At 48.0% G+C, this 243,793-nt stretch overlaps 1 protein-coding gene across 3 annotated transcripts; it reads right to left on the reverse strand.

Annotated features, from left to right (window-relative positions):
• Positions 1-50,064: 50,064 nt before the first annotated feature.
• On the reverse strand, positions 50,065-242,497 carry KANK1 (KN motif and ankyrin repeat domains 1). 3 transcript variants are annotated; one of them, XM_045065052.1, is made up of 14 exons: positions 242,374-242,497; positions 178,357-178,484; positions 150,329-150,415; positions 111,000-111,119; positions 77,244-79,901; positions 63,889-64,086; positions 63,137-63,245; positions 61,728-61,970; positions 60,240-60,327; positions 56,842-57,061; positions 54,438-54,580; positions 53,685-53,885; positions 51,599-51,697; positions 50,065-51,050 (listed from the first exon to the last, which is right to left on the reverse strand). In XM_045065052.1, exons 4-14 carry the CDS (start codon positions 111,034-111,036, stop codon positions 50,988-50,990), a joined length of 4,059 nt encoding a protein of 1,352 aa, XP_044920987.1. In that variant the 5' UTR covers positions 111,037-111,119; positions 150,329-150,415; positions 178,357-178,484; positions 242,374-242,497; the 3' UTR covers positions 50,065-50,987. The 3 variants fall into 3 exon arrangements, with proteins under 3 accessions (XP_044920987.1, XP_044920986.1, XP_044920988.1); XM_045065051.1 differs by lacking the exon at positions 150,329-150,415; XM_045065053.1 differs by lacking the exons at positions 61,728-61,970; positions 150,329-150,415.
• Positions 242,498-243,793: the final 1,296 nt, after the last annotated feature.

Genomic DNA, 243,793 nt, shown 5'->3' on the forward strand with positions numbered 1-243,793 from the left:
CCCCGCATCGGACTCTCTGCTCCGCAGGGAGCCTGCTTCCTCCTTTCTCTCTGCCTGCCTCTCTGCCTGCTTGTGATCTCTGCTTGTCAAACAAATAAATAAAAATTAAAAAAAAAATACTTATTGTAGGGGCACCAGTGGGCTCAGTTGGCTAGGTTCGGATCCCTGGTTTCTGCTCAAAGTCATGATCTCAGGGTCCTGGAGTCAAGACTCTCCTCTCTGGACTCAGTGGGGAGTCTGCTGGAGATGCTCTCCCTCTGCCCCTCCCCCATGCTCTCTCAAGCGCTCTCTTTGGAATAAATAAATAAATGTTTATATATTTTTAAAGATTTTATTTATTTGTCAGAGAGAGAGTGTGTGAGAACCTAAGCAGATGAGTCCCTCCTTGGGGCTCATTGCTCAGTGGGGAGCCACAGGCAGAGGGAGAAGCAGGCTCCCCACTGAGCAAGGAGCTGGAAGCGGAACTCAGTCCCAGCATCTTGAGATCATGACCTGAGCCAAAGGCAGACACATAACTGACCGAGCCACCCAGGTGTCCCAATAAATAAATCTTTAAAATATATACTTATTTGGGGCGCCTGGGTGGCTCAGTGGTTTGGGCTGCTGCCTTCGGCTCGGATCATGATCTCGGGGTCCTGGGATCGAGCCCCGCATCGGGCTCTCTGCTCCGCAGGAGGCCTGCTTCCCTCTCTCTCTCTCGCTCTCTCTCTCTGCCTGCCTCTCTGCCTACTTTTGATCTCTGTCTGTCAAATAAATAAATAAAATCTTTAAAAAAATATATATATATACTTATTTGAGATGGGGATTAAATAGTATGCTTATCATAATAAGCATGGAGTGAGGTACAGGATTGTTGAATCATTAAATTCTATACCCAAAAGTAATATTATACTGTGTGTTTACTAACCGGGATTTAAATAAAAACTTTAAAAAAAAACCTTAATAAGAAAAGTAAAATGTTAGGCTCAGAAAAATTAATTTTAGAAAGTTTAGTTAGGTGGAGAAAGAATAAATAACATACAGGTTTAATGTTTGAGATTTGTAAAGAGCAAACACATTCAAATCGCTCTTCTAGGATTTAACTTTCAAATGTCTTATTTTAACTAACCATTTAACGACAAAGGTGTCTGCTTTTTAATTTTAGCAATCCCCCTGAAATTACTGTCTGTTTATGTAATTACTTCCTCGTACAGCTAATGCTCTGGTAAACCGAGGCTCTCACAGGCTTTCCTGCGTCTTCTGCTGTGATAGTGTTAAAAGACCAGAGGAAACAGTGAACACAAATCCTGAAATAACATTTAAGAGTTTCAAATGAATTGGAAGTTAAAATGTATACCAACAGAGGGGTTCCGATACATCTCCCATTGGGTTCAATAGCCACTATCTTGCCGATTTCTGAGTTTGCTAACAAAATAAAAAGAAGGCAAACAGAGAGTTTCACAGTGCTAATACTACCAAGATAAATAACAATGTAAGTATGCCTGGGTTTTTACCGTGGGCCATTCACACGAGGCAGAAGCGCTGAGAATAGTAAAATGAATATTTTGTGGCTGATTCCAAGTTTAAAAATTGAAACCTTTAGTAGACACATATATCAGTTATTATGTGGCTCAGTGAGCTTTTTTTTCGCCCCAAAGAAGGCCTTGTCAGGTTTCCACTTTCCCAACAAATGCAAGAAAACTACACCAGATACATTATAAAAACAAAAATTCATCTAATCCCAGAAGAAAAAATGATGGGCCAAGAAGCCAGAGAGTGAGGATGGCTAACCCTAATCATTACAATTACTGGCATAAATTATTTAAAAATACTACTATCAATGAATATTGCTTCAAATTGATACCTGTAATTTGTCATTGTCCGAGTTGGCACCCCTAACCAAACATGACTTCGGGAACACTCTAGAACATGTTCCTGCTGCTCAGAAAACAAGACAAACGTGTGTAATATCTCGGCAAAGAAAATATCAGTAACAGTTCAGTTCAAAAAGTATCTTGAGTTAGTGCAGGATTCATCCCCAACGAACAGTGACGTTAAGCATGAAGGAGTTTCGAAGAGAAAACCCTGAAGACTGAAGGGGGCCTTGGAGGCTTCTTGGAAGAAGCAAGCTTTCAGGGGAGCAGTTTTTGGACTCATGAACCAAGTCATGAAGGGAAGGTAAATTGATACAAACTCAAATTACATCTTCCAAAGGGGGAAATGGGACCGCCTCAAGATGGGGACATTCAGGCAGACTCCCAACTTGACCTTGAAATGTTCATCCGTGGGGTGCCCATGTCCCTAGCCCACATCATTCCTCAGTGCCTTCCTTGGATGGCCATTCCTTTTTTTTTTTTTTAATATTTTATTTATTTATTTGACAGACAGAGATCACAAGTAGGCAGAGAGGCAGGCAGAGAGAGAGAGAGGAGGAAGCAGGCTCCCCACGGAGCAGAGAGCCCGATGCGGGACTCGATCCCAGGACCCTGAGATCATGACCTGAGCGGAAGGCAGAAGCTTAACCCACTGAGCCATCCAGGCGCCCCTTGGATGGCCAATCCTAACGGATGCATTCCGCTTGCTTTAATAGACTTGCGAGGAACACAAAGCCTTTCTTTGCTTTGGGGAAACTTTTTGAGACAAGGGTGGAATTTTTTTTTTTAAGTTATTACTCCTTAAAAATATTCATAAAAGCAGAGAAAAGCAACAAGGAAATAATCCCAGAGCGCCATGCATGGACATTCTGCAGCCTGCAAAGTGAAATCCCCTATTCCTCTTCCGGGAGATGCAAAGGGAAGGGTCATCGGTTGATCCGCCCGCCCATAGCCAGATTCGCAACCACCGGGCAGGCGCCATTTGCAAGCCGGCATGTCTGTCCCACGTGGCCGCCATCTTGTAGACACGCACTGGTGTGGAGGGGGTCCTGGGCAGGGCAAGGAAACTTCTCCCTGCTCCCTGTCAGGCCTTATTTCCTGCCCGGAAGACAGGCAGTGTGTGTTTCCCCCTGCCCATCCCCTCACCCTGTGAACTTGAAGGGGGTCTCCATATAGGAATAGGCATAATCAGCTGTTGTGGTAGACACCAGCCCCGTGGCGTTGGAGGTGGTAGGTTGTAGGAGTAGAGCGTGGGATTGGGTAGCCTTGTACTTAGTGAATACTACTGATACTCTCTGAAGTAGGGGTGCCGGATAAAATACATAAATATTGCATGGGACATAATACACTAAAAACTATTTTTCCTTGTTGATCTGAAACTCAAATTCAACTGGGTGTTCTGTACTTTTTATTTGCCAAATACGGCAACCCAATTTTTATAGGTTCTGGGAAACACCATTTCCCTAAGTCCTCTTAGGAATAGGAAAAAAAATAAAACTTTTTTTTTTTTTTTAAGATTTTATTTACTTACTTGAGAGAGAGAAAGAGAGTGCCAGTGCTCCCTGAGGTTCAATCCCAGGACCCTGAGATCATGACCTGAGCTGAAGGCAGACGCTTAATCAAATGAGCCACCCAAGGACTCCACCCACCCTCCCCCAAAAACCACTTTTGTATCATCAGCTCTGTCTCTGTAGTCTAAATTCTGATGACTGTATGTTTGCTAGAGCCTGTGGGAGAAGCATGGCTTCTACATTTCCAAATGGCTGAAAGAAAATGAAAAGTTGAATTTTTATGACATGGGAAATTATAGGAGATTCAAATTTTAGTGCCTTTAAATAACGTTTTATAGGAACACAATTGTACCTGCTCCTCTATGTGCAGTCTATAGCTGCGTTAAGATAGGAGGAAGGCCCAGGAGTTCCAACAGAGCCTGTAGGGCTCCCAAACCTTAAAATATTTTCTATCTGGTCCTGTTACCTAAAAAGAGTGTGAATCCCTGCTATGGGCTTCTATTTGTTTTTGAGGCTCCCAGAATGATGTTTGTTTGTTTGTTTGTTTGTTTGTTTTTAAGACAAAAATTCAAAATGGGATATGGGATAACACATTTGGAAGTACATTCCAAGTCTTTTGTGGACAGCAGGCTTGGTCTAAAATGATGGACCTGGGACGCCTGGGTGGCTCAGTTGGTTAAGCGGCTGCCTTCGGCTCAGGTCATGATCCCAGCATCCTGGGATCGAGTCCCACATCGGGCTCCTTGCTCGGCAGGGAGCCTGCTTCTCCCTCTGCCTCTGCCTGCCTCTCTGTCTGCCTGTGCTTGCTCGCTCTCTCTCCCTCTATCACTGGCAAAAAAAAAATCTTAAAATGATGGACCTGTCCTTGCCCTTCAGGTTCCCCTCCTCTGAGCAGGCCCCGCCTGGCTGGTGGGTTAAAGGAGGAACATGACCTAGACCCTCTCTTGCCAGAGCTCAGGATTACCAGGAGAGACAGCCACGTAAATACAGTGTTCGGCTGGACGTGTATGGAGGAAGTGTATCAAGTCTGGGGAGGAGAGGAGTCACACCAGGCAGGCAGGGAGGACTATGTCAGCCCAACAGGAGGATGAAAGAACAAATGCAGGCAAGCCTAGGGTCTACTCCAGAAAAGAAGGGAAGGGAAATTAAGCAACAATGAACAAAAATTGCATAGAGCTTTCCTCATGTCCAACACTGATCAATGCTTTCTCTGTTAATTCACTGAATTATCACCAGGGCTTTTGACCCAGGTCCTGTCATTATCTCCTCATTGTAAGTGAGAAACCCGAAGTCCATGGAAGTGAAGTGGCTTGACCAATCAAAAAAAAAGTCAGCAGGTGGACCCAGGCTCACATTCTCCAAGTTAAGAAAGATCCAGTGGCTCCTCTGTTGTCCCTCATAAGGGGCACAAGGAACAAGTAGGTCATGGGAATGGGAGGGGCGGGATGTTTCTGGGACCCAGGCCTATGGTGGACAAGTGTGCTGGGAAAATTAATAAAGGGAAACCTCATGCAAAATGGACGTGGGGGCGCACCAGGATGGTGCAGTCAGTTAAGAGACCAGCTCTTGACTTTGGCTCATGTTGTAATCTCAGGGTCTGGAGATAGGGCCCTGCAACGGGCTCTGCTTGGGATTCTCTCTCCCTCTCCCTCTCCTTCTGCCCCTCCCCCACTCCTTCTGCCCCTCTCCCCATATGCCTGTGTTCTCTCTCTCTCTTTCTCAAATGAATAAATAAAACTTAAAAACATTAAAAATAAAATAAAATAAAATGGAGTAGGGGCGCCAGAAAGGAGAGCTCTGGTGCCCTACCACTTCCAGACCCCAGTGGCAGGAGACAGTACCTTGCATGCAGAGTAGGAAGAGGCCTATCCTTGAGACTCTGACAAGAGGAAGGAAGATTTTCTCCTTGCCCAGGAACAGCCCAGCCAATGTGAGACAGTCACAGTCCGGCCAATGAGAAGCCACTATACTTGGAACTGCCAGTTTACGCCAATGGATATTTTGCTTACAACAGCCCCTCCCAACTTCCCCCTACCCTTTATAAAAAGGTATTGCTCTCTTTTATTCTCAGACTTGCCTATTGTTTTCGCCTAGCTTGTGCGTGCTGAATGCCATTCTCTGCTATTCCTAAATAAACTTGGTTTTGCTGGTAAAATAACTGACGGTTTATTTTTTAAGGTGAACAGAGTGAACCGTGATAGCAGCTTAATTGGGGAGATCTGCACTGAGCACTCTTTTTTGCCAAAGCAAACAAGACAAAGGGGTAGGTCATTAACAGTAATTTGCGATGCAGATGAGGAAAATGCTGTCGAAAATCAGGGAGGGAAGGAGGGGAGATTCCTGTTCATCAAGGAGTTATGATGGGTGTCAGGGCAGCTGGCTTTGAGCTGGTCCTCAGAAACCAGGGCTGCGAAGTATATGATGAGAGTCTTTGCCACGTTTTTGTTTGGTCTTATTCCCCAGCTGTATCTCTACCTGCTAGCCCAGAACCTGAGATGCCCTAGTAGCTCATTCATGTTTGTTGAATGAATGAGTGGATTTTTAAAAAAGATTTATGTATTTCAAAGAGAAAGTGAGAGAGTACGAGCAGGGAGAGGGAGAAGCAGGCTCCCCTGCTGAGCAGGAACGCTGGGTTCATGACCTGAGCTAAAGGCAAGTGCAGGTCCCACGGAACAATAGGCACCAAGCTAAACCTCAGTACTGGCTCAGCCTCCAACTGCTGGGTGACCTTGCAAAAGCCCCTTTACCTCTCTGTGCTTTGTTTGCCTCATGGAAAAAATAGAAATGAAATAAAAAGAAAGAGGTAGAATTTAATGACCTAGGGTCTCTTTGCTGCCTAAAAGTCTGCAATGGGCCTCCTGTCTCGGGCTGGTGGGAGGGAAGAGGGGAAGCCAGAGATAGGAGAAGAGCAGAGATACTGGCTGGGCTCTCCCCTCCTCTCTCTGCCCTGCTCCGCACCCTGCCCTCCCCTTGAACCCTAGGTCTTTGTTCGGCTTCCCTCAACCCTGGAAGTCCATGCAAGCAGGGGAGAGTGTGAGGGCTGGGTCAGGTCAGGGTCACGAGGAGGCCTGGACAGGAGTCTCACCCACAGATACGAGTCCACTTTCTGGGAGAGATGATCGACCTTGGAAGGAAGGAACTTGGGCAAACAAATGTAGAGCCAAGGCAAATTTCCCAGGCAAAGAGGTGGTTTTCCATCTACTCATAAGGACAGCTTGGCCATCAATAAGTTTAATTAATATTTTTTAATATGAGAGGGACCTGTACCAGATGACGTAAGTGCATTATTTTTATTGCGGTAGCATTTACATAAAATGCACCATTTTAACCATCTTTGAGTGTGCAACATCCGCACCATCCATCTCCACTTTAACATTTTCAGATGGAAGCGAGAGATACAGAAACTGCAGGAACCCTAAGTGTTCTCCTCCATGCAGTTTACATTGTATATACTCAGATGACGGCCATCCAGGTCAAGCGACATGCTGCTTCTAGAACTCCAGAAGGCTACCTCTTGACCCCTCCTGTCATCGATAGTTTGTTTTTGCTAAGTTTAACTCTTTGTGGGGAAGGAAAGGTCTACTGCAAACAACCTAGGTGGTTTTGCAAATTGCATAGTCAGTATCTCCATGTTTCATTCCTGAAGGTTCAAGTCCCCTTGTGCTGGGGCAGGAAGGCGCTGTGCTAGGTCAGTGAACGTGCTGCTCTCCAAGAAGGTTTGCTCGCCTTCAGCCCGCTGGAATCCCCAGGCCGCGCATCCAGGGGCCAGTTCAGGGATGGAAGAAAGGCAACAAACTTTCTGGGAACCAGAATGCAGAGAGGGTTTCTTCTTGCTGCAGGTAACCTGTCGGGGGAGGTGTCCCAACCCGTGACCCATCAAAATGTCTGTTTGTTCTGCAACTGCTTTAAAAGGGACATCGCCTCGCCCACTTCATCATTCTGTAGCAGAAGCTGAAAGCTAAGGTTAACATTAGGCTAAGATTTCTTTTTTCAGACCTTAAAATTTAATTTTCTCATCGTGCTATAATTGACAAAAGCATTTGTTTTAGCCATGTGCCGAAAAGTTTCCAAGTTCGTCCACATTGCACAATGGTCGCCACCATATGTCCGGTTAACGTCCATCGCCACACACTGCTACAATTTTTTTATTGTGATGGGAACTTTTATTAAGATCTACTCCCATAACAACTCTCAAATATAAAATACAGTATTATTAACTGTAGTCACCATGCTACACAGGACATCCCCAGGCTTACTTGGGTTATGAGCGGAAGTTTGTACCTGTGACCACCTTTACCCATCTTTGTTTTCAGAGAAATCGAGGCCGGCTGAGGGAAGTAGAGGAGTTAGGGCATAATTTATCAGACTAAGAAAGCAGCCCATAGGACACTAGGGAAAACAGATGACGAATGACGCTTGAAGGACAAATTGGGGGAGGATCCTATCCAGCCCAGAGAGAGAAAGAGATCACAGAGCTCTGGTCAAGGAACCCAGAAGAAGGCAGCAAGAACCTCCCCGCTGAAGGGCAGCGCCAACCTTCCTACCTGCAAACTGGTTTTGCATTTTGTTACCTTGGCCAGAAGCGCCACGTGGGTTTTACCCACCACCGAGCCTCACACGGGGCCCTGGTATGTGATGAACAGTGAAGAACCTGGAAGCGAAGGAAGAGAAACCAGCTGGGATGGCGCCTTTCTAACTAGAGAAAATGGCTAAGGCAGGGAGCGGGGGAGGCCAGGAGGAAGGGTCACCAGGATCGCTGTCACACACTTAGACTGAACTGGACTGGTACTGGGCTTCCCGGAGTAGGCACAGGGTACATGGGACAAGAAGGAGATAAGCCTTAGGATCGTTTTTTCTTTTCTTTTTTTTTTTTTTAAAGCTGGGGGGGAAAGTGTAGTTATGTGTGGGGACGGATGATAACACACACACACACACACACACACACACACACACCATGGAATACTATGCAGCCATCAAAAAAGAAACCTTGCCGTTTGTGACGACGTGGGTGGAACTAGAGGCTATTATGCTAAGCAAAATAAGTCAATCAGAGAAAGACAATTATCATATGATCTCATGGGTATGAAGAATTTGAGAAGCAAGACAGAGGATCATAGGGGAAGGGAGGGGAAAATGAAACAAGACAAAGCTAGAGAGGGAGACAAACTTCAAGGGACTCTTGGTCTCAGGAAACAAACAGGGTTGCTGGAGTGAAGGGGGTGGGAGGGATGGGGAGGCTGTGGGATGGGCACTGGGGAGGGCATGTGCTACGGTGAGTGCTGTGAATTGTGTAAGACTGATGACTCACAGACTGTACCCCTGAAACAAATAATACATTATATGTTAATTAAAAAAAGAAAAAGCCAAACTGTGGAAAGAGCCCAGATGTCCATTGACAGATGAATGGATAAAGAAGATGTGGTATATATATATATATATACAATGGAATACTATGCAGCCACCAAAAGAAACGAAATCTTGCCATTTGCAGCAACATGGATGGAACTAGAGGGTATTATATGATTATATGATTTATATGATTATATATTATATGATTATATGATTATATGATTTCACTCATATGTGGAATTTAAGAAACAAAACAGAGGAGCATAAGGGAAGGGAGGGAAAGAAGCAAACAAGATGAAATCAGGGAGGCAAGCAAACCCTAAGAGACTTTCAACTGTAGGACAGAAACTAAGGGTTGCTGGGGCTGGGGCGTACAGGCACAGGGTAACAGGGTGATGGGCATGATGGAGGGTACATGATACAATGAGCAATGAGTGTTGAATCATTGAACTCTACCTCGGAAATTAATAATACACTATATGTTCATTTAATTTAAATAAATTAAATTTAAAAAATAAAAAAAAAGACTGTGCTATTTCTGGGAGGTGCAAAGTTTGAACATACACTCAAGCGTAAATGTACATACAAATTCATTTTGTTTTCATTTATTCCCCATCCTTACTTTATGCCCTGTGATCTGTTGATGCCTCAGTGTGCTCGGGTATCCCTATAACCACATACACGTATCTGTTCATTTCACCTGTTGTATTTGCTGGGTTTTGCTGTATATAATTTGAGGCCCTGGCTCTGGAGATGTAAAGACACGTGAACTCATGATTATTACATCTTCTCAGTGCACTGTACCTTTAATGGAGAGTGAAGTATCTCTCCTGGTCTTGCAATTATTTTTTTTTTCTTGAATTTTATTTTCTCTGGATCAATATTTTCTACACCTGATTTTGCTGTCCTGGCGTATCTTTTCACGCACACAGTTCTTTCATTGCTACTTTATAAAGTAAAGTGAACCAACATCAAAAAACACACCCACAACTTGAAAATTTCCATTAATTGTTTTTTTTTTTAAGACTTTATTTATTTATTTGTGAAAGGGAGAGAGAGGGAGAGAGAACATGAGCAGGGGGAGGGGCAGAGGGAGAGGGAGAAGCAGACTCTCGCTGAGCAGAGAGCCCGACACGGGGCTCGATCCCAGGACACTGGGATCATGACCTGAGCCCAAGGCAGACGCTTAACCCACTGAGCCACCCAGGCACCCCCCCCCATTGTTTTTCAGTACAACTTTATTGAGGTATTATGAGGTATAATGTATAAGCCATGCAATCTGCCTGCTTCAGGGTACAACTGAGTGATTTTTAGTGAACGTGCAAGGGGTGGGCTCATCGCCACAATCCGGCTTGAGAACATTCCCTTGTGTCCATTTTCATTTCCCGAGCCCAAGGAGCTACTAATCCACTGTCTTCACAGCTTTGCCTTTCCTGGATGCCTCACAGATGGCACTGTATAATATGTGGCCTTTTGAATCTGTCTTCTTTTATTTAATGCAATGGTTTTGTGGTTCAGCCACGCTGAATAGGATTCTGCCGTATGGAACCGTGTAGGACACCGCTGTACTCAGACATAGGCAACATTACCAGTCAGTGGACGTTAGGATTTTTGGACTATTGTGAGCGATCCTGCTATAAACCTTTACATACAAGTCTTTGTTAGTGCCTATGTTTTCATTTCTTTCAACAGATCCTAGGAGCGGAATAGCTAGGTTACATGACTATTTTATATTTAACCTTTTTAAGAAATGGGCAAATTGCTTCCCAGAGTGGCTATCCCTGTTTTCCCTTCCCATCAGCAGTGGAGGAGGGGTCTGGTTTTCTACATCCTCTCCAATGCTTAATGATTTCTGCATTTATTATTATAGCCATCCTAGTGGGCGTGAAATGTATCTCATTGTGGCTTTAAATTTCCATTTTCCTGCTGACTAATGATGTTACGCATCCTTGTATGTGCGTATCGATTATTCTTCTACCATCTTGGGTGAAATAACTATTCAAATAATTTGCTCATTTTTTAATGGAGTTATTTGTCTTCTTATTATTGAGTTTTAATAATTCTAAATCTGAGTTCGTGTCTGATGAGATATCATTTTTTAGGCTCTTTTGCACCCCTGGAGATTTCCCAGGTGCTTGGCCGGCTCATTTGGTAGAGCATGTGACTCTTGATCTCAGGGTTATGGGTTTGAGTCCCAAGTTAGGCATAGAGCCTATTAAAAAACAACAATAATAATTCTTATTCTGGATGCAAGTCCTTTAGGAAATACATGATTTGCAAATATTTTCTCCCAGTTTGCAATTTGTCTTTTCATTTTTCTTTTTTTTTTTTTTTAAAGAGTTATTTATTTGACAGAGAGAGATCACAAGTAGGCAGAGAGGCAGGCAGAGAGAGAGAGAGAGGAAGCAGGCTCCCTGCTGAGCAGAGAGCCCGATGCGGGGCTCAATCCCAGGACCCCGGGATCATGACCCGAGCTGAAGGCAGAGGCTTAACCCACTGAGCCACCCAGGCGCCCCTGTCTTTTCATTTTCTTAATGGTGCCTTTGAGAATGTAAAATTTTGAATTTTGGTCAAATCTAATCTATCACTTTTTTTCTTTAATGTCTTGTGCTTTTGAGTGCCATAGCTAAGAAATTTTAATCTAGATCAGAGGAAGACCTGGTTCATCCAGTTGGAGGGTAAGTTACCTGCAAATAGGTGACATTTCTAGGTATTTTTTTAAAAAAAGATTTTATTTATTCATTTTAGAGAGAGAGAGAGCACAAACAGGGGGCGCGGCAGAGGCAGAGGGGAAGCAGGCTCCCCGCTGAGCAAGGAGCCCGATGTGGGGCTCAATCCTACGATCCTGGGAACACGACCTGAGCCGAAGGCAGACACTTAACTGACTGAACCACCCAGGCGTCCTCATTTCTAGGCATTGATGTGAATTTAGACCTAGGGTTTCCTGAATGCCTTTCGAAGTCAAAATCTGAGTTCATGCCTGATGAGATATCATTTTTTAGGCTCTTTTGCACCCCTGGAGATTTCCCTTATTTTTCTGGTCGGCTATGAATTTATAGGATATCTATAATATTTTACCCAGAATTTATAAATCTTTCATTGTGGGAAGTTGTTTCAATATGTATTCTGCCTTTTCTTTTCTTTCTTCGTTTTTGGGGAGATGGGTATCAGCCAAGCACTGTGTTTATCAGCCTTTGCATTTTCCTGAATACTAAAGCCTAAATACTACACAGAGGCTGGATGTTCAATCGTAAGTAATGGCCAAGTGAATGTCCATGCTCTTGCCAAGAGAAAACATATGAGCACAGGAAAATGCGTTCCTGTGTCCTCTTTTAATTCTGAACTGGTGCCAAATTTATTCTCCCAAGGGAGGCGACACAAGGTGGGGGTTTAGTGAAGAGTAGGGAAGACCAGGGGGCAGGGGGGAGGTGGGATTCCAGAGCTGGGAGAGCCGCTCGGGAAGGCCCCGCCCCGCCCAGGCAGGCTCCTCAGAGGCCCCGGGAAAGGGGTGGGCAGGTCCCAGGAGACAGGTCACTGCAGGTCAAGGTCACTGTTGTTCACGAGAGGGACTTAGGTCAACCCGGCCCCAATTTTTGCGAATTTTTGTTCCAAGGGCAGATTCTTGAGCGTCATTTTTCCACCAAGCCCGTCTCTGAAGTTTTATTAAGAAGATTAAGCCTGGTGTGAACAGAAGTTCAGTGTTCTTTCCTCCTTTTGTGTTTTTAAGAATCAAGGATCCTTCTGAGGAAATTAGGAAGGGAAAATCAACCCCAGATTTTTCCTTCAAGTTTTGGGGAAGAGAATCTTAGGAGGGACAGGCATGTTAATTTACTTTTATTTATTTATTTATTTATTATTATTTTTTTAAAGATTTTATTTATTTATTTGGCAGACAGAGATCACAAGTAGTCAGAGAGGCAGGCAGAGAGAGAGGAAGGGAAGCAGGCTCCCTGCTGAGCAGAGAGCCCGATGTGGGGCTCGATCCCAGGGTCCTGGGATCATAACCTGAGCCGAAGGCAGAGGCTTACTGAGCCACCCAGGCGCCCCATGTTAATTCACTTTTAATAAATATTTGTTGAACACCTCCTAAGTGCCAGGCCCCGTGCTGTGAACACACAGACGAGGAACAGGCCTCCTGGAGCATTCATTCCAGGAGCGGAGACGGACATTTTACCAAGAATCATAGAAATAAACATTTGTGTACAGACTTTGAGGAATAAATCCACTAAAGGGAGCAGGGACAGATTGTAACCGGGGATTTAGACAGATAGGGAACCTAGGAGGGCTTCTCTAAGGAGGTGACTATGCAGAAACCGGAAGGATGAGCCCAAGTGGTCAGGCCGACCTTGGGCGGAGGGAGGGAACAGTGAGAGGAACAGCGTGTGTGCAGTTTCTCCTTAGTGATGACCTCTTAGCGGAAAATACTGGGGCTTTTGCCCCATTATAATAAAACCTGACATTTGGTGGCACTTCCTGTCTTCCTGGGTGTTTTCCTGGAGTGGGACAGGCTGGCCCGTGGTAATCTCCACTTTTACGATGAAGGAGCCCAGGCTCTGCGTTGTCCCGTTCCCTGCCCCTGGCCGTTTTAAAGTAGCTCATGTTGAAAAGGAAACTCCGAAAGGTCCCCAGACACGAGTGCTTTTATTTCAGGCAGCAGTCTGGCAGCTCATTTGACGTGCAAAGAAAATAACTAGCTGTTTCTCGAAATAAATGGCATTTTGAAGACGACAGGGGCCTAGCAGGAAGAGGCCCCGGCTGCGGATTTAGCTGTAAGTCATCATCATCAACAGAACTTGTTTCATCAGGGCTGTGATACGGTTCTTCTGGGCAGAATGAGCGAGGATGCGGCCGCTGCGGGGGGAGCTCTGAGTCATGGGCCAGAGCCCCGGGCGCCTGACAACACCACAAATTTCTACAGAAATTAATTTTAGGATTGAGTTGCTACAACTGAATGGCCACATTTTTTCTAAAGATTGGCTAAATCACAGAACACAAACGCCTCACGTCATTCATGAAATTAAAGATGGAACCTCAGAAAGGGTCAAAACCAACCCAGTCGGGGGTGCCTGGGTGGCTCAGTGGGTTCAAGCCTCTGCCTTCAGCTCAGGTCATGATCCCAGGGTCCTGGGATCAAGCCCCGTGTTGGGCTCTCTGCTCAGCAGGGAACCTGCTTCCTCCTCTCTCTCTGCCTGCCTCTCTGTCTACTTGTGATCTCTGTCTGTCAAATAAATAAATCAAATCTTGAAAAAAAAAAAAAAACAAAAACACGAACCCAGTTAATGAGGAACTCTGGGTCGCGCCCATCCTTTGCTGGCTAGAGCTGTTAAAATATGCCTACAGAAGGGTCCCAGGTGGTGTCTCTCACCTTTGCCATTCACGATCACCGCCCCCCAAAGAGAATATTTTAATTTAATAAGTGCAAGTCAATTAACTAAGCTTAAATAAATTAAATTGTATAATGTGAAATGCCTAGTATATAATTTAACTTCTTCCCAATGAGAGAAATTAAACAAATGCTGAGAAGTAAGTCTCTGTCAGATTGGGTGTGACTTTGGAGGAGCACCAGTCTGTAATATCCAGGAATTTCTCTGTCTCCCAAGAAATCAATCTTTAACTCTCTTTCTCTTGAGAACTCAAGACCTAAAGGAGAAGCAAAGAAAGAAAACACACACACACACTCACCCACACCCCACCCCCCATACACAAATGGTAGAGCTACATGATCCTATGGTCTTTAAAAGATAACACTATGTGGAATGTGAATGGCCATCGCGCTGGTTACCATACTCTGTCACCTTGGCTAGGCTGTGGTGCCCAACTGTGTGGTTAAACACTGGGGTTTTATAGCACTAGTGTTGTAGATGTTGCCGTGGAAGTCTTTTGCAGATGTAATTAATATTTACAGTCAGTTGACTTGAGTCTCTGTGGGTCTAAAGGTGGGCCTCACCCAATCAGTGGAGGGCGATAAGAGTTTAAAGAGAGTTTAAAGAAATTCTGCACAATGGCTACAACATAAACACCCGGGCAGGCATCCAGCCTGCTGGCCGGCCACCCAGAGTTCTGACTCATGACCTCCACAGTTGCATTAGCTACTTTCTTAAAATGAATGTTTCTCTCTCTCCATCTCTTTCTCCTTCAAAATGATATCTATCTATCTATCATCTATCCATGTATCTACCTATCTAAAATCTTGCATTCAAAAGAGGAAAATAAAATCAAGTGCCTCCTATGGGATCACCATTCTGCTTTCACCGGACCCTCTGAACAGGCCTGCGAGGTAGGCAAAATCACCTCCCTTTCATGGATGAGAATGCTGAGACACACAGAGTTGACGTAAAACCTGCCCATGGTCATGTAACCATGAATTGACAGAACAAGATCTGAATCCAGGACGTCCTGACTTCCGAGCGTCCTGCTTTCCAGACACTACTTGCTTTCCCCCCACGACCCTCCCATAGCTCCCCGATCGCTGAGCCAAAGGTTTCTGCTCAGCCTCCCAAAGCACTGGGAACAGAAACGCTGAGCAGCTAACAGCGTCCCTAGCTGCTACTGTGCCGGGGACACTTGGCTGTGGCGGGAAGTGTCTGCTTGTGTCATGCATCTCCTCTTCGTAACAACCTTAGAAAACATATCCTGTTGATGTTCACCTTTTTTTGTTTTTTTCTTTTAGGGTGTATTTATTTCAGAGACAGCGAGCTGGGGGGAGGGGAGCAGAAAGAGAAAGAGAAACTCAAGCAGACGCCACGCTGAGCGCAGAGCCCGGTGCAGGGCTCGATCTCCTGACCCTGAGATCACGATCTAGCCAAAACCAAGAGCCAGAAGCTCAACCAACCGAGCCACCCAGGCACCCCACTGTTTGCCTTTTCTAAATGAAGATGCTCTGTGCGGTGCGGGGCCCCCAGATCTTAGGTACCAGAGCTGTGACTCCTACCCAGCTCCGATCCATCCAGGGCCCGGCTGTAACCACAGCACTAGACAGCCCTCTAGAAAGTCGTCTTTAGGACCCTGGCAGAGTCTGTTCCCGGGACCACATGACCCCTTCCCCCTTCTCTACCCTCCTGGCTTGTTCTTCCGGACTCTCTTGTCTATTTCTCTCCACAGAAGCTACTTGTCTTGGGACAGGGATGATGACAAACAGTTGTTACTATTGGCTGGAAGGTTCCTAGCTGTTGGCCTTCACACAAAGGACACCTGGAAACAGAAAACCTTAACCCACAAACTGAATGATGGGCTCAGCAGGGGGAGCAAATTGGAGCAGGCGGGGGACGGGTTGGAGGCAGGACCGGTCAGGGCACCCCCAGGAGAACTGAATACAAACACACTTTACAGGGGTGCGAGGACAGTCAGGAGAAATCAATACGGGATGACACAGCACCCAGCGGCCGGCATTGCCCCCTCGTCCTGAAGGGGTGGGGAGGAATGGCCGAGGGAACCCATGAGTTGCTGACGCCTTGGAGAGGGTCTTCTGGCAGGGGCTGTGGCTCAGCAGGGACCAAGCCAGCCTCTGGCCACCAGCAGGGAGAAAACCAAGGAGAGAGGTACTGCTTCTCACCCTTCTCCTGCCTTCCCGGGCTGCGGGGCGCACCTCCCGCTGACCACAGCCAAACCGAAGCCCCAGAGTAAGGGGGCCCTGTAGATGCGGTCCCCAGAGGCCAGCATCCCAGGACACGGGGCAGAGCAGGGAATAGAAGACTGAGTGCCTGGAGGGCAGTGCCCAAACCCAGAGTGGTGGCCTGCTGTGACAGGTGAGCGCAGGGCCAAGTTCATAGGCGGAGCCTGTAGACAACGGTGAAGGGCACAGGCCTGGAGCCAGACTGCCTGCCTGGGGGCCCCTGGACGCTTACTCCACCTCTCTGTTTTAGTTTCCTCATCTGGGAAGTAGGGAGGGTTCTAGGTACTTGCCGGGCCGTGGAGAGGATGAAATGAGTTATGGCACTTGAATGAAGCCTGCCAGCGTCCGTACCAGCATTATTATACTCCGGGCTCAGGCAGCAGGTACCCGCAGGGTCCTCACATGCTGCAGAGCTGGCGGTGGGGGCAGATGCACCAGCACCCAGGGCCAGGTGGGCTGTGGGCCGGGAAGGACTCAGCAGGAGGGGGGGCTAACTCTGCCTGGGGGGGTCAGGGCCGGCTTTGCAGAGGACTAGCCGGAGCAAGTCCTTGGACAGAGTCAATTTTCAGAAGGTCCTTTTTGCTCATAGAACAGGGACTGGCGTCCGGTGAACGTCAGTTAGCAGCCCGGGGCCTTTAAAGCAGGAAAGAAGGAAGAAAGTCGGATTGGGGCTTTAAAGAGATTAGAGGAATTGAAGGAGGTCAGAGGACGACCATCAACCCGCCTTGAAATCCCGGCGTGACTCAGCAGTGCCGCCGGGATCCAGCAGGGGGCATCAACGGGCCGCTCATGCGGAGGGCCGGCCCTTCCTCATGGGGGGTTTTTTGCGATTTGGGAAAAAATTTTTTCCCTTTCCTTTTCAGAGCCCTGCACCCCTTATTTACAGAGCCGGGAAAATCCTTTACAAAAGACCCACTGAACAATCCTAATACTTTTTTTTTTCTTATCTCCTCTTAGAGTTTTCTGGTCAAGATTCATGGTTTCCAGACATTTCCAAGTGCATCTATCCCCTATTTTACCAAGTACGTGCTGCCCATGTCATTAATATAGCGATTAGAAGTTTTGTATGGTCTTTATTTAATGGGGTTAGATTATTTTTAAAAAGTCAAGGCACGTTACTTACAGTTGCTATCATAATTCACCACCTTCTAGGGGTGCCTGGGGGGGCGCTCCGTCAGTTAAGCCTCTGTCTTTGGCTCAGGTCATGATCTCAGTGTCCTGGGTCTCCTGCTCAGTGGGAAGCCTGCTTCTCCCTCTCCCTCTGCAGCTCCCCCTGCTTGTGCTCTCTCATACTCTCTGTCAAATAAATAAATAAATAAAATCCTTTAAAAAAAAAGTCAGCACTTTCCAGAAATCTCTATAGAAGTATGAGCCCACGGTATCTACAGAAAGGCTGGTTTATGTTGAGGTGGAACTTAATTAAATTAATTAATTAAGAGAGGACATGGGGTGGGGTGGGGGAGGGGCAGAGAGAGACTCTCAAGCAAACCCCCTGCGGAGCGCAGAGCCGGACTCCAGACTCCATCCCACAACCCTGAAATCCTGAGCGGAACCGAAATCAAGAGTCAGAAGCTTAACTGAATGAGCCACACGGACGCCCCAAGGTGGAACTTCTGAACCCAGTTCTGATTATACAGTGTTCCAGAAGCAGGATACAAAATAGAATACTTTTGAGTGATTGAGTGGGATCCGTTTCTAAGTTAGTCCTAACATTTCCAAAAGCAGATGCAAATCGTCTTACTTTCTTTAGATTCTTTGAAGTTGGTTTTCCCTTAGGGAAAAAATTATGAATTTATCACAGTTTGGAATATACAATAGGACTGTGCTTTTCATGTTTATGTGGGCATTTTGAAAGGCAAATAATTTCTTATTTTATTATAATATAGAATAGTATTATGAAAAACATAAAAAATACAGAAAAGAAGGGGAAAATAGCCCTTAATTCCAGTAACTGTGTAGAAAATGCTCACAATTAATGTATTATCTTCCTTTTTTTAATGCATATTTTCATTAGTTCATAGAACAAATATTACCTGACTGACTTTTATTCTGGGATCTGGGGATCTACTAGTAAATGATAAGCAGAGCTCCTGATGTCATCGAATAAACAAGAAAAACAATAATGAATACACAAAACAAGAATAACTTCGGCCCTTCACCGGCACCAAGGAGAAAATCAAACAAGGTGATAAGGAAGCATGAGGTCTCTTCTTTGGATCTGGTACTCAGGACAGCTTCCCAAGGAGGTGATGTTGAACCATGACTTGCACCGAAGAAAGAGTTGGCATGTAAGGAGAGGGGAAAGGACATTCCAGGCAGCTAAAAGAGCACGTGCAAAGGCCCCGCAATGCGAACACGCTGGGTGCATATAACCGTAAGAGGTGCTGGGGGCTCTAGCACAGTGCAGAACCAAGACAGGGAGAGTAGATACGGTCAGAGAGCTAGGTAGGGGGTCAGATCACGCAGGCCTGGGCAAGAGTATGGGACTTTATTTTGTTAATCATTGTATATACATTTATAAAAATACATTGGTCACCCTGATTTTCCCGTGACATTTAAAATATTTATTTATTTATTTATTCATTCATTCATTCATTCATTCATTCATTTTAGAGAGAAAGCATGTGTGTATTGGTGGGGGGCCAGGAACCGAGGGAGAGAGAAAGAGGGAATCCCAAGTAGGCTCCATGCCTAGCACAGAACTCAACATGGAGCTCAATCCTAGCACCCCGAGATCATGACCCAAGCAAAAATCAAGAGTTGGATGCTTAATGGGTTGTACCTCTCAGGTTTCCCATTCCTGTAACATTATTAATATACTTCTCCTTATGTCATTACATAGACTTCAAAACCATCATTTAAAAAGAATACCGGGGTACCTGGGTGGCTCAGTGGGTTAAGGCCTCTGTCTTCAGCTCAGGTCATGGTCCCAGGGTGCTGGGATCAAGCCCCACGTTGGGCTCTCTACTCGGTGGGGAGCCTGCTTCCTTCTCTCTCTCTCTCTCTCTCTGCCTGCCTCTCTGCCTACTTGTGATCTCTGTCAAATAAATTAAAATCTTGAAAAAAAAAGAATACCTAAAATTCCACCGAGTAGATCTTTAACAATTAACTTGAACATTTTCCCTTTGTAAGGCATATTCTCTTAACAAATAACCCTGTGCGGTGATATATGCTTCATCATAAAATTATCTCCTTTTAAATGAAGAGATCATTGGCGTGATCATTACTATTTCCAGCGGTTACCGATTTGAATCCGTTGCGATAGGCTCTCTTGCTTCTCTTAAGCAAGTTCATTTGTCGTTGGAGAATGCGGCTTGTTCACACTGCCACGAACTAAAGAAGAAGCGGAATTAAACAATTCTGTCCTTTTAAGACCATGCACAGAACGAGAAGCAAGAATTTCACAGTGGTCCGGTCCTTCCTTTTCTCCCTGTCTGAGATAATATTTCCTTAGGAGAGGCCAAGAGCAGGACCGCTATTGCACAGAGGCAGGAAGGATAATGCTCTGGAGCTAGTGAGCTTTCGTCTGCACGTCTGCGCAGGGCTCTGAAAGCCAAGGAAATCTCGCAGAGCTTTGCCCAAGAATAGAAGGGAAGAGTACAGAGCGGTTTCTCCAGATCCCCTCTGTGCTGGGAGGTGATTAGAACAAGCCTGCCCCAGATGCTTCTATTTTCACGGTTCCATGAACATGATTGTTTTAGAGAATGATTTTTTCAAGGTGCTCACTCTGTGACCTGTAAGAAAGAATGTGGTTTTTAGCAATGGACGACCCAAGTCTTGGCACCCCATGAGAGAGCGGGGTGATCTATGCATTTAATGATTAGCTGTGATTAGTTGCTATTTCTGGCTGTGCTCAGATCCCAGGCTGTGTAGCTGACTTGATAGCTGTGCCAGTGACCCTAGAGAAGGGCGTGTGTCCATGCTGAAGGCAGGATCCTTTGGACACTTAGGGTCACTCACCGAATTACTGTGTGCATAACACTGGTGGGAACGGGTCTGCTTGTCTTACTTAGTAGCTGCATAAACCTACTTTAAAATGGTTGGATCTGGGGCCCACAGGTGGCTCAGTTGGTTGAGTATCTGCCTTTGGCTTACTTAGGTCATGATCGCAGGGTCCTGGAATCGAGTCCCACACTGACCTCCTTGCTCAGCGGGGAGCCTGCTTTTCCCTCTGCCCGCTGCTCCCCTTTCTGACAAATAAGTAAATAAAACCTTTAAAAACGAAACATTCGGATCTTCTTTTATTATCTGACCATAAGCCCACTGTAAAACTGTCCGCATTCTCTTGTCAATACAAGTCATAAATTCTCCTCTGTGCTGTGGGCTTAGATTTCTAATACTAGAAAAACCTTATGTTTATCTCAAACTCATTTTTATAGATAAGGGAATAGAATCCAGAGAGATTATAGGACTCACCCAAGGTCAGTTAGCTAGTTAATATTCAGAGATTGTGTGTGTGTGTGTGTGTGTGTGTGTTTTAAAGAAATCCAACATTATTTTCTTTATTTATAAATCAGTTTTGTGTTCAACAAAGACCAGGTTCCTACGGGTAGATTTCATTGAGCTGCTCCATCATTTTTCCTGGAAATAAAAGCACAGACATCTGTTGGGAGTTGAATTGTATCCCAGGGACTTGTGCATTGAAATCCCAGCTCCCAGTGCCTCTGAACAAGGCCTACTTTGGAAGTGGGGTCCCAGTGGGCATAATTAGTCAAGCTGAGAGTCAGGGGAGCTAGAGTAGGCTGGGCCCCTCATCCAGAAGGACTGATGTCCTCATCAAAGGGGGACATTTGGACACAGCGATGCACTCAGGGACAAGGCTGTATGAAGATGAAAGCAGAGGTCACGACTATAAGCCAAGGCCAAGGAAAGATTGCCCGAGGACCGACGGAAGCTAAACGGGAGGCCCGGGACAGATCCCTCCCTCACGGCCTCAGGAGGAGCCCTGCCTCTGGGTGTCTCCTCCTGATGTTGGACTTCCAGCCTCCGGTCCAGAACCGTGAGGCAGGAAGTTTCTGTTGCTTAAACGCCCTGGTTTCCTGTACTTTGCAGCTCATGCACTCATGGATTATCTCATGGATTAGGGAGTCCAAAAATAATGTGATTGTGCCTTCGAGGAACGTGTAAGAACCTCCTTGAGCCCACAAATACCTCATATGAATATGGAAGCGATTTGTGGCTGCGGATCTGAGTGTCACCAAACTACGGATTGCAAAGGTTTCCTAAAATCCAATGTCATATCAGTCCACGGGGCTTCTAGAAACTTCCGAGTGCCTCGCCTGCCCGATCACGGGGTGTTAGAGGAAACGGTGCTTCACCATATAACACTGCTGGGGGAAGCTAGGGACAGAATTTAAGCATTCTAGCTAATTCTTTGGTATCTTTAGGGTTTCTCACGTGCTAACTTGATTTCTACGTAGTACAGCGCGTGATTACGACTTTAAATTTTCTTCCCTTTCTTTCTTGAGAGCCATTTCCTTGTATTACGGGAAGAGCCATAGTCCTGTTGGATTTAAAAATCCTTCTCTCCTCAGTTGTCATTTCTTTTTGCATGTCCCCAGCATGTGCAGTGACATAACAGAGGGCCGTGAGAGGTGGACAGCAAGGGAGCCGTTCATCGGCTTTTTGGTCCTCTCACACCTGGCTACAGGATAGCCTGGACCCCTTCCTTCCCCAAAAATACAGCCAGGAGGCGACCCCAGGGGAACAAAACCTCTCTTATGAGGACTCAGCAGGGAAGTACAAAGTCTCTGCACACAAGCGAGTACGGGCTAACCTTTCGAAGCCTTTGTCCTATTACAGACTGTTTACCTGGGTTGGCAGGTAAAATTATGGCCGGGAGGTAGAAATACGGAGGGCAGCAAATGAAAGAATTAGGGCACTGTTAAAATTAGATTTGTCGATCAAGCAGGGAAACCCTTGCCCGCTGGGGCTGATCAGGGCATTCTCCCAGGTCCCTGGCCAAGGACGCCGCCGAGGCCACCAAGGAGAGGACTTAGAGCACATTTCAGCGAGGGTCCTTCCAGCATCCACCTTCGCGTTCTGCCCTGGCAATAGCTGGGGAAGAGTTGCATTCCGGGTGAGGGCGGCCTCGAAAATCCCCCTCCCCCGACCCACTCCCCCCTTCCCACTGCCCCGTCCCCAACTTCCTCCAAGGCTGATTTCCTCACCTATGTTTTGTTTTGTTTCTTGTTTTTTATATTATTATTATTATTATTATTATTTTTTTTTTCCTGTTTGGTTTTGAAAAGGAATCAGACCTTTATCAGACCCCCTCAAGTTGGGGCCCCCAGAATGCTTTTGCTTTCCTGAAAGCAAGGAAATTACCAAGAATTATAAAGAGACGAGGCAGAACCACGGCATTTAGAAACAGCCCTAGGACTCGGCGTCACCTGGCCTTTGCCGAGGGGAAGACAACTGAAGCAGGAGCTCGGAATTCCAAGCGGCTTTGCACGACTCATTAAACTGCCATTTTGAACACTTTTGCCTTGCGCTGCAAGAATGATAGAATCCTAGAACAATCTATGCGTTTAAGTTCTTTTATCACAGAAAAGCCACACGCTACAAGGGCTTTCAGACCTGAGCACAAACATCAATTGAAATACAAGACAGTCATAATAGACCTAAATTTGATAAGCCACTCGAGCGTGACCCAGGCGGCCCCGGCCTCTTAAATCAGGACGCACAACTAATTGCTACTCTTTTATTTATTATCTTTAATCCCTCATTGGATACAGTTGACTTGCTACTTCCTGGGATGAGGCCACGGTATGGGCGGCAGGGGTTGGGGGGAGGATGAATAATTTAAAAATTACGAAGCGATTTCTTTGTTACAAACCTAGGCTGACGATGTCAATTCCAGGCTTGTCCTTTCCCTAGCGCAGCGGCCTCTGAACTTGGGAAGGGCATTCGTTTCTCCTTCTTTCTACCTCCGGTGGGCAGAAAGTCAGGCGAGTCCAGTTCTTGGAAGCCACTCGTGTCTTTCTTCTCCTTGCCAAGGAATTGGCATTATTTCCCAGCACCTCCTTCTGGACACCCCAAAGACTCATTAACAACCTCTATCATATTGAAAATAGCGAACCTCTCTCTGGGGTGAGCCTGCCTTTCTACCACAGCCTCTTCTACCCCCTCCTCCAACTCGGTTGATTCATTCCCGGTAATTTGATCAAGTTCTGCTCTTCTCAGGAGATGAAGATTTTGCACTTCGAACTGTCCGTTTATTTTGAGCTGGGCCAGCCGGATGTCATCGCCAGGATTCGATTTCAGAGGTTTGCAGGAAATCCTTACCCTCCTGCTTATTTTACAGCATCCTTCTTTGTCCTGATGCTGTCCAAAATTCTACTATTAGAGATGTCATCCTTTGTCTCTGTTCCCTGGTAAAACACAGGGCAGCACAACCCTTGTTGTGGGAAGCACAACCCTTGAAGCATTACTGTCTTTTACAGTTGAGCCTGTAGAAGTTCGTAGACTCCTATCTCGAGAGGAAGCCAAGTAAGGGAGAAAGGAGGGAAATAAAAAGACGGGACAGCAGTTGGGGGGAAGGGCCACACACAGCGGGGAGACCAAGAGACTAGACAAACAACACTTAGTTCCCCACTTTGGAGCAGCGTTGGTTCTAGTGTTGGGAGGAAAGGATTAGCATTGCTTGACACATGCATGTGTTCTGAGAGCCTTTTTAGTTAAAAACAACAACAACAAGAACCCTATTTATCCCTGATTGTGAATGTCACTGATGCCTATTTACAGAAAACTTCATAAGATATGAAAAAAATCTAAAAATTCTCATAGTCAGGTAGTCTAAACATGCCTACTACTTGGCTGCAATCTTATGGAATCAATATCATACTTTGTGTAAAGCGATTTTTTAATTGTTTTTCTCAACTGACATTACATTGTGAGCATTTGCCCGGGGTGATTTTTCATGGCTACATAATAGTCCAGTGTTTATTTAACTAGCTCCTGTCAATCGCTGGGTTGGCTATGACAATAGCCAACATTTACAAAGCTTCCCCGGTCTCTTTCTAAATGGATGATGTTGCTTAACTGATCTCAACGTCACAAGAGTCCAATGACGAGGTACAAGTATTACTTGGATTTGAGAGATGAGGAGGTGGTGCGGGGAGGAATCTTGTCCAAAGCCACTTGCCAGTAAAGGGCTGAGCCAGGATTCAACCCCCAGGGTTTGGCCCCCGGGGCCTGGCTCTGAAAATTCCTGCCCAAGTGTGATTCTCTCTTTAGGTTGCCCAGACATAGGATCTCTAGGTTAGCGTTTCAAGGGCATTTTCAAGGCTCTTGAAATACTCCTAAATTGCTTTCTGCAAAAGTCACTCTTGGCAATGAGTTTCTATTTCCTCTCCTTCCTTGATGTTTAACAAACAAGAGTGCAAGACAAGACCACCTGTGTTGCTGCTGAATGGCTCTTTTTCCATCTTGCCTCCCCTCCCCCGCCGGCAGCAGGAGGAGGGCCCCGGAAAACAAAGGTTAGTCTGGGCAGGAGACCTCAAGTCCTTGAATTCTGGCAGCTTTTGGGGACTTCTGAAAGCACACTCAGATCAGAGGCATCCTGGGCCAGCCTCCCTGTTCTTTGAGCTGGCCTGGAAAGGAGGGGGATTATCAGTGTCACTTCTTGTGGGCTGCTTTTCCAGCCGCGGGTCGGGCTGGGGAGTCAGTGACGGGAGTCCTCCTCGCCCTCTATCTGCAGAGTACAGAGTGTGCGCTGGCGCGCGGGCAGCGGGGACCCACTGCCGGGGGAGGGGGGGTGCGGGCGCCGCAGCTGGGAGGCCCTGGAGCTCACGTGGTTTGCTGTTTGTTGGCATGCTGGATGTTTCTGATAGAAAAGGCTTTTTTTCCGTTGTTTCAGTAGGAGACCGGTTAAATGAATTATGGACTATCCACTTAGGGGCATGGCGTGTATGAGGTAAACAGTATGTACGGACAGGGAAAGGGGCCCAGAGCATGTCGTTAAGTAGAAAAAGAGAAAAAAAGAACAAATTACAGAATTGTACCTATCCTTTGTTCTCATCTCAGAGTATGTGTAGGAAAAAAAAAAAGATTTCTTCTAGAAACTGGGATGTGAAGGCTTTAGGACCTTCTATTTTCTATCTTATGTATGTACAGTCCTTGAAATTTTCAGTAATATCCGTGATTATTGTTATTATTATTCAGAGAGAAAGAGAGAGAGTGCGGTGAAGGAGGAGCAGAGCAAGAAGCAGGATTTTTCTGTTTCGTTTTGTTTCGTTTTGTTTTGTTTTTTGCTTTTTTTGGAGAGAGAGAGACTCGTAAGCGGTTTCCACAATGAGGGCAGAGCAGGGTGCAGGGCTCCCTCTCACGACCCTTACATCGATCGGGACCTGAGCCGAAATCAAGAGTCAGGGGCTTAACTGACTGAGCCATCCAGGTGTCCCAAACATCTATTATTTTTAAAACTAATTTAAAACCAATAGAGAATTTGCAGTAAGGTAGAATACCTGCCGTATAAAATTTTAAAATACACAAACATACAAACTCACATTTACAAACAGGGAAAATATATAAAGATGAAAACGGGATCTAAGGTACGATGTATGTACCTGAATACGGAAGTGCTTACTGTACTGGTATCTGGGGAATGGAGGTGTGTTCTCTCTCGTTGCATTTCCCGAATGTTTGCTGATGTGACTCTACGCTAGTTTTATACTCTAAATGTAATGAAAGAAGCGTGAAATTATGCCAAAAGTAAACGGAGGAGGCAACTCTGCCAGGCAAAGAGAGATGTCCGGGAGCAGCACGAGTGAAGTCTAGGATCCAGACACCTGGGTCGCCCCCAGGCTTGCTGTGTGATCTTGGGTAAGTCACTTGGCCTCTCTGGGCTTTGGATTCTTTATCTAGCATGGGGTTTCTCAACCCTGCCTGCACATCGGAATTACCTGAGGGGCTTTTAGAACCAAGCCTTGGCCTCTCTGGGATGGGGTCTGGGTAGGCCCCTGGTGATTCTGGTGGGCACACAACAGTGAGAATACCCACAAGCCCGAGCTCAGGGCAGGTCGGAGGGCTCCAGACCCAGACCCAGAGGCAACTGGTGGTCATTTAAGTAAATAAATAAGGAGATTTTTAATGCCACTCTCGGAGAAGAAAAGTTTGAAAGACTGTTTGGCTGGATCACCTCTTGGTTTTGAAAAGTGGTTGTTCTTTGCTCATAATGACGGCCTTCTGTTGGGATTTTCCCTCGGCATTGGGCGTAAAGACTATGCATTTTTAAAGCTGTCCAAATGCCTATTTATGCAGCAGACCATAACTCCTCTCTGGATAGGCCGCTATGCTTTATCAAATAAATGATACACATTTAAAAAACTGTCTGAAGGGGCATTTACCTGAGGGACTGTTATTGTGTTAGGATTTTTTTTTTTTTTTTGAGCCCTTATGGTTCATTGGGTAAATAATACCTTTTAACCAATTTTTAAATAGACGCGTCTAGCAAGATGCCTTTTAATCAATCTTATCCACTCTCATAGCCTTCAAAGCGGGCTCTTTTAGGTTGCTTTGATTTTAAATTTTACAGTAAGATACTTGAAGAGAAGGAGGAGGAGGAAGCGGAGGAAGAGGAGGAAAAGACGAAGGAGAAAAAGGATCAGATCTTAAGAAACAGCACAAAGCAGGCACCTGCCGTCTGACTTCTGTTCCCCTTTGGTAGATGAAAAGATGTTCTTACAACTTTATTTTTTTCTTTGGTGCGGCTACTTCAGTTTTGATGCTAAATTCAAGACATGTTTGCCTTTGAGCAAAATAGACCCTAACTCTGGCCTTCAGGGAACATTCCCTAGTGGTTTATTTTGGGAGAAAGTGGAGGAGTCTAGGAGAGTTCCAGAACAAGAGGGAGTTACTTAGCCCGGTTGGTGAAATGAAGAACATCTGGTCGAATGGGGTTTAGGTCAGTGTGAGTCCCGGGACTTCCGCAAGCAATAGAGCTACGGGTAGAGACCTGACCAGAGGACCCCAACGGAGGTGACGGGAGGATTCGGTTGAGAATTACAAGACTGTTGAGAGCATCTGTACAGAAGACGGGCGACTTTCTGTGAATCAGGCTGCTGAGCTGCAGGCGACAGAGCTCACTCCAGCTAGTTCCAGCTGCAAGGGGTTTACCAAAGTGTGTGAACTGAGGCACAGAACCTCCGGGAAGGTTAAAGAATTAATGCAGCCATCGATAGTGCACCCAGGAGAAAGGAGGAATCAGGCGCCAGAAGAAGAGTTTTCCAAGTGTGTTCCCAGACCAGCAGCCTCACTGACATCTGGGAACGTGGCAGAAAGACCAATTCTTGGACCTCACCTCAGACCCATGGAATGGGGTCTCAGTTCCTTTGTCGTCTCCTGAAAGAGGCTCTTCTCGGGGCCCCGGACTCATGTTGCCCACCCGAACGTCATCGCCCCTCGCCCTACACAGCTCACTTCCCGACAGACGCTCATTTGTTTGTTTAAATGCCTGTCTCCCCACCAAAACACAAGCTCCGTGAGGCGAGTGACTGGTCCGTCTTGTCACCGCCCAGTGAGACAGGAGTTCCTTGGGGCCAGGAGGATTGTTCCTTCCTCCAGGCTGTCTCGAAGGTGGAGCTCGAGGGTGGAGACGGGCTGCTGTCACAGTCAGGGAGCCTGTAGATCCGGCCCCTTTATGACGTGGGGTCACCACTCCTGGGGGGGACCCGACTCACGGCACTTAGGTATCCAAACCTGGGGTTTTGTAGTTAGCCACACGCGGCTAACTTCAAGAGATTTGTTCTCTCTCTCTCTTTTTTTTAAAGATTTTATTTATTTGACCGAGACAGGCAGTGAGAGAGGGAACACAAGCAGGGGGAGTGGGAGAGGGAGAAGCAGGCTTCCCGCTGAGCAAGGACACTGATGCGGGGCTTGATGCCAGACCCTGGGGTCATGACCTAAGCAGAAGGCAGACGCTTAACGACTGAGCCACCCAGGCACCCCTGTACTGTTTCTTATATGTAGGTTTTCATTTTCTTAAGGCCAGACGCTTGTGTGAATTATCTTGGTTAATTCCCTTTTCAAACATAATTTTGAAAACGTGGACCTTGATAGACTCTTTCTCTATGTTTCATAATTTGATGTTTCTTAGAAATACAAAAAGCAAAATAAATGGATAAAAGCAAACCTGACCCAGACCTAAGAGCTCTGCACAGGGTTGGTCTGGTGCCTCTGTGGGGGTCCATCCACAACGCACTCAACTTCCCAGCATGGTGAGTGTCCTTTGTCGAATGGGGACGGCGAGACTCTGCCTTCTGGGGTTTTTGTAGCAAAGTAAGGAGCTACTGCACGTCAAACCATGCAAGGCCTGGCCCAGGATTAGTCCTCAACTGTGGGGGCCGCCGGCGGCAGACCAGAGGCCAAGGTGAATGTATGAAGCAGCCATTCCGGGCCATGCCCCCGACTCCCAGACAGAAAGGCTTTCATTGCTGGGGTTAGTCACTGGGTTGTCCCAGGTTGACTGCTATCCCCTCAAACTCATGTTCACCCAGAACCTCAACCTGTGACCTTATTCAGAAATAGGGTCTTTGCCGATGTAATTAGGCAAGTTCAAGTGAGGTCACTGTGGCTGGTGTCTTTGTCAAAGAGGGAAGTGCAGGGGCATATGCTGCGGGGTACAGTCGCTTAAGCATTCTACTCTTGGTTTCGGCTCAGATCTGATCTCAGTTTCATGAGATTGCGCCCCTCGTAGGGCTCCGTGCTCAGTGGGGAGGCTGCTTCTCTCCTTCTCCTTCTGCCCCTCCCCACCATGCGCTCTCTTTCTCTCTCAAATACATAAATCTTAAAAAAAAAGAGGGAATTGTGGACCCAGACCCACCGAGAGGAGAACATCTTGGGGAGACACAGACACAGAGGTGGAGACCGGAGTGGTGTGTCCACCAGCCAAGGACTGCCAAGTGCAGCCAGAGACCAAGAGATGTGGACAGATCCTCCCCTAGAGCCTTGAGAGAGAGCATGACCCTGTCATCACCTTGATTTTGGATCTCTAGCCTCCAGAACAAGGAGAGAATAAATTTCTGTTGTTTCAAAGCCCCCCAGTTTGTGGTGACTTGGCCTGGCCGAACTTGCTCCTTGCCCTCAGCCAGATCCTCTTGCTTTCTTGGAAATTCCAGCATGAACGAGGTTAAGAGAAGACTTGCGAGTGTGGGCTAATGGTCTGTAGCTGTTACTTCATCACAATATTAGACATCAGGTTATTAGACATCAGATCGAGGAGGACAATAGGAGGTGCATCGGTCAATCCAGAACTCAGAAATTTCTTTCAGGGAGGCAGAGGATGTGAGTAAAGTAAGCCGGAGTGGCCACAGGACAGGCAGGTGACCCTGAGAAATCCAGAGAAATCCAGAGATGGGGGATGAGACAGACTTGACCAAGGTCCACCTGATTGGAGAGCAGCAGGGATGAAGAGCCAAGCACTTCTCCTTTTTCCATCATCGAGTCAAGTTTCCGGTCAGGGCTGCCAGGTGTTACGGGATGAAGTCCACCTGTCCAGAAAGTCAACAACCTCTTTCTGGGCTCTGCTAAAGTCTTCAGTTTCTTGATTCCACAGATCTTCTCGCTTTGAATCCCGTGGTGGAAACCAAGGTGCCTGCCCAGAGGAGGAGTCAGGGTGACCTTGAATGGACATTACTGCTTTTCTGGGTCAAGGTGGTGGCCCTGCTGACTCACCTACCTGGCCTCATTTCTTTGGGATCCTTGGGAACTGTGGGGCCATCAGCACTGTCTTAGGTCATCATAACCCCTCTCCCCCAACACACACACCTCGCCCACCCCAGCAGAAATGCTTTAAAACTGCAAGTCCCTGGGCACCTGGGTGGCTTGGTCGGTTGAGCATCCAACTCTTGATTTCGGCTCAGGTCACGATCTCAGGGTTGGGAGGCTGAGCCCCAAGTCGGGCTCCGCTCCGCGCTCAGCAGGGAGTCTGCCTCTCTCTCTCTCTTTTAAAAAATTGTAAATCCCAGTGTTGGGCAATTAAAAAAATACATAAATAAAGTAAAATAAAATAGCTAATCCCCATCAAACCCTCTAAAACGATTTCTGTCACAGGCCTGAATTAACAGTGGCTCCTTCCCATGGGCCTTTTCCTCCAGGAAAAGCTGCCAAGTGTGGGATTCTGCGCTGGACCAGAGTGAGCAGGCTGGTGGCCCCCACCACACGTTATGGTAGATAATGAAGTCTAGCCTTAATGTGAAGCCCAGGAACACTTTGCTGGTGATGTGATGGCTATATAATCTCCATGCAGGTATTGAGGAGTCCACGATGGGTTGGAGACCCTGATACTGAGCAGATAAATGAACCAAAGCATGTCCGTCCTGCAGCTCTCGGCAGGTTGCCGTCATGGAGCCCGGAGGGGTGGCCCGCCTCCTGTTTCGTGCCAACACCTGCCCCTGTTCTCTTCAGATTCTCTCCCATGTGCTCCAGCCTTTATTATATCAATAATCTGTTTTTATTGACTTTTTCTTTTCTTTTCTTTTTTGAGTGGTTTAATTCAAACCTCTATTCATAGCTTTTTTTTTTTTTTTTTTTTAAGATTTTATTTATTTATTTGACAGAGAGAGATCACAAGTAGGCAGAGAGGCAGGCAGAGAGAGTGGGGGAAGCGGGCTCCCTGCTGAGCAGAGAGCTCTGTGTGGGGCTCGATCCCACGACCCTGAGATCATGACCTAAGGCAGAGGCTTAACCCACTGAGCCACCCAGGTGCCCTTTTTTTGTAGTTTCTAACGTGCTTATTCACAGACCCCCTTCTTGGTACACGTGTATAACCAGTAGAAACAGAAGGCAAAGAAGTGCACTCATCGCTCAGTGCCTTCCAGCTGCAAGGGGGGCCGGAAGTGCGGCCTGACCGGGGACCCAGAATCGGAGACTCTGGGGATGCCTAGTGTACCCCGCAGCGCGCCCCCGGGCCCCCCAGCGCGCGGCTTCGCCCTCCCGCTGGGCACAGCATAGACGCAGCCCGCTCCCGCTGCCCTTGGAGCCCCGCTGCCCCGTCCAGGGTCAGTACCCAGTTCAAAATTCGGGATCTCCTGAGGGCCTGTACAGCAGCGAACGAGGTTCAGTCCCATCCACCGGGAACCCGGGGAGCTGGAGCGCCCAGCTCTCGGCGACCCTACCCCCACCCGCCGTGCGGTGGCGACATCACGATGGGACCCGTGCACTACCCGCTCCTTTGGGAAAGGAGAACGAGGGGCTGCCCGGCGTCCCGGGTCCATCCTCTGATCTGTGAGCCGCGGGTACCCGGACATTCCGAGCAGCCCGCACCCCTCACCCTCTGCGGGGACAGCGCCGCTCCCCGCACCGGCCCTGATTCAGCTCCCTGGAGGCAGTCCCCATGGATGCCATCCTTGGCCTGTGGCTCTGCTTTGCTCTTTGATCGCTCTCCTGTCATTTGAATAGGGCACTCCTAGAGGACATCTGCGGGGAGGGACAGCTTTCTCAGCCTGCTTGCTGCCCAGAGGTCGCCGAGGGGACCAAAGATGATTTAAAATCTCAACCAGTCACTGGACACTTTGAGGCCAGGCTGTGGTTTAAGAAAATCATAACAAAACAAAACAAAACAAGTCAACTTCTTATCTATTCGAGTCTAGTCAGCCTCTTGCCGTAATAGCCGTCCCTATGGTTTTTTCTAGACATACTTCTTAGATCTGCATTAGCTATTGAGTTTCGTGCCCCCACGCCCCTGTGGGTACTCAGGCTTTCTGGTTCAGGTGGGAATGACTCCCCCTTAGTCCCTCTGCTCAGCCACGGAAACCAGCAGCATTCCAGAAGCCACGGCCCACCGGCTGGGTCCAGAGGGAGGCCAGTAATAACATGGAGCAGAGCCCCTGGCTGACCTTTAGGGAGATGTAGTGGGCATAAGACTAGAACCGTTGCGCGTTAAGCCACGTTATTGATTTGTTGATTAAGAAATCTTTAGAAGTGGTGGTAAAATCCATATAACCTAAAATTTACCATCTTAATCACTTTTAAGTATACAGTTTGAGTCTGGTTCAAGGGAGACAAGTACATTCACCTTGTTGTGTAACCCGTCTCCAAAACTCTTTTCGTCTTGTAGAAACTGAAAATCCGCACCCACTAAACAGGATACCCCAGGTCCTCCTGTCCCCCAGGCCCTGGAAACCACCCTTTTACCCCATGCAGCTAGGAACTGGACTATTCTAGTTCCTCGCATCAGCAGAATCATGCAGTGTCTGTCTTTCTGTGACCAGCTTATTTTATAAAGTTAGTGCAATGTCCTCCAGGTTCAATCTGTGTTGTAGCAGCTGACAGAACTTTTTCTTTTCCTTTTTTAAAAAAGATGATTTATTTATTTATTTATCTGAGAGAGAGAGAGCATTCTTCCCGCTGAGCAGGGAGCCTGATGTGGGACTCGATCCCAGGACCCTGGGATGATGACCTGAGCCAAAGACAGACACTTAAGTGACTGAGCCGCAGAAGGGCCCCAGAATTTTCTCTCTTTTTAAGGCTGAAAAATATTCCATTGCCGGTATATACTACCTTTGTTTATCTGTTCATCCATCGATAGTGACGTGGGCGCTTCTTCCTCCGGCTACTGGGAATAAGGCTTCCATGCATGTGATTGTACAAATAGCTCTTTGAGACTCCGCTGTCAGTTCCCTGGCATATGTACCCAGAAGGGGCCACTCCAGTTTCTGTGTTTTTGTTTGTGTAGCAGAACGGATCCCACCTGGAGCACGACCCCGCCCAACTCACTTGAGCTTCAGACCCGCGGATAGTTGAAGACGGATTGTACTTGCGCTGCTATTTTTTTAAAAGAAGGATGGACTGAATATTCTGAGTTCCCCAAGCCGACCCTCACCTTGGGGGCATCTGACTCAGTCCCCAGAGAGGAGATCTGGAGTCCCGCAAACACGAGCCTCCCCTTAACCAGGCGCTCCTGCCTCAGCCAAGTCTTCCTCTTCCTCCTCTCCACTTCACCCTTCATGCTCTCCTCCGGCCGAATGATCATTAACATTTATGTTTTTCTCTCTGGGGCCTGGCAATATGGTTGAAATAGAACTATAATTTCTCCCCTACCATCAAGGATTTTCAATCAATCTTAAATGAGGGTTGTTCAGGGCCTGAGGGACATCAATATTCAACAGGACACCCTCCCAGGTGCTGGGTAGCTCCCTTCGCCAGGCCAGATCCACTTCCCACCTCCCCACCCTGCTCCCTGCCCAGAAGGGGGGTTCTGTGGCCCACCTCCCTGGGTTCCTTGTCCCCTGGCCTCGGTTCAGCCAACAGGGAGCCTTGGTGGAGAGTGGAGGGCAGGACAGGAGCGAGGCTGGGGCCTTGATGCCCCTGGATTGTCCTTGCCTGACCGTCCTGTGAAGCAGGCTCTTTTCCACCTGCCTCTCCCCTTTGGGCTTTACTGGCTCTGGGTACCATAGCATCCTCTGCGCTTTCCATGCTGCCAGACTTTATCTTGGTGAGTTGTACCTTAGGAAATGGAGGTTCCCAATTTGGCAGTGGCATCTCTTTCTCACTGAGACCCTGACGGAGCCACGGCCCTGCCCTGTCAGACCGCGAAGACAGAGAGGAAACAATACTGTCTATGCTAGGTTGTGACGATAACTCTACGGGTGGGTAAGAGAAGGCGTTTAAACAAAGCCACCCTGTAACCTTCTCGTCTTCTGCTCCCAGAGCAAGATGCCTGATCTGGGTACTCTAGGATTCAGAAGCTTATGACTCCCTTGTTCACAGCAGTGTGCAAATGCAGAAGAGATGCAGATTTTAAGACACTTTCGATCTGATAAAGGAAACAACAGAAATGACAGTATTATACATGTGCCATGGCTTCTCATGAAGGACAACTTCCTGGATACAGGAGTGCTATTTAAATCAGCCTGGAAGGGCTCCGTGTGGTCTTGTCCCCAGGCAGAACCAAGCTTGGCAGTGCACCCTGGGAGGGCTCTGACCACCCATGCTCCAAGACCCGAGAAGCTCTGCCCGGGACTGTGGCCACCTGCTTGCCCTCTCGCTGATGGCCAGTATTCCTGGGCTGGTCTTTTTCAATGTTCTCAGTAATGTCCAAGTCACTCCTGCCATGGCCTGTGGCTCTCTTTCTCTCAACTCTTCCCGCGTGGATACCTATCATCACTGTCCAAGTTGCATTTTAACATCCAGCCCGATTCCCTTTTTGTTTCTCTGTGGGTCCAGTACTATACTCGCACACACTTGCTCAGGCACGATGGACCAAAACCAGTTGCTGGAACACCAAGTAATTGGCAGAAAGAGAGGTTTGCGGACAGGTAATTACATATGTTGCAAAGCGCTCACCTCCGTGCGAACTCCCATTGGCTGAAAGCATTTACCATACGAAGGGTGCAGGGCCCTATGAACGTGGTGGAATGCACTGAAATGGATTCTTCTTTTCTGTAAGTACCTTAATTGAGGGAACTGCTTCCGAGGGCATGTCCAGTCGGTACTGCACGAGGGCTGACGGTGAGGGGTAAGTGTGTTGCAAGGAACTGAACTTCAGGTAAAGTGGTCAGAGAGGGAGGAGAAAGCCCTCCAGGACAGAGGGGTCCCTGCATTCCTGGGGGTCATGATTGACACGGAATTCAAGCTGGATGTTGACAGACTGGTGAGTATTTAGGTTAAGATATGACTGGTTTGGGGGGACTTAAGTTTGGGGGATTTAGGCAGGCAAAATGGGGACAGCAGGGCTTCCCATGAAGAGGCCAGGAGGGGAGGAGCGGGCAGGCGAGGTGAGTGAGCAGGAAAGGAGAACAAGGCAGGAAAGGCGGGTGGAGTGGGTCTAGTGGGGGCCGTTGGACGACATCAAGAGGTCGGAGCTCATGTTTTGGGCTGGGGAAAGCCTCCTGTGGCTTGTGTTCCAGAAAACTGTGACTTACAGTCTTTCCAAGGACATGTCACCACAAACTCAGTGGCTCAAAGCAACACACACTCATTATGTCACGGTTTCTGTAGGTCGGGAGTCCGGGTCCAGCTGAGCTGTGCCTGGTGCAGGGCTGGAATCAAGATCAGCAGGGCTGCCAGGGCTGCGGTCTCATCTGTGGCCAGAGTGGGGAAGAATATACTTCCTTGCTCACATGGCTGTTAGGAGCTTTCCGTTTCTTCTGGGTTGTCCGACGGAAGGGCCTCACTTTCTTGGAAGTTGTCGGCCAGAGGGCATCCTCAGCTCCTGGCCATGTGGGTCTGGCTGACATGACCACTGGCTTCCTCACAGCCTGTAAGGAAGCGTCTCCTTGGAAGACAGGGGTTACAACCTTACATAACATGATCACAGATGTGACATTCTATTGCCTTTACTGTCCTGAGTGGGTAGAAGCAAGTCATGGGTCCCACCCATGCTCAAGGGGAAGGACATCACAAAGGCGTGACCATCAGGAGACCATGGGGACAAGCACAGTCTGTCTGCCACACTTGTTTCCAGATAGTAACTTATAGTACACCGGTAGCTGCTGTAATAATGGACAATTTTTAAAATACTGTATTCATTTTTGGGGTCCCTGGGTGGCTCAGTGGGTTAAAGCCTCTGCCTTCCGCTCAGGTCATGATCCCAGGACCTGGGATTGAGCCCCGCATCGGGCTCTCTGCTTACTGAGGACAGTGCAATAGCCCCATGTGGACACAAGGTGGCAGAGAGCCCCAGGACACAACACCTGCCACCCTCCGCCTCCCCCACCCCACCCCCAGCCCCGCCGCACCTCGCCCCTGCCCAAGGCTGGGTATGGTTCTGGCTTCTAGATTCCTGCGTTCCTTTACCTTGAGAGAAGGATGTGTACCACCGCTCACTACACACTCAAACTATAAAGGTGTCACAATCTACTACACTGAGCCACTCAGGTGCCCTGGAGAGAGAGAATCTTAAGTAGGCTTCATGTGGTGCTCGATCTCATGACCCTGAGATCAGGACCGGGGCCAAAATCAAGAGTCTGAGGCTTACCTGACTGAGCCACCCCAGGTGCCCCTTAATTCCCACCTAATTTTTGGGAATAAATAAATAAATATATAAAAGACCTCTTTAAACTCTTTTTTCCTTATTTTTACTAGAGGGAAGAGTACCTTTCTTCTAATTATGGAAAGAGTATGTGATCGTGTTTTATAGGAAAGAAATCCATGGAGATGGTGTTTTATTTTAGTCTTACGAAGGCATTTTAGAATGTGAGTCCAGACACCCGAAATCCTGTGTTTCTACCACCGCAGGCCGAAACAGGCTGGTGCTCCCTACTGCCCACAGAGCAAGTGGGGTGAAGGCAAGGGCCGGATCTAGTTCAGTTGGTCCAGGGAGCCCTCTCTGGGGCCTCACTTTCTTGATAAGAATTACAGTACATCCAGTACAAGAGGAGAGAATTGTCTTTTTCCAAGGTAGTGGACAACGTGCTTCCAAAATGAAGACTCCCCCACGTTAGCCGGAACGGGGTCCGAGGCATTCTCCTCTGTGTGTCATCACTGCTGGTCGTGGAAGCTTCCCCAGTGAAGAGAAACTCTCGGAAGAGCAGGTGCCGAGTGTCTGGTCTATGAGAAGGGAGGCACTGCAGCGGTCAGCCACAGAACGGGAGCAAGGATGCTGTGACAGGGAACTCCCCCCGTGCCCTGGAGCAGAACCAGTAAGGGAGGCCGGTGCTTCTGTCATTAAACTGGATTAATGTCTGTATCAGTCGCCTTGCCTCCAGATGAATGGACAGAATAGGAGTGCATTGTTCTGGTCTCTTCTGAAGGTCCACTGACAGACCCCCTATCATGGGTATGGGTAAGGCCACCCCTTATGACCCTCGTTGGGGCCATGCTTCTCGGAATTTGCTTGGCAAACAGATCAGTGTTTGAGGCCCAGGAATGAGAAGACCCAAGGAGCAAGAAGCGGACAGACACAGACGCCGCTGAGGTGGTGGAACCGGGAGCTTGGTGACAACCTAGCTCATGGGATTCGACAAAGTGATGCCCAGAAGAGCTTCATAAAGCCCCATAAAACCCCCAGGAGTGACCGGGCTGGTGTGGGGTGGCATATGGGGGGATGGGGAGCAAGCCGTTATGGGCCTGGAACACGGCGGTGTGGGCGGAATGTTTGCCCCACACTGAGAGGAACCCAGGAGCGCGTGGGGACCCCTTCCTCTGCACGCCCCACACGCAGGCTTCACGTTCATCTGAGATGCCTTCTTGTGGCTCAGCGGGCTTTTCCTTCTGTCAGAAGCAAGGGGACCAGCGCCGTGGGGGACGATCCTGTGCCAACAGGGACATCTACGGTTTCAATGATTAGCCACCAGTTCGGCTGCTGTCCAAACTCACAGGGTAATCGGGGAGACACTGACCCTGTGTAAGTAATGCCGGCGGCTGGAACTTGAAACGAAAAGCAGCCCGACCTCAAGGAAAGAGCCAGGCCTGCCAGAGCGCTGCGGCGTGTCTACAAAATGCCTCGATGAGCCTGACCTCGTGGGGCTCCTCGTCGCTCGCTTGGAGTAAGCAGCTATGGAGGCTCTCTGGCTTTCCTTCCAGAAGTTTCTCTCTTCCTGGTCAAGTCACAGGACCTGTATGTACCAGGTGGGTGCTTGCCTGCCTCTCCGGGGCTTCGTGCAACCCCGGCAGGGTGCCGCGTACCCTGCTCGGGTTTCCCTCTTCCACGGGCCCTTTCCTGCCCCAGCTCTGGATGGGGTCATGAGGACTCAAGGGGCGCCTCTGTGAAGACTTGTGGGCAAGAAGGGGGTGTCGCCAGCGTTATTTACATGGGACCAGAGAACAGTTCTGGAACTGTCGCGCTCCACCTGCGGCAGGAAGACCGGTTTCCTCTCCTTGCCTGCATCACCGGGATTTCTGTGGTGTCTCATTACTCATGCCATGGGCCACCGGCGGTGGGTGGGGGAGGCTGAAGAGAGGAAATTTGGCATGACTAGACACATAAAACAGCAGTGCGCCTGTGCCCTCACTTGCTTGTCTCGCCCTCTGCGCCTTAGAGGAAAGGGTAGAAGCCGGCAAACTGGTTGGTTTCCAAGGGCGCCTTGAAGGATTCTTATCAAAGTGACCGCTGATGCTCTGTGGCGGGTAAATAAGTTCTGTTCTTGTGGACCGACCAGCCGAAGTCCTTAGACTTACTGGCTGAAACCACCCACAACCTGGAGAACTCAGCCAGCCACACGGCAAGGACCCAGAGTCCCCCGGGGCCCAGACCTTCTAATGAGACGTTTTCTCGGCAGGGCCCATCACTAAGCGTCCTTGCTTGTTTGGCTGGGGATTGCTGGCCTGACTCTTGTATTTGCCCTCCTTAGGGTGGGAGTGGTTTCCTCAGCAATTGCTTTTCCAAGTAGAACAGACGTGGAGAAAGCAGCTATTTTTTGGGTTTTTGTTCTAGAAAGTTCTGTCTTCCCGAGTCGACAGGTCATGTGACCTAAACCAAACTGGGGCAGGGTGGTTGAGTGCATGTGAAACTCTTCTGGGGTCTTCAGATTACTGGCCCAGCTCTAATAACGGTGGCCGTGGTAGGCTGGGGTGTGAGACCCAGAGGCACATGGAAAACCCAGTAATGGTACTTGTCGTAGCAAGGGCATCCCTGGAATGAGACTTCTGTGTCTTCAACTGAGCAGATTCTAGAATATTCCAGGGGACCAATTTTGGGCATGAAGGATGTACATTTGCCCTGTAGCTCCTAGACCATGTGGCCAGGGGAGGAGACTGTCCCATAAGACCCATGCAGAATTCGAGGCCACAGACATCTGATGAAAAAAGGCAGGTGTAACTCAACTCGCAATCTTCTCCCTGGAATAAATTTGTCTTCCCGAGTTAATCTCAGAAAAGGGGCAGCTGGGTTGATTTCCTCTCCAGAATTCCAGTCTCTAACACTAGAAATACAATCCACAGGGTGTCCTGCTTCGGTGAAGAATGCTTTTCTCTCTGCAAGAGGGGCAGTGGGTTGGAGTAACAGCAGGGATTCTGGAACTGGTTCTTGGCCCAGCTCTGTCACTCAATAGCTGTGTGATGTTGGGCAAGTTTCTTAACCTCTCAGCTTCTGTTTCCTTCTCTGTAAAAAGGGGAAAGTGATGGCGAGCATCTGCCTTGTAGGTTCATGGTGAGGAGAAAATGTGTTAACATGGATAAAACACTCAAAGGAGTGCCTGGTACTTCTCACTATTTGAAACGAGAGCAGGATGTGAAATAAAGGGCTGCTGAGCTACTAGCCTGGAGTGGTGGCAGCCTTGGCCTAGAAGGCAGGAGACATGGACTCACTAATCAGGCTTCCCATTAACTGGGAACTGGGTAACTGGGTAACTCTGAGCTTCGGTTCTTCGTTTTATGATTTTTTTTAAAAAAAAAAGATTTATTTATTTAGAGAGAGAGTGTGTGAGCAGGATGGACAGAAAGAGAGAGGGAATCTCAAGCAGACCCTGAGCTGAGTGCAAAGCCCAATGGGGAGCTTGATCTCACGACCCTGAGATCATGACCTGATACTTGCTACAACACGGATGAATCTGGAGGACGTCATACTAAGTGAAATACACCGGACAGGCAAATCCGCAGAAACAAAGGGGAATGGAGGCTACCAGAGGCCAGCGGGAGTGGAAGTGGGTCCTTACCGCTCGATGGTTAGCTCCTGCTTTGGGTGATGAGTTTGGAGATGGTTGCCGATGGTTATTCAACAGTGCGAATGTACTTGATGCCACTGAGTTACAGACTTCAAAATTAAAATGGCAAACTGCACATTATCCGTATTTTACCACAATGGAAAAAAAATCAAACATAGGAAGTCAAAATAAGAGAGGGAGAAACGAGCTTTGAAAAAGAAAGGGACTTGCTATCAACTTTGGACTTTTATAGTCCATGAGGCCATAAGTGGGTTGCCAGGGGGGAAAACGGGGTGGTGACACTGGCCCAAAGCCCTTTCCAGCGCCAGCCTGCTAGGAGGTAGACTCCCTTTCTTTTGGGTACTGCCCTGCCCTATGCCTCCTTCAGGACACAAGTCTGGACGAATCTTCCCAGGAGCTCTCCTGCCTACCCCGGGCTCCACCTGCCACCCTTTCTCAGGTGCCCGCTGCACCACAATGTGCCTTTCTTTCCTTGGGTGTGGCTGCTTGTCAACTATACTGTTAGCCCCCGGACAGGGAGGGGCTGATCTTCTCCACCTTGTGCTGCCCACCCCACCCCACCCCGGGGACCCTGACTCAGAATGAGTCACAACAGGTGCTCCAGAGGATTCCTCCCTGCATCCCTCATGAGGAACCGCAGAGACCGATGGGCCCGGCTGCACCGTGTCCTGGATTGTGCAAACTTCCTAGACTTCTGCTCTGCCCACTGTCACCATTACCTTGTGACCCAGAACGTACAGGTGTGCATGCATGCGTGTGAGTGTGAATGAGGTTTCATTAACCATTAATAACCATTACTACATGTGGCATTACTACATGTGGAAGTAATGGTTATTCTGGATTTACTGGATTTTTTTTTTTTTTTAAGATTTTATTGACAGAGAGAGATCATAAGCAGGCAGAGAGGCAGGCAGAGAGAGAGAGGACGAAGCAGGGAGCCTGATGCGGGGCTCGATCCCAGGACCCTGAGATCATGACCTGAGCCGAAGGCAGAGGCTTAACCCACTGAGCCACCCAGGCGCCCCGATTTACTGGAGTTTTAAAGAGTGCTTGTGGAAACACTGATTTTGCAACCATGACTTTCTGTAGACCGGCTCATGCAGGGGTGTGTCCATCATTGGCCGCTAGGGGGAGCTCATAGGTCAGGCTGCGCAGGGAATAGAGTGACTCAGTTGGCGGCTTAAGAGGAAAGCCCCAGTTTCAGGGCTGGTGGGACCTCAGGAGGCCCCTGCAAGCTCTCACATCCCTTAGTGCCAGCAGAGCCCATTCTGACTTCAGTTGATTTTGCTGAATGAGCTTTTCCTGGTTCACCCTTTGCTTGGTGAACACAATGGCGTGTGTGCCGGGAGTTGGATTTCTGGCTCAGGGTTCAGACCCTCTCCCTCCTGGAGCAGGACGGAATGCCTCTCCCCCTGTTCGCACAATTGCCCTTCAGATGTGTGACCGCCACCCGGAGGCTTGCGGTCAACAGCCTGGAGATGCCTCCTCATGGGGCCGGTTCTAAACCGTACTTGGGGCCAGGCACCCTCCTTCAGACCGCAGCAAATGAGGCTCCTCCAGCTTGCCTTCTGGGTTGTGGGGAATGTGGGGTCCTCAGAAGGGAATGGAGGTGGCAGAGCCTGGCCCTGGGGACGCTGGGACCCAGAGTGTGTGAAGACAGCTGTTAAGAAGGTGTCTGTCCCGCTGAGGCCACGGGGTGTGGCCGCCCTCCTCTGTTAAGGGCCAGGAGGCCACCCGCATCTAAGAGGTATACAGGCCTCCTTGTCTCCTATGAGCTCCGCTCGTTCTATAAAGATGTTTCTCGTGCTTGACCCAAGTGATGATGCAGTCGGCTCGTCCTTTATGGTGGAACAGGAGCACACGCCTCTGTGTTTTGAGGAGATTCGGCAGACGGCTTACATCCAGAGCAGCCCAGCCGGAAGGGTTATGCCGTCCTGAAGCAGTGCGGAGTTCCTTCCTTTCTTTTTTTTAAAGACTTATTTGAGAGAGAGAGAAAGCATACAAGGGGGGAGGGCCGGAGGGAGAGGGAGAGAGACACTCCCAAGCAGGCTCCCTGCTGGGCGCAGAGCCTGCCGTGGTACCCTATCTCCTGACCCTGAGATCATAACCTGAACCAGAATCAGGAGTTGTCAGACGCTTCACTGACTCAGCCACCTGGGCGCCCCCGAGGAGGTCCCCTCACTGCACTAGCAAGTAGGAAAGCACTGGTCTCGCCCCGGCCGCCTGCACACATAGCCCCTCCGCCGGCACAGCCAACATCACAGCTCCATGGGGTCCATTAGGCTGGGACCAGCTCCCCAAGGGCAGGTAACTGCCCCGACACCGTGCCCGACTCACTCGCTAAGTCCTCCTCAGAACAAGTCCACAGACAAGAACTCAGACATGATCACGGAGCCCTGCCTGTTGGCCGCGGGAGGCAGCCAGAGCCTGTGGTGAAAATCCTGCTTCTAGCTGGGTCCCTAAGGGGCTCTACCATGACTCACGCCAGTCCCCTCTTGGATCCTGTCAGCAGGGAGCCAAAGGCTGTGGACAGGCTTCCAGGTGTAGGCGCCTGGGCCAGGCCAGGCTGGGACAATGGAGGTTCTTCCTCCATCGTGTCTGGCCCTGATGGACACTCCTCAAACAGCATTTGAAACCAGCTCCCAAGACTCTTAGGGCACCTCCTCTTCTCCAGCTGCTTCTGGACGGCCACCCCACAAGGTCCGGACTGCCACTTCCTGTCTGCTGCTCAAGTTCTCACAGTCCTAGGCCGCTCCATGGCCGGTGAGTCCAGTCAGGGGCTCCCCCACGGCGACACACACGGGAGTGACAAGGGTATGGCTGAAACTTCCAGGAGCGGCCGACCGTGCAAGAGCTCTGCAAACATGAGCTGGCCTCAAGGAGGGACCAGATTTACTGTCTCCACACTTTCCCGCAGGTATTTAAGGAGGCTAATAGGTCTATTGAGCAACACACCAAATCCTGGCCAGAACCATCAAGGGGAAGGAGCTCACTGTGAAATATTTACTGCGTTTTTTGGCTCCACATCCTTTAGTCCGTCTGAAGACACACATTCTGACTTGTGGCACTGCTGTTCTGCTGACTGCAGAGGCCTGGCCTGTTTCCCGATCTCCTGGAACCTGGGCTGCTCTTGGACTTGCTTGGGCCCGGAGCCTGTCGTGGAATGACGGGGTGCAGGCCTTGAACGGAAGCCTGGAGAAGCTTTGTCCATTCGCTTTCCCTGCATCTTTGTCACGGCCTTGAGGACATTCTTGAGCTACTCAGCTGGAAGGTACGAGTCACAGAGCTAAAACAGCTCAGCTACCGGAGCGCAGGCAGCTTCCCTCGGCTGACGGCCCCACGGGAGACTGGCCATGATCAGCAGCAGAGCCAGTGGTCAGCACCACACCCCCGACCTGTGAGTAATAAATGCTCACGGCTGTATACTGCGGAGGCTTTGTGGGCTCTGTTACACAGCATCACTGTGGCCAAGGTCACGGATATGCACACTTATAAATCGGATGACGACACACCCTTGGAAGAACCGTCAGTGGCAACTTTCACCTTCAGATAAAATGGGTCCCCACACACTGGTCTTTGCTTGCACTACCTCGAGCTGAAGATCTTTCCCTGGCCTTCAGTTCTACGGATGTCTTCAGTATCCTGGTAGAAACCACAGAAGGAGCAGAGCAAGAAGTGAAAAGTCATCCTTTTGTTAGGCATCAGATGGATGGACTGGGGGAGAAGCAAAGCCCAGCAGGGTCATGCCTCCCCGTATTTCCACGGACTCGAGAGAGCAGGGGTCCTCTGCCTGGACGGGGTGGCTGTTTGCAGTGGTCACTGTTCTTCATGCTGGCATCTGGACGGAACTCCTCTTCCTGTAGAGCTCGGCGTATGTACAGACCACTGAGGGGTGTCACAGATGAGCGGTGGCAGCATTTGGCTCCCCTGATTTCCCCAACGTGGGGCTCAAACTCATGACCCTGACATCAAAGGTCTCACGCTCTACCGACGGAGCCAGCCAGACACCCCTGTTCCTGTTCACCTTCAGATCGACACGCATCTGGCAGGACAATTCATGAGACCAAGTCTGTTGCTCTAGCCATCATAGGCTGGTCGGCCTCCTGAGCCGGAGTCCCCAAACCCTTAACACACAGAGACACAGAAAAGTACTCTGTTCTACTTTTTAAAATATTACGCGGGCCAGAAAATACCACAGGCTTATAAGATCGACAGCATGTTTCCGGCTATACCCTGACAATGATTGAACGGGGCCATGGGAGGAACTTCATGAATGTTCTCTGGTCATTCAAGGCCTGCCATCAATCCACGTCAGCAAGCGCACTTCCTGAAAGCGAGTCTTGTCTCTCCGAGATTAATTTATAGGTGGGGGAGGATATAAAACAAGTTGCCTCCAGTTTCCCTGTGAAACACAAATTTCCCCTCCCTCTTCTTAACTCGTCTTAACGGAGTCTCTGACCCGAAAGCGATGGACATGCATGACGTGTGTCAGTGGGCGGGGAGACACCTCGCGTTGGTTCCTGGTCCCGGGGCCCCCGGGGCCTGCCCTCACAGATGCCCCTGTCTCTCAGAACTTGGCACTGAGCCTCCAGAGTGACTGCTGGCCTGGCTCTGCCAAGCAAAACCACTGTGAGCCTCTGTGCAATGCAGGACAGGAACAGAGAGAGGAATCCAGGGACGGCAGCTGGGGGGCAGCCACACAGGACACAGTCTCCTTGGTGCCTCGCTGTGGGTTCAGGAGGACATGGTGACTTTTCAATGAGCATTCACGATGGGGGGAAGGGAGCCAACACAGAGAGAGACTCAGTGAGATCAGTACAAATCAGGCTTTCTTCCTTTCCAAGTGCAGTGAGTGTGTCATTTTTCTTGCAAGGCTGCTGTGATTCAAGCCCAGGACTCTGGCTGGGTTCTAAAACCCAATTCTCGAGGTACACAGGATTTATTAACACTTGATATATTACACAAGGTCGAGAAAGAAAGTTGCCACGAGGCAACTGCACCTTTGCAAAATTTGAATTTAAATCAGGGAGCAAGAGGCTCGTAGCACACAAGTGACACGTGAAGTCTCAGTCATTGGAAATTATAAACAAAGCCTGGCAATATTAAAGACTACAGACACTGGGGACGCCTATACATCAGATGCCAGCAGTTGAGATCTAAGTCTACTTGTAACATTCCTTCCCGGTGAGCACTGGTTCTCGGTACATGGTCTCCAGGCCAGCCACAGCCACATCACCGGGAAGCTTGGTTTAAAATGCTGATTCTCAGGCCTTGTCCCAGACCGACTGAGTCAGAAACTCGTCTGTGTTGTCACAAGCCCTCCTCGGGATTCTGATTCAGGTTTGAGAACTACACGTTTGTGAGATACAATCGGCCTCCCCAGGTACACAGGAAGCGGCCATCCTTCCCAGAGGGCTAGTCCTTGCTCCCCAAGGCGTCTATGTGACAGGCTACCCACTCCCCTGTGCATCGAGCACGGTAACTACTGGCATGTGCCAGCCTCGGGAAAGTAAGGAAAAGCGTGCATTACTTTCCTGTGTCCTTGACCGAGTCCACGGAGCCTGTGCCCCTGCTGTCCACAGTTCACCTACGAAGCCATTCGGGTCCAGCAGCACCCACTTCCCGAAACCGATTTCTGCTATCGATAAAGAAAACCTGAACGCCGTGCTGAGGAATCACCTGCAAACTCCCTTCCCGTGACAGGATAATGGTAAATTCGCGCTCCTGACAGCCCTGGAATTGTAGGCTGGCGAGGACACTGTTCCACGCAGTCACTAGCGGACCTGGGCAGCCGCTAAGTCCGTCTCAACACTTGCTTCCATGAACAAGATGGGAGACGGGGACACAGCGACAGACTGGCTTTTCACGTTCCCGCAATCTGCCAACGCAGGTCACGTGGTCAAGCCCGACTTCAGACGTAGGCAGGGAGTACCCCGAGAAAGAACTGGAACGTCTGAGAACAGCTCAAACCACTACTATCCAAGGTTATGGGTGGACCACAGCACCCATCATGTGCAAAGCTGTGTATTAATGTTAAATGGTGGGACCCAATGCTTCCAGTTTTAGGCTATCATTTTATTCCTGCTCACCATTTTTTTAAAAAAATATTTTTAAGTAAGCTCTATCCCCAACGTGGGGCTCAAACTCATGACCCTGACATCAAAGGTCTCACGCTCTACCGACGGAGCCAGCCAGACACCCCTGTTCTCGTTCACCTTCAGATCTACAAAACCGACACCCTCCCCACCTACGATCTTTTTTGCTGAGAATTTTTCAAAAAAAAAAAAAATCTTTTTTTAAGACAGTGTGCACATGCCTGAGTTGGGTTGGGAGGCGGGTAGGACCAAAGGGAGAGGGAAAGAGAATCTTAAGCAAGGCTCCACACTCAGCGCGGAGCCTGACCCGGGGCTCAATCTCAGGACCCTGAGAGCACGGCTGGAGCAGAAATCAAGTCAGATGCTTAATTGACTGAGTCAAACAGGAGCCCCTCAAATTCTTCTAAATTTAAAAATAAATGAAGTTAACATCCACACACACAAAAAGGGGCACAAATTGTGAGCAGACAGCCTGCTGAATTATCACACAGGGAACCTAAGAGCAGAGCTACCTCCAGGCTAAGAAGCAAACCCTTTGCAGGCTTCCTCCTGGGAACTGCCCCCTCCCTAGTAGTAACCCTCTCCTGACTTTCAATGCTGCCCTCCAAGGATGTGTCTACCCTCATTCATGCAACCAGTGCTGGTCAGCCAGGCCCCTGAACTTCTCAGTCCCGGCAGCTGGTGTCACACCCAAGCACTGAAGCTGAACTTAGGGAACTCCCTGTTGGAAGACTGGCTTTTCAGGGTGGTGGTGGGGGGGTTGGCAAATTTCATATAGGACTGAGAGACCCAATCTCATTAGTGACTATAATCTTTATGCTCTGTTTGCTTAATGCAGGGTTTCATCACAGAGGGAGCAGAGCCAGAATCTCTCTGTGGCCCGCCCTGTGAGAAATCAGCAGCCGCCCAGCTGGCCCTCCGTGCGGAGCTGCCTGACAAGTCTGGTGGCAGAGAAGACCCTGTCCACCCGCGCTCGGGGCCCTCCCTCTCCGCCTCACCCCTGCAGGTGGTTCCAGCACTGGGCAAACTGGATCTTGCTGGGCTGGGGGTGGGGAACAAGTATAAAACCTGTTTTGGCTCAAATATAAGACTGGCATCTGGTCTTCAGATTATTTCTTACACAGCTTCCATGACCCAAAAGAAAGATACGGTTCCCATCCTCATGCCTATTAAATCATCAAAAGATGCTCATGGAGAGGCACTGGGCAGCTTGTTTCCTAAAATGCCAACTCCTCCCCCAAAATGTCCTCAAAATCAGGTATGTACCCATAAAACATGGGATTCTGTTTTCTAGCTTCTCTACAAAATCCTCGCAGGAACTCAGGCCGGGTACCTCAGGGACGCCACTGCAAGTGCGAACACCTTTCACGCTCGAAGAGCTGACTGTGACTCCCCAGTGCTTTGCCCCAGGAAACAGCCCGTGCCTCAGGCGGGAAGGGAGGGTGAACGTGAGCCGTCTTGGAACAGGGTGGCCATTGGCTCAGCCACATCCTTTTGTGGTGATCATCCTCAGCAAAATGGACTGAGAATATATTTTTATGATCGGCGGGATTCTAAATTACAGCCATGCTTTGTAACAACAAAGCAAACATATGATTAGTAATTTCCTTATGGCAGAAAGTAGAAGAGTCTCTGGCGAAAAAGAATTTTCTCACAGTAGAAAAGAAACAGAATGCTCTCTTGGTTCCAAAGCAAGGCCATGGGTCACGGCCTTTGTCCTGCGCAGGAGAGGACCTGCTTCTCCAGGAAGAGGGGAAGGAAGAGATGGACCCAGGAAAACACCCCCAGTGACTGTGCCCAAACACCTCACTCATGGGTCAGAACCGTCTGCCTTCTCAGTGGCTGTCCCTTATGTCTTGGGCAACCCCCCCACCCGCCACCATGGCAGCCGTGGCTCCTGGCTTTCTAGAAGCGACTGCTCTAGAGCTGCAGAAATGCCACCAAATGTAGACAAAGACCACACAGGGGTTCTGTTGGCTCGTCACACATTAAAGATAAAAGAGGAGGCGTCCTGTTTCTTGTTTTGTTTTCAGCTCTCTCTGCCCCGCCTAATTTGTTTGGAAAAGAACTACGGTAGTGCCGTGTCATTCCAGGGTAAAACCGTTCTCAGCGTGGACCAGAGGCCACACTGAGAAACCCCGGGGATGCTACTCGTCAGGGTGGGGCCCACCATCGGCACCTCCCCCCAGCGCCCACCGTCAGTTCTCACGCACGCAGCAAAGGAGTTCCCACAAAAGCACCGTGAAAATCAAACTCTCCCGGCTTGTAGCTGGCTCCCCGCAGCCAAGAACCCACTGGGACGGGATCCCATCTGTGAGAGTTAGCCCGTTATCTGCTGTGTTTTGGGGCCACCCCAGTCGGGGGTAAGACTGTTCCCCTTAGAGGACATGGGCAACTTCCATGCAAGAGCCCACCACTTGGTTTATCGGGGGACTCCTGGTAACCCTCTCCAGCAGCAAGGCACCCCAACCCCAACCTCCCTCGCACAGGGTTTAGTCCATGACGTCACAACGGCAGCAGGACCAGTCCGGTTTCATTTTCTTAACATTAAAATCTCTAAGTTCCCACCGCTCTATTCCTTCTGTCTGGGGGACGATGCTTGAGCAAGGCTGACAGAAGAAAGAGGCTGCCTGAAAGGTTCTGAAAGGTTCAGGCTTCTCTTCGTGCCAGCCAGAAAACAACACCCAGAGTCTCCAGCCCACGCCGGCCTCACTCGGGGGGCCGAGTGTCCTGCCACTAATCCCCTGATGGACCCGCGCCTCAATAAGCCGGGGAGGAGAGAACCAGGCCGGTCTATGTAATGCGGCAAGATGCCAAGACGAAATGCCTTTTAGGTGCCCGGTGTTAGCAGTGTAAACGAGGCCTACACCAGCAAACCTAGAAGCGATACGGATCCAGTGAGACCCCACTCCATGAGAAAATCACTCACTGTTTTGTAAAAGTTAGCATAAGTAACATGAAATGGAGCACAAAGTAACACGAAATGGAGCACAAAGGTGGAGGAACTCATTTTCTCACGCACGGACAACATGAACGCCCTCCTTTCTCAAACAGAACACAACCCCCAGGACCTCCACACCACCTGAGATTCGGCGCTCCCTGCTCCAAAGGCATTCCATGCCATCAAGAGACAGAAAACTCACAGACCTACTTTGCTTCAAACACCAATGCTCTTCTGCCTTAATTTACACCATGCTAGTTCAGGTCTGAAGGAGCCTGAAGGACTACATGAATGAAATGTAGCCCCGACCCCAGGGCCACGGGATCTCTCCTGGGACTGACAAAGACGCTTATGAGCCCAGGTGGCTGTGACCTCACTCATGGGTCAAGAAGAGGACGGCCCTTCTGCCCCAGATGTCCTGCCATGGGCCTGGGTGGGGGGGTGGGGTGGGGACATCTCTTACCGCCCCAAGTTGGCTTCAATTTCGAGTGTCGCTTTTCACAGCTCCTCTGTGTTCTTTTCTAAACGATGCATTCCTCCCAGCCCGTGAAACAGGACAGGCACTGTGATACACACTTGCTGGAAAAAAAGTCTGTCCTTTGGTCTCTTTCTTGAGCTCAGCAGTGCATGAACAGACAAGAGGAAGGAAAGAGGAATACAGAAAGGTGTGAGAAACGCCTCCGTGATATTTCTCCCATGCACCTGGCTCTTGCCAACAGGCTGGGTTAAAATTCACCACCAGTGACTGTGCCCAAACACCTCATTTGCATTTTGGCTGCCATGCTTTTTTTTTTTTTTAAACAAGACGGACTCAGTTAAAAGGAACTGCAAGGCGGGTGCCATCACCCAGCAGCTGCACCCAAAACGAGGGCCAGAGGCCAGTGCTCCGCACCACACCTGAGAATAGGTTACTTGTTGCCTCCGCTTGGAGATTACCTGTCTGATGAGCTGCCTAATGAGGTCTTAAACTTCCGACGCCTGATGGGCAACCTGAGTACCGGGCAGAGCTGCGTGAACCGAGTCGTGCTCTCCTCTCAGGCAAGTGCAAGACCCGCAGGCTGGCGCTCCCCGCCCCAACAGTCCATCAGCCCGGGCTCCAGGGCCATAAGTCAACAGGGTTGGGCAGACAGCTGTCAGAGACAGGAGCGGGGACACGCAGAAGAGCTTAATGAAATTTTATTTGGAAAATATGGCAAGAATCTAAGGCACTTCAAACATTTAAATACATGTAAGACCAAAGTGAATGTGACGTGGTAGAAAGGAGTCCATAAATATGTGGAGAACTACACTACGCTTCCCTAGGGGCAAACATATCGCCAATTCCTCTAATGAGATCCAACCTCTGCCACAGACGCAGACCTGCACAATGATTAATAAGAAGACGGTAATGTTACATGTAGTTCTGCATGTCTCGATGACTATGGAATATAAAAGTTGAAAATACTGTGTCAATTTCATATAGATACCTTTTATATAAAAAGTCATATAATACATCCACCTAAATTAACCCAACTGAAAACACCTCCTTTCATAAATGTTTTACTTTTCAAGAGTTCCGTTTTTGATTTTTAAACAAGAAACCCACCAGACCAGGCCCAAGGTTCTGGTGACAATCAGTCATCTCAACCGCCTCACTTTACAAGAGTAAACACACACACACAAATCAGCACGACCTTCCTGGAATGGAATTTTCAGAGAGCTTTCCCATGGCTCTGCATTAAGTCAATATAAATACTCGTGGAACATTTTAAAAACGCCAAGCCGGTGAGAAGCTGATGCTCCCTGGCAGGGGCAAGGCAGGGAGAGAAGGAACGGACGCTGCCCGCTCAGGTCAGGTTACCATATCGCACGGCTGTACATAACGGAGCAGAGACCCGACAGCAACAGAGCCAGGATAAGCAGCCCGACGCTGCGGGAAGAGGGCCGGAGGGAGACGGCGTGTGCCCAGTGGCCAGCTCCTGCTGGCTCAGCTTCCACTGCTGGGGGCTCAGGCACAATGCGCATACATTCAGTAGCTGTCAGCCCAACAGGAACAGGTAGCAGCTCGACGGAGGCATGGAAATGGACGGCTTTTTGCAGAGAATCAATCAAATGAACTTCGGTGTGTAGGACCAGGAGATGTCTTCCTTCCCAGCCTAGGGGTGCCCTAGAGACCAGAAGAAGAGAAAAAAGGGGGGGGGGTTAATAAGTGACCTCAGGCAGATGCGTCCTCTATGACAATGGACCCCGTCCAGCACAGTTGACAGGGCACCAGGGCGCGGATCTAGATCCAGCTGGGCTGAGCAGCACCGTGTCCGGCCGTCCCTGGGAGGCCATGTACTCGGAGGGGCAGACTCTCGGACCATAGGTTGCTGCTCACGGTCTGCTTGAGGAAAAATGCCGGGAACACGGGAACGAAACAGTGTGCATTCATGGGCGAACCAGGTGCCATTTGGATAATTCTTCCCAGAGTTAACCCCTTCATGGGAGGGCGTCAGAACATCTGTCTCCTGAGGACAAGCAGAGGCCTAGCTTCTGGCCACCTGGCCATCTGGGGAGCGGGGGCAGAAGTCACGAACCCTTAAGTTCCAGGCTAAAATTCCCAGTTCCAGAATCTTCAGAAAACCTGCGTCTCCTGTCAACTCCCTGAAGAAGGGGGCCCGTGGGCCTGGTGGACTTGAGCCCATTCACAAACACCAAATGCACAACACTGACCGGAGACTGGGCCTTGGCAAAGTTGACGTGGGCGTACAGAAGAACTGCGATGTCCTTGTGTCCGGCCTCCAGGGCTATGGAGAGTGCGGTGCTGCCATCCTAAAGAGAACACGGGAAAAAACAAGCCAGGGTGGGTTTCTCAAACTTCCAGACCACTGAAAGGTAGCAAAACAAAACTCTCTGAGAACTGTTAAGGTTCCCCAAGTCTGTTCAGGACCGTAGGAGACTCTTCTGGAGCTCTGCACACCAAGCCCAAACGCTACAATGAAGCACTATGTCCACCAGAATGGAGTCCCCGTCGGAGGACCGACACCTCATCCCCACTGTGCTTCATGGTGGTTAGACTGCTGGTGTGCGCCCCGTGCACCCACGACAAAGGCAACAAAAGGGACTCACCCAACTACCCTTCCCACCAGCTGGGGGCTGTAGAAGAAGGTGGGGTGGAAACTTAGGTGTCTGTGCTGCTTCTCTTTACAGCGAGCAGGAAACACCATAGTGTGTGTTTAGACACCCTGCTGCTTGCCAAGGATCTTTTAATGCTGCCCTTCGGGAGGGAGCGGATCCTCCGGCCTTAAGTGCCCCCATCGACCGCTGCAGACACCATCCACACACAGTCCCCACGTCCCCACGTCCTGCGGCCTTGCAGAAACACATCTTATGAAAATCCAAGGGGAAACACTAAATATGGGGAAGTCAGTTTCCATTACATGTGTGGCTTCCATGAACTTGCCCAGCTTTGGATGCATGTCAAGGAGGGACAAAGCAAAACCCAGTGCCATTTACTTTCTGTCTGGTCTTGGAGTAAGGATGTGCTTCTGGGCACTAGCAGCAGGAAACGATGCTCGGTGGTCAGCATCTTAGGGTCCTTCCCCCCCACCAGGAATTCTCTAAGCTACTTGCCCTCCCACTTCCTTCCCCACTCCTTCCGGAGGCGACCAGCATTTCTGGAAGCCACTGTGGCTCTGGGGCCTCTTATTACTACAAGTACAGGCCGTTCTTTGCTAAGAAAAAGCAGAAGTAAAAGCAAACAAACAAAAATCAAGACACATGCAACACACGCCGCTCTCGGGACAGCTAAGTGGGAGCTGTCGCTGCAGCCCCGCACAAATTAAGGGGATGTGGGACAGCCGCATCCTCTCCACCCCAGGAGCCATGTGCCACCCGGATGCCCACTGTCAGCCCCCCAGTCCTTGGTACCAGTAAATGCCTGCCCTGGTTAGCTCTGCCTGCTGGCTTTGGCCCACCAGGATCGGACAGTGCAAGAAAGGGTATTTTCCTTCGAACTTTCTAGTGTTTCGTGCTGAAGGAAGCTCTGGGCCAAACCCGTGCTCCATGGAGATAAACCTTCCAAAGCAGCATTTCGACCCAGGGCCCCACCCAGATATCAGTGCCTGTGCCTTCACTTATGGGCACTCCTCCCCTGTGGCCTGGAGACTGCAGAGGCAGCGGCGCTCCTTGTGATGATTCCCAGGCAAGGCGTTATGTGGAACAGGGACAGCGTGGGAACGGGGAGAGTAGATCGGGATTATGGTGACAGAAAAGCCAGAGCAGGAGCGGGAAACATGCGTGAAGGAGCTGTACGGTCTGGAGGGCCAAGCTGAATGAGATGCACAAGGGAGTCCCTCTGAGGGGCCCCAGTGAAGGGCACGCTTGAGTCCGTTCTGGGGGCGGGCAAGTGCTTCACTGTGGTGACAGCTGGCTCTCGTCACCTAGTAGCCCCAGCCTGGAACAACTAGCCCAGTGCTCTGGGGGGCCGGTCCTCTCCTCTTCACGGACCTGCAAGGCACCTGCACTCCATCTGCTCTCTGGCCTTTGTGTCTTCCCCTGCCACGGGCTGGCTCTCGGATGCGCTCCTCACCCTCCTGTCTCGAGTGCGGGCGCTGAGGCCTCACCTTCCTGCCTTCGGCTCTAGTTACTGGGAGTGGGAGTTGGCACACAGGAGATGCCGCGGTGCTGGGCCGGAAAGGGCGGCCACAGCACAAAATCCCCAATGAGCAGCGTGGAGAATGTGCCCTTGCCCCTCTGCCAACGGGCCCTGCAGACCCCTAGCGGGCAGGCCCCGAGAAGGCCGTGTCCCTTCACTTACGTTGTCCTCCAGGTGGCCATTACAGCCTGGCTGGGCCAGCAGCAGCTTGACGATCTCCACGTGCCCGTGCTCGCTGGCGCACATGAGCGCCGTGGAGCCCTCGTCGTCCTGGATGTTGACGTCAGCCCCGCAGGCCAGCAGGCCCTTCACCATGTCGATCCGCCCGTGGCTGACCGCCAGCATGAGCGCTGTCTGCCCCGCCTGCGGGGAGGAAGGGCAGCGGGGGCATCAGCAGAGCAGCGCAGACCCAGTACGGGGAGGTGGAGGGGCGGCGTGACAGAGGGCACAGAGCAGACGTGGGAGTAATCTGGCGCTGGGTGGCGGCAGGCACAGAGAAACAGTTTCTCGTTCTGAGCACCGAGCTAAGTACAATCATCCAGTAGTGTGTCAGCGCTGCCCTGTCTCCAGGAGGGTCTGTGTCCCTGCAGCCAGGAGCCGGCAAGTTCAAAGGTGCCGAGAAGTCCAACTATACCAGGGCCACTGTGTGCCCAGCATGAAGACACTACGGATCAGAGACTGAGCGAACAGTCACCCCAGGTGTATGGTGGGGACTCCTGGGCCCTGAGGTGGGCTGACCTACACCGTGCATGCACCCTGCTCCAAACAGAGGCAGCATGCACGGCCAAGAAGGGAGATGTGCACCATGTGACAGTGAAGCCACTAGGTCACCAGTGTGTCTGGCCACACGGGGTGGCACAGGCTGGTGTCGGTGGGAGCTGTGTGAGCACGGACCCCAGTGGCAAGGGCGCTTACCTGGCTGGCTTTGGCATTCACGTCCCCGCAGCCAAAGAGTTCTTCTACGACACGCATGTCCTTCTCGGCTTCCACGGCGGCCAGGGCTGCCAACATGATGGGCGTGTAGCCCGCCTTGTTCTGGTGATCCACGTTACACACGTCTGCAGAGAAACAAGCCTGGTCACGGAGAAGCCTTCCTACAGCGACCCTTCTCCCCAGGGGCCAAAGGAACAGGGCTGGGAAGAGGCCTGTGAAACGGCCTCCAGGGCGCCATGTCCCAGAGTGACTTGGAAGGAACTATGAGAGCATCTTCATACTCAACAGAAAAAAGGTTTTCTTGTGTCATAGGAGTCCAGAAGCAGCAGAAGTGAGAGTAGGCCTTAACGGCACCTCCTGTTTACAACTGGTGCCTGGACTGCAACAGCCCAGAGGGCTGGGGGTTGTCCTTAAGTAATGATGGCTTTGAAGAAGCCACATAATGTGGGATGAGGACATTCATCTGTGTTTGGGGGATCGCGGTTGTGGAATGAAGGAGACAGGGAGAGCTACGAATATGAAGGGTTGTGTAGAGAACACTATGGTGTCACCCACTCGGAAATCACGGCTCATTCTGAGACCCCGAGTTTGGTCGTCTGACTTGCGTGGGGCCCTTGGAAGCTGAGTTCCAATCGAGTGACTCCTAGCTAGCTGTTCTTGGAACTGTAGTCAGAGGAAATGCAGTAAGAAACTGCCAGGGACTGAGGCACAACAGACCAGACCTTGCCTATTCCTGTAATTGTTAAGGAGGCGTTGGGAGCTCAATTATCCTTTTTAAATTCCTTTAGCACTATCTAATAAAATGAAAGGAGTGGCAAGGGCAGGAAAGAAGCTTTCATGTGTGACCACATACAGTTAAGATGTTCAGGAAGTTTCTATTGTGAGGAGTGAGAAGAAAAGGGACCATGAAAACTTGCCTTATGCTAAAAAATAACTACATGGTAGAGATATGGTGGCATTTAAACACAGGGCGTGTTTTTTAACATAGAAAAGGAGAAAGAAAAAGCTGTGATGGAGAAGCGTGTGAGCTGACGAGCTCTCTGATATTATCATCTGTGAAGTTCAGTTGTTCGCAGAGGTCGTTCCTGACATGCCGTATGGGAGCCCCGGTCTCAGCCTGTGACGGTGAGCCGTAGAGGGTCAAGTACGTCTAGTAGTGTGATTAACCAAAGCCATGCAACCATGGCATTGAAATAATTTAATTTACCAAAATATCTTGTCCACACAAATTTGCCAAAGGTAGATTAAATTGTTACTTTCAAAAGTAATCTGAAATCATGTTTTTGACTCTTTTGGATATTATCCACTTCTCTGTTTAAATAACAGCGTGGGCTGAGATTATCACCGGCTCTGTTTATACTCTGAAAAGTCAAAAGGGAAAGAGGCTTGGCATTCCTTCCTCTAAGATGGAAGTCGTTTGAGCCTAACACAGCCCCATATGCTGAGAATAAGCAGACTCAGAAAGGGGGATAAGCCTGCATGGTTACTTCTCTGCATTACTCGAATTCCCCTAAAACGGGGAGAGAAATTAGAGAGTTGGATCAAAGGCAGAATGGGGAAACTGGACACTTTCACTGCCTATGCTAAATCAAATGTTCACACTGTGTTCTCACTAATTTAAGACCGAGGGTCTATAAATTCTGCATCAGTCACACACTGGAAATAAAAATATGTAGTTTGAAAATAACTCAGAGTGACTCGGGGACTGTATGTACCGCTGGGCTATTAGTGTTGAACAGAAAGTTGGAAGTTCACCATTTTCCAAGGGCCCTTCTACGCAGCACAGCCTTGCTTCGTGTGTAAGACGGGCGGTGGCCACATTCTGGGATGGGCTATTCTAGTCACAAACAAGGAGGTTCACTGTCCTCATTACTAGGGCTCACATACAAGAACAGCCCTTTTTCCCTCGGTAACAGGGTCTGCTTGGGTGGGAAAGGTCCGGATTCCAGTACAACCGGCCACAGTGGCTTTGCGTGGTGCCTGTCTCGGCTAGGGGCACACCTCGGCCCTGCGGCTGGAGGGCGTCGGGCCGCAGGGGCAAGAGCAGCCGCAGACACCCCGGCTGCCGCATCTGGCTCCTGAGAGCACCCGGGCCGGCCCGCGTGATTCCGTGATTCGCGGCGGGGCCCTGACTCAGGCGCAGCGCCCGGGGACACCTCGCCTGACCGCAGCCAGAATGGCCGCAGAACCTCCCTTCCAGACGGACGTGGGGCTGGGGCCACCCGGGTGTGCTCCAAGGTCAAGCCTCCCCCGGTGACCGGAGAAGGACGTCCTCGCCGCACGGCGTGGGCCGGCAACGGGAGGGGGACGCGGGGCGGCCCCGGGGCGAGGAGGGGGTGAGCACCCGCGCAGGCCGACAGGCCGGGGGCCGCGGCGGCGCACGCACCGGCGTCCAGGAGCAGCTTGACGATCTCGAAGTTGGAGTGCGACACGCTGTAGTGCAGCGCCGTGTTGCCGTTGCCGTCCGCCATGTTGATGACGTGGCGCAGCACGTCCGGGGACACGGCCCGGAAGGCCGCCAGGTAGTCGCCCACCATGGCCGGGCTGGCGGACTTCTGACTGGACGCGCGGAACCACTCGTGCTGCAGGGTGTTCAGACAGAACCGCTACCAAAAACACGCGAGCGGCCGTTAGCTCTTCTATTTCTGGCCCTGCCCGACACGCCGCTGAAAGCCCGAGAAACGCGGCCTTTTATGGCCGTTGAGATGCAGCCGGAGCTGCCCTCCGAGAACCAGCCAGGAAAGCCAGAGCCCGAACACGAGCCTCGACGTCCAGGCCGGAGCGTCCCTCCCGGGCCTCTCCCGGCTACAGAAGAGGCCACGCGGCCCTGCTCGGGGGCTCCGCCTGGAAGGGGCCAATTGTGGCTCTGCTACCGGTGAGTTCTACTCCCCTGCGGACGGGAACTCCCCGTGCCTCAGTTCACTCATCTGCAAAATGGGGGCAAGAAAAACCCCTCCTCCCACCGGGCTTGGGATGGGGACAAGCGAGGCACTACGCGTAACCCCACGCAGGCCTGGCGCCATCGATTCTCGAACGGTTAGGATCATGTCCTTTCGCTGGCCCTGCACGTGATTTTCGGAGGGTCAGGGCAGGAGACATGATCACCCTCACTGACCGCTGGGGCGTTCCTCCCAGTCAGACCGCCCTAACTCCCTCAACACGCCCACGGCCCTGCGCCGACAGGACCAGCCCAACTCCCATGCCAGGCCCCAAGACAAACGCGTTCAACCACGGAAAGGGATTAAAACGCGGGTTCAAAACAAGTTACATCTCCCATTTAGAAGCGTCTGCATCCCGCCGTGACCCCACGCAGGCCTTCCCTCCGGCTGTGGCCGCATAAAGGCAGGGCTTCCTTCACGAGCCTTCGTCAATCCCGGGCCCATGAAGTTCGCATGCGCACTGCCGGGATGGAATCCCGGACCAATGAAGTTCGCATGCGCACTGCTGGGGATGGAATCCCGGACCCGTGAAGTTTGCATGCGCACTGCTGGGGATGGAATCCCGGACCCGTGAAGTTCGCATGCGCACTGCTGGGATGGAATCCCGGACCCGTGAAGTTCGCATGCGCACTGCTGGGATGGAATCCCGGACCGTGAAGTTCGCATGCGCACTGCTGGGATGGAATCCCGGACCCGTGAAGTTTGCGTGCGCACTGCTGGGATGGAATCCCGGACCCGTGAAGTTCGCATGCGCACTGCTGGGATGGGCAGAGCTAGACCGTGTCTTCCGGGAGCCCTTCCTACACGCGATCACCGTTCACCCGCGCTTTGCTTACTCTTTCAAGGGTTAGAAATACACTAAAGAAAAAATGGAAAGCCTACGTCAGCAGCACCAGATGATTCGGTTTCAGCCCATTCTATCATATTTTGTGGCACTTGATGAAAAGGGTCCTGGGTGGGGAAAAAAAATTCATCTACTGTTTTGTTTTCTTCTGCTCACTCTTCTGCATATTCGGATTTTCGTTTCTCCAGAGTCCATCCTCGTGTGCAAAGAGGGAGCTTGTGTCATCTGGGGGCTGAGTTCTGTTACCGCATGTTGGTGGTGTCCTGTTCCGGTTCTGGGCCCTGGCACTGTGACTGTTCATGTCTCTACCAGTTTTCAGGGCACAATCCCTTACAGACGATTTTACCAAATGAGTTCCATTTAACCAAAAAGGAACTGACCACGGAGTGTGTCCGTGACAATATGCTTGGTACTCTGGCACCAGAGAAATGGACGTTCTCCTGGAAAACCACAGGACCCGGCATTTTGAGCGGGGTCCAAGAAAAAGTACATTATAGCTATGGAATCTAGGGCCCAGAGGCACCAGTTTTAAGTTCAGGTTCAGCCTCATGGGAAATACAAACACCGCAGTGACATTTCATGGCTTTGCTCTCTGTGACTGAAGCTTAGACACACGTTTAATTTATACTGATGGAGTTCTGTCTGCCCCCGCCCAGGGATTTTATTTAGTATTTTCTTCTGTAAACATCACCCCCTGTGCCTTTCTCAGCACACTCATTCAATGTCAAGACACAGCTGGCTCTGAGAAATTCAGTTTCCAGAGCAATAAAAACAAATCTGAGATGCAACCAGAACCGTAAAAAAACAAAACAAAACAAAAAAGGTGTCGTACAATCAGGTGACAGGATTCAGAGAGGATAAATAAAACTGGGACCAGTATTAAAGAGGTATCATCTGGCCCCAGTACTAACTAGAAGCTAGTTAACTGACTCTGGACAAGACACCTAATCGTTAGGGCCTCAGTTAAAACAGAGTAGATGAGGACAGAGTGGCCTCACAGGCATGCATGCCCATGACAGCTGTCCTTGTCCTTCCTCAGACTGTGCGTGTTGTTCACGAGGAAAACGGTGGCTTTCTGGCATGAGACTCCCTGAAGTCCCTTCTAGTTCTAACATTTTGGTTTCATCACTCTATAATCCTGTGAGACTTTCAAATCAACTTTCTCACTCACTGCTGACTTCAGTTGTGCAGCAAAAAACTTCACGCTGATGAGATGCCAAGATTCAAATGCCAATTCTGTCTAGCGTAATGGGAGAGCCTCCATTTTCTCAACAGGCTGAAGAGAACTGTCAACCACAGGGTGGGTGTGACCTAGGAGCGAAGCTACACCTCAAAACTTCAGCAACCCCGGAGGGAGAGCGACATACTTTGCCATGGTGTCAGATTCACCATTGCCCCAGAAGTGCTCCTCTGTCCTGGGCTGTGTCCTTCCTGCTCCCAAGGCAGCCACCAGCTTCTCGGCTGTGTGCTTCCAAGTCTCTCAGAGTGGGCAGAGATAACAAGTGCAGTGACTCCGGAATTTAAAAATAGTAGCTGCCCGCATTCCACACGAGAACATAATATGGACTTCCATAACTGAAAGGAATGCTGACCTCAGCCCAGTCAGGCTGCTTCTTAAAAAACCATAGGCCAATTAAAAATAAAAAAAAATTCTGGTAACTCTTCTCCCTGGATCACAAGGTTCTGTGAGCGGAAGCAGAATGTGTCGAAACCTGACGACCAGCTGCCGCTAGCCCTCCCTCCGGTGTGCAAGTGTATGCCTCATGGAGCCTGTGTCGCCGAGAAAAGTACAGGGTGGGGCTGTCTGCTGCAGGGCCTGAGGGAAACGTTCAGTATGAGCAGGGTGGCAGGGTGCTCACTTTGCTTACACCAGCTAGAAATAGTTCAGGGGCAAAGCATGTGGGTAGCAACAGCTCAGGGGCAGGTTAGAGACACCTTGACTTTGGTGTCCACTTGAGCACTTTGTATGGACTAGGGACAACATCTGAAGGGCAGACTCACCATATCCTTGCTGGTCAAAGCTTTGGGGTCATTTATATTATTTTTCAGCAAGTTGCAGGCAGACAACATCTTTTCGCTTAATTCATACCTAGGACAAGATAAAAAGAAAGAGAGCTCACAATTGGCAACCCCAGGAAAGGCATTTTTATTGCAGACTTTATACCCCCTTTAAAAGACAAGAGGCCTCGAGCGGACCTCCACAAGTTTGTGGTAGTACAAGGTGCCTGCATGGAGGTCGAGCAGGCCTCCCTAGGTGTCTGAGGACATACAGAGCCACTGTCTCCAGCCAGAGCTCGGGCCTTTCCATATGGTGACTTTCAGGCCTACCTGTTCTGCTTTTGACATTCTGGAATAACACCTGGAACTTTTTTAGTCCTTTTATTCTAAGTTCTTAAAAATATTTTTACTCTAAAAAAAAAAAAATGTTTTTACTCTTAAGGGGTTGAAGAGGTCAGAATTACCACATATCCATTATGCAGACTAGTAAACCACATGTCTGAACTCAGGAAGTGTTTAGCCCCCATGAAAATCTACACTGAAAAATCAGATGGCATAGGTAAATAAATGATAGCTCAACAAAACTGTTAAAAAACAAAACACACAGATGACAAGATCTCAGCCATGTGAAAATACTTGGAAATATAAACTAGAAACACTTACCTTATGTTAATGCAGTTAAACTCTGATTTGCAAAATTAAATAGAAGTTTTTTGAGATGTTCTGTTTATATTCCACACAGTGAAAAACCGTCTTGAATTTTTCATATGTCCTATTCTCTGTTTTATAAGCACTGATTCCACATTTGCTAGCCATCTTTAAAAATGTTCTACACCGTTACGTATGTGTTTCAGCCAACCAGAGTGTTTACTAGGTACTTCAGCTGTTGCTAAGGAGACTCCAAACCCATTCTTGTGGGGTTCCCTATCACTCAATGAGCAACAAAACACAGATGTGGGACTGATTACATCATCTTTGCAGTGAATGAGAGCTTTGGCCGGGGTTAAAGAGCTGCTCCTTTCGCACACGGCAATCCCTTAACAGTACTGACCTGTATCAAGATAAATGGCTAATGATAAAATCCGAAATCTTAAAAGACATGTGCTGGTCACACTAAATCCTAATGTGCCTTCAACTATAAGGTGGGTTATGTGAACACTGGACGCCTTGGGGGCGTGGAATATTCTGTGGCTGGTGGGTCCACAGAGAGAACTAGCTAGCAAATCATTTAAAGGAAACAAAGGTGGCAGCCTGATGAGGCCCATCTTTTTGCTCCTCTGAGAGATCTAGGAGCTATCTCCCTCCGCACCTGTACTGATTAGCATCAGGACAGGGCGGTTATACCCCTGACGACAAAGTTCAGCTATCCTTTGAGGATGGGCAAGACCCAACCAATAGCGACAATGGCGAAATCTCCTCATCAGCCAGTTCTCTTGCCAAAGGCACATTAAACGTGGGAAGGGTTAGGGAGGGGAGGGGAGTGTACCACACCTCTCTCTGATTTCCACCTTCTCAGGTTCACATTCTGGAACCTGCATCTCATCTTCCACCCTGGCGGACTTGAAACCTTCAACATTAACGGCATGGTGCCCTTCCGCCATTCCCCGAGTGTCTTCATCCTCCTCTTCCTCCTCCTCGTCTTCAGGAGGGTACTCACTGACATCACACTCGTCATCTGACTCGGAGGAAGAGCTTTCATCCGAGCTGGAATCATCACTTGAAGTTGTTTCATACCTAGGTGGCAATTGGGAGTTCAGGAGAGGCAAGGCGTACCCCGAAAGACCCCGTGACAGAAACTCTCAGGCAGGGAAAGCAGCTGACTCCAGACATCTGACCAGTGGTTTTAGACTCTGCATTTAGAAGTTCAAAGGAAGGTCTTTTTAAAAATCTGGTGGTTTTGAATGGGTTCTGACTGAAAAGGGGTAACTTGAGTTGCCAGTTGGTATCATTCTACCACTTGGAGGAAAAAAATATGTCTACGTAGCACCTCTGGCCTAGGATACACCAACGGAAACTCACTCATGAGGCCAGGTGTGCAGTGGTTCATTTTTTCTGCCCCCCCCGCCCCCCCCTTTTCCCTAATGTTCTTCCTATTTTGATTCATCAACTGTCTCTGTGTCATGGTGAACGGATTAGGTAAGTAATCGATTGTTCCTCTGGAATAAGCCTTCCAGAACCTCCTGGGCCACACTACCCAACTAGACTTCAAAGACTCAGAAACTAGGCCCTATTCAGTTAAATCTTGTCATAAATATTAACTCAACTAACCACATTATTGCTTTCTTGTTGTGGCTGAGGCCACATGCAGCTGAACAGATTAGCTGCTCTGTACCAACTGTAGGATGACTAACAGGCTTCACTATTTATCTGGCCCCAGTAAGAAGGAATAAACAGCTAACAGACATTCTGTTTAGAAAGTAAAGAACTGAAGGCACAGCTGGACTACTGGTCTACTGGAAGGCCCTATAGTTCCGTACGTAAGCATGGGAAGATAAAAAACAAGCCGTTCTGAAGGAGTAGATGACCATCACTGGTCCGTGGAGTGATGCTCTCGCCTTTCTGTTTGTTCCTGAGTCGGATACAGGCAAGAACAAGCTGTCCAACACCGCGGGACCCCTGCCGCCTGCTGCTTTTGTTGAAGACTATTGTTTTCAGATCAGAGGTGGCAAGACGTGAATCGCTCAGTGTCATCAGGTGTCTTTTCAAGAGCGACACATCCTTAAAGATAGCGAGAAGAGGAGAGGAGAGAAGCCCAGATGCACCTTTCTGAGGGGATCTTCCGTCACCAGTATGTGGCTGCAGCCCAGACCGGGCACCTTTAAATGGGACTTGAGGAGACAGGAGGCAAAAGAGACAGACAGACCATGTACAGACTGGCTGGTGTCACCATCTTCCCTTACCCTCCGTTAATGCCAACAAACTGAAGATTCTTCTTGGCTCCATTTGAATCTTTGTTGCTGTCCTTCTTCTTCATGATAGACTTCAGTGTGCTCTCACTGTTTGTACACACTGTGAAAAAGGGAATCAGGGCGAACAAAATTAACCCAACTCACACCCATACAAGTTAAAGGACCAAGAAATCTTTCTTCATGTTCATTTTTTTTTTTTTTTCTCATTCATGTCAGTTTAGATCTGGGCCCCGGGCACAGGACAAGCTTGCATAAAATCCATTGGAAAGATGTATGCATGGAAGGGAATAATATGAAGTTCTTTAAATGGGGATTAAAAAAAACCCATTAGTACTACCAGACATAACAGAAGGACTGACAGCTAGCATCTGTATCGGGCTTCACTGTTTATAAAGTGATCTCCCATCTTATTTGGGCCTCAAAAACCACTTAGGCACTAAAATGGGGATTATTATTGTTGTTTTCCCTCAGCTGGGAAAAAGGTCCACCTATCAGACTGCAAAGGAGTGAAATGCTATTTAAAATATTTCATAATTCACAAAATCAGATGAGTTTTCTTCGGGGGACGGCACACTCCTTTATGTTGAAATCTTTTAAAGATGTTCTAGGCCTACCTTCCTACCATTTCTTAGGTCAATGGTGTTTCCAGGTCAGCCTATGAGGCACCGTGACATCAGACTGCAGCGCGAGCAGCGCTGGTCCTAGAATCCTGAGGCCAAGGAGGGTTGATTGAGGAAGGTTACCATAGAGGCTGGCAGCTATCTGGTCGTCCGTCAGGTTCACCGGGCACAGCGTGCTTTCCTGAGGGGGGAAGGCGTCCTGGCCGCCGAGGGGTCTCCCTTCCATGGTGCCCACTGCTTGCTCGTGCTGGGAGGTCTGGGTGTGGAACGGAGCTCCTGCCTGAAGGCCCCCGCACTTACAGGCGTACTCCAGACTACTGCCTGTCAGGAAGGAGACAGGTGCAGAACGTGTGATGTTGAGACCAAATGAAATGAGCTAAACTTCTTTTTGTTTTAATTTTTGCAACTCTTCCTTTTCTTAACTGCTTTTCTCCCTGTGTGTTTTTTGCATACGTGGCGGTATTACGGAAGCCACCCAAACTCAAACCCCAAGCCACCCAAACTCAAACCTTCTTCTTCTTTTCTTTTTTTAATAAAAGATTTTATTTCTTTGACAGACAGAGATCACAAGCAGGCAGAGGGCAGGCAGAGAGAGAGGAGGAAGCAGGCTCCCCACTGAGCACAGAGCCTGATGTGGGGCTCGATCCCAGGACCTGGGATCATGACCCAAACTGAAGGCAAAGGCTTTAACCCACTGAGCCACCCAGGAGCCCCGAACCTTCTTGACCGTTAACTTTCCTTTTATCCCCGTATCTGGGCCCGCCCACGCCTGACCTTCTACCTCCGTCTCTTCCCTCTGGCACAGCTGTTACTGCCCCGGTTGGGCGGGCATCCTGACCGTGCTCTTCCTTTATGATGGCCCGTCCCACACACGGCTGATGAGCAAAACTCCAGCCCCTCAACCCCCATCGGCACTCTGGCTAAAACAAATCTGAGCAAAGCTATAAAACTCTCCCCTCTGCTCAGGAAATGCAGCCCACGACGCTTAGCCGCGTACTCTCTAGACCACCCACACCGGACCCATCTCCTTCCCTCTCCACCTGGATTTCCCGCCATGCCTGGGGCTCCGTTTGAGGGGAGGACTGCCTCCCAGTCACTGGGATGCTGCGAGTGGGTGTCTCGCATCTTCCAGGCAACACATCGTGGCAAACACTCCTCTACGTGGATCTCTCCTCCCTCCCCACCTTCACAGGGTCAAGCCCCCCGTCACCATCTCTTCTGAGCCTTCCCTGACCTAACTAAACATGACTTTCCTTTCTCCGACTTTCACAGTCCAGCTCTCAGACCCTCTTACGGGATCTGTAAGACAAAGGACCTGGGAGCGCCCAAGACTCTCTTCTCGTCTGTAAGAATTTTGAGGGCACCAAACAATTCAAATCAACTTTCTTTCCTCACATCTACTAGATTGCTTTTGTGTACTTCAGGTACTTAATAACGGTAGGTATCAGGTACTGGCTAAAGCAGAAGAATCAGATCAATTCATTGCACATAATTACTGTATCTATGTATATCACATAATTCCTGTATCTATGTATGTCACAGGATCTTTAATGTGGCCGGCACGGGAAGATGTTTACAATGTATGGTTAAATGAGAAAAGCAATAATAAGATTCTATGTATGTGATCTTATTAAAAATATATATGAAAGTTATCAGGAAGCTATGGAGATGTTAACTTTTCTCTGTATTTGCCGTTTTTTAGAGTGAATATTAACTGTGTTTCAAAATCACTTTAAAAAAATAAGGAAATTCTTTGACTAGCAATTTGTTCCTAGGAATTTTAACCTAAGGATGTACAAAAAGATACAGAAGGATGTTCATTGTTTCCATGTGTAAAATAGCGGAAAGAGGCAGATATCACAGAACGCCAGTAAGAAACCAGTGAAATTAGGTCTGGTACGTTTATACAAAGGAATTCTATGTAGCCATTAAAAATGTTGATGTAGGTAGACATTTTTGGCACAGAAAGATACGCATAATGTATTACTGGGTTTTCAAAAATAGATTATTGAATCATTTGGGGAAAATAAACCTATTTTGGCAAAAATATTTATATGTATACATATTAGAAAAAGTCTGGAAGGATACACAACAAACCTATTTAACACTGCTTTTCTAAGGCTAATGATGTTGACTTCCTAAATTATGTATTATAAACAGGAGTTACTAATTCAAATAAATTTCAATCTAACCACAGTAATGTCATATGGAAAGGATTTGATCACAACTTCCTCTTCTCTAAACCTCTGAAATCGCTTACATCCCCAGAAGAAAAGAAATTTAAATACTGCTTGTATTTTGAGGCAATTAGGGAAAAAAAACCCAACCATGATAAATTCTGTAACTGTTCTCTTCAGACTCTACTGTTTATATGCACCGTCTGGGGTGCATTTGCTAAAATGCAGATTCCCAAGCACCTGCCGCCATAAAATCATTCTGTAGCTCTGCAATGGGGGCCCAGTGGTAGGCATCTCGGACATCCTCACTGATCTGGGGTTCACAAGACATTCTGATGCACGGTGCCCACTTTAGAAAGTACTGGTTTAAAACAATGAACCTCTAATTACAAAAAAAAAAAAAAAAAAGTGGACGGAGGCAAAATGTTCACAGTGGGGCATTAGGGATCACCTAAATTTTAATTCTCATAGATGCAACTTAAGAAGTCTGAATGCCAGGGAGGCTCGGTGACGTCATACTGTGTGAGCAGTATTTTGTCCGTGAAAACAGTAGCACGAGTGCTCTCCTCTAGCTCTGCAGGCAAGGGGCCTCCCAGGTGACTCTAAGGGTCTCCCTCCCTCCTTCAGCACACACACGCAACACTGTACGCAGGCTTCCTGATAGTATTCAGAGTCCTTGTGACCTGACACGCTCCCCCAACAGCAAAAACAAGGCCTCTGAGAGTCCCTCTGACTTATCGTTGGCAAAGTGAACAAACCAGGGCACTGGCCTCCGTCCCGCCTTCTCCAACCCAACTCATCAGTACAGCCGAGGCAGTGGGGTGACCTCCCCAACATCTCAGCAGCCGTGAGTCCCAATGCCAGCACGCACTTCCTGGAGAAACACTTTCACTGGACATGTTCCTATTTAAGAACCAGCGGGGACTTAAAACCATTTTTTATTATTTTTGAAACCAGAGACCTATACAGAAGCAGACACCATGTACTGAATCCCTGCGTGCCCGTCAAGGGCTTCAAGAGCCATCAGAGCTCCCTGGCTTCAGCTAGACGCGTCCACCCACTCACAGAGGAGTTCTGGGAAGCAAGAACTAGATGGTCTAGCACTTCCGTCCTTAACGGATTTTAGCATATATTCCTCAAAGAGCTCTTAAAAAATAATTAAAGCGCTAAAAAAAAAACCTAAAAAATTTTTTTTAATGATTATTGCATATTTGGTCAGTAGTGACATTTCTCTGATGATCTCAGAAAAACTTTCGGAAGATATCTGAAAGGGAATCCTTGCACAGATTTCCACGGGTTGCTCAGGGCTTTAAATTTTGGGATCCATAATTTTTTTTTTCTTTTTTACTTTTTAAAAAAGACTTTATTTATCGGGGCACCTGGGTGGCTCAGTGGGTTGGGCCTCTGCCTTCGGTTCAGGTTCAGGTGATGATCTCAGGGTCCTGGGATCGAGCCCCACGTCGGGCTCTCTGCTCAGCGGGGAGCCTGCTTCCTCCTCTCTCTCTGCCTGCCTCTCTGCCTACTTGTGATCTCTCTCTGTCTCTGTCAAATAAACAAATAAAATCTTAAAAAAGAAAAAAAAGTAAAAGATTTTATTTGTTTATTTGAGAGACAGCAATCGAGCTTGAGAGAGCACAAGCAGGGGGAGGGGCAGGCAGAGGGAGAAGCAGACTCCCCGCAGAGCAGGCAGCCCCATGTGAGACTCCATCCCAGGACTCTGGGATCATGACCTGAGCCGAAGGCAGATAGTTAAGCAACTGAGCCACCCAGGTGCCCCTCTTTTTCTTTTTGAACACAGGTTTCAAAATACATTTATAAGTTGAGGTATAATTTATATGTAAGAAAATGCACAATTGTGGAGTTCAGGGACTTTTGGTAAATGCATACATGCCTGTGTGACCACCTCCCTCATTAAGATACAGAACATTTCTAACAACTCAGTCAGTGCACACTGCCCCTGCCCGCCTTTGCAGACAACCTGACCCTCACCCCCACGCCAGGCCACGGTTGCCCCTCACCAGAGCTCCACTGCGTCAACTAGGGCTTCCTAGAACTTCTCCCAGGCAGAGCCAGCCCCTCTGGCGGGCACGTGAGGGTTCTTCAGGATGAACGGACAGCTTCCTGTCGCCTGTGGGAGTTCTACTGCTCAACCCTTCCCACCCTCTCCGTGTTCGCAGGGCTCACGTGGCATCATCACTTCCACCTGTGTCCTTATTTCAGCAAACCTCACCACGTGCACTTGAACCAGACTCTTCAAGGCTGCTGGCTATGGTTGTACTTCCTCCATTGTCTTTCTCCTATGGGGCTGTCCACAAAGGTCTCTTTCCTCCCTCCATGTCCTGCAGCACTTGTGTCCAGACCAAAGGATGCCCGCCCTCTGTTTTCTTGGCTTCACGGGCGACTCCTCCAGAAGAATGTGAGCGCCCAGAGTCCCTCCATGCTCTGTTCTTGCTGGGTCCTCCACAGTGCCCACAGCAGTGCTGGGGAACAGTCAGCCCTCCCTAAGTGCCTACGTGATTCGACCGAAAGTCGCTAGAGTTCCGTTGCGACTGACTGGCAAGGCACAGAACAACATCAAATGTTAAACTGGTCCTCATTCGCTGGGACCAGAGGGAATGTGTCCCCTCTATTGCCAGAAAATGTTTTTCGGATGGTGCGGAAACTCTGGCTGCTCTGGAATGGCCCATAAACAATGGTCTGCACTCGATCACGGCCCGTGGTGGTTAGAGAGCATGCGCAGAATGAGACGTGCACCAGCCCAGGGCCGCTGTGTTCAAGTCAAACACAGGAAAGGTGCAGCAGAGAAAACCAAAATAAAGAGGACAACCAGATCCAAAGGTCTTGACCTTGGTTGCACTCTAGAACCAACAAACCCGGGGGTGGGGCTTTTAAAAATACAGATACAATGAACTCTCCATAGGGGGGCCCAAGTGTTAGTACTTTTTAAAAAAAGCTCTTGAAGGTTTTCTAATGTGCAGCCAGGATTGAGAACCACTGAATTATTTCACAGATACAAAACGGGACAGCTGAGGGGCGCCTGGCCCGCTCAGTGGTAGAGAATGTAACCTTTATCTCAGGGTGGTAAGTTCGAGCCCCATGTTGGGCCTAGAGCTTCCTTAATAGAAACCTGACTGTTGAAAACAGGAGTTTAGGGCGCCTGGGTGGCTCAGTTGGTTAAGCGACTGCCTTCGGCTCAGGTCACGATCCTGGAATCCCAGGATCGAGTCCCGCATCAGGCTCCCTGCTCAGCGGGGGGGTCTGCTGCTCCCTCTGACCTTCTCTCCTCTCATGCTCTCTCTCACTCTCTCTCAAATAAATAAATAAAATCTTAAAGAAAAGAAAACAGAGGAGTTTAGACATCCCTCTGGTTTCAATCCATCAACTTGGACCATGTGAATTTTTAGGAATTACTGGAGTTTAGTTAATAGGCCTGGACCGTTAAGGGGAGAAGTCCATGACTACCACCAGTAAATGCTACCCCAACGACGTGCGTAAAGCTACAGGAGTGACCACAAAACACCTGCAGAATTCCAGCACTCTGGCCTAGCAGCTCAAAGCTCCCTCCAGGTGGCCGTGGTTCCCACAGGCACTGCTGGCGAGCACAAGAGCAGGGGACAGGGCAGCTGCCCTTCACTGGTCTTTACTTAAAATGACCTCATTTCACAAGTTAACCAGATCAGTGATAACTGAAAGACAATGAGTCACAGAAATCTCAGGGCCTGGAAGATAAGAGCACCTCGAAGCATTAATTCCAAAGTACATGTAGCATTTAATATACAGGTAATTATGCTACCCAAGGCAAACTATACCAAAAAATACATCAGTTTGTTAAAGTGAAAACTCTGTGTATGTTCCTGACTTTAAAATATTTAGAATGTAACATTTAGAAATGTTAAAAGCAAACTATTTTATAAGAAAAAGCCTTCGATGAAAAACAGAGCTGGAGGAGCTTGTTTGTTTGTTTGTTTGTTTAAACAAGATTATCCTCTTCAATTTCCTCTGACATTTCTCCACCTAGAGTTTGTATTAGTTCTTGGTATATTGCACTGTGTGTCTCTATTTATTAGGAGATTGATTTTAAAAAGTAAACAGGTTTTAGAACTGGCTCTGTTCACAAATCCCAACTCTTCTGCTCTGCCAACCCATGCTTTTATTTATCATGTCAAGTGCTTTCTTAAAACACACCCATGAACACTGTGGCCAGCTCTTAAACACGTATCTTGTCAAAATTTCAGCTGAACATTCTGATTTTTAAAGAGCATGTAGCTTGCTTGTCACGATGCAGGCCTGAAATTTCTGAGTCATTATGGAGGCCATGAAGTCATTTAGGTATTTTCCCCAAGTAATACTACAAATTCAAAGGGATCTGAATACATGAAGTTCTTCCATAAAGAAAAGGGCTTGGGCACAAATTCATCCTTTTCAGCGTACATATTGGTTTAGGGAACAGACATTAGAGATTATTCCTGAAGGATCACCTGCTTTTTGGTACACATTACTTCTACGAGAAGGTGTGCATCTTTGATGGAGGAAAAAGTGCAATCGCATTCTGGTTAAAGGTTCAACATTCAGAACTCTGCCTCAAGGCCAATGCATGTGGCCACCAGGACAGTCAAACTGATCCGGAGAGCTTCAAGGGTCAGGGTTGCAGTTTAATAATTTCTAGAGCCATTTTAATATTTTCCCAGGAACGTTCCAGATAGCTGTCATGGGTGTATCTAAAAGGGGGTACTTAGAAATTAAAATGCTAGAGTGGATGAAGAATCAGCTTCTCCTTTGCTACAACCCCACCCATGCTTAATTACAAACCATCCCAGGGCCTGACCCAGAAAAGCCACATTGACAGGCTGCATTAAGTTAGGGTAAGCATGGGTGTGCTTCCAGAGACAGCTAAAGACCTCATCTCTTCCCCCAATCTCAGAGCACCTGACTGCAGGGGAACTCTGGGAACACATTCTCTTTGCACACTATCTGGTGGCCCGCACACACTGCCATAGGCGATCACTCCTATTGTTGGTATATAGGTCTTGGATTGGTCCAACTGGATTGCAAGTTCTTCAAGGCACAGACCCCCTTACCTATCTGATGCAGTACCACACTTCGCAGAGTTCACGGTCAATGCATAGCTATCAACTGACCTGAACAGAGAAGGGGACAGAGCAGACTAAATATCTTTACTGAGGGGTGCCTGGGTGGCTTAAAAGATTAAATGTCTGACTCTTGGTTTCAGCTCAGGTCATGATCTCAGGGTCCCGAGACAGAGCCCCGTATCGGGCTTGGTGCTTAGCGCAGAGTCTGCTTGCCTCTCTCTCTCTGCTCCTCCCCTCGTTCCTGCTCTCTCACTCTCTCCATAAACAAATCTTTAAGAAAAATATCTTTACTAAGATATAAACGACTAGCTGCTTGGAGGAAGAATAAACAGTTTTGGTCACTGCCCAATATCAACAAATTCACTTCGTCCTTAACGATTAAACATGCAAGAACTCACTTCAGTTCTCAAAAACTACCAATCTGTATGCTTTAGCTGGAAATGAACCGCACAGTTTAGGATTCAGAATATATGTCGAAGTAAACTTGCATCTTTTCCCGGAGCGGCATGGCCATGTTACCAACACCCACTAAAAACAATAAAGCATCAGTTTAAAAGAGAAGATTTTCACGCATGTGTCCGTGGACGGGTTCATGAAGGTGATGGACAGATTTCAAGCCCTTGTAAAAGATTTTCCTTTGGGTGGGGGTACTCTTCCCCAAGGTTTGTAACGGATGCCCCCGATCTGCAATTTCAATTTTTCTGAGTGTCAGCTATCTCTTTGGAGAATCTGATGAAAAGTGTTCAATTTCTTCAAAAACTGTTCACAAAGCAATGGTTCCCAGATCAAGAGGCCTTGCTCTAAGGTAGTTTACTGCGATAATACTTCTGTGAAACAGGACCTGCGTGTGCCTACTGGGTGGCAGTGGTGATGGTGGGTGGCAGCAGAAAACCCATGAATTTGAGAAAAACATGCTCTCAGGTAAATCTTGGAAGAGAGCTACTTTTAGAGAATAATTCTGCTTTAAGGGCTCCAAGCAAGAAATAGGGAATCCAACTTTCTCATGACACAAGAGGACATGGCAGCCCTGCCATTTCCTCTCTCAACCGATGCTGCAAGTTCCTGAACCACTTCCGGGTCAGCAGGTCCTCCTCTCCATCAGCCCATTATATACTGCTGGGTTTCAGAAGCATTTTGTCCAGATTATAAGATGCTCTTATAGTATTTAAGAAATTGTGATTAAAAAAACCTCCAAGTCCTTGGGCAAGTAGATGGTATATTATTTGAGCTAAGAGAAAACTCACTAGGAATGGTATTTCTGTAACGACTTCATTTCCCTGCTTGTGCTTTGGCTCGGATCTCTGTCGACAAAATTGCTTTCACAGTTATGGGAATGACTTCAAGTTCATACTTTTTTTTTTTTTTTAAATAAACCCAAGATAATCAAGAGTACAAATATGGAAGCTGATTTAAAAAGCAGTTCTTCTGAGTATAAGAGATTAGTTTTCTACAAACTGGCAGACAGTGAAATTACACTGTTACAGATAGTTTTGTTTGTGCTTGCTCAAAGATAGTTAAGTAGTTTGGGAGTATTTGTAAGTGCAAGTCATTCATTTATGATTTTCTCTCTCCTGAGGGAAAAAGGAAAAAAAATAAATATTAACTTACTCCTCAAACCAAAACAATCCAATGGATTTACAGGAAGAATAAACATTTTTTTCCTAAGGTTTGTGTGAGAACAGAAACTTACTTCCTCTTAATTTTGTAATTCCATAGAAGAAAATATTAAGTACAGGAAACTTATCACCACAAGGAATCAAAAAGTGCTTTATGGATATCTGCACCCTGATGTTTGTTGCAGCATTACCAACGAAAGCCAAGTTACGGAAGCAGCCCAAGTGTCCCTTGACCAATGAATGAGTAAAGAAGACGTGGTACGTATATCCTCTGGGATTATTACTCAGCCACAAAAAGAATGAAATTTTGCCATTTGTAACAACATGGCTGGAGCTAGAGTGTATCATGCTAAGTGAAATAAGTCAGTCACAGAAACACAAATACTGTATGACCTTACTCACATGTGGAAATTTAAGAAACAAAACAAATGAACAAAGAAAACAAGAGACAGACAAAAACCAGACTCTTAAATATAGAAAACCAATGGTTACCAGAGAGGAGGTGGGGTGTGTGTGTGGGTGAAATATGTGACGGAAACTAAAAATACACTGAGCCTGAGTAATGTTCAGAACCTAAAACTAATATAACACTTGTATGTAAATCATACTGGAATTAAAATTTTAAAAAAGGAACACTGAGGGAAAAAACTACAGACTATCTTTGGTCATCAACAAATTCAGCTGTGGCAAAATGATGACTAGGTCTCTTGAATCCTAGAACAAAGTCTGTGATCTTTTATGTGAAAAATACACAGATAGAACATGCAAGATTCAACTTTTGTTAAAAAAAAAATTACATCTCTAAAATATAGAGACACACACACACTTGTACCCACCAAACACACAAAGGGTTGTCCCAAGAGAGCATGAGGGAGTCTTTGACTGTTTAAAAGCTCTCAGAACCATTAATCTGTTATAAGCACATATCCTAGTTATTATTTTAAGAAATTGAAGGAGGTGTGTTAGGCATTATGGTGCTACAAAAAAAGAATGCTCTTTTGCCCATGAAAAAGGGACATTTTGGGGAGCCCAGGGGCTCAGTCAGTTAAGCTTCTGATTTTTTTTTAAAGTACAGTTCACACCTAGCGTGGGGCCCGGTGTGTACAGAGCCTGAGCTCACGATCCTGAGCTGAGATCAAGAGTAAGATACTTAACTGACTGAGCCACCCAGGCATCCCAAGTGTGGAGCCCACTTGAAAAAAAAAAAATTTAAAAAGGGATGCCCTAGGGGCACCTGGGTGGCTCATTGGCTTAAAGCCTCTGCCTTCAGCTCGGGTTATGATCCCAGGGTTCTGGGATCAAGCCCTGCATTGGGCTCTCTGCTCAGCGCGGAGACTGCTTCCTCTTATCTCTCTCTCTGCCTGCTTATCTGCCTACTTGTGATCTCTGTCTGTCAAAGAAATAAATAAAATTAAAAAAAAAAAAAAAAGGATGCCCTTAAACGTCCAATCTAGAAAAACCGAGAAGTCTCTGGATTGGGCACAAATGCATAATTCAATTTAGGCTTTGTTTTTAGCTTTTATACAGACTCTGGATGACTCAGAATTGAAAATTTATTCTACTTCTTTTGTGTTTTCCCATTTGTACTGATATCTTTCTTTATCTTGATAAAAGTCTTAGTTGGGGAGGCATAATAAATGAAGGGAAAAGGGGTCAGCCAGAACAATGAAGATAAACATTTGGATGAAAAACATGAGACCATTTGCGCAATTTTGCTTGGAAATTTGTTCTGTACCTACATTTCCATTTCTGGAAGTAGTAAAAACAGTGACAGCAATGACAGCCAGCATTTACTGAGCATCTACGCTCGGGGCTGTAGACTACTACAAATGCTTTACTCACAGCGACCCACTAAATGTTCACTTCGACCCTGGGAAGGAAACAAAGACATCTTGTCCTAGGGCACAGAAAGAACCTGAACCCAGAAGGTCTGGCTTCAGAGCCCAAACCTAGCTTTAGAAAAAAAAAAAAAAATCAGTACCAGATTCCTGTAAGTGATCACTTATATGCTCTTTTGGTGAGGTCAAACTCCAATTTCACATCATTTCATTTGGGGGAGAAAATGTCTACGCTGTACATGCCTTTTGGTACAGAAACGTATTCTAGACTGGGTGTGAACAATATTCCACATCGTTTGCACCCCGCAGTAAGTCCCAGGGCAACCTGACACACTTTCACACACTTCCAACACTTTCCCAGTGTTGAAAATCTGCACCATATCAAGCTACTTCAGTTTTCGGTCCATAGAGCAAACACTAACGAAAGCAAACACTAAGTAATGAAAGTTTAATGCTTCGCCCTCATCTAACTCCTTCTGCGTTAGGACATTAGAATACAAATGTGATGTGATGACAGAAAAACTTTAAAATGGTGCTCTGAGAGGGAGCGGCCACCGTAACCACAGAAGTGCTATTAAAAACATTTATACTTTTGGGGTGTCTGGTTGGTTCGGTCAATTAAGCGTCTGCCTTCTCAGGTCATGGTCTCAGAGTCCTGGGACTGAGCCCCGCACTGGGCTCCCTGCTCAGCGGGAAGCCTGCTTTTCCCTCTGCCCCTCACCCTACTCATGCTCTCAACTCTCTCCCTCTCTCAAATAAATAAATAAAATCTTAAAAAAAAATTATGTCTACTTCTGTTTGAATGCTGCAGGTCTCCTCCACCTGAGCTGATTAATTAGGCGTTCATTTGCAGGGTCAGATTTACACAGGGATGTCTGCGATGTCATTGCGACTGGAAAGGGACCAACACGCACCATCGTACAGCCAGGCAAAACCTTCCCCTGTTCCTGACGCTCAGGGTGTCAGGCAGACGACCGCAAGGGTACAGCTAAATATTTTTGGCAGGAATGTGAAACGGAAACCCCCGTTTGGGGAGGAGGGAGGAAGCTGGCAGGAGAATGTTCTTAGAACGGATGCCCCACTGCACCAACTGTGTCTGGGGATATTTAAGAGTTTTATTTTGACTTCACATCTGACCTCAGAATTTTTAAAAAGAAGTGGAAACAGACCTATGATTACTTAAGCCTTTGCTTCAGTCCACATGTCATTTTTATCCTATTTACTCTAAAATGACCCCTCTGTACACTTAACTAGACTGGACTCTAAAAGGCAGAAGCCCCTCACCCATTCACTGTCATTGTCATGGTCGGGTTTTTCTTCGACAATAAACTATCTGTCCCACAGAACACTGACGAAAAACAAATATGATTTCAGGTTTGGAAGTGGACACGTGGGAAGACAGAAAAAGAATCAATTTCAGTCTGTTTTAACCACTCCCCTTTTGACTGTAAAGGGAAACAAGAAATGTAAAAATTTGTCAATGGTTTACTCACAATTTAGTCCATACTGCATATTTTCACAACCAATTAAATTCAGTGTGCACTCATCAAATCACCTGAAGCGTTTACCTGAATTCATTTTACCTGCAGCACCTGGTCAGAGCGGAGGGCGTGTTTTGGTAGCTTCCCAAACCTCAACTACACTTTAGCTTGCCAACCTAAGAAGCCCCACGGGACATACTACTAGCGACACCACCTAGGACAACAAAGGGCTCTCCTGACCACCTCACAGGATGGGTGCCCTTCGAATCCCCACTTTACAAGTGAACCGTAAAGGGGGGTGGTATTTCCTCTCCAGGTCATACAGGTTCGCGAGCTGGGGAGCCGGGAACAGAGCCCTGTCCGAGGAGGACACGAGGACCGCTAGAGACACGTGAAAGGGAAGGCATGTTAACGAGGCTCGCAGGGAAATATTATAGGTCATAAAATCTTCCAGGGTGATTTCTCAGTAAGTTTCAGTTTAAGAAAAAGTGGTGGTGAGCAGGAATCGCAATATGGAAAGGATGAGAAAGACAACACCTTAAGCACCTGTCACAATCGACCCTTCTCTGGAGAAGGTCCCTTCTCTGGCTCCGGAGGCCCTTATCAGAGAGGCCTTTCCGGACACCCCCCGCCCCCCATCTCCAGTCGCCGCCACCCCCGACCATCAACACTCACTCTCCCTGTAACTGGAGTTCTTTTCTACAGGGCACGAGTCACCCCCTGACACACAGTGTCCTCAACCGGAATGTAAGCATCGTGAGGACAGAAGCCTAGACCTGGGCTTAGAAAAGAGCAGCAACAGAATCGTTATTTGCTCAATTAATAAAGGAATTAATGCAATCTCTCTGCCTCCGTCAAGGTTTTAATTAAGAACACTTCATGCCTGTTATTTTTACTGAGCACGGACTGGTCACTATGGTCACAAACACTGTGGGACCTTTGGCCGCTGTCCTGCGTAAAATGAGTAAATGCGTAACTAGAAGACATCGTAGCAAACCAGCAGCCCCGGGAGGCAGCCCCTAGGCCAGCCAGCCTGAGCCTGCTTTTCTGCTCCCAGCCACCGTCCTCAGCCTGAGCCCCGTGAAACCCTCAGACAGAGGGTATCAGCAGAGCTCCTGGCGAGTTGTGACTCCTGGTGTTCATTCTACTCACGACCATTCTGAGCCTTCCTCCGGGTTCCAAAAAATGATTCAAGCGGGTGACAAAAATCCACACCCCCTTGAAGTACGTTATCCCCGCCCTTCCTCATCCCCAGGTCCCCCGGAACGCCACCTACCTGTGACTTGACCCAGACTCATTTTTGGCAGCTCGGAGCTCCTCAGCTCCTCTGCGCTTGCCGACTTCATGACGGAGTTGATGGAGGACAGCGCGCTGATGAGCTGTGAGTTCAGAGAGCCCATCTGGGAGTGCGGCTCCCCGAAAGCTTCCGCCAGTTCACTGTAGTTCTCAGCCAGCAGCTTCTGCTGCTCCGCCAGCAACTTCTGGACGCGCTCGATGTAGTGATCCAAGCCGTTCATCGTTCCAGAAGGAGCCTGGGGCTGGGGGTCCTCTGCAGACTCTCCAACAGGCTCATCCCCAACACCTACACTCCTCCTGCTGGCTGCCAGTCCCAGTGTCAACTGGGGAGGACCACAAGCTATGGTCCTCATCTTGAGACCAACCAGGTAGTTGTCCTGAATATTTATCTGCCCCACGCCTGACTCTTTGGTCTTCACAGCCGATGGCCTGTCAAACTCGGAGCTGCCGGAGAGCACCGTTCCCACTCCAATGGACCGCATCTTGGTGGAGGAGTTGACATCCTTAACACGACCTTCTCCGATGGCCACGGTCCGTGTCTCCACGGTCTGGGTGCTGGTCTGCTTGTCCAAAGTGCTGAGGGAGGTGTTGGTGCAGGAGTCCACAAGGGTGGCCATCTCGGTGTTGGTGGACTGGTCCACCTGCTCCCAGACCGTACTGGTGTGCCGGCTTGTGGTCGCAGGCACCGCCATGACAGCGGCCTCCACCTGGGGCACAGTTTCTGTGCTCAAGCCCCGGGACGTGCACTCCTTCGGGGGGCAGACGGTCACGTCAATGGAGCAATCTCCGCAGCCGATCGATCGCACCTCCTTGAGATGCAGGTTGGTCTTGAGGAGCGAGAGGTCGTTCACAGACTCCTCCGTGTTGCTGCCTGTTTCGCAGACGCTGATCTCTACCCCCACGCTCTGGTCGTTCATCTCCACCAACCTCCCGGCACCCTGGTCCCGCGTCTCCACCCGTTCCTTGATGACCCACCGATGCATGGGCAGCTCCGGCCCCGTGGCTCTGGTCTCACAAGCGGGCTGGCAGGAGACCGCCACGCTCCACGTCTGCACGGAGGTCCCGACGCCCGCGTCGGCCACATCCACGTGCCGGCCAGCCATCTGGTCCCTCGTGGGCACCACGGCCTCCACCATCTTGCTGCACACAAGCGGCTGGGCCATCACCGCCTTGTCCACCTTCTTCCTCGAGCCGGCGGCCTGCAGCTCCTGCTTGAGTTTCGTCATCTCGCGGTCATGGGTGGTTTCTCTGAGCTGGACTTCCAGGCGGTAGATCTTCTCCTTCAGGGCCTCTATGGTCTGCTGCTGCAGCTCAATTTCTTTGTCGGCCTCCGTGGTCACCCCCAGCATGGCCTCTGTCACGCCGACCCCGCAGCTCCTCGTCTCCGCGACCGTCCCCACAGCGGCATCCCGACAGGTCCCGGGACCCCTGCGGTACACGACCACGTGGTCCATGCGCTCGTCACCTCCCACGGCCACGGAGCGGTACTCGCTGCCCTCCCGGGGCCCCGGGGACGCCTCGCCGCCGCTGTCACAGATCTTCTGCTCCAGGGCGCGCATGTCCGCCGCGAGCTGCCGGAACTCCCGGATGCTGTGCGCGCTCTGCTCCACGCTCGCCATCTCCTCCTCGTCGTCTATGTACAGCTCCCCGCCACCCCGCCGGGCCCGGGACAGCTCCTCCAGCTGGGACGCGTTCCCAGCACTGTAGGACCGTGGCCTTATGCCACCGATGTCATTCTGTGCTGGAGCTCTCTGGTTTTTCAGCTGCGAGGCCAGCTGCCGCTTCTCCTCTTGTAGGACGGAGATCTTGACCTGGAGCACAGGGATGGTTCGCACCTGCTCCTCGAGCTCCTTCAGGCGTTTCAGGGCGATGGCCATCTGCTCGCGGATGTGCTGCAGGTGCACGGGGCTCACGTTGGTCACTGGAGTGGAGATCCCTGAGCTCAGGGGGCTGTGGCGGACGGAGCTCCCCATGGATGACGTGGTGGCAGCAGCTGGGACATAGCCACCGTAGTCCCCGTTGCCTTGGTATCCGTTCTGAAGTGGGTGCACGGTGGGATTGTGGTTTCCAGAACCCAGGAAGGAGGACAGGGAGCCCGTGGAGCCCAGGCCTCCAAAACTGGCCAGCCTGGGCCTGCGGAACTCACCAGGCGCCACCTGCATGGTGACTCTCTCCTGTTCCAGTCTTCTCCGGGTCTCCATCAGGGTCTTGGTGACATGAAGGTTGTGCTTTGGGAGCTGTGGTGAGGGGGGAGGCAGCTGCCGACTCTCTGGGACGGTCAGAGAAGTGGGCGAGGTCTCCAGAGGGGCAGGGGGCCTTGGGGTTGGTGTCGATGTCACTTGGCTTCTGGCGAGGAGGAAGGGGGGGCACTGCTTGTTGTCATCACTGTTGGAGGAGGAGAGGGATTCAGTGGAAGTCCACACACCCTGCTGGCCCGGCGCGGTCCTGCTGTCGGGGCATGGCACAGATGGCTTCCGCCTCTTCTGGATGTTCAGTTTCTTGATGGTGTTTCCTTTCTGTATGTCATCCACGTACTTGAGGAAATCTAAGTCTAGTTGATAACCGTAGGGGGTCTCCACAAAATAAGGATCTTTCTGTTCCTTGTCATGATTTCCATTCAGAACACCCTCTGCTTTCCCTAGGAGAGCGAGAAGAGAATATTATAATGCCATATAATATACTTGTTTATAAAAGCTACAATTGGGGGGCGCTTGGGTGCCTCAGTCATTAAGCGACTGCCTTCGGCTCAGGTCATGATCCCGGGGTCCTGGGATCGAGTCCCGCATCAGGCTCCCTGCTCCGTGAGAAGCCTGCTTCTCCCTCTCCCACGCCCCTGCTTGTGTTCCCTCTCTTGCTGTGTCTCTCTGTCAAATAAATAAATAAATAAATAAAATCTTTAATAAAACCAAACCAAACCACTAGTATTTGTGTATGGTGCGGTGTAGCAGACCACTATGACTTAGGAGTTGACAGACGTCTTTCTGTTCTAATCCTGGATCTACAACTTAACAGCTGGGTGAATACGTTAATAAACCCCTTGGAACTTCAGTTTCTCCCCGAGTAAAAATGGAAATACAAGTATTTACCTCATAAGGTTGTTAGAAGAATGTAATGAGACAGTGGTTTTTAAAGAGCCAAGCATATATCAAGTCCTCACTAAACACTTTATTTTTGAAAAGAATGTATTGGAAAGACTTGAACGCATTTCGAGGGGATCATCTCTTTTGTTGCCTACAGTCCGCTGAAGTCTAGAGAGCAGTCCTGAAGACTCTTATTTTTATAAAGTGAACACGGAGGCACCAAAAGTGCAAAGCTGGAAGAACAGACCAAATCAGCACAGATCCAGGAAGCCTGGGACAAGAGTCCTCACAGCAATCACTCTTAGGCGGGCTTTGCAGCCTTTCTAAAGGGCGGCCAAGGGCAGCCCTGGTGCCCGACCACCTCCAGAAGATCATAGTTTGCCTTGAGCCAGCCCTCGCTGAGAGAGCCAGGACCCAGGGGCCGGATGACTGACGCAGGAACACAGTCGGAGAACAGACTTCAACTCTGTTTTGTGTCTTCCCTTTTAAAACCACCACCGCCACCAAAACCTTGCCCCAATTCCTCCTCTTTGACTTCTTTTGGACATACCGTTCCATACTCCAGGAATACCCTGTTTTGCATTTTAACATATCCAAACAGATGCAAAAGAGAATGAAAATAAAAGCAAACCTATACTCCACACACTGGATCCCTGGGGGCAATTCAGTAAATGCTACTTCTGGCTAAACCAAACATTTAGAAAAGGAAACGCAAGAACTTTTTCAAGGCACAGACCTTGCTAGTGACCTGAGCTGTGCATTTCAAGTTGAAAAGCAAGGCCGTTTTTGTTTGTTTAAATTGTAGGATTAAGTAATGTGTTTTCCTCAAAATCATCATAACAAGCTCTGCATTCTTTGAGTTATGCCAAGTACCCGAAAGCAATGAGTGAAAATGCAAGCCATTTGTACCCCTGCTCCTATCCTGGGTATAAAAACCCACCCCGCTTGTCAAGACCTTCCAGCACTGTGGGTTTCCTGCCTGCCCTTCCCAGTCCAAACCCTGCTGAGCATTTCCACCTGACCGCGTGAATGCTCTGAGCAAACCGTTCGCCTCGCATTTGCCTTCTTTCCTCGGAAAAGTTGGAAAGAAAAGTACAAAAAGACTGCCAGGCAACAGAGTTGTGTATTCTTCGTGCCCTGATTTAAAACAATATTAAACTGTTCTCGCTGTCCGCACCCAGGCCCTTCGATTTCATTTCTAAAACATGGAAAGAGAATTCCCCTGGAACAAGGTGCTCAGCCTTCACCACGTTCTCACCTACGGAAGGGTGAGCTGATGCTGAGCCGGCGCCTGGAAACTTGTGCTCATGCTACCGGAGCGCGTCTCTCCTTCCCTCTTTCTTGCCTTTTTAAACTCCGCACGGACAACGTGCTCACTCCAAATATGCAGCCCGACCTGTTCCCGGGGCTGTCTGAATTCCACAAGCAGCGAGAAGCTGCGGGCTCGGGTGTCAAGCAAACGCAGGCGGATCGGGCGGGCAGGAGCCGGGAGCCGGCGATTCTAAAATTGGGCTGTGGCTCCTCCAGGCCACAGGGGGCTCAGCCCAGGGACCAGCCCCTTCCCCGCCCCGCGCTGCGCCCCGCTGGCAGGCGGCCACCCACCCCCTCCCCGGCGCCTGCTGCGCTCCACCCCGCGCCCGGCACCTCCAGGGGAGGGGGGCGCCCGCGGCGCTGCGCTCCCCACGGGCCGGGTCGCAGCCGGCCGCACCCCCACCGGCGCCCGAAAAACCCTGTCCGCGGGGGCGCCCGCCACGCTCCGCTCCCCACCCGCCCGATGGCCGCCGGCAGCTCAGCGCTCCTCCCGGGCGCCCACCGATCCCGTCGGTAGCTCACCCGATCCCGGGCGCCCGCAGGGCTCCGCTCCCCGCCGCCCAGACCTCCCGCCCACGGCGCAGACACCCGGCGCCGGCCCCGCCGTCCGGCCCGCTCCCAGCCCCGCGCCCGCCGCAGCGCCCCCCGCCCCGCTCCCAGCCCCGCGCCCGCCGCAGCGCCCCCCGCCCCGCCGCCCGCTCACCCGCCGGCTCGCACCGGGCCCGGCCCCGCCTCGGACGCCCTCCGCCGGTCTTCACCCCATAAGGAAAGGAGGTTCAGCGTTCGTGCACACTTCGCCGGGCCACGCGCGAACACCATAGGCCCAGGTCTCACCAATGAAGTCTCCCGGCGGCTCCGGGGACGCCACCCCCGGCGCCCGCAGCGGCTCGGCACTCCCCGCTCTCTTAATGGAAACAGGAAACCGGGATCTGGCGAAACCGTGTGTTCTTCGGGCCGGTGGCGGCCAGGCGCACACATGCGGCCGGCGGCTTAAACACCTCCACACAGAGGCTCTGTGTCCGCGGGACCCGTCACTTCCAAAGGGGAGGGTGTGTGCTCCCGCCCTCGGTCACCTGAGGAAGTTCCAGGCACAATAGGGCCACTGTCCCCAGCAGGTTCTCCAAGCGCCCCGAAGTCCCCGTTGGTCCGGGGGCGCTGCGGGTACGTTTCCCGGCGCTTGGCGCCTCACCAGCTACAAGCAGCTATGCCTTAAGTCTTAATCCCAACCAAGCCTTTGCCCTTGCTAATAAGTTCTTTGAAACACCCCACCTTTTTCCAGCTACAAAAGTATTCCATGCTTATGTTAATTAAAAAAAAAAAAAATCACCTCCAGGCCATTGAAAGAATGAAAAAAAGTCACTCAGCTCTCACCCTTTAGGAGAAATATCAATATTTTGGCATAACCCCAAGATTTTCCTGTGTATTTCTTAACATAGTTATTTTGCCCATTTTCTGTAGAAAAGGTTAATTTTTGTTTTATCTATTTCTCTTCAAAATGCTTTTTTTCTTTTTCTTTTATTTATTTATTTTTTTAAAGATTTTATTTACTAATCTGACAGAGAGAAATCACAAGTAGACGGAGAGGCAGCCAGAGAGTGAGAGAGAGGGAAGCAGGCTCTCCGCTGAGCAGAGAGCCTGACGCGGGACTCGATCCCCGGACTCTGAGATCATGACCTGAGCCGAAGGCAGCGGCTTAACCCACTGAGCCACCCAGGTGCCCCATTTTTTTCTTTTTTTTTTTTAATGCGCAACTTGATGTCAGGGTTTAGGAGACAACAAAGCACATCACATTTTTCAGTGAAACTTAACTGGCAGCCGGCCCATCTTTAGTTATTTGTGAAGTTTCACAAAAGGTCATGCTGAATTATCCCCCAAACGAACTCTGGACTTCTACATCTGGGACTCAGGAAAGGTTAGAATTTAACCATGTTGGGCTTGACGATTTCCTAATGCTGCTTAAATCAGACTATCCTAAGGAGAACAGGACCCACATTCTATCCCCAGCACCTAAATAAAGCAACCTGGGTTTCTCAAGGTGTCATTTCTGCAATCAACTGTCCACTGTAAGTTCTACAATTAAGTGAAGACACCCAGTGTCATTTTTACCTCCTGCTTTCTGGGGTACCTTCACGTACAGTAACACAAATATAGCATTTTATGAGGCTCTGATGGATTTCCCAACTTCCCCCTTGTGGAGGTCTTCTCTCTGTGCTTGACTAAGGATGTTAAGAGCAACAAAATTAATTTTTAATATTTCCTTCACAGCTCTCCCTTTCCAATCATACACATCACTTAATAAGATGTGGGGAACTATGGAGATGTTTAAACATGTTTCCTGAAGGAGTAACTGAATATATAGTAGCATATAATGAATTTTTAAGAACATCTTAATATTCTGTAGGCAGAAGTTGCTTGCTCTGTATTGTCTGTAAAAGACAACTTTTACATGAAACTGTTTCAGTGGTTACCTTCAGGTTGTGGAATCATGGATGGTTTTTATGTTGTTTCTTATATTTTATACATTTTTACAACACATGGCTCTCTTTTAAAAAATATTTATAAGATTATAAGAAGTTACTGGAAAGCAAGGGAAAATGTATTGAAATAAACTCCAAGAAAGTTTGTTCAGGAGGGAGATGTACGGGGCAGCCATAGAAAAGACATCCCGATGTTCCTCTGTATGTATGATCCCATCTTGGAAATTAACAGGACTCCTGGTTTAGTTGGGCACATAAAAAGACTATATTTCCCTGGCCTCTTTTACTGTTAGTATACCATAGGCAGAAACATCATAAAGCAACCCCCCAGAACCTCCCTTCGAAGACACAGGAATAGTTCTCCGGCCCCCTTTCTTCTTTGTCATGTCCGCCATCCTACTGCCTGGAATGCAGATGTGACGACTAGAACACTAGCTCCCTCACCGGACTGGGAGTTCACACATAGGGATGGAAAGACAATGTGCTAGAAAAATCCTGATCTCTAAGAGCTCTGCAGATCAGAGCTACTATACTACACCTGGGAAGCCACCTCTATACATCTATGAGAAAGCAAGAGAAAGAAACTATTCTGTGTGTTGTGTCTCTGTTACTTGGATCTACACTGAATTCTAATGGATAAGGCAATCTCTCCTCCGCGTCTCCCCTCCCCCACAAAAAATTAAGACCAGATCTTGAAAAGAAGAAGAACATTAAATGATTAACTGGGGAGATGTTACAATAAAATTTTTTTTTTACAGAAATTTTTATTAATTCAAGAATAATCAGGAAAGAATAAAAACAACACTTCTTAAAAAAAATCTCTAAGTGGGTTATAAAGAGACTCTTAACTGCCTGAAACCTTTTTTTGGACTAACAGGGTTATGCCTGTTTATATATAGCCAAGAACCACTGGCTTTGTCTGCACATGGAATCCTGAAAGTAACAGCTTCCAGCAAAATATTCTGGAATCACAGGGTTGTCCCCTGGGGTTTACAAGAATTTTCTAAATGTCTGGAAAGCCAGTGGTGGAGACTGCTCCTGGCACTGCCTCTGCCTTCATTATATAGCATTTATTAAAAGCTTAATTGGGTGCAGAAAATGGTCCTATTCAGTGGAAAGAGTAGGAGGAAGGATTATAAGAAATAAAAGGAGGTATAGTCTGCTGGGAAATAGATGCCAAACACCCTAAACATAACATTAATTGAGATCAGTTAGTTACAAAGGCATATTATCGACGAGAACAATATGCTCGTATGTGAATAATTAATCAAAACAGAATGGTGTTAACCAAGAGCTGAGTTTTTAAGGGAAAGCAAGTGATGACAGAATAAAAGGGCCAAGGCCCAGGGCAGAGACTGCTGGTACGGCCCGAGGACAGACGAGCTCAGAAGAGCTGGGGGGTGGCTGAGTACGAAAGAGGCCACCAGACTCGGGTCCCAGACCAGGGGGATCTGGTCCACTTACAGTCACCCTGTGGGGCACACCCCGCCCCATGCTAGAGGCGAAAAAGGCCTTGACTCAGACTGTCTTGGCACTGTGTGTGGACTGGACCAACCAAGGTAGGCCAAGAGATTAAATTCAAGAGGACCAATGAGAATGTTATCATCCTCAAGTGTGACACAAGGACCAACCAAATAAAAAATCTATTTGTACATTCGACTCATAATCAATATTGATAAAGAAAAACAGTCTGTAGTAATAATATCCATCCATCCATCTGTCCACCTGTTCATCCATCCATCCATATGCCCGTCCATTCATCCATCCATCCGTCCAACCATCCATCCGTCCATCCATCCATTTATCTGCTGTTCCTACTTACCAGGCTCTGTCCTAGGAGCAGGGGACACAGTGTGAACAAGAGATAAGGTCCCCACTTTCATAAGACTCACAGTCTAGTGGGCAGCAGGGCGCATGGGGATAAAACCCAAGTAAAACACGAGGCAAAAATGAAACAAAGAGGTGGAAATCACCCAGAATTTATCCTGTTGCATCAACATAAGGAGACAGGCCACTAACAGCAGGTGCATGGCTTCTGGGGTTGACACCATCTCTGAGCTGACCTACTTCCTACACACCAACGGTATCAGAGACCCTCTTCCCGCTTCTCTCTCATGACCCGGTTTCTACGGTCTGCAGTTTGGGGCAACCGAACACCAAATGAAAACAACACTAAGTAGAGACAATGTCCCAAGTCCAGAGCAAATTCTCTTGTGTTCAGAGAGAAGCTGAAATCAACAAACTGATGGTAATTCTACTCTTCGTTTATATATTTACCACCTATAAAACTTAAGAGCTCTGTGAAAGGGGCCCAATTTATGGCCTCAGGAAAAATTTAAAATTTCCTTGCAGTTTATCTGCATTAGCAAAGTGAAATGGAGATACGAATATCTCGAAAATCACTTTTTTTTTTTTTAAGAGAGAGCGCGTGTGTGCAAGCAGGGGAGAAAGAGAGGGAGAGAGAATCTCCAGCAGGCTCCACCCTCCATGGGGGACTCATTCTCAGCCCGAGACCAGGACCTAAGCTGAAATCAAGAGCTGAATGCTCAACCGACTGAGGCACCCAGGTGCCCAACTTCTTTCTCTTAAGCAAGCACTATGCCCAACGTGGGGCTTGAACTCAAGACCCTGAGATCAAGAGTCGCAGGCCCTCCTGAATGAGCCGGCCAGGTGCCCCCCCAAATAATTTCAGGTTAATCTTCACTTCTCAAGGAAATAAAACTTACTCTCCAAACAATACTTGGTTTGAGCAGACCAAAAAAAAAAAAAAAAAAAAAAAAAAAAAAAAAAACACTCCCTGGGAGGTGGGAGATGAGGCTAGATGGTAGTAAATGAATCACGGGGTTAGCCTAGTAGTGGTGGTTCTCCACAGGGGGTGATTTTTGCCCCACAAGGGACATACGGCAATATCTGGACACCTTTTTGGTTGTCACCACGGGAAGGGGGAGCTAGTGGCATCTCGTGGAGGGAGGCCAGGGTTGCCGCTGAACACCCCACGGTGGGCAGACAGCCCTGCCCTCCTCAATGGCGGATTATCCGTCCAGAACGTCTGCTGTGCTCAGGCAGAGACGGTCTGTGCCAAGGACAGGGAGCAGAGTCAAAACTTCCCATAGAGCGGTTGAGAACATGGGTCACAGAAACCACAGTCTCCATGCCCCCACTTCTCAGGGGGACCATAACATCCAGCTCCAGGGACAGGGTAAAAAAATAATAATAATAAAATGCCACTTTCGAGGAAGAAAATGCTAAACACTTTTCTACACAGGCTGCCCCACTGAGGCAGTCTTTAGTCTGAGCAAAACCCAGGGTTCTGGACTACTACGTCCTGGTGGACTTTTCAACGGACAAAACTTTGATATTATTTCTTTATCTATGCGTGAGCATCCAATGACTTCTGGTCTCGCTGCTGCACTCTATAGGCCCGATTAGTGGCTGAGTGACGGCACCATGAGAAATAATTACACCCGTGGGCCACAACTTCCATGCTTTTAATGTCTTTCTTCACCAGATGCTCCCCTGAACTGTTGAAACTGAACGACGCTGCTGATTCCCACAACCGCACTGTCTCCACTCCCATGGTGCATGAAGGCTTTGCCCCAAGAGCTGAGTCAGTCCCCGAGAAGCACATAATTATCACGGGTTCCCATATTTAAAAGCAGCAGAGTTGCAAGCCTCCCGTCATTAGAAGCAGTGGAAAACACTCCACGTGAGCTCGGGCGGAGAGGCAGGAAAGCAAACCAGAGGATGAAAGAGAGAGAGCGAAGTTCCCATGAAGTCAATTACTCAAAGTATGAGAGCAACTGCGTTAGCAAATCAACTTTTCTAGGCTCAAAAGAGTGGGACAAAGAAAACAGTGAAGTGGGATAGATCCTTCCGGACAGGTTTAACAGGAAAGTTCTGCGGATGGCACTGTTAGCACTATGACTTTCAGACCCAAGGACCTTCCCCGTACGCAATCCACAAGCAACCCCGGTCGGTGCAGAACACACAGAAAGGACCTCTTTCTGCTTTACAATGACGTAGGACAGATGAGATTTCCTCCTGCTCTCCCATCACCGAAGAGTTCCTTTCCCACCCGCTCGTGGCCCCTCCCAGTTAGCACACCCGCCCATCCGTTCGTGCACACAGTGAGCACCTACTGGGTGTCAGAGCCTTTGCTCATAGCCACTAACCTGCACGCCATCCCCCACACCTTCCCCTGTCTCCCACCACGACCCCTTTCCATACTGGCTCCAGAATCCCACACCCCACAAAAAGCATGCTGACCTAGGGAAGGTGCAATGGCCCGTCTGAAAGAAGGATTTTATTCTTTTATCCAGGAAATATTTATTAAGTACCTACTGTGTGCCAAACCCGGCTAGGGGCTGCTCAGCAAATCAGACAGAGAGCCTGTAGGTGAACGTGCGAAGTACAGGAGGGGACAGACAAGGGGGTGCAGAGAGGAAGGGCCAGCGGCGAGGAGTGCGGTGAAAGTCAAGCCCAGGGAGTGAGCTGGACAGAGATGGGGGGCGGGGGGTATGGATCGTGCTGGGATTGGGCTGGATTGGAGGAGGGCGCTGGGAACCGGGCAGGGTGTATGCTTGCAGGGGAGAGCGCGATGGGAGAAGCTCCTAGGTTACACCCAACCTGCCCTGTTTAGACACTGAACAGAGGACTGCGCCCGGACTGCGGACTGCGGCAGACAGGCGACCACACCCCAGCCAGGCAGGGCCCTGGGAGTCCGGTTTTTGGCTCCTAAGTGCACTGAGAAGCTATCAAAGGGTTCTAAATAAGGGAGTGAAATGATCAGATCTGCATTTAAAAAACAGGATTTTATTTATTCATTTGACAGAAAGATAGAGAGAGAGCACAAGAAGGCAGAGGGGCAGGGAGAGGGAGAAGCAGGCTCCCCGCTGAGCATGGGGCCTGACACAGGGCTCCATCCCAGGACCCTGGGATCATGACCTGAGCTGAAGATAGCCGCTCAACCGACGGAGCCACCCAGGCGCCCCAGATCTGCATTTTTAATAGGACTGCTCTAGCTAGATGCTGGAGGATGGACTGAGAGTCCCTTCCGCACCTTCAATAGCTTTCCATGGATTGCTCCAAGTCCCCATAAATGTTTCTCCTGGGGTCACAAATCCTTTGCACGGAGTCGAGTTTTAAAACAACTCGAGGCTAAGTGCCAGCCATAATGTTAAAACCCCCAGAACTTAGAATCTGCATTTGGGATGACCTATGGCCTACTGGGAAGGCTTGACAAGCTCAGCTCCTCTGGGCTGGGCTGGGGACCAGGATCAGCTCTCGGGACTTGCCCTTGGGGGCTCTCTCCATGACCTCATCATGCTGTCAAAAAAGAAAATATTTTTCTTTAAACCAGTGGATGACTCACTGCAGAGAAAAATGATAGGATTTCCTCTTCTGAAGTTCATTAAAACATGATAAATCTAATCCGGGAGGGACACGTGTGGCACGGGTGAGGGTCGGCCCGAGCGCTCTGGGATGCAGAGGACAAACGGGCTCTGTACTTGAAACTCTAGGAGGGGAACCGCAGAGATTGAATACGTCTGTGAAGCAGGAACATTGTCCCTGACAGCCAGCAAGTGTGTCTGCACAGGAGGGAAGGCCAGCTGGCATCGGACTACCCCGGCGGCTCCCACCCAGCCCACACCCTTCCCACACCTTCCCAGGTGCTGATTTAGCGGATGCGAAGGCTAAAGATAGAGGGTTGGGTCTGGGAGAACCCAAGCAGTACATGGTAAAATCCAACTCTTCCACTCACTAAGCTGGTTTCTGACAAGCTCCGTTTCAGGTCAGTCTGTCCCCAGAGTCACCTGTCAGAGTCCGCCTGCCTGACAAGAATCTCGCTGCAGGCGGCCCCAAGGGCCTGAGGTGCAGACAACATAGAGAACTCAGAGAACATGTGCTTGCCCATGAGTTATTCTCAAATGTCAGCACACCTCAAATCAGCTATTTAAAGACGGGGTCAGGATGCCTGCGTAGCTCAGTCCGTTAAGCACCCGACTCCTGGTTTCAGCTCAGGTCATGACTTCAGGGTCCTGAGATCAAGCCCTGCCTTGGGCTCAGCGCTCAGTGGGGAGTCTGCTTGAGGACTGTCTTTCTCCCTCTGCCCTACCCCTAGCTCACTCTCATGCATTCTCTCTCTAAAATGAATAAAAATTTTAAGATTTTATTTATTTGAGAGTGAGAATGAGGCAGAGAGAGAGAGAGAGACAGAGAGCCAGAGTGGGGAGAGAGAAGCAGACTCCGAGCTGAGCAGGGAGACTGCTTTGGGGCTCGATCCCAGGACCCATCTGAGCCGCCCAGACATCCCAATAAATAAGTCTTTAAAAAAAAAGTGGGGCACCTGGGTGGCTCAGTGGGTTAAGCCTCTGCCTTCGGCTCAGGTCATGATCTCAGGGTCCCGGGATTGAGCCCCGCATCGGGCTCTCTGCACAGACATGAGGGATGAGAGATGGAGATGATAATGAGCCTCCTTTGCTTGTGCCTTCAGCGTTTCTGGGGGACAGAAGTGCCATCAGCTGGTCACCGGGGAGCACGGCCAAGACTCGTATATGCAAATGAGGCAGCCTGTTTTTTTTTTTTTTCCTTTTAACCAGGCCTGATGCCCCTTCTCTTCTCTATTACATATGCTTCGAGGAATGTTACATTTGTTTGAGGTATCCCTGGAAACATGAAAGGCTTCTCAATTATTAATGTTGCCGATTGATATGCCAGGAGCCCCATGAGAGAAAATAAAGTCTAAAGGCTCCTTTCTGGGGCGCCCAGGTGGCTTAGTCACATAAGTGTAGGGTCATGATCCCGGGGTCCTGGGATCGAGCCTGCTTCTCCCTCTCTCTGTCCCTCTGCTGCTCTCTCCCTCTCTCTCTCCAATAAATAAATAAAATCTTAAGAAAGAAAAAAATGAACGTTCCTCTCTGTGGCATTGGAAATCGTCGACAATTTGGCCCGAATCCAGCACCTGCCCAGTTTCGTTCCCACCCTGCATCCCAACCTATGGAACGAACAACTGTCCAGGCCAGCCACCCTCGCTCATTCTGGTCCCTTCTCGTCTGTCAGGGTTAACTACACTGTCTTGCCTCAACCCCAGCAGCCCACCCGTCGTCAAAGCTTCACTTATCCACAGCTGCTCTGTCCCGGAGGAACTGGTCACCCTCTTCCCTCGGCCCTGAAACGCTCTGCCTGCACATCCTGACCAGCAAAGCACGTGCGGGTCTTCCCTCACCAGACGGTGTCTTGGGCAGGGGGGTGGAGAGCACAGGAATCACGTAGAATTTCTTCTCCTATCCCCGAGTGCTCGGCACACACTGTGCTCACTACACGCGGAGATGAGAAACTCCGCACTGAGGCATCTAGAGATTGGTCGGCAATGGCGGGAGAAGACACGTAATGACAGGAGCCGGCACTCTGGGGCCAGACGGCCCGGGTCTGGATCCTGGTTCTGCCACTTCCCGGCTGCTGGCATGTTGGATGGTATATCAGCTGAGTAATTGGGAAAAGAACAGATGTGCCGCCCAGCGTGGTTGCGGACTGCTTCGATCCAAGCCTGCAGCCTGTTATCATTTGAGCAGATCGCCCTCCGCTGTCAGGTGAGGCGTCCCGGGTGACCCAGAAGGCCTCCCCGCCACCCTGCTGCTTCTCCCCAGTTCTGAGAAGCCAGGGCTTGAGGTGTTGAGCGAATGAGCTTGCTACAATGTTGAGGTCCAAGCTGGACTGGGCCTCTGGGCATGGGTGGGGGCGAGGCTGGCTGGGCCGGGCAGGGGACGTGCGTGTGCCTGTGGGGGCTCACCAGGCCCAGGGAATGCGGTGAGGAGGTGCTGCCTGGGGGGAGAGGAAGGCGGGGTCCAGCCTCAGCCACGCAGGAAGGAGGTAAGCTAAAACCAAAGCGAAAGTCAACCCACATCCCTGACCTTTAGCAACAAAGTATGGCCAAATCAAAACATCCTCTTCTAATACGGGGACATGAGTCTGCACTAATTTTTCTGAACCATCTCATGCTTTCAGCCCCACAGGAGTCCTGAGAGGAAAGCGTGCTTGAACACACTGGGCACACGTGCGCGGTACTACCTCACCCCGTGGCCGTCCAGACTGGCTCCCCTAGATGGGGGAAGGTGTAACTTTCATAAAACAAGAACAGGAGCTATCGATACTTCCAAGTTCACGGACAAGCCACGGGGCTGCAGGGGCCTGAGATGGGCCATGCAGAGAGCAGGTACACACGCATAAAATGAGAAGGGAGGTGGGCCTCGGGAATTCCCACAAGTTTCTTCCAGACTAGGACCCTCCGACGCATTTCCCACAGAATGTCGTAGCACTGCACGCTGTGTGACCCAGGGGAGAAGGCAGGGCATGGCGGCAGGTGTCAGACCAGAAAAGCTCGGCAGACCGCTCCCATGGCCCCTCTTCTGCTCATTTCGTCCCACAGCACCTTTCCAGAAGCATCACAACAACACAGCCTAACCACGCCCCCAAAGCAGCTTACCCTTGCTGTAGTAGCATCAGTTCTACTCTGGACCTGCTGGAAGAATCCGGACGCCAGGCTGCAGGTGAGCTACTAGGAGGGAAGGATGTGGAAAGGAACGGAATGGATTGTGTTTTAACAGAAGGCGCTCACTGTGCGTCAGGGAGGCACACCACACAGCAGGGCCCACATGGCAGGGCCCTCTCCTCCAGCGCTCTGCCTGCTGTCAGGTGCGGACACGCTCGAGCCCAAATCTGTCTTGAAACGGCCACCAGCCTGCCGTCAGGACCCTCCCCTGACCCACCGAGGCAGTGCTTGCTCGTGTTCACGGTGTCATTTGGAGAGAGGCGACTGAAACCCAGCCCAAACTGGTCATGCATGCGCAGCCGAGAGCTAGCGGGGGACAGAAGGCTGTTTTCCAAAACTTTCTTCAAAAAATAACACTCCATTCTAAGGGTAAATAGGGAATGTGACAGTTCTAAGGGTAATTCTGTGGAAAGTAGTGGAGGAGCACAAGCTGGGACAGTGGGACAGAAAGGGCTTTTCTAATAAAGCAGCACTTGTTTTGGGGGGAGGGAGGAACTGGAGTAACCGTATAAATCACAGCCTGTATTTTGTTTTATAGTGTTTATACAAGAACAAGAAGCCAGCTTCAAGGCACACTGAACAGCTCCCCATTAGAAAAACAGAGCTGAAAACAAATGACCAAAAATGGATTCAGCCTCACGAAAAAGGAAATTCTGGAACTTAAATAAACCATAAACTCAGAAACGCAAACCTTAGCCTATATGTACCACCGTTCACTCCCACGACAATGACATCTTTATGTTAAAGCTGAAATGGTCCGTGAACCAAAAATCGAGTACGAGGTATCCTTTCCAGCTTGTAATAAAAGCAAACATTTTTCCTAACACACAGAGCTTGAGTTCCTATGTCACCCCCACACCCTCCTCCCCCCAAACTTCACGCTCTCCTCTTTTTTTCTTCTTTTGGGCTTTCTTACTCACCTCCCCAGAAACAAAGTAACTATGACTTTCAGCAAGCAGGAAGCCCGGCCTCCAGCAAACTTCCCTCGTCATTAAAGAGACTAACACACATGAGCAGGGCAGGGAGCCCGGGAGCTGCTGCGGAGAATTCATTTCTACCCATTTGGAATTTCCTGACCAACTAGCACCCTCCTGGCGGCGGGGTTTAATTCCAACACTCCGGGCGCCAGAGAGACAGCAAAATCCACCAACCAGCAAAACTGCCAGCAAGGATCTTAACAGAAAAATAAAAAGGTGAAGGCACATTGCCCCCATGCCCCTTCCGATTTTTGGAGCATGGCTCCTCATTTTCTTTAGACACCGGAAATGCCGACCTCGAAATCCAGTGGCAAACCTGCTCATTCGAGGAAGAACAGAGAAAAGCAACAAATGCTTTCTGTTTTTCTCCCCTCACTTCTTCCCTTCCCCAAAGCCTCCGGAGAGGAGAAAGCTTCGTGTTATAATCTGGAGATGTAACTCAGCAGCTGTCTGCGTAAAGGGATGACTCAGTCGTACAGCTGAGCCCAGGAGGGGCTGGAGGTGAGGGTTCCTCTGCTTGCTTTACTCTTCCTTAATGCAACATGTAATCTGAAGGCTAAAAACACTCCTGGGTGTACAGCACAGACCCAGGCTTTTGTTTTCTTTTCTTTCATCTTCTCTCATGCATTTTTACCCAAATTCGATCATACGACTCTCAAAGACACAGACTTAAGTTCCCCTCCAACAAGGGCATTCTGTTTTAGGATGATAACATCTTTCAGCAACCACTGATTTCTGCTTTAAAAATATAAAAACGAGGGGTCCCTGGGTGGCTCAGTGGGTTAAAGCCTCTGCCTTCGGCTCAGGTCATGATCCCAGGGTCCTGGGATCGAGCCCCACATCGGGCTCTCTGCTCAGCGGGGAGTCTGCTTCCCCCTCTCTCTGCCTGCCTCTCTGCCTACTTGTGATCTCTGTTAGATAAATAAATAAATAATCTAAAAAAAAAAAAGGTAAGAATGATATGTTCCTCTAGCGGTTTAAATATATTACCTAAAACAGAAAGAAAGAAACAGATAAGAAACGGTACATTCTTCCCTTGGCCTATGAGCCTAAGAACACGGGCTAAAAGTGATTCTAGAAGAACGAGATTTACAGAGCTCTGTCTACAGGGCAAACAAGCAGAACCCGTTCTAAACAATAAAACAGAGATTAACAAAGATTAGGGATGACTCGAAGTCACCCTACCTTGCAGGGTAGAGCCGCAAGGAGAAAGGCAAAATTTTATAAGAATCCACTGAATTTGCCTTGTTTGACTGGTTCGTCTTGGTGGCCGTGCACACACACCTCACTCCTTTTACCTTCTGGTTCTGGCCTCCTGGCCCAGATCTGGGGGCTGGGTGATTATCTCTGGGACACAAAACTTTCTGTGTGAAGCTACAAGGACTAAACATTTTAAGACGATGTGGGGCCCATTTGGGCTTGTTTTCCACCAAATAAGTAAACCGATTCAGAGAAAAATAATAAATTAAGAACAAAGCTTCAAAGTGCTAGATACTCTGAAATACAGGGTCCAAATCATTTCAAGTTATTTTACCCACCAATACCTACCTTAGGTAAGAGATTTTGTTAGGTGTCTTTTTTTTCCCTTTTGGGGGGACAAAGGGCTTTAAAAAAAGCTTTATTAAGATACTTACATGCCATAAAATGCACCCATTTTAAAAGTGACTTGTTTGGGGCACCTGGGTGGCTCAGTGGGTTGGGTCTCTGCCTTTGCCTCAGGTCATGATCTTAGGGTCCTGGGATTGAGTCCCGCATCAGGCTCTCCGCTCGGCGGGGAGTCTGCTTTCCCCTCTCTCTCTGCCTGCCTCTCTGCCTGCTTGAGATCTCTGTCTGTCAAATAAATAAATAAATAAAAGAGTGACTAGTTTGATGAGTTTTAGTAACTGTATACAATTGTGGCATCCATCCCCACAAACCAGTTTTAGGAAATGCCCATCAACCTAAAAATCCCCTAAGGCTTTTTTTATCATTTGCTTTTTTAACAGAGCATGTTTTTTCTCTGTACTTGTGAGAAAATTCTGGTACTGCTCAGTCACGTGATTTTATTTCAAACTAGGTATCATTATCCAAAGGCTTGTTCTTAAGAACTCAGTGGAGGGGGCGGCTGAGTGGCTCAGTTGTTAAGCATCTGCCTTCGGCTCACGTCAGGATCCCAGGATTCTGGGATCCAGCCCCGAGATGGGCTCCCTGCTCTGCAGGAACCCTGTTTCTCTTTCTTCCCCTCCTTGGGTTCCCTTTCTCGCTGTGCCTCTCTCTCTCTGTCAAATAAATAAATAAAATCCTAAAAAAAAAAAAAAAAAAAAAGAAAGAAAGAAAAAAAGAACTCAATGGAGGAAAGCATCTGAATGTAGGGTTTCTTAATCCTGCAAAAGAGAATACTGCTGAATTTCTATTTCACCAACATTGTGTTCAGGTAAGAGCACAGCTTAGCCTATTAAAAAAAGAAAGAAAGAAAGAACAAACAGAAAAAAAAAAAAGAATACAGCTTATTCCCGAAACAGCTGAAGGTAGTAATTTTGTACGTGTGCTTCCATTAGGGTTAGGTCTAGCAGAAAAAGTCACAGTATACTAATAAACACCCAGTCTTTGATGAAGAAGGACAAAGGTCGGGAAGGAAGAATAATTAAAGACAGGCGCTCTTTCTGCCTGGAGAGTGCCAGTCACGCAGGCTCCGCTGTCTGGAGACAGACACACCTGCCTGCCTTTACTTTCTCTTAATTTATGTCCAAAAGAAGCATCCCAGCCAGACGTGGGAGGATGGGGATGTACTCAAGGCTTTGCCTCTGACAGGTGCAAAGGAGCGGGGAAGGGTGACTCGCAGTGAGAAGGGGAACAGGCCGTGGACAGAAGCCTTCTGGTCACCAGGCTGGTCGAGGGCACCAACAGTGTTCACCCCCGGGGGGCAGCTGCAGGGCTCCAGGCTGCCATCAAGCCTTTCTGAGCCCACAGTTCTGATGTTAACTGAACGGGAGTACTGCACCAAGACCTTTTCCCTGGGGCGCCTGGGTGGCTCAGTGGTTAAGCCTGTGCCTTCAGTTCAGGTCATGATCCCAGGGTCCTGGAATCAAGTTACACATCAGGTTCTCTGCTAAGCAGGGAGCCTGCTTCCCCCTCTCTCTGCCTGCCTCTCTGCCTACTTGGGATCTCTCTCTCTGTCAAATAAATAAATAAAATCTTAAAAAAAAAAAAAAAAAAAGACCTTTTCCCTGGGGTGGGGGGAACGGGGGTGGGTCTGTCTGCAAGTCTGGAGAGAAAACTGACATTCAGTGTAACCGTGAGTTACGTTTTGGACATTGTGAGATGCAGGTTTCTTGACACAGCCTGAGCTTACCTTCCTCCCCCAGTAACGTCCTCTTCTACCGGCCAGCGGTTACGAACACCCTCCGACCTCAGTGACCCACCACTGCAGCGAGGCTCTGAGGCTCCCTTCGATCCCATATACAGAAGTGAACTCATTTTAGGGGCACCTGGGTGGCTCAGTTGTTAAGTGTCTGCCTTCAGCTTGGGTCATGATCCCGGGATCCTGGGATCGAGTTCCGCATTGGGCTCCCCGCTCAGCAGGGAGCCTGCTTCTCCCACTCCTACTCCCCCTGCTTGTGTTCCCTCTCTCTCTCTGTTAAATAAATATATAAAATCTTAAAAAAAAAAAAAAAAAAGAAGAAGAAGAAGAAGTGAACTCATTTCAATTCCATAACCGGCCTGGGAGTGAAACTCAGATCACTGGGATTTATTTTTTGATTTTTAAATTTTATTTATTTATTTGACAGAGCAGAAGCAGACAGCAGCAGGCTCCCCATTGAGCAAGGAGCCCAATGCGGGACTGGATCCCAGGACCCTGAGATCATGACCTGAGCCAAAGGCAGAGGCTTAACCCGCTGAGTCACCCAGGTGCCCCGGATTACCAGCATTTTACAGATAAAGTTTATGTCATCTGCTGTGTGAATGCCACCTCCTAGGGAAAGGCCACGTGGGCAGTCCATCTTTACTGCACCTTCAGGACCCCCCCCCCAAAGGTAGGAGGAGGGGGAGGGAGCTGGCATCTCTGAAGGGTCGGGAGGCGAAGGACACACTTTGGCTTGGATTGTTCTTTCCAGACCTTTTTCTTTTCCCGACCTTCCCACACGAAACCCTCCCAGTCTGCCCAGACCAGCTGAGCATCTGTTCTGCCTGAAGGTCCCTCGTCCTTCCGTGGCCTCTTCCACCCCGGCTCTCAGGAGAGCTTCTTCTCGCCCTACTTGTGCACACATCTCACTGCCCGACAGACTCATCTCAACGAGGGCTGCGCCCCCCCCGCCGCCCCCGCCGGGTCATACTGCAGGTGCCCGGGCCCAGCCCGTCAATGCAACTCCTGCCAGAGGAGCCAAACTCTGCAGGTTACTCTTTCCTTCTAACGAGATGTACAAAAATGTCAAAGATTCTGAGTTCCTGTCCTGGTTTTTTAGCGGAGGCAGGCCTCTGGGCCTGAGGGGTCATGGTACGAACATCACTTTCAGCATCCGAGGTTATAAAGGCCAAAGCTGGGACCTCCCAGACAGGCCCCCACCTTCCCCCCAAGTTTTCAACCCCTGCTGCACAACTAAACGGCCTGGGGCTGTTTGTAAAAGTGCTGAGCTGCCCCCCACCCCACCCCAGTGAGTCAGAATCTCCTGGGCGGGAGGAGCCAGGGCATCGCCATGTTCAGAAGTTCCCCAGAGGGGGCTGAACTGAAGCCAGGAGGGAGAACCTCCACTTCAAACCAAACCAAATGTGCAACTCCGAGTGTGGTCTTCCTTTCGGCTTACAGGAGCTGAGAGCCCTCCCGGGGGCAGCCCGTGAAGCATACACGGACCCTCAGGGTCCAGATCATAAACCCAAGTACCTTTAGCATCCAGGCCAGTAACTGAAAAGAGGTGTTCAGGGCAGCTGGGGAGACCAGAGAGCACCTGTTCCCTCCGGTTAGCTCACGTGGCCTATAATACACCACCCAGCAATGCCGCCTCTTCTGACTTTCCCAGGGAAACTAAGGAAATTCGTGTTTTTCTGTTAGCTTAAAACATCTTGGCAATTAACTCAAATTAAACCAAAGCCTTGGACTGGTCAAACGGAGCACACTCCCAGGCCTCACTGTGGCACAGAGCAAGGACTTCGTGCTGTCCATGTGGGATCCAGTTTCACTCATGTTCGCATCCGTGTTCCTTTCCCACTTTCCAGGTGACCAATTTCTTCATTCCCATTTTATTATTTTTTAAAGGTTTTATTTTTAAGCAATCTCTACGCCCAATGTAAGGCTCGAACTCATAACCCTGAGATCAAGACTCACATGCTCCACTGACTGAGCCAGCCACATGCCCCTTCTTCCCTTTGTTCCTTTGTTGGAAGAAACTATAAAACTGTGGCGCCTGGGTGGCTCAGTCGGTTGGGCGTCTGCCTTTGGCTCAGGTCACGGTCCCAGGGTCCTAGGATCGAGTTCCACATCAGGCTCCCTGCTCAGTGGGAGCTGCTTTTCCTTCTGCCTGCTGCTCCCATTTGTGCTCTCTCTCTCTGACAAATCAAATGAATAAAATCTTAAAAAATAATAATAATAAAGACCAGGGCACCTGGGTGACTCGGGGGTTAAGCATCTGCTCTTGACTTGGGTCGTGATCCCAGGGTCTTCCTGCTCAGCGAGGAGCTGGCTTCTCCCTCTGCCCCTCCCCCCTGCTCAGGCTCCTCCTCTCTCCTGGTCTCTCTCAAATAAATAGAATCTAAATAAATAAATAAATAAATACCCAAACCCAACAGCCTAGGATCCTTACCACCATGCCTTCTGAAGGTAAACTTAATGTGCCCAAACCCTACTTGCAAATATTTATCTTGAAAAGACACAGGTTGGGGGGCGCCTGGGTGGCTCAGTGGGTTAAGCCTCTGCCTTCGGCTCAGGTCATGATCTCAGGGTCCTGGGATCGAGACCCACGTCGGGCTCTCTGCTCAGCGGGGAGTCTGCTTCCCTTCCTCTCTCTCTGCCTGCCTCTCCGCCTACTTGTGATCTCTCTGGCAAAATAAGAAACAAAATCTTTAAAAAGAAGAAGAAGAAGGAAAAGACACAGGTCGGAAACAGGATGCTCTGTCATCAATCTCGTGGCAGGGCTGGATCATGTCTGTGGTGCGTCAGCCGCCCCCCAGCAGCCCCTAAGGAATGCACAGCCCTGGCTGGCGGGGCTCTCGGACAGTGATGGGTGTGACACAGAAGCCGGTGTCTGAGGTAACCCCAGGGAGGGGGAGCAGAGTGGGCGGGGCTCCCTCCCACATCCCCACTGTCTCCTTCTCCACCCAGCGCCAGCACAGCCCCGAGGGGATTACAGGACAGACCCAGCAAGAGCTTCTCGCTCTTCCTCGTCCTGGTAGGTGTGTACAGCGTTGGGTTTGGAAGAGGATCCTTCTTCACACGCCTGGATTAGAAGGATCTGCCCTAAGACTTGATGTAAGGAGAGATTTTCCAAGGAGACGCCACAGGCAACATGGGGCGGGTGTGCCAGCAGAGGTGTGACACCGGCCAGGAGAGTGAAATGAGGACCAGGACGCTACGGGTGATGCGCCTGTCGAAAAACGCCAGGAAGAAACCCTCAGTCCGCATTACACCTGACTCAACGGAACGCCTTTCCTCGAACACATTTAAGTCTTCACACCAGAGTCACACTGAATTTTACACATCAGGCTTTCTTCACAGTCTGGGGTGCCTGTGAATATTGCTTTCATCAGATTTGGACAAAGAGACAGTCTCATAATGTGTTTTCACCTGAGTCTTGAAATCAGCATTAAAAAGCCCGTGACAAAATTGAGGCATGAAATAAGGGATTAAAACTAAATCAGATAGCCACAAAGGACTATGAACGCTGCAGACAATAAGCGTCTATTTAATACATATTTACGATTTATAGGTTATAATAATTGTAAGTTATTAACAATCATTTATCCAATAATAACTTACTTAATTAAATAACCATTTATTTCCTCCCATCTAAGAGGGGACAGACATCTGTAGAGACCTTCCCAAGAGAACTGTGGGACAGACGGCAGGCCGGCCGGCCATCCTCCCGACCTCGCAGGCCACCAGGTTGGTTTCTCGTCCACAGTTCCAACCAGCCCGCCCAACCAGACCAGGTAATACGCCTGGGGCAAAAGGAACTGATGAGAGGTCCACCTCCTCTCTCTGGCTGGGTCACGAACAGGAACGTGGTGGTGGGAGCTGGAAAGAAATTTCCCAAATGCCCTTTGACAAGAATCCTCCCTGGACAACCATGTCAAAACTGGTCCCCTCTCCCTGGAACGCAAGGCACTGAACAGACAGGATCATTTTAAGCCTACGTCAGAGCATGTGATGGACAGAAAGCAGATACGACCGCCTGCACGGAGCGGTGAGGTCAGAGGAGGTGGGCTGTCAGAGGGTGTGTGCCCTGCACTGAAAGCCACCTGGTTTGTCCGGGAAGAAAAATATCCAGGTGCACAGGCTGGGGGGCACCGGCCAAGGGAAAGACACTGTCAGCCTGGCCAGAAGCAGGGTTCAGTTCAATCAGAGATTCTCCAGCAGGCACTGTGCCCACGTCCCGCTCTGGATTCGCTGCCCAGCACTGTGCGGGCACAAAGCAGGCTGCAAACATGTGCTCATGGAACGTGCAGCCTGCGGACCCCAGGCGGAGTACTAAGCAGGCCACAGTGGGTACACCCGAGGTGCAGATGATGGGACTCTCACCCCCTGAGACCTCAGTGCTCACAGACTGTCGAGGCCACTCCCCTGACTCTACATAAAAATACACAGCTCTCCAGGAACTAAGAAGAGGTAGGGGTGACATTCCCCTCAGAGTCTCCGAGAACACTGGTTGGAACAGGTCAGGGAGGAAGCAGCTCTTGAAGGATGAGAAGGCCTTGGGAGGTATGGGAAAGCCATCCAGATCAAGAGAACAGGGTTTTGAGCAAGGCCCTAGGAAGGCAACAGGGCAGCTGGGCTGGGGAACAGGGGTGGGGACGGTGGAGAAGCGCCCTGGGGTTCTGCCCCAGAACCCTCTGCCAGAGCTGGTCTCTTGCTGCCTGGAGCCCTGGAGGGCTGGGAAGGCCCACCAAGATTTCTGCAGGCCTCAGGGCTGAAGACACAGAAACAAATCATGATTCTGTCCCAATGAGGCCAAAAGCAAAAGCCCAGATTTAGGAGCAAACAGACAAAAGTCAGTGAAAGCCAAACATGTTTGAGAGACGGAAAAAATAACAAAAGTATGGAAAGTTCAGTGCTCCTTCATCTCGCCAGCTGTCTTGAACTAAACAAAGTCACAAAGAAGTGACCGTAAGTAAAAGAAAGACCCACCTTCACAGGACCTCGGGGCTGGTCCGTGTCACAAAGAAGGGAAACAGGTGCCCTCTGCCAGGACGTTTCTGTGCAGTCATTTACAAGTGAGCTCCTGAATGAATGGTCTCATGGCACTGAAGTGGTTTCTCTGTCTCGCATCCTTCCTTCTGGTCATTCCCAAAAGACCCCCTGATTTAAATGCACCACTATTTGCAAAGTCTGCCTTTTCACGATCAAACTGGCCAGAGGACAGAAAACCAAATAATAAGAACCCCAGAGGTAAAGCGCCCAGCTTTTGGCCCCCCCTTTTACCTTTCTGGAAGATTTTCTGTCCGTTGATTCTTCATTTAAAAGCAGTATCCTGGGTGGTGTAAGTTCCAGATGCCAGTTTCTAGAACCTCAATAAGGTGCAAGCAGCCCCCACCCAGAGAATCCACGTTCCCGGGCGCCCAGGTGACGCCTGAGAGTGTCCAGGGCCATGCCCAGGAGCTGGTGGGATTCCTCACCGCCCAGAAGCTTACAATGTGACCGTTTCCTCTCTCACTGCCAGGCAGCTGAGCCCGGGGCAGATGTGGAAGCTGTGTAAAGCGTGGCCCTAATGGAAAAACTCGGTGGCACAGGGCTTCAGTGTTTTGCAATTTTTTTTCCTGTAAGCTACATTGTTGGAATGGTTTGACATGCCAACCTTTCCCTCCGCCCCTACCGGCCTACAGACTGCCAGGTCTCCACCCCGGGCGGCTGTAACAGCCGGTGTGTCATTGGGCTGAGTCACCCCTCGCTCAGGGGTGGAGTCCTGGCTGAGGCACAGGGCGCAGAAAGCCGGCAGGTTCTACTACCTGCTTGGGCAGCTCTCAGGAAGACAGATGAGTTTTTGTCCTCCCAGCTGACACTGGAGGGGAACACGCTAAATGGGCCACCTCAAAAAACAAACAAACAAACAAACAAACAAACAAAAATACAAAAGACCTACACACACAAAAACAACAAAAAACCGAAACCACATTTCCCTGGTGTGTCCCTGATTTGATCAATGCAGCCCCGTCCGTCCGTTGGGAATGCTGGGGGAAAGGAAATCACGCAGTCATACGTGGGGAGTGCACAGATGTACGTGGGGAGGACACTGGCAGCCGAGAAAGAAGGAACATTTGTGGGTTTTCGTTAAAAGAAGAGGAGACGCACAGACTACGGGGTGAAGACACCTGGGTCTGGGCTTAGGAATCTTTAGAAATCTCACATCTCTCTTTTGTAGTTGGAGTCAGGGGAGATACCTACTCCTTGTCTTCCGGGAGGCTCCAGAAGGGGCCTGTTGTGGCTGCTTGTACACAAACATTTAAAAAGCCTTTGCCTGGTGTACAATTGTTGCAAGAGAAAAGAGCACTGAGAATAGTGGGCAGGAATGGGAAAATCTGACAGTGAGGGCTGAATCAATGTTTTCACAAAGTTATTTGCAAAGCTGATGGGATTTATTGACTAATCCAAATGTTGTGAGACGAGATTCGGGAAATCATGTGCCTGTCGTCTTGGTTCTGCAGAACAGAGATCATGCCCAGAGTACAAAAGATCCCACAGACAGAAAACTTGCTCCCTTAAGGAAGATCTCGAGAAAGGACCCAAGATAAATTCAGCACCTGTGACTGAGCACACAGCATTCCCAAGCATCGCCTCCTTTAAATAAAGGCTCACTGGGCAAAACCTCCAGCTCAGATGGGAGGAAAGTCACAGGCCACTCAAATCTGGTCACACACGAGACCGAGAGAGAGCCCACAGACGGAACTTTGGGGACGAGAACGCATCCCATCAATCCAACAACAATCGGTCCATCGGCCCCGTGTTCCTTCAGGTTGACAGTTCTGCTTTTCTATCTGTTGGTTAGAAAGGCCCCCTGAATACTATAGGACAGTATTTGATCATGGTCCAAGTGCTGTTAAGATTGGAAATCTGGCCACAATTTTTAAAAAATTCTCAAAATAGTCACATACGTATTTTTAAGTTGTGAGATCACTTGTCCATACAGAACTACCAGCTGAGATCACGACGAGATACAAATGCGCTGCATACTTAAAGCACTTCTCATCCTCAGAATTCATGAGGAATTGCAGCCCAAAGTAGAACCAGGCTTAGCTTCTAAAACATGAGCATACTTTTCCTAAAGCATATGGAAATGAGTGAATCAGTTCCAGCTCATTCCAAAAATATCCAGTAGAGAAGCCAAGAGAGGAAGAACAGAATCATCAATTTTTTTTTTTTTTTTTAACTTAGAATCTCTACAAATGTTTGAATGAATCCTAGTAAACCCGATTTCCTGGCTGAAGCTCCTACAAGGTTTTTATTAGAGAAATCTTCTCCATGCAATTTTTAGTTCGATATGTTACCAGAAAAGAGCAAGAGTTTACAACCTCTGTGAATTGGAGAAATGACGTGGATATTTTCTGGACCAGATCAAATCAAACAGCCTCTCAGAGAGAAGGACCCCAAAGCAGAAACAATGAGCTCGTCATTCATGTCCCAAACCGGCACAAACTTTTCTCAGAAACTGCACAAAAGGAGATGAACGGGAATTATCTGGGGCACAGGAAGAATGCAAACCCTTGGAAAGGAAGGGAACGAGCTATACTTCAGATGGGCTCAGCTGGCCCACCCACGTCCTTTGAGAAAGAGGGGAAGTGCATAATCAGAAAAAAACGCCAATACTCATGACGGGAAGTCTGCCTTAGGTAAGCAGGGCACAGGACATTCAAATCTTGTAGGAAGGGCCTCACTTGGCAGCTTCAACAGCTCAAAGTGTTAACATCGAAGCACATCTCTCTCCTGGGTTTTTATTTTGTGTTTTTTCTTTCCTGTTGGCACCTGCACAGCATCTCTCCAAATAAAGGGTGTATCTTTGCCCAACGCCTAGGATAGGCAAAAGCCTGGTTTCTACCCATCCTACACCCTAGTAGGCTGGGACTTGCTGCCAGATAAGGCATCTTTCCCCGTCTGAACTGCAGAGTTGAATCTCCCATCTGAAATCTGAATGATGCTTAACCCACTGGGACTCACTCACGGTCTGGAGCAGCAGAGCTTCCCCAGGGGGCTCCTGGTTAAAGAGGAAGCCTGGAGAGTGTGGAAACAAAGCAAGCCCCGCAGAGGGAGGGATTCTGCAGGACGTCCCTGGGGGCTGGTGGAGTTCTGGGGTTCTGATCTAACCAGACAGGCAAGTCCCTGGAATCGGGATCTCCTATGTGTAGGTGATTTCTGCGCTGTGAAACTCAAATGAAACTGATGCTTAAAAAAATAACTATCTTCTGAAACACCATCACTATGAGAAAATACATTATTTCATGTGTAAACCTCAGTGAGAAAGGAGTCTTTCATCAATGAAAAACTAACAGTTTCATTTAACGCTGAAAGGCACAATCTAATTGAAATCCAATTACGAAGAACACCAAGTAACAGGATGAAACTGATGTACTATACTGAGACGTTTGTTAATCGGCTCTATGAGGTAATTCGCAGTAAGAAGAACTTCGCCTCTATCTCAAAGGACCTTCTACTCACAACTGCCCTCCTTTTCGGTTTCATGAAGTTTCCTGAAATACACACTTTCCCCTTGATCTACTTCATTAAGAATTTACAGTTGGCGCTCTTCTGATTTTTAATGTCGACAGAGTGCGCTGAACAAGGGGAAATGGTCCTCTGTGTTCAAGGTCCGGCTTAGCCATTAGGTAACTGGGTGGGCTGGGCAGCCTGGGTTTTTCTCATCTGAGAGTAGGGACAGGTGGAATCATAAAGACCCGCACCAGCCCTTTACCTCTGTTTTGATGTCAGGCAGCTAGGTCGCACCCTTAGCTCTCCTCATACACCACCAAACACACCGCTTTCAGGGGAGGGCAGAGCACCGACAGGAACACACATTTCATTCTTCGGCAGAGGCTTCCAGGACACCCTGGAGGGTCACGGCCGGTACCCGCGCATTCAAGCAGCCCTAGCATCTCATCCGCTCACCTTGTGCCTCTGGAGGAAGGCTGGTGGAGACCACAGCTCTAAGACTCCCCAGCAGAGACGCACACCACCGCTGCCAGGCTGAGACCTTGCCTGCAGATGGTCTCGGAAACCCCGGGGCAGTTCCAGCCAGACCAGTCGGGGCAAACTGCTCTGGTGCTTGACAAACAGCATGCAATTCCCGCTGTCGGGTTCCCAGCAGTGGGCTCAGGGTTCTGTTTGAGAAACGCCGCTGCCCGGGAAAAATATTTACACAACCGAGTGGGCTGTGCTGGGCGGCAGAGTTCTACCTGCTGGGCCGGGAGTCTGTGGGCTCCGGCTGACCCGGTCTTATCAGCGGCCTTTGTACCTCATTTAAGATCAGCATGGAGACAAAACCCGGAGCCAAAGGACTGACCAGAGTCCCAACCAGCCTTACTAAAATTTATCAGAGGAATTTAAAATGACAACCAAGTTGTTTGGTTTTTTTTTAGATTTTTTACTTATTTGTCAGAGAGAGAGAGGGAGAGAGAGCGAGCGAGCACAGGCAGACAGAGTGGCAGGCAGAGGCAGAGGGAGAAGCAGGCTCCCTGCCAAACAAGGATTCCGATGTGGGACCCGATCCCATCATGACGTGAGCCGAAGGCAGCCGCTTAACCAGCTGAGCCACCCAGGCGTCCCGACAACCAAGTTTTTAATGCAGCTTGATAAGTACCCTAAGTAACTTAAGATCTAGTTATTTGGAAAAAAATAAATGTGTTTGTGCGCGCGCACGAGAAATAGTAAAAGGGGGGGAAAACCACCATCAACTACCAAAGGCAAGTATTAGCAACAAGAAGGCTGGCAATGGGAGGCACAAACGGAACTCCCTAACCCTCATCGATTTCTTTCATTTAACTGTGACACAGGACAGGAACACAATTCTTGCCTCAAAGTCACGCGTCTGACAGGGCCTGGCACCGCGGCGCGTGAGCAGGCCCTTTTCAGACCAGGACCCGAGGAGGGACCTCGCAGAACAAGGCGGGCAGTGATTTCCCCTGACATCTGACCAGTGTTTCATATCTTGGGGTGTTTCTAGGGCTCCTATTTTATTTGTCCCTCGCAACCGTCCTGTGAAGGAGGCTGGGAAGGTGCATTAGCTTCATCGGACAAATAAGCCACTTGTTATGTAGCTTCTAAAGAGAGTCGAAGCTCTAATTAAAGTTTCACAACATGAATTAGTGTTTACAGAGGTAAACAGGGCATCCAGGTTCCAACGTGATTCAGAGACCTGAGAAAAAGCAGACCGTCCCCATGATCTCAGGGTCCTGGGATCGAGTTCCGTATAGGACTCTCTGCTCAGCGGGGAGCCTGCTTCCCCCTCTCTCTGCCTGCCTCTCTGCCTACTTGTGATCTCTCTCTGTCAAATAAATAAATAAAATCTTAAAAAAAAAATAAAAGGAGGTGACAGACACAAAAACATGATTGATTCTGACGGGGTGGATGGTGAGCAGGGGGACAATGCTGGCAGGAAAGCCCAGGTGAGGTGCCACGTGTAGCAAATTAGAAGCGAGGACACCCAGTGAAATTTAAATTTTGAAAACACAGTGAATACTTTTTTTTTTTTTAAGCATAAATCAGTCCTCTATTTTATCTGGAAGCTCTGCCCACAGGAATCCTCAGCCTCTACCAGAATGAAAGGTCCTTGGAGGTAGGGGTTTGGGCCTGTGTTTTCCCTGCTGAATCTGAGTGCCTAGAACAGTGCCTGGGACACTGGAGGCCCCGGATCCCTGCCGTGTACCTGTAAAGTGTATTTCTTCGGCGAGATGCTATGCACACAGGTGCCTGTTGCATCATCTTTATGTTGGTCTGAAACCTAGGGCAACACATTTTACAAATTACAGCATTAACTAACTGTTCTTTTTTTCCCTTTCTTTCTTTCTTTCTTTTTTTTTTTTTTTTTTTGGAGATTTTGTTTATTTATTTGATAGAGGTGAGGGGAGAGCGTAAGCAGGCAGAGGAGCAGAGGGAGAGGGAGAAGCAGGGAGCCTGATGTGGGACCCTGGATCACGACCTGAGCTGAAGGCAGACGCCCAGTGACTGAGCCATGCAGGCGCCCTGAACTGCTCTTACTTGAAAACCGGTACCTTTTATTGCAGCTAACTGAAGGACTCAGTGGGGAAGTCAGAGGATAAAAGGACTCTGAATGGTCCCTTACTCGGTTTCAGCTCTCAACGGGAGCATGAATGTGGGATGTCAGTCACCAGACGTGCTGGCAGCCCAGGGCCTGGCCAACTGGTACTTTCCTCAGCTGACTTCTTTAATTCCTGCTTTGTTCCCAAGACCATGAGCAATGTTTCTGGGGCCAGTGCCCTGACTCCACCTTCATATGGGAATTTTCCTCAAGTTCTATGGGAGCCCAAAGCACTGATTTTTTTTTTTTTTTAAGGGAAAGGGCTGGGGGAGATTCCTTTTGGGCACAACACACATAGGGGAAGTAGGGTTTAAAAAATATATATATTTGGGACGCCTGGGTGGCTCAGTTGGTTAAGCGGCTGCCTTCGGCTCAGGTCATGATCCCAGTGTCCTGGGATCAAGTCCCACATCGGGCTCCTTGCTTGGCAGGGAGCCTGCTTCTCCCTCTGCCTCTAGCCTGCCACTCTGTCTGCCTGTGCTTGCGCTCTGTATCTCTCTCTCTCTCTAACAAATAAATAAAAATCTTAAAAAAAATATATATATATATATTTAATATTAATTTTTGGAAAATGAAAAAATATCAATTTACTCCACATTTACAATTTTACTGAACTACCCAAGTTATTTATTTTTCTCACAGGAAGGATCAGTATCCAGCCCTCATTCGCTGCATAAATCCCTTTTTATACCATCTTAATGTGCAACCTATAAATGTTCTTATGTTAATTAGATTTTGAAACAGCATATTTATAACGAGCATATACTTCGGCATTGAGTATGGCTTTTTTTTGGGGTAAACAGTAGCAGGTATTTCTTTTGTAATATAGAGCAGGAAAAGAAAAATCATCGTTTTTATAAGCACATCTGGACTGTGTGAAGTATACACAACTGAAAGACAACATGGAAGATAAGCAGAACATGTATTTCCAGGTTGTGGTATTAGCAAGAATTCCTGCTTTATTTTTCAGAAAATATTAAACTTTTATATTTTAAAGTTTTCTAAAATGAGCATCATATGTATGTATGTGTATGTGTATGTGTGTGCATGTGTGTGTTGTAACTAAAGTAATTGTGTCGGGCTGAGCCTCAAATCAGATTGCTCATAGAGGTCCTGGCGACTAGAGTAAACACTACCGTCCCTCGCGTGGTCCTGACACCTGTCTGCAGTAACCATTCATCCCCGGACACCCCAGAAGTCACTAATGAGAGCTTCCCTTTGCTTCCAAACTCAGTGCCCAGACCTGTTAGGCAGGGGGAAGGTGATAGCTGGGTCATCAGACTTTAGGAACAAAGGGACAAGGGACGCTCTAGGATGAGTCAAGCTGAAAAGGAACGGAGGGGAAATGAGGCAGGTACCTAAACCCATGGAGATAAGAATATGCCGGAGACGGCAGAGGGTCAAGTTCTGGAAGGACCCCTCCCCGCTCTGAACATGTGAATGCAGGTGAGGACAGGAGTGGGAAGGGAGAGCAGAGCATCCCGGGGAACTGAAACTCACCCACAACACTCAGGAAATTTCACAAGGCTTCAGTTTCCTCCCTTATCAACTCTTTAACCAGAGAAGCAAGGAATAAGCCCGACTTCTCTGACTTAGGTGAGTGCCTGAGTCTCTCTGCGCTCACAGAAGGATGGATGCGGGGGCAGTGGTGATGACAGGAGGATGACGCATGATGATGGAGGCAAAACTCCTGGGCCACCATGGTACACGGTAAGTGTTCAGGCCATGTTAGCTTTTGTCGTTCATAATGTCTTAGTGGCGGCAGTAAGGGCAAGCAAAAGAAAGAAAAGAGAGAGACGAGTCGTCCCAGAATCAACCACCGAGTTTGGACTGGTTTGGATGGGGGCAAGTTATAGCTTTTCTTGCCAGAGGACAGGCCTTCTCCTGGGACAGAAAGTCACATGTGGGCCGGGCAAGCCCACTCCAGAGGGCTCATCCTGTTCTGCCCTTACCAGGGCTCTCCAGCTTACAGGGCGCTTCTAAGTCCATTTCTGGTCCTCACATGGGTCCTAACTGTGCAGGCAGAGGTATTCATTGACGGTTTACACATGGACAACTAGTCTTGCCCTGTATTTCATGGTTAGGGCTGGAGATGGGACTCACCTCAGGGTTCCTGATTCCAACTCCACATTCCTTCCATTAGCCAGAGTTCAGGCAGCACGCTCCCCACACAGCTCCTGCTCTCACACCTTCTGCTCTCGGGCAGATCATTCGAGAGTGGAACGGACACCTGGCACACCGTTTGGGGCAGGTGGTTGTCTCCTATCTTACACCATCTCTTGGGAGGCTTCTCTGCATTTGTTCTATAAATTTCTCCCAAATCTTACACAAGCAATATTAGACCAGACACGCCATCCACATAAGTCTCTATGTAGATGCAGAACTGAGAATGCACGTCTTCATGAGACGGCTTGTTGTGTGTTCCTCCCTGGGAAGGAACAGCACGACCTTCTCCAGCCCCTTTCTCTTTACGTAGCAACGTGAAAACAGGACCTGCTGGGGACTGGATCCCAGGAACCGGCCTAAAGCACCAGACTCACTTCTTCTCTCGTTGCTCAGTCCCTCATCAAGAAGTTTGAGGACAGTGTACGTTACCCTTGGATCAGCATTCAGGATTTTACATTTATCTTTCAGCACTTCAATACAACTGACGTGGGGAATAATTTACCTAACTGACTTCTGTACCGAAAGACTCTAAAGATAATAGAAAAGTCTCCAAGAGATTTAAAAAAAAAAAGAAAGAAAGAAAGAAAGAAAAGGCAAAAAAAACCCAACCTCATTGGATAGAAAGTTCTTTGAAAGCCTAGTTATCTAGGCAACTTGCTACTATCTATCCATTATTAAAAAAGAAGTCAGAAATCAGCTTGAGCCAAGGCATACACCTCCACATACACACACTCCAGAGCACGGTTACCTGAGGCACAGCCGTTAACCTTTGTGGTGTGAGCCATGCTGGCTGGGATCCAGGGACAGGTCCGGAAAGGAGTGAGGAGTCATGCAAATCTTATGCACCAAGTTCCCCAATGCATTCACCCTGAAATAAGAAACAGAGTCCCATCAAAATGGATCATTTAAAAATACGTACGACACTAAATCTTAGATGCGTGTTTGCCAAGATGGCTGCTAATGGACGGTGCAGATCCGACAGCAGAGAGGCAGCCCCTGGGTGGTGGGGACGGCTGTCTGGCCCCGCTGTGCAGGGTTGAGAGGGTCACACCCGTGCAGAGGGGCCTGGGGATGGGCAAGAGAGCGGGTCTCCAGACAGAGTACTCTTCCAGGAGATAAAACTGGTTTTCTAGAAACGTGACTTTTTTTTAGAAAGGTGGCCTTCAACTGCCAATGGGTTCATAATGGGTACGGCTCCACAGCCCGTCACAAACCATGTCTGGTTCTTAGCCTCTTTTCCAAAGGCTGGCTCAACACTTTCATTCACTCAGTTGTCCTCACAGTAGCTGCTGTTGCTGTTATATGAGTGTTCACATTTTTAAAGGATTCATTCGTGGGAGCCCCTCTGAGGTATCTCCAAGTCTTTCACCTACTTGGTCTTGTGAGACGTAAATGTGATCTGGTAAGCTCCTCTCTTAAAAAGCCTCCCACAGCTCCCACGGTCCTGTCAGATAACGTCCACGTGACAGAGCTTGACACACAGTTTGGAAACATCAGGCTTCACGCTGGGCACCCTATTTGCTACCTGATGTGAATCCTCTATTTTAAAGTTAACGGAGGGGCACCTGCTCGGTTGGTTAAGCATCCGACTCTCGACTTCTTAGCTCAGGTCATGATCTCAGGGAACGTGGAATGGAGCCCCATGTGGGGCTCCGTGCTGGGTGTGGAGCCTGCTTAACACTCTCTCCCTCTGCCCCTCCCCTGGTCCCCCTCTAAAAAAATAAAACATAAAAAAAAAAAAAAAAAGAAAGTTAACTGAGATTACTACCATAAGACATGTTACAATCACAAAATTGAAAACAAAAAATAAACAAAAACAGGAAAGGAACACTACTCCAACCTTGCTCTTTCGAAATGCCTTTTGAAAAATGCTGGCAAAGAAACCAAACAATGGTACAGATGGAAGTATTCCATTTCCACTATGTCCGAGTCATAACTCTAGACCCAGGAAATCTGAAGAAATTGATCTAATGAATTCCAAATTGAGAATTCAAGCATGAGTTCAGGAACCCACAAGGACCTCCCAACAACAGGAGAACGCCAACATAACAACACACCCATATATACTGGGCTTTTATGTAGACACTGAAATCATTTAAGACCTTTTTCTTTTTTTTTTCCTTAGGCATATACCAAAAAATTTATTTTAAGAAATTGTCTCATGTAACTACAGAGGCTCAGAAGTCCCGTATCTAACACCTGGAGGTCTAGGAATGCTAGTGGTGTAGTTCTAGTTCAGACGGGAAGGTCTGAGACCCAGAGGACCCTATGTCATAAGTTCCAGTTTGAGTCCAGAAGGTCAAGAAGCAGCAGCAGGAGATGAAACAGAGACAGCACATTCACCCTTCCTCGTCTTTTTGTTCTGTCCGGGCTCTCAATGAATTCGGTAATGTCTACCTGCCTTGGTGATGGCAATCTTCTTTACTTAGCACATCGATTTAAATGTTCATCTTTTCTGGAAACATCCTCACAGATAGACCCAGAAATAATGCTTCACCAGCTACGTGGGTCTCCCTTAGCTCAGTCAAGTTAACACATAAAACTTTCCATCCTGGAGCTAAAGAGGAACTTTAAAGACAATCCAATCCAACCAGTGATCAGAATAGGAAATAAAATTCTGGGAAGTTTATATTTTAAACAAAATATATCACATGTTTGTGTGTCTGCCACACGCATTTGTGGTACCCAGACACACAAACAAGTAGTAAATGATTTCTTACGGAAAAAAAAGGAAGGAAAAAGGCACGCCTTTCTCATTTTTAATAGCAGAAAGAGAAAGCACACACACCTTTAAGAGCTTTTAACAATGTAGTAAAATACTCAAAGGACATTGATAAATATGGCATTCTCTCATAAACCTAATTTTGTTAAAAATACAGATGTACGTATTTACACATCTATTTAAAACCGTCAGAAGTACACCAAAATGTTCCTTACGGTTGCCCCTGTGTGATACCCTTTGGGATGTTTAGCTCCTTTACTACTTTGGGAATAATAGCTGTTTTCTTTTAAAAAAAAAAAAAAAAAGAGAGACTTCCTGTGTCTGGTTTTATTTGCTTTAAAATGCACTGGAGGAAGAAAACAGAATTTTCCAAACGCTGTGCAGAAGGCACGGATCAGGCCCTAGTCACGGCGACTGTAAGAAGAGAAAGAAGAACGAACGAACGGAGGGAACGAACGGCTGATCTCTGTGATCAAACACGTGCGCGTGTCCCCTCGCTGCCCGCCTGGGCCTGCGCTGTAGTTCAGAGCGGAGTACACGGTTCCCGTGCTTGGCTGCTCCCGCTCTGGTGACCACCCCTCAGCCCACCCGCAGAGACGTGCTCCTCAGCCTCCCCTGGGAGGCCTCCGGGCTCCCTGCCGGTCCCCATTTCTGGTCTGGCAGCACACCAGGAGGACGGGATGGCTCTCATCCGTCTGCCTGTGTGGCGATCGCCTGACCTGCTGCTGCCAGCAGGCCCCGGTTCAGGTCCACGGCATTGAGCTTGGAAAGCAGTAACCTCTGTGTGGGCAGAGCTGGCGCTCTCAGACGGCAGGCTTTAGGGATCGTGTGAGCGTTACCTTTGAGAATAGAAATGACAGCACATGTCTGGCAAATGCAGCTTTGTTCAAAAAAATTTTATATATATATATATATAAAATCTATAATATATAATTTTTATATAATATATAATAAATAATATGCAAGATAATTTTATATTTTATATATATATATATACATACACTGGGAGAGCAGGAGGAGGAAGAGAGGGAGCAGGAAGATAAGGGCACAGAGGAGGAAAGCCCAGCTTCTGGAATTCTTCAGCTAATTATATTTCTAAAAGTCAACAAAAATAAAACCTAAGCAAAACCCCAACCCCGGGTCCGTTTCTAGACCATGTGCTTGTGCTCTTGCTTCGTAACGGCCTGTAAATACCACCCCTTAAACTCTTGAGGGCAAACAGAAGGCAAGAAGAAACAGGCTGCGCGTATTATGGGCGCGTGAGGTATGTGTCAAGGTATTTGGATGGAGATATGCCCAGAATCTTCCCAGAAGATTCTGAAGCCCGAAAGCTTCCTCAACTTTGGCCCAAGGTCGTCTCCTGTCCGTGAACCTCCCTTCCCCTGGCAGACGACGTCTACAGCAGATCCAAACTGGTCCCTCCCAACCTCCCTCAAACTGAACAAGAAAATCAAAATGGGGAGAAGGCCCCAAATTGGGAACTACAAGCCCACCACAGGTAGAAGCAGCACGACGCAGCTGTCACTGGGCGTGGAGCCTGGAGGCATCTGTACGATATTGTGGATTGATTTCCCCCAGTTGTTGCTCGTGCCTGGCAGGAGGCGTCACACGGTGAGGCCTGAGTCTTCCCCACGATATGCAGACTCCCCCGTCAGCGCAGTATATCAGCCAGAAAATGTTTGGCCGCGACCCATTCTCTGTTACAGATCAACAAATGGCTTCTCTTGGTCCCCGGAGAAGACAGCCAACAGTAAATCTCAAGTGGTACAGGTGCCTTAGTCCTGCTCATGAAGAAAAAGCAATTCTTTGGGGCGCCTGGGTGGCTCAGCGGATTAAAGCCTCTGCCTTCAGCTCAGGTCATGATCCCGGGGTCCTGGGATCGAGTCCCGCATCGGGCTCTCTGCTCAGCGGCGAGCCTGCTTCCCCCTCTCTCTCTGCCTGCCTCTCTGCCGACTTGTGATCTCTGTCAAAGGGATAAATAACGTCTTTAAAAAAAAAAAAAAAGATGCAAAAAATGTGCAGCTCAGAATTTGTAAAACTGTCACATTCAAGGCACTTGTTAGAAGTGCCAAATGGCTGTCGCCTTCTTCAAACCTCACGATGACCCTGTGAGGTACTAAAAACTCTCTCTCCCCATTTTACAAAAAGGAAACTGAGGCATGGGGAGGTGAGAACCTGCCTGGCTCAGAGGGCCAGGAAGAGCCAAGTCCAGAGGGGCTGTGGGCTGTGCTACTCTAACAAGTAAGAATTTATGCCCCAAAGTAAGGGGAACCTTTCAAGGAGGCCACGCGCGGGAGGGGTCTGCTCACGGCCAGGACGCCGCGCGCACGTTCCTTCCAGACAGCAAGGGAGGTGCCGGGCCGTGAGGGGCTCCTGCTTCTGGAGCAAGTGTATTTCCCATCGTTTTCTTTGAGATGATGCGTTGAAGGGCGTGCGGAGGGACCCAGGTGACACACAGGAACTACCTCCGTGTACTCCCGTCACACTCTCTTGGGGACTCCAGAGGACCCCGGCTGGCGCGGCTCAGGGCCTCGGGCCTTAGCCTTTGCTGTGGGTGTCGTCCGACTCTTTGCAAAAAATGAAGTACTTGCTCAGTCCAGCGACGTTCTCCGCCACGGAGGGTCGGCGGGAGGCTCCCCGCGGAGCCCGAGGAGTTTCCCGGACGGACGGAAGGAGGAGGCCGTCACCCTGGAAGTAGGAGCCGCGGGGCTCTAGCCACAGCTGGGAAACGTGAAACCACCGTTTGGACGTGCAGGTCCTGACATGCTTCTATGACCTGTCATCGGGGTTTTTCTTTTGCTTCACAAAATTAGCAACACAAACAGGTGTTCCTAAAATCTCAAAAAGACCGAATCTGATAAAAAATAATCACTCTCTCCCAGGGCTAACGTGTCACCATTACCAACTGAGCTGATTTCTCTTCGATGTATTAGGGCTGTATATCTATTTTTTTTTTTTTTAATCACCTTTACATGTTTTAAAGACCTGCAACTCCGAGCATCTCTGCTGGCCACTGCCTTGTTTCTGCCTGGAGATACACGACAAACAAAAGCGCTGTTCTGTCCCCAGAAGTCACACGCTGCTGCTGGACGCGAGCACGGTGTCAAAGGAGAAAACACTGGAACATCAGCGCACGCACAGTTGATTCTACTCCACAGCAAGGGACCCTTACTTTGCCCCAAAAGACTACGAGTGGCCGAGAAATGTATTTAAGAGGTGCTACGAGTGGCCGAGAAATGTATTTAAGAGGTGCTACGAGTGGCCGAGAAATGTATTTAAGAGGCCACCTGGCCGGAATCTGAGAGCGCGAGCAGGTGTTTTCCAGAGCGAGAAAGAGGGACCCCACACAGAAGGAGCGGCATCTGCAGAGTCAAGAGAAACAGCAGTGCCCGGGGCGGCACCCGGCCGGCTGGTGGGCAGCGCATGTCTGTGACTCTTGATTCTGGGATTGTGAGTTTGAGCCTCCTGTTGGGTATAGAGATTGCTTTAAGAAAAAAAATTGTAAAAAAAAAAAAAAAAAAAAAAAAGAGGCGGGGGCACCTGGGTGGTTTAGTCAGGTAAGTGCCTGACTCGAGATTTTGGCTCAGCTCAGGATCTTGGGGTCGTGGGATCCAGCCTTGCATCAGGGTCCGAGCTCAGCGGGAAGTCTGCTTTAGGGTTCTCGCTCTCCCTCTGCCCCTCCCCCCCAAATAAATACATAAATCATTAAAAGAAAAAAAGAAAAGAAAAAGAAAGTGCATGGGAGGTAGAGCTGTAGCTAGAGAACTGGGCGCTTACACGGGAGCTTGTTGGAGTGAACAGCCCAGTCAAGAAAGACGATCAAGGCCTGAAGGCTCAAGAGAAAGCTGACGAGGACAGAGTCTACAAAAGCTGAATTGGAAACACCCACGTGCAGACAGACACACGGCCACACGGCCACAGATACCTTTCCCCTAACGAAACACGTAAAGCTCATTTATTTCTTTAAGTAAGTCAGTCTGTCAAACACTCCTCCATCACCACCTGTGATTGCCCAGAGAGCTCTGTCCAGAGTTTAATTAAAAGTAACTTCATTGAAAAAGTATGTTTGAGTGAAATGAGTGCATCATCAGATCATCTTCCAGTGATTTCTACTACTGGCTCCCACCACAGAAACTGTGGCAGAAATGGTTAATGAACTCTCAGTATTTTCCAACCAAATGACCTAATCATGACCCAAACCCACTTACCCTTCTCAAATACAGCAGATAATTTTCCTGGTATGGGCAGGGTAGAAGGAAATCTCCATCATCAATCAGGACCTACATCAGAATCCTACGTGGACACTAGTTCATTTACAATGTAGAGAAAGGATTGGGTTTTGCCCACTAGACAAAAATTTTTTTGCAATGGGGGCACCTGGGTGGCTCAGTGGGTTAAGCCGCTGCCTTCGGCTCAGGTCATGATTTCAGGGTCCTGTGATCGAGTCCCACATCGGGCTCTCTGCTCGGCGGGGAGCCTGCTTCCCCTCCTCTCTCTCTGCCTGCCTCTCTGTCTACTTGTGATCTCTCTCAGTCAAATAAATAAATAAAAATCTTAAAAAAAATTTTTTTTTGCAATGTTTGTTCAGACAGTTACATTTAGAACTTACTCCTTGGGGTAACAATTAAGAGGCGAGAACAAGTTTTTGTATCACGGGAACAAGTCAAAATGAAGTCCAAATGAAGACACTAAAGGGAAAACATGAGAGAAGCAACAATAATACATAAATTCATTTACTCATTTAACAAGTAAGTGTGTGCAATGTGCCACGCACTGTTTCCGGCATGGAGCTTACAGCAACAAAATAAATGCCCACCACCTCCAAAACCCCAAGGAATCTAACTAGAGGTCTAGCTGAAGGACATTTTAGGTCTCACAATGTGTGGAACAGATTAGCTCTACCAAAAGCCAATTCCGTACTCCTCTTTACTGCCTTCTGAAAAGAATTCCCACGTTCAGATCTGTCTCCCTGTGTCCCAAAGTGGGATGGGCGAGTCGAGCCCCCCACGACCCTTGCACGACGCCCCCCCCCCACGACCCATCCACATCCACGACACATCACGTAAGTACGTCGGGGTCTTTCCTAGCGTGTGTGCAAGGGCAATGCTACTAACCAACAGGTTCAAACCGCCACCTCTGCTACTAACCAACAGGTTCAAACCGCCACCTCTGCTACTAACCAACAGGTTCAAACCGCCACCTCTGCTACTAACCAACAGGTTCAAACCACCACCTCAGGGTCTGCAAATACTTCTGGAGCCTGGCACTGGCTCTGTTCCAGCTGGACTGCTGGAACTCACTCAGCTTCCTTAAAGAAAAGGCTGTTGGTAGATTTTCTTTCCAGGAAATAGGCAGTGAGGAGTTTATCAGATCCTAACAACCTGGGCGGAAAACTAGCCGTTTTCCTCTGCAACAAAGAGGGCAATGAAAGAGCAGAGAAAGGAAAATTAGAATTATCGATTTTTTAAAAAAATTTTACCACCTTTAACTTTTTTTGTTCACTTCAGAGTATGATTCAGTATAGGCACATGAAATGGGAGATCCTGATTTGCTTTGGTTCATCTCGAAAGGGTTAAGGCAGAAGAGACTCCGGCAGAAACCTGATCCTTTCATTTAGGAGCCTGCCCTCTTCAGTGAGGTCTTGCTCTCAGCAAGCCTCCTAAGCCTCCCCCCGCAACACCTGCTAACTGTTTATGAGTTAAAATGTCAGAGCTTTTGCCTCTTCAAATATTAAAGAACCCAAATGTAACAGCCATAGCTGTCAGTGAATTAGTTTACTGTAGTTTGAAAGGCTTTTGTTCATTTCCTACTTTAATTATTTAAAATATGACATTCTCATTTATTTGCTGCTGCAGCAGACATTTTCCCTCTAATTCCCCTGGGATTGGGTTCTTATAGGATATTCTCTGTGATCACTCTTAAAATGATCAATGCTATTCAATGACAAGTTCAAGGGTGCCTGGGATGGGTCACTAAGTAAAATCGGATCATAACACATCCTCGGGTTTTTAATCTTCAAGCAGAGGTTCTCAAAGCATGGTTCCCTGATTGCAGCATTAGCACTGATCTTCTGGGAACTTCCTACAAATGCAAATTCACAGGTCAACCCAGACCTACTGAATCAGGAACTCTAACAATCTGCTTCTTAACCAGCCCTGTGGGGGACTCTTGACACAGGACAAAGGTTCTCAAAACCACTGCCTTAAGAGATGGGTTAAATGAGAATTATCGAACTCAGTCCTGAGACCCCCAGAGCCAGGAATATCCACTGATTTTAAGAAAATGGTACCCAGGGGTGCCTGGGTGGCTCAGTTGGTTAAGCGACTGCCTTCAGGTCAGGTCACAATCCCAGGGGCCTGGGATCGAGCCCCGCATCAGGCTCCTTGCTCAGTGGGGAGCATGCTTCTCCCTCTCCCTCTGCTGCTCTACCTGCTTGTATCTCTTGCGCTGTCAAGTAAGTAAATAAAATCTCAAAGAAAGAAAGAAAAAAAGAAAATGGTACCCAATGATTTAGACAACATCCCCCGAGGGGCTTGACTTCTTGCCATTCATTTACTCCAAACATACTGACTGGGCACTCGGCATGCACGAGACATACTGCTGGAACTTGAATGGTAAACAAGAGACTCGGTTTCTGTCTTCCAGGGGCCTAAAGGCAGGAATTTCACACGGACTGACCCACACACAACAGCAAGTTATTAACACGTGATGCTAAATGCTACATGGAGGGAAAAAATAGGTGTTGAGTGAGAATGATGACGGTCAAACTCCTTAGGGCTGATGATGGGGATATGGAGATGGATGGGAAGGCGAGGTCCTTGCAACACCTCTAGGGAAATGACATTGAAGGGGAGACCGAAGGGACAGGTAGGGGTTAGCTGGAGGAGTGTGCGGAATTAGGATGAAGCCCAGAAACAGCCCGACACATCAACATTCCCACAGAGTTTCCACAACCGGCATATGAAATGACCCAACAGACGGAAAACCCTTTCAAAAGATGGTGCTACAGCAAATGCCCATGGATAGGCCATACAACAAACTCTGACCTTAACCTTTGACCTGATACAAAAATCAGTTCTAAAGGACTCATAGTCTCGACTGTAAAACAACGACAAAAAAAAAAAAAAAAACCTTGTAACTTCTAGAAGATAATGTCAAAGATCTTCAAGACCTAAGGCTTGGAGAAGAGCTTAAAGAAGACAGAAAAAGATCCATAAAGGTACAAACTGGTGAAGCGGTGTTCATTAAAATTAAAATCCTTTTTTCCTGTAAAAGCATGGTCCAAAGGCACTGAGGTAGGAAAAAGCTCTACGCGTTTCAGCAACCAACGCTTACATATAAAAGAGAGCAAAACAGTAGAGAGGTGAACAGAGGTTAAATTAGGACATTTGTTGGGCCTTGCTGGATATGGGAAGGGGAAAGGGGTTTATTCAGAGTCCAAAGTCACTAAGCATTTTATTTTATTTTTAAGATTTTATTTATTTATTTGACAGAGAGATCACAAGTAGGCAGAGAGGCAGGCAGAGAGAGAGAGAGAAGCAGGCTCCCTGCTGAGCAGAGAGCCGATGTGGGGCTCGATCCCAGGACCCTGAGATCATGACCTGAGCCAAAGGCAGAGGCTTAACCCACTGAGCCACCCAGGCATCCCGTCACTCAGCATTTTAATATCAATGAGTAACACAAATTAAATGATCTTACTTTTAAGTATTCTGCTTAAGGGGTGTCTGGGCAGCTCAGTCGGTTGAGTGTCCGACTCTTGGTTTTGGCTGTGGGGAGGTCTCGGGGTCCTTGGATAGAGCCCTGTGTGGACCTCTGACTTGCACAGGGGTGTGGAATCTGCTTGAGATTCTTTCCTTCTCTACCCCCTCTGCCTCTCCCCACACTCATTCTCTCCCTAAAACGAATACATAAGATTTTTTTTTGGCTTAGCAGTCTTGCCATTTTAAGGTGAGGTAGGTTGGGTCTTCTTTGCTACTCTTATGGGGAAAAGACACTGGTTGTTTCAGAAATGTTTTTTTTTTTTTTCAGATTTTATAGATAATTTCCCCCTAATGATGTAACAAGCTCTTTGACTATACTTTGACTTTTAAAATGTTTACTTCCCACTCTATAACAGAAAGGTGCAGCCATGCCAAACAGACATTTCCTGTAAGTTCTTGTGTTTTCCTCAGAACCTGTAAGTTCCTACTTATTTTAGAGAAAACTAAAAGACGTGAAGGGGCTAGCCCAGGAGGTACCCAGAATGTTAGACTGTTATCAGTAGAGCAAATGCACTTCAGTTAAAAACGGTTTTGGAAGGGGTGCCTGGGTGGTGTAGACTGTTAAGTGCCTGACTCGTGATTTTGGCTCGGGTCATGGTCTCAGGGTCATGGGACTGAGCTCCTTGTTGGGCTCTGAGCTCAGGAGGCAGCTCCTTGAGATCCTCTCTCTCTCTCTCCCTCTCCCTCTGCTCCTCCCTACCCCCTGCACAATCTTTAAAGACTCTAAAAATGGTTACTGGAAAAGCTGGAGCCAAAAACTGACCACAGAATTCTGGATCCTAAACTCTACTGTGCCCCAGACACCCTCAAATTCAAGTTGCCCTTAATAAGTCATACGGACTGTTCCAGCGAATCTTGATGTCACTTTTGTTCGCTGAAATAAATCTCACTTAAACTTTTCCTTTTTTGGAATAGGAGACTCCAAACGTTCTCTGCTTTTCGGTCTCAGGCTTTCCTGCTGGGACAAGCACGCCGCTTCCATGACTCTGCAAAATTTCCGCTGGTGTTCGTCTACCCGTGTTTGGTGCGTAAACAGCAGGGCGTTGGGTGGGGGTGTTGGCATCTGCCACGGAGACGACTGAACACACTTGTTTCCTGCCAGCCTGTCATTCCATGGAGGGACGCTTCGGATAACAGCAGTAGAGTGACAGCCTGACCAAGGACGGCCATGCCCCAGAGGGAAAGCCTTGTCCCCTGGTCTGCACGGGAAGGAACGACCCCTTGGGGTCGTTCCCACCACTTTCAAACGGTCAGAGGCCACAGATGCATCCTCCGAGGGCCAATTAAAACGCCATCAATCACTCAACACTTCTGCCCTGCTCAGCTGGGAAATTCAACGGGCCTGGGGAAGGCGACTCTGCAGCTGGGACTCCAATCCCTCCCTCCTCACCCCGAGGTCCTGCCTCCTCCTGGCTGCCCCGCCGCCCCCCACGCTGCCCCGTTCCTTCTTCTAAAAGCCTCTGATGGCCATGTCTCAACTCCAGCATGCTTGGAAAAGTGCCAGAGGGTGGATGGAATCTGCCAGAGAAGAGGCTTCACCCCTAACCCAGAAGAAAAAGGTTTGCCTTGAGCCTGAGACACAGGCTGAAGCCACATCCCCAGAAAGCCACTCCTAGAACATGCGATGTGACAGCAGGGCGGAACTAAATGCCATCCTTTCCAGAAAGGCGGGGGGGGGGGGCTGGGGTTTCACTGCACATTTAGCCCCCCAGGGAGGAAGCAAGAAGGCAAGATCCCAAAGGTCCCCTCTCAGAAAGACCAGGAACATTGAGATCTAGATGTGGGGCGGGGGCGGGAAGGAAGGTCTGTGAGTGTGTGTGCGTCACACTAGAGCAAAATGGATTCACAAACATTTGTGTGAAACTACAGGAAGGGGGTAGGGAGAAACCACAACGAAATGTCTAGCCATCAAGGGAAGGTAAACATTCATTAAAGGCAAAGTATCTACTATATCTAATTTAACATGTCTAGCATCTCAAAGACATTGTTTTAATTTGTTCTATACTGTTTTTATATATATTTCTATATAGGGGTGCCTGGGTGGCTCCGTCACTTAGGTGTCTGCCTTCGGCTCGGGTAGTGAACCCGGGATCCTGGAACCGAGCCCTGCATCGGGCTCACTGCTCAGCAGGGAGCCTGTTTCTCCCTCTCCCTCTGCCTGCAGCTCCCCCTGCTTGGTGCACTCTGTCTCTCCCTCCCTCTCCCTCTCTCCGTGTCATTCAATGTATATATATATACGTATATATATACATACATATATATGTATGTGTATATATATACGTATATATATATGTTATAGAATAAAATAGAGCATGGGCGGGGGTGGCAGTGGGAGAGACAGACCCTTAAGCAGGCTCCACACCCAGCCCAGAGCCCGAGTCAGGGCTCGATCTCCCGACCCTGAGATCACCACCCGAGCCAACATCAAGAGTCAGATGCTTCACCGGCTGAGACACCCAGGCTTCCCCAAAATACAATTTTAAATGTGAAAGTGACGTGTTGATAGGCAGTTAAAAGCGTCTGTTGAAGCTTCTACATCCCTTGCTATTCCAAGGGCAGACCATTCCCCAAACCAAGAGCAGCGGCATCTGCCTGGTTTGTTAAAAAAGCAGAACCGTGGGCCCCAGGACAGACCTGCTGCACAGAACCGTGGGCCCCACAGGACGCACAGGGGTCGCACACACGGTGCCGTGTGACACGCTCTGGGTGAGCCCTATTTTCCCGATCAGGCTTGACGTTTCCTATTGGGCTTTCCTTCTGCCCTGAGGGAGCCAAAGCAGTGGTTCATGACCTTGGCGGGTAAGGGGAGTTTCAGACTGGCCCTACCACACACCAGTGAGACTACTCTGTGGGGAGGGGGACCCCGCCATGAAGAATCCTTCCCCAGGAGTTGCCATTGAGCTACGCTGGGAGTCACTGGTCTATCCCAGTGGTTTTCAAAACGGGATCCCTGGACCAGCAGCATCACCATCCCCATCACCAGCGAACTTGCTAAAAATGCACATTTCTCTCCTACCTTCCTCCCCCTACTTCCTGTCTCTCTCTCTCTCTCTCTCTCACACACACACACACACACACACACACACGCACTCAAACGATGACCATGCTCACAGAAAGGGAATGCACTAAAAGCTCAGGAAATTCTCAGAGACGGGTGTCCTGGTTTCTCTCTTGCACCAAGTATTTGGCACCTGAAATGAACATCTTTTATAAGGATGGCCCAGAATTCATATGAAAATTGAAGATGAAGCCAGAAAGATATATCTGTAGCAGCGGACGTAGTCTTCGGGTCAAAGCATACAGGGGTGAGGAGACCGTGGCTGGGAGCGGTCAGTCAAGTCTGCGGTTCCACGCTGCTCCGCAGGGCGTACCCGATGGCCACAGTGTTTCCCCTCATCAAGGGAACAGAGTCCTGAGACTCTGCCTGGAGATTCTGATTCCCTGATCCCGGCACGGTGTGTGAGATGTGCTGCTACAGGAGAAGTCTGGAGACCACTGTGCTTTATAGGACTCTCAGTCCTCACATGTCCCTATATCTCAAAGTGCAGCCCAGGACCAGTACTGTCACGCAGGGATTTATCAGAGATGCATGTTCTTGGGCCCCAGCCCGGGCCGCTGAATCGGAAACTTCCGGTGGGCCCAGTGGTTAGTGTGTTAGCAAGTCCTGCAACCAATTCCAAAACTACGGCACAGGACCATTTCCAAAACCCTTCTATCTTTTAAGTGGAAATTACCAGCTGTTACCCAAACACCTAGTTTTTGGTGAGAAGCACAGAGAAATGCTGGCCTCATCGCGGGGGTGGGGGCATGGCTTGGATCTTTCTTCTGGAAGCGATGGTTTTCTTACCATGAACAGGACGAAGGAACATGCTGAAGACGGTCTGCTGTAATCGGGAATTACCCAGCCAGGGAGGAGCAGAGTGGAGTCGAGCACAGGGCCAAAACAAACAAACAAAAATCCATTGCACCAGTGTGGTGGGACTTTTGAAAAATACCATGAAATTTTACTTGTGTTGGAAAGACCATCGAACAGCAACAGGAAACACAGGAAACACTCAAGTGTCCGCTGTGATGAGGTGTCTAGATGCTGTCCTTTCTGTTCCCAAACGATGGTTTAGTCAAGAAACATATTCTCCACAGAGGTATGAAAACCGGCTCATCCGTCCCTTTTGTCCAAAGGCAAGAGGACTGCTTGAAAACTCGAGCAACGCAAGGTCAAAAACATGTACTACCCAATGACAGGTTTCAGAGGGTTTTTGAAACTCCCCAAATCAAATGCTAAGTTCTATGGTTTTTAGCAAACACACTGTTCAAAGGAGAGATTTTACCACGTTTAGTTGGTATCCAGAAGGCGGCAGGACCCAAGGAAAGTCAAGAACCTCTGAATTTCGGGGCACCTGGGTGGTTCAGTCGGGTAAGCTCCTGCCTTTGGCTCAGGTCACGATCCCTGGGTTCTGGGACAGAGTCCCACGCCCGGTTCCTAGCTCAGTGGGAAGCCTGCTTCTCCCTCTGCGTCTGCCCCTGCTTCTCCCTCTGCTGCTCCCCCTGCTTGCACCCTCTCTCTCTGACAAACAAATAAAATCTTTAAAAAGGGAAAAAAAAAAAAAGAAAGAAACTCTAAATTTCAGCCTCTTTTACCAGACACAAATCTGGACCTAAGGCCTAACACTGAAATGTTCTAAGATATGAAGGAAAATCCATTCCCTTACCTGCAAACCTCTTTTCCTCGGGCCTTAATTTAAGAGCTGCTCATGAGGCCGGGGGCTCACTCACGACGGCAGAGATCAGGAGGAGCAAAGTGGCAGCCCAAGACCAGGAGCCTGGAAACCATGTTTTCATTTCCATGTGGCCTCGAATGACCTCCAGGACTCTGGCAACGTTACTTAAATGCTGTGGGTCCCAGTTCGCTATGGTGGGGTGAGGCCAGCTCTGTAGTAACAACTCCAGGGCAGACAGACATCCTGCGACTCTGTAACTGGGCTTGGTCAATCCTAGGCTCCCCTGGGCTGATGTTGCCAAATCATGTCAGACCCCATGGGGCGGTGTGCATGGGTCAGCAGGACACAGGTCTTGCCTCCCAGAACCACCCCCCCAAACGTCTGGAAGCTCCCCCAGGCCCAGGGATGCCCCCAGAGAATGACCACCAGGCAACAGTGAGGAGGTGCTGCAAGAGGAGGGTTCTGGATTCTTCTCCTACTCAGCACTCAGAGGGGCTGCTTTTGTCCTGCCCCTTCCAAACGAAGGTATTTTCTCTCTTTAGAGGCAATAGTGGCACATTTTCAACAATAGAGAAAATCATAAGAGAGAAAGCGAAAAAGCAGTTATAATGCTTATGAATGGTCATCGACATTCTGGGGGGTAGCGTCCTAAATCTTCCCTGTACGTACATACGTGTCTACATATTCATTCCCAAACACGCTACTTTATTTTTCTTTCGTCTCTTCTATTTATTGCTGAGCAGCATTTTTTTTTTTAACAGGTTACAATCTTTTTATCCTTTTACCTACTGTTTCTGGGATGGGGCAATTATGAATACATTTGAATAAATTATTCATATAAATTATGAATAAAGCTTCTAGGAACATCTCTCACACATCTTTTTGGGGACATGTGTTTATACACTCGGGAGTAAACAGCCAGATCACGGAGAATGTACTGTTAACTTTCCAAGAAACACCCCAACTTCTTTCCAAAGGGGTTGCAACATTTTATATTCTCACTGGCAACGTTCACAAGTTCAAGTCCTTGCTCATCGACAATCAGCTGTTGTCGGCCATCACTGCTGGCGGTCTGACGTGCCTCGGTCTCCCCAGTGACCGGCATTTCTGAGCATCTTCTCCTGGGCTTAGTGGCCGTCACAGACCTTCTTCTGCAGCAACTCTGTGCACATCTTTTGTTCATTCCTCCTTGTTTGTCTTTTTGCTCTTGAATTACAGTAATTCCTTATATATTTTGGGTAAGAGTCCTTTTTTGGATTTGTGAGCGTTAAAATATCACCAACACTTCTGCAACAGGTTGTTGCTTGCGTTTTTGTTTTCCTGACGTTGCTTTTTTGGAGAACAGAAGTTTCAAATTTTGGGAAGCCCGGCACATCAGTTTTCTTCTTCCGTGGTGAGCGCGTTGGTGTCTTGTGCTAAGAAATGTTGCTTGCCCCTGAGATGCAGAGACATTATTTTCTGTTTTCTTCCAGAAGCTTTAAGGGGTTTTTGTTTTTTTTCTATGCTTCAACTCAAATTAAGTTTTGTAGATGGTATGAGGCAGGGGTCCAGCTTAATTTCTCTCCATCTGAATAACCAATAGTCTCAGCACTTTTAACATTTATAGGAGCCATCTTTTTTTTTTTTTTAAAGAGTTAATTTATTTATCTGAGAGAGCGCATGAGCAGGGGGAGAGGCAGAGGGAGAATGAGAGACAGAGAAGCTGTTTTCCTGCTGAGAAGGGAGCCAGACATGGGGCTCGATCCCAGGGTCTCGGGATCATGACCTGAGCGGAAGACAGAGGCAGAACCAACTGAGCCACCCAGGTACCCCTTTAAGAGCCATCTTTTGGAGATAATACCTGCATCCCTACTTTTTAACAGCTGCAGAATGTTCCATTTCGTGATTGGGCCATATTTTATTTGACCTTCTTTCTTTTGTTATTGAATATTTTAACTATTTCCAATTTGTTCATATTACAAATACTCTGGGAACACGCTTTCACATTCAGCTTCGTGCACCTGTCCAATAACGTGCCATGGATGAATTCCAAGATGTGGATTTATGACATGAAAAGACACGGCCTGTGCATTCCGATGGGTCACCCTGAAGAAAGGTGAACTCTCAGCAAAACCGCATGGGAGGGCCAATGCAACCGTAATCCATGTCTATCTTTACTGCTTTTAACACAGTAAACACACCACCAAAACAACACACCTGGAACCTCTCTGCATACAATATGCTCTTATGAAGTTTGAATTTCATGACAATTTCCGTTGTTTAACACTGGGTTCTCTGCTTACTCTTCTGCCTTGGCTCAGAGCACCTTCTATTTTGTAAACTCAGTCCCTGTGCATAGTATTAATGTTGTCTCTGGAGGTAAATTTATAGAAAATATTTCTCTCATCCAGAAATCTAAGAGTGAGAACCCCTGGAATGACTTATAGTGGCTCATTACCTACTACATCATGTGGGGCCTGGTGTGTAAGCAGTCGGTCAGAGCAGAGATGGGAATACGTTCTAGACTCCTGTCCTAGGACTGAAGAGGTCGTTGTATCAAAAGAACAGCCAAGGACATACACATGCAGCCCAGAGGAGCAGATGGTTAGGGAAAGTGCCGGTGAACCACAGAAGAAAGTTCAAGCTATTGCTGCCACTGTGAGGCCAGATGAAGTTAATAGAGCCATCTGTGAATTACATAAAATTTTCTGAAGCTATGAAACCAAGATTTTTTTAAAAGAGAGCCAAGGGAAAAATATGAAATGTATATATATTAAAACACACACACACACACATTTTGGAAGTGCTCTTACAGAAACAAAACCACATATTCAAGTAAAGACACAGGAATGTATTACACACAACGTCGTATGATCATAAAACTCTCGGTTGCCGTAGTCTAACGATGCTCTCTAAAAACGCTTTCAGTTCAAATCCTGGTTTTGTAGGTGAGAACATTTCCTGAAATAATGGAGGTTAAGAGGCAGAATAGAGTCCCAGAAACTAGTTAGCGGTGGCCCGGGGCCCCTCCAGGTGATGAGAGCAAGGCACTCAACAGCTTCTTCTCTATGATGGAAGCAAGAGGAAATGGAACATTCCTCTCTGAATTTACCCTAATTTCTTGTTTAGTTCTTACACTTCTGCCCCCTCTCCTTTCCTTCTAGGGCCTAACCGCTGTCCAAGGAGCTAGTGCCTGGAACTCCAAGTCCACGGAATTCTCACCGGCAGGAACATGGGGCCTCTGGAATAGAGAATGCTGGAAGATTGTGGAAGACACTGGGAACCACGGTTAATCCCTAACTGAGTAATTCTTATCATCTGAGGCTCAGCAGAGGAGCTTCTCCCAGTACAGGGTCCCCTCTGTGTCACCCTCACTTGCCTGTGGGACAACAGTGACACCCAGAGTCGGAGCCCGCTGAAGCACTCTGTCCTGCCAGGAGGCTCATCGTGGTCTGCAAAGGCACCAGCACCCCTTGGAGCAGGTCCAAAATGCAGTGGGCTGCCCCCATCACAGCCCCAGGACATCAGAATCAGCATTTCAACAATTGCCCAAAACGTGCAAGAAAGCACGGTTTCACAGGGATCTCTGCACCACGTTCGCGTCTCTGCAAAGTCTGCACGCCGGGGCGAGCACTGAATTGACCCGTTCCATCGATTTCTCTTTATTTCCTGACCTCCTGGTTTCACTTTGCAAGACTTAATTTGTACCTGTTCCTTTAGGGCTCAGGGGCACAGAGGCAAACCCCAAACTCCAATACCAGCTGTCGACAGAGAAAGGCAGTTACACGTTTGCTTTCCACCAACCATAACTTGCCCCCAACTCTTGGCCAACTGCTCTGCTATGAAAATATTGGGATTGCAGATGCTGAAATAGCACAGTACCCTCTGGACATTTTCACCAAGTCCGCATTAATGCAGGCGGCAAGGGACCATTTTGTCGTTTTGCCGGGGACTGCGAGGGGACACAAAGTGGCACCCTCTTCCCTGCATTTGTGCTTTAAGCTCTTGTCTCGTTCAGTCCCACCTTCTCACTGGAGAGATGGGGAGGAAGTGATGGAGATGCTGCCTTGCAGGCGCCCGGCCCTGTGAGCTGCCCCTCGTCCCACCGGCCCCCTGGAGTTGCCCCATAAGAGCTGCAGGCTCCAGGCATGCTTCACACCCCCCATGGCGGGCTGCTGGGGGCGAACGGTGCTCAAAAACGCGATGGATATGGGGGCGCCTGGCTGGCTCTGTCGGTAGAACGAGCAACTTTTGATCTTGGGGTCTTGCGTTCAAGCCCCACGTTGGGCGTAGTTTCCTTAAACAAATAGGTAAACAAACAAACAAACAAACAACAAAACAAAACGAAACAAAAAGAAAACCCAAGATGGATACCATCGTCATGTGAATATTCACGCTGAATGAAAACCCTGATAGGCCTTTAAGAAGGAATGTGAGCCGTCAAGCTCCAACAAGCCAAGCCCGAACAGAAGCCGTTTGGGTGTCAAAGCTGCTGCTCCGAGCCAGGGCGCGCACACACACGCGTTCTAGTCTGAACAGCTCAGGAGGGAAGGGCTGCCGTGGGCGCGGACACCACACACGACCGACTTTCATCCGTGAGCTGCATTCCAGGACATTATGGGACCAAATCCACACTCTAAGTCAGGTCAGGGGCTGAGGGCAATTATCAAAGATTCTTAAAATTCCACTCATTTGCTGGCTCCAAGTTCTTTTTTTTTTTTTTCCAGTGCCTTGAACCAAGGTGACCATATAGCTCATGATCCAAACTGGGACACTTCGGAGAATGCTAGAATGTTAAGTAGAAGGGATGCTGGAAAAAGAGGCATAAACCGGGATGGTCTCGGTTCCCAGGCAAACTGGGACAGATCACCTCTGAGCCTTTAAAGAACTAACAGGAAAAAGGGAGAGAGAGGGGACTGCCAAGACAGAGAAACACTGAGCCGGCTATAAAAACAGAACCCAGTCGTAAAACAGGCATCTTCTATACATCCTACTTCCACGAGGTTCTCTAGGTTCTTACTAAACAGACAGAGTGAAAATGCACGGTGGGGGCTGAGAACTGCCGCAGGAACAAGCAGCGTCCGACAGAGCTGCACGGGTCTCGCTGTCCTCACCCCTGAGCATAATGCCAGTAACAGGATTTTCTAGAGCAGGAGGCTCTGAATAATACCAGCTCCGACATTCTCCTGGGAACCGCATGCGACGCTGACGTGCATTGTTTCCCTTGAACTCCGCATCTCAGAGCTGGATTGTCGAAATGGTTTCGGGACAAAAAGCCCCCCACGTTCTATTCTAAACCAAACCCGACAGTAGACTCGTCCTCGTGGTGCAATTTTATGATGTTTTCACATGTGTCATCTTAGCTAGGCTGCAAAACCGCTTCGGGAGAGATGTCCCCCCTGTAACAGACCAGGAGGCTGCGTTCAGACAAGTGAGCTCCCGGCCCTACAATGGTGCTGACCGGCCAGACGGCGCGCCGCCCCCCGCCTGACGCCCAGCTCCCTGAGCTGCAGGCTTTGCGAGCACAACTATGGTCCTTGTTTTCTAAGTATCTAGCCTAGGACTGTCCTAAGAGCCTAGGACAGCCAACGCTCAAAATTATTGTAATGAACATTAGTACATTTCGATTCTTGTGTCTGGGTTCTCATTTTATGACCCAGAGAAGGCGAATATGAAGTTATGCAGAAAATTGGTAAAGAAATTCTGAGATGATTCTAGTAAAGAATGAGGAAAGAGGGGCACCTGGGTGGCTCAGTCGGTTAAGTGTCCAACTCCTGATTTCAGCTCAGGCTAGGATCTCAGGGCTGTGAGATGGCGCCCCACGGGGGCTCTGCACTGGGTGTAGAGCCTCCTTAAGATTCTCTCCCTGTGCCCGCCCCAAATGAAGAAAAATAAAGAGAGAAGAAACAAGTTTACTACTATGTAGTTCGCTCCACATATAGGAGAAGGAGCCTCCAGAAACAGGATGTGAAAGCAGAAGGTTGAGGGCGCCTGGGGGACTCCGTCATTTAAGCGTCTGCCTTTGGCTCAGGTCATGATCCCAGGGGTCCTGGGATCCAGCCCCGTGTCAAGCTCCCTGCTCAGCGGGAAGCCTGCTTTTCCCTCTCCCTCTCTAGCCCTGCCTGTGCTCCCTCTCTCATTCTCTCGGTCTCTGTCTCTGCTCTCTCTGTCAAATACATAAAAAATCTTAAGAAGAAAGGAAGGAAGGAAGATGGTTGAAATGTACTCGGCCAAACCGATCCTTTACTTTTGCCCTCAACTCCTCGAACGTGAATGACAGCTCCGTGAAAAACACTTTCCCGAGGCTACCCACTGCAGCTCTTGGAGCAGGGCTGGTATTTCTGATCTCTGCTATAATAAGTGTGAGCCAGAAAGAAAAACTAAGGTCATCCAGCATCTTCTCTAGCGTTTGTTCTGAGTCAACAACAGCGTGGAAGACTTGGTGAGACGCCGTGTGGCCTTTCGCTCCCCGGAGCTTCCTGTCGGGACTCTCCTTGGTGGATACTAGGGAGGCATACAGCTGTTGTCAGACCTTTCTCTTCAAGAGCACTCTCTGAAAGGCAACTGAAATGATGAAAACAAACAAACCCCCAAATGAGAAACAGAGTGGGGATTAAATACACATTTAATGGGGAGAGAGTGTGAACACTAAAAACTACACTTGTTTTCTGCAGTTTTCACCGCTTTGAGACCTGACCAGTCCCAGAGATTAATAGTTATAGTGGATTAAGTTTCATGCAAAGGCACAGAAAAGAACACCGAGGTATAAAAGCGACTGTCCTCTGCAAGTCAAGCTTCCGTAATGCTCACAGTTCATCCACAGAACAAGAGTACAACACAACATCTGTGTTTATGATGCTAAGAAACAGTAAAACATCCTTATGTGATAATGACATAACTACCCGGAACTTAGGTGTCTGCTTGGAACACTAATGAGAATAGAAAATAATCAAATACATACATAAATGATCACAAATAGATCCAGGAACTTTGCTGAAGCTGAAACCTTAAACCTGTGGCCAATTTACTCTTCTTTCACGTACAATTCTATTAAATCTGGCTATTTGGCCCTCTCTCCTCCACAGCTCCCAGCAGATTATAAGTCTGGGGATTGCTTCGGAAAGTCAGGTAGCTCAAAGGCAAATTCCTACAGCTGGGGAAGAGAGGTTAAAATGATGCTTGGAGTGCCCGGGTGGCCTAGTCGGTTGAGCATTCAACTCCTGATTTCAACTCAGGTCATGATCTCAAGGTCATGATCTCTGTGCTAGGCATGGAGCTTGCTTAAGATTCTCTCTCTCCCTCTCCCTCTGCACCTCCCTCCTTCCCATTCCCATTTCTCTCTAAAATAAAATAATGCTTGAAAAGGCAGAAACGGCCCTATAAACTGTACAGTTCCTAGGGATGCTGGGAACTGTGCTATTACTATTACTGTAGACAACATAATAATTATGATCGACAGTGACGGCCCTAACTTACTAAGAGAAGCATAGATTATGTTTAGTAGGTTGCTTAAGAAAGTCCGTAAATATATAACCAATTTCAGAACGTTTTTAAACCAAAATGGTTCAAGCAAGAGGGGGACACAGAAGACATCATCCCGGGGACAAACCCCGAGCCACTTGGAAGGCTCAGCTATCCAGAACAGCATATTCTCTGCTGTAGAAATATAACCTACGATTTACTACAGTTTATTTTAACTATAAGAAAATATTTCCTACGGTGCCTGGTGGTGTTCATATTTTCCAAAGGTCAACGGTGACGGCTGAAACAGGTATCCTCAGCAAACATAGAAAAACATCAAAGTAAAACAAAGCGTCAAGCAAGGACATTATTAGTTGACTGCCAAGCCCTGAACTGTTAGCCCTGGGGTGTGTGGGGGGGTCTCCCACCAAGCTTCAGTCCTCCTGCTGCCCCAGGGTAGCCCAGCTGGGACCCAGGACCTGCTAAGTACCCCACACACAGCTGCTGAAATACCTCTGTAATTTTGTGGCTAAGTCAGATCATGAAGGCCAAAAACGTAATTTGTGCTCAAATCATGAAATGCTTTCTTTAAAAAAAGAAATACTTCCGGGACACCTGGGTGGCTCAGTGGGCTAAGCCTCTGCCTTTAGCTCAGGTAATGATCTCAGGGTCCTAGGATCGAGCCCTGCATCGGGCTCTCTGCTCAGCAAGGAGCCTGCTTCCCCTTCTCTGCCTCTCTGCTTACTTGTGATCTCTCTCTCTGTCAAATAAATAAATAAAATATTAAAAAAAGAAGAAGAAGAAATACTTCCTTAACCATTTACCTAATTTTTGTCCCCCAAACCAAGGTACATATATTAACTTTGAAACACGAGAGACTCCATTTCTTAAAAACGGGACCTCTCTTATGTCGCTGATTATTAACTTCAGACCACATTCTTAAACTCCTAAAAATGTCACAGTAGAATTCAATTCCTTTCTCCCCAGGTTAATGGTAACTGATGCTTGTTCTCAAAACAGCAGCACCTGCACAAAAATCACAGTTACTTATCACCTGGATTGGAACGACAGTGACCTCGAAGATTTAAAAATCTCTGCTTCCTTTAACTGCCTTTCTGGAAGACAACAGAGCCTGGTCTCCAGACCCACCAGACCAGGATTCTCGCTACTTCATTACCACGGTTCAAAAACGGACGGTACTTAAAGATATGTTTTCCTACATGCAAAACCAATCAAAGCTAAGTCTGGTCCATTTATCTTAACATCCCTTGCTCTTACACAAAATACTCATGGGAGAAGCTCCCTAGAATGGAGATCAAAATTTTAACTGCACAGTAAATTAAACCACACACACAGAAAAGAATATATTGCACAGAATATCTTATTCTGCAAAGAAAGCACTGAAAGAGTTAACTAATACAGAAAGTTGTTTCTAAGCAACAACAGAGCAAATCTTAAAACAAATACAGTAAAAGTTTGTCAACAAAAAGATATCTTAAAGTAGTGACTTTGAAAACCTATGAAAGTTATGGACCTTATCACCAGAAAGTGTAGTGCACACACACACACACACACACACACACACACATATCTTCATGAAATTTCAAAGGAAGATGGAGAGGCAAGACTGCTCCCCCCACCCCCAACAGATCCATGGTTCAATACTTTGGTTTCTAAGTGTAAGATCTTCCCAAATCCTGATCTAACCAGAAGCTTAACAATGACTTTCCTTTCACTATTTTTACGTTTCCAAAATAGACTCTCTCTCTTTCTTTTTGTTATGTATAAAATAGTTCATAATACATTAAATGGGGGGAGGCTATAAAGTAGGAGAAAGAAAGATAAATTTACTAAGGCATAAACTGCATCAAAAAAGAAGTCTTCTAGAACACTAGGGATACTTACCAGCGCCATCATGTCGACACTGGCTTATGGAGAGGAAAGGCTGCCAATTGGAGGCATAAAAATAAAACTCTCAAAATACCAAAAGGAAGCATTAACTTTCTTCCATCTATAGAAGCTTTTCAGATGAAAGAGAAGAAGGTGGCAGGTACCTATTGACTTTGAAAGACAGAGAAACAAATTGGCCTTTAGAAGATTCAATTAAATTTCCAATAAGAATTACCTGCCACAAAAGTTCTTGTGTAACTTGAACTTATCTCCCTGTCAAAGATGACGGATTCGACCGGCTGTCCACTCACGGCAATGCAGATCCCTGCCCAGTTCTGGTGGCTGGGCAGGTCCGTGAACCCAAAATTCAGGGTTGGAAACTGATAAAAGCAACCTCACAGGCTTCGGGGATTTAGCAAAAGCAAACACTTGCTCAAAACCTGATCTGCCCCTCAACACCACTCTTCTCTTCCCAGTTTTGAGTTTGCCCAAATGTAAATTCATTCAGAGAAGTTGCTGGAAAAATATTATCTGGCTTTTTTGACTTTGTTTTGTTTTTTAGAGAGAGAGAGAGAGAGAGAGTGTGTGTGTGTGTGTGTGTGTGTGAGTGTGAGAGAGAGAGAGAGAGAGAGCGCGTGCCTAAGCTGTAGGGTGGTAGGCAGAGGGAGAGGGAGAGAATCTTAAGCAGGCTCCACACCCAGTGTGGCTTGACCTCATGACCCTGAGGTCATGACCTGGGCCGAAATCAAGAGTTGGCCGCCGAACCGACTGAGCCACCCAGGTGCCCCAATATATGCATATTTTTAAAATCTCCTTTGGTAATTGTGATGGGTAGTGAAGACGAGAAACCACGCTGTTGGAGAACAGTAGGAAAACAGTGAGATTGACTAAAACCTGTATGCACCATTGCAGAAGTTTGTGATTCCTTACAAAAAGGACAAAAACGAAAGTGAGTGGATGAAGAAAAAGTATTAATACATTGTGAACGTCAGTTGTACTTTTTCTTGTTCTACTAATATGGAATTCTTATTTTCCTAATAATAGAAAGGGATGAATACTCTATTTTAAGGACTGGCTCTCGTCTCAAGGGAGCTTATTAGGAATAGGATGTTAGGAACATTTCCTTCCGTGGGCCATATTAGTCTTAGTAACATTTTAGGGAAAGGGTTTTTTGCACAAATAAAGTCAGGGTTTGCAGTTCTCTGAAAAGTATACTAGGGAACAGAGAGAAGCACAGACGTGTCGCCAAAGACCTCAGAATCTAGCCGGGAGATGTGACCTTCACATAGGTGCCAAATGAGATCAGAGGGAGGGCAAATGTTCCACGGAGCAGAGGGAACCTGGGTGAGGGCTTCGGGGTGCCAGGAATCTGGAGGGGTCAAGAGAAGGTTTGGTGGAAGTAGGCAGGGGCCACTTTGTAGAGTCACCAAGGGGAAGCCAAAATGGCAGGGCATGGGTCTGGGGAGGAGGACACACAGCAGTTAGGGGGAAAGCCTTGGAGTCCTGATGGCCAACTTCCCACCTCTGTCCTGAGCGGGGTCATTACCATAGTCCCCTCGTTCTGCTTGCCAGTGATGGGTTTAGGAAAGGACATGGGACTCCATTCTGGTCAGTGAGGGGTAAAGAGACTTTCTCCAGGGCACTTCTGGGGAGAGATTCCTCCCCTCCTGAAACAGACACACAATGCCCTACCCGACTGGGCAGCGGCGCGCTCCTGCCGCCATTCTGCCGGCACGCGGAGGCTGCACCAGCGGATGGTGGACAGCGCTGGGGAGGGACCCCCTGAGCCCCCGATGCTGTCCCCGAACCCCTGAATCTGGAGTCTTGCAGGAGTGGCACCATCGGTAGTAACATGAAAGGCACGAGATAGCACTGGACCACTTATTAACAGTTCATACAATGTTTCATTCCCTAATGGTCTTACGGGGCCCTAGAAGTGTGTACAAACTCAGAAGTGAGCAAAACATGGTACAGAAGCTATAAAAAAAAAAAAAACAAAAAAACAAATCACAGGCTGTTTTACTTTGCATGAAATCTCCATCTATCTACGTCACGATACATGAAATAAGCAATTACCTTCTCTATGTTCCCAATGATGACCTTCTCTAACCAGTTTTTAAAACATTTCCCATTCAACTTTTCTCTTAAGATGAACAACATGACCACCAAACTACAGATTCTTTTAACCTCTTCTCTTAGAACCCCAAAGGTTAAAAAAAAAAAAAAAAGCACAATTATCTTGACAAATAGTGACCTGCAGTGGGTAGGTATGTCATCCCAGAGATCAAAATCTGCAAGTATGGAATTTCAGGAATATTTTTGGTCCTGAAAATCTACAAGAGCTGGCTGCCAAGGTCTGACGTTAAAGGAAACCGTGACATCTGACTTAAACAGAAGTTCACTGCGACTACCTTCTGTGGCTTGACCAGCTAGCTCCCAGTCGTCATTAAATGGGGCGCCAAATGTCACCTCCTTTTTGTTCAGATTTTTGAGACTGTCAGGGGCCAGAGACACTGTTTGTCCTAGGGAGACGGGTATTAATGGTCTAACCTTTGTCTTCACGGACAGAGGAACAGCCGAAGGGAAGTTAGGACATACTCGAATCTAACTGCATGTTAAGAGTTCTCCAAGAGGCATCCGCAGAGAGCTCCAGAGCACAGAGGGGAGGGAGATAAACCAAACTGCGCTGTGGGAAGGGGTTATCGGAGGGCATCGCCCTTGAAAGCAGTGTTGACGCTGGGAGAGCTGGCCCTGAAGGGAAGGAAGTGTAGTCTTCAAAGAAGACAGGCAGCAGACAGAAAGGCAAGAGCCCCCAGGAGGGGGGTGGTGTGAGGGAGCTGCGGGGAATTAAAATATGCAAGAGCTGGATGACTAAGGGCTTTGTCTACGCCGCCAAGGAGTTTAGATTTTGTTCTGAAAGTATTCATAGTCACTGAACGTCACATGAGCCCAGGAACCACTGAATGTCACATGAGCCCAGAAGCTGCAGGACTGTGTTCATTTTTAGGAATTACCACTCAGGTGGAACTAAAGAAAAAGGCCTGCATCTCGGGGGAACAAGGCACTCCTTGGGAAGCCCTCCATCATGGAAGCGTACAGAAGTGATGGGGCAGAGGGAGGTCTGGGCTGGAGACTAGTGGTGCAGGATGGTTGGGCCCAAGGGTACAGAGCTGACGAACGTCCAAGAGAAAGGAGAAGACATGACTCTTGAAGTGGAATTCTATGGCGTGGAAGCCTGGCTAGGGCTGCTCAGGGGAGACCCCCGGATCCTGGAATCCTCAGGAGGCCGCAGAGCCCTTCATAACTTCCACAGATCATTCTCTTTGCGGGGCATAACCGCACTGTATATTTAATCTGCTTGCAGCTCAACTTGTGATTTCATGCCCTCTGTCTCAAGGGCAAAGGGCTAAGAAAATACTGGTAAGTGGGTGGGATTCAAAACTTGGTGTCACGGAACCAAAGCAACAGCACAAGGTCTTCATTGCTCCTAGAACGGCTCCCACCGAGCCATCTGCTCCCACCAACCAGTCACAGCTTGACCTGGCCTTTTTGTTAGAAAACCTTGGAGCCCAGGGTTTCAAACAAGTTTCCTGCAGCCTCTCCCACTCCCCATGGTTCACCTTCCCCCTGTGGCTGCATTTGATGATTACCTTTTATTCTTATCATTATTCGCTTTGTTCTTAACAGGAGCAGTCAGATCCCCAGCAGATGAGCTAGTAATACACACCAAGCACCTAGCACAGTGCCTGACATACAGAGGGCACTCACTAAGCGAGCCATCTGCTATCTACAATACTTTCCCTTCCCTGGATACAGGCAGGGCTTGCGCCCATTCCCCTCTCCGCTTTGTCACCCACCTGTCTCTCTAGATGCCAATGAGGTATCTCAGCGCCCACAAGTTTGCACCCGAGGCTACAGCTGGGCACCCGTCACTGAGAATGGGGCAGCTGTCTGGCTCCCTCCCCAGCAGGAGGGAGAATCAGACATTTGTTATTCATATTTGCTCTAGATAAGGAGGCCTTTTCTCTCTGGACACATGTTTGGGTATTTACAATTTGTTTGTCTGTGATGCATCCAAAAGAAGGCAGGAGAGCAGTTAAGTTACTGAATCAGAAAATGTCATCTTTTCCTAGCAACGCATGTGAGCAGATGGCAAATGACTATTTTTACAGCTTGTTGCTTAATTACATGTAGAAATATTTATTTACATTGTATTTCTGTCTCCTGCGTGCAAACAGCAAGAAACGAAGTTAGGCAGCCGCCAGGAAGGCTGGGGGTCAGGGACAGTGAACGGTGATACAGGCTGGCTTTGTCTTAGCCGATCAGCAAGCCTCAGGCTAGGCAATGGGGAGCAGGGAGCACCCACTTTTCTGCTGAAGGCAAACAGTGCTACGCCGCACGCCACGGACAGCCATCCAGAGGGACTCCCACCACCCAACACCATGTTTCATCAAATGTGACATGTCACCATCATGTTGTGGACATTGCTTTACATACCCCCAATAAAGCAAAAGCACGCAAGATGGGGAGTTGAGCAGGAGAGGCCCCCCTTAGACGAGGGCACCAAAGAGCCACAGAGAAGTAAGCCCACCATGCAGAATGGGATGTCGGGGAGAGCTTGGTATTGGTACTGGGTGTGGAGGGGGAATCTCTGCCCTAGGGTTTGAAGCAGAGCCCGTGCCCCCGCCCCGCCCCCCCGGATGTACATTCTGAATTCACATCTGTAGTGTGGTCCAAACGCCCTCCCGCAGGGCTGCAAACCATGGTCTCCGTTTGTAGCCCCCCCCCCCATGACCGGCAGATGCCAACTCTGGGAAAGAAGTGGACCTCCATGGTGGGTACAGGACGTATCCTGTTTCAGAGACATTAATGTGTCAGAGCACCTGGGAACAAAAATACAGCAGGGGAAGAGAGCACATGACCAACGCGGGGCAGCCAGACCCCCCCAGCTGGCAGCAGGTCCCGACCGGCAGCCTGGGGTCTGGGGTTCAGCCTCCGCGCTAGTCTTTCTGGCTTCAGAAGCTGGGAGAGAAGCTCAGCTCAGCTTAGATTCAAGTCAGTAAAATGCAGAAAACACCTCGCCGAGGATTACCAAGGAAATGAAACAAATGATTGTATTTTAGTAGTGTTTTGTATAGCACGAAAGCACTGTGCCTATAAAAGTTTATACTTACTACTCTACAGATAAATATCCTGAGGGTCTCCTTTAGTCATATCCTGTGTTTTCTTAAAAACAAAAACAACACTTTTTTTTTTTTTAATGATTTTCATTTGGCAGAGGACTGTGCATACATCAGGGACTTAATAAATCCTTATTAAGGAATAAATAAATACTGTTCACATGTGGCCCTAACCCTATTTAGCTCTGAATTCCTGAGGGCTGGTTACCACTGCTGTTGAACAAAGAAAAGATGGGGAAAATAAAGCCCACCAGCCTAGGGTATGAGGTCTTTATAAAGCGCAAGCAAGGACACAGATCCCAGATGCCCACCCTTGGTCCCCCTGAAACTCACACCTACAACACAACCAAAATAACTGAAGGAAGGTTCCAAGAGCCAGCTTGACATTGGGGTCAGTCAGGAGAGAAGAGAGGGAGCTTCAAAATGGTGGGGTTGCTCAACGCTGAGCACAAGGACACTCTGCTTCATCAAACAGCCCCTTTGGGAGATAGAGGCTGACGTCTAGATGTCCTGGAATGTCCTGGCATCTGCCTGTCAGGCTAACAGGAATCGATAAGGAAAGGAGGTCTTTGCCAAAGCACAGCTCGAATCAGGAGGGGAAAGAAGGTACCGGTCTGACAGAGAGAAACCATGGGCTGAAGACGTGGGTCTCCAGTTCCAGTGTGAGTGGTCCAGACTATTCCAAGCGTCTGTGCTTGAGGGAAACAGGAGCTCTCTGGAGAAAGGGCGAAATTCTGAGTCTTCGTTTACACAGTGTCACCCTCAAGAAAACACTCAGAAGACCATTATTTTTTTTTTTAAATATTAAGAATTTACTTCTAAGAAATCTCCATGCCCAATGTGGGGCTTGAACTCATGACCCCCCGGACCAAGCGTCGCAGGCTCCACCAACCGAGCCAGCCAGGCGCCTCGGGAGACAGATCCTTTGAAAGCATGATCCGTGTTTGGCTGGGGATGCCTGACACTTTCTGTTCGTTTTATTCTGAACACTTGTTTGGGAAACTATTTCAGGACATTGCTAAGGCGGCTATTTTAGTTAACAAACCAGGGAAACGCAGAGAGCTGTCCAAAACACCACCTCAGAAAAAGTGATTAGACAACCTCCAGTTTGGTCTTTTCTAGACGTTCCGTGAAGAATCAGGTACATATCAAGACAGAACTTATGACAATGGACAACCATCAGAAGACGCAACCTACAGGTTTCCTTGGATGAAAAGAGCACGCGCGCGCGCACACACACACACACACACACACACACACACACACACACACACGGCACGCACGTGGAGGTCTGAGCTGAGGCCCATAAAAAAACAATTTTTCTGGGAAACCTGGAAACAAGGTTTATTTCACCTCGGTCAGGCTGTCAGCCAGCATTTTTGTTGGACTCAAGTTCTTACAGATTTAAATAGTTCCAATTCTCCACTGCTGGCTTACAGCTAAATACTTAACTGTTCTTATCTAGGTACCCTACTTGATAAGGGCTTAGGAAAACATACTAAAAAAAAATATTTAAACAAACTTTTTCTTGATGGTAGCTGTCTTTTCCTCCAGGAGGAAATCTGGCTCTTATCTGCAGGAATTTGTTGCCAAAGACGAGACACCTCTGTGGGCTCGGAGGGTCTGCCTGGGAAATAAACAGTCCTTAGGTGCTGTAGACCCTCAGTGGGACCTTTCAGATTCCCCAACATCTTACGGATTCCAGCTTTGTAGACACTCATCTTAGGCTCCGATGTCATTTTATAATTTAGAAGTTAGAAGTTAAGGAAAAAAAAGTTCAGTTTGCTCAAGGGCTTAACGTTAGTCTGCGTCAAAATTTAAGACTCAAACTAAAAACTGTCTGGCTGGACATGGGTACTTAGAGACGGGGCTCTCACTGGTGGTCTGGTAAGAAAGATTTCTGTGGGGGCGCCTGGCTGGCTCAGTGGGGTAAACCTCTGCCTTCGGCTCAGGTGATAGTCTCAGGGTCCTGGGATGGAACCCTCCATCGGGCTCTCTGCTCAGTGGATAGTCTGCTTCCCCCCACACTCCCACCACCTGCCTCTATGCCTACTTGTAATCTCTTTCTCTCTGTCAAATAAATAAATAAAATCTTTAAAAAAAAAAAAAAGAAAAGAAAAAGATTTCTGTGGTTGTTATTAAGTTATTTTTAAAGGAGTTCCTGGTTTGTTATTCTTTAATGCAACTTTTTCAGGTACTTCTACTCAGCTCTCTAGATGCATGCTAGATCCATTTGAAATTAAGTAATTATTTCTGCATTTACTGTTTGCTCCCACTGGATTTTTAAGCTTCTTCTAGAGCAGGACCCAAGCCTTATTTCTGCCCACGGACATCATGGCCATCGTTCACTCCACCGCGCACAGGGTCCCATCACAGAGAGCCCAAGAAGGGCATGGAACAATGAGATGCTAAGGTGACTAGCTTCTTTCTGCTCCAAGGCAAGTCTACACAGAGACTGAACACACAAGTCATCCATTTCAAATACATTTCACCAGGCTTCAGGTATTACTTGGTTGGCCCAAAAGAGACTATTGGCTCCCTTATTCCCTTCTTCTCTCTTTTTCTTTTCTTTTTTTTTTTTTTTTTTAAGATTTTATTTATTTGTCAGAGAAAGCAAGCGAGTGAGCACAAGCAGGGGGAGGGGCAGGCAGAGAAGCAGGCGCCTCACTGGGCAAGGAGGAGCTCGATGCGGGACTTGATCATGACCTGTGCTGAGGCGGATGCTTCACAGGCTGAAGCCGGGCACCTCTCCCTTTTTAATTTTCATCCCTTGTTAAGTTCCATGACCTAGCTGGGCAACAAAAGCTCTAAGAGCAGCACCCTGTATCTAGAAGCACAAAGAAAGGCTGAAAACAATTTTAATGAAATACAAAGTTCCTATTAAAAAAGAGAAAAAAAGAAAAATGTGTACAAACCCATCTTGAAACTCATGATTCTGCATGTCCCTGAGCACCATGTGAGATGTGCATTCTGTCGTAATCTGTAGCTTCTGTACAGCCACCAAGCATGGGGGGCAGTGGGCCATGAACCCCAAGACCCCACTTACATGTGCTGACCTCTGCCAGTAACTATCTACGAGGTATCAGCCTCCGAACTTACAGAAACCACTTACCTCTTGTATCTCTCTTCTATTTACAAAGATACCCTCCTTTTGTCTTTAACTTCAGAGGACTACTGAAAAAACTAGCACTTCAACCCACGGGAGGCTTCTAAACATGAAACTTTACACAGATTTGTACACTCGTATAGCAACGTGTGGGTGGTCAAACAGGCTTTTACAGCCAAGATGTTACTACCCAGAAGTAACGGTTCAGAGATCCAGTCGAAGTCTAGAATTATTTTTATCGTCCCCTCTCTGTTCTTCTGTATCGATGAAATCCCGTTTAAATGTACACATAGTATTCTTACTGAACCAAGAGTTCTAGTTTTCAAAAGCAGACTCGCAGGAAAAGAAAAAATGGAGAAAATGGGTTTTAGACAAACAGAGACTCTCAGGATACTGAAAAGGGTGCTGACAGGATCCGGGGGTACAAGGATCCCACAAAGCAGGCGTGCTCACCTGGGGGAGGGATGGAGCCTTAGCACTCCGTGTGGTCCTGGGGCAGAAGGGAGGTCCGGGACACACACAGGCTCTGAGGTGGGGCAGCCCAGCATCTGCTTCTCGGTGCTGTCCCCAGCTGGCTTGGGACCATGCGTGTGTACTAATACTTACCGCACAGCAGCCACTAAAAGCATACTTTGCAAGGTGATAACAAAACATGGAATCATATACCCAGCACCAAGTACAAGGGGAATGTTCTATGAACGGCAGTGGCTTGCACATAACTGGAAGCCCAGACCCCCTGGAGCATGATCAATGCCACGTAACTGGATGTCTACCCTTGTGCCTCCTCCACCAGGCTGTGTGTAAGCTCCTGGAGGGCAAGCACCCAGATACCTAAGCCCATCTGCCAACTCAGGAGACGCTGATCCCCTAGGTTTGGGGTGAAGCCTGGGCAAGTCTATTTAAAACAAACAAACAACCCAACTACTCAGGGATTCTGAAGATGTACAGCCAAGGTTTAGCCACAGTAACCTAACCCACCATGGTAATCTCTGTCTGCTCAGAACTGAAGAGGCAAGATGGCGCCCAAGCAGTGGGGTTCCGGTTCCACTCTAGGGAGAGGGAAAAATCAATTATTAGGCTTAATTTTCACGGCTATGGAATCGTGCAAAGCCCAGTTACACGCTGAGTGGGAGCCACAGAAGCTTACCCGTCACTGGGAAAGACGACACACCTAGAAAAGCTCTTCCAAAACACCTTCTCATCCGCTCTCATAGGCTCTCCCTCCAAACAGGAGAGGAGCTCCAGCAGGAGCTTAAGGACCTTCAAAAATGGTTACAAAGCATAAGAACCCAGTAAAGGAGTTTTCAGCTATAAGCTGCCTGTCCTGTCAGGGAGAGCCTGTCCCTTCTTCTGTCCTAGGTTTCAGAAGGCAGCACTCTGGGTTTGTTCTCTCTCTCTCTCTCTTCCTAAGAAGTGTAAGCAATAGCAGAGGTCCCCAGGGCAAACCAAAGCCAACCGGCAGAAAGCCGGCACGTGGGCTTCCGTGTCACCCGTGTCTGGACTGTCTCCCTCCACCGGCGAGGGCACAGCCTGTATGTGAAGGTCAAGGCACTGTAGGAGCAAGCCAGGTAGGGCTGGAAAGCGGGGGGCAGGCGCTCACACGGCAAACTCTCCTTCAGAAAGAAGAGGGCAACCCATCTTCTCCCTGAGAGAAAAAGCGAAGAAATCTGGCTGTCCTCTGGCACAGGAAGACCTGGGAAGGTCAGTCATGGAAAGGGAAGGCCTGGGTTATCGTGGGGCTTCGGCTTCTCATCTCTAGCTGCCTGGAACGGCTTCTCCTGGAACATTTGACAACAGAGATTTCCCAGAACAAAATGACAGAGGCTTGAGGCCTTTGGGTCTTTTGTTCTTTTCGATGGTTCCCAGGGTGTGAAAACCCCAGCTGGACTCGGATTCTTCCCTGTCGTGATGACATAAGAGCTTCCACACTTGCTAAGTCAGTATCACAGGGAACACACGCCGGACTCCAGAGCACCTTGGGGTTTTGCTGACACTCGTTTTACTATATAGTCAGTAATGATTCATAAAGCTCAAGTTTAATGATACGATTTGGGCAGAGCAGATATAAATACCTCAAAATGATTCATTTATCTTTCATTGCAAGTACTAACCGTTGGGCCTAACACGGGATCTGACAGCTGGCCGCTGTTGGGCGACTCTTATCACATGAGGCCCTATGTAAAATTCTTACCCAGCCACTAGGTGGCTTCCAGTTAAGGAGACAGACTGGATTCAAGACTTTAGATTTCTGGTATTGGGCATTCTGGAAGGATGTGTTTAAGTTAGCCCTTAAGCGAGGATCTACACAGACCAGATGCGAGACAACAGATTAGAGAATTTGGCCCAAGAGGTTTCCCTCTGGTAAATCAAGTGATGACTCGTTTCCAATACAGAATTAAGTCAGTTCGGTGAGCCAGCCTGAGCCCTGTATTTAGGTCAACAGCAAAACTATTCATAGGGCTGAGAAAAGACACAGCACTTTTTATTCTTTCAAACCTTACACTGCTATTTGATGTGACCACAATACTTAATTTAAAAAAAATTTCGTTTTTATTTTTCTTTTCTTTTTTTTTTTTTTTTGCTTTCCTTGCAAAGGATTACTTGTTGCTCTCCTGGACCCCTGAAATCAGGTTTCAGGTGCTGGGTGGTTAAAGAGTTAATGCCCCACTCCAAGACAGGACTGGCATGTGCTTAATGACCCTGAGTAATACAGAGTGAGAGCATTTCAGAAGACACTAGGGCCTGCACAAAGTTCTTTGGCCTGCCCAGACCTGAACCAGACAACAAAGCACACAACAGAAGACGCTAAACCAGCTGGATACATAGAGAAACAATCTTGCAGAGGAGAGTCTCTTACGGTATTTTAAGATTATAGCAAATTGCTAATATTTCAGTAAATATTAGCATTTACCATGGGAATCTATTGTATTTTAAAACCCTTGAACTGTTCAGTAAGGCTGACTTGAGGCCATCTGCGATCTGCACTCTGTATGCGCCCCATAAGTCAAAGGCAGAACTACTTGTGGGTCAGGAAATATCTTTAGCCACTCAGTCCCTAGCTGAACAATGGAAAGCTACTACGATTGTATACAGTGGTTCATCTGATCCTAAGAGAAAGGCACATTTAGCTATTCTGAAGGAATGTCAGCTCTTCTGTTGAAAATACCCATTTTCAAAGCATAAAGCAACTGGGCTGACCCAAATTTGAGGATATACAAAGAGCCAATTACACAGAGCAGCTGTCCCGAGGACGATGTTACAGTGTCACAGCTGGGATTTCGGCCAACCTCATTCTGTCCCGCTCACCATCCACCCAACAGGTCAGATTAAGGATTGTGCCTCTACAGACTGTATGGTTTGAAAAAGAACATTTTAGGGGCGCCCGCGTCGCTAAGTTGGTTAAGCGTCTGCCTTCAGTTCGGGTCATGATCCCAGGGTTCTGGGATCTGCCCGGTGTAGGCGTCGGGGTCCCTGCTCAGCGGTGAGCCTGCTTCTCCCTTTCCCTCTGCCCCTCCCCATTGCTCATTCTCTCTCTCTAATAAATAAAATCTTTAAAAACAACATTTTAAAAAAACATTCTCAAGGCATAGATAAGAGACCCCCCCCACATCCACCAATTCAGAAGTACTAGAAATGTCTCCTACTCCTTTGAGATAAGTATTGAGTCTACAGAACCAACCAGAGTCAGCTCTACAAGAGGATTTGAAGTGACCTGGGTCAACGTTTCCTTATCAACAGAGGCTTGCACTTCATATGATCATTTTTTTCTCCCAAGGGTGCTGTGGATTTTTACAAACAGATAGTGAACTTAAGTTCAGGAAACGTGAAGTCCATGGGTTTCTGAGCCACAGTAAGTGAAGGTTTGTCGTTAATTCCCTGCTTCTCCGTTTCCACAAACTCACTCTCTGATTTAAGGTGGCCCATGAAGTCTGTTCCAGCTACAAGAAGCAGCAGATTGTACTTGGGAGAATCGGGTGAAGCCAATTTTGCCTCAGGAGAGACAGGAGCTTAGTTAGGGAGCCAGGAGAGAAAAGCCACCTCCTCACCCAGAGCACACAAGCCTTCCCACCGAATCAAAGCAGCCCTTCCTGGGTGACAAATCGGGGGACTGTGGGTGAAGACTTTTTTTTTTTTAATTGAGCAAGCTCTGTCACTCATCATCGTTTAAAAATCATTTCGTGGATCCCTACTGTGGGTGTGTGAGGCGGTCAATCAGGTGCTGAGGAGTGAATATATACATATTTTAAAAGATGGCAGTCTTTGCTTAAAAAAATTATGTCCTGGAACAGAGGACACTCTGCCTTTCTCAAGGAATGGCACAGTTTTGGAACACAGGGGGTCTGGAGCTGTCTACTTTATTCTTGGGAGTATTGATCTGCACCCAAAGGAGCTTCAGCTTGAATTCCACGGGGAGTATCAGCAGAAAGAAGCTTGAGGATGAGGTCAGACACGCAGGGTGCAGAAAAGCAGGAGGCAGGTGGGCCCGACACATCTCTTTGATAACTGCCCACAATCAGCTTGGCATCCGGCGGGTGGTTCTGTAAATACTGTTGACGGACAGCAGCCAGGATTCACTCCTCCCCCGACCCTGCCCACACCCTCTTCCCGTCACATATTCCACTCCATAAAGATGTGTTGTCATTCTGACGGAAGTGATAAGTCCTAAGTGGGACCCGCTCCCAAGAGAAACCTGAGCAGGAAAAGTGGAAAACAGAAGAAGCAATTCAAAGTGTGCATGGGGACGTGTCAGGAACTGGCCCGTTGAGCTGCGTTTTTGCCAAAGATGATAGGTGCACGGCATCAGCCTACCCGCCGTAAGTCGACGGTGGGGAGAATCCAGCCAAGGAAGCAGTTTTTTCTACCAGCCGGATGAAAGAGGAGGTGGCTGGGGGCGCCTGGGTAGCTCAGTGGGTTAAAGCCTCTGCCTTCAGCTCAGGTCATGATCTCAGGGTCCTGGGATCGAGCCCCACATCGGGCTCTCTGCTCAGCGGGGAGCCTGTTTCCTCCTCTCTCTCTCTGCCTGCCTCTCTGCCTACTTGTGATCTCTCTGTCAAATAAATAAATAAAATCTTAAAAAAAAAAAAAAAAGAGGAGGTGGCTGGCTCCTTCTCACCACTGACTAGGTGTAAAGGTGACACTGGGCTCTTCCTGTGGCCAAAAGCAGAAGGAACTTCTCAGACTACACAGAGACACCCACAGAAGCCAGGACGGACATTCTGGAGACAAATAACATGGAAAGAGAAGCCAGGACCGTGGACATCTGTCACGCCCTAATTTCCTCTTCCCGATCCGTCCCCTCCAATGACTCCATTTACCTCGTGAAGATGACAGACATGCCTGGTTTTGAAAAGTAAGTGCTGAACAGCAAAGCCAACAAGGGACAGTTGTAGGACACGAACTGTGAAGCCACCGATAAAAGAACTGGACACAGTAAAATAACTTTAATTTTAAAGATAGCTCAAATAAATAGATCATAAACTCTATTAGATATAATAGTAGGTTCTTTATAGGAATGAGAAAAATCAACCTAACGGGTCCACCATTCCCTTCTGGAACGATATTTTGAAAAAGGAAACGAACACTCTCAGAATATGAAGATCTTGCGTTCTCAGAAAAGTGGTGGTTACACTACTCTTCACCAAAATTTCCTGCCCCTTCCGAAGCAGGAGTTACATACCACCACCCAGCTGAATTCAAATATGGTCACACGACTAGCTCCGGGCGATGACCAATGACCATGCATTACTTCCAGGAGAAAACAAGCAGAGCTGGCATGAGTCGTCACCTTGTTCTCTTCTTCTCCTGCTCTGAAGAGGAACAACGACGTAGACAGAGGCTGTTCCCGCACCGGACTGAGGTCAGCACTAAGCAGAGCTACAGCGGACCCATGGTGAACATGGAGCATGAGTGAGAAATCCGCTGTGGTTCTGAAACCCAGTGAGCTCTGGGGTCGTAGAATAATTACCGCCTTGACAGATTTTGAGGGGACTCACACAGGGCTCTTCATAAAGCTCAGCTGATGTTTGGATGTCAGGAAGTATTCAGAGAATCAGTGGTGAGATGTGGTGGGGACCAGATGAATAGAAGTCTTTACAGCGTGAGGAGACAAGAAGCTGTTTGGTTAAATGACCGCTTGGACAAGCAAAATAAAGGTTTTTGTGAACTGAACTGCAAACCCAGGTTACGCACTTTGATAGCAATCTGACAGCATTCCAAGCATCTAGTCTAACAGTCGGCATGAGACCCGCCATCTTTAGTCCAGTGGCTCCAGACGTGAGTAGCCAGAGTGACAACCAGCTGCTGAGCAGTCATGGGACTGACTGTCACAAAGTCTTCACTTCAGTTCCCCATGGACACAGCTCATGACACAGTAGTTCTAGGCCTGGATCAAAGTGAAAAGCCTCGTAAACCAAGTCCCCAAGATGACCTCAACTTGAAAATTCCAACCGGACGAGCGGACACTTTGGCATCAAGCAGTGTTTCCACACGGAGCTTCAGTCAGGGGTGTGGGGCCAGGCTGATGCCGGGGGCGGGAGCATGGGGACAAGTAACACTGATGCGATGGTTGCCAAAGTCCCTGCTGCCCCATAACATGTCACCCATGGTGCCGGGAGAGGTCTGTCCATGAGGTGCAGGCGATCCACTCAGGTGCAGAACTCACATCACCAGCTGGCATAGCTGTGGCAATGCCACAGGTTTACAGTCTTCCTTACTCATGGGTTGTTGTTAGGTCAGGGGCCATCTGGGATCCCCTCTACCCTGTCTTTTGCCTTTAGACATCAAAGATATAAAATTTGCTTCTGATGTCTTGGCCATAACTTATGTGACCTAACCTACATCCAGAAGCTGGTCCTGACTGCATCAGTGCAAAGGCCCACCAGGGAAAATAAGAGGAAACACATCCATTCATCACGCCTTTACCAAAGACTGGCCCTTGGGCTAGGTACCACGAGGGCATCTGGGAATTCTAAGGTCCAGGTCTCAAGCTCAAGGGGTGTTTTTGGTCTAGCTGATGAGAAAAGAACAAGAAAGGAAAAGACAAGACAAGACAAGACAAGACAAGACACTCTTTTCAACGAGCCCAATTTATAAATGAGTACCATGTGGGTGACAAGCCATCACTCCAGGGCAGAAGACAGTGAATGCACACAGTCAAGGATTCCTCTCACCCAATTAAAGTTTCAAGGGAGGGGAAAAGTCAAGCAAAAAAGTGAGAACCTATGATGTCAGAAGGACTACAACAGCAAAGAATACGACTCACCTTTGAGTTATCTGGATGTTAGCCGTTTCAATTGAAGATACAAAAAAGGACACTTCATCGTTCTCAAGAAAATGATACTCAAATTCACTGAAGAGAGAAAGAAATGGTTGTAACTTTCAAGGAGGGGGGCAGTGGGAGGACAAGGAACGATCTGGACGGGACATGTCGGTGAAAGAGAGACAAGGAGTGCAAGCAAAGTGCATCCGGGGCTTATGCAGAAAGCACGCCAACAAGTTCTACGTGTGCACACAATTGTGTGGGGACGCCTCGGGGGCACAGTCGGTGAACCACCCGACTCCCGGGTTGGGCTCAGGTCATGGTCTCGGCGTCCTGGGATCGAGCCCCACGTCAGGCTCTGCACTCAGCATGGAGCCTGCTTAGGATTCTCTCTCTCTCCCTCTGCAACTCCGGCTAGTGCTGCCCCTCTCTCTCTCTCTCTCTCTCTCTCTCTAAAATAAATACAATCTTTAGAAAAAATTGTGTTTTTGTACAATTGACATGACAACCCCTAAATAAATGAAAATGAGAGATTTTAGGTGACACAGTTATGGTTGTGTGTGGTTTTGTTTTGTTTTTAAATATAAAGTTACAGGACACCTGGGTGGCTCAGTGGGTTAAAGCCTCTGCCTCCGGCTCAGGTCATGATCCCAGGGTCATGGGATCGAACCCCACATCAGGCTCCCCGCTCAGTGGGGAGCCTGCTCCTTCCCCCCACAACATGCCTCTCTGCCTTCTTGTGATCTCTGTCTGTCCAATAAATAAATAAAATCTTTAAATAAATAAATATAAGGTTACCAACACACATTTCTTTACAAGATTCTGCCCAGTAAATTCCACAAGCCCCAGGAGGTACAGCAAAGCCTCCAGCCGCTCTCACCCCTGGGCAGACCCACCTCCCCCGCTTCAAGGCCTTAAGGAAAGGCAGGGAACCGTGCATTACTGGGTGGTCCCAGAGCCCGAGGGGCACTCCTGGCATGTCGTGGACAGGGCCCAGGGATGCGGAACAAAACCTGCAACGCAGGGGACAGGCAGCCCCACACAATGAAGGATCCTCTCACTCTGAATACCAGCAGAGCTGCTGTCAATAAAATGCCCCAGTGAACAGGACAAAGACCAGTCCTCCTAACCTTCTCACAGGCTGCCCGAGGCAGACCACAGAGATCCTAAACTTCAACCAAATGTTGTTAATTTTATACCATTATGATTAAAAAAAAAAAAAAAAAGAACAAAACAAACAACAACAAGAAGCCAGGCTGAGAATGTCATCTCTCCTCAAAAAAGGAAATGGGCAAAAGATTTTCACCTAATTGGAAACAAAAATCACACTTCCTGAGAGACATTATGTTGTTTGGTGCTGGAGACAATAAATGCGCAAACACAGGGAGTCCACAAATTATCCCCACAAGCTACACACATGATGGCACCTGTGCCATTATCCCAGGGCTGGTCCGGAGTGACCATGAAGCGACAAGGGCCCTGTGATGGGCGGGGATTCAAGCCAGGAGGACGGCGAGCATGCACGGTGGGCGATCCGCTTCTTGCGAAAAGTGCTCCTGGTGGGGGGAGCCCCCCCACATGCCAGCAGCTACTACCGACCGCAGCTGCTCCCAGCCACGAACAAAAGTGGGGGGCGAGGGTGGGGGAGGCACAGATGCCATCCCGGATGTTCAGCGAAACGGTTTGCCTACTTTTCTGCATTTTCAGGACTTGAGAGATGCATGAACCTCTCTTTAACATCCCAAAAGGCTGTTGATGCTGCCACCTAGTGAATCCTGTCCTGCCACCAGAAAGTGCCAACCATGTGGGAGCTCTGGGGACCCAGTCTTTCTAATCAGGAGGTGTTAAGTATCCTGTGTTTGACGCCACTTAGAGTGTCCCTCAGGGTACTGAGCAGGGGGGCGTGGCGGTCTGAGAGTCTGCAGGCTGTGTCACCTGCCTCCGTAATTAGTCAAACTTCACAAAGGAGCGTGAACGGAGGCAAAAAGGCAGGTCCATTTCCCGTGAAATCCGCCAACAGTGCTCTGCCCCCGGTAGGGGCTGTTAAGCCCTGCCTAAGGTCAGCACGTCGTTGACAGCTCGGCCACTGTCCCCTGCGTGGGGAGTACGCGTGCTCTTCCTAAGTCACGTACTGAATCTTACTGCGGCTGTGCCTGCACGGCTGGTCGTGCTTCTCCCTTTGCCTTGGCTGGCGGGGAGTGTGGGGGCCAACTGGGGGCCCGTCTCCCGCGAATTTACAGGACACCGTACACGCGGTCCCTCTCTTCCTTCCTGACTTCCCCTTCTTGCTCTTTCCTGCTGTCCCAACATCCTCACCCACTGATGTCTAATTTCGCTCTGCACGCCTCTCCAAGCCATCGAACACTGTGCTCTGAGCCGGGACTGGGTACAGCACGGAAGCCAGGACCGTCCCCGGTCTGGGTACGCCGCGGCCGCTGGGACCCCCGGCAGCTTCCAAGCCCAGGGCAGGCAGATGTCACAGGGCACGGTGACTCCTGGGGCTCACTTACCTCTCGTTACCTCATTACCAGGATGGCTGACGGGCTGAACCAAGGCTCAGACAAGCACCGTCACTGGAGCCATGACTCACTTAGAACTGCGCGCCCGTCATGTTCCAGGACGGCCTTGGAAGGTGTCTTTGCCTTGAGATTTCGGGTTCAATTCCTGCAGCTTCTAGAATTCCCATCCCACAAATGCACTGTCGCACTGCGTTATTTTATCCCCTTCCAAAGTGGTCCGTGTATTCCAAATTACAATATTTTTTATACGAAAGGTTTTTTTTTTTTTTAATACAACAGCTTGTTCAAGGGCTAATAGAAACTGTTACAGCAACCAGCATGGAGATAACACCGAAATCCCAAAGGCATTCCCTTCTCTTGCAAGAAACACCTAGCACGGCTGGCTACCTTATCACCTCCTACGACAGGCTGATCTAGAAGTCCTGCTTCCGGCCTCTGAACTGCCTTCCACTAGTGCTGCTTCGAGAACAAGACCCCATGAGAATCTGCCACTGGGACATCTCTGACTTGATGTCGAGATTCCCTTTCTTATTTCTAATAACTGGCTGTTAAAAAAATAAAAACCAGATCGTAAAAACTACATTCCCATCCTCCACCCAAGAGTCACCAAGCTTGGTCTGTATTTTCTCCAGATCGGCCTAAAGCGCAAAATGTCCATTGCCCCCACCTGGAGAGCACAGAGCAGGGGTGTGGTGGGTGGGTGTGGGAGGCCCCGAAGCAATGCATGGGCTCGTATGCAAATAAAAGCAGGTCTTCTCTCCCTGCATCCTAGTTTGCAATGCACAGGGGCACACAAGGTTAGAGGGTAAAGACGAAAGATATGGAAAATTTACTGAGAAGATAAACTGTGAAATAATTTTAAAAACAAAACAAAACAAAAAAACCCTCAGAAATGGAATCTGAAGGTCAGAGAATCAGGATCTGAGGTTCTGAATTCGAGCCTTATCGTCTATGTGATGAGAGATGCTCTCCTTCAATAAAAGGTGAAGGGAAGCTAAGGTATTTGGTGGCTTCTCTGTTTGGAATTCATCCGCTGTGTGGGCTGAGGGCAGAGGACACCGGTGGTCTCATGGTTCTAATACCGGTTTCAGGCATCACTGGAGGCCCCTACCTTGTCCTCCCCGGGTCCTAGACGGAACCTGGGAGATATGCTCAGACACCCAATTTTACAAGTTTGAAACTAAGGCAGAGAGTCTGCGAGGAAGCCGGCCCAGGGAGCAGGACTCAGGTCGATGACAGCTTTCTGACTCCCTAAACAAGCCTCTAGCCTACTGTTTTTACCGGTCCAAAGCTGTGGGCTGGGCCCAAGACTAGCAAACTGAACTCTGGGGACTGACGGCTAACATCTCTGAAGGCCAAAGACGAGCCACACATGTCAGGCCAACCTTCCCTTCAGACGTGGGGCTGAAGACAGGCCCGGTGGGCAGGTGACAATGTAACCAAATGATAGCAGAGTAAGTGAACACATACAGGACACAGAGGACACCTCCTTCCAAAGGTGACTCATTCAAAACAATTCAATGAAACAACCCAATGGGAGAACACCACTGTATTTTTCTTCCATAAGCTCATGGAGGAAATGACTTCCTTTCCAAAAAGTGGTCTTATAAATTGGTTTCTTTCCCTTTGTTCAATCACATTTCCTAAAAAAGTGGAAAAGATGCCAAACGTGGTTTCTACCAAGGGGTTCAGCAGATGAAGTCAAATGTCAAAGATGCTCACGTCACAGTGTGCAGCCAGGACCCTGTTCTTTGCTAAACACCCTTGAACTCCACCCCCACACCCCCACGCCCCCACCCCTCCGCCCCTCCACCCCCCCAGCCCCCCCACCTCCCACCCCCGCTCCTCCGCCACCCCTCCAGGCGTCACACCCGGCCCAGGATCTACAATTCCTCTCTTATCTGCAAGGATTCTTCAATGACCCTTAGGTGCTGAAAAGCGGGGGCCTGCCACTTCTAGCCATCTCTTGACCACAGTCAAGGGGGCAGGAACATCATGACCACAGGAAATTGCACTGTGTCAAACCAGCTGCTACAGAAAACCAACAAAGCGCACCTCTTCACCTTGTCCAAAGAGAGAACTGCTTGGATTCCACTTCTTCAGTCAGACAAATAAGCCGGTACTTTATAGAACCACCTTTCCTCATCCCACATAACCTTGGCCTAAGGGCTCACCACGGCTTGCTTTTGCAAAGTGGGATCGAAGTCCTGGGAAGAATCTTAATTTTATATACTTCTACACCATTCTAATTTAGGAGGATGATCGTGTAGTACTTTTATAATCTAAAAAGAGTCTTTGGTAATTAAAAACTCCCTCACCAAATCAAACCATGCTGCTACTTTTTGACCTAGTGATTTCTGTGATTTTTATCCCAGAGTAACTAAGATTTTACTGCCATGGGTTCTAAATTATCGGAGAGTTAGATATGATCTACATGTCTAACATTAGAAAGATAGTTTAGAGATTATAGCGCATGACCATGATTCAACATTACTTACCAGCATCATCGTAGAGGCTTTGTCAAACCCTGGAAAACTGATGCACATGAAGTAAAAACGGTATTCCAAATACACCACATCAATAAAATGAAAGAAAACTGGGGGCGCCTGGCTGGCTCAGTCAGGAGAGCATGTGACTCTTGATCTCAAGGTCATGAGTTCAAGCCCCATGTGGGGTATAGAGATTGCTTAAATAAACAAAACATCAAAAATTAAAATGAAATGAAAACCAAATTACAATAAGAAAGAGAAAAACATGCTTATATTAGAGTGACAAAATTTATAAGCAATCTGGAAATATTTTGTTGATTTTCTTTAACAAAGAAATACAACCTACTTGCTAACCAGGGGTAAGAGGAAAATCACTTTGGCTCTGGTTCCAAAAGAAGATATTGACCTTCTTCTTCTTTATTTAGAGTTAACTCAGCTGGAATTTATAAGCTTTCCTAAATTTTAGTGGAGTCCATTAGAGGAAATGCAAGTACCACCAGAAGGTTAAAAGGCAAAAGACGGTAGCACAATCAACGTCTACGAATCTATTTAAAATAGACTTTTGAGACCCCAATCTAAAGTTAACAGAACTCCCACAAGGATTTACAAACAAATCCATATAATGTATAAACCATACTCTTATCAAAGTACTTTCCAAATTACAACAGTACAGTGGTATTATGACAATATCCCTGCAATTATCAGCTTAATAACATGGTAAATTTCTTCTGGTCAAAGCCAAATGCTACATGGGCAGACAGTCCTTCAGCCAACTTTCTGAAAGGGTAGTGGTCATTTTTCTTCCGGTTGGGCTTTTAAGAACATAAACATTTTCCATAACCTCACAAAGGCTCAGGTCCCAAAAGGCAGCTGAGCTAGGAAGGACGGCAGGAGGCCAGCAGTGACCCAGAAAGCTAACGAGAGGCATGAGTAGGTGCTCATGTGTTATTTCTCAGGGTTCCATCCAAGAAAATGCCGTAGGATCGGAGTGATGTGGATGAATGCATCCATTATGCCACTAAAGGCTTGACACTGGCGCAGTTCACTCCCTTGGAGACTATCTAGGCCATCGACCGGGGTGGAGGCTCTTAGGCAACTTTATGAGTTGGCCTCGTCTAGGTAGCTTCTCAGGTGTGGTTCAACAGCTCCACCCTAAAGACCGATAACCCTAAAAATCTGTCCTGTTTATCCCCTCGGCTGGAAGAAAGACCCAATCAGCCTGGAGGATGACTGGGCTGGTCCTGAAGTAGAGACTGTAGACGGAGCCCCCCCTTGTCTCCAACTGTCTGGACACTCGCACCATGCACACGCCCTGACGGTGGCCATCTTCATCTCCTATGCTTTAAAACAAGGACATTTTTCTATACATAACATTGGTCGATAGGGATTTTTTTTTTTTTAAGCCAACAGAGTTCCTTTAGGTCTTTAAGAGACTGACTACACACATATAAATAAAGGAAAATTGTTCTGTTGTAACGTGCTAACCACCAAAGGAAGTCATCCCTGTTACAATTCTGAAAGTTAACATTCTCTCCTTCAAAGCTTCCATGGTAGTGGAAAGTCACACACACTCATCACCACACACACTCACTCACTCACTCACTCACACGCAGCTTTCTACAAGGAAAAACAAAGGTTATATATACACAGCCCAGTAAGGGTAGCAGTTCCTCGGATACTTCTTATCTCAACATTATTGCCCATTTCAGTGCTTTTTCTTTGCTTAAAAATCCCTGCTACCCCTACAGTGACTTTCAGTCCCAGCACAGTACGTTAGGAGGACGAGGACAGTGAAACCTCACAGAGGATCGTATAGCATGGGAAGCAGATTGTTCTGGAACTCTGCTTCTGGGCCGCGTGAAGACAACGAGTCTGGCCTCCGGGACTGGGGTGAGGCAGGTATGTGCAGCTGGTCCACGAGCAGGGTGGAAACAGGCATCTGCGCAAGAACGAACAGGCCCACTCGAGAGGTGCCCAATCGAACCTGTGTGAGCAGACGTCCCCACCTGTCTCCACCTGTCTTCCAGCAGATTACGAAATGCCAGATTCCACCTTGGGGCCATTCTGAATGACCCACAGCACGCAGAGGGACTCTGGGAGGCGAAAGAGGGTGTCATTTACTAAGCACCCCTCGAAGAGCCAGCTTTAAAGAATGACCCAGGAAAACTCATATAATTGGAGTGTAGGCTGTAGCTCCCAAGGGTTCCTTGGGCTTTATAAAACACTCAAAAATAAAAAATCTGGGTGAACAGCCACATTTCACCAGTTTCTTCTTAGTTTTTAAAAACCACTCAGGAGCCGGTCACATCTCGTCCAAATCCACCAGAGTGTAAACACCAGGAGAGCAAGACTTTGTTTCTCTTCTCCTATGTTTCCACAACTATGGGAACAGTGCATGACACACGTGTATGTGCATGCTGAGTGGACGAACACATTCCAAGACCCCACGAATACTGGTTCTCCTTTTCTGCTTCAGTGATCATATGAAAGCTCTAGTGTATTTTTGCCTCTTGTATTTTTAATTTTTAGAATTTTTATACAACATATATATATTTAAAGTATATATTCTACATATAAAATTCAATCTGTATCAGGGGAAAGCTCCATGGCTTTTCTTCCCTTCTGGTCTTTTCTTTTCTTTTAAAATTTATTTATTTATTGGAGAGAGCGAGAGAGTGCATGGGGAAGGGCAGAGGGAGAGAATCCAGAAGCAGAATCTCCCCCTGACCCCCGAGTGTGGAGCCCAACTCAGGGGGATCCCAAGACCCTGCGATCATGAACTGAGCCAAAATCAAAAGTCGGCAGCCCAACCGACTGAACCACCCAGCCACCTTCTGGTCTTTTTTTTTTTTTTTTTAAGACTTTATTCATTCATTTGACAGAGAGAGAGAGAGAGAGAGAGATATCACAAGCAGGCAGAGAGAGGGGGAAGCAGGCTCACTGCTGAGCAGAGAACCCAATGCGGGACTCGATCCCAGGACCCTGAGATCATGACCTGAGCCGAAAGCGGAGGTTTAACCCACTGAGCCACCCAGGTGCCCCACCTTCTGGTCTTTTAAAGGGGAAAACATACTCATACTGATTGGATCAAACTGGCTGAATGGTAAAAGCCAGAACTGGAAGCCAGTATGTGGTGAAGCTTGCTGAACCTCCAGCCCCGCTCATGGGGAGGGAGTCAGGACACAGGGCCATGTCACACAGACAGACCTGGGGCCCCCCCAAATGCCGTTGAGACAAGCTAATCTCGTTAGCACTTCTCTCCCCCATGCTAACTCCGGCCTGACCCTAACACAATCCTCCTCACCAGGTAGGCACCCGCCCACAAAGCCGTTCTGGGCACAGTGGCCTCCTGAGTAAGCTGCTCATTTCCTCATACTGCAAAGCACCAAGGGAGAGTTGGCCACCTGGGCCCTTCTCCACTCCTTCCTCTCCCTTGTCACCAGGCTCACGGCGCCTGGCCTGCACCATCCCACTCACTTCCTGGGTAAATCGGATCCAGCCTTCTTCCCCCCCACCCCCACCCCCAAGCACTGAGAGTTTCCCTAAGGCACGGCGTGCACAGGCAGGTATTACCTGGTCTCTCCCCACTAGGACAGTATATACATATAAACATACACAATTTCCTTCCCCTCGTGTTTACGTTCTCTGATTTTCATGCCTCGGCCCGGGCTGACTGTGCTGCCTGCCACACCAGGGCTCCGTCGGCTTTCTGCCCCAGTCTTTAAGGCCCTGTGTAGACACTTCCTCTTTCAGAAGTCTTCCCTGGTATCCCCGACCTTGTTGTGATTATTGATTGGGATTCTTTCTCTAATTAACTTGTTAGTTTCCTCAGGGGATGGAGTCTTCTTTTTTTTTGTCTCCGCACTGGCCCATGTGACATATCTATCCCCAAAATGCTTGGTCTACGCAAGCAAAACCAAAGGAGCTGTAGGTGCTTGCATGCACGTGCATGGCTCCCTGTATTTTACGGGAAGTGGCACACCGTCCGGTGCCTCTCTCTGTCACCTGGAAATCCAAAATTAAGACTCCCTCATAGGACTGGCCTGCAGAATCACCCTTAAGGAAGATCAAAAAGTGACTGGCAAATAGGAGGTGAGCCTCTAGTAACATATTTTCCTATAAAGCATCTCTTCAGCAACATTTTAATCATACACTTCTCGTATAGACTCTTCCCGAAACCCATTAGGACACGTTCTTGTAGTGCGATATTTTCTAGCAAAGTGCATCTTGGGCTCGTTGGCAGACGGATCCAACACACTCCAGTCACAATACTCTGAAACTGCTCACCCTGCTCCTTGGGGGGGGTTCAATTTTCCCATATTTGCCATTCTTAACTACTCTTTTCTTTAAGGAGATTTTATTTATTTATTTGACAGAGAGAGGGTAAAGCAGAGGGAGCAGCAGGCAGAGGGAGAGGGAGAAGCAGGCTCCCCACTGAGCAGGGAGCCTGATGCAGGGCTCGATCCCAGGACCCTGAGATCACGACCTGAGCTGAAGGCAGATGCTTAACAGACTGAGCCATCCAGGGGCCCCATTCTTAAGACCCAAAATCAAATGCCTCTCTTCCACGCGGCCTTCCTTGTTCTCCCTAGACAGAAAGCATCCCCCACACCTCTCATCTCCTACAGCGCTCTGTGTCTCAACGGCCTTTGTTTCACGTGCCACGGCCTCTGACGTCATGCCTGGCATATATTCAACAGATGCGCGACAATCCTAGCAAGAACGGCCCCTTCTCTATGTCCCTTCATATCTGTCATAGAGAAAACGAGAGACAGACCCGATACCCCACATCAGTGACCAACTTAGCAAGAACCGTGGTACATCAGCACAAGGGGATATTGTGTTCCTAATAACACGACCACTCTATGTAAATGACGTCTGCCCATCTGTGGAAATGTTCATATAATTACAGGAAAGAAATACACAAGCAGAAGATGAATCATGGCTCCAATTTAAAAAATTTCTGGATGCGTCTTCACAAGGCGATTTGGAGTTAAGGAAACTTGACGTTAATAAGCATTTTTAGCTTATGCTCATGGTATCGCAGGACATCCATGTATAAATTCTCCAGCATTAAATACGTAACTGGAAGACCTTTACTATCTCAGAAATCATCAAATGGCAGTCCCAGTGACCGAGGGCTGGGAATCCTCTTAATCACTTTAATGTAACGTTGTTGATTTAGTCCAAATTCTGGAAAACAGACGTAGGGAAGCTTTACTAGCTACTGAAACATACCCTCTCTGAAACCAACAGGACAAAACATCCAGAAAGCTTTAACCTCACAGCGGACCTCTGTAACCCGTGGCTTGTTGAGAGGAATGGATTCGGTAAATGGGAATGTTCGGTCAAGTCTAGAAGTGCAAACCAATCACAGAAGAGAGGATGAGAACCAAGAGCAGCGGAGGGAAAGTGATCTCTGTCACTCCACCATTATCTGGGGCCTCCTCACACAGTCCCTGTGAGGGGGAGCGGAGGGCGGCAGTCTCCTTCCAGAACAGGTGAATGTCTCACGGCACAGGGGCCGGGGCATCCAAGTGTTCTAAAACAAGGAATTTCCAGTGGCGCCAGGGTGGCTCGGTTAGTTAAGCATCTGACTCTAGATCTCAGCTCAGGTCTTGATCTCAGGGTCATGAGTTCAACCCCTGTTGCAGGCTCCACACTTCAAAAAAAATTTTAAACAAGAAAATTCCAGCAACAAGAGGTTTTCCATGTCAGAACCCATCCGACTTCACAGAAGCCGACTCCAGTGTGATCTACTTATGACAGTGTCCCCCAAATTTTTAAGAGTCTGCAAATGGCACCTATTCAATTATAACAACATTTTTCCTGCGACGTCACTTTCTAGATACTTCCTAAGGTGTGATTTAAGAGACAAGGTGGTAACAGGATATTTCCCATCTCCAACAAAAAATGGTCCAGAACCTACCACTTCCTCCCAGTATGGCCCTTTCTCCTGTACGCAGCACAATGTCAAGGGCATTCTCTGAAAGATCAGCTGTAAGGAAGAGGTCCCGTTGCCCATCTTGGAGGCAGGCACAGTAACTCTAGAACATTCTGACAATTCATCTGCTGTCTCGCTGCCTAAGTGTTCCTCACATGAAAGTCTCATGATTACTTTACACTCAAACCAAAAGCCAAATAGTGTCTTCCAGCGTTCAAGTTACATGTGATTGCTCTGTTTATAATGCCCACCATGCCTCTTCTCAGCCTAAGAAAGGAACTTTCAGACTACAGAAGCTGGATAGCTCTTTCAAGTCCCAAATCATCCATCACCCAGCAAAATCCTTGTACATCTTAAGCCCAACCCCTCTGACCCCACTTTTCTAGAACCTGTACAGCAGGTTTTTAACTCCCTGCTGGAGGCCAATCTACCCCCCTCCCTTCTCAAGACTTCCTTCTTCCATGGATGATCTCATCACCAGCTCAGTATAATCAGAAGTTCACATCCTAGAGCTTCAGGAAGGATAAATGCAAGGGAGGCTGAAGTTGGGGTTTTTTAATTATTCCAGATAAGCTCCCCATTGCATCATTTGCCGGGCTTCCTGAACCCGGGACGCAGGTGACTCACGGGCATTCACACTAAAGGTCAAGGCAGTTACAACGGACTCATCATCTTCACAGTCTACGTAATGTCATGTTCAGCGCTTTATCTTTTCTGCCATTAAATATAATACTCCACCAGCCCAAAGGCAGAAGCTTCCACTCACAGGAAAGCAAGAAAGTCGAAAAGAGAAGTCGTCTTCAGCTTCAAGAAAAGGCAGGACTGCACCATCTGGAAGCAAATTACCTTTCCTCAAAGCTAGAAGTTTTTTCTCTCAAAACCAAAGGTGTGACAATAGCTGAACCCCAAAACACCTAACATTAAAAATCATTTTAAAAATGGGGCACCTGGGTGGCTCAGTCGGTCGAGCATCTGACTCTTGACCTCAGCCAGGGGTTAAGCCCTGTGTTGGGCTCCACATTGGCCATGGAGCCTCATTAAAAACCAACAACAGAAATTTTTTTAAAATACTTGGAAATATTTCAGAAATTTAAAAAATACTTTGAGGGAAAGGCAATCTTAAAGAAACCCTCCTCTTTAGTGACAAGAGGACAACCACAGCGGGCTATGTGGGGTGAGCATGAGCCTTAGACAAAATCCAAGCAGATCTCTGGCCGGCTCACTGTGTGATCTCGGAGGACTCTTTTAACATTTTTTATTCTTTCTTTTTTTTTTTTTTTTTTAAGTAGACTCTATGCTCAAAGTGGAGCCCAATGAGAGGCTTGAACACACAACCTGAAGATCAAGACTTGAGCTGAGATCAAGAGTTGGACTGACTGCTTCTTACCAATATGGCTCTTAACCGACTGAGCAACCCAGGCACCCTAAGTTATTTAACATTTTAGGCACTGGAGGTTTCTATGAAGATCGAATGAGATGCTACTTGCAAACTGTCCCACACCCTGCCTGGCACAAAACGCTGATTCAATAAGTGGTTATGATTAGCATCATGGTTGATATTTCCCATGCTCCCAGGAAAGAGATGGAATAATAACCAGAGCAAATAGAACAATATTTGTTTGGTGCTTTGATCATTAGCTCTGTTATCTCAGACACTAAGGCATCCAGGAGTTGAAATCCCAAAGTCAAGATTCTATAGGATGAAAAAGCTTTTTGCTAAACTCAAGGGCCAAAGACATGCCACCTATGTCCTTCTCAACCTCCTCCACCATGACTTAATGGAAAAGAAGAAAAACCAGGCATGGTAAGGTGAAAGTTTTTTTTAAATGTTCATTTATTTGAAAGAGAGAGCATGTGCTTGTGTGCACATGAGTGGGGGATGGGCAGAGAGAGTAGGGGAGAAGCAGACTCCCAGCTGAGCACAGAGCCCCACACAGGGCTCCATCCCAAGACCCTGAGATCATGATACGGTGGATTTTTTTTTTTTTTTTAAGATTTTATTTGAGAGAGAGATCACAAGTAGGCAGAGAGGGAGGCAGGGGTAGGCGGGGGAAGCAGGCTCCCCACTGAGCAGAGAGACCAATTCGGGGCTCGATCCCAGAACCATGAGATCATGACCTGAGCTGAAGGCAGAGGCTTATCCCACTGAGCCACCCAGGTGCCCCAATAAAGTGGAATTTTTTTAAATGAGAAAAAGTTAAGCCCATTTACTCTTTTAATGAATAATAGGACACACAGTAATTATTAATAGAGTAAGTAAAATCTTCCTCTGTCCTAGAATGAGGGAAAGGTAAAGACGATGATTCATGCAGGAACTACTAATAGTAAAGAAATACCAAATGTTACGTGATGTCTCTCTACACCACTATGGTTACAGTCTCATACTCCTAACCTTTAAACTGGATGCAAGACACATGAGCTATTCTCAGCAAATTCTTCTGGGTGAATGATCATATAATGATTAGTTATCAAAGCAACTTCAAGGGCTTCAAGACCTCTTATTGCTGCAAAGATAATTTACACACTTAGAGGTCAGAGTCAGTCAGGCATATTTCCAAAACATCCCAACACCAGGCTTTAACGGACCAGCTAGGCTTTGTACCAAATCGTGCCTAACCCCAAGTAGACGAGGGGTGGGAAGAATATGGAAATCTCTTACAAGACACCAAAGTCCAAAGGAAAATGTCCTTGAAAAAGATGCGCCTTCTTAAATCTTGATACAAACCCACTCTTCCAATTATATTTTGAAAAGGAACAAGAAAAACTTTCTCCCTATACAAGAAACAGGTGGTAAGACCCAAGAACGAGCTCTGAAATAACAGCAAAATGCTCAAGAAGCTCCTCACTGCTATGGGTGAATTCACTCCGTAACGACCAGAATCTCCCCTGTCACCATGGAGCGTGTCTGGGCGTCGTGATCTGTCCTTGCAGAGGCTGCGAGCCAAGCGAGTGGAGATGTGGTAACAGAAACGGGAAAAATTACAGAGGAAAAAAGAGATCCTACTGGAATCTCATCCAGGCGAGCTCTGTGCTGTAAGAAGGCAGAGCAGCAAAGGAATCACGCTGGCTCTCCCAGGAGAAGGGCCCTCAGGACTCGTAAGTAATGAAAATATTTTATCAATGACTATAAGACTTCATAAACAGAATTACAAGGACACAACTAATTTATCAAAAGTTTTATGCCACATAGTATCTATGCAAAACTAAAGTAACTCTAGGATGATCAATCGGTCCTAGACGTTGAGTAAAACACTCTAATGGGAATACATCAGATAGTATTTCACTTCTCTAAGTAACAGACCAAAAGTTAGTCTTATTACCTTAAAATATGACATGGGCTAAAAGTGAGAGTGAAAAATCCATGCGAGATGATGAAAGCAATGTTAGGGATGTCTAAATGCTAACAGCAGCCTTTGAATATAAGAATGTTTTTCCACAAAAAGGTTAACCCGCTCCATTTATAGTCCAAATACCTATTGGTCTCCAGGTCCCTATGTGCAAATGGTTTTCACAAAAGCCACCATTAAATGGTCTGATCAAAATTTATTTCATACCAAAATGATTATCTGCCCCGCAGAGTCCGAGCAAGCTTCAGGCTTGCTGCAGCCGTGCTCACGGGGAGGACCTCACTTGAAACCTGACCGAAGAGAGATGCAGGGACGGGCCACCCAACGCAGATCCTGGTTTCCCAACTGCACCCTCCTCCAGAGGGACCCGGGCTCCTTGAAGAAGTGACTGATTCCAGGGGTACAGCAAGAAAAAGCCAAGAGGAGCCTGGAACCTGTGGACGTACCACAACAGAAGAAAGCGCTTGAGAAAGGACAGAAACCTGTCAGAGGACATTGGGGCCAATCCAAAGGAACATCCGATGGCCAAAGCTAGAGCGATTTGAGCAACAAAATTCATATTATAGCAACAGATTAGAACCGTTAGAATAAAATAACTATCCACAAGTCCACACTGGTGCATGTATGAGAGAAGAGCTCTTCCTTATGAAGAATGAATAAATAAATGTATAAGAGATGAAGGCAATACCAAATGACTATTAGGGCAACGGTACAGTAACAATTATTGCAGACAAGACCTACAATGGCTGCCAAAATCAGTGCAGGAAAGCTTGAGGATAACAGAGTCTTTGCATGGACTCAGAGGATCAGGCCCCAAGATATCTATTAATTAAAAAGAAACTACTTTGTTCCTTACAACAGCAGCCTTATAGGGGAGAAACCCCGAGGATACTACTGGAATCACGGAATCAACAGGAGCTTCACCACCAATAAGAAAAAATGACATCAAGGAACCATTCATAGCCTCACAAATAAATAGGAGAAAACCTCCCAATTCAGGCAATCTCATTCAACAGAAGAACTGACTGGTACTGTTCAAAAGTATCAAGATAATGGAACACTAGGGGAAAACGGTGGGAGTCTAAGGACGCAGAACAAGTCAGTCCCATGTGGATTCTGCCCTGGATCCTAGAACAGAAAAAGGACATTCCTAGAAAACTGAATGGGAGGGTAGCAGGCCTAGAGCGTAGCTAGAAGGACTCTGACGATTTACATCTCCTGGTTCTCATCATGATACTCGGGTTATGTAAGAAATTCACACTGTAGGAAGCTGGCTGAAGAGGCACATGTGAACTCTGTACAATCTTTGCAACTTCCCTCTAAGTCTAAAACTATTTCAAAATAAAAAGTTCTTTAAAAATGGATGGGAATGGAAAGCAACGAAGTTGACTCTTACTCCTCATTTCCATCTGACTTTCTTTTCTTCAGAGATGTTCACAGAAGTACCTCCTCTGCTCTACTTGGTGAACCACGGAAGAGCATAGGATGACAACGTGAGATGTGAGATGCACCCACAGAGAACATGAGGGGGACCCTCCCCCCAAATGGGTATGTTCTGCCTTCCAGGGCTTAGCTAAGTTTTTCAGTTAGACTTGAACAAAATAAAGTCTTCACCTTCCCACGTTAGCAAATTCCCAAACTGGTCTTTCTAGGACGGTGCCAACGAAGAGAACACTGGGTGTTCACAGACTCTGTCAACAAGCGAAAGATCTTTTGGAATGACTGACAGCAACGGGGCAGGGGTGGGGTGGAGAAGGAGAGACAGGGGAGGAGTGGGTGGGGCGGGGCTTATGCAGGCTGGAGAGAGAAAAGCCCGAGAGGCAGGTATGTACTCTCACTTGCCTCCTCGCCTAACCACCCTGAGCTGGGCTAACCACACCTTTAAGAACACAATGTTGACATGGTTCATACACGTACCTCAAAGAATTTTATTATTTACATTTTATTGAGATTATATGTTACCACATTGTACAAAGAATAAGAAGGGTTAGACATATCCCCATTTTCACCTTTCTTTCTTTTTTCTTTTTTTTTAAGATTTTATTTATTTATTTATTTATTTGACACAGAGAGAGAGCACAAGTAGGCAGAGCAGCAGAAGGAGACGGAGAAGCAGGCTCTCCACTGAGCAGGGAGCCCGATGTGGGGCTCGATCCCAGGAGCCTGGGATCATGACCTGAGCCGAAGGCAGCCGCTTAACTGACTGAGCCACCCCGGTGCCCCACTTTTCACATTTCTTTTGAAGCAATTAGGTACTTACTGTGAGTTCTAAGATAAGAGTAGGTAGCATCTTTGCCTGTAATAAACCCTTAAAACAAAACAAAAACATTGTCCACCAAAATATATTATATGCCTACTTTTTGCCTCAGCAATTTTACTTACAGGACATTCCCTTCAAGACATAGTCACACAAGTATGGATCAGTACTCACACAAGACAGTTAACTGTCGCTTGTTTATTAAAACAAAAAACCTAAAAGCACACCAAATACTCATTAAAAGAACGCTCTGAGAGTACATTGTACAACAGGATACTCTGAGGCAATTTAAAGGATTAATGTAAATCTAGATGTACTGACCTAGAAAGATACTCAAATCTAGACTTCAGTTAAAACATAGACAAGTATATTAAGAGCCTACCCAAAGGAAGGTGTTTACTTGTATGTAAACGTCTAGAAAATACACAGAAGGATGTACATCAAACTTAAAGGAATATATGGTGGAAGGGACGCCTGGGTGGCTCGGCCGGTTAATTGCCTGCCTTCGGCTCAGGACTTGATCCCCGTGGGATGGAGTTCCTCATCGGGCTCCCGGCTAAGCTTCTCCCTCTGCCTGCCACGCCCCCTGCTTGTGCTCTCTCTCTAACAAATAAATAAATAAAATCTTAAAAAAATAAAACAAAACAAACAAACAAAAAACCCTGGAATATATGAAGGGATCATGGGGTTCTTATGTCCTTTTTTTAAAACAGGCTGCACACCCAGAGTGGAGCCCAAAGTGAGGCTTGAACTCACAACCCTGAGAAGGTCTAAGCTGAGATCAAGAGTAGGAGATGAAGAGTTACCTAGGCTCCTCATCTTAAGTCATTAAAAAAAAAAAAAACAAAAAAAAGAAGAGATGATTTTTTTTAACTTTAATTTTTTTTTTAAATGAAAATAACACACAGGCAGTTGTGTCTCTGTACTCCAGGAACAATCGGAAATCAAGGAGACAGATTCATCTACAACTGCCTCCAAAGAACAAAATATTCAACAGTAAATTTAATGGAGGTAAAATACTTGTATGCTGAAACTAAAAATCGATGCTGAAATAAGCTAAGACACACGTAAATACACAGCAGGACCTCATGCTTTTGTGAACTGGAAAACTTAGTATTGTAAAGATAGCAACACTGCCCTCTACAGAATCAGTACAAGCCCTAGAAACAGCTTTCTTTTTTTTCCCAGAAATAGAAAAACTGATCCTTAAATTCATATGGAAATGCAAGGGGCTCTGAATAACCAGAGCATATGGAAAAAGAAGAACAAAGTTGGAAATTCACATTTCCCTATTTCAAAACTTACTATAAAGCTACAATTATCAAAACGGAGTAAACTGACACAAGGACAGACATACAGACTAATGGGGAAAAAAAACTAAAGGTCCAAAAATAAATCCTCAAAAAAAAAAAAAAAAACCCACAAAACTAAATCCTCACATATATGACCAATTGATTATTTTAAAGGGTGCAAAGACCATTCAATGGGGGAGAGACCCTTCAATAAATGGGACAACTAGATACCCACATACAAAAGAATTAAATTGGACTCTGACCTCATACCTTACAAAAAATTACATCAAAATGGATTAATACGCTAAACATAAGAGAGAAAAACACAAAATTCCTGGAAGGAAACATAGGAAAAAATCTTCTTGACTTTGGATTAGGCAGCAATATTTAGATAGGACATCAAACGCATGAGCAACAGAAGAAAAAAACAAAATCACTTGGACTTCATAAAAATAAAAAATTTCCGTATGTCAAAGGAAATTACCAAGAGAGTGAAAAGATAAGAATGGGAGAAAATATTTGCAAATCATATACCTGACAAGAGTTTAGGATCCAGAAGATATAAAGAACTCTTACAACTCAACAATAAAAAGGCAACCCAATTTATTTTTTAAAAGAAGACCCAATTTTAAAATGGTCAAAGAGGGTGCCCGGATGGCTCAGTCAGTTAAACGTCCGACTCTTGATATTAGCTCAGGTCATGATCTCAGGGTCCTGGCATCGAGTCCCACATCGGGCCCCCTGTCCAGTGGGGAGTCTGCTTCTCCCCCTGCCTCTGCTCCTCCCCGGCTTGTGTTCGCTCTCTCTCAAGTAAATAAATAAAATCTCTAAAAAATAAAAAACCAAAAATAGACAAATTTTAGAATTGATATTTCTCCAGAGAAGATACACATATGGCCGGTAAGCACATGAAAAGATGATCGATATCATTTGTCACTAGAGACACGCAAATCGAAACCACAATCGAGTACTACTTCATAGTCACAAGGATGCTACAATAAAGAATAAAAAAGGAAAAACACGTGTTGGTAAGGATGTGGAGAAACTGGAACTCTTCATGGGAATAAATGGTACAAGTCTGGGGAAAACAGTTTGACAGTGTCTCAAAAAAGTTAAATAGAATTAGCATACGACTCAGCAATTACACCTCTAGATACATACTTAAAAGAACTGAAAACAGGGACCCAAATACTTATGTTTATAGCAGTGTTATTCAAAATAATCAGCAGGTGGTAAAAATCCCAGATGTCCGTCTACAGATAAATAAATTTAAAAACTATAGCATACCCATACAACAGAATACTATTCAGTCGTAAGCCACAGCACGGGTGAGCCCTGAAAACATGCTAAGAAGAAGGCGAACAAAAAATATTGCATATTACACGATTGCATTTATAGGACAGATCCCGAATCAGTAAATTCAGAGAGACAGCAAGCAGATGAATGGTTGCCGGAGGCTGAGGGAGGAAGGAATAAGGAGCTACTGCTTCACGGTACAGGGTTTCCTTTCAAGGTAATAAAAATGTTTGAAACTAGACAGAAGGGGCCGCTATGCAACACTGTCATGTGCTGAATGCCACTGAAATGTTCGTTTTTAAATTATTCACTTCTACGCATATGAATTTCATGTCATTGAAAACAAATACTACTGAAAAAAAATAATACACGAGAAGAGCAAAACAGTAATTCCCCATGAGTCACGTTCTGCTGGAGCAGTAAGATGGTGGTACCAGTGCAGAAGGGCGCCTTCTGCATCCAGATACCTCCCTGGGGAGCAGTCTGGATGGATAAAGGACTGTCACCAGGGAAAATGACACATACTCAAAACCAGTGACTGTTCATAAGCACTGGCTCTGGGGGTTGCCTGAGGAACAGTCCAGAATGAGGGCTGAGAGGTCACACAGCCCTCTCTCCAAATTTCATCTACAGCGATGGACACCTCAAGGCGTCCCACACCTTCCTCTATAGGGGCAGAAAGAGAACAACGGGCACTCCACCACCCACACAAGGACCCGGGGCAGGGACCTGGGAACGATCCACTGATCTGGGATGAAAGTGGTTTGTTACCATTTTACCAATCTCTAGAAATTAACATCTCCCCATTCCCTCAGCACGGTCCTCTGGGGGGTCATCTATCAGGAAACACCTCCTCAGCAGCAACAGGATGGCTGTGTACTTGACTCTCCGAGTCTTATTCTTTTTTTGTGGTGGTGGAGTTTAGCGGGGAGGGAACAGGGGTGCTCCTGCCAAAGCACGAAGTCTCCCCTGCAGGGTGCTTGCATGGCAAGAGAAATTCACACCAGAAAAAGCATTGTCCTTTTAGTCACTCATTTTCTGGGTCCTATAAATTAAGTCTTCGTTAAATTACTCCTTCTCTCAACAGGTACCAACAAATGCATTTTAATTTAAGCTGTCTGCTTTGGCCATCTCCACGGGACTATCGGGAAACGAGAACTTCAGCTCAAACGGCAGCCTTTCAAAACTCCTTAAAATCGAAATGCTTCTCGGATAAGAAAGAATGACGACTTCAAGTTCTGTATCTTCACTTGTTAATTCTCTTGATGAGAACAAGCAGGTCATCGATACAAAGTAGCAAAATCAAAAGAGTTTCTGGGATAAGAGTAACAGGGATCTCGACTCTCCCTATTTTCATGTTTAATTGTCCACATTCGTCCTCATTTCAAGTGTCACTATTACATATTCCTAATGCTATTTTAAAAACTCTAGACACTAACAGTTGAAACCCCATTCAATATTTTTAAATACTGAAAAATATCTACACTTGTTGATCTCAGTATAAGAAATAAAGAAAAAAAAAGGCTCGTGAATTCTCCACTTCATTGCACTGGATCTCAAGACCTTTTATAAAATATAAACCAGCTTAAGCTCATTAGCAATTTGAGATTTTACAGTGTTTCTGCTTCCCTTCAATCCTTGGCAGGGCCTGTTTCCATCACTTTCTGAAGAGTTCTTAAAATGAGAACCCTCTGTTAAGGTTTAGATTTAGAGACTTACAAAGTCAAAAAGAAATCATAACTCCTGCACTTTTAATCATCCATCCTCCTGGTCGATGATTTACCCCGTACTTCCCACCAGGAAATGAAGAAAGTTTTGAGAAACGAGTTATTCCCAATGTAAATCTCCAGTCAGCCTCTGTCAATCATGTTAGCCTTTCCCCCGGGGTAGCCTTTCTCCACCTCTTGCCTGAAAACTACACTACTATTTAATTGCTTTGTGACTTCACATTTTATTAAGAGGCAGAAAAAACATAAAGAGCTAAAACAAGGAGATAAGCCCATGGCCATAAATTGTTCCCTTAAGCAATGAAACTTGCTGCTCTGGCACAGTAAGGTGGGCATTGTGAAAATGCCCTGACAAGGCCCATTCTGCAGGAGTCCTGGGTCCCCATCACTTACAGAAACCCCTCCGGGTCTCTGTAGTGTGGCGCCATAGATCAGAACCTGGGGCCAGTCAGCCACCCTCTTCCACTGCCAGCGTGAAGGGCACAGCCCGCGACTCACTGTGCCCTCTGACCCAGCCCACCCTGTAGTGTCTTCTACTCTCATGAGCCACCCCCGCCCCCGCCAAAAAAAAAGAGGCAAAAGAGAATGAGTGGAGAAAAATTCTATCCCCAGACAGCACCCCAACGTATGAGCCTCTCTCCCCAGAAATCAGCCCACGTGGTCTCTAACCCAGGGAAAACATCTTCGCTGAAGGCTACCCTCATCAACGGAGAGGAGGATCCCCTTTCCCACCCCGCTGGCTTCCCTTCTGAGCCCCTATTTCTTCCTTTGCCTCAGAACGGAAACCCTTATCAGATTATACCACATTCCTGAGTGTGCCCGAGCCCCTGCCCTCTGGAAGATTACACCCAGTGACTCAGGCAAGCCAAGCAGGACTTGGGATTTCAACTGCCCTGGGAAAAGATCAATTAGTAACTTCTCTAGCATGCTGCCAGCTAGGAAACAAAGGCTTCGAGTGTTGTGAAAGCCTACTGATGTGTATAAGAAAGTGGGTTTATGACATTGTTCCGGAAAAGCATGCAAGTATTTGCAGGGGGTGGGGAGGGGAGAGAGAGAGAGAGAGAGAGTGAGAATGTGCGTGGTGCACGCGTGTGTGTAGTGTGTGTGTGTGTGTGTGTGTGCGTGCTGCATACATACATGCATATGTAAAAATCTAAGCATAAAAAAGCCTGGCAGCACAGATAATAAACTTAGAAGTGGTTATATGAAGGTCTGATCCAGAAGGTGAAATCCAAGTCAGGTGTTATTTTTCTGTGCACGTGTTTTCTGACAATGGGTAGGTCTCGATTTTATCGTTAATTTTAACGACAAAAGGTAAAATCTGGAAAAGAATGGTGACCAGTCTTTCCAAACCAAAAATCAGAACACATGATCTACACCGAGGCATATTCGTCTCTCCTCTAAATGCAAGAGGCAGTTAAGGAAAAGTAATTTAGTCAGTGGAATGTGGAAGTTTCAAGATTTCATTAAGTTTTTAAGAAACAGAACACAGAATATCTAAAACAGGATTGCCTAAAATATCCAGCTGGTTTAGCAGCATTCGATATTGAAAAAATGCAGCAAGTACTTAAGTTGGTTAACATCATGTCTTCCTTCAAGCCATGGGAAGTGACCCCAGGAGCATTCCCTCCTGGTCCTGGGCCAGCAGGCTCATGAGCAATTTGGCTGAAGTCAATGAACAGTTCCTGCACTTACTTTTTGCAAAAGGACTACCCAAGGAATGATGAACAAAGAAACAAGAAACAACAACAGAGTCCCGAAGGAATTTGGGTTGGAGCACTCTTAAAAAAAAACAAAAACAAAAACAAAAACAGCAGACAACAATTGCAATTGGCTACTTCATGTCTTCACGTGCAGAAAAATTAATTTGCATTTGTATTTCAAACTGTACTTCAAATTCAGTTTTACACAGAGGAAATATTTAAAACCATGAAATAAAACCATAAAACAGCAATAACACAACATAGGAGAATGCCTACGCAGGCTGTGGTTGGACATGCGGATATTCATTCGTTCTTTCTACAGATGTTGCAGAACGCCAGAAACCGAGCTGCGAACACCACAGACTCAGCCTGTTCCCAGGGAGCCACAGGCTAGCGAAGAGAACAGGACAAAGTCAATCAACGCAAAGTAACTGCATACTGGTAAGTCTCAAAGGGGATAAAAAGGGCTTATGGGATGGAGAATGCCAGAGGGAATGACCGAGCCTGGACACCAGAGCACTCTCTGAGAACCGGAAAACGACAAGGACACAGAACCACTGACATGCACTTCTGTGCCAGGGGTCGATGTCTAAGATCTTTGCATAAATCGACCCACTTAGGCCTCCCAGCAGGTCTGAGATAAGTAAGGACTATTATGATGACGATGGTGATGTTCCAGGGGTCCAAGGGCACGGAGATGGGGAACGGGAAAGTCAGAGGGACCCAAGCAGCCTGCTCTGGGGTTCTCGCTCGGGAACTGCATCTCTGAACAAGACAGAGTCGAGCACGAGCGTGTGAGCACAAGCGTGAGTGCAGGCGGCTCTGTGCACACGCGTGTGTGTGTTCACAAACAAAGGAAGAGCTCCTGCGGAATCCTGGGGGGCAGGAAGATGTTGCACGATCCCTGGAACGGAAAGGAGACCAGGGGTGCCGGGACACCGTGTTGGAGAGTAACAGAGGCGAGACTGGAGACCAGGCAAAGCGGGGTCACGTCCGGCCTTGCAGGCCACAGGGAGGAGACTGCCAGGACGGCCCAGGAAGGGTGCACCGGGACGGGGCGACACTTGAAAGAGGTCATTGTACTGTGCAAGGGGTGATACTTCCAGGCCTGCCTGCTTCCTAGTTAGTCTGCATGGGGACCACAGGGAAAAGATTTCACTACCAAAAATTAAATATTTGCTTCCTTTTAAAAACACCATACAGAAGTCAAAGATCATGAAAACTTGCAATAGTTTTATAATAGAAAATCTTTTATAATAAAAACCCTCTTGCACATCAGTAACAAAAAAAAGCAAATGTCTCTCTGGAGATACGGGCAAAGGACAGGAACGGAGAATTCACAAAAGGAGAAAAATTAATGGTTCATAAATATATGACAAATGTTCACTTGTCCATAAAACTAGACAAAGGGTTTTTTTAAAATTCTATTTTAATATTAAGAAGAGTCTGGGGAAAGTATCTCTTGCATACTGTCAGTGGAATCTGTAAACTGGTTCAGATTTTTCAGGTAATAGAGATCAAAAACCTTTCCTGAATTTATATTAAAGATCATTAAAAGCAGCCTCAAAAATAGTTAGGAGCACATGTACTGACACATGTTATGGTGACAGATGGTGATAAGCACTGAGTAGTGAATCAGCTGGTCAAATCAGCCCATTGTATACTGGAGACTAATAAGAACACTGTATGTCAATCACACTTCAATAGTAAGAAAATTCATGCCGCCATGACCACTGATACGGAGAGAAGTTTACAGTATATCTAGAAAAGCAAGTTGAAGGGCGCCTGGGTGGCTCAGTCGGGGAGCGTCAGACCCCTGACTGCAGCTCTGATCATGATCTCGGGGTTGTGGGACCGACCCCTGTATCGGGATCTATACTCAGTGCAGAATCTGCTTGGGATTCTCTCTCTCCCTCTGCCCCTTCCACTGCTCTCTCTTTCTCTCTCTCTAAAATAAATATATAAATCTTAAAAAAAAAAAAAAGAAAGAAAGAAAGCCAAGTTACATTTTTATATTTGAAAATCTTATTTTATATTTAAAAATCATATACATACAGTAAAGCTTCTGGAAGAACATTAACAGTGGGTATTTAGTGGTGGTAGGATTATGCACGTTAAATACATCTTTTTTGGGGCGCCTGGGTGGTTCAGTGAGTTAAGCTTCTGCCTTTGGTTCAGGTCATGATCCCAGGGTCCTGGGATCGAGCCTCACATCAGGCACATCTCTCTGCTGAGCAGAGAGCCTGCTTCCCCCTCTCTACCTGTCTGCCTACTTCTGCCTACTTGTGATTTCTCTCTCTCTGTCAAAGAAATAAATACATAATCTTAAAAAAAAAAAAAGGTCTTTTTTGTCTACTTATCTTTTATTTTTCTACAGCCAATATACACTGCTTATGACAGTAAGCAAACTAAGCAAATAAACTATCGAGATCACCACATAAAAAGGCTAAATTGCCTAGTAGAGGGGGTCACAGACAGGAGACGGTATAGACTAAAGATGAAACAGGAAACGGTATGGTAGAAAGGGACTTCTAGAAGCATCTACGTAGTCTGAAACTTCGTTTCACAGATTAAGAAGTCATCGACCCTCTTCCCACTTCACGTACTCTGTGCCTGATGATTAGCACAGCCCGACGAGGCTCATTAAACCACCCTGCACCGTGTGACAAGAGTGTGTAAATAGGGTCACTGCGGTTCTCAGTCTCTGAGCGACATCATCTGGGCCCTGCCTCTGGGGCCACAAAGGCAGCGCCTTGGATCCCTGGTCCACTTCACACCTGGGCTACTCTGATTAGTTCCTGTTTCTCAAACCAAAAACTGCAAACCCACCGCTCTTACCCTCAACAAATACTTTCTTCTTTCCCCGTTCTGGAGTTACATTCAGGTCCTAAGTCTTGGGCGCCCTCAAATACTCCTTTGCAAGGCAAAGCATCTGAGTCTACACCCGCTGTCTCTTCCTCCCTCCTCGCTGCAAGAGAAAGCACCCTCCCCCCCCACGTCCCCCCAGCCCCAGGTTGCATCCCGCTTTGCTCCTGCCTTTTCTAGCATGTTCTAGAGCTGGGGATCAGCCCCTGTCCCTCCCTCAGCTTTCCAGTTTGACACGAAGCACCAAGAATGAGGGTTTAGCGGCAGAAAGCCTGGGTACACACCCAGCTCTGCTACCGACCACTTCCATGAGCTAAGTGAGTAGGTCACTTAATTCCGCCTCTATGAAGCAAGGTTAATGACAGCTGGTCCAGCTCCTCGTGGCTCTGTCGTGAGGATCCCGCGAAGTAAGGCGTGGGAAAGTGCTCCGTGAGCTCATAAAGCACTTTCGCATTCTACTGATTTCACACGCCTGTTCTTACTGTCTCCTCAATACCTGGGACCAGTCAGCTCCCGCTGGGGCAGGAATGGCGTATGTGTCACCTTTAGCTTCCCCACAGTGTCAACACCAACGTCACAGCTGTGTGAGCACTTCAACTCTTACCGTGAATGACAAATTTGGTAATTGTATGTCATTGCAAAAAAATACAACTTTTTTTCTTAAAAATTATAGAAGCATGGACCTTTTTTTTTTTTTAAGAGTATTTATTTTCAGAGAGAGAGAGAGAGCATGAGCAGGAGAGGCAGAGGGACAAAGACTCTCTGGCAGACTGTGGTCTCATCACAAAGCCTGAGGCAGACCCCGACCTCACAACCCTGAGACCTCACAACCTGAGCTGAAATCAAGATTTGGATGCTTAACCGAATGGGCCACCCAAGGGCCCCTGAGCATGGACTTCTGGAGGACAGTACTAGCCAACGGTTACCTGAGCACATACCAAGAGGCAGCTATCACCTAGCAGCCCTGTGAGAGAGGCTCAGTATTATTTCCATTTTACTGATGGGAAGACTGAGGGAGAGTAGCTCAGCTGCGATTTGAACCCAAGCATCTAGCGCTAGTGCCCAGGCTCTTCTCACCCACTGTCCTGAGACTCCTTTGTGACAAGGACTGAAGCAGAGAGAGAGAAACCAGGTAGGAGGCCGGCTCTAGAGTATGAGAGGTGGGCCACCCGGAGTCTTTTAACAAACAAACGAACTTACTCAAATTGATAACAGCCAGTGTTGCTGAGGGCTTCGGGTGATCGGGCACTTCCCTATGCTACTAGTTAGAATATAAACTGGTACGGCCTGTTGAGAAGACCATTAGCGGAGTGAATCAGAAACCGGAATGGAACATTCCCACATTCCTGCTGACTCAGCTGAGCCCCTCGGAGCAAGATGTCCTCGGGAACTAAGCGTGCATGTGCATGACAGTTGCACACAATGAGACAGGGCAGGGAAGCCAGAGTGCGTCACTGTGAAAGTGAACAGCACACACGTAAAAAATGATGCTATAGATAAAGAGGAATAAGCATTTGTGGTTTCCCCCCCCAGGTTTTATTTATTTCTTTGAGAGAGACAGAGAGAGCGCCAGAGATGGCAAGAGAGAGCTCCAGTGGGGAGAAGCAGGAGAAGCAGACTCCCCACTGAGCAGGGAGTGGGGCTCGATCCCAGGACCCCCAGGATCATGGCCTGAGCCGAAGACAGACGCGTAACCCACTGAGCCACCCAGCGGCCCGAGGAATAAGCATCTTCTTAAGGAAAAGAGATATGCAAAATAAATAAATAAATAAATTTTTAAAAAGCCAACCTTATCTAACCGGTTCAAGTTCTGAATGGGTTCACCAGCCGTGTGAGCATGGGTAAGCCATTTCATTTCCCTGCACCTCCGTTTTCTTACGTTTAAATGAGGATAATAAAAGAGACACTTCACCAGCTTGTGAGAATTCATAAATTAATACATGTCAGGTGCTGGGGACAGAGCCCGGCCTAAAGCAAGCCTGTGGTAAATGTCACTCGCTTTGCAAATATCTAGCAAGTTGGCACGCATACCACTCACGCACAACACACCGACCCACGTCATCACAAATATTTGTAATAAAAAATATTACAAGTAACGCATCTAAATTTGAACACAGATTTTCTCTGGAAGTGGAAGGACAGACTTTTATTCCCCCTCCTTTTAAATTCTCTAGAGGTCTGAAATTCTCTTTACTCGACGAAAGCCAGCAATATATTATCACTGAAGTATCTCCATTTTTTCCAAGTGGCCTTAGTAATATCCCTTTCCGTCTATTCACTTTCCCTAACATAATCCACTCCATGCATATTGTGTTTCTGGAAATAGGGTACTTCTCCTGATTTAATCCGAGGAGTAATACGTTTTCCCCTTTATTCTTGAGAGCCAAGCAGCTAGCTCATATTTTATCCTATAAAAGTCTCTCCTGCCCTCTTACACATTTGCGGAGGAAGAGCGCTCCGCAAGGCTTATGAGAGCATTAAAGCGGGGTTGGGGGGGTGGGGTGGGGACTGGATTAAGGGCTCCAAAAAGCAAAGGTCAAGGGGACAAACAGGACAACCTCGGGACAGCCATACGGAAAACGTCCACCTCACCTCAGCCAGGTCAGGCCAGAAGATGACTGTGATCAGTGTCCCAGCCCCATGGACGCTCTCCCCCGTGTGGTCCGAAGACGGAGGCAATTCAGCTGTTCATCAGGCCGTCCAGCCGGGCGACGATCATTCTGAAAGGAAAGGAAGCTTGGTGAGGGAAATGTCGGGGAGCCATATCCTTGCCAGGCCTGGGACCTGCGGGAGAGGGGAGTCCGTTAGTGGCTGCGGAGTGGAGACATGAGACTTAAGTCCTTTCCCCGGGGTGGGGCGGGGACGGGGGGCGGAGGGTGCAGCCCAGCATGACAGAGGGCCCACGAGAGGATGCAATCGGGGGTGTCCTTTGCTCTCAGGACAAGCTTAGTGGCTCACTCCCAGGGTGCGTCCCCGTCCCTTCGAAGACGAGGGCTGGTGCCTCCTCGACGCGCGCCGTTGGCCCCCACGGCTGCTCCTGCACCAGTCGATCCGTGCAGAAGGCAGCTCGCTCACACCGTCCGTTTGGACATCTTGGTCTCCCTGTCGTTTCGGAGTCGGACCACTCCGTCAGAGAGCTGAGGCCTTTCTCAGGAAACGCGTTCCATCGAGGACGTTCTCTGTGTGCGGGAGCTCTCTGGGATTCCAGCCTGGGGATGGTTTTCCAGACACCGCGCCTTGTGGGACCACTCCGGAGCCCCTTTCTCTTGCAGTGTCCCACAGCTCTCCCTCGCCTGGACCCACCAAGAGCCTCCAGATGCCGCGGCACCCCAGCTCCCCCAGCAGCAGCCTCGGGCCGGCCTCGCCCCGCAGTCACCGCCCACCCAGGCTCCCTCACAGAGCAGCCACTCCAGCCCTCCTCCTACCTGTGCCCCCTCAGCAGCCCCCACTCCCCCGGGTCTCAGTTCTCTGGACCGCGAAGTAGAGAACAGACTAAAATGGTCTCCATCCTCATTGTGCTTGGAAGTCGGAGGTCGCTGCGCTTAAATCCTGGCCCAGGCGCTCCCTGCCTTCCCACAGAGCGCAGTCTGCCACGTGTGAGATGGGAACAGGCTGTCTGCCCCCTCAGGTTGCTCTAAAGGTAAGAACTAGGAGACCATGTGCCTGGCGTATACCAGAGGCTCGAGAAATAGGAGGGCTCCCCACCCGGCCTTAGAGGGTATGTGCAGATGACTTTGCTGGTCTTTGAATTTCCAAATCTAGTGTTCTCTTACATCCAGATCCGTGGCAGTAATAACATTCTCTCCTGGCAAACGTAAACTGCTCTGAGAACCGTCAGCACCTTTCATAATCTAGCTCAACTCTACCTCATCTTCCTCCAACATCCAACAAACACCTTCTCTCCTTGCCAGGCTAAGTCTTCCTAGGTTCCAAAGCACACACCCTTAGACCCTATCTGTGGACCCATCACTCCCCATGGGGGACGCGGCTTTCTTATTCCCCATCAAGGCCCCGCTGAGCCCCTGGCCCTCCCAAGGCCCAGGTTCCAGGCGATTTAACCCTCACAAGGTGTCCTAACAGCCCTGTCCGTTGTTTCGTGTTTATCAAGCTCGGTGGTCCAGCTGGAATGGGGCTATTCTGATTATTTTAAGTTTTTCACTTTAGTATAGATCACGTTTCAGTGTTTATAAGCCAGGTATTTGGGGGATCAGCTTTGCAAATGCTTTTTGAAATTTATATGCCTTTGTGCCTTAATGTAATAAGATTTTTTATTTTTTAATTTTATTTATTTTTTTTAAGATTTTATTTATTAGAGACACAGGGAGAGAGGGAAGGCAAGCAGGGGGACGTGGGAGAGGGAGAAGCAGGCTTCCTGCTGAGCAGGGAGCCCGATGCGGGGCTCGACCCCAGGATCCCAGGATCATGACCTGAGCTGAAGGCAGACGCTTAACAACTGAGTCACCTGTGCCCCAAGATTTTTTTTTTAATTAATGCCACTATTTTCATTTGCCCGGAGTCTCACCCGGGAGCTTATTCTGACAGCAATGAGGAAACCATACACAGAAAACCCAGTGGCCTCCTCACGGAGCCAGGAGAAGAGTTCTAAGCACATCCAGCACCTACAGATTTTGTGTCAGGGCACACGCTGAGAAGCCAGCTTGTGATCAAACCCTCTGCATCAATAGGGGGACTCGCAGGAGAGAAAGGGGACTGGCTGTCACTGTTTACCTCAAGAAAGGCGGTGGCTGTGATTTCAGGGCTACATGAAGGTTCTAAGGGGGATGACAGGAGAAAGAGTGACAGAGAAAGAACCACCTTGGAAGGAGACACAGAGGGGACACGGGCAGAAGAACCGTGCGGAGGAGAGCACAAGCCCAGAGAAACAGAAGCGATGTCGAAGGCCGTGGATGGGGGACTCACCAGAGGTCCCTGAACTTACACTAGTAAGGTGGCCACTGGTGACCCCTGGGGACGATTTGCAATCGTGCTGGTACAGTACGCAAGCTGAAGGGGACTGAGCAGAAAGCAGGAGGCAATGGAGACAAGCAGAGATAAGCCACAGAGTTTGTCCTGGTCATTTTGTACCCGGAAGCTTACCTGACTTAAGCCAGTAAAAGTACCTCTCCTGTTGCTTATTCCCTTGCTCCTGGCTTCGCCACGTGCACAGAGCTCAGTCACCAAAAACAACTGACTGCAGACCCTCTCTGCCCAGCACGCCCTGGGCGTGCCTGCTTCTACTTCTCTAAGAAACCTTCCAGAACTATTCAACGGCCATATGCTGACCACTTTCAGCATCGAAATTCTATTTCCCTCTTCAGGAAAATGATAGTTATCTATTTATCAGAGAAAACAAACATACAACCCCCACCCCCCGCAACCCACACACTACAATATGTCAGGTCAAAAGGAGCAAAAGTCCAAGTTCAGGTGAGATTCGAGAGGACGACCTCGAGGTGACTTGCATAATTTATGCTAACCTGTCAAAAAGAGAACTTTAAACAGTTTTGTCTTCCTTCAAAATAGGGCTTTAAGCTTAGAGCCATCAGACAGGTACCTCTGAAACTAAGAATACGCTGTATGTTCATTAATTGAATTGTGAAATGAACTGAATTGGATTTAAATGTAAAAAAAATATTTAAAGGAAAAATCAGATATGAATAAAGAAAAATATGAAAAAAGTGCTATTAGCATTTTTAGTCTTCTGCTTTGGTAGGTACTCATGACACATTTAAAAACAAAATACACAAAAGTGTCTCCAGGGACTTAAGAGACTCGGTAACAGAATTATCGCCAGCTGAGTTTCCAGTGACGTTTCTTTCTCAACAGTAACTCTGGTGTCTCTGCCGGTAGCTCCCCAGGCTACCAGCTCCTGTACCGTCCCGTCCACTCTGTGCTTTAACAACCTCTCTTCTCCCTCCTCTGTCCCGTGTCTTGACCGCCGAGGAGCCGTTCTGGTCACAGGATAAATATTTCTGTTTAGGAACCAAGGCCACTTTATCAGCCCCTACAGACTTAACCCCGTGGCCGCCTACTTTCCAACATTCCAATTACCCTTCAAGGTTCTTCGGGAGGTTATACGTTGGTGATGACTGTGGTAACAGTAGACACGTGAGCCCGTGCTCTTGTTGCGGGCGGGGGGAGGCAAGGGCACTGCTGCATCAATATTTTATGTGGAGCCGATGCTGAAATCCTAGACGAGGAGGCATGCACAGGCCCTCGGTCATCTGCTGGTTGCCCAAGGCGGCAGAGTTTTCTTAATGCCGCGAGCAAGCTTTGTCACCTGCTAGAGGGTTCTCCTTGATTTGCTCCTAAATATCTCCCCCCCAACACACACACACGCACCTGAGATGTTTTTATTTTTTTGATGCCGTAACTGTGCTGTGGGCCAGGCTGCGGATGACCTAAGGGCGAAGGACGGCGGCTGATCCGCCCAAGTGTCCCCGTCGCCGGCAGCCTGGTGCGCGCAAAGTCTGAGGGCAAAAGTGCGCCGTGTGTAGGAGCCAGGTAGGGGAGCCCCCTGCAGAACTAAATCACCCCTCGCCAGAGACGGGGAGAAGGAAAAGCTCTCCGGATGCTTGTACGAATTCACGGGAGAGGCATGGAAAACGGTTAGGCACGGGAAGGCTACTCCTCTGCAATCGACAGGTTTCCCAGCGGGCTCCGGAAACAGCCCAACAACAAACGCCGTTATGCACCTGGCTTGGAGCAGGACCAGCTCCCTCCAAATCTGGAGCCGGGAGGAAGAGCAGAAGATGCCTCTGAGCGGCGACCCGACCCAGGGGACAGTGGCTCATGCCTGCAGAGGAGCTGGGCCAGCTCGAGGCCTGGCTGTTGGCTGGACGTGGACAGTCTCGACCCCAGGGCGGGAGGCGTCTCCGTGTGTCTGCCTGGCCCCGCTTCCCTCATTCCGGGGCCTGGAGGGCTCTGGCTTCCCTGCACCAGGGAGGCTGTGGTCGGAAGGAGGACGTGGCTAAGATGGTTGCAGGAGAGCTGAGGGTGAAACGTGGAGCAGCAGAGGGTCACACTCACTCGCTGGCCGTACCCCCAGACACGAGGGTCCGAGAGAATGGCAGGAGGGGGAGCCTGGACTCCTCGTGTGACAAAGTGCCGCCTCCCCAGCCTCAGTTCTGACCCAGCAGCAGCAAGGATCAGTGTGAAGAGATGACCTGGGGGCCTTCCGACGTCACGACGAAGAGCAGGAGCCTGGGACAACGCCAGCGCCGTCTGGGGAGGGCGACACCAGGGAGAGCCGCCAGCCTCACCTTTCCGCGACCACCAGCGACGCAGAGTCAGAGGAGCACAGCATTTCTTCACCCCGAGTCTGTGCACCAAGACTCTTCCCCAATCTGAATTCACCCCTGAGTGAGCAAACGAACCCACGATGCCGAAAGGATTAGCATCTAACAACCTACACAGATTTTCTGAGTCTTCGTTCAGATTCACCGAGTTCCATCAGGAGAGGAGAGCGGCACTCAGAGGGAAGGATGCTCTCCCAGGAGGGACTCAGGAGGCTTTTCCACCACGCGGGCATTCGCCGTGAACGTCAGCCTTGCTCGTCACCAGGGCTGTGTAAAGGGTCTGCGCCGACAGAGGCAGGTGTCACCGGAGGCATCACCCGCTCCCAGCCCCGAGGCCTCGTGGGGCAGAGTCACTTCGGGAAATCCACGATCATCCGTGACCGGACGCCCCAGTCTGCCCCAAGGTTCTTCAGGTCCAGCAGCCAGATCTTCTGGGAGCCAAAGAGGGCACCTCCCCCAGAGCGCACAACTAATGAATAAACCCACAGCAACATGTTCGTGGTATGCGTCGGGGGAGACTCCCCACAGCAACTACTCCCTTCTCTGGAATGTCCTGACCCAGCCAGAGGGTCAGAGCTGACTCGCCCATACTGCCCCCCCCATATACACACATCTCACCCAGCCACGGCCTCACGGGGCTCATGAAGACGTCAGGCCCATGTGAAACAAGACGCCTCTCCTGTAGGGCTTCAAAGCAGCAGCCGGGGGCCAGAAGCAGGTGGCCCGGGAACCGACAGCGCCGGTCTGCGGGAAGGCGGCGGGAAGCTGAGAGCAGGCGAGACGACACACAGCGTCCTCCCCCCTCATGCTCTCTGGTTTTGATCCTAGGTCTTCTCTGAAGAGTTGGGATTCTCTTCACGATCCTGAGAAAGCCCTCCTGGAGTTGGTGTGACCCTCACAGCCAAAGACACCCAAGAGAACACCATCCTCTCCCGGTTACCGTGTTCTTAGTTTAACAACTGGGTGCCCTGGGCGAGCACTGGAGCAGACCCGAGAAGGCAGAGCCAGGCTGGGGGTATGAGGGGCAGCAGGGCAGGGGGTGCCCGGTGGAGTCCATGCTCTGAACTCGGAACACATCTCCACGTCTGGGCCTCTTGTCCCCCATTTCAGCGTGCCTGACCGCCAAATTATACCTCACCGAATCCTGTTTTTCTAGGCTTGCATGGTGAATAGCCTGCTTTAGCTGATATTTTACATATATATATATATAAATATATATGTATCAATGTAGTCCATTCCTGTTTCCACCTGCTGATATTCTATTAAATCAAGATATGAAGGTAAAAGGGCGTCTGGGTGGCTTAGTCATTAAGCCTCTGCCTTTGGCTCGGGTCATGATCCCAGGGTCCTGGGATCGAGCCCAGCCTCAGGCTCCCTGATCCGTGAGGAGACTGCTTCTTTCTCTGCCTGCTGCTCCTCCTGCTTGTGCTTTCTCTTTCTCTCTGACAAATAAACAAAGGAAATGTTTAAGGAAAAAAAAAAAGATATGAAGGTAAAACCCCGAGGGGGATATTTGTACTCTGCACGGTGCCACCCCGATATAGGCTTGTCATCTTCAAGATGGAATTATCAGCAGAGCTCGAGCCTGCGTTACAAGACAAGTTAAACATTGCACAGAGGTGGGATTAAATAGTTATCTAAAGTAACACGGTTTGGAGGGTTTTGTGGGCAGAAAACTGGTAGGGTCTGGAATAACTTCCCCCATAAACATCCATGTGTAATTTCTTGATACGGTGAAAGAATAGTCAACTCGGTCAAGCATATTTTCTCTTCACTTGTCATACGTGATTTTTCCTTAAAAACTTGCAATGAGGGACGCCTGGGTGGCTCAGTTGGTTGGACAACTGCCTTCATCTCAGGTCATGATCTCGGAGTCCCGGGATCGAGTCCCGCATCAGGCTCCCAGCTCCATGGGGATTCTGCTTCTGTCTCTGCCCTTCTCCTCACTCATGCTCTCTCTCCCTGTCTCTCTCTCAAATAAATAAATAAAATCTTAAAAAAAAAAAACAAAAAAAACCTTGCAATGATCTTGTAACAAGGTATAAAGCTAGCTGTTTGTGTATGTATATAGCTTTTTGTAAAAATCAACAGTCCAATACATTCTTAAACTGCAATACTGTCCAGGAGAGCAAAATTAAAAGATATTCAATTTTTAAATTTTACACAGAGGGCTCAAGGAAAGAAAAGCTTTTCTCTTTTAGGATTAATCAGTAGGAGAATAGTTAACTGACCATGTAAACTATACTATTAATACACACAACTTTTTTACCATCTGTGGTTTGGCAAAGGGTGGGAAATAAAAAAAAAGAAGAAGTTACCCTTGAGAAACTGCACAGGGAATAAGGAGCATCTGTCATCCAAACTACACTTCCTTTCTTTGTATCTAAATTTTATATAAAGGAGGAAGAACATTTCCAACTTCAAGCAAAGCAAACAAAAGGTGAATGAAGGCTTGTACGTGTGTGAGACCAGATCAGAAAGTGCTTTCCCTCCGATGGGCTTACCGCTCGGCTCAGTCCTGCCCTTCAAACCAGGAGCCCCGGGATAGAACGTTTCATACTCTCCAGGATTCCGACCCTCTTTCAGCTCTCCGTGGAGCAGGTGACCACATCTGAGGGTGACCGGGGGCAAGGTGGCAGGAAGTCCCTCGCTAGACCCTGAGGCCTCGAGGAAAGGTGTGCAAGCAGGTAACGACCCACTACCAGCACCCGGGCAGGGGTTCCGTACAGTGCCACTCTGAGCTGCGGTGCGCTCTTATCCCCAAAGTCTAGATGCCAAACATCTTTACTTTCCCAGAAAATCAGAGCAAAATGTACCATTAAAAACAAAACAAAACAAAAAAATGAAACAGGAGCACCTGGGTGGCTTGGTCGGTTAGGCGGCCGATTCTTGATTTGGGCTCAGGTCCCGATCTCGGGGATGCTGAGATCGAGCCCTACATTGGGCTCTGCGTTCAGTGGTGAGACAGCTTCAGGATTCTCCCTCTCCCTCTGCACCAACCCCACTCTCTCTCTCTCTCTCTCTCTCAAATAAATCTTAAAAACAAACAAACAAAGACAACCAAGCACCTAAAACTAGCAGTTTTCAAATCTAAGTGTAACTCCGAATCCAAAGCATTAATCTATTAAAGCACAGATGGCCGGTTCCCACCTGAGTGTCCGAGTCACCAGGTCTGGGGTGAGGCCTGAGAATGTCCATTTCCAACAAGTTCCCAGGGGACATGCGTTGCTGCCGCAGGCAGGGCTGGTGGTGGTGTTGGGGGACGGGGTGGGGTAGGGGGTGCGGGCACCACATCTTGAGAACTACTGTCTTAAACAGAAGCAGACAAAGGGCGTGCACGAGCTCTACAGGACAGGGTACGAGCTTGGTGTGGACGACAGGGACAGCTGTTCACCATGCCCCTCCCGTCAGGAGCAGGAAGTCAACCACTTTACGAGCCCTGCTCCCCTCTCCGGTATGTCTGTCCTAGAACTCCTGCTCCAGGGAGAGGCACCGAGCTCAAGCACAAACCCCATGTCCTGTGACCCTGTGAGCTGGGGCGCAGCCCCCAACATGAAAGAATGTAGCAGCAACGCCCGGTGCTCACCCATCAGAGAACCAAAGCTAATGGCCAATGTCACTCCTGAGAGTGAGACTCCAACCGGAATACGACGAAGCAGCCACGAGGCCCGAGGGGTACAGTAAGGGCACAGCCCGACAGGAGAGGGGCTGGGGGAAAGGCACCTGCTGGAGAGATGCAAGCACACAGCAGCTCCCCTTCTTCTGCCTCCTGACCTGTCCTCTCCCTGCACCTTGAAAAGTCAGGTTGGGGGAGGGGGGCTGTGGGGGCCATCTGTGCCAAGGAGGCTGCCCCCTGCTCCCCAGCCTCTCTCCCCTCAGACCCCCGCGGGTCTGATCACCCTGGCGACTCTGAGCATTGAGAACAACACCCACAGGTCCCAAAGCCGTGCTTCTCAAACTGGCACCTGCGTCACAAGCACGCAAAGGGCTCTGAAAACACAAACTGCCGGGCTCTGACCTCCGGGTGCAGTTCCGCAGATCCGGGGTAAAGCCGACAATTTAGATTTCTAACAAGCTCTCAGATGATGCCGATGGCCCAAGGACCACACTCAGAGCCACCTGTTGGGCTATTCCTTGCTATTAATGAGTACACTACTCTCCTTTAATTAGTTTATTACATGAAAGAGAGTATGAACATGGCTTTGGTCACCAACCTTGCGACTGACCTCAGACAGTACAGCACTTTCTGTGCTTTAATTCTCCACCCGTAAACTGAGAACACCTACCTCCCAAATACTGTTGACCTGATGAAAGGTTATTACTGAGTAATTTAAAAGACGTCCCCCACTACCAGCTGCTGCCTTGTCTTTTAGAATATTGCTGACTGCCTCGATAGAAATAATTTATAACATTTAAGACAAATACTCATACCCCTCCTCCACCACACAAGATTGGAGAAATCCTTCTCTTTTAAAAAAGACAAAGCCTAGCCAATGTGAGCCTTCCCCAAATGCAGAAAAATTGAAGATACTTTTGATTATTCCTCATGGAAAGAGATATTACTTCAGTCAAGTTCCATGTTAGGTGTAACGACCAAGCAAACACACACAGGTTTCAATTTGAAATATACATACTTTTTAAAATTTTCTTAAGAGTGTGTACTTTCGACAAGGAATTACAAAATGCAATGGCTTCTTCCCAGTTGAGAACACAGGGCTGTACAGTTGCCCATTTCAATATTAACAATCAGGTAAATGCCAGATTTCAATCTTGGGAACTAAGAGCAGGGATCCAGGCTTATTTCCCCAGAGTGCCCCAGTCAACTAGGTCAGGCAGCAAAGTTCGCCAAGGAAATGCTCTCAACCTCATTAATTATCAGAGCCCAGGCTCTGGCATTTCAAGACAGAGAGCTGGCGCCCTGCCCAGTCACCCTCCTCCCGTTCCTCAGCCTTTATGGAATATTACAAGCACAGACCTCCTGTCACCTTTCCCAGGAGGGGAGTGGGGCTGAAGTGGGCCTTTCAAATATTTGCAGTCCAGGGGCCAAGTGAGTCCATGCTAGTGATGATCAGTGAGTTCTAATGGGACAATACAACTCCCTCCAGGACAAAGACAGAGCCAGGTTAGACTTGCAAGCATCCTGGGGACACAGAGCACAGGTGGATGGGCAAAGCCAGCCGCTAGCTTCCTTGCTCTCGGCCTCTAATGAAAGCCACCAGCAATTACAAGAATGAGAAGTGTGCTGTTCATCGACAGTTAACCCCATCTAATACTAAACATTCGCAAAGTGTGTATGTATCTCCTTTACCGTGTAAGGTAGGGAGCCTGGGCTCCCTCCGTCAGTCATTCTTACCCCAAGGGGGTAACTCTTCAGTCTTTTCACTCAGGATGTCTAGAGCAAACATCAATCCATCTCAACGGAGAGCAGTGACTTATGAGAGAGAAGACAAGAACACAAGAACACAATGGGGGGAAGAAAAGTTCCTTCAATAAACAACAGGGGGGAAATTGGACAGCCACAGGCACAAGAATGAAACTGGACCTCTCATACACACACACACACAAAATCAACTCAAAATAGATGAGGCATCTGAACATAAGACCTGCGACCACAGAACTCCTGAGGTCAGTCAGCTGATGATTTTTTTTTTTAATATGACACCAAAAGCAAAAGAAACAAAAGCAAAAATAAAACAAGTGGGACTAAATGGAACTAAAAACCTTCTCCACAACAAAGAAGATCATCAATAAAATGAAAGGGCAACTTTCTGAATGGGACCTAATAAGGGTTAATATCTAAATTATATAAAGAATGTATACAGCTCAGGGCACCCAGTTGGCTCACTTGGTAGAGCATGCGACACCTGATTTCAGGGTTGTGAGTTCAAGCCCCATGTTGGGTGTGGAGAGTACTTAAAAAAAAAAAAAAAAAGAAAGGAAGGAAGAAAGAAAATCTTAAAAAAAAAAAGAACTCATGCAACTTAATAGCAAACAAAACAAACCAATAAATAGCAATACCATAAACCAATTAAAAAATGAGCAGAGGATCTGGATACTTTTCCAGAGATAGAGATGGATAACAGATACATGAAAAAGATGCTCTATAACATCAATCATCAGTGAAATGCAGATCCAAACCACAATGAGATGTTACCTCGCACTTGTTAGAGTGGCTAATACCAAAGACAAGAGGAGGAGTCGGGCACCTGGCTGGCTCAGTTGGTGGAACGTGTGGGTCTTGATCTCAGGGTCATGAGTTTGAACCCCAACTGGGTGTAGCTAACACTTAATTTAAAAAAAAAAAGATAAGAAGTAGCAAGTGCTGGTGAGGATATGGAGAAAAAGGGACCCTGTATGCAAGGTTGGCAGGCATGAAACGTGGTGCAGCCACTCTAGAAAACAGTAAGAAGCTTCCTCGAATAATTAAAAGTAGAGCTACCATATGACCGAGCAAACTCGAGTTCTGGATATGTAGGTGAAGAAAATGAAAACCCTACTTTGAAAAGCTATCCGCATCCCCATTTCACTGCAGCATTATTGACAAGAGTCATGATTTGAAAACAGCCTAAGGGTCCTTAATGGATGTGGATAAGCAAAATGTGGCATATATTTTGCCACATATAAATGTGGCAGCGAAACATTGCTCAGCCATAAAGGAGAACCGGATCGTGCCACCCGTGACAACACAGATGGACCTAGAGGGTGCAAGTGACATTAAGTCAGACAGAGAAAGACAAATAGCATATGATCTCTCTTATATGTAGGACCTAAACCACCAAAAAAAAGGCAAAACCAAGCTCACAGATGGAGAACAGGCTGGCAGTTCCAAGGGTGGGGGAAGGGGATGGGCAAACTGATCATTGTTGTTTAAATAAAAATTTTCATTTAATTGCTGCTTGACATGTAGGTCTTTTTTTAATTCATTATACAAAGATTTTTTTCAACATTTCTTTCAATAAGTTCCAGTTAGTTAATATAAATATGTCCTCTTAAAAAGCATAAATATATTTTTAATCACTGTTTATTATATATACAAGCTAGAGACATCTAAGTCTACGAAAAACTGAGGTTCTAATTCCAAGTCATTTGCAACTGAAATGACTGAAAAAAGGAAAACCCACAGGTCTTCCCAGCAGCTGCTGGGGTAGACCAGCAGACACACAGGCTCAACTAGCATCTCCAGGTTGTTCTGACCTTGACCCACAGGGAAACTGGGAAGAACATTTGATGACTGTAGGACTTGACTTTATGAGACAAGAAGTTAAAGGATCAAATGTGAATCTTTACCAAATACCTAAATTTTTCCTACAAACCCCTATTTCTCCTTCCCTGATTAATCTGTGCCTTTTCAAGAAAAATTATCTTTAATTTTTCTGATATATTAGGAAAAACATCTCACTCTGTGCATCTAAGTTTCTTGGCTGAGACTTGCTCCAACTGTATTTCAGCATTCATTCCAAGAAGCAGAATCGTGTGTTTCTAACTGTAAATTTACATGAGATTTTAAGTGCCTGGGGACCGGAGCAACTATCTTGGTCATTGTTTCCTTGTTTAAAAATGTACTCTGTCTTAAAGATATTTGATTGAAAAATGACGCATGGCCTATTTCCTTACCTATTAAATTGAAAAAAAAGCAATCTATCTTGTTCAACATGTGCTCTCCCTTACTAAATCTTAACAAATAATGCATTCCTAAGGCTCTGGTGCTCAGAATTTTCTTTAACGGTCTCCTACATTAGAACAAATCCACTAGAGGCACCTGGGTGGCTCAGTGGGTTAGGCCCCTGCCTTCGGCTCAGGTCATGATCTCAGGGTCCTGGGATCGAGTCCCACATTGGGCTCTCTCCTCAGCGGGGGGCCTGCTTCCTCCTCCTCCTCTCTCTCTCTCTGCCTGCCTCTCTGCCTACTTGTGATCTGTCAAATAAATAAATAAAATCTTTAAAAAAAAAAAAATAAAAAGAACAAATCCACTAACATCTACCACCAAAAGAACACTATGTAACTTCTGCATTACCAACCTCCAGCAATGGTCAACGGTCCCCTCCAGGGAAACTTTTCTCTGCCTCTGACATGTACATAACTGTATCCAGTACCACTGTTTGTCTTGGTAACAATGCTTTTCTTGTAGAGAAGACACATGACACCACCTTTGCACACTAACACCCCACAGAAGGAGATGCTCCTGGATGGAGCCCCACAGCTGGGTGGAAGAGCACTGAGATCACCCCCACTGAGACAGACGCTCACATCCCACCATGTGGTGGACAATGGTCCCATTTAAAAGAAATAAATTGGGGGCGCCTGGGTAGCTCAGTGGGTTAAAGCCTCTGCTTTTGGCTTAGGTCATGGTCCCAGGTTCCTGGGATGGAGTCCTGCATCGGGCTCTCTGCTCAGTGGGGAGCCTGCTTCCTCCTCTCTCTCTGCCTGCCTCTCTGCCTACTTGTGATCTCTGTCTGTCAAATAAAGAAATAAAATCTTAAAAAAAATTAAAAAATTAAAAAATTTTAAAAATTTTAAAAAACAAAAGAAATAAATTGGGCAAAACACATCCAGGGTCTTTAGAGTGATTACAGTTATTCGGTATTATTTCTATATATGTTCATACACATATACACACATATATACACACATTACATATACACACATACACACACACAAGTTTATAATTTCTAACCCAGTCACTTTGCTTCTAATAACACACATTAAAGAAATAAGGTTCACAACAATAGAAAAAATTAGGCACAAATACATGTATTGCCCCACTAACTACCACAATAAAATGTCAGAAATTTAAATTACTATTAAACAGTAGGGAGACACTAAACATGCGTATGAAGTCTTATGAAGAACTAAGTCAAGGAGTCTTCAATAACTTTATTAACATGAAGAGCAACGTAATTTAGTCTCCCTCAATATATCTTAAAAACTTACAAAAAGTACAAATTTTCAAATTGCTTAGTCTATGTGACTATTAGTATGTGTGACTTAGTATATGTCACTATTAATGTCAGTGAATGGAGACACTGTCCCGTGCTCAGTGTCCATAATAAAGAGGGTAAAGCAGTATGCTTCCAGATCTTATCAAAAGCTTTAAGAAAACCATTTCTGCCTTTTACAGTGATGAAAGTTCCTCTAACAGATTAACTTTCTGATCAGAACACCTCCTGGACAGGGTCTAGGTCACAGATCAGGTTTCTAGGGAGTGGAGTCTTGATTTCTGACTGTCTACACCCAGCCAGACCCACTGGGTAACAGTGTAGCCAGCCAGCAAGACTCTTGTGATCTTAAAACTGTCACCCCGGCTAGGAAAACAAGGGCATGCTAAGGACATCACATTTTCACAGTAATTAAAATACAGGGGCAGATTTTTAAAAAGAAGTCTAAGTGAGTTTTACAGAAATAACATCTTTTTCAAATGTCCATAATTTGCTATATATGTTTATACAAATACCATACATAACTTACTGTATATATTTATACCAAATAACATATATAAATATTTATCATATATAAACATATATACAAATATAACATATATAAAAATTGTTTAAATATACTAAGGAATTCAATACATTCTTAGTAGCACACCACACTCGAAGCACATCAGAGAAATACTAGGCATTTAAGCAAAAAAAAAAAAAAAAAAAAAAAGCCAAATACATAGAGGAAAAGAAATTATTTTCCTAAATAACCACTGCTTCAAAGAAATATAAATCCTAACATGAGACTGCTTTGACAATGACAGAAACACTTGGGCCTGGAGAAGTTGGGAAATTAACAAAACAGAAACCCTATAGGTCAAATCTTATGCATCCGGCCAAGGTGAGCACAAAGCTAAAAGCAAGCAAGTCCTGAGTAATTACAGTAAGTGAACTACACATGCAATGAGGAAAAACACCCAACTCCATTTGTTAGAAAAATTACTATGAAACACTAGAGCAACAGTGACTGCATTAAAAAAAAAAAAACAAAAAAACAGAAACAATAAATCCAGGAGTTGATTTAACATTCAATAAAAGGGGTGCCTAGATGGCTCAGTTGGTTAAGCATCTGCCTTCAGCTCAGGTCATGGTCCCAGGGTCCTGGGATCCAGCCCTACATGAGGCTCCCCAGAGCCTGGTTCCCCCCCTGCTGCTCCCCCTGCTTGTGCTCTCTCACTCTCAAATAAATAAAATCTTAACAAAATAAAATAAAATCCAATAAAAAATAATAAAACCCTATTAAAGAAGTTAAGTGTGTATCTCTTCTAAGGGTACCTCAGTAAATAGTAAAGTAAATACTATTAGAAAAAAAAAAGCACTAGGACATATTGAGGGAATTGAAAAAAGAATGATGAATAATACAGATGAAAAAGTTATGCTTTTTGAAATGGACATGACACAATGGAGGGGCAGCAGGAAGACTAGTAAACGGTGCCTTTAGCAGGTGGAAACAGCTGGGAGTCAGGTAGACTCAGGTGAGGTCTCTGCCCCAACAGCCTCCCAAGTCCTCTGTGCCCCGCAGAGGGGATGGTCCTGGACAGAGCCACACTGGGACCACCCGTACCAGCCCCAGGGGCTAGGTCAGCTGGGAAATGGGCATTCGCTCATACACTGCCCTGGGGTGGCTATTGCTCCCATAGTTAAAAGAAATCAACTAGGCAACATATATCACTGTCCTTTAAAGTGGTTACAGCTTTAAAAATAAATGTAACTTCTGACCCTGTAACTTTGCTTCTAATAATACGCCTTAAGAAAACATGTTTTAAACTCCCCCTCCCCCACGGATTAAGTAACGTAAATTCACTGCCCCACGATTATAATAGCAAATAGTTAGAAACTGAAATGACTACACAGATTTCATGTTTATGAAGATTTTATGAAGATGTGGAAATGCTTGTATTATACAATTAAGTGAAAACTGGGTATGAAGTTGATTCCACAAAAAATACATACAAGGGACTAGAAGGAAATCCAACAACGTTTCAATAATGTTTGTCCTTGGTCTCAAGACAGTCTTGGGGGCCTGATCTTTAAAACCTCTGAGGCTTAGGGGCACCTGGGTGGCTCAGTCAGGTAAATGTCCAACTCTTGATTGTGGCTCAGGTCATGATCTCAGGGTCATGGGATCGAGCCCCGGGTAGGGCTCCGTGCTCAGCAGGGAGTCTGAGATGCTCTCTCCTCCTTCTACTCCTCTCTCTGCTCACTCACTAAAATAAAAAGAAATTTAAAAAAAAAAAAAAAAAACCCTCTGACACTTAAATGTGCCGAGAATAAGGTAGCACACGTTGACTTCATACCGGGCACCTAGTGGCTCAAAAGAAACGCAAGCACCCATCACACAGGGTCACCTTCCACACCTCCCACCGGACTGGTCTGTGATTTTAGTCAAATCGCAACTTCTGGGCTTTATTTTCCTCTCCGTACGGTGGGAATAATCGTAGTGACCGAGCCGCGGCAGGAAGGGGAGCTTAAACAAAGAATACAAAGTGGAGAACTTAGGCCTTCAATAAACGTTAGTGCTCGCCTCTCCCTCTCCTCGGAAAACAGTAAATTTTGTTCTTGCTGGCCAGTGTTGAGCCACTTAAAAAAAACAAAAATTAACTCTCAAGTCAACACCACTTGGCCACTTAAGTTCTAGAACACGTGCAACCGTCCAGACCATAGGAACGTACTCCCAAGAGGTCGGCCTCTGACGAGCCCAGGCACTGGTGCAGGTGGCCAGGGCTTCAGAAGGGGCCAACACTGCACGCGAGTTGGACAAGGAAGAGACCTGGAGGTGCTTTTCAAAAGAAAACACCCCCCTGGGTGCATAAGTAGGTTTCACGTTCCCCAGCACGTGCCTCATCCATAGGGGCCTTCCAAACTAGGACCTGCCGTCCGTGTTTTCCTTGTCGGCCACCATCTGTGCAGAAGAAATGAGCTGCGTTCTGCACGAGAGATCTTCAAACCCCGTCTGCACAAGGCTCAATGGGAGGGAACAGGAAACCATTTTTGCTGCTGTAAGAACAAGGGGGCAAGTTTCCGAGAGGGAGCTACTCCTGTTTTCTCCCCGCCAGCCACCAGACGGGGACGGGGGGTGGGGAAGATCTGTATCGGAATAAATGGTCCCCAGCTCTCTTTTTTATTTCAATGGCAAAAACGTGGCTGAATCTGCCTAGAGATCTCGGAAAGAACGTGGGCATGCACCTGCAAAGGAAACGAGAGGAAGTCAGACTTCGGCGTCTCTTCTAGGCCCCCGGCCACACTTGTGGAAGGCTGGGCCACGATTCCGGGCTCACTGGGCCCCTCCTCGGTGAAGCCACCCCACCCACACTCCTTGCTGCCTGTGCCATGCCTGTGCCGGGGGACTTTGTCTCCCGCTTGCCCCAGCGACCTGTGGGGGCCAGAGAAGCCGAAACCAACGCCGTTTGTCAGAGACATTCACGCGCGTTGACCCGACAAGATAAGGCAAAATGGGTAAACTGAGAGGCCGACTAAAGCATCGGAAAGCGGCACAGAGAAGGAGTGGTCAGCAGCGAGGCCATCGGCTGAAAGGGTGTTAGGAGGGGGGAGAGGAACCATGAAACCTGAGAGCTGGGTACGAGCCTAAAAGGGGAGGAGGCCAGAAGCAGGCAGGGGCCGAGTACGCAGTGTGCCCTTTTGGATATTAGCTAACGTTGACATGAAGCCATCACGGTTATCAGTACATTTAAAAACGCTGCTTTCCGTCCTTCCTCTTTTAGCACTGCTAAAATTACATATAGTTTACATCACATGTGTTTTTCATGATGAGCGTAACACAGAGCCGAGCTTGGATCCGCAGTAGAGACACACACACACGTCCAAGGGAGAGTTAAGTGCTGCTTTGGCGGACGTGCGCTCAAACGGTTTCGTATGAATGGGAAGTTCTGAAGAGTTTAAAGACTTCTCCCTTGACAAAGCAAGTGCACATTTTATAACACAGGGACAGCAGTGAGAAGCCAGGATGCTGAAGAACGAATAAAACAGAGTGTCCCCTCGGGAGCTCACAGGCTGTTTCCTGTTACAGATAAGAGAAAGAACAAGAACTTCTGGTGTTTGTCAGGTCTCCGACAAACATGTGTGCGGCATCTCTGAGTCCCCTGCTCGGTCTAGGTGTTGATAAGATTTCCTAGTGATCCAACAAGCTACTAGGGCTGAATTCATTTGGGTGGGTCAGAGCCCCTCATCTTTCTGGACTATAGACTAATTTGAGATTTTTGACTTTAAAAAGGGAGAAGGAAAAAAAAAGAACTTCTTCCTAGCAAAGCACATATAAACAAAATTCTGGAGTCAGTTTCATAGACACGTCTCACCTGAAGCCCAAGGATAAGATGCTAATGTTCTAGCAACCATTTGCACCTACAGAAACATACATGTGCATATAATCATATAAGCCTAAACTGAAAGATTTTATGTTTCAACCATGCCAAGAGCTTCTGAGGTTCATTCTTTGGCTTCTCTTTTCAGTAACATCACATCAGTAGTGGCAACGAGAGAGGTCCTGTCAGAAATCAAACAGCACGTTTATTCTCAAACACAATGCATGGAGCGGACACAGACAGAGAATCACTCCGGTTTCACAATGGCTCTTCAGAGCTCTCAGTTAATGGAGTAGTCACAGTTTCAGACCCAACACAATGCACAAAGAATAGAAAGAGAGACAAAGTGGCCATATTAGGGATGTGGGTAACAGAATTATCTTCCTGGCAACAGCGACTTCAGTGCTGGCTATATATAAACAAAAAATATAAACAAAAAATTCTTCTCTATTAAAGGTCAGAAAATAAAAATAAAGTTTGACAAAACATTTTATCAGTTTGTTTGAAGCAACTTTGTGGACAGAAGTATGGTGTGCATGTTTGCTTCATCTTTTCTCTTAAGCAACCGAAGTACCTGATTCGATCTCTTCTCCATGTGCCGAGTGCTACTAGCCAGAGGGTCCACTAATGTGCAGCCTGAGACATGTCTCTCATCATTGGCTGATTTCTACCGTGGTTTGTGATAAGAACTCTGCATCACCTTCCTTATGGACTCTAAGATGGAAACAGGACACCTTTAGATAAAACCACCACCCGGTAAAAACTTCCATGACCTTTTTGAAGGTTATGTTAGACCACTGTCCAATATACAACTCCTTACCAAATGCCCTCTGCACATCTACGACTTGGGGTAATCCGGATTCTTTAACACATCCAGTTCTATCGGTAAGGTCATTTGGCAGAAAGTACCCAAAGCCTTGAAAGAAAGAAAGGAAGGAAGGAAGGAAGAAAGAGAAAAAGGACTAACTTTGAGCAAGCTATTCAATTTCTGAGAAGGTGTCCTAAGGAAATAACTTGACAAGTCCATGGCGATGGGAATATCTCAAAGATATTCATCATAACACTGGTGCTTATGATACTAAGAAATTGCAAACCACCAAAATGTCTACCAGTGAGAGATGGTTTTAATAAAGGGTGTATTCATGTAATAGGATGCTACATAGCCATTAGGAAGAATAATACAGATGGAGAAATATAAACACGAAATGATGTATATGCCGCAGTCGGTGGAAGAAAGCAAATCACTCATGAGTGTATATGAGATCTCATGTTCTTTGTGAACACACAGGGGAAAAAAAATCTTGAATTCACGGACAGAGAAGAGAAGGCTCTTATGTCTGTCTGGAAGCTTCAATTCTGAGAAGTTAGTCGGCTCTCCTTTCCACGGGTACAGCCCTTCTACTATTCCTGGTAGGACACAGTTTCTAGGCCATTTTCCTCCCTGGCTGCCCTCTTAAAATGCAGAGCTCAGAACCCAGGGCAGGCCCTCAGAGGCTGCCTGTCCAGTGCAGAAACAATGGCATGATTATCTCCTTTGTTCTGAACACTGTCATTAATGCTGCTCAAGATGGCCAACCATGTCAAGTGGCTGGCTCAAACCTTCAATCCTTTTTTTTTTTTTTTTTAAGATTTTGTTTATTTATTTGACAGAGAGAGACACAGCCAGAGAGGGAACACAAGCAGAGAGAGAGGGAGAGGGAGAAGCAGGCTTCCCGCTGAGCAAGGAACCCGATGGGGGCTTGATCCCAGGACCATGGGATCATGACCTGAACCAAAGGCAGACGCTTAACAACGGAGCCACCCAGGCACCCAAACCTTCCATCCTCTTAACAAGAGTGGCTAATGACCCAGGTCTCTCCATGCCACGGACATGCAATTGTTTTTCCTATACCAGGGATAAGGAAATTGCGTTCAGTAGAGCTTAATTGTATATTTGTTCATGCTGATTGCTTTTGACTTTTAGAAACCTTTTTCTATTCTGATTTCTGAAATCCTAACCCTGAGACAGATGCAAACGCAATCCGCCTTTATCAGAGACCGCCCTCTCAAACCAGGACACGTGTCTTTTCTTGGAAGGACTACCAAGCTATTTATCTTCTGACAACTTAAAATATTTTTATATGAAAACAAATGTGGACGAGTTAAAAAATAAAATACAAAGCAGATTTCTCTTTGGGCAAAAACATGCAACTTCAAAGACACATGATTCGCTTCCAACTTACCCAACGCTCCTGCCTGCCACTGACCCTGTACCTTTCACCCCTTCACAGCTTCCCCTAAAAAGTATAAACTCTGCTTTCCCTAAAGAGTTCCTTGATGGGAAAATGAGAATAGTAGTGGCAAGGCAGGGACGTGTAGAAAGTCAAAGAGCTAATTAACCTGCAACACACCTATGTACAGTATTATAATCAAATCTGTACTTTTCCAACTTACCCATAGAAGGATCCTAAGAAACTCAAACACTGAGTTTTATTCTGGTATCCCCTAACAATGATATTTACTCCAACTCTCTCTTCAATAACTAACTGATTCAGAAAGGAAGGAAGGGGGGGAGGGGGAAGAAAGAAAACAAAGTGACTTTAAGAAAGGCTTGTCCCTGGGAAACCCACGTTAACTCGCTGCAAACTGCTGTGCCTCTTTCCAAGCCAATCCCAAATCATCCCTTCTTCGCTCCAAGACCATTTCACACCTATTCTTTGGAAGGCACTCAACGAGAGTCCATCGGTGAGAAAGGAAACCATGAGGAAGACAGAAAGATGACCCACAGAGGACTCCAACACAAGGAGAAAAGGCTTTGAGAAAGGAGCGTCGAGGTGGCCCAGTCAGTTAAGAGCCCAACTCTTGGTTTTGGCTCAGGGCATGATTTCAGGATTGTGAGATCAGGTCCTGTGCCGGGCTCTGTACTCAGTGGGGAGTGTGCTGGAGACTCTCTCTGCCTCTCTCTGCCCCTCCTGATTGCACTTTGGCTCTCTCTAAAATAAATAAATCCTTAAAAAAAAAAAAAAAAAGGCTTCCAGAAAGTTCCAGACCAGGAAAGCACTAGGCAGCAGGAGGGACGAGCTCTCTCTGGTAGGACCAAAGCCTCCATGAAGACGGGGCATAAAGGTAAGGATGGGGGTCACGGTAAGAGACACCAACCTGATTTTACCGGAGAATCGCCTTTAAAAGAGCTTTCTCAACCATACTTGGAAAGATCTAGCATTTCTCATTTTCTATTTCAGAAAATAAAAATCTTTTCCATTTCTAAAGAACACCTGCCTCTCTCTTCACTCTTTTTGGCCTTCCTCTTATCCTCTGAGATTGCCAGCACAAGGCTACAATCAGAAATATTAAACCTTTACACTTTCAACAGCATTTTTAAGTTTACGAAGCGTTTTCAAGTAGATTACCTCTGGCAGGAAAGCGTCCTAAGATAGGATGAACCCGGGCCTGGAGACGCAGACTCAGTGGAAGAAACTCCACATTCAGGTCATCTCCCCCAGCGTGGGCAGCCTCCCCCTGCCCTCCACATTTGTTTTGCTCTTTCCAATAAAAAAAAAATCATCATCCTTGAGTTGCCTAAGCTTAGACCAAAAACCAAAAAAAAAAAAAAAAAAAAAAAAAAAGAAAGAAAGAAAAGAAAGGAATAACAGTGTTGACTTATGTAATCAAAAACTTTGCACAAAAATAAATGAAATGGGTGACCAGTGCAAAAATATTTGCAAGAAACTCTACGTGGCTATCTCTGATGTTTGGTGTTTAGAATAAATCTGTAAGACTACAAGAACAGACCAGACAATTGACAAGAAGGTGACAAATCTGGGGCAAAAATCTTCAACACTTATGGGTAGACTACCCCCAAAAAAGGCTTGCAAAACTAGAGTAGATCCTTGCTGCTCACAGACTCCATATGTGCCAAGTGGCCCGCTCAGTGCACCCTCTAACCCCCAAATCACCGCTCACGGTCACTCGCGGCCATGTGCGGAGTGGTGACATCTTTGACTGACTGTGGCACACATTCCCAGCACAGGTCAAACAAGGCAACGCCCTGCCTTCTTGTTTCAGCTCTCCTGCCGTAAACAAGCATCCCTTTCACAGTCACTCAGTTCCACATTTTCTGCATTTTTGTTGATAACTGTCTTGTCTGAAGTGGCCCCCACGCAAAAGGCTACAGGGCTGTCCAGTGGTCTAAGTGCGAGGAGGCTGGGACAGGAGTTACGGGGAAACCGGGTGTTAGATGAGCTTCATTCAGGCCCCAGTTGCTGTGCTGGCAGCCAGGAGCTCAGTGTTGAAGAGTCAACAACATGTAACAAGGTATCTTTAAAATGGAAACACATATGAAAAAAGCTACACAGTAACTGCTGGCGGAAGTGTTAATGACCAAGAGCTCACAGGACCCTACCTAAACTAGTCCTTTTCAGACTAGGAGCAGCGCTTTAGTATTTATTAACTCAGTGCTCACGGCGCCCTACAGAACAGAAACGTCACACACAATAGCACCGACTGTGTAAGGATTCAGGGGGGAGGGGTTCCTCTCAATTTTTCCATATTCCTCATATTTCCTACAATGAGCAGTATTGCTATCTCTGGGTCCCCTGTGATATTTTAGAATCACCCCAAGTCCTACGTGTATTTTTTTTTTCCTTACTGTTCTCTGCCTGAAAGAGAACACTGGTTTTTAACATAATCACCTGCCATTATCAAACCCTAACAAAATTAATAATTGTCTTATCACCGAGCATCAGTCCACATGAACATTTTCACGATTATCTCAAAAGTGTGTTTTTGCAGATGGTCTGTCCAAATAATAATGCAAACAAGGTTGCATACCGCATCTCACCTGATGAGCCCGTACCGAGGAACCCCAGCAGAGGGATGAGTCCTGAGTGAGTTTGGAAAGAGAGAGGAGGCGCCCATATGACTGAAACAATCAAAGTAGAAAGAAGCCCAGCCCACCGAAATGGACAAAATAAACAAAACTAGAACTCAGCGGCAAGGTCAAAACCAGGGCAAGAGCCAGAGATAAGGCACCAACAGGCTGAGAACTGAAGTTGAGTAAGGAGTGTAATTGGATAAACTATTGAATTGTCTTAAGGGAACAAAGACATTAGATTTTACAATCCCACTTCAGATCAAGAGGGTAATGGAAGGGCAGCTATGAAAAAGAAAAACCTACAGTCGGTGTATCTGATTCATTTCACTTCCCAAACCTTAGTTTCACAAGCACATTTTGACATCATGGCACCCTAATAATTACATTATTAGTTTAAAAAGATCTTGGATAGGAGTTTATGTTTTATTTCACAGGGACCAAAATAAGTGTAAAATACCATATAAGGTAGTGACATTGGTATGACAGACTATTTCTAGCTCCCAGATTCTGATCCCGATCACTCCACAGATTTAGAATGCTGCTTTATTATTATTATTATTACTACTACTACTACTACTATTATTATTTTGCAAAAAGAAAATAAAGCCATGCAATTATCAGGGCGATAGCCAACCTTAGAGATCATTTACCAAGCCAGGCACTCCACAAGCACATGAGGTCAATAATATAATTATATCAAAGAGATGTGGAAACTGAAACTCCACGGTTAAATGATATTGTGAGGGTCACCCCTCATAACTGACGGCACCGGATCCTGAAACCAGCCTGGTCGAGGCTGGAGATTAAGAGTCAAACCACACTCAAACCAAGGAGAGCACAAGAAACCAAGCTTCCCAACTGCTTCGCCAGCTTTCTCTAAACACTGAGCTTCTCTCTGCTCAGCAGATACACAAACGAGGGAATTTTTTATGTGAGTAGTACATGTCCATTAATTTTAAAATAAGAAAATTAAGCCAGATAAACTAAGAAACTCTAACGAGAAACAATAAGGGTTGGCAGGGATGCGGAGAACCTGGGACCCCCGTGCAGAGCTGACACAAACAGGTGCAGCCCCGGTGGGAGACAGATCCTGCGTTCCTCGGAACAGTACCAATAGAATTACAATAATCCAGGATTTCCCCTGCTGGGTGTTGACCCAAAGAATATGAAAGGACTAATTTGAAGAGATATATGCACCCCTATGTTTGGCAGTAAACTATTGAAGCAGCCCCAGTTTCCATCAGTAGATGAATGGATAAAGAAGTGGTATGTGTATACATATTCTACTAAAATGGAACATTACTCAACCATTAAAAAAAAACACACGTGAAATCTTAGGGTGCCTGGGTGGCTTAGTCGGTTAAGTATCTGCCTTCAGCTCAGGTCATGATCCCAGGGTTCTGGGATCGAGTCCTGCACTGGGATCCCTGCTCAGCAGGGAGTCTGCTTCTCCTTCTCCTGCTACACCTGCTCATGTGGTGTCTCTCAAATAAATAAATAAATAAAATCTTAACAAACAAACAAACAAACAAAAAAAGAAATCTGGCCACTTGCAACAACATGGATAGCAGTAGAGAGAATAATGCTAAGTGAAATAAATCGGAGAAAAACAAGTACCATGAGATTTCACTCATGTGGAATTTAGGCAGAAAAAGAAATGGACAAACCAAAAACCAGACTCTCAGTTATAGAGAACAATCCGATAGCTACCAGAGCGGGGAGAGAGAGAGGATGGGGGGATAGGGATGAGAAGGAAGGAGCGCGCTTGTGATGGGCACTGGGTGTGACCCGGAAGTGCTGAACACACTGTATCACACACGTGAAACCAACAGAACACGGTATATTAACTATAATGGAATTTTTAAAAATTCTACTAGGTCTCAGGATTATTTTTGAGGTTCATTATTAGAACTGGCTCCAAAATTTCCCTTCCTCCTTAAAATACGACTTTCTAAAATGCCTTTGTATTTAGTTATAATTTTGTTTTTCCCCACTTGAGCTAAAACAAAACAAACTCTAGAGCACCCCTCCATCAACTTTGCAATATTTTATTAGAGGAGTATGATTTAAAAAGTGGTTGTCTTTTTCATACAGCTCTAAAAAGGTGGTAATGATTAAATATGATCAATGATGCTTGTCTACAAAAAAATTAATGATGTTATTATAACATCATGAACGTTACACGTTTTTGTTTTGTTTCATTTCTTAGTAGGCTGTCAGCATCTTTATTACCACTAACAGGTCATTTTTGCATTCCAAAGGAATTTTTTTCTAATTTTATTTTGAGAAACATACTTTCAAAGCATTTAGGCACTGGGAGCCCACAGATCTTCTTACATCAAATATTTCATATTCCAGGAACAAGTCTGGACACATCAAATCTGAAGGAATTTCTTCAGGCTTACTAAACCAGCCAATGTGATTTTATTTCCAGCCACACAGGAATCTTAAACTTCTCGATGACTGCAGGTAATTCTCGGTCATGGCAAGGAGAGGAGAGCTTTTGGCCCCCAACCCCATCAACTCCCCCCATAAGAACCATCTCCTTAATACACCACATAGAATATTTGACCCATGGGGTCTGCGAATCCTGATTTACAGTTAGTCACTGGACTCCTCTCACATAGCGGTACAGGCAGTTACGGCGAACACCCGGCAGAGCGGAAGTTTCATCCCGGGAGAGTGCGGTGTCGGGGGGAGGAGAGGCAGGGCCCCGCCCCCCACCGTTTTCCCAGCAGTGAGGATGACTCCACGGTGTCCCTGCTGCACCCTGGACCCCGGTGGACAGCAGGACACCACTCTGCTTCGGCTTGTGGATGTCGTGTGAGGCTGGACCAGGACTCTCAGGGACTCGCCATGGGACCCCTGGCTTCGTGAGCGCTCCTCACTGGCCCGTACCCGTGATTCTCAGAGTGTTGTGCAGCCCAGCAGCGGCAGCACCTGCGAACTGGTCAGCAGTGGAAATTCTCAGGCCAGTCCCCCACCTCCTGAACCACCATGGCTAGGAGCAGGGCCCAGCAATCTGTGCTTTAGTACAGCCTCCTGGAATTCAGATGAGGATTACGATTGGAAGAATCACTGCAATCAATGATCGTTTTCTTCAAGGGGCCACTGACTGAGATTGCCATTGGACGTGGGTTTCATTTCCACCACGCCCATGAAGAGCCAGTCGCTGACCCTCCAGTATTCCTGTGAGAGTATATGCAAACACAGGGAAGCTTTGAGCTTACCACAAGTTCTGCGTACAAGAGTAACTAACAGGACAGTAAGCCCTTAGAGTCCCTTTTTCTCACCTGTGGTCCTTCCAATAGTTGGTAAGAAAATGTCTCTACTTGACTCAGACTTCCTTGATCTGCGATGTTCCTCTGGTTGCCTGCATTTAAGGTGACACCCAACAGCTGCCTGAAACACACTTGACCCTAGAACCACAAATGCAAGGGACCGAGGGCAGGGACCCTGAGAGAGCCTGAGGTCAGCTCTCAGTTCCCCCATGTTTAAGCCTCAGTTTCCCCAAATTAGAACAAAAGTACAGCCCAACCTTCATCACAGGGACGTCATCAGAATCAAAGTGATTTAAAGCCGTTCTCCTGGCACGGGGCAGCCCTTCCTCCACACGACACAATCTTTTTATTCTGACCCAACAGAACCGCTCCACCTTAAATACCTCGGAGCATGCTCCAGTCTCTGGAAAAGAAAGGCTGCCAACAACTAGATCACGTTCTCTACAAAAGCACCCGATTAATGATTTTTTAAATAAAGGGACAAAACTCCAAAAGCTCTCATTCCTAACAAAGAATCACATGATAGAAAAATACATTCTGCACTGAAAGCCGTGTACACAGAGTCTAACCACAAACACGCTGATCAAGAGAGAACATTTCAAAATATTTTCTTTAGAGATCCCTAGGTCGTTATGGGGTTGGGGGGGGGGGGGGGTGCCAAGGCGCAGTACAGACTTGCGCAGGTGAGTCAAGAATGTGATTGGATGAATTAAAGAAATCCCATTTTGGCACAGCTGAAGGAGGCACCGGGCATGATTCCAAGTTTCTGCTGGTGGATTCAAATGAGCCTTCCCCTTCTTTTCTGCAGCTGATAACTTAATAATAAAATACATTACAGATTATAATTAAAAGATCAATAAGCCATAAGGAAAGAAAGCTTTCGCTTAAGAATCTTTTAAATATGCTGTGGGTTGATGTCAATATCATTACTGAATATTATTTAACAAACACTCAGGAGACAATGCCAACAGACTTGGGTTTGAGTCCTGGCTTTGCCGTTTCACCAGCTCACGGATCTTCTACTCTTGTCCTCATCCTGTCCATTCTACACCAGTCATAGAGTCCTAATCTGCTCCCAAGCAGGCTAAAGACCCTTCCTGCCTCAGGGCCTTTGCACATGCTGTTCCAGCCCTGTTCTCTCCCATATCACCCACCCCCAAGTCCCATCCCTCACCCAGAGCATCCACTCCCAGTCTGCAGCCCATTCTATTAGTCCTCGGGTCCCAAGTCACTTCTAGGGAAAGCTGTCCTAGCTGACAGTAGATTGGATCTTCCTGTTGCATACTCCTTTTACTTACTTTAACACCTGTCACAATTGTATCTATATTGCTCTTTTATAACTGTCTACTGAATGTCAGTCTATACTACTGGACCACCAGCTCCATGCGGGCCGGGTTTCTGTCCACTGCTATATGTCTAGGACTAAGTGCAGGGTCTAGAGCACAGGGGAGAGATAGCATTATACATTTCTTTCTATTTTTTTATTTGACAGAGAGAGAGAGGGACCACAAGCAGGGGAGGCAGAGGAGAGGGAGAAGCAGACACCCCGCTGAGCAGAGAGCCTGATGTGGGACTTGATCCCAGGACCTGAGATCATGACCTGAGCCAAAGGCAGGTGCTTCAACCGACTGAGCCACCCAGGTGCCCCGGAGAGACAGCCTTGTAAACAGTCCTCTAGGCATCATTTCAGGAACGAGGGTGATCACCGATGTCAGAGAGTTCAGAGGCAAACACAATTTTGGACCAGATGGGTTTTTAGACACGCAAGAAAGTCAGACGAGAAAGCAAATTCTTTCAACATCTTTCTGGTTTCCAAAAGCAGAATGTCATCAACACTGAAAAACAACTCTGAGCCCTCGGAGTTCATACAGCTAACTTCATATTCAAAATTCTGGGAATCACTCTTATAAAACCCAATAGCTTAGTATGCTGAAACCAGTATTAGGTAGCATCATGGGTAACAACTCCATCTCCCATCTACTCAGTCTGGATGGAAGAGGGAAACAGGCACACTCGTCTGTTTTTGCTTTGTCCCCAGGGCCTGCTTTCATTCTTCCCACCTGATCTTTTCAGCTGTGCGGCAACTGAGACAAGACTGAGGGAAGGAGAGGCTTCCTGGTCGAACTTGGACCATCCGGAGCCAGACCGGTGGGACAGGTGGGACTAATCGTTATTATTTTTTAAAGATGTTATTTATTTATTTGACAGAGAGAAAGTCAGCAAGAGAGGGAACACAAGCAGGGGGAATGCGAGAGGGAGAAGCAGGCTTCCACTGAGCAGGGAGCCCGCGGCAGGGCTTGATTCCAGGACCCTGGGATCACAACCTGAGCCAAAGGCAGACGCTTAACAACTGAGCCACCTGGGCACCCCAGGTGGGACCAATAATTAATCGTGTTCTACCATCTCCCTTCACAGCACATTCTTCCTCTCCCTCCTCAGCCCTCCCTGTCCGCTGGCCCCTCGGGGCCCCCTCATCTCGGCTCCTGCTTTCCCTGGTCCCTGCGCTCAGCTTTTGCCAAGACGCTGCCAAGACGGGAGATGCAGAGACTCAGCCGCTCGAAGGCAGGACCTCAAGTCTCCCAGAGCTACACGATCTGGGGGAAACTGCTGAGCAAGTGGCAGGAAATTAATCTGGAGCCCCGGGAAAGGGGGTGAGGAGTCTGATCACGTGCAGAGGTAGACAGCTCCGGGGAAGAAAGAAAAAGCAACCGGATAAAACAGGGCGATCACAGAGATGTCCACACGACGGCTGCCGGGCCTTCTCCCTCCCACAACCACGAAGACGGAGAGCTGAGAGCCGGCAGCACCGCCCTCCCGGGCTGCCGCTCCCGAGAGGATTTAATCGGACAAAGGAGTCCCAGTTCTTTAGGTGGTCGGTGAGGTTTCAAGATGCCTCCTCTGTTCCCGCCGCTCGACCCAAAGCATGATCAGACCCAAGACCCGCAGGCAGGCTCATGAACGGGTGTGGGAGGGACGCTGACGGCACCGTGTTAGTCGAGGGGAGGAGGGTTTTGTCGTCGACACCCTAATGGCCTTCAGAAAACCTCAAGATTGGAGCCTCTCTTTGGAATTACTGGTATCTAAAAAGGTACTAGAAACGACAACCTCGGGGAGAACCTACCGCAGATGAGTCTGCCTGTTTATCCCACTGCAGGGGTCTTCTCCCGGCGCCCCCCTGACCCCCAGCGTGGAACTTGTTTTCGGACCCTCCGCATCCAACCCAGCGGCATGGGCACTGCTGACCCTCCAGACATGCCCACAGAGAGGGCAAGTCCTCACTCCGGACGGCTCAGAGTCACGCGGAGAAGAGGACGTCACTAGGGACCACTCTGACCCCCGGGACGGTGTGTGGACAAGCCCGCACCCCGAATGCAGGGTCCTCCCCCCCCCCCCCCCGCTACGAGCTCTCCAAAGCCGCCCCAGGAAGAGCCTCGCACACTTCCACCCGACGGACAATAGCAGCACCTGCTCGCGGCTGCATTCCGGGCTCCGGAGTTCCTAGAGGATGGAGTCACGGCCGCTCGGCCCCAGACGGCAGGCAAGGAGGAAAAAGAGACAAAGGAGCCAGGTGGCTTGGGCAGAGGGAGGACTGGGGGCTGCTCTCTCGCACCCCACGGTGCAGCCGGAGGCCGGCTTTCCCAAGGCTGCCCCGCACCTCAAGCTGTGCGCGGAGACAGCTGTCCCAGCCACAACAGGAAAGGGAAGGGAAAACAGTCCTTCCTGAGGACGGCCTGGTCTTCTAAGGGAGCAAAAGCTGGTGAACTCGAAACACAGCCTGCTTCAAACACCTCGGAGCTTCAAACACCAACAACTCCTTGGCGGTCAGGGCGGAGAGGGAGGCCGGAGGCAACTGGCCGGAGGTCACAGCCACGGTGCCAAGTTAGGGGACGGATTCTCCCAGAAGGGTCTGGGTGGGGTACTCTCCACTCTCTCTACTGGAAGGTTCTAGAATCAGAGGCCTGGCAGAAAAACTCTCCAAGTGAGTGCAAAGAAGAAATAAAACCATGGAGAAGAAACATGGAAAATTCATCATATATGCTTTCTCTCTCCCTGTTTTCCCGTGGAGTAAGTGGAGAAAGAAAATAAATGTGTTTGAAACTACCAGTGATATTAAAATGAAAAAACTTTTACATGATTTCATCTCTGTAGTTTCATGCACTATATACCTCTTTAACCAGACTTTAAAGTTCTGGCTTTTTATATATTTATACCTATTTTCTCCCTTCATTTTTATTGCATAAATATGACAAGGTCATTAGAAAACATTTTAAAATCCTGATCTGAAAAAATTTCAGTTACATAGGTCTAATTCCAAACAAACAAACAAAAAACCTTGACTTCTGTTAACACTTTAGGACATGCTTTTCTATTTTTTCCTATGCAAATGTAGACATATAAATACATGGTCAGCTAGGGGAAGATATTTGTTTATAAAAATTTCCTTAAACCTATTAGATTTTTTTCCCCACACGAGTCATGCATATCTGTTTGTTCAAATAAATACACCTTTGTTTGCATGCTCTTTGCAAATGTTCTTGGCAAACACCCCTGCTCTTTACTGCTACAGCAGTCCTAGAAAGCAAACGGGTCACGTACGCGCTCTCTCAGAGATGTACAGGCTGGAAGGACCACGTTCGCCTGCTGCAGTCACAAAATCGGGAACCCTCCATACGCCACGGAGAGACCTTTAGAAAGCCTTCCTGGGTTAGTGACTACAGTAACCCTGACAAAGGAGCTTTGATCCTTCCCTAGAGAAACACCTGTTGGTTGACCGAAGGGACAAAAACCCTGAATCATCATTTCCACTGCAATATGGTTTAGAATGACTACGGACACTGTGCACGGGGAGGGTTATTTACCCACGAAAGATGTCCCTTCCTCGAAGGAATTACCATTGGGAATTTTGAGCACATCATAAAGGGAACTGGCCAATCCAGAGGACCAGGAGTTTCCCCCTTCTCCAGCCCTCCACCACTCTCCCCTTCCACAGCCTGGGCTGGTCTGTCGCAGAAACAGAAGAGCTCCCGTGTGTCTCCCCATTTTGTGGGGTTGTAGACGGAGCTAAGACTTGCCAAAACAGACACGGAAGCCACACTTGTGTTATCTGGCCTGCGGTACTTGGGTGTGCGGGAAGGGAAGTCGTATCAGCCCTTGCTCTTTAAATTACGTGAAAGACAACTGAACCGAAAGGGGCCTGAAGCCCAGCTCGACATCCAGCAATTAATCCAGAAAGGACATGCTCACGGGGAAGGCCCCTGATGCACCCGTCCCGCCAGTGGCCATGACCATCACCACCATTTTAACAGTAAGACGTGTCCCGTGCTTCACCCACAGTCTCACTGACTTGAGCACTGTTGGCCAAAACCTCCTATTTAGCTTGTTTTCTTTTCTTTCAGGGGCTTTAGATTTACCCACTGCGGCGGGTTAAAATACTTCTGCAAACAGAAAAGACGGCTCTTCGAGCTCACCCTGGACTCTCCACGGCTGTTGTGTGAATTCAGGGGTCTCCCCGCTGACAGGGATGTTGCAGGACATTTCTCTGTTCCCTGGACCCAGGACTCCGCCAGGCTCACGTCAGAGGGGCTCCCGAGACCTAGCCGGCCACTTCCTGCACCACGCAGAACCTGGACGATGAAACAAGCCGCCAGCGTATCTCAGGGGCTCTGGTGCTGCAATCCGAGAGGGCTGGAAACGGACAGCGAGGGGGGAGCTGCTAATTCACTCCTTTCCTCCCCATCAGCCCCAAATGTTTCAACAACAAGTGACCTGGGAACACAGTTCGGAGGCTGCTGAGATAATGACTTGATTTGTTCCCCCAGGGGCTGAGAGCTGTGGCCACCCTACCTGGTGAGAACCATTTGTACTCTTTTCTTCCTGAGCCAGGAGCCAGGCTTGCTTCCAAAGGCAAGGAATACTTCCCGGTCTTTCTCCAAGCCTGACAGCCGAGGGGCTGCTCAACAGACCACGCATTAAAGCCTTGTCTCCCGGACAATGAATTATGGGCGACTTCAGATGAGCCAAAGCGTGACATCGGTCTCTCTGGTACCAAAAGAAATTTTCCTGACCAAACAGTATTAAGATACACACACCTTACAAGGTGCCCAAAAACAGAATAGAGGACGGGAGCGTACTTTGCATCACAGCACTGGGGCAGGCTGGGGGGGGCGTGTGTGAGAAATGGGTTCCGGAGAAGGAAGAGTTGTCAAGCTACAATCTGATGAGAAAGGGGACATGGCCGGCGCGAGGAAACCAGAGGAAGACGGCCACGAAGATGCCGCAGCCTCCTCTTCACACTCCAGCACGGCTTCTGGGCTTTGCACAACTGACGTTTGGGGCTGGACACGCCTGTGATGTGAGTGCTGTCCTGGCTTCTACCCACTATTTGCCAGGAGCCCCCCACCCCCTTTGGTTCCATTTTTAACCCAAAGTGTCTTCACAGATTGCCAAAGACCCCCCACTGAGCAAAACTGTCCCCGACTGAGAAGTGGTGTATGGGGCCACAGTCTGCACACCAGACAAGGGCACGGGCTAAGGGGGCCTGTGGGAGCGGCACACTCCCCGCCCCCCATCCACTCACGGAGCCACACATGCTGGGACTGGGTCCATTCCCAGTGGGCACACCTTCTTCGAAAGCCTGAGGAGGCCGGCAGGAACCCGTCCCTCACGTCCAACCCACTCTGCCACCCTCGGCTCTGGGTCCAGCAGGCATCGTGCCCCGAAAACTGTTCTTGCCACCAGATCCAATACACGACTCCCTTCCCATGGCTGCACAGGACAGGACGCCGGTCACTCTCCCCTCCTTGAAACGCACCCCTGCAGGGTTCCTCGGACCCCTCTGCACCCGCATCCTCAAGCTGCTCTGCAGGCTGCTCGTCAGGTGCTGGCCCTACGCCTCGCCATCTCCCACCCTGGGCCTCCAGCCCCAACTGGGAGATCCTGCTCCTTCCCAGCTGCACTGACCGCCTGCCTGGGGTGCGGGGGAGGGGCAGGGGCACAACTTGCCCTACGGTGCACATTCTCTCTTTCCTGAACTTGACATACACAGTTCCCACAGACGCTTCCCTTTGATGGGGCGCAGAGCCTGTTACTCAATCTGCCCCAAACCAAGCCCATCGCCCTCCCCAACACCCTCCTGAGTTTCCGCTCACTGAGGAGCAAGCGGCTGGGCCTCCCGGAAGCCTGGGCTCGGCCCTGGACGCCTCCCGCTCCCACTGGCTCAGCTCCCAGACGGCTCCCCGACAGCGGCCTCCCACAGCTGCCCGTCCACCTCCCTCCAGCCCCAGCGCCCCTGCCCAGGCTCGGTCACCTGACCTGGGCGCTGCTGCAGGTGCTTTGGCTCTCGGACCATCCTCTACCCCAGGCTGGAGGGTGTTTCCTGTCTGCTCTCCTAGTTCCAGAACTCACGGGGCTTTCAACTCCTCAGTGATCTCCCACCGCCCTTGGGCTCGAGTTTAAAATTTCCGACTGAGGCTAACCAGGCCCTTCATGGCCTTATCCCGACTCTGCACGCCTCCCCCAGGTCTCTGTAATTAAGCCAGGAATGTTCCAACTTGAGCTAGTTGCTCTCATTTTAGTTTTAAAATTCACTCGGGCCTGAGGCAAAACTTGCCTCCTAAGTACTTCAAATTGTTTTGTCAACCGGGGAGTAACCTTTACTAAAAAGCTCTAAGTTCTTTCCTTCTCCTTCCTGGGTGGTGGTGGTGGGGGGGGAATCCCAGAATGCTTCAGACTTCTGCCTCTCCTTTATATGCAACTTTTTTACCCCCAAAAAAGGGTCCTAGGGCCTTTGGGCTTTGCACACCGTCTCCTGATCAGTTGTCTGGGCAAAGACATTTACTGCATGTCACTCACTACATGTCAAACATTTTGCGACACGGTGTTTCTTAAATACCAGTCATAGCCTACCAGCTCCGCTCTACATGTCAGGGAGCAGAGGCTGAGAGAAGTCCAAAGTCTGTGCTCTTTCCTCTCCGGAGACCAGGCTGACAGCCCCGGTCAGCCTGTCTGTGCTGCCCACCCCCCGGGCCCCCCAAAGAGCTCTGCTCTGAGGCCAAAAAAGATGACGTTCTTAACAAAGATGGCGGCCACTAAGCCCACTAAGGGGAAGACGCTCTGAGGAGATACAAGGAGCGGCCCCTCAGAGAAACCACATCCACGCGCAAACACAGCTGAGTAAGTGGAAAAGCGGAGACCGTCCCTCTGCAGGTTTCTCAGCCTCGGCACTACTGACGTTTGGCTGGAGAACTGCTGGTTGTGGGGGCTGCCCTGTGCGCTGTCGGGGGTTCAGCGGCGTCCTGGGCCTCAGGCCACCCGATGCTGGGAGCACCCCTACTCTGAATCATGACCGTCAAAAATATCTCCAGACACTGGCAAATCCCCCCCCCGGGGGCAAAATCTCCACCGTCCCCCCACCCCACCACCAAAGCCCCCCGAGAAGCACTATTCTAAAGAGGTTCCAAAATATCAAGTAGTAACTGGTCAACTCGCGGCCTTATCTCAGTGTAGAACTGAGAGATCTTGTTCTACACACTCGGATGTAAAGGAACCACAAGCAGAATTTTCATCTTAAAAGAAAAAAAGAAACAGAGTCCCCTCAAATGACTCGTTCATCAGGACCTGAGCGGCATTTAAGAGACAGTGTTGACATTCTCCCAGACCTGCGGTTTTGCTGAAAAATTAATCTATCCCATCCACGCTTTGATCTTCAGGCCAATTATTTCCCGAGACAAGATTGAACTTGCGCGGATCCCACAGGCTAACCAGCTATCAGAGCGGAACTGGCATCCAGTTCCAGGTGGCAAGTGGGGACGGCGCTCCCCGACCGCCCCCAAAGGGACTCTGGTCAGAAACACAACCCAGTGTCACGGGGGCGGGGGTTGGGGGGATGATTTTCCCATGAAAGTGCAAGACAGCTTTGCGTTCAAAGGAGAAAGCGGTTTGGAGGAGGTCGGTCGGTTTTAAGCATCAGCACTAACTGGTATTTCTGTTACGGGAGGTTTTTGTTGTTGTTGTTCTTGGTTTAGTTTTTCTTAATTTTACAGTGAGGAGGAGAATTGCATCCGGGTAGTCTCCTTGCTTCTGTGGTTCGTCTTCCCTTTAAGAGGAAAGAAGGAAGCTTCTAGTCTTCCAACGGCTCTTGCTCGTCTCGCACCTGTTCTGCAAGGTGTGTGCGGCCAGCCAGAGGGACAGACGGGACCTGGAGAAAATGTTCGTTGTATCCGCAACTGCACACTTGGCTAAAGGAATGCTGGCTGCAAACGAAGCCCAGAGAGTTCGTATTGCTAAGAAGCTATCCCTTAGTTTGGGCGGCAGGCAGGAGAATGCACCCCTACCAGCCCCCCAACGACATTCAGTCCTACTTCCCCAACTGAGTATGTTATCACGATGGACTTGAACGTGTGGTTAAAGTCAAGGACCCACGAGCTGAGCAGAGTCACCGGGGCTCTCCTGGTGGGTCGAATGTAATCATGAGAGCTGGAGAGCCGACAGACGTCTCTGGCTGGGGTCAGAGAGAGAGAGATGAGAAGGAAGATGAAGGAGCCGGAGAGATCTGAAATGTGACAGGGACTCACATCACCACTGGTGGCTTTGAAGATGGAATAAGTGTGTCCTGAGCCAAGGAATGCGGGGGGGCCCGAGAAGTTAGGACAATGAGGAAACAGATTCTCTCCCAGAACCAGCCCTGCCCACCCCAATTTGATCACCCCGATTTGATCCCCGTGAGTCCAGTGTTGACCTTCTAACCTACAGAGTTGTAGGAGAATATATTCATGTTGCTCTAAGCATCAAACGTGAGGGTTCTGTCACGGCAGGGAGAGAAAACCAATATAGACTTGGTGGGGTGCTGTTGTGACAAAAGCCAAGAAATGGCCAGTGGCTTTGGAACAGGGCAGTGGCGGGGAGCACGGCAGAGAAAGTCTAGATGGCCCTGAACAGAGCTGTTAGGAGACACATGGACGGGAAGGAGAGCTCCGGAGGGAGGAAACCCAGATTGCCGAGGAGACGCCTGCATTGTTGAGAGCGGAAGACGTCACACATGCCACCCGCCTGGCATGCGCCGCCTGCTGTGGGCGAAGAAAGTGATGCCCCCGGGACGCCTGGGTGGCTCAGTCCATTAAGCCGCTGCCTTCAGCTCAGTCATGATCCTAGGGTCCTGGGATCAAGTCCCGCATCAGGCTTCTCGCTCTGTGGGGAGCCTGCTTCTCTCTCCGCCTCTGCCTGCCTCTCTGCCTGCTTGTGTGTGCTCTCGCTCTCTCTCTGACAAATAAATAAATAAAATCTTTTTAAAAATAAAAAAGTAAAAAAATTTAAAAAAAGAAAGTGAAGCCCCCAAGGGGGGGAAGGCACCTGACCATCTCAGGGGCAACCTGCTGTCCCGTCACGTGACCTGGGGCAGACAGTCTCTGCGAACCGCTCTTCGGGATGGCCCCAGTGCCCACCTCACGGGATCACAGGGGTTAATGAGGACGTGCAGGCAGAGCCCTCACAGGGTGCCCAGCACAGGGCAGACACTGGGAAATGGCTGGAGAGGAATGCACCCTCTCTCCCACAGGAAAGCCTGCGATGAGTCCTCCCTCGGGCAGACTGAGGGTCTAAGCATAAAAGAAGGGAGCAGAGCCAGACCTGGACGTTCAGGAAGCCGGGGCTCCGTAAATCACAGTGCGATCTGGGAGCTCAATGGGGCTATTCCGAAATGCAAGAGACAGAGGGACTGAGGCCTGGGGAAGCTGTCCAAGGCAACAGAGCAAGACAAAAAGGGGGCTGAGCTGTTCCTCTGGGTGCCTCTATTACTGGAAACGTGCCAAGCGCAGTTTGAGAACACTGGGCCGAGATACTGTGCCCCTCTCGGTGCCAACTTGGACAGGAAGTGATGCGGCTGGGTCCCACGGTCGAGAAGCCAGCAGGAGGGGGTGACGGGGGCGTCCTCAAAGAAAGAGATCGTTTTCAATTCTCCAGCCTGGCTTCCTACCTCAGCCTCCCCCTCTCCCCCGCCCACCACCCATCTCCATCCATGAAATTATAAGACACAACAAGAATGAAAAAGACCGCAATTGTTCCTGCAGGGGCACGGCAAAGCCAACTTTTGCAGAAACGCCTAGAATTTTCTATGGAGGAGGGATGACAGGTGTTTTCCTAGCGTAAGAACTTTTTTAGTTCAGGCGCTTTCCTAAGGTTTCTGGGAGAAGACATCACAAGGAAAGAAACAAGACGCCGAAAGCATTTGAATATCCTTTCTGTCTCTTCACATGGGCACCCCGGGCTATAAATTACAGTGGATCATTGGCCAGGACTCCCAGTCGAGAGTTAAATGTCAGCCAGCAGGCTACAGCCTAACAGAGAGGGAGAAAAAGTCACCTTAGGAATGATGAAGATAAAACCCAGCAGCGAGGAAGGAAACCAGTCTCCCCTGGTAGGCTGATAAGACAGTGAGTCGGCCGACGGAGTCCTCCTGTTCTGCCCGAGTCCCATGTTCTTCCTTTCGAGAAAACCTCTTAGCACCTGCAGGGAAGCCACCGTTTCTTCCGTTCCTTTCTGCTGGGGGCAGAAGGCACAGCCTCCCGGGTGGCGTGATGAAGTTACGCATGTCTGTGAGCCAAGCACATGTCCCCACCGAACACAATGATGCTTTCAAAAGAGAACAAGTTTCCAAAGTTCTGCCAACAATCCCATTGTTTAGGATTCACCAACTGGAAAGGCATACACTTCTGCACGACATTTTCTGAATTTCGCCAAGCTGCGTGGATCTGAAGGCTCATTCTTTGCACTCCCACTGTGTGTCACTCGGTGCCCTTTCCACGCAGACCCAAATCGGCGGTTCTCAGAACAGATCCATTATTCGGGCGCATGTGACAAGAGCACTGGATCTTGTCTCTGCCCTCCCCCCAACCCCTGTTTTCTGTGCTCCTCAAGCTGCAAGCCTCTGCTGACCCTGGGGATACAAAAAACCCAGCAGAGCAAAGGAGCTGTAGGGCTTGCCCTCTCCTCAGTCCAAATCTGGAGACTCTGGGAGGGTCGGCAGGTGAATCTCTGGGTCCTTCTAGAAGGAGGACATGCACCTCGTGTGTCTAGTGATTTGGTTTGGCTTTTTATCAACATGGGAAGGAGGAGGTATGGCTCAGAGACAGAGAACGGACTTAGCTAACACACTCCAGCCTCCTGTTTGAAGAGGAAAACAGCATGACGCGTGGGAACTGTTCGAAGCTCCCTGGACCTCCGCGTGGGCTTCAGCCACTCCATCAGACCCAGCAATGCCGACCGAGCTGGACACACCAGCCTCTCTCACCTCGCGCTTCTTGCGAGGATAATCCGGACACCACCACACGATCCCACAAAAATGATCTGCAACTCAAAGAAGTCACACAGCTCAGGCCTGGGAGATCCCCACAGTGTTTGTCTCGAGGGTAAAAACACACATGCCGAAGACAGTCCATTTTATACGCCTCTTTCAGGCGTTTCCCTACTGTCAGTACCCAGATTGTGCCAGACTCTCTAAATGCGTGTGCATTATTTGATCTGTTTCTTCCAAAGATCCAAGAGCAAACTACCTCCGTGTTCATTCTTCCCTGGAGGAAACCCAGGCTTGGAACTGCTAAACAACATGCCCCAAGTCACCAGCTGGCAGACCTAGACTCTGAACCCAGACGTTCGCTCTGACCTCAGGATTAATGCCTGTGATCTGCCGTGATTGGCAACAGACTCTGGGAACAGCGAGGCCTCCTCCACATTGCCCTCGGGGGATCAACAAACTGTACTGACAAAAATCAATGGTGATCTCCCTTTTTGAACCACCTTGACTCCTGCACATGACAACCTGCCACACCTGGCGTTGCTGCAGGACAAGAAGTCACAACCTCTCCCTGGGGTTGGCTTCAAAGCAATGCAAATATTCCAAAATGCCTTCCCCTTAAAGGAGTCTGCACCCCGGCATGATGGACTCCAACTCCAACACTGTCCAGAACCCCCACTGCAGGGGGCCTGACGCGCCCCCTTCCAGGAGCCTCCGAGCGCGCCCCTCCCAGCTCAGGCCTGCAGCTGTGCCTACTGCTTTACCATCGCAAGGCGGCAAGAGGTAAGAACACCACGGGTGCTGCAGATGCTACCGTTGGTCAGAACTCTTGTCATCAGCAGAAATGTGGAAGCACGTTCCTCCCTAATAAACTCAGGCAGTTTTACCCACTTTCCACATGTTCCAAAACGAGGGATAAAGACCATCCCAAGACCAGCAAACTACAGGCTCAGGCCAAGTTGCTGAGTGAAGACTGTGTCATAAGAAAAGTATCAGAGGGGGTTGCGCAGGGCAGGGGGAGGGTGATGGACACTGGGGAGGGTGTGTGCTACGGTGAGTGCTGTGAAGTGTGTGACCCTGGTGATTCGCAGACCTGTACCCCTGGGGCTAACAATACATTATATGTTAATTAAAAAATGAAAAAAGAAAGAAAGGTATCAGAGGGATCTTCCAAGCATTCAAAAAAAAAAAAAAAAAAACAATGACAAAGCAGAACTGGGTGCAGAGACACGAGGAGAGTTAGTGTTTAACGGGGATGGAGTCTCTGCCCGGGAAGATGAGAAAGTTCTGGAGAAGGAGGGTGGGGATGCTCGCCCAGCAACGTGAACGGACTCAGGGCCACGGAAATGTACACTCAGACGTGGTGAAAATGGGGAAACACAAGCAAAAGGCACCCTGACATTCAGGTGAGTGCTTCCTGTTGAAACTGCCCCCGTACCAAGGGAAAGGAGGCCCCAGCTCCTTCCAAAACCAACCACTGGAACATTCTAGGCCCACTGCAGGGGCCACATGGAAGAAAGGGGAATTGCAGGCCCAGAGCTCTGGGGGAAAAACCGAATGTTCCTGAGGGACGGCTTGCTCTGTGGAGCCTGCGTGTCTCGGTAAAGCCAGAATCCCCTGCCAGTCCTCTGAGGAAAGGACCGATCGCCCTTCAGCATTTGTGTCGCTTGCAAAATTCGTAGGTTGAAGTCTTAACCCCCAGTGTGATGGTATCTGGAGGTGAGACCCTCGGAAGGGAGCTGGGTTGACGTGAGGTCAGGTCGTGAGGCACGGGTGCTCCCAGAAGAAGAGGGAGAGGGAGCAGAGCCCTTCCTCCCTCCACCACACAAGGACCCAGCAAGAAGCACCCGCCAGGAAACACGCTCCCTCTCGCTGTCCCCGGAACCCACCCAGGCAGCCGCTGGACCTTGCCCTCCAGCCTTGATCATGGGGAGAAGCGACCAGGCTGTTAAACCCCTCCAAGTCTGGGGCCTGTGTCACAGCAGCCTGAGCTATGACGGGTCTCCTCTGTATTTGATCTGTGCTGGCACCTACATTCAGTTACCGGCTGAGACCCATTACCGTCCGGAGAAAAGTTCCTAAAACGACCCGCTCGAGTGCAGGGACTCTGGGCACCACAGCGAAGGTGAGCATCCAGATGAGCTCTCGCTCCTTGGGGCCCCCAGACGTATGGCAACAGCCTGGCTCACACGGACACACGGACCCACACGCACGCAGAGACGTGCCAACTGCTTCTTCCACGTTCTCAGGTTCTTCAGAGTAACGCCGAGGACAGAGGCCAAAAGGCCGTCGTGACTCAGAATGAAATGGTCTTCGGGCCGCCGCAGTCTCCCTCCATCCTCTCAGATGCTCCGCACTCGGAACATCACCAAGGCTGCTGACACGGGATTTTCAACACCGAAGAATGGACCGGGTCGCATCTCCAACGGGTCCGCGTCCCCCCACCAAGCCTCCGTACCCGCCCTGCCACCTGAGAGTGTTGCTTTGGGATGACGGACCTAGTGAATCGCGCTCCTCCTCCCTCCAGACTAAATGCTCTGACTTGTAAGCCAGTCTTGTTCCCAAAACTGAACAATTAAGTACTTTTTACCTGTTTTGGTGTTTTGTTTCCCCTCACTGGAAAAAAACAAAAATAGTAAGCCTCACATTAGCAAACTCTGAACTGAACCAACCTAGGTCCGTGTACCTCTGATTTACACAAAATCCCAATCGGTTTTCCTTAAATGCTGCATAATTCACCTTTAAATGCCACTGCAAAATTGGTAGTTAATGTCCACACCAACAATAAAATAAAATAAAATTAAATTAAATTAAAATAAAAAACCTAATTCTCCCTAACACCAACATAGATTAGAAAACCCTTAATAATTAGAAGTGTCCCAATTAAAACCTGAATATCAAGTCTGATCAACAGAGGAGAAACATCAAAAAATGGACACACAGGCATGTGGGATTTAATATGTGATAACGGTGGCATTTCCTATCAAAGGAGGTAAATGGATTACTCAGTAAGTGGTTGTGAAAACCAGCAGCCATCTAAAAAAAGCATATTGGGATCCTACGTTGTAAAATAAATTCAAGATGGATGAATAATGTAAGTATAAAAACTAAAAGCAAAGAAGTAAGAAAAGCAGCCCTGGACAAATAAAAGACAGTAATTTTAGAGTAAGGATGGCCTTTTCCTCTTTATGGTATTAAATTCAAAGGCCTTAAAACAAGGCACGTGACAGAACTGTCTGCATGGAGAAATGTCACATAAACCAAGTCAAAAGATGAGCAGTGAACTAGGAACATCTCCATCTCTCGTCACACGGGGCTCGTTTCCCTTAGACAGTAAGTGACATGAACTGGTCACTCACAGCCCAATGGCGAAGGACAGAACAGTTCAGAGGAAGGTAAATAGGAAGAGCTCCTCCGGGCTCAGGAGGGGACGCTCAGCCTCCTAAGTGACAGCAAACTAAAACCACAGGAGCTGCTGTTTTTCCCTTATCAGATTGGCGAAGAGGAACAAGCGTCACAACCCACCATGCCAGTGAGGATGGGAACGGACAGGCACTTACATACCTCGCTGGTGAGCGTACAGACGTTAGCACGGCTTCTACGGAAGACACCTGGGGCGGGATCTCCTCCCAGGACAAACGCCAAGTACCCTTCCACCTGGGGACCCCAGAGTTAGGACTGTATCCTATGTGAGCAAAATAATCTACGTGCAAAGTCATCTCTTGCAGCATTGTAGCAAACGGCAAGATCAAAAGGAGACCTACTTAACAAAACAGAGTATCTGTAAGAAGAAAATACTATGCTGCTCTGTTTAAAACTATAAAAATATAAGAAAAACTCTACCTATACAGAGGAAATTTCAAGATGTTTGGTTATAGGAAAAGGGCAAGGTGCGTAACAGTATGTAAAGTATGTTATGGGGGGGTTGAGGGGGCGCCTGGGTGGCTCAGTGGGTTAAAGCCTCTGTCTTCGGCTCAGGTCATGATCTCAGGGTCCTGGGATTGAGCCCCGCATCGGTCTCTCTGGTCAGGAGGGAGCCTGCTTCCTCCTCTCTCTCTGCCTGCTTCTCTGCCTACTTGTGATCTCTGTCAAATTTTTAAAATCTTAAAAAAAAAAAGTACGTTATATGTGGGATTTTAAAAGGGGGGGAGAATATGACAATACACACATTTTATTTAGTCTTTTTTTTTTTTAGTGTTTAATGTTTTTATACTTTTTTATTTCATGTTTTTTACTTATGAGTATCTTTAGAAGCAAGAACACTGAATGCTCCTGAGGAGGGAATATACGGCTAGTGGCAGGAATGGGAGGCTTTTCACTTGACCCTTATATATCTTTTAAATTTGAGCAAATAGGCAGAGAGGCAGGCAGAGAGAGAGGAAGAAGCAGGCTCCCTGCTGAGCAGAGAGCCCGATGCGGGGCTCGATCCCAGGACCCTGAGATCACGACCTGAGCTAAAGGCAGAGGCTTAACCCACGGAACCACCCAAGTGCCCTGTGGATACGAATTCTTATACACCCTTTATGCCCAAAGGTCACTTGAGGGATCTAACGATAAAAGGCATAGTTATCGTCAAAGAATAAGAAGAACTCCCAGGTAACTTTTCATCGAGTGAAGGCTGGCAGGAGGGGAAAGGAGAAGAGGTCTGGATGATCTTACCTACACAGTGAGGCACAACTGACCTACACAGCGAGGCGCAACTGACCTACACAGTGAGGCGCAACTGACCTTACGACTTAGCTCCTGGCATCCTGGTAGCCAGAACAAAAATGGAAATACGATGAGTTACACAACTTCCATAACTGGCGGAAGAAATTAAAAGTCCCTGTTCATCAGGGAAATAGATTTTCTTTTCGTAACATGAATTGAAACATACATTTCCTTACAGGAGGGACCGTGAACGGCACAGTGAACCCGTAGGAGCAGCTCACTGGACACGTACCTACGAAGCCCCTTCTGGGTTTCCGGGCTCTGTTCTCAGAGTTTGGGGTACGTGAGCCAACAAATCAGGTCAAGAGTCCTATCCCAGGGAGGGCCATATTCTGCTGGGGGAGACGGACAGTAGACATAATCGGTAAGTTACAGGATATGCTATTATGCTACGGGGAAAAGGCCAAGGAAGGACTCAGGGGGACGAAGGGCGGCAGGAGGAGGCTGATTTCAATTCTGAACCAACAGTCAAGGTTCTGAGTTGGGGACTCGAGCGCTCAGCCTGAGCAGGAACCGAGATGAGAACAATGTAGGCAGAGACGCAGCCTGTGCAAAGGCCCTAAGGGGAAGCACACAGCCAAGTGTGAGGAAGACCATGGAGGGCCCCGCTGTCGAGCAAGGGGGCGGGGGAGTACAGCAGAGGAAGTCAGAGACTACCCAGGGCCCAGGTCAAAACAGTCCCAGAGTTTACTGTAAAAACTTCTCCTTTTATGCAAACAGGAAGCCAACAGAGGGTTTAGCAGAAAAGTGCCACCACCTGACCTTTGCTTTTAATTTTTGTTAAAGATTTTCTTTATTTGAGAGACAGGGGAAGAGAGAGCACGAGTGGGGAGAGAAGCAGACGCCCCACTGAGCAAGGACCCGACACGGGGCTCGATCCCAGGATGACCAGAGCCGAAGGCAGACGCTTAACCGACTGAGCCTCCAGATGTTTTTAAAGAACCACGGCGGAGAATGCACCACGAGGACAGACGCAGGGAGACCAGCTGCGGGGCTGCTGCCGCGATTCACGCGAGAGAGAGGAGGGTGGAGGTGGGGAGGGGGCGGACTCTGGGTAAATTGCCAAGGCAGAGTCAGCAGGATCTGCCAATGGACTGGAGTGAGAGAAAAAAGCGAGTGAAGAGGAATACAGAGTTTGAGGGTTTTGCCCACAATAGAAACAGGAAAGCCTGTGGGAAAAAACCAGTTTGGGGAAAAGCAGGAATTCTGTTCTGGCCACACTGTGGTGGCCACAGGAGACTTCCAGGTGGAGACAGGAGGAGGTGGTTGGACGAGCAAGCATGGATTTCAGGGGGAAAGTCAGAGCCGGAGAAATCAATGCGAGACTCACCGCAGTTATGCACCGTACTCGAAGCACCGAGCGCGCGCGAGTCTGCGGAAGACAGCGAGGACGGAGCCCTCGGGCCTCGGAAAATCAAGGAGATAAAGCAGCAGCAAAGGAAAGTGGAAAGGAATGACCCGTGAGCAAGGAGGAGAACCTGCAAGTGTACGGAAACTGTAACACGGACATGCTTTATCACGTCCATCAGTAACAGCAAAGGGCACCAAGTCCAAGTTCAGGGGAAGCACGCCTTCGAGCAGCTACAGTGCAGCAGGCCGGGCGTGTAGCTTCTGGCCAGTTCCGTCTTGAACACCGAGAGCCGTGGACACCGAGGGAGGGCGGTGAAGGAGAAGCCAGAGCAGGTCACAGACCAGAGGCCAGGAGAGCACAGAGAGGCACACACTCCCGGCCCAAGGAGTGTATCACCGTCTGCAGAGGGACCAGGGTCAGATGCAAAAGCAGCTCGTTGGAAAATATGAACTCCAACCCCAAAGTTGGTGTGCAGGCCCTTCCCCAGCTGCTCCTGCCCACGTGCCTGTTATCCCACTGCCTCCTGCCAGTTTCAACCCACTCGCAGTCCTGGGCCTGCATCGCAGACCGCATAGCACACCACGAGCCCCTTCTTCGTTAGCAAAAGGGCCCCGACAGGGTCTCTTGCCTAGAGTCTGAGTCCAAGAGCCGGAGACCCCAGCAACCCCTGAGCGTGCACATCTATTATTGAGAACAAGAGAGACAAAGGGCAGACCGAGGGGTGACTGAGCTCTCCTCTCTCTGCGCACACTTCATGTACATGAAGGGCCTTCTTGAAATGTTTGAACGCACCAAGTCATGCATGTATATCCAACCTCACTCCAAAGAGGGCTTCAGGCAGCTTTCAAAACTAGACTGAACTGTATTTACCTTAATTTTAAAAACAGAAGAAAAATATCAGATTCAGAACAAGGGAAAATATTATGGAATAGTAAACAGAGTCTAAATTGGGGAAAATGACGATCCTGAAGGTATACACGGTTGTTTAACAACAGCAGGACATACATTTGGCCAAACCATAGTCTCATATGAGATTCATATCGTTCAATAAATCACCATTTTCTAATACTGGGGCCTAAGGCAACTTTTCTAATGCTTCTTCATAAAAGGGCCCCTAACAGACACAAAAGACATGCACTGTGTTAGGGTCTCTTGTGGCTAGTCCTTAAATTATTTCCTGTCCCTCAGGACATAACACATGCCAACATGATCAGAGACATCAGAGGGAAAGGAAAAGCAGCATTCACAATCACCCAATACTTGATTGGGACTGGTGTGTAGAATCCTTTAGAATTTCATAAATGGACACTATGTCTCAAAACCTAGTTTTCATTAATACTTGAGGTTGATTAAGTGTTATCCATTGAGGACTGGTCTGCTTACCTTAAAATCCAGCCAATTATAGTTAATAATGCTGTGTTATTTGAAAGTTGCAGAGAGTAGATCTTAAAAGTCTTAAAAGTTCTCGTGGCCCCAAAAGACCCGTGAAAAGATGCTCAACGTCACTCATCATCAGGGAAATACAAATCAAAACCACAATGAGATCACCTCACACCCGTCAGAATGGTAATATCAACAACACAAGAAACAACAGGTGTTGGCGAGGATGTGGAGAAAGAGGACCCTCTTGCACTGCTGGGGGGAATGCAACCTGGTGCAGCCACTCTGGAAAACAGTACGGAGGCTCCTCAAAGAGTTAAAAATAGAAATACCCTAAGATCTTGTAATCATACTACTAGGTGTTTACCCAAAGGATACAAAAACACTAATTCATAGGGATACAAGCACCCCTATGTTTATTGCAGCATTATTTACAATCACCAAAGCACGGAAGCAGCCGCAGTGTCCATCCACAGATGGATGGATAAAGAAAATGGGTATATAAACACAGTGGAATATTACTTGGCCATAAAAAAGAATGGAAAACTGCCATGTGTAACAACACGGATGGATCAAGAGAGGAGAGGTAAGAGAAACAAGTGTCAAAGAAAGACAAATACCATATGATTTTACTCCGATGTGGAATTTATGAAACAAGTGTACAAAGAAAACAGACAAATCAAGAAACAGACTCTTAACTACAGAGAACAGACAGGTGGTTACCAGAGGGGAGGTGGGCAGGGTGATGGGCGAAATAAGTGAAGAGGATTAAAGAGTGTATTTATCATCGTGAGCACTAATGTATAGGACTGCTGAAATACATAAAATATATATATTTAAAATATATATATAATACATATAATGCTATATACAAAATATATATATATAAATACATAATATACTGAACATACTATATTGTACTTCTGAAACCATCCTAATACTATGTTAACTAACTAGAATTAAAATTAAAAACTTTAATAAACAATTAAAGTTCTCATCACAAGGAAAAAAATTTGTAACTACGTGTGGTAATGGGTGTTAACTAGACTTCCTGGGATGATCGTTTTGCAAAATACACAAATACTGAATTATTATATTATACAGTTAAAATTAACACAATGTTTGTGTCAATTCCATCTCACCTTTTTAAAGAATAAAGCTATCAGAAAAAATCTTGGCATTCTTATCAAAATTACAGAAACTAAGGACACCTGGGTGGCCCCATCAGTTGAGCAGCCGACCCTTGATTTCGGCTCAGGTCATGATCTCAGGGTCATGAGATCAGGCCCCCAGTGTGGCTCCGTGCTCACCGGAGGTTTTCTCTCTCTCTCTCTCTCTCTCTCCCTCTCCTTCTGCCCCTACCCCCACTCATGCACGAACGCTCTCTCTCTCTAAAGTAAATAAATTACTTTATTTTAATTCAGTTAGTTAACATGTAGTGTATCATTAGTTTCAGAGGAGAGGTCAGGGATGCATGAGTTGCATACAACACCCAGTGCTCATCACATCACGTGTCCTCTTTAATGCCCAGCCCCCACCCATCCCCCCCCCCCCCCGCAACCCTCAATTTGTTCCCTAGAGTTAAGGGTCTCTCGTGGCTTGACGAAAGCAGAGAAGGAGACAAGTCATAACAGCCTCTTAACTACAGAACATAAATAAATCTTTAAAAAAAAAAAAATCTATGCAAGACTCTTACCTAAACAGATGCCTTAACTCCACTAAAGGCTGCAAGAATGAAACTCTTAAGAATGGCCAAGGTTCCCTGCCTGCCCCCAAAACAGGGCTCTGAATCTCCCCAGCATGCATATGGGAAAATAACCACTCAAGGCACTGACATTTTTTACCTTGCATTAAGAATAATTGCAATTTGTCATCTTTCTTCAAAGGGTTCTGATGTCCTTTTTCAACACTAAGGCAGAAATTCCCCAGTAAGGATATCAGCAACAGCTCAGCAATTTCATTTTGCAAGAAAAATACCAGGACAGATTGACTAAGCCCTAATAAATTTCAGTTCAGAAGGCTCCTATTTTTCTCTTTACATTGTCATCTGCCTTTGAGTGGCTGCCAAAACCATATTAATTCAGGCAATTAAACAAAAGACAATCAACCAATAAGATAGCAGTAACACAGAGAAAATCAAGATACAAAAGTCAAGAGAGTAAGAAGAGTAACTTCTTGTTTAAATGCAGATCCAGACCCTTAAGAAACAATGAGTGGAAAGTTCCCAAACTGTGGGTACAGCTCTCCAACTCATAAAAGATTAATCAGTCCTGTATAAAAATGAGACCCTGTCTTCCATATGTAGGCAGATTTCTGAAGCACAACTTTCAAAACAAACCCCCAAATACAGATGTCATCAATCGAAACTCTGTTTCTGAATCAGCATACAGGCCATTAAACCTCTTAGAATTAAATATTGTTTTCCATTGTGGTAAATTGTGGTTTTGTTTCAGTCATCTGCTGCCCTCCCTGCAAAAGGAACAGACTTCCCATTGTCACGTGACTTGCAGTGTCTCCAGATGGAAAAGTTAATTTCATTTCCCTACTCCGCTGTTGGTAGGCTTAGCCACGCGACTTACCATAGTCAAGTGAATACGAGGACTGACATACAAACGGAAGCATTAAGAGCCACGAATGGATTGGCGGTTCCCTTTCTCACCCTCTACCATATCCCAGAACGGGACGGCTCACGCAACCCAGATCTGGAGCTAGAATACAGAAGACCTTTGGAGCAGAGCGAAGAAGAAATTAAAATGGTGTCTTAGGTCACTGAGTATCATGTAGGCTAAGCTGAGAGATGAAACCATCACTTATTTAAAAAAAAAAAAAAACTTTTAATGATCAATGGAATAATTAGTACCTAGGGCAGCTGAATGAATGCAGAAAGACATCCAGGTCTTACCGCCAGAGAATTTCCATGACCATCTGCAAAACATACGTAATAAACTGGAAATAAGGTCTTTTTCTAATTAAAGTTTTTACTTTATAAATACGTGCTTTAGAAAGAGAGAGAAAACTTCAGTTACTTGACTGACCTTTAGAAAACCTTGTTGAGAACAACGGTAGGTTCCAAGAAGATAAGGTTCAACAGCTCACCCTTCCTAAGACACATAATTAATCTCTAACTAATTGGGGGATAAAACAAGAATCAAGGTTATAAACTTAACTGGCAAACCAGTCTCCCAGCAAAACAAGGAAATGTAATTGTCTGGGATTTTATGGGATGCAGAAATCAATCCCCAAAAAGTTCAGGTTCATGTTAGCCTTTTCGTATTAGCCTCTGCCTGGAAATCTTACCTATATGAATAAGACCTGAGCCATCAAAACCTAACTTGATGAAAATTACTAGATCTCTCAAACTTTTTTCTAGAAGCCAAAGAAAAACAATGCTTAAAGACTCTTCTCATGGCTACTCTGGTGAGCATATACAGCAAATCATTTAAAAACTTCACTGCCAAAGGAAAAATTCAGCACAGTCTCTTGCAAATTTGTGATGGGGCTAGGGCAAGCTGGATGACCAGAGAAACTCCTAACATTTACTAGGACTAAGCTGACCCAAGAGTGGGAGAGAGATAATGCTATACTCTGCCTTGAAAAGTCCTGAATCTGGGGGCCATGGTTCCCTCCACCATGGTTAGCAAGTCCACAGTAATTAACAGGAAGGCTATTCACACTAAGTTCAAATCAAGTTAGGAACGCTATTTCCTACAATTGGACAGAAAGTTACATCCGGAAGGTGTGAAACTTCATGCATTTGGGAAACTTTTATAGTCCCCCAAAGATCCAGGGTAGTAGGTCCCTCGGCAAGGCTAGTTTGTGAGGGATCTTGACAAAGCTTAGCTCAGGAACACTTTGCAAAATATCAGGGTCAAGCTGATGGGGTGTTTGGAGACAAACGTGAGTCTGACTTTGGTTGTGAGGTAGCAAAGAATTTCCTGGGGACTCCTCTTCCCTGCTTTAAACTGGGGCTAGAAAAAAAATCAGTGGGAGCAGACATTCAGCAGGAGAACACGTGGTAGCATGGAGACCATTTTCTTCCCACACACATTTCCCTTTTAGAAAAAGCCACCCGTTCTTAACCTTGGCTATTTACTGTGGTGCTTCCTACACAACCCCAGCCTCCTTGGCCACAGCTGATGGGATCACAGAATGATTCCTCTTCCCAGGGAGAAAAAAGGAGGCATAGGCTAAGCCCAGTCGCAGGGAGGGAGAGAGGGCTAGAGCAGCTAGGTTAGAGACGGGAGTCAGGAGAAGCAAGGGCTGGGCTGCCATTTCCTACCACAGGTGAGCTGAAGCAGAGAAAGGTAATCTGCAGAGAAAAGCCAAAGTATGGTGCAAATGCTGGAGACAAGACACCATGAGTGCCCACAGGAATCCGTTTCCGGTCCTCACTCCCAGTAGGACTGGCTGGGCTACTGTGGTCTGGTTGGTTTCCCAAAACTCCTTGATGATGCTGGTTTGTCTAAGTCAGTTTAAATGAGTTTCACTTTTTACGCAGCCAATAAGCCTATCTGTTTTACCGTAAATCCTGAATTATTTATTTTTAAATGTTTGATCTTAATAAACTTCCAAAATGAGGAAATGGCACCAGGTGTTATAAGCAACTAATGAATCAGTGACCACATCAAAAACTAATGATGGGGGCGCTGGGTGGCTCAGGTCATGATCTCAGGGTCTTGAGATCGAGCCCCGCTTCGGGCTCTCTGCTCAGCAGGGAGCCTGCTTCCTCCTGACTCTCTGCCTGCCTCTCTGCCTGCTTGTGATCTCTCTGTCAAATAAATAAATAAAATCTTTAAAAAAACAAAAAAACAAAAAAAACAACAACAAAAACTAATGACGTATTATATGGTGGCTAACTGAACATAATGGAAAAAAAAGTACAATGAAGTAAAAATAAATGAATGAATAAATAAATAAATAAATAAATAAATAAATAAATAAATATCTGGGGCGCCTGAGTAGCTCAGTGGGTTAAAGCCTCTGCCTTCCACTCAGGTCATGATCCCAGGGTCCTGGGATCGAGCCCTGCATTGGGCTCTCTGCTCAGTGGGGAGCCTGCTTCCTCCTCTCTCTCTGCCTGCCTCTCTGCCTACTTGTGATCTCTGTCTGTCAAATAAACAAATAAATAAAATCTTTAAAAAATATATAAATCTTAAATACTTATCATGAGGAATTCTTACAAATGAAATACTCATTTTATCGGCAACTAGGTCAAAGATAGAGAACTTCATCCAGACCACAGAGCCCCTCATGTCCTTTCCTAGTCAATATACCCCTGACCTTAGCCCCCCTGCCCTATTCTTCTATTCACCAGTGATTATTTTTGCCCCTCTTTGAGCCTCATAAAAAAGAAATCATACAGGGCACTTGGGTGGCTCAGCTGGTTAAGTGACTGCCTTCGGCTCAGATCATGGTCCTGGAGTCCCAGGATCGAATCCCACATCAGGCTCCCTGCTCAGCAGGGAGTCTGCTTCTCTCTCTGACCCTCCCCCTTCTCATGTTCTCTCTCTCTGTGTGTGTCTCTCTCTCAAAGAGATAAATAAAATCTTAAAAAAAAAAAAATTTAAAAAAAGAAATCATACAATATGTACACTTTTGGCTTCTTTTCCTCAATATAAGGTCTATAACATTACTCAATATAATGTCTCAATATTCATGTTTTTCTGTGCAGCACCACTTTGTTCTTTTTTTTTATTGCTGTGCAATATTTCATGCATAATCCTGCCACAATGTATTTACCCATTCATGTGCATTTGGACTGTTTCTCTTAGTTTCTATCATTCCATTAGGAGTGATCTTGCAAATGCTTCTAGTGCACATATACACTCATTCCTGTTGGACACATATATCCAGGAGGATAATCACTGGATCACAGGGTATGTATTTGTCCAGCTTTTTAAGTCCAAAGTGACTAACCAGTTTATACAGTTTATACTTCCACCAGCAGCTAATGAGAGCTTTTCCTATCTCCGCTAATATTTGGTTATTAGGGTTGGTTGGTTTTAATTTGAGCCATTTGAATATGTGTTGTATTTTATAGTAGTTTTAATGTGCATTTTCCTGATGACGGGTGATATGGAATACCCTTCTCCCATTTTTAAAATGAGGTTTTGTTTTTCTTGTTGATTTGTAGCTTTCCCTGACATATTCTGGACAAGCCGCTTATTGGATATATGACAAATACCTTCTACTTTGTGACCTGCCTCTCCACCCTTCATGTATGCTGCTAAATGAAAGTTCTTTCTTTTAATGAACACAAGAAAAGGCAAAACAGTGCATGTTGCTGTGAGAAAAAGACCCAACCTCTGGGTCCCCACAGTCACTGATTTAAGAAAAGCTAAGTAGTTAACGGAATGGGACCCAGCTTTTGCACAGGCCTTGGACTATGAATACAATGTCACTCTCCTCACTCCCCCAAAGCTTCAGATACAATGAATCACTGATTCAACACCCAGCAGTGTTGCCCACAGTTTATCAACAGTATTTATGCATTAATCTTAGAAACATTATTCTAGATGATGAATGGCTTGCACCACTTCAAAGACCCATGCCATGTTTCCAGCACAGCTCTGCGGAACCAGCATTCGTATGGAGACATTGCCCGAAGAGAAGTGCAGAGCACCAACTTGGGGTCCCAGGAACGCATCTCATCTCTCCCCACCCCAGTGCCTCCAGAGACTAGTACCCCAACCTCAATAACCAGGGATCCTGCATAACCACTGAGTTTCCTTGGCTGGGGCAGCAGGCAGGGCAACAGGCTTCCCAAGTGATGCAGATTTCAACAAAGCTCGGGCGAGGCACACATGCCCATGACCTGGTTGATCAGCTTCGCTTCTCTGTATGATACATCTTGTTACCCCCATATCACGGGCCGAGACAGATGCTCTTCCTCGGGCAAAAGTGTGGAAGACCTCGCAGAGAGGAGAAGGCACTGCTCGGAGTCGGGGCCCCTGCGCCTGTCTCTGCCCTTTCGCTTGCTCCCAGGGTTCTCCGCTCCACTGTGCGCTACCTGGGACCGTAACGCCTTCTCTACTCCTCTGGCCCTGGGCAAACAGGACAGTCTTTTATGATGCTCTTTCAGGGAGTTTTAGAGTCAGGACATACTGTATCTTAGACCCGCCTTCCTTTGTATTCCCCCCTACGTCCGCTGCCTTGCCTCCCCTCCGCCCCACACTCACACACCCAAGACACACTTAAACACCACCGCAGAGTAAGATTGTTTCCTTTCAGACACAAGGAGGCAGAGGAAATAGACCCCTGGCAGGAAGTGCAAGGCTGGGACCCGGCAGCCCAGGCTCCTGCCCGCTGCCCTGTGTGGAATCGGATGCCTTCAATCTGAGCAGTCCAAAAACAAAGGTAAGAAACAGGGAAGGACGTGGGGGAGATAAAGCTGCGCTGGGCCATCGAGGGTCAAGGAGAGAAAGAGATGTTGAGGACCAAACACAGCTTCCAGGCACTCAGCACCCCGAACCAGCCTGTGGGTTGGTTCTGTGAGTAACAGCTTCAACTCGGGACTCCAATCAGATCCACAGGGAAGCACAGTTATTTGGTCAAACGGGATGTGAGGCTAGAGGCTCATAACACTTTTTCTTTGAAAGAAAAAGTTCCCAAGAAAACGATTCCTAAACTATAGAAATGTCGTGCCCTTAAACGGTATTTCCCCACTTGCTGGCAAAGCTGATGGACAGGAAAAAAAATGACACCCTCCCCCCATTGTAGTAAAGCTCCTTTCTCTGATGGTTCTGGATTGGCTCAAAGTCCTCTGGGTCTTCTTACTCATTCCTGACTTCAGGAGGTGAGCAGCTGGCACACCCTTCCCAGCCCTTCCCAGCGAGCCGTGGGCGGCACCCAGCCCGGCACAGTAGCACTCTGTTTCCCAGTGAGAGACACTTTCTCTGGAAGGTGTGAAAGAGCTTTATGAGCGCAAGGGATCTGACTAAAGGAAAAGCAAGTCCTTCCAATTAGGCTCTCCCAGTTCCCGTGATTATCCAAACAGTAGCCTTTTGTTTCTAGGGGCTGGCTAAAATAAGCCTAAAAACAAACAAAAAGAGACAGTTTTCTTTCTCTATGAACCTAAAAATTGATTAAAACGCTCCTGGGGGCGTCGGAGTGGCTCAGTCCGCTGAGTGTCCAACTCCTGGTTTTGGCTCAGGTCCTGATCTCGGGGCCATGGGATCGAGCCCCACGACGAGCCCCTGTTCAGTGTGGCTGTGCTCGGGGCTCTCCCCTCCCTCCCCCCGCTCCTTCCCCTGCTTGCTTGCTCTCTCTCTTTCTAAAATAAATAAATAAATAAACAAATAAAGGGAATTTTAAAAATAATAATAATAAATAAAAGTAAAATTCTTTTTAAAAAAGGGGGGGATTACCTATGGAAAGCTGTATGTCCCACCTTAACACCGGAGTCATTCCCCAGAAAGGGGGGGGCGGCGGGCGGGCCAGGAAGTTCTTCATCTTTGAGCATCTCACCTCTTCCTTTGGCTACTGCCTTTTCCCCTACTTTGGTGCTGCCCTACTCTGCATGTCTTATCTCTATTTTGTGTTGAACTTGCTGCTTTTTTTCATACTGAAGAGATCACATGGCCCCAAGAGCCATAAATAAATGGGAATTGAATATAAAAAATTGAATATAAAAAAATTATTAAAAAATTGAATATAAAAACTTTCCTGACAAAACAGAGTCCACTGAACTTGGGGAGGGTACCTTATAGGATCCCCGTGCCCCCAAGTTCACACACACACACACACACATGCAGGAAGGGTGTGTAGGGAGGAACAGCAGGGAACAAAACTGGGTTCAGACGGATGCCTGGAGGGGGAGGGGCGTGGTACAGCATGCCACATCTTGTTAAGACAAATCTCTTTCCAACCAAAATGCTTCGACTATAGCTGATGGAAGCAGAGAACTCCTTATTACCTAAGGATCAATGAGATACCAGACCGTGAGCCCCTCGACCACTGCCACAGTTGATGGGTCGGACCTCCATGCAGATCTGGCAACTTCAGTATGTGGTGGATATAATTATGCATATTCATTCAACAAACAGTTCTGAATGCCTACGAAGTGTGACCTAGTCGTTCTTCTTCTATTTCACGACGACTCCGTAACTAGCCCCCGTTGCTGTTCCTCAGGCAGGTGCCTCCCATCCACCACGGGCCCTTCTCCGCTTTACAAACAATTCTCAGATCCCACTCCAGAGCCACAAGGACTCCCCTTCCTCCTGCCAACAAAAACATACTGGAACACAAGTTCACGTGACTTCATGAAAGGATTCGTCTTGAGTTCCCTCAACTTAAAAAATAACTTAACAATATACAAAAACTTCCATAGCAGTCAACTATTTGAATTGTATCTCCTAATTGTTACTGAAACCTCACCCAGGCTAAGAAACTTTGAGTTGCAGGAAGTAAGCTTCCATGATCTCTCTTCCAACCTCCTCTCCTTGACAGAGATCCTACAAACTGTACCCCACCCCCAACACCGCTCCGGAACGTAACCCTGAAAGGGGATCCAAAGGTGGGTCTCTGGAGGCAGAGAAATCTTCTGCTCCTGAGGTCAGAAGCCTGGGTTTTCTAAAGACCCTTTAGGCTATGCCACCCAGGATTTAATCTTGCCACCAACAGGCCAAACAGTACCACAAATACCTTAGAGGTGCTGAAAACAAACAGCGCCTCTCCCTTGATCAGCAACTCCCCAGTGAGATATAATGGGGAGAGAACATTTGCACCAAGTACAAAGCGGGGCTGCATTCCTAAAGAGGGATACGATCCTCAAAAAGCAACAACGGAGAAGATAAAACAGGCCCCTTAAACGGAAGCTGAGGGATGAAATTTCAAAAGGAAATAAATCAAAACAAACGGGCATATCAAATCATATTAAGTTTCATCCAAACCACTCACTGCATTTTCTTAAAAATGGCAAAAATTCCTGGCCAAATGCAGAGCATGACTTAGACAAATTCTCCTACAAAAATGTCGCAGTAAATGCCAAAAACCAGTGGATTGACTTAAACCAGCAAAGTGCAAACAGTAAGATGACACGAGCAAAATCCCAGCTTTCAAATATACTGAAAGCCTTAATTCTCAGAACTGGTAGAAAGCATTCGTAAAGTTTTGTTAACTTTTACTAAGAGCCCATCTCTTGCCACGCATCTCCTACCAAATGAGAGGAGAAAGTCCCATGAGAACGGAATTTTACAGCATGGAGAGAGAGAAGAGCTAGACCAGTCAAAAAGCTGACATATAATCTCTAGATGAGTCTTTGAACTAGTCTAATGGTGCGTATCTCGCTATGCTCTGACATACAGTACAGCACATGTTACAGGAGCCCTTTTTGGGGTGCTCATCTTCATCATTCTGGGGAATTCAAGAACAGGTACTGACCTGCCGGCTAAAACAAGACAAAGGGCAGTGACAAGCATCAGAGCCAGTGGAACTCACACAGCACCACGGGAATATCCATGATACCCCGCTCCGGCCGTCTCTACCACAGCAGACCTGTGAGCGGTCCGGCCACCAGCTCCACTCCCGGGTGTGCGTCCAACACAACTGTATACACACATCGGCCAGAACACGGGCGCAGACTGGTTTGTGACAGCCCTGTCCGTGCTGGTCCCAAGTGGGAAGCAACTCAATGCAGGTCTCTAGGAGGAGGAGTCATTGGTGGTACAGCACACCATGGGACACAACAAACCAACCACAAGAACACTCCGTAGCCACATAACACAGCACAGCCCGAAGCAAAGAGAAGCCAGACACAAAAGGATACACACACTGTGATTAAAAACCTTCACACATAGACAAAAGTGACCTAGGATACCAGAGGGTTACCCCGAGGGTGTGGCTCTGTGTGAGGGAGAAGAAATGAGCCAGAATTTGATAGACAAGTGACTCAGAGCATCACCTAAGAGGGACAATCAGCACCCCTAAAAAGGGCTACCCTTAAGCAGTTACTTCTACAGGAAAGAGCAGTTCTGTTGAGAAGGGTGGAGGAGAAAGGGAGAGGGGTTGGCAGGGGAGAGGAGAGAGAGAGAGAGGGAGTACGAATTCAGCTCGATTTCGACCTTCGCTCTAATCATTTTTTCATATTTTTCCCAAAGTCAACAGTGAACAAGTCAGAATCACCAACAAAATCTGAACAAATTCAGCCAAAAACATAGTGCAGATATCAACACATTTACATTCTTCCCTCTAATGAAGCCAAAAATTATATAAAAAGGAGTTTTATCTGCAATACACGACAATGTAAACCAACAAGAATGGAGGTTTTTGTGTGCTTCTCAGGAGATCAGATAATTATAAAAAGGGATTAGTATGTCTTCTGAGGGTTAAACTAAGCCCCACTTCTCAATTCCATTAACTAATTTAAAAAAAAAAAAAAAGCCAACCTTCCAACAGAGCCACAGGGTTCCTGACACTGTCTGAAATATGTAACTGTTTCCAATTAACTGATTGCTTCTGTAATGAAAAAAGCATGAGCATACTTAGTTCTGATAGGTCCTTCTGGTGTATGTATCCATACACAAATATACAACTCAACAGTGTATCTGTTTGAAGATTCCTCATCAGTGAGACTGAATTCATACTTGAAACATAAAGCTCAAGGAAGAAAAAAGCAAACAGGCATCCAAAAGCCAAAGAGAAAATAACTGCTGCTTTAGGTCACCTGCTGTGCGCCTCAGGGGACATGCTCCCCAGCAATTCACACATCTAGCCAGTGGAGGGTTTTTATAAGAGCCTCTCTGTTAGGTCTCCTCTTAGTTCTGTTCTTTTCTACTAAACACACACACACACACACTCTCTCTCTCTCTCTCTAACAAATCTCGTTTCTTCATTGGCCATGTCAAGTACAGAATGGTTTATTTAAAATTATAAAGGTTACTGAAAAAAAGAGAATTAAAAATAACAAGATAGGGGCGCCTGTGTGGCTCAGTGGGTTAAAGCCTCTGCCTTTGGCTCAGGTCATGATCCCAGGGTCCTGCGATGGAGCCCCACATCAGGCTCTCTGCTCAGCGGGGAGCCTGCTTCTTCCTCTCTCTCTCTGCCTGCTTCTCTGACTACTTGTGATCTCTGTCTGTAAAATGAATAAATAAAATCTTTAAAAATAATAATATTAATAATAATAAGATAAAAATAATCTAATAAAATTGGAAGGCGGAGGGGAGAGGAAGAGAGGAAAGATGAGGATAATACTAATTCCCTTTCTTTCTTGGCAGGAATGAATGGATACTGCCAAATTTGTTGAAATCAAGGGTACATGATGGCAGCTGGTTGCAAATCTGCTGACAGTCTTCCCACTGAGTGGCAGGTCCATGTCCCCTGTCCCTGAGTCTGAGTCTTTGTGATGGACCCAATCAATAGAGACTGGTGAAAGGAAAGTCATATTTATAACCTCTGAGACTAGGTCATAAAAGGCCACAAAGCTTCTAACTGGCTCTCTTGAGGCACTCTAGCTCAAGTGAATTGTATCTGTCCATCTGGAGACTATTTGGGGATGAGATTAACATTTTAATCAGTGAACCCTGGGTTCTTAAAATACATATTTTTCTATGAAAATACATACATCCTATTTGTTCTGTTTGTCTAGAGAACCCTGATTAATACATGAGGGAAGCTGGTGGCCACGTGAGTAGTCCAACTACCTAGGACCATCAGGCTGAAGCTGCCATGTGTAGTAGATTCTCTGGGCAGCGATCAACACTGAGCCAGCCCTCCAGCCATCCCTGCCAAGGAATGGGACATGGCAGCAAAGCCTTCTAGGACCTTCCAGACCACCCTGTTCACCAGGGGCGTGCTACACAGAGACCTCACCACCACAAGGAGAAGCAGCCAAGCCCTGCCTGAATCCCCGACCCACAGAATCCAAAATACCATGAAACACCTGTTCAAGCCACTGAAGTCTGAGGTCATTTGCTCAATGACAACCGCCAAAAGAATTAAAAATGGAAAGAGTTAACAGTAACACCCGATAAGAGACTGTAGCTGAACAGGGATCAGAAAGGAGCCCTTTAAATGCTTCTTTGTTTAAATGCTTCTTTGTTGTTTGCATTATTCTATGTCCAAATACTATCTCAGAAATTTAAACAATTAAAAATTAAAGAAACAACAGTAAATGTGTTTGGCATTTATGGTGTACCAAGTAGTCTTCTAAGTGCTCTCTATGGTTTGGGTTTTCGTTTAAAGATTTATTTATTTGAGAGTGAGCAAGCAAGTGTACAGGAATGGAGGGGCAGAGGGAGAGGAAGAGAATTTCCAGCAGACCGAGCTCGGAGCCAGACGCAGGGCTGGATCCCAGCACCCCAAGAGCGTGACCTCACCCAAAATCAAATGCTGGACACTCCAAATTCAAGAGCTGGAGGCATGCCTGCCCCCCTCTATCATTTCAACTCACTTAATTCTCAGGTGACTCCATGAGGGGAGTGCTTTATTATCTCCTTTTTATAAATCAGAAACAGAATCACAGAGAGGTTCAGTAACTTTGGCAAAGATCACACAGCAAGCAGAACAACCTATATTCAAATCAGTCAGTCCGGGTCCAGAGCTACAGTATTTCCACACAGATCATCGGGCTGCCTCAGCAGCGAGAAGTCATTGGACAGAGAGCATGATCTCAAGCTGCCACTCCCCTGAGTCTCCAAGAGCGTGACCGACCAAATATTACATCCTGCTTTACCAGACTGCCTCACTGCTTCTAAAGCTGGGCCCTAAAATGCAATGCCCTTTGCTCTAACCCCTACCACATAATTTTTCAAGGCCCAGTCTCCTTCAATATCACACAAACCTCTCAACATTATATTTTTCACCCCTTACATTTCCAGAGTGAGCCATTACTAGCAGATACTTCCATCCTTTTGCATCCTACCACAATTCTGTATCTTTCTACCTCCCCGCTTGCCATGAACTCTGCCAGGGTCTAAGTCTCTGAATTGCCCCCACCAAGCCATGTGTAAAATAGAAACATCATTATTATTTACTAAAGGCAAACTGCTACTGGCTTATTCTACATGCCAGGTGGTGAAGCAGCCTTTAACTCAGGCAGAGTTTTGCTGCATTTTGAGAGGAAAGAGTGCGTTTAGAGCCAGAGCTAGGCAAAGCAGCAGTCCGCTACATGGTCACCTTTGGCAAGTGTTCGTGATCGAACCCCAGGATGCTGACTTGAAAGTAAAAAAGTTTTTGCCCTAAAAGCTCTAATTACTTTTTCTGCCTTTATAGTAGTTCACCGATTTTCCCTCTATTCCAGAGAAAGAAGACAAAGACCAGCATCATTTCCACTGTCCAGGATGGCCTGTGCACGGTTCAGCTCTCTTCTTGAGATAACTCAGTGGTGTCTTCTTCGGAGAAATCTACTCCCTTGCCAATTTCTAAGGATCCCCTAGAGCTCAGCTCAAATCTTACTTTTCAGGGAAGCCCATTCTAACCATTCAGGCAAGAAAGACCACTCTGGATTCAGAACTCAGAGAAATACTCAATATCTGGAAAATGAACGAAACACTCCTTTGTCACATGTAAGGAATCTGCCTAGCTGGTGTTCTTAATTTTTCATACATAATTTCCGGACAACCAGCAGCTTAATGGTGTGATTCCTCTGGTACTCCTGAAAAGTCCCAGCTTAGTACCATGGCAAAAAGCATCACATAAAGAAAAATCATAGGTGACTGGCAAATGAAATTACAACAGTCCCATTTACACTACTTAAAAAGCAGGTATCGGGGTCAACTTCACCGTTACTTTGAAAGCAATTTAAACCATTAGGCAGATGCCTTTTTGTGGGTAACATATTAGCAATTTATAGGTTACTTTAATTCTATACTAGATTCAAGGACAGCTGAGGTCTGCCGGTGGTACTTTAACAGGACCAGAGCCATAAAAAACAAAGACTCTAGTTTATGAAATGATCCCCAAAGGGGGGGGGGGGATATATGCACAAAGATGGTTTCTTTAGCAATAAATACCAGTTCAAGTCCAAAAAAAGTAATACTCATTTCTAATGCTGGGGGCACTATTAAATGGAAGCCTGCCCATGGGATTGTGGATGTGTGCAGAAATTAGAAAGTTACGGAGATTGAAACAATATTAAGACAAACAAAATACCAAATTCACTATCAGGATATCATACAAACAGAAGCTGCCATGGAAAACACTAGAAGTGCACACGACTAGAAAAATCCATCTGCTAGACTGGGACACATACGGGTCACCCTTCGCCCATTTGTGAAACTCTGTAGATTTATCGTTCTTGCAGTTTAACACAGGACAGAACTCTCACATGCTGCTAGTAGAGTATTGACCAAATGACCGCTTGGAAATCTGTTTGGCACAGTCCTCTAAACTGAACAGTCTAGAACTCACAGTGCCGCTTCTGAGAACAGACCCTAAACAAATGTGCACAGTTGTATCAAGAAGTGTGCTAGAATGTTCACAGCCACACTGCTGGCCATGGATAAAACGTGGAAACCATGTAGATGCCCATCAACCCTAGAATGGATAAATTACTCGGGGGCACAGTCACACAATGGAATATTGGACAGCAAAGATAATGACTGGATCAGAGCCACACGCGACATGGCTGTATCTCACCAGCGTGATTTTGACAGAAAGAAGCCAGATTGAAAAACACACAAACAACATGTACTAGAGGATACCCTGCCCACAGAGCCTGAGAACATCCAAAACTGATCTATGGGTTGGGACACTGGTTACTGTGGGATGAAAAAGGAATAGGAAAAGAGCAGAGGGGTCTTCTGCAGTCTGGCAACCTCCTGTGCCTTGATCTCAATGCAAGTTACAAGTTTATGTTCACTGTGAAAATGCGTCATATTAGACATTTACGACTGGTAGGTGTTATATAGTTTAACAATTACTTAAAAACAAGACAAAACAAAACAATAGAGATTATAAGCGAAGTCACCTATGCAACAGAGGCATAAAATGTCCCGAAACATTCGAAACCAACCTAGCTTCTTTGACTGCAGGGCAGAAGTATGGAGGTGGCTGTCATTTGGGCGGCTGCAACTCTAAAATGAGACTTTTACAACATGCACAAATAGTCCAGCAAATGCCTGAGTGACGTGTCTGTAATTTTTCCCTGAGATTCCCCCTTGCTGCTTCTGAACCCTCATACCCTACAGGCCTCCCCTCCCACCTGCACAGCCCCTGTCAGCCCTTCACCTACCTCCTCCTCCATTCCTTGAATTTACTCCAGCTACACCCCCTGGCCACCCTCCTTCTCCTCCCGTGACGAGGGGACTAAGGCAAGAGCACATCAGCTCGTGGTACTATGAGTGAGCAAATACTGACTCTCACAAAATGAACCTAGGTCTTGACTGTATCGATTCCAGGGGCCATCTGCCTGTGGTTTATTTCTTTGGGGGCCAGTTTGGATGATTTAAAACAAAACTATTTTTTAAACATTGCTCCTTTTCTGCTCTATCATCTCCAACCCCCCTCCCCGAAACACATACACACACACACACACACACACACACACACAAAACAGAACTCACTTTTGCTGGAACTTCAACTAGAAGTGTTCATGCACTTGACAAAGTGCCCCCAAAGCACCCTTGTGCCCCCCAGGGGATAAAATGCATCCCTCCTGTGATTGTGTTTGAAGGAGGCCATCATTCCCTCACGGGGCAAATTCTCCTGCATCCTTAGACACTAATCTCACCTGAGACAGCCCCCACTTATTCTTCAACTGCCTCATCAGCAGCACCTTCCCCCAAATCCATTAACTGAAGAAAGTCTGAAGTTAATAATCTCTCCGTGTCTAATTCTATCTCTATCTTGGGAAAACCTCCTTAAAATGAAGGAGGAAGGCTGGGCGAGGTTGAAATGAGGAGACTGTTCATGAGGACGGGGGTTCTTTTGGGGGTGATAAAAATGTCCCGGAACTAGTCGTGATAACGGTGTAACTTAGTGAATATATGAAAAACCATGGAACTGAGCAGTTTACAAGGGTAAATTGATGGCATGTTTATCGTATCTCAATTTTAAAAATAAACACAACGTGAGAGTGCCCCACTCCTCAGCAGAGAAAGCTGGATGAAACGAACATTGGTCGATGAACTAAGCATCTCCTAAAAATCAAGCTGACTAAATCCACGAACTAAAAAAGAGGAAGGGGGTTCTGATTTCCATCCAACTCAGAGATGCGTGGAATTAAGTTGGGACCAGAAACTGCACAACTACACAATTACACTGGATGATTACCCTTCCTTGTTAGTCTCAGGGCCGTCGTGCTGATGTATTTCATTAATTAATACGACGAGACGAACCCCGCAGACATGAGGTGCAGACAGCGAGCACTGGGGGACGCCACAGACTGATCGGAACGCGAACTCGGCCGAAGCCCTCACCCGTCACCCCGGTGCAGAGCCGCTCCCGCCGACCCGCAGGACCCCGAGAGAAGCTGCCTCCGAAAGTTCCCCGGGGACCCAGGTAGAGGGGGCAGAGTGAGCAGGGGGCGGTGGCAGGCTTGAAACGGAGCGCAGGATTCCGTAGGTTTCTGCCCGAGTGGCCCCGCGGAGGGGACGTCGGGGACCAAGTCCGCTCAAGGGCGCTCGCACCCTCCGCCGACCTGACGCCGCGGACCGCCCAGAAGCCGACCGCGCCGTAGCCCGGGTCGCGTCCCGGAGGCCCCGACTCCCCCGCCCTTCCCCCACCCCACCCCCCCCGACCCCTCTGACCCCAGCCGGCCGGAGCCATGTCGGAGTCGGCGGAGGGCGACCGAGGCCACCTGGCGCTCTGGGACACAGAGATAAAGAGGTCGACCGCCAGTCCCCCTGCGGAGCGGAGCCGAGAACTTCAGCCGGCGCCGCCTCGGGGAGGGTCGGGCACCCCGTCCCGGGCTAGTTCAGGGCCCGGGGGACCCTCGCGCGGCGCGCCCGCCACCCTCCCGTCCCCAGCCCGGACTTTCCCGCGGCCGCAGCGCGCGCCAAGCAACCTCTCTCGGACCCGTCCCTAGGCCCGCCCCGAGGCGGCCGGGGGAGGCAGGGCGAGCGCGAGCCCGCGGGGCTGCCCTCCGCCACCGCCACGGCCGCCGAGCGCCCCCGGCGCGCGCCAAGTTGGCCGGCCCGCGCCAGGGGGTCGGGGTCCGGGCGCCCCGCGCCCACCCCGCGCGGCACAGGGCGCGGCGCAGCCCCGGCTCACTCACCTCCGGGCGCGCTCCCCAACCTGCGGCGCCCGCCCGGCCGCGGCTCCCGGACCTCGGCGGAGGGGGCGGGGCGGAGAGGGCGGAGCCGGCCCCGCGTGCGAGCGCCAGAATTAAACCCCGAAACGGACTGCGGCGCTCCGGGCCCTGCCGCCGCCGCAGGGCCACCGAGTCCGGGGAGGCGGGCGAGCTTCGGCCACGGCGCGGGAAACGACCGTGGCGGCGCCCCGAGGCCGGGCGGGAGGGCTCCCCAGGCGGCTCGGGACACCTCCGGGAACCCCGGCTTTGCGCCGCGCCTCTTTGTACCCCGGGACCCGGCCGGCGGGCTAGCCCCAGTGCGCCTGCGCGCCGCTCCGACTCCACCAGGCCCACGAGGCACCTTCGCGCACCTCCGCCTCACCCCGCCCGCCGGCCCCTGCCCCGAGCGCCGCGACCCGAGCGGCGCCCTCCGCCCGGCGCGCCCCTGCCGCCCACGGGTGCCTGCCTCTCCCCGCAGGGAGCGAAAAAGTCCGCCCCACCCCGGGGAAACCTGAGTCCGTTCCCACCTCTCGTCCCCGCCCGGGAGGGATCACGGCTAATACCCGCCGCCAGCGCCTCTTCACTGCCCCCTCCCAGCCCTCCGCCCAGAAGCTGCGCGCGTGGGGTGGTTTCCCGGCCCCAGGGGAGCGCGCGGGGCTCGGCTTTCCTGCAGGTGCCCGAGCCGGACGCGCCCGGGGGCGGCCGCGGACCTCCCGTCGCCTTTGCCTGGGCCGGCTCGCGGGGTGGGGCCGGGACGGAGCCCTCGGTGGAGAGGGGGGGACACGAGCGCGTGCAGATGCGAGCCTGTGCTCGGCGGACTCCGGGGAAGGCGCAGCGCCCGCCTGGGGAGCGGAGAGCCGACGAGGAAGCCAGACACGCTCCGCTCAGAGCCGTCGCAGCTGGGGGCGAGCCCAGGCGCCGAGACTCAGAGACTGTGGCTTGGGTCTTCTTTGCAATGAGAATAAAGCGGACGGGAGGGCCAGCTTTATAAAACCAAGAAGGGCCAAAAGCAAAACCCCATTAACGCCAGTGTCCCGTCACTGGTTTTCTGGAGGGGGCTGGGGCCCTGCTCCTGAGCTCTCCCGCGGAGAACACACCCAGCGGCGCTGCACCCTTGTCCCCGTATTTTTGCAAGTAGGCTACAGGGAAGAGTCATCAAACCCCAAAAAGCAAAATGCTGGCCTTTGGGGCAGAGGGACTGCACGATCAGTGTTCTCTCTGTGTTCAGGCAAAGCACTCCTGCTAATTCCTGAAGCGGATGGCTCTGAAATGTTAAAAGGACGAGCAGACAGCGGCTCAAAAATAACGTGGGGCAAGGAAAGTCCATCCGCCCCTTTGCAGCCCCTATGGGGGCGGGGGCATAGAGCAACCCTCCTTCCTTCCCGGCCTCGCTTTCTTCATTGGT

Source organism: Mustela putorius, unplaced genomic scaffold, assembly GCF_011764305.1.
Source record: "Mustela putorius furo isolate JIRA1106 unplaced genomic scaffold, ASM1176430v1.1 tig00003854_pilon_pilon_pilon, whole genome shotgun sequence".
NCBI classification, from domain to species: domain Eukaryota; kingdom Metazoa; phylum Chordata; class Mammalia; order Carnivora; family Mustelidae; genus Mustela; species Mustela putorius.

Excerpts from the sequence above, each read along its gene's own strand:
- KANK1 (XM_045065051.1), bottom strand. The coding sequence starts at position 111,036 with ATGGCTCACACCACAAAGGTTAACGGCTGTGCCTCAG. Across the intron at positions 63,246-63,888 it reads GATAGCTGCCAGCCTCTATG|TGTGTACAAACAGTGAGAGC; the intron begins GTAACCTTCCTC and ends CCTTTTTCACAG. Across the intron at positions 61,971-63,136 it reads TTTGTTGGCATTAACGGAGG|GTATGAAACAACTTCAAGTG; the intron begins GTAAGGGAAGAT and ends ATTGCCACCTAG.